The sequence below is a fragment of the Ochotona princeps genome, chromosome 6 (genome assembly GCF_030435755.1).
Source record: "Ochotona princeps isolate mOchPri1 chromosome 6, mOchPri1.hap1, whole genome shotgun sequence".
NCBI lineage: Eukaryota > Metazoa > Chordata > Mammalia > Lagomorpha > Ochotonidae > Ochotona > Ochotona princeps.
In genome coordinates this window covers 69,187,787-69,428,962 of record NC_080837.1, presented here as the reverse complement: position 1 = coordinate 69,428,962, position 241,176 = coordinate 69,187,787, and the positions used below count along the sequence as shown (strand labels likewise).

Below are 241,176 nucleotides of genomic sequence, written 5' to 3'. Positions count from 1 at the left end.
TGTATATAAACAATCAAAAGTCACATAAAGAATGTGTCTCAGTTCATTTAAAAAAGTGTATGAGTATCATGTGACTAGTCTATTCTGTGTTTTAAATATGACTGGACCTTGAGGTAGATAATAAACAACGAGGATGCATTGGGCAGGGACAGTCCCTTCTCCCACTCATGGCAACTTCTCTGGTCCAACTGGTCCATCCAGATCAAAAGACGTCACCTCTGAAATCAACATTTAGAGTCGACAGAATGAGGCACAGGGGAAAAAGAAGACAATGCAGCTGGTTCAACACAACAAATATTTAAGAGTAGTTACTAGTACCGTTTTACTTATTTATTTAAAAGACAGAGATCAGAAAGTAATAGACAGCTCCTACGGGGACTCACTCCCCAGTGGCCCTCAGCAGCTGAGGATGGGCCAGCCTGGAGCCAGGAACTGGCCGTGTGCTAAGCTGGCAGGTGTGATGAGCCAGCGGTTAGCATCTCCTGTCAGAATGCCCTGCTTGGCTTCCTGACTCCAGCTCTCAGGTCCAGCTGGCGCTAATCCTCCTCTACAGGGGTAGCAGTGAGGACTCCAACGTCTGCCTTCCAACCACTGCCACACTCCGGTCTGGACAAGCCCCAGCCACTGTGGCATTTGGAGGGTGACTGGAAGATGGAGGACTGCCTGTCCATCTATCCTCTCTCAGAGTAAGAACTAAATTGTGTTGCCTCTGTGCTGACCAACAGTTTTTAAAGTGATATGTTTACGCTGCTGTTTCTCTTTTTTATGTATCTGAGAGGTGGAGCTACAGATAACAGAAAACATCCACGGGTTCACTCTGGAGACACCCACAATAGCTGTGCTTTGCTCTGGGACCTGAAGCCAGGAATCAGGAACAAAAATCTAGGGCTCCTCTATGGGTAGCAGGGCTGTGTTATCCGAGCCATCCTCCAGCCTCCCTGGGTGTGCGTTTGCCGGAAGCTGAGGTCACGTGCCAAAGCCAGAGCTGGAACCCGACAGTCTGACGTCAGACACAGGTGTTTCAACGGTGCTTTAACTGCTGAGCCACACGACCAGCCCCCTGTTTTAGGATTTATCCTTGGACTTTCCAGTTAGAAAGATAAAGATCAACTACTCTTACATCACGCCAGACAGACAGGGACTTGCCCCAAATCTTCATACATATTATAATGAGGATTCTGGCAATGGTGTATGGAAAAAACTTTATGGATTTAAATTTTGTTACGGGAAAGTAAGTTGGTCTTTAAATTCTCCCTCTCCATTTACTTTTGGAGATCCTTTGTAAGTGCAAGTTTCAGTTAGGGTACTCTCCACCAGGAGTTTAATTGCAGGGCCATAAATGCCAAATCAGCTACAGTTAGTGTTTGTTATAAAACTTTCCTCAGCTCTCTGGTTTTGTTTGTTTTGTGGGTACACACTGATTCTTCCCCAGGTTTTCAATACAACTGTTAACTTCCTGTAAATAGTGTTTTTCTGTAAGTCACACAGAGATTCCTCCATTTCCATTTTTTACCAAGAGTAATTCTCCTGGAGGCTTCCTCTTGGTGTTCTTATCTGGCGTCCACGTGTTTTCACAGCTCTCGTCTTAGAACTCCTCTTTCGTGTGTGATCTTGTCTTTCCTTTTCCTGTTTCACCTCTTTTTATTTTTTAAAGGGTTTCTTTTTTTTTTAATTTTTATTGGAAAGGCAGATATATAGAGAGGAGGAGAGACAGAGAGGAAGATCTTCCATCCGATGATTCGCTCTCCAAGTGACCGCAACAGCCAGCATTGTGCCAATCTGAAGCCAGGAGCCAGGAACTTCCTCCAGGTCTCCCACACAGATGCAGAGTCCCAAGGCTTTGGGCCATCCTCGATTGCTTTCCCAAGTCACAAGCAGGGAACTGGATTGGAAGCAGGGCCACCAGGATTAGAACCGGTGCCCGTATAGGATCCTGGGCGTGTTCAAGGCGAGGACTTTAACCACTATGCTATCGCGCTGGGCCCTGTTTCACCTCTTTGACTTCATCACACCCTGTCAGCAATTATGGAGAAAAGATTTAAAATGTCTGCTATTGAAGCCTATGCATGTATAAAAAGGTCTCACTCCCACTCTCTTACTTGACTGGCTCGCTCTAGAATTCTCTCAGAATTGTGAAGACGTTGCTCCATTGTCCTGCAGCTTCCACGGCCTGTGGAATGCCCATGTGATTCTCCATTCTTTGCAGGGTTCAGGTCTTGCCTTCTGAAGCTTTCTCTCTGTCGGGGCATTTCCCACTCCCTGAGCCTTTTCATCCAGGAAGTCAGCTGTCAAGACTGGCTCTTTCCTTGAATGACTTTTTTTGTTTTTTTTAAGATTTTTTTTTTATTACAAAGTCAGATATACAGAGAGGAGGAGAGACAATGTGGAAGATCTTCCCTCTGATGATTCACTCCCCAAGTGACCGCAACGGCCGGTGTGCGCCAATCCGAAGCCGGGAACCAGGAATCTCTTCCGGGTGCAGGGTCCCAAAGCCTTGGGCCATCCTCGACTACTTTCCCAGGCCACAAGCAGGGAGCTGGATGGGAAGTGGAGCTGCCGGGATTAGAACCGGTGCCCATATGGGATCCTGGGGCTTTCAAGGCGAGGACTTTAGCCGCTAGGCCACGCCACCGGGCCCTCCTTGAATGACTTTTATAATGATTTCTTCTCCTCTATTTTCATGTTTTCTCAGTGTTAGATTCGCAGCTCTCCAAGATGTTAGATTTGCTGGCCACCAGGGAAAGAATAACTCGGCCAAATGTATGAAAAGGATCTAGATGGCCCTTATTTCAGGGAACCACGGTTGCAGGCTTCCCTTCCCCATGCAACAGACAGACAGACAGACGTGAAGGAGTGAGCTGCAGAGGAATAAGGGCGCTGAAGAGACGGGGAAGGGCCCTTTTAAACTCTCTTTGACACAGGAGCCAAGGGGGGTGGGTCACCTCGGCCCTTATTGGTGGGGGTATATGGGTCTTTTCCCCTCATTGGTGCAGCAGTGGTCTCAGCCGGAGGGACCGGCCAGAATTCCGCCATCCATTCCGGGTTTGGTTGGAGACAGACTCCACCCTTCCCCGGTTACCGTGGTAGCCATCACTCGGGAGCGTTCTTAAGTCAGACTCTGTTGTTACTGAAGTAACCCTCTCAGTTTCCCATTTCTCCTCATTTAGTTCTACCTCATTGGCTCCTTATTGCCCAATGGGGGAGAGTTCCTCAGGGCTTCTATTGAAACCTTTCTCTTTGGTTGTCATGCGTGTAGTTTCTAAGAGCTCATTCTCATGCTGGCATTCTGGTTTCTAAAATCCTGTTTGTATGTCTTTGTGGATGTTTGTTACAGCTTTCTGTTCGGTAGTCTTTGCTTAAAATCTCCTTTTCTCCCCCCAGTCTGTTCTGGTCTGTTTGCTGTTGACGAGCAAACAATTCCATTGGTTATTCCTACAAGAACTTTCCAGTTCCCTTTCCGAATGGACAAGGAAGTGGCAGGGCGGGATAGAGTGTGTGGAAAGCAGGTTTGTACAAAGCCTGCAACTTTGAAGCTGAGCACGACAGGCAATCTGGAGTTTGGGGAGGAATTTTAACTGTCAAGGGACATCAAACAATTCACTCTTTTCAACCTAGATCTGTCTCTCCCTCTTCCCCTGGAACTGCACTGAAACCGGAGTCCCTGAGGTTTTCACTCTTGCTAACTGGATAATCCTGCTCTTGGAATATTCTAAGTGAATGTCAGATGTTTTTCCCCTACTCAATGAATTAATAGTTTAATCCCTGCTTTGCCATCTGTCTACCCACATATAAACTTTTTGTGAATTTTTTTTAGTCAATTCCAACTCAATGTGGCCTCTCCCCTGCAACCCCCATCAAAATTGCTTCTACCTGAGCTGGTCACATGGCTTCTAGAGGTTGTTATTTTACTCTTCATCACACGTCTCCCTGTGACATCTCAGACTGTCATTATCTCTTCAGGTTTGTCAATGAGTTAATTTACTGTACATTCACTAATTTGCTCAGATCACCTTCTGGAACTATACGCAGTGCTGAGTATCAAAATGCCGGGGCATGTCAAGGCAACCTCTCATCTGCGGCATGCGGAAGGCGTGTATCCACATGGTAGTTTGATTTTATATGAAAATATAGTTGGGGGCCAATGTGCAGCAAGTGTGTTAAACTGCCAGCTGTGACACCAGCAACCTGCATGGGTGCTGGTTAGAATCTTGGCTGATCTGCTTCCATCCCAGCTCTCTGCTAATGCCCCCAAGAAAGCAGAAGATGATCGCTCTATGCCTGCATGTGAGACTAGAGGAAGATCCTGGCTGCTGGCTTCAGCACAACCCAGCCCTGGCCCTTGCAACCATTTGGGGAATAAAGCAGCGGGTGGAAGATCTCTCTTCTCTCTCTGCCTTTTAAATAAGTCTTAAAAGAAGAAAAAAATAAAAACACAACTTTGGGAACTCTGGGAACTAAAAAAGAAGGGCTAGGGAAAACATTAAGTGGGTTTCAGGGCCTGAGCAGAATCTTAAAGCATTGGTGGCCAGCACAGGCATGTTGTGCTTTCCTTTTTCCCTTCACCTACGGCAGTACCAGCGTCCTATATGAGCACCAGTTCGAGTCTTTGCTGCTCCACTTTTGTTCCAGCTCCCGACTAACGGCCCAAGGCCATTGGCCCTTGTACCCATGTGGGAGACTCAAAAGATACTCCTGGCTCCCAGCTCAGACAGGCCCAGCATTGATTGTTGTAGCCATTTGGGGAGTGAACCAGCAGATGGAAGACCTCTGTCTCTTCCTCTCTGTTTCTGTAACTCTTTCAAGTAAGATCCTTAAAAAAAAAAAAAGCAAAATTAGCAAAGTTAATCAAGGGTGATATGGATTTGGGTGAGGACAAAAATATTTCAGCAGAAACCCCCTCCAGGTGAGCTGAGACAGCAACTAGGCATAGGTGGCGAGTGTTCAGGGCGGCGAGGCAGATAAAGCCACAGGAGGTGGTGGCTCATCATGGGGGAGCCTTGCACGCCATGGTAAGAGTCTGGGACTCAGTTCTTTAGACAAGACTTCTGCAGATGTGTCACATGATCATATGGACAATGTTGAAAAACCAGAGAAATATAGGGGATGTTTACTGAAAGGATGAGGGAAAAAAAATGCAGTGAGAAATAATAAAGGCTGGAGGTTATGTCCTTGGGTAAAATGATGGAGACCAGGGAATGAATTGAAATGATGCATGGAGTTCAGACTGTCAGGTTTGATGGAGCTGCAGGTTAGGGGGTGGGGACAGTGTTTGGTAGGTGGTTACTCTGCTGATTGGCATGCCCGCCATGCACCTGTGAGTGCATGGGTTTCATGTTCAACTCCTGCTCCAGATTCCACTTTCTAGCCAGTGCACACCCTGAGGGGCAGCACTGATGGCTCCAGGGATTGGCTCCCCCGATTCACTCAGGAGTTCTCGGTTCTCAGCTTTGGTCTGGCTTACCTGTGGTCATTACAGGCCTGGGGCGGGAGGGTGGGCAGGACAGAAAACAGGAGTGTTTCTCTCTTTCTCTTTTAGGCTGACATGGCACAACTTCCCCACTCAGGTTCTGGACACTTAGAAAGAAGGGTCTAGCAATGTTTCATGTGTATACTTACAGTCAGCAAACATTAGATAAGTAGATTTAATCAAACATGCCTCCTGTGCATTCGATGACAGGCATTGCTTAGATACTAACAGAATCTCTGTGCCCCATTTTGAGGAGCTGGGTTCAGGTCATTTCCTGCTGTTGTCATTAACAAAATAATCATGGCTGTTGTTTGCACAGTAATCAGAATCCCATCAAGAAATGCTGCATGCATTAAACCTCTGTCATGCTGTTGTTATAATCACTAGTATTAGAATCACAAGGTTGTGACCTTGTTCGTCACTCAAAAATTTGGTGGTGTTTAGAGAAGTGGTAATGGGTGGAAGGCTGGGCTTTCAGAAAGCAAAGGTTGAACTGTGTCCCCTGTTGGACGCTCTTGAAATAGTTATTGAATGACTCAGCACTCATGGGTCCCAACAGACAAGATGCCTGGGAAGGTGTGTTTGAAGAAGTCAGCTTATACAAAAGGACTGGCTCTCAGGCAGGCTTCAGGCAAGTTCACACCCACACACAGTGCTGAGTTCTAAATACTCTGAACCCCTTATACATTTGAAGGGAAAAATTGTAATGATCAGGAAAACAAAGAGAATAACTTTGCCCTATACAGATTCTGCTAACTAGAAATCTGTTCCCTAAAAGATTTTTGGTTTTATGGATAAAATTTCCAACGTGCGATTATTAAACTGTGTAAGGTTCCCATCTCCCCAAGTTACAGACCATTGCATAGGGAGGGAATCTAGAGCTGATTCATGTTGAGATTACTTCTGTTTCCCTGAAACATGAGGCTTTATTCCTTTAATTCCTCCCTTTTCTTCCTGTGACTGTTATTTAAAATATATATATTTACTTTATTTTTATTGTAAAGTCAGATATACAGAGAGGAGGAGAGACAGACAGGAAGATCTTCTGTCTGTTGATTCGCTCCTGAAGCAGCTGCAATGGCTGGAGCTGAACCAATCTGAAGCTAGGAGCTTGGAGCCTCCTCCAGGTCTCCCACACAGGTGCAGGATCCCAAGGCTTTGCGCTGCCCACCACTGCTTTCCCAGGCCACAAGCAGGGATCTGGATGGGAAGTGGGGCTCCCAGGATTAGAACTGGCACCCATATGGGATCCTGGCACGTGCAAGCAAGGACTTTAGCCACTAGGCTACCACACTGGGCCCCTGACTATCATTTTTGACGGCTTCATGTTTGAAGATGAATCCCGTGAAGGTGTGAAGATGTTTATACCACAAAAGTGTTCTGACACAAGCACCTGTTAAGACCTGTGGGAACATCTGGATGTTTGAGACTGTAACTCTCACTTAGAAGCATAGGGAGTTTACCTTTTGAGTGGTGGAAATATGAAGGAGAAAACGTCATGAAGACTACATAGCAGTGCATCCACTGGGATCCTGTATGAGTGCTGGTTCGTGTCCTGGCAGTTCCACTTCGCATCCAACTCCCTGCTTGTGGCCTGGGAAAGCAGTTGAGGATGGCCCACAGCCTTGGGACCCTGCACCTGTGTGGGAGACCTGGAAGAAGCACCTGGCTCCTGGCTTCGGATCGGCGCAGCACCAGGCGTTGCGGTCACTCGGGGAGTGAATCATTGGACGGAAGATCTTCCTTTCTGTCTCTCCTCCTCTCTGCATATATGACTTTATAATGAAAATAAAATAAATCTTTAAAAACAAACAAATAAATAAATAACCCTCCAAGAAGCCGGCATGGTAAAGTCGTAGGCTAATCCTCTGCCTGCAGCACAGGACTCCTGTAGGGATGCCGGTTCTTATCCCAGCTGCTCCCTGTCTGTGCCAGCTCTCTGCTTATAGCCTGGGAAAGCAGCAGAGGATGGCTCAGGTCTTTGGGCCTCTGCACCCATGTGGGAGATCCAGAAGAAACTCCTGGTTCCTGGTTTCGGACTGGCCCAGCTCAGGCCACTGTGACCATTTGGCTAGTGAACCAGAAGATGAAAGATCTGTGTGTGTTTGTGTGTGTGTGTGTGTGTCTCCTTCTGTCTGTGTAACTCTGCTTTCCAAATAAAAACAAGTAAGTCCTTAAAAAAATTAAGGAAAGACTCCTCCAAACAGGTGTGGGGTGATGTCATTTGGGTTTTGATTCGTGTTTCCCTGAGGACCAGTGCTGCCAGGCACTTTTCATTCACCTGAGGCTCATCCTGTTCAGCTCTGTTATCTATTGATTTATGTAAAAGACAAAGAGTGCACCTCCCTCTGTTAGTTCACTCCTCAAATGGCTTCAATAGCAGGGCTGGGTCAAGCCTATTTCTTTTATTATTCTTATTATTAAATTTATTTATTTTGATGATTTTTACGTTGTTGAGAAGGATGTATGCCCATATGGACACTGAGTAGGTTTGGGGGAAAGTGGGTGAGGCAATTACTTCCAATTATTTTTTTCCTTCCTGTATCTAGGGAAAGAGGGAAGGGAAGGGAAGAGGGCTGCTCCAAGCAGACCAACCACGTTAGTACGCGGCGATGGGGGATACCATCCGACCTCATCCTAGGGTCCCCAATGTGGAGCATGTTCCAAGGGTACTGCTTCAGTTGATTTTGCTTCTCCAAGATTGAGGAAATCCTTCTAGGTTCCATTGGGTGGTGTAGTCCACCTCGGAGTCTCCACTTACCCAGACACTTGCTGTCAAGCTTGGCCAGGAGAGTTGTCCAATTTGTTCTGTCCTCCGTTTTCTGCCATGGTACTAAATGTCCTCTGCGGGTCTCAGCGAGCTGTCATGTTCCCCACGTGCGTCTGGGCATGCCACAGGCTTCAGCAACTGAGGAAGTTAGGCCAATTTTTGTAACCAAGATTTCTTTTTTTTTTTTTTTAATGTGAAAAGTTCTCTCTCGGGCCCGGCATGGTGGTCTAGCGGCTAAAGTCCTCGCCTTGAAAGCCCCGGGATCCCATATGGGCGCCGGTTCTAATCCCGGCAGCTCCACTTCCCATGCAGCTCCCTGCTTGTGGCCTGGGAAAGCAGTTGAGGACAGCCCAATGCATTGGGACCCTGCACCCGCGTGGGAGACCCGGAAGAGGTTCCTGGTTCCCGGCTTCGGATCGGCGCGCATCGGCCCGTTGCGGCTCACTTGGGGAGTGAATCATTGGACGGAAGATCTTCCTCTCTGTCTCTCCTCCTCTGTGTATATCTGGCTGTAATAAAATGAATAAATCTTTAAAAAAAAAAAAAAAAAAAGTTCTCTCTCTCTATATATATATTTAAGATTTGTTCATTTTTATTACAAAGTCAGATATACAGAGAGGAGGAGATCTTCTGTCCGATGATTCACTCCCCAAGTGAGGGCAATGGCCGGTGCTACGCCAATCCGAAGCCAGGAACCTGGAACCTCTTCTGGGTCTCCCACATGGGTGCAGGGACCAAAAGCATTGGGCTGTCCTCGACTGCTTTCCCGGGCCACAAGCAGGGAGCTGGATGGGAAGTAGAGCTGCTGGGATTAGAACCAGCGCCCATATGAGATCCTGGGCATTCAGGGTGAGGACTTCAGCCGCTAGACCACCATGCCGGGCCCATAACCAAGATTTCTATCCTGGTCTCCAAAGGTTGGCAGGGGTCCAAGCACTTGGGCCATCATCAGAGGCCTTCTCAGGCACATTTACAGGAAGCTGTCCCGAAAGTGGCAGTGTGTGGCTGGAACCAGCGCCCCAGTGTAGCATGCTGGTAATAAAAGCTGTGGCTTTTACCCTTTTGGGGTAAAAAAGAAATCAGATTATTTGTTTTGCTATGACTTTTAGTTCTGTTTACTTCTGTCAGTTTGTTTTATTGTTGATTTCAGTTGCATATACTCTCATATTTGTTTCTGTGTAACTTGTCAAACCAAAAATAACAAAGCTGTTTAAGGATCCAATAGTAGATGAATAGATGAAGATAAATGGTTATCTGTGTACGTAAAAATACTGTATAGCCTTTAACGTGAGAGAGTCTGTCTTTTGCAACAATGTGGATGGTATTGGATGGCTTTTTGTTCCTTGGAGAGGACACAGAAAGACAAATACTGTATGATTCCACATAGTATGTGGCCTTAAAGAGAGTCAGTCTCATAGGAACAAGGAGAAAGCTGGTTACTGGGGACTGGGCCGGAAGTGCAGTAGGACTGGAGAAAGGAGAGATGTTGATCAAACTGGATAAAGAGAGATATTTCAGTGATCTACTGCACTGCAGGGTGTCAACAGTGATAATATTTGTTAACATCTTACTGAAAGAGCCTGTTTTTAATGATTTAACCACTAAGAATGTTAAGTGGTGAGGGTCATGATGGACATGTGACTTTTCTTGATTAATATTTGTTATTTAAAACAGTTTGAGTTCTAGTTCATATGATATTATGATATTATTACGCACAGCTAATTCCCGCAACCTGGTTCTTTACCATGAGCTGAAAACACCAGACGCAACGAGGTATCTTAGGAGGTTTATTCTAGTGGGGCAGGAATGGGGTGGGGGTGTTGGAGAGGCGAGGAAGAAAAGGAGAAGGGAGGCCAGAAGGAGAAGAGAGAGAGACAGAGACAGAGAGAGACAGAGAGCGAGCCGAACCTGGGGACCTTTTCGTCTGCATGGTGTGTGTGGTGGGGGTTGGGAGGGTTTGAGGGCAGGCCCCAGGGGATTGGCAACTGCAGGTGAATGCCTAGGGATGATTGGTGAGTGGGCGGGGTTGGGGACGGGGCTGGAAGATTGGGGGTGGGATTCTCAAGTGAAATGCCAGTTTACATTTGATTGGTGGATGGCTAGACCAGGGCGATGAGCTGTGAGGAAGAGGAAATGGACTGGGTCTGGGTGGGATATTCGAATAACTCCTTGCAATATTTCTACCTTATGTATGTAGATTAAAACATATTGTACTTGGGCCCGGCAGCGTGGCCTAGCGGCCTAAGTCCTCACCTTGAAAGTCCCGGGATCCCATATGGGCGCCGGTTCTAATCCCAGCAGCTCCATTTCCCATCCAGCTCCCTGCTTGTGGCCTGGGAAAGCAGTCGAGGATGGCCCAAAGCCTTGGGACCCTGCACCCGCGTGGGAGACCCAGAAGAGGTTCCAGGTTCCCTGCTTCGGATCGGTGAGCACCGGCCGTTGCGGCTCACTTGGGGAGTGAATCATCGGACGGAAGATCTTCCTCTCTGTCTCGCCTCCTCTCTGTATATCTGACTTTGTAATAAAATAAATAAATCTTTAAAAAAAACATACTGTACTGTATAAATTTACACAATTAGTATTATATACTAATATATATATATAATCAGTTATAAAAAAACATACTGTACTGTATAAATTTACACAATTAGTATTATATACTAATATATATATAATCAGTTATGTATTATATAGAATCAGTTGGTAATTTTTAGGGGCTGGTGCTATGGCATGGCGGGTAAAGTCACTGCCTGTGATTGGCATTCTAGATGGGTGTTCGATTGTGTCCTGGCTGCTCCACTTTAGATCCAGCTAGGGCCTGGGAAATCAGCAGAGCATGGCCCAAGTGCTTGGGCCCCTGCAGCCACGTGACGCTCTGGAGTAGCTGGCTCCTGCTAGGGTTTGGCTTTGCGGCCATTTGGGGAGTGAACCAGTGAATGAATTAGCACTCACTCTTGCTCTTCTTCTGTAACTCTGCTTTTCAAATAATTAAAGCAAATCTTCAAAAAAAAATAATAAGAAGTTTCACACTGAGTTCCATGGGTGTCCTTTATGCTTAGGGACTGGGCCTGGAAACATCTTTGGGTTCTTCAACATCAAGTTCAATTTGACACGGCTTTAAATTTGTTGACTTGAAGTTCATTCAGAGTGTGGAAGTGTGTGAAGAGGAAACCAGGAAGATGACTTCCAAGAAAAGATCAGGACGCTCTGTGCTTCGATGTAACGAAGAACCATTCAGGCAGGAAGGGGGTTATTCGTATGTGCATGCGGCGTGTGGTAGATAGCAAAGTTGGCATTTTTCAGGCCCATTAGGATCTCAGGTGGGTTGAGTTTTTACCATGTGCTGGTCGATTGGGCAGTGGTACACAGCCATGGGCATTGCAGTAAGGTATGTATGTAAGGTATGTATCTTTTTCTTTTAAGATTTCTTTGAAAGGCACAGCAATAGAAAGATGAACGCACACACACAAACACACACACACACACAGGGGGGGAGAGGGAGTTGGGGTAGAAGCCATGAGTCTGGAACTTCACTCTGGTCTCCCATGTGAGTAACAGGAGCTATCTTCTACTGTCTCCCTGGGTGCCTTAGCTGAATCCAAAGCAAGGCAGCCTGGCCCAACTCTGCACTCCAGTGTGAGATGCCAGCATCACAAGTGGGGACTTGACCTGCTCTGCCACAACACAGACCCATATGTGACTGTCAGTCTCACTCTCTATTGTACAAAGCTTTTCTGGAAGGCTCGTAGAAACATATAATATGCATTTAGGACATAGTATACCCTAAGTTTCAGCCAATGATGACTTAACAAAATCTATTTTTTAATAAAGGATAATATGACCCAGAGCAGTAGCCTAGTGGCTAAAGTCCTTGCTTTACACACGGGCTCCAATATGGGTGCCCGTTTTCATCCTGGTGGTCCCACTTCCCATTCAGCTCCCTGCTTGTGGCCTGGGAAAGCAGTGGAGGGCGGCTCAAAGCCTTGGGACCCTGCACCCGTATGGGAGACCGGAAGAAGCTCCTGGCTTTGGATCAGCACAACTCTGGCTGTTGCAGCCACTTGGGGAGTGAATCAGCAGATGGTAGATCCTCCTCTCTGTCTCTCCTCTCTGTGTATGTATATCTGACTTAAAAAAATGTTAAAAAAAAAAAAAAAGGAACATAACAGAAAATATTTTAAGTGTGCCAGATGTTGAAAAGTCTCATTTCACCTTCAACATTTTTGTTGTGCCCAGATTTTGAGATTCCCCAGAAATCAACAGGAGCCTGCAGTCTATCCAGGTGTACAAGGATGGTTTATTCAAGCTCAGCACATCTAAGCCTTGGTTCTTGGTTGGGACTAACACCCCTTACCGGGAGCGTGAACCTGAACAGAACATTCATAGGGTTTTTATAGGGACAGTCCACAATAGCTTGAAAAGGGGCAATTCACAATAGCCTGCAAGGTGAGGGGAAATACCACACATTCCCTGCCTATCTCAGCTGGACAGCCTGTGCCTGCAGCAACTAAGGTAAGCACCCACTTAATTACTTGGAGCCACCTGTGAGATAACCAGACTTGGGTGGGCCTTGAGTCTTAAGAATTGGGGCCCATCAGGGCTAAAGGTCACATAGGCTGTTTAGCCTGCAAGCTCAGTTTCTTAGCAGCAATGAGCCATGAACAAAAGGTTGGGATTTTGATACTGAGGTTCTTCACTTAAGGTTCCAAGATCTGCACTGGGCTTCCACGGATGTAGCTCTGTCTGCTACTCAGGTCCCAACACCCACTCGCATCCCCTGCTCTTTGCAGGCCACTAGGTGCCTAGGAAATGACAGGGTGGCCTCTACCGTGAGCGTTGTCTGCCACTGTGGGTCCTTGTCACACCTGGCTATGAGATGTGTCTAGTGCGTGTAAAACACATATTGGATTTCAAAACGAGAGAGAAAAAAAAAACCCAGGCCAATATGGATCAATGCCGTCAGTAATGATTACACTTTGAACTAGTATTTTCTTCGCATTGGGTTAAATAAAATAGATTTTGAAAATAAATGTCACCTGTTTTCTTTTTGCTCTTTTGGAGTGACTCCTAGAAACCCTGGATTACATATACACTTTTTCCAGCGTTGAGACTGTGTCAGGGTCACGGTGGACACGTAATTGGTTTGGCTGGATTTCCTTGCATTGCGATACGGAAGGACAGGCCGCAAGTGCGCGGGGTGGGGCGGGGCCCCGCACGGAAACCCGGGCCCCTCCGGCTGTGGCAGGCGTCCACGTAGCGGGCAAAGGCCCTTACCCCCAGCCCCAGCCCCGGACTCCCGTGCGGGATCTCGGGCGCGCGCCCAGGGTGGGGGACCCTGGTTCCGGTGAATGGTGTGTGTGTGTTTTAGGGGCCGGGCCAGGCGGGGCCGAGCCGGGCAGCCGGCTGGTGCGTCAGCCTCACGCGCGCGGGGAAGGAAGCCGGCCCGAGGCCCGGGCGGCCGGCGCGGGCGCCGCGGCACGTCCGCAGGCTCCGCCGGGAGGTGGCGGCCGCTGAGAGGCGGGAGAGCGGAGGGCGGGCCAGGGAGGCGGCCCGGAGGTGGGGCGGCACCGGGGGGCCGGCCCGCGCGGGCTTCATCTGAGGGCGCGCGGCCTGCGCCCGGGTGCTGGCAACTGGGAGGCGCGGGCGACGAGCTGCCGGAGCGGCTATGGGCCGCGGTTGGGGCTTCCTGATCGGCCTGCTGGGCGCCGTGGGGCTGCTCGGCGCCGGCCACGGCGGGCAGCAAGCCTCGGAGACGGCGGCGCAGAGGTGCTTCTGCCAGGTGAGGAGGTTTGTGAGTGTTGGTGCTGGTTGGCCCCGGCGCCCCGCGCTCTGTCCGGCGCGGCCCGGCAGGTGAGGGGTTGGAGTGCGTCTTTGCGTTTCCTCCTGCGGGAACGCGTGCACCGTGCTCGTGCTCCGAGCCGGGGCTGTGTCCTTTGCCGCTCGCCTTGAGATGGTAGAGAGCAACGCTTCTCGGGCGCTCCAGACCGGGCGAGGGCTGCGGGTGCCTAGGCTGGGACTTACTCCGTTGCCTTTTGCATCTTTGTGTTCCTGCCCCTTCCGAGAACGGTGTGCGCAGTGTGCACCGCGCTCTCACACGTTTGCTGTGAACACGTTGCTGGGGTCTCTCTAACTTGACCGGGGACTCATGGACCCTGTGGCTGGGCAGGTCTGCTGGCCCCCACAGCCTTTTGTAGGGGCGCTGCTGTTAGATCCGGTGGTAGGCAGGGAGCGTGACTGCCTCGGATCCCTGAGGGCTGCGGTTGCCCTGTGCCTGTTGTGTCCAGTCGGGACACCAAGATAGCTGAACGGAAGGGAAGGCGGTCCTTGCTTTTCCAATGCACACATTTGGTTAGTAGTTTAGTATGAACATTTCCTGCGATGAGCAGCAATTATGGATTTTTCGAGCAAAACAATTCAAAGAAACTTACCATCATTACTGTGAAATTGACTTCAGTGAGGAATGGGGGAGACCCTCCGTTTTCCAGGAAACCCAGGAGTAGGCGTTCGGATGCCTTCCTTTCAGTGGGTTTTATCACCAGTTTATGGTCAGTAAAGAGACGTTTATGGGTGGAGAGGTTGGTACCTGTGATGGAGAAAATAAGCTTGAATGCTCCCAGGAGAGAGAGGTATCCCGTCTTTGGTTTGAGGCTCTGGAATTATGTTGTACAAGTGCTTGGGGAGTGGAAGTGGGCGTGGACTGGGACTTGTCAGGGGCGTGGAAGGGAAATTACTGCTTTACCGCTAGCATTGAACAACTCTGTTAACCTTCAGTGATTGGGAATGGCGCAGCGTCAGGTGTTTCCAAGGCGAAAGGGTCGACAGCCTAAAGCTTAGAGGTTAAAAAGTAAATAAGGGGCTTGCAAACCAAGTATTTGGTACTGAAAGATAGGATGACGGTACAACTGTCTCGACATTGCGGTAGTGGGATACAAGTATAGGTTGAGCTCTTAAGTTGTCACCTTTTTAGAGATATGCTTAAAACTGGGAAACTTTTAATTTTTAGCCTTTTTCTTCTCATTAGTGATTAAACTCTCCCTCCCCCTTTTGCAGCATCCTCAGATTTAAATATTCTCACAACACATAAAAATCCGTTAGGCTCATTACTTTTTCTTGTCGACCAAGGGGGGGGGTTGTTGTGTGTTTCATGGTCAATATTTAAAAACAGAAAATTGGGACCTCAAGTTAAGAAATAATTTTAAGGGCAATTAGAAATTCTCTATGGGAGGAAGATGTGTGTGTGTGTGTGTGTGTTACAGTGTGTTTCACAACGGGCTAGCCACGGTCTCGTCCAGAGGGGAGGGCTGGACTGGAGTCCTGGTTCCTTTGCTGGGCCCGTCTTCTTGCTCACGTGCGCATTGGGAGGCCACGGTGATGGCTGCGTCCTTGGGTGCTGTCACCCATGTGGAGACCTAGACTGGGTTGTGGTGTCCTGGCTTCTCCTTGGGGGTTAGGAGAGTTACCCAGGAGGGAAAAGATACCCAAATCTGCTTTGCAAAATAAGCAAATAATAATAATAAAAAAAGGGTCTACTTGGCAACAAAAATGATCAACATATTTAATAAATGAAGCAAGTCAGGTGTCAGTTATGGTCAGTTTTAGCAGAGACGAGGGTGACGGGACAGGAGGGTGGGCATGCGGAGCAGAGACAAGCTTACAGAGAGATGCGCGGACAGACACATGTGACTGGCAGGTGCAGGGGAGGCTGCATGGGGTGTAGCAGGCTCATCCTCCGTCTGCAGCGCTAGCACCCCAGATGGCTACTAGTTCGTGTCCTGGAAGCTCTGTTTCTGGTCCAAGTCGCTGCTGGTAGGAAAGCATTTGCTTGTCACTGGGAAAGCGATGAAGGCTGGCTCCAGGCTTCGGGCCCCTGCACTCAGGTGGAAGACCCAGAAGAAGCGTCTGGCCTCTAAATTCAGACTGGCACAGCCCTGGTTGTTGCAACCCTTTGGGGAGTGAACCAGCTGATGGAAGATCTCCCTCAGTCAGTCCCTCTCTCTCTCTTTCAAGTTAAATAAATACATCTTGGAAAAAACAAAAGGGTCACTGTGTATTCTGAGTGTTTGGGCCACCAGGGTAACCGGGTGGACTTCTGCTGTGACCCACTCACAATTTGGTGAATAATGTTCACTGGGGGTAGTGGAAGGCGCTGGCTCGAAGGGCTTAACCAAACAAGCTGTTGCTAGAAAGTAAAAACTAAGTTTTCCACTGAGCAAAATCTTCTCTGGTACTATTCAGAGCGCCCAAAGAGCCGCAAGAGTTTTGTGGATTCTGTGTTGTAAGTCGTCTTATCTTCACTCCTTTCCTGTTTCCTGTCCCTCTTGCCCCTGGTTCCTGCAGTGGCCTCATCACACTGTGCTGGCTTATGCTAAGCGGTTCTGCTCTGATTTGAGGCAAAACAGCATGTGGTCATTCAACTTTTGAAAGCCATTGACATTGACCGTGTAGTGCCATGCAATTAATCGGATTAAATTCAGCAAGCATTTGTTGATGCCTACCGTGGACAAGGCATGAGACGTTGGCAAGATAAATTACAGAATGGTTTTGATATTGCAGACTGCGGCGTCTGTTAACTGGAGAGATGAAGTGTAAGACATGAGCACGGTGCTGGTAGGAATACCAAAAATGTTGTTCTGCTTAGTGAACCAAATGCATGCTTTTCTGGAGTTGATCATTTAAATGGGTTGATGGCTCCAGATGTGTCTTTCAGCATTGTTACTATTTGTGTCTGTGCGTTGACATTCACATCCTACTAAAATTCCTTTTAATGTGTAAGCTCTTTTGATAATGTGTAACGTGATAGCGTGTAAATTCACTGTTACTTGTTACTGGGAACTGATGTTGTGGCATGGCATCTAAGCTGCCTCCTGCAATCCTGGCAGCCTGTGAGAGCCCTGAGTTTCAGCTGCTCCCATTACCCAGCCAGCCCCTCCCCACGGTGTGTTGGAGAGCAGTAGGAGTGACTCAAGGGCTTGGCCCCCTGCCACCAACAAGGGAGACCTGGAGGAAGCCCCTGGCTCCTAGCTTCAGCCTGGCCAGCCCCAACCATTGCAGCCAGTTGGGGAGTGAAACAGCACGTAAAAAAATCCCTGTATCTTTCTCTCTCACTTTCTTTCTTTTTTTTTTTTTTTCCCCAAACTTTGCCTTTCAGTTAATAAAGAAAAAAAATTTTTTTTAATTTGTGAAAGGCAGATTTACAAAGAAAAAGATAAACAGAAAGAAAAGTATTCCATCCACTGGTTCACTCCCCAAATGGCCACAATAGCTGGAGATGAGCTGATCCGAAGCCAGGAGCTCCTTCTGGGTCTCCCACGCAGGTGCAGGGCCCCAGGGCTTTGGTCCGTCCTCGACTGCTTTCCTGGGACGTAAGCAGGAAGCTGGATGGGAAGGGGAGCAAAGAGGACATGAACCGGCACTCATATGGCATCTTGGCACCAGTTGAGGCATTGTGCCAGGCCTAATAAATAAAGGTGTTTTAAAAACACATGATTCAATGGCCTGAACTTAAAATTATTTGATAAACTCCCTTTTTTAAAACTTAATTAAGACATTTGTTTGTTTCTATTTATGTAAAATGCAGAGACAGAGAGAGATACAGAGACAGTTACAGAGAGATCTATTTGCTGATTTATTCTCCAAATACCTGCACAGCTGGACCTGGGCCAGGCCGGAGCCGGGAGGCCACGTGAGCTGCAGGATCCAGGTGCTTGGCTTGGACCCGCTGTCTCCCAGGTGTGCGCCTTAGTAGGAAGTTAGAGCCAGAAGTGGAGCCAGGGTTTGACCCCAGGCACCCTAACTGGAGTTATGGGCATCCCAAGCACCAGCTTAGCTGCTGTGCCAAACCTCTGCCCGTCAGAGTACTGTGTGTGGTATGGAAGTAAATGAAGACCTTCCACAGTTGCTTTTTGACAGTTACTGCCCAGTTGTGTGCCGCCAGAGAGAATGAATCGAGCAGAACTTCAGTACCCATGCAAGGACTCCTAGGATGTGTTTTTAAAGAATTATCCTCAGAAGAAACATTAATGCCCAGATATACAGACAGTTGTGAAAATAATATATATATATATATATACACACACACATACGTACATACATATATACATATTCATTTATGTTAGTTGGAAATTAGTTTGTAAACTCTGTGCTTAGAATATTTTATCAGTTGGGACTGGCATGGTGGATCTAGTGGCCAAATCCTCACCTTGCACACGCTGGGATCCCATATGGGGTGTTGGTTTGTATCCCGGCTGCTCCAGTTCCATCCAGCTCCCTGCTTATGACCTGAGAAGCAGTGGAGGGCGGCCCAAAGCCTGGGACCCTGTACCTGCGTACCTGCGTGGGACACCCAGAAGCTCCTAGCTCCTGGCTTAAGATTGGCTCAGCTCAGGCTGTTGTGGCCGCTTTAAGAGTGAACCAGTGGAAGGAAGGTGTTTCTCCTCTGCAAATCTGCCTTTGCAATAAAAATAAGTAGTTTTTTTAGAAGAAGAATATTTTATCAGGCTGGGTGTTGTGGAATGGTATTAAAGCTGCTGCCTGTGTCACTGCCATCCCGTATGGATGTTGATTCATGACCTGGCTGTTCCACCTCGTGCCTGGGAAAAGCAACAGATGATGTCCCACAAGTCCAGCCCCTGCCACTCCACACGGGAGACCAGAAGAAGCTTCTGGCTCCTGGCTTGGGTCTGGCCTGGCGTTGGTCATTGCGGTCATCAGGGGAGAGAACCAGTGGCTGGAACATTCTTCCTCTCTCCATTTTCCTCTGAAACTCTTTCAAAGTAAATACACAAGTCTTTAATAAATGTTTTAAAATCAATATTGGTATGACTAGTGCTAGCAACAGCTAGAGCCACTTACTTAAGTGCATTGAGATTTAATGTCAGACTCTGCTGGCTCTGTCTTCAGACCAGAGAGGGTATACCTAAGAAGCCGTTGAACTTGACTGGACAATAAGATGCTGGACTCTATGTTTGTATATGCTTGCAATGGGGGAATCTCAACTGAACTTGAACTGTGGTTATGCAACAAGGTGGAGGAATCCACCATGGGGGGAGGGTTTGGGGAGGGGTGGGGAGAATCCCAGTACCTATCAAACTGTGTCACATAATACAATGTAATTAATGAATAAAAAAAAATTAAAAAGAAGATTTAATGTCAGGCTAATTAAAGATGAAAACTCAACGTAATTCCGCATCCCCCCCACAAAAAAATGGCTTTTCTGAAAATAGGTTACTTTTAGAGTGTGCTATAGACTGCAAAATTGTATTTTAGCAGATTTAGCCTGTTTGTTCTGTGACCGCAGATTTTAAACAGGATGTTAATTGCTAGCCAAGAGGACTGTTTGGTAATGCGGGGCGGGGATGAGAGTAAGTCAAGGATTAAAGCTCAAATCCAGGGATCTTGGGAGCAGGTTATGCTGGAGGGCTGTGTACCGATGGAGTGCATGCTACATTCCAGGCTCTTCTCAAGAAAGCATGTGTCATAAATTTTTTCATTCTTTAAATAGTTTGATGGCAACTTAAGGTTTCAGTAAGATTAAGATTTCAAAGCAGGAATAGCTCTGGTGTCCTTGGAATGGTACCTGCCATGTAGTGTAGCATCTTTGGTATTTCCATTGATAGAGTTGACCTGGTGTACTTGTCAGTGAGTGAACAGTTTTCCTATTTTTCATCCTCCCTATCTGCTGGTTTTATCCTGTTACCTAAGTCTTGCCCTCGCCCTCTGCTGGTGACCAGTGTTTCATTCTCTCTGTATTTGAGCTTTCTAAGAAAGATCTGTGAATGAGATTTTACAATGCTTGCCTGCCTCTGTCTGTTTTATTTCACTTAGCAACATGAATATTGGGACAAATGGCAGGCTCTCTCATTCTTTTAAGGTTTATTAATTTGAAAGATAGATAGAGTTATAGAAGGAGAGAGAGAGAGAGAAACAGAGAGAAAGGCGGAGAGATCTTCAGTGTGCTGTTTCATTCCCTACTGGGCCATAATGACTGGGCTTCTGTCAGGCGGAGGCCAGGAACCTGGAACTCTGGGTTCTTCCATGTGGGTGATGGGCTCAGTGATTAGGCTAGTCTCTGCTGCTTTCTCCTGTTCATTAGCAGGGCGCTGGATCAGAAGCGGAGCAGCTGGGTCTTGTATGGATGCGCATATGGGATGCCTGGGTCACACAGGTGGCAGCTTAGCCCCATTGTACCACAACGATGGCCCAAGAACTCATTTTTTAAAGCTGAGTGATTTTTCTCTGTGTGCACATGTATACCACAGTTTCTTTATGAAACATTTTTATGGGCCTGGTGCAGTATCCTAGCAGCTAAAGTTCTTGCTTGAACGTGCCGGGATCCCATATGGGCGCCAGTTCTAATCCTTGCAGCTCCACTTCCCAACCAGCTCCCTGCTTGTGGCCTGGGAAAGCAGTCAAGGATGGCCCAAAGCCTTGGGACCCTGCACCCGTGTGGGAGACCCGAAAGAAGCTCCTGGCTTCAGATGGGCTTAGCTCCGGCCATTGCGGGTACTTGGGGAGTGAATCATCGGACGGAAGATCTTCCTCTCTGAGTCTCCTCCTTTGAGTATATCTGACTTTGCAATAAAAAGAAATAAATCTTTAAAACATTTTTTTTTAATTTACTTTATTTGAAAGAGAAGGGGAAATACTGAAACAGAGGACTGAATCCTTCCAATAACTCACTCCTTAAATGCCATATGTTTCAGGGCTGTGCCAGGCAGCAGCTGGGAGCCGGAAACACAAGTTAAGTTCCCCATGTGCGTATCAGGGACCCGAGTACTTCAGCCATCACTTGCTGCCTTCCATGGTGTCTAAGCTGGAGCTAGGCTTCAGCCAGGCATTCTCACAGGATACAGGTATCCTAAATGGCATCTTAACCACTAAGCCAGAGTTTACCTTATACCACACTTATCTTAAAAAGAAAGTTATTTTATTTGAATGGCAGAGAAAGAGAAAGCAAAAAGTAAATAAATAAATAAAAAATCTCCCATCCACCGGGTGGTTTCCTGGAATTTCCTCAGTAGCGGAGGCTAGGCCAGCTGAAGTCAGGAGCCTCGGACCGATCAGGCTTCCAGGTCTTGACGTGGGTGACAGGTACCCACTACTCAGGCCTCAGTGCTGCCTGCCCACAAGTGTGTTAGCAGGAAGCTGGACTTGGTGGGATCACAGCTGGGACTTGAATCCAAGTACTCCGACATGTCATGTGGGCACCGCAAGCATCTTTGTAGAAAAAAATAATTTATGGGGCTGGCACAGTGGCTGACTAGGATAATCCTCTGCCCCCCAGAACCAGCATGCCACATAGGCACCGGTTCCAGTCCCTGCTGCTCCACTTCTGAGCCAACTCTCTGCTTGTAGACTGGGAAAGCAGCAGAGGGTGGCTCTGGTTCCTGGGCCTCCATACCCATGTGAGAGTTCTGGAAACTTCTGGATCCAAGGTTCAGATGTTCAGCTTTGGCTGTTGGAGTCACTTGAGGAGTGAGCCAGAAAATGAGAGAACTTTTTTGGTCTCTCCTTCTTTCTGTGAATTTGCTTTTCAAAAAAAAAAAAAAAAAGACCTATAAAAAAGAAAAAGATCAGTTAGTTTATTTGAAATAAGTTGGAGAGGGGGAAGAGACAGAGAGAAAAAGAGATCTTTGATTTGCTAGTTCACTCCCTACCCTTCCACAATGATTCGGCAGGGGCCTGGGGTTCTTACCTCCTATGTGGCTAGTAGGTGTCTGAGCACTTGGGTTGTCCTGTTTTCCCAGGCATGTTATCAGGGAGCTGGAGGGGCAGCAGAGCAGCCAGGCCTTGAGTGGGACTGCAAGCAGATGTGCCCTGATCGGGGTGCAGTTACCTCAAAGTCACAGCTTCGTGTGTGCCACAGTGCTAGCGCTACACATACATAGCATATGACCACTAGGCCAAATGCCCCCTCTTGGTGCATTTGACTTTTTTTTTTTTTAAGATTTATTTTATTTTTATTGGGAAGTCAGATAGAGAGGAGAGACAGAAAGGAAGATGTTCTGTCCACTGATTCACTCCCCAAGTGCCTGTAGCGGCCCGGAGCTGCACTGATGCGAAGCCAGGGGCCAGGAGACTCTTCTGGGTTTCCCATGCAATTGCAGCGTCCCAAGGCTTTGTGGTTAATAACCGTATCTTGTGTTCAGGATTTTGCTCTTGCCACAGGGAGAAAACGATTGAATTCATGAGAGGTGGATGCGATCTTTTGTTTTTTTATATGAGCATAAAGCCAGAGAATCAAATGCTCCTGACATTCTTTGCCAGATAATGCATTCTTTGCACGTATTGAACGATTGATTGATGACTTATTTGCTTTTTCCTGCCCTTTCCCCGTTGGCTGATTATTGCCCGAGGCCTGGGGCAGTGAGCTTCAGCGGGTCTTGGCCAGTAATTCTCCTGGGAGCTAGGGGCAGGTGAGGATGTGGAGTGAAAGCACTCAGGTCCCTGAGGTGGGGCTGGAGTTCTGTTTGATTTGGGGAGATCGCAGGGCGGTTATTCAGTGGCTCTGTACCCCGAGGCTCATGTGAAGTGACCTTCCTGGCAGATTAGCAGCTGTCCTTTGGTTTTGGTTTCACTTCCAGGATCTAGTTTTGTTTCCAGGGTTCTACCCTGGGTCTGGCCCCTGGATTTCTATGCTAGCCCTTGACACTCCGTCTTGGTATCTGCGTTATCCTCAGCTTTCTGCAACTGGGCTGGCTTTGCATCTGCCACTTTCCCTCTGGGGATCCGGTTCTGCAGTCTGCTCCCTGGTTTCCCTGAACTACTAAGTGCCTTGGGGAGCTTCCGGTAGCTTTCTTAGTAAGTTAGACAAAAGGTTGGGTAAGATGCTGAGCACAAGGGTTGTTCTCCTTCCCTGCCTGCTTGCTGCTGCGTGTCCTGCTATGTAGGGAATTGTTAATGGGGGTGTAGCGGTCCGCAGGCGTTCCTGTGGTGCTGCTCTCTGGTGACAAGTGACAGTGGGCAGCATTTATTCCGTTTTTTTTTTTTTAAAGATTTATTTATTTTTATTGGAAAGGTGGATATACAGAGAGAAGGAGAGACAGAGAGGAAGATCTTCCATCCAATAGTTCACTCCCCAAGTGGCCGCAACAGCCAGAGCTGAATCAATCCGAAGCCAGGAACCAGGAGCTTCCTCCGGGTCACCCACGTGGGTGCAGGGTCCAAAGGCTTTGGGCCGTCCTCGACTGCATTCCCAGGCCACAGGCAGGGAGTTGGATGGGTAGGAGGGACTGCAGGGATTAGAACCGGCACCCATATGGGATCCTGGCGTGTGCAAGACAAGGACTTTAACCACTACGCTATCATGCCTGGCCCATTTATTCCTTCTTTATGCAACCTTATTCCACAGTAAATATTGAACACCCACAATGTGCTTCCTGGAAATACAGTGTTAAGTGCTGGGAATGCATGGATGAATAAACATGCTTTGCTTTCAAGGATGCTGCCTTCTGGTGGACAGGAACTCAGTCCAACACAGAGATCAGTTCAACACAGAGATGCAATTCTTACAGGTGGGGGTATCCTGAGAGCTCCTTGGGAGAGGCAGCTAACTCAGCAGGTGGTGAGCACTGGCCTGTCTTGAAGGTCTTTTTTATTCCTTTAATGAGTTCCTCAGGGGGACAAATGGCTTGCTCCACACTTCCTGTGAGGTTTTCTGCACGTTCGCTTCCTTTGCCTTTTGCAGTCTGTGTTGTTCTTTGTGTGAAAATTTGTAGCACATTGTTGCCCTTAGAAGTTTATTTTAAGGCTCCAAGGTAGGTGTGAAAAATGCAATCAATCTGAGTTAGAAGCAGTTTCATGCTGTTATTATCTAAAATGAGATTATTGTGTACTTAGGAATTTTGGTAGGAAAATGGGACAGATTTGCGTATGAAATGGAAATGATCATTACATGACAGTATATGTAGATCAGATTTTTTCATCACTGTTATGTGATGTTCTCAGATTAAAAGTGTTGTAGGGTTTTTGACCCCGAATACGGCAGCAACCTCAATTCTTGTCTCACAGGAAAGAAGAATTTTCGTGCGGACACAGTTTAGTTTTTTTTTTTTTAGGATTCATTTATTTTTTATTACAAAGTCAGATATATAGAGAGGAGGAGAGACAGAGAGGAAGATCTTCCATCCGATGATTCATTCCCCAAGTGACTGCAATGGCTGGTGCTGCGCCAATCCAAAGCCAGGAACCAGGAACCTCCTCCATGTCTCCCACGCAGGTGCAGGGTCTCAAAGCTTTGGGCCGTCCTCAACTGCTTTCCCAGGCCACAAGCAGGGAGCTGGATGGGAAGTGGAGCTGCCGGGATTAGAACCGGCCCCCATATGGGATCCTGGGCGTTCATGGCGAGGACTTTACCCGCTAGGACATGGCGCTGGGCCCACAGTTTAGTTTTTTTTTTTTTTTTTAAAGATTTATTTATTTTTATTACAAAGTCAGATATACAGAGAGGAAGATCTTTCTTCCAGTGATTCATTCCCCAAGTGACTGCAACGGCCAGATCCTTGCTGATCCAAAGCTGGGAACCAGGAACCTCTTCCAGATCTCCCACGCAGGTGCAGGGTCCCAAGGCTTTGGGCCATCCTCAACTGCTTTCCCAGGCCACAAGCAGGGAGCTGGATGGGAAGTGGAGCTGCTGGGATTAGAACCTGTGCCCATATGGAATTCCAGGTCGCGTTCAAGGCGAGGACTTTAGCCGCTAGGCCACGCCGCCGGGCCCCACAGTTTAGTTTTAAAGCAAGATTTATTAGAAAAGTTGAGAAAGGAGACTCCTGTCCTAGTGCCAGGAGAGGGCTCTGAGATAGAAAGGACCCTTACCCTCTGCCATAGTGGCAGGAGGAAAAATGGAAAAAGAGACCCATATTAATGAAGTTTTGCCTCAAAGATGTTTCTCCATAAACAAAAAGAGAAGTTCTGGTTTCCATGGTACCTGGCCCTGACAAAAGGCCAGAAAGATGTCACAGACCAACTTCCTTGGTCCCTTTCTAATGATAAAGAGGCCAGTGTGAAGCCCTCCCCCTTGGCAATGGCTGGGGACAGATGCTTCAGGTGGGCTTGTTCCTGATATGTTAAAATATGCACTTGTCTCTGGAGAATCTAAGACGTGGTGGGGGAAAATACTCCTTTGTATTAAAGAAAAAAAATGATGACTTGGGGACCCAGAATGCCCCAACTGCCTACTACCCAGCCTAACTCTTCTCTCTAAAGGTCATCTACACCGTTTATATCCCAAAGAGAAACTGTCTGAATTCAGTGACTTCACTGAAGATTCTTGATGTTTTTTACAAGTAGATTTTAAAATTATTTTTGTAGGGCATAGATTGTGATTCAAATTAATTCACAATGCAAATATTCAGACAGTAGTATTTCTTTTCCTTAGCTTATTTTTCAAGGCTGTTGTCGGCGTTCCCCTCCCCCCATTATGTACTGTATAAAACACTGTTTAATTAACTCTACCAAAGTGTTGACTGGATCCCAAGAAACATGCAAAATTTGCAGTTTCACAACTGACACTATTGTCTGATTATAGTTTTGTATTGTGTTCTAGTATTGGGTGTGTTTAATGATTTTGATGAGTAAATACAGTTAAGACATAGATTTAAGCATTTAAAGATCAGGGTTGAATTTTAATCAGTTTGCTTAGTTTTGCTGATAGTAAGTAATACCTAAGTACTATCTCAAAATTCTTTGCTTTTTCAATCCTTATGCTGTAAATTCAGTATCACTTCTTATATACTTACTAAGCTTACCTCTGACTCTTACATCTTGTGGAAATTAAAATAAGGGACCAGTGTTGTGCTGCTGTGGGTTAAGTTGCCACCCACCTTTGCCGGCATCCCATGCTCCTGGTTACAGTACCAACTACTGCACTTCTAGTCCAGTTTCCTGCTAATACACCTGGGAAAGTAGCAGAAAATGGCCCTATGCTTGGAGACCTGCCACCTGTGGGAGACCTGGCTGGAATTACTGGCCCGGTTCAGCCCCCTTTGTCGCATTGGGGAAGTGACCTAGTAAATGGAAGATCTCTCTCTTTCAGATAAGTGAATGCAGTCTTAGAAACAAACAAACAAACAAACAGAAAAACACAGAGACAAGTGAATTAGAGGAACTTGGAGTCTCAGGAGATCCCGGAAGGAGTGTGTGACTTCTGGAAGGAGGGTTTGGGTGGGTGCTGCACGCCCCTCTGGAGTCCAGGTTGTGTGTCCTGTCGTGTGTCCGCAATCTCCTGTCACTGCTGCTTTTGCAGCTTTAACAATCTGTCCTGTCGGCCCCTGTGTCCCCAGGTCACCTGAGCCAATGTGGTCCTAGTTTACTCATCAGTTGTGCTAGTCACAGAGAGATACGTCCTTACCCCTTAGTTATCATTTCATATTTTTGGAGAGGGGGTCATGGCATGGTTTGGGTCATGTGCCCAACCTTGGCCTGGAAGGGCAGGGTTCCATGATGGCTGTGGCAAATGGAGGTTACACCCCACAGACGTTATCTGCTCCTGCACTCTTCCAGGGCTGTAATAGGGGCAGCAGTGTGTGACCAGGTTCTTGCCATCATCAGCGGGGAGAATTGGGGGGGAGCGGGAGGCGGTGGGCGGGTAGGAGAGTCTTTCCTGGCAGCCGTGGGAAGGAAGAGAATACTGTTGCGTCTAACACGCCGCTTACTATGTCACTTTTCTTTGCAACAGGTTAGCGGTTACTTGGATGATTGTACCTGTGATGTTGAAACCATTGATAAATTTAATAACTATAGGCTTTTCCCAAGACTACAGAAACTCCTGGAAAGCGACTACTTTAGATATTACAAGGTATTGTAATTTAATATTTTGGGTATGAGAGTATTTTCAATGGATAATTACATTTCGTTAGGAATTACTGAGCTGGAAAATTGTTATTACTTAAAATTGACAGAGGCATCATTAGGAAAACTCAGTTCAGAAGAATTAGCTATGTGATTCAGACACTACCCACGGGATGCTTTTAATTGTGTGGTCTGAGTTTTTCTCCCTAGACTTAGAGGTGAGAGTACTAAATTGAGAACTTCAATAGTACAGCAACTATTGTATTGTTATAAAAACCTGCTAATTTTATGAAACATCTAATTGACTGTAAGTAATTAAACTAAGTATTTTGGTGAAGCAGCATGATTTTAGTCCGAGGTATTATTCTGAAATAGCGTTTGTAATATTTTGTCTGGAAGGGTTCAGAAGAACTGTTCACTGGCGTGTTTAGCTCCTGTAGGCATTCCTAATTGCCTTGACTGTTCTCTGCCATGAACTGCTTCTTGCTTTAACAGCCCGAGTTGGGCAGTGCTCACAGGAGCTCTTTGGGTTTCTCTTGCCATCTGTCCCAAATTCAAACTCTCGGTAGAACCTGGCGACAGGCAGTGGAAGAAAAAACGACAGAGCTGCTGATAGGACAGTGTTGTCATAATTCAACATGTGCTCATTGCAGTCTAGGATTTCAGATTTTTACATACTTTTTTCCTCCCAATATTGTTTTGCAGGTGAACCTGAAGAAGCCTTGTCCTTTCTGGAACGATATCAACCAGTGTGGCAGGAGGGATTGTGCTGTTAGACCTTGTCAATCTGTAAGAACTGTATCTGCACTAAAAATGGTCACATTTTTTTTCATTGGTTACAATTAAAAAAAAAATAGATTTATTTATTTTTATTGGATAATCAAATATACAGAGAGGAGGAGAGACAGAGAAGATCTTCCATCCGCTGATTCACTCCCCAAGTGGCACAATGACCAGAGCTGAGTTGATCTGGCCAGAGCTGAGCTGATCTGAAGCCAGGAGCCAGGAGCCTCCTATTGGTCTCCCATGCGAGTGCTGGGTCCCAAGGCCTTGTGCTGTCCTCGACTGCTTTCCCAGGACATAAGCCGGGAGCTGGATGGGAAGTGGGGTCACTGGGACACGAACTTGTACCCATATGGGATATCCCGGCTTGTGCAAAGTGAGGACCCCAGCCAATAGGCTCTTGTGCCCGGCCCTGTTACCACTTTTTAAAGAAGCCATCATAGCTAAGGTGGTATTTCAGTTTTTACCTTAAGTGCAACATCCAGCATTTACATATTAAAAACCAACACTTGCAAAGATGTAACTTATTTTGCAATATACTGCCCTCTTAATGATAGAATTGTGTGGATAGATGATTCATTCATTTTGCTTAATATTCGCTTTTCTTTTTGGATCTTTTTTTTTAAAGATTTATTTATTTATTGCAAAGTCAAATATTTATAGAGGAGGAGAGACAGAGAGGAAGATCTTGCGTTCCCAGGCCACAGGCAGGGAGCTGAATGGGTAGCGGGGCTGTTGGGATTAGAACCAGCGCCCAAATGGCATCCCGGTGTCATTCAAGGCGAGGACTCTAGCCTCTAGGCCACTGCACCGGGTCCTTGGAACTTATGTGAAGAAAATTATGTATGTAGTATAATGAAAGGCAGTTAATTGAAATAATCAAAACCTTTCCCTTTATTTGGTGTGTATTTTTTTTTTTTCTTAGATTTTCCGGGAGCAGACACCTGGCTTCATTTAGGAAGACTGGGCACATTACAAGTTGAAATATTCTGTTATGATAGCAGAAATTGTGATATACTTCCATTTGAAACTGAAAGACGGAAGGATGAGGTGTATTTTATTGTAAATCCTAGAGGAAAAAAAGCAGTTTTGTAGGGCTAAGCGATAGATGTTTTATTATTTGATTGGAGTGCCTGGCAGAGCTGAGAGAGAGGTGCAGGGAGTGGTTTGTCTGAGAGTGGACAGGGGCTGGTCAGCTGTTACCTGGCAGATCGGGGCAGAGTGCCTGCCACGCCCACAGCCTGCCTTTTTTTTTTTTTTTAAACAATAAAACATTCCTTTAATATTTAAAGTTTAATTGCAGGAGTAAGTCTTTGTGGTAGGTAAGACATGGGTTAAAATGCTTGCATATCACATTGAAAGTGCCTGGGTTCTTTTTAAAAATTTATTACTATTAATTTTTAATTTGCCATGATGCAGTTTTGTAGGTACAGGACTTTTTTCCCTCCCTGTCCCCTACTCTCTCCATCCCCTGACAATCCCCAAACACACGATTATTCCCCAAATGATTATGCTGCTATAGCTACTTAGTAGCAGTTATAAGATTAGCTTTCTGCCATTTAATCGTATCAGGATATGTTAAGAATGGTAGAGGTAGAATGCCTAGTATCATTCTATGCGAACATATTTAAGTATTTCATAATGGGAGTAGAGGCGCATACTGTAGCATAACTTTACTACCCAGTGTGCGGGTCTGTGTCGGGCTGTTCATCTGTGAGAGTGTGTGTATGTATAAAGGCATGGTTACCTTTGTCTATTTATTTTGTAGTTTGCCTGAGGGCTGTCTTGTATCAGAGAGAATGTATGACGTTTGACCCTTTGGGACTGGCTTATTGTTTCTTTAGTGAAGATCATGCTGGAGAGAAGGCCTTTCCTTTAAGAAATAATTGGAAAATGTCTGTCTACCTACAACTCTTCCTGACTTGCAAGTCTGTGTGCCAGCTTAGGAGCTAAGTACCAGGGCGTGACCTGAGTTTTAGAAAGTTAACCTAGGGCTCAGTGGCGTGGCCTAGTGGCTAAAGTCCTTGCCTTGAACGCGCCAGGATCCCATATGGGCACCGGTTCTAATCCTGGCAGCTCTACTTCCTATCCAGCTCCCTGCTTGTGGCCTGGGAAAGCAGTTGAGGATGGCCCAATGCTTTGGGACCCTGCACCTGCTTGGGAGACCTGGAAGAAGTTCCTGGCTCCTGGCTCTGGATCAGCACAGCACTGGCTGTTGTGGTCACTTGGGGAGTGAATCATTGGACGGAAGATCTTCCTCTCTGTCTCTCCTCCTCTCTATATATCTGACTTTGTAATAAAAATAATAAATAAACCTTTAAAAAAAAAAACTTATCTGACAGTATTGTGGGGGAGTAGAAGACTGGAGAAAGTCACATCAGTTAGCAGTTGAATGTGATTTGGTTTAATGATGCAAAATTTTTAGGGTCTGACTTATATGCCAGGACCTGGGCATGCAAGATGAACTTTGGCCTTGATTTGATAGCGGGGAGAAACCTGAGTATTGGAGTGCAGGTTTGTTAGGGAGATCATGGAGCCGAGCTTGCTGGGAGAGGGGAGGAGAGGAGTGAGGGAGAGGAGCCGGTCTGGGAGAAGCTCCGCCCCAGGTGGCCAGAAGGGCGTCAGCCATTCAGGTGCCTCTCTGGCACCTCTGCACTCAGTCTGAGGGCTTCTGTTTGGGTGGTGATGAGACCATTTCAAACGTTTTGGAATATTTTCAGCTTAAATTGTTAACTTTCATACATAGCATTTGTATTGTGAATTGCTGTATTTTACTGTAAATTATCTTGGCATCTCACTGTTAACCTTGCAGACTATACCTATAAGAAAGGACCGCAGAGCCATTGTATTATGCCTGTAATAGTTAACAATGTCTTTAGTAGGTAGGTTCAGGATTAAACACAGTTAACTCACTACTTTAGATGGTCTGCCATTCTTTCTTTTTTTTTTTTTTTAAAGATTTATTTATTTTATTACAATGTCAGATATACAGAGAGGAGGAGAGACAGAGAGGAAGATCTTCTGTCCGATGATTCACTGCCCAAGTGAGCCGCAACTACCGGTGCTGTGGCGATCCGAGGCCGGGAACCAGGAACCTTCTCCGGGTCTCCCACGCGGGTGCAGTGTCCCAAAGCATTGGGCCATCCTCAACTGCTTTCCCAGGCCACAAGCAGGGAGCTGGATGGGAAGTGGAGCTGCTGGGATTAGAACCGGTGCCCATATGGGATCCCAGGGCGTTCAAGGCGAGGACCTTAGCCGCTAGGCCACGGCGCCGGGCCCATCTTTCTTTTTTTTTTTTTTAAGATTGATTTATTTTTATTGGAAAGTCAGATACACATGGAGAAGGAGGAGAGACAGAGAGGAAGATCTTCTGTCCGATGATTCACTCCCCACGTGACTGCAACGGCCAGTACAGAGCTGATCTGAAACCAGGAGCCAGGAAGTTTATCCAGGTCTCCCACACGGGTGCAGGGTCCCAAAGCCTTGGGCCATCCTCCATTTCTCTCCCAGGCCTCAGGCAGAGAGCTAGATGAGAAGTGGAGCTACTGGGATTAGAACAGGTGTCCATATGGGATCCCGGGGAGTTCAAGGCGAGAACTTTAGCCACTAGGCCACACTGCCGGGTCCCCACTATTTGTTTTTGACGACTTGTTTGTTGGGAAGACAGAGCAACAAAGGGAGAGACAGAGATCTTCCTGTCTCTGCTGATTGACTCCCCAAATGCCTGTAACAGCGGGGGATGTATTAGTTCCCAGCAGGAGCCAAATTATAGCTGGGTCTCCCCTGTAGGTGGCAGGGACCCAGCCACTTGGGCCATCATCTGTTGGTTTCCCAGGCTTATTTGCAGGGAGCTGGATGGGTAGCAGAGCAGGTGAGACAAGGTTCTTCTACCTGTAATCTACTGGCTGGTGTGCAAAAGCACAGCGATACCCAGTGTTACTTCTGAAAGAAGAACTAAAGCCTCTATTGGTTAAGTCTTCCTAGAGGTAAATTTGTATCAGACAAGTATAAAGGCACACATTCTTTGTTCTAGCACTTCTCCTAAGTTTTACTTAATAAATCAGTTGGGCAAATGTTCAGAGATGACCTTAAAGCTACACTAAATATGGCAAAGATATCAATCCTGCTGAAATTAATCCTTACTAAATATGATATTCTTTGTTATTTGGAAACAATTAAATCCATCTAGAAAAATAAGATACATTGATGTAGTTGGAAGTCTGTGAAATACACGATGAAGTGATGATCTGCGCATGTTCTTCCTTTTGGGCAGGTGCATCTTTCAGGAAAGTATCTGGCATTGGTGTAGTGCCCTGTCGTGTTCAGACTTCCCACAGCATCATTTTGAGAATAGGCAGACTGTTTAGTTAGGTGGTAAGCACCACTGAAAACCAATACTCCTTAAAAAACGATCTGCACGTGAGTGTTAGGCTAGCTGCTGAGGTTCCAGATAGGATGCATTAGTGGAGAGCAGGGCTCTGCTTGGCTCCCGCTCCGGAGTTCAGCTTCCTGCTAATGCACACCCTGGGAGGCAGCAGAGGTGGCTGCCCTACTCACACAGGGGCCTGGCTTGAGTTCATGGCTCCTCACTTCCAGCCAGGGCCCATGATTGGTATTGGAGAAGTCAGCCGGTAGGTGGGAAGGCGCTCCTCCTTCTCTCGGTCCATCGCTCCTCTTCTCAAATAGATTCTAAGAGTGGATCATGACTACACGGTAGTCCTATCAAGTGGGCACTCGTTTGATCTCTTGGTGGCCAAACATGGTACAGTTTGAATAGCAAAAGAAAGAATGATGCTTCTTTTGATATTTCAAGTCCATAATATTTGAATGGTAGTTCATAGGATGATTTGTTGAATTTTTACTTACTTTTAAGAAATTATATAAAAACTGCCTGACTGTTCTCAATTTAAAAATATGTGAATATCAGTAATTTGTCTTATGGATTTCTCATGAATCATAGAAATTTGAAGTACTGTTTTGGAAAATTGAGTAACTGTCATCTAAAAGCAGTCTGTTTCCTTGTCCAGGATGAAGTTCCTGACGGAATTAAATCTGCGAGCTACAAGGTGTGTACGTGTGTGATGCAACTGGTTTCCTGTCATTAACGTCCTACATGAGCGTAGTGCATTTATTATAGTCAATGAACAAATGTGGGTACATTATTACTAAAGAAATTCCACCCTGGGTTTAGATGGCTTTAACTTATACCCAGTGTCCTGTTGAAACTGGTCCAGGATCCTAATCCAGGATACCCCTGTTACCTGTGACAATTTCCCAGACTCTGTTTTTGACAAAGTATTTTTCAGGAGTCTAATCAGATGCTATGTAGAATGTCCTTCCATTGGGATCTGTCTGATGCTCTTCCCATTACTGGCCTGGGCTTAGGTGTGCTGGGAGGAAGACCACTAAGGTTGATGGAGTTTCCCTCACTGTCAGGAGTAGGTGCTGGCAGTGGGACTCTGTCAGAGAACCTGTATCACCTGGCTCTGGTGGCTTTTGTCATTTGTCCCACTGCAGGTGTCCTTTTGCCAACCCTCCCCAGCCCTTTCCATATTGTCTTTGGAAGGAAGTCACTGTGGACAGTCCGCATTTCTGGGGAACAGAGTGTCGCATTAATTATTTGAAATTCTACGGTATAGGAGTTTTGCACTGTCTCCTACATGCTTACTCATTCATTTATAGCACTGTGCATTTGTGGATATTTATTTTGTACTGTAATGCATAGAGGACCAGTAGGAAGTTCTTCTTCTTCTGACTTTTCTAGATGCTAGGAACTAAACTTCTCTTTCAAAGACAATATACTAGATTCCCGCTGATCAAAGAATTGCACTGGAACACCTGGGGATAGCTACCTCCTTAGAGTCTTGGCAGGAGAAGTGTTAGACTGCTGGTCTCTGGGACTTAGCAGCCGTTTGTGCTGTGGACTGGTTAGTATGCCCTGCCCTGCAGGCCAGCTTTTGGTTGGTCAGTGGGAAACCTGTGGAATGGAGTTCGGCTTGTGAGAAACGGGGGAAGCAAAGGCCTGCATCAAGGGAATAGTTTTGCCTTAGTGACTTTGTCTTTTACTATATAGTAAATTTACTCCATTTCTAACTGACAACTGTGTAATTATTTCACCTTATGAGAAAGCTTTTAAATTTTGCAATAAATCCTTTTAGCTGAAATAACTATTTAAAAAAGGAAAGCAGAGATATATGTTTCAGTGAAAGTGAAGTACTGAATTTACATTTCTCATGGCAGACTTTTGAGAGGGAGCTTGCAGAAGACCCTTACTTCCTGTTCATCAGGGCTATGGCAGTATCGCGGACAGTGGGGACAGCAGGGCATCCCAGCTGGCCGGCAAAGCCCAAGTGTCTGCTTCCTAAGTCAGTGGTTTGTTCTAAGGCTGTGTCTAAAGCCAGGAATGGAATGTGTTCAACTCCAGAGTGCATCTACTCAACATTCGGGGATATAGGATTATTCATTTAAACTAACTGTTAAAAAACTTTCCCAATATTATGAAAAATTTAAATATGGAACAGTTGAAAGGCTTTTCCTATGAATACTGTAGTTCCTGCCACCGACATTTTGATAAACTTTATTTGCTGCATATTTGACCATTTGTTTGTCCTCCTATCCTTCCATTGGAACATCCTATTTTTGAATGCATTTCAGAGTAAATTCTTAAATACATCTCATTAAGTAGGTGAACATATGTAACAAGAAGTAGGCCAATAACTAGATTCCAGTATTTGTTCTTTTTTTAAAAAGATTATTTATTTATTTATTTATCATTTATTTTAAAGATTTTATTGGTAAGTCAGATATACACAGAGGAAGACAGAAAGGAAGATTTTCTGTCCAATGATTTACTCCCCAAGTAACTATAGTCGATGGAGCTGAGCTGATCTGCAGCCAGGAGCCAGGTGCTTCTTCCAGGTCTCCCAAGCAGGTGCAGTGTCTCAAGGCTTTGGGCCGTCCTTGACTGCTTTCCCAGGCCACAAGCAGGGAGCTGGATAGGAAGTGGAGCAACCAGGATTAGAACTGGCACCTATATGGGGTCCCGGCACATGCAAAACCAGAACTTGAGCCACTAGGCCACTGCGCCAAGCCCATTATTTCTTTATTTTTATTGGAAAGACACATTTACAGATAAGGAGAGACAGAAAGATCTTCCTTCTACTGGTTCACTCCTCAACTGGCCGTAGTGGTCAGAGCTGAGCTTATCTTAAGCCAGGATCCAGGAACTTCTTCCAAGCCTCCCACACAGGTGTAGGATCCCAAGGCCTTATGCCATCCTCTACTGCTTTCCCAGGCCACAAGCAGGGAGCTGGAAAGGAGGTGGAGCAGCTGGAACATGAACTGGTGCCTGTATGGAATCTGGGTGCAAGCAGGGGCTGCTGTACTGTGCTCCCAGTATTGTTAACGTGTACCTTTTGTAATATCAGCACACAATGAAATGCATAAGTATTAATTGTGCATTTCCTGAATGTTGATAAATGCATGCTTGCCTGCAAAAAACATAGGCTTCTGTGAAGGTACAAACTGTTACTGTTCATTCATTTATACCTCTTCTCAGTCCATCCCACTGAAGCCAGGAGCCTGGAACTCCATTGTATTTCCCATATAGGTGGCTGGGACCTAAGGATGTGGCCTTTTTGCTCCTCACTTCCCAGGTGCGTTAGCAGGGATTTGGATCCGAAGCTGAGCGTCTGGTGTTTGAATTGGCATCCCTATCAGGATCTCAGTGTCATAAGCAGTGATTGAAACCTCTGTGGTATCATGCCAGCCCCTAAACTATTGGTTTGCTAAATGTATGTTATTCTTTATATAGGTATATGTTACTGTTCAAGTACATTTTTTAAACATATTTTTACCTTCATTTTGAAGTCACTTCCAACCTAGAAAATTTGAAGGATTCATACATTTTTGATACTACTTCTGCAGAATCACTAATTTTTCATATTTTGCCACATTTTAAAATGCTTTTTCTTCATACATATTATTTCCTGAACCATTTGATTATAGGTTGATATATCTTTTTTATTCTTCAGTACTTCATTATGTGTGAAAGAAAAATAACCTTATTTTTAAAGATAACATTTGTATTTAACTGTCTAATAATTATAATGAAAGTTGTCATTCAATACATACATATTTCAAAAGTTGGTTCAGGTATTTTAGTGGCCAGTTGTTTTACTGTTCCATGTGGACAGTAATCTACCTGGCCGTCCTACCAATGGGGCCATCAGGGAACTCGGGCTTCGCTTTTTGATCGATTGTCTTCCTGCTTCTGTTGCTGACTTGTTGCTGTGGCGTCCCAGAAGCCTCCCCGAGTGGGGCCAGGGCCATGGTGCATCTGGTTAAGCTTGTGCCTGAGCACAGCATCCCTTATGGGTCCTGGTTCAAGTCCTGTCTCTCCACTAATGTTCTAGCTCCTTGCTGACGCTCCTAGATAATGCAGTTGGGAAAGCAGCAAACAATGGCCCAAATGCTTGGATCCCTGAACTCAATGTGGAAAATCTGGGGGGATCTACTGAGCTCGGCCTATTCCAGCCCTGGCGGTTGTGGCTGCTTGGGGGAGTAAACCAGAAGATGGAGAACTTCTCTCTCAACCTCTGCTTCTACCTCTCTGTACCTTTGCCTTTCAAATCAATAATTATCTTTAAAAAAGAAAACCACCACAAAAAAACCCCAAAGGCAAACCCATGAGTTGTACTCACTTCCTGCTTAGGATGAGTAGAAAACAACTAGGGTTTCTTAGGTTTCTTTCTCTCTTTTTTTCAAGGATTTATTTGTTTTTATTCAAAAGGTTGATTTAAAATTTTTTGTTTATTTTTATTATTATTATTATTGGAAAGACAAATTTGCAGAGAGAAGGAGAGACAGAGAAAAAGACCTTCCGTCCACTGATTTACTCTCCAAGTGGCTGCAGCGGCCAGAGCTGAGCAGTCTGAAGTCAGAATCGTCTTCTGGGTTGCCCATGTGGGTCCTGGGTCCCAAGGACGTGGGCTGTCTCTGAGGCCTTCCCAGGCCAGAGGCAGGGAGCCAGAGGGAAGTGGAGCAGCTGGGACAGGAACCGTTGCCGATACAGGATGCTGGTGGTTGCAGGCGGAGGACTAAGCTGTGGAGCCACAGTGCAGGTCCCCAGAAGTTTGTTTCTGTGCAAAAACTTTTAAAGCCATGCACAGAAAGAGCCTCAAATAATATCTAAAATATTTTTTGCAAGTTTAAAATACAAGAAGCCGTACTGTCTTTGCTTTTTTCATTGTAGTATTCTGAGGAAGCCAATAATCTCATTGAAGAATGTGAGCAAGCTGAACGGCTGGGTGCCGTGGATGAATCACTGAGGTTTGATACGTGTATTTTTTTTTTTTGGTAGCAGTTATCTTGTGCCTCTTTTATGGCACTTGTTAACTTCAAAAAGGAATAACAGCACTTTCTGTTTGTTTCAAGTGAGGAGACGCAGAAGGCCGTCCTCCAGTGGACCAAACATGATGATTCTTCAGATAACTTCTGTGAAGCTGACGGTAAAACATTTTTTTATAGCATGCATTGTTTCAGATTACGCTTATGAAAAAAAACCTGAATATTTTTCTTTTCTTTTTCTAGTTTTTATTTATTTGAAAGGCAGAGAGAGAGTGAGAGACAGAGACACAGCTTTCATGAGCTGCTTCACTCGGCAGATTCCCGCTTCAGCTAGGTTTGAGCCGGTGGAACTAAGAGCTCCATGCTCAGTATTGGTGTCCCCTGTGGGTGGCACAGGTCCAAGTGCTTGAGTACATGCTGCCTCCTAGGGTTGGCACTAACAGAAAACTGCAATTGCAAGTGGAGCTGGGACTTTTATCCAGGCACAATGATATGGAACTCAAGTATCCCAAGGAACCTCTATTGTCCACCCTTAAAACTGATTTTTAAAACAGTTTCTAGCACTATAGTCATTCCTCCAAAAAACAAACACAGAATTACTCTTTGACCCAGTAGTTCCCTTCCTGGATATATACACTCAGAGAATTGAAGCAGGGACTCAAACGGATGATGGTATACCATTGCTCATTGCAGCATAATTCACCATAGCCAGAAAGTTAGCAGTAACTCAGGATGAACAGAGAAATAAACAGTGGTTTCTTCAAGAAGTTTGTGCAACCTCTTCTTTCCAAAAACAATTTTTAAAATGACTTATTTGAAAATTAGGAGCGCAGAAAGATAGGTATCTAGCTCTCCTAACTTCTGATTCACTCTCCAAATGCTTGCAGTGACCTGGACTTGGTCAGTCCATTGCCAGGAGCCAGGAACCTGTTCTCAGTTCCCACTGGAATGATAGGAATACAGCAGATTGGGCAGCCTTGTGCTGCTAAGCGAGGTGTGTGTTAGTAGGAGCCCAGCTGAGACGTACACCTGGCACCCTTAGAGGGAACTGGGCATTCCAAGCTGAATCTTGCAAGATTTATTTTTTATTTATTTGAAAGCAGAGTTACAGAGAGGAGGAGAGACAGAGAGAGTCTTCCGTCCATTGGTTCATTCCCCTGTTGTCTACAATAGCCAGGACTGGGCCAGTCTGAAGCCAGGAGCCTGGAGCTTTTTTGCAATGAAATTCTAATAGCTGCTGCAGCGTGGCTGACCATCAAAAAGCAATAAGTGGGCCTGGCGGCGTGGCCTAGCGGCTAAAGTCCTCGCCTTGAACGCCCCGGGATCCCATATGGGCGCCGGTTCTAATCCCGGCAGCTCCACTTCCCATCCAGCTCCCTGCTTGTGGCCTGGGAAAGCAGTTGAGGACGGCCCAATGCGTTGGGACCCTGTACCCGTGTGGGAGACCCGGAAGAGGTTCCAGGTTCCCGGCTTCGGATCGGCGCGCACCGGCCTGTTGCGGCTCACTTGGGGAGTGAATCATCGGACGGAAGATCTTCCTCTCTGTCTCTCCTCCTCTGTGTATATCTGACTTTGTAATAAAAAATAAATCTTTAAAAAAAAAAAAGAAGCAATAAGTGAAATAAGACAGTCAGAAAAGGACAGGTATTGCACGAGTTCACTCACAGGAAACACCTGGAATAGGCAAATTGGAGGAGACAGAAAGATGATTTGGGTTGCCAGAGGTAGAGGATGGGCAGGGGGAAATCAATGACTAATGTGGTTTGGTTTGGGGTGATGGAAAAGTTTTGGAAAAATAACAGTGATGGTTTCACAAAACTATGAATGTTATTAATGCCTCTTAAGTGTGGTTGAGCCGGTGAATTTTATTCTATTTTACTACAGTGTTAAAACGATTTGAAAAGAGTTCAGAAAAATTGACATGACTTGCAGTTCTGAATGCCTGGTAGTGTATTTTGCATGTCTGTATCATCTAGCGATGCTTTCTGCATAGAAAGGGCCAATGTAAGCACTACCACAAATCTGCGTTTGTGATAGAACTGTTAGGTTGTGTGCTTGCCTTGATAATGTTCTCTGTTGGTGTTGTTGAGAATATTGAGCTCTGAGTCATGTGTGTGACATCTAAAGCTCGGAACAGCTGGTGCTGCCAGCCCCAGAAGCCGTTAGAACTCTGATCAAGATTTAGGAATTCTCTCTGTTTTCTGTTGTCTGCAGTTTTCTAAGTTGAGGTCTTATCCTCTTAATTGGGTAAAAACAAAAACAAAAACAAAAAATGAATTTGGGTTAATGACCTTTAAAAATTACTAAAAGGAATGTTCATTTTAATTATAAGCAAAAAAACCGAAGCCTTCAATTCCTGGGAATGAGAAAGAAAAGGAGAAAGTAATTATGTTGAATTTTTTGGCTTTTTTTTTAAAGAGCTTTGCTTAGTAGAGAACATGAGTGGTTTTTGGCACGCTAATATCTGATATGTGTACTCCCTATTTCTGATCCTAGATTATGAAAACTGAAACATGAACATTTTTCATCCCAAAGTTTATCTTCAGGCTTGTAGTGTTGCCAAGAGCTTGGTGATAGTTGGTTACTATGTCCGAGTGCCTGGGTTGGATTCTGGCCCTGGTCCCTGACTCCACACTGCTGCTGGTGGGCCTCGTGGCAGCCAGCCGGGCCGACTAAGAAGTTGGTCCCTGCCACCCACACAAGAGTCCTGGATTGAGGCTGGAGCGCTCAGCTTCAGCCTGGACAACTCCATGCATTTTGGGCATTTGAGAAGTGAGCCAGTGAGCTTCTCTCTGTCCCTCAAATAATTGAATACAATAAAAAAAAAAAAACTTGAACTTTTATTTAAAATGTATCCTTTTGAGACTATAATATGTAGTGCTGATTGGGAACCAGCAATTATCTGGTAAAGGTCAGTGAATTGTTGCCCATTTATTATGTTTCTTCTACCAAAAGGGTCTGACTACTTTCACAAAAGGAATCTATATTTTTTCTTCTGGGTCTCCCACGCCAGTGCAGCGTCCCAAGGCTTTGGGCCGTCCTCAACTGCTTTCTCAGGGCACAAGCAGGGAGCTGGATGGGAAGTGGGGCTTTTGAGATTAGAATCAACACCCATATGGGATCTTGGCTCATTCAAGGCGAGGATTTTAGCCACTAGGCTGTTGTGCCGGGCCCAAAATGAATATATATTGTTTGTGAAGGAGTGAAGGTATTTTATAAACCTAACTAGAAATTTGAGCTTGTGTCCTGTGGCAAAACAGGGTTATAGTAGCAATTTGTTGTTTATTAAGGTGAAGGGAAATGAAGAGTATTTGTCACAGGTGAAGTAGAGGCTCTATTTAGGGAGAATAATTAAAAATTCAACCATTTCTTGGTGGGGTTGTGTTTCAAAGTACATTATTTATCTTAAAATTCAGAGATTTTTAAAGAAAGGAATTTGTTACAAAGTTGCTAGGCTGTGACAGTTGCCTCTGGTGGTAACTGTAGGGAACAGAATTATCCCTCCTTAAAATTAGACGATTCACTTGCTAATTTGTTTTTAAAGTTCTTGTGTTGACTTTTTCAAGTGTATTTAATTGCCACTTCTACATTTAACTTCCAGCTATTTTTAGACGCCACCGGCATGCTGCTTCTGAAATGGTCTCCCTCGTTTGTGCTTCTAATAGGTGAACTGGAATACAAGTGACCAAGCTTATTATTATTTTTGGTTAACCTTTTCTTACCATGAGAGCTGGATGGACTTTGCAGCGTGTCCCTGTGACATCCCCTGGGGTGGTTTCAGGCCATTTTTGCCCATTTTATCACTCTTTGGCATTGATGGGCTTCCAAGGAACATCCAGAGTCCCTGGGCGCCTCGATGCCGCTGTTGTGGTTTTGAAGTTCTATCTGATATACAGGGTAAATTAAGTGGTGAGGCCTGGATTATTTTTTTTTTTAACCTGAATTTTATTTATTTTTTGAGATAGTATATTTTAATTTACATTACAGCCAAAGGCTTCATTGCTGCACTAGTTATAGAGTTCAGCCAATTCAGAGTCACAAGACCGCAGGCCAGCAGGAACTCCAGGCCTGGCCTCTAACCCAGCCTGCCGCCGGAGCCCTGGTTTCTAACGACTGTTTCTGACACAAGTGTGTTCAGTTAATACAGCTGTGTCTGTTGCTTCCTTCTGAAAAGTTATTCTGAAATCCCTGATGCCTTGTGGTTATAGCACCTCAGGATCAATGAGGTACAGTCGTGTGTACTGGCTTTTTAAGAATGATAGAACGAGGCATCTTGTTTTGCAGACATCCAGTCCCCAGATGCTGAATACGTGGATTTGCTGCTGAATCCCGAGCGTTACACAGGTTATAAAGGACCGGATGCTTGGAAGATATGGAATGTCATCTATGAAGAAAACTGCTTCAAGTATGTGTCACTTGCATTTAGTAATCTCTGTAAGATAAGCTTTTTAAAATTAAATTACAATAATTTAAGATTACAGATCAAGCTTACTCTGTTACATGATTGATGTGTTTTGACCTAGACTCCTAGCTTTTCATTGGTCTGTTTCTCCTCTGGGGAATCCTATAGGCATGCATGTTAGCAGCGTTAGAGCCTCATGGGAGTGCTGTGGGCACCTAGCAGGATACCCTGGAGTAGGTGCTCGAGTCTTTGCAGAAGGGACAACGTGGAGCCAGAGGTTTCCTTCATTTCCCCGAGGGCATAGTGTCACACGGTGTCGAGGCTGGCTGAAGTTCTGGGGCCCCTGCACCCACGGGGGCCATCCTCTGCTGCTTGCCCAGCTGCACTGGCAGGGTGCTGGGTTGGAAGTGGACCAGCTAGAACTTGAACCTGAGCCCACGCACAGCAAACGGGGACTTTTTTACTTGATGCGTCATAGTGCTGGCCCTTAGACATGACTGTTGGACAGGTGGAGAGCCTGGCGTTTGAAGCTGGGCATCCTCAGAGGGGACGCAGGCAGGGCACGCAGCTCAGTCGCTGTGCTAAACGTCCGTCCCTGCTCCGCTTCTTTTTTATTTTGTCTTGAGAAATTTCTTCGGTTTGAAAAGTGAGTAGTTTTCATTATTTACTTATTTCTGCCATGTGTTTTATTTCAATTATCTTCATTATTATTAGGAGTGCTTGGTTTAGTGACTTGAAGGTTTAAAGGTTTGTGTTTTTGTTTGTATTGCAGTTATTACCAATTCATTCCCTGATTCCCATAGTATTTTTAACAGTAAACAATATATGAGGTATTAAGTTGATTATATTGAGTGTGTTAAAATGTGGCTTACTTTGCTCTCAGAATCTCTTAGTTTGTACAGACTAATACTAATGCATATTTATTTTGGATTTAGAAGCCTGTGAACTCCCCATTAACTCCCCCAAACATTCATGGCTTTTTTTTTTTTTTTTTGGTTAAAAAAAAAAGTTGAATTTAAATCTTAACTAATTTAATGGCTACAAAGCAAATTAACATGTTTTCAGATTACCTAGAAGCCAGAATTGTGGAAAATCGGAGTAAGCCACCAGCACACGTGAGGCCCATGTTCCATATCGGAGTGCTGGGTCAAGTCCTGCTGGCTCTGCTTCTGGGCCGGTTTGCTAGTGAAGCCACTGTGAGAGCAGAGGACGATGACCCAGTTGTTGGGTCCCTGTTCCCCATGGGAGAGACAGAGGGGTTCAGTGTGCCCTAGCCTCTGCGCTAGTGGGCATTTGCAGAGTGGACTAGCAGATACAAGATCTCTCTCTTTCTCTTTTTCCTTTCTCCTCCCCGCCCCGCTTTCCCAGTCTCCCTCTCTGCCTTTTGTTTTGTTCTGCTTTTCAAATAAATAGCCCTTAAATAAATTACCTGGAGCCTGTTTGGTGATGTGTTAGGCTAACCCTCTGCCTGCATATGGGCAGCGGTTCTCACTGCCCCCCTTCCAGTGGCGCTCCCTGCCTGTGACCTGTTGAAGTAGCAGAGGCTGGCCCAAGTGTTTGGACCCTCACACCCGTGTGGAAGACCCAGAGGAAGCTTGGGTTGGCCCAGCTTTGGCTGTTGTGGCCATTTGGGGAGGGAACTAGTGGATGGAAGATCTCTTTCTTTCTCTCCTTTCTGTGTGTCTCTTTCAAGTAAAATATATGCATCTTAAAAAAAATGATTAGCAAGACAGAGCAGATAAATCATTCATCTCAGCTATATGTTGGCAGCGAAATATGGGGCAAACGGAGACTTTATGATGGACCATATCAATCAGTGGACGACCTCATCGAGCGAAACTGGCAGCGATTCATAACTGGAGAACTATTAACACCACTTGAGCACATATCTCAGAGCATGCCCCACATCCGGGACTCGGGGTGGGCGGGAAACCGGGTGGGGCTTCCCCCTCAATATCCCCCTTTACCTCAGATACATGATGGAAACAATATGGACATAATAGTATTACCCACTTCCCAACCCCCCTGAACCTTTTTTTTTTCTTTTTCTTTCTTTAACTGTAATTAACTATGTAAAGATTGTCAACAACAACACAATAAAATAGATTAAAAAATTAAAAAAAAAATGATTAGCTAAGTGTAAGTAATGTACCAACAGTTTTTTTCCAGTTTTGATGCAATGTATGTATAACATGTATAACATATATAAAAACGTGTTAGTGATCTAGAGGAAGAGCCTGACTAGCATTTTTTCCTCCTTTGTTTAATGAAGTAATTAGAAAATAAGCTGTTAGTTGGGCCTGGTGTGGTAGCTTAGTGGCTGAAGTCCTTGCCTTGCACACACCAGGATCCCATATGGCCACTGGTTCTAATCCTAGTAGCCCCATTTCCCTTCCAGCTTCCTGCTTGTGGCCCGGGAAAGCAGTGAAGGACGGCCCAAAGCCTTGGGACCCTGCACCCACGTGGGAGACCCAGAAGAAACTCTGGGCTCCTGACTTCAGATTGGCTCAGCTCTGACCAATTCGGCCACTTGGGGAGAGAATTACAGACAGAAGATCTTCCTCTCTGTCCCTCCTCCTCTCTGTATATCTACCTTTCCAATTAAAAAAAAAAAAGGGAATAACCTATTGGTCAATGTAGTAGGAAAAGAGGAGGAGCTATTACCAGTAAAAATAAATCCACAGTGTTGCTAAAGCAATTAGAGAAAACTATTTTATAATTTCAATAAAATGATTTTATTTTGAGCACTATTTTATTTAGGCAGCTTTCTTGAGAGAGTATCACCTAAGTAATGGTGGTTTGGTAACATTTATGTTTTATACAATGCTTTGAATTCTTTTGTTTCTAGGCCACAGACCATTAAAAGGCCGCTGAGTCCTTTGGCTTCTGGTCAAGGTGGGTGATTGACTTGCATTGTTATGAATGAGCAGCCAGTGAACTTTAATAAGAAGCAGGGCCAAGGTGACATCAATGCCAAGGGCTTGTGACGTCACAGAGCGGAGATGCTGTTCCCAGTGTAGTTACGCCCCAGAGTGCAAAGAGGGTGTTTACAATGTTTCTACCTTGTAAAAAATATTTTTTATAATGAGCTTCATAGTATTAGAATATCATAAGATGTAGATCAGCACATATCTGCTTATTCTTATGTTCATTTTCATAGACACACAGGCATATAGTTTTTCCATTTCTTTGCCTCTTCTAGAAACATAGATGTTCAAGAAACTTCTCGAGTTTTCCCTAACACTTAAAATTGTCGCATATATAGAGTCTGATTTCAAATTCACATGTCTAGCATTTTTCATTTTCTTCTTCAAATTGAGTTCTGGGCCAAATGCTGCCTCTTCTATGCTTTCCATGATCCTGCTAACCGGAAGTTACCACATAGCAGGTTTTGTTTCCTGGTATTGTGTCCCCCGCCCCCCAAAATGTAGTATTGTTTTATTATTGTTCTTTATGACTGTATCCTGGTCTTGGTCTGTCTGGGCAGCCTTCATCCTTGAATAGCCTGAGGTGGTTTGTTAGAGAAATGATGAGTGTAAATGACTCCCCTCACCAAATGGTCTTGTCGACAATTGTGAAAAAACACATGTTAATTCCACAAATGGCAATTCACTATTTACTGTTGAGGTCGCCACTGGTCAGTCAAAGCCAGAAAGTGCCCAGCTGATGCAGGCAGAAGGATCCGTTATTAAAAACAGGCTGTGTCCTTTAAAAGCATCTGTCAGTGGTTTGGGTGTGTATTTACCGGTAAAGTCTTGTATGTGCTTCTAGAAAACGTGTAAGGCTTATATGTTTAAAATTCATCTGAAAAGGGATGATGTCATATAGTCAGTGACTAAATCTCCCCTGGGAAACTGATACGATGACATCATTCCCTAAGAGCTGGCGGATGCGCTTTTCCCTGAGTAGAAAAGAAAGAATATTCAATGAGGCATTTCAGGTTGTCAGTCAGTGTATACTTATTGGAAACCATTTGATTTAATAGCAGAGAAAGTACAAGCTTATAGGCAAGGGGTGAAACTTAATTATGACTTAATAAAGGTGTCACCCCCAGTTACCTTAGAGATAAATGGGGCAGTGTAAGTGTTCATCAAATGAGATGCGATATAGTCACACGATAGAATGTGGCCACCAGTAAATGTTACTGTAAATCTGTACTTGTTTAAATAAAAAGTGATGAGAAGTAGTACATCAAGGAAAACAAAGGTGTTAAGGCAATAAGTATGCTTTTAATAAAGATATAATTGGTATAATTTTTTACCCACGTACAAACAAAAGGGACAGTTACCAAAATATAAACGGCGTTTATCATTGGGCAGGAGCAGTAACTCATGCTTTTTAATTTTATTGTTTGCCTGGGTCTTTTATGTTTGTAGCAAGAGTGTATTACTTTCATAAGCAGTAAAAGCTTTCAAGAAAAGTGGGCAAGACAGAGTGAGTTTTTCAGTAATCAACAAGCAGCTGCACGTAAATTGTTGCCTTCTACATAATTTGAATCTCACAGGCTGTAAATGTTCCTGATGAAGGGCAAAACAAAATTCACATCTGGAGATTTGAAAGCAACAATACAGATCTTTCTTGAAATTACACTGCAGCTGTAGGATCAATAAATGTCGGCTCTGCAGGGCAAACAAATCCTTCAGATACTGAGCAGCTCTCTCGAGTGACACGTGGGACATTGTTCCTCTGTGGTTGTCCCCAGGAGATCCTACGTGAGTCTCGCTCCCTGAGACGGTGCTGTTGGATTGAGTCAGGTACCATTCGCCAGCATCCTTAGCCAGAGTGGCAGTCCCAGGTGGTGTGTCCCTTGCGTTTTGCTTGTGTGGATGAACTGTTATGAAAAACTTGTTATGAAGGCATAGCGTTAGAAAGTGCGCAGCTGGAACAAGTCAGTAATAATGATAGACTTTGTTGTTTTCTTTTTCAGGTAAAAGTAAAGGTAAGTGTCACTTCTGTGTTACAAGTATGAATTTGTTTGATGTGCTCATCATGGCAAAGTTGATTTTTTTTTTTTTTTTGAGAACGAGAAGGACTTGACTTTGATGTCTTTATCTGAACTTCAGGGAGTGAAAGCGTGAGTTGAGGGACATTGGCCATGTTTGAGGCAGGCCGGACAGAGCCCACTGTCACGGTGTGATTGGGTGAGGGGTTACCCCTGAACAGGCTGCTCCTCCAGCAGGGATGACTTCCTTGCCTGGTGCCTGGTTGAATCCCAGGTGTACAGGGAGGGCATGGGCAGAGTGTTCGGGCCAGAGGGTTTTTTTTTTTTTTTTTTAAAGATTTATTTGTTTTTTATTACAAAGTCAGATATACAGAGAGGAAGATCTTCCGTCCGATGTTTCACTCCCCAAGTGAGCCGAAACGGGCCGGTGTGCGCCGATCCGAAGCCAGGAACCAGGAACCTCTTCCAGGTCTCCCACATGGGTACAGGGTCCCAAAACTTTGGGCCGTCCTCAACTGCATTCCCAGGCCACAAGCAGGGAGCTGGATGGGAAGTGGAGCTGCCGGGATTAGAACTGGCGCCCATATGGGATCCCGGGGCTTTCAAGGTGAGGACTTTAGCCACTAGGCCACGCCGCTGGGCCCTTGTGCTGCGATGTTTTAAAAATAAATTGTGACTTATTTTTATTGGAAAGACAGATTTACAGAGAGGAGAGACAGAGAAAGATTTTCTGACCACTGGTTCCCTCCTCCATTGGCCACAATAGCTGGAGCTGAGCCAATCCGAAGTCAGGAGGCAGGAGCTTCTTCTGGATCTCCCACACAGGTACATGGTGCCAAGGCTTTTGGGCCATCTTCTGTGCTTTCCCAGGCCATAAGCCTGGAGTTGTATTAGAAGTGGAGGTCCTTGGGGCCCAGCGCAGTAGCCTAGTGGCTGGGGTCCTGGCCTTGTATGTACTGGGTTCCCATGTGGGCACTGGTTCTAATCCCGCCAGCCCCATTTTGCATCCAGCTCCCTGCTTGTGGCCCAGGAAGGCAAAGGAGGACTGCCGAAACCTTGGGACCCTGCACTTGTGTGGGAGACATGGAGGAAGCTCCTGGCTCCTGGCTTCAGATTAGCTCAGCTCTGGCGGCCACTTGAGGAGTGAGACAGTGGATGGAAGAATTTTCTCTCTGTTTCCTCCTCTCTATATATCTGACTTTCCAATAAAATAAATAAATCTTCAGAAAAAGAAAAAAACCGAAGCGGAGCAGCTGGAACATGAATTGGCATCCGTGTGGGATGCTGGCGCTTACAGGTGAAGGATCAGGCAGTTGAACCATCGTGTCGGCTGCAAGTATTACTCAGTTTTTATCCTCACCCGCTATAGGTAGAGGGCAGTATCTTCTGTTCTGATATTGTTGCATATTACAAAATTAACAGTTTCAATCTTGCTGCCACCACTTGTATCTTTTTGTTGTATAAACTTCTCTATTCATGACATTTGCTAGACTCTTGAATTACTTCTTTACAGAATAATTCTAAGTCAGAATTACCAGGTCTGGTAATTAGTAGGGATCTTAGTAGGGCATAGATTATAAATGATGTTTGTTTTTATGTAGCATTTCCACTTCATTTATTTTTTTGAATTGAAGAATAGCTTGCAATAATACCAACTACAGACAGATAATACAGTTCCAATACAATTTATAATTTTTCCTAATATAAAAATCATATGCAGCTGGTATTAATGAGTTATGCTTAATGAGTTAGGCGACCATTTGTGATGCTGCCAAGCCATATTGGTGCTGGTTTTAGCCCCAGCTGCTCCACCTCTGGTTCAGCTACTTGCCAATGTACCTGGAAAAGCAGCAAAAGATGGCCCAAGTGTTTGTGTCCTTAACGTGTATGGGTGACCTGGTTCCTGGTTCTGGTCTGGTTTAACCCTGTTCAGTGTGGGCATTGGGGTGTGAAGCAGCAGACAGAAGATCTCCTTTCAACCCAGGCCTGCAACTCTACCTTTAAAATAAATATAAAATAAAACTTAAGAAAAAAAGTGTGTAACTGGCCCTGATTTTTCAGTGGCATAAATTGTTAATAAGGCCATGTGCTTTCCTAGTTGTGGCTGAGTCATTGTTTGAAGTCTGTGCTGTGGCTGCATGGAAGGCACTGTATGCAGGAAGTAGGCTTTTAGCCCCCAGGTTCGGACACCTGCTTCCCACCTGAGAAGACCTGTGCTGGCTCCAGCTGCTGATTGCAGCTCCCTGCTAACATAGGTCTTGGGTGGCAGCAGGGCCAGCTCAGGTGGTTGGGTTCCTGGCACACAGGTCAGGGATCTAGCCTGAGTGCCTGTTTCTTGCATCTGATCCTTGCCCAGCTGTGGCTGCTGTGGGCATTTGGGATGTGGATTCAGTTCCTGGCTTCCGGCTCTGACTCTTGCCCAGCCCTGGGTGTCGCAAGGCGTTTGGGGAATGACCCAGCAGATGTAGCGTGCTCTCTCTCTCTTTCTGTCTCTCTTTGCTCTTTGTATGTCTTTGCCTTGAAAATACATAAATAAAATTGGAAAGAAAAAGCAAAATCACTCTGATAGCTCTGAGACTGGGGCTGTCTGAGGCCGTGCTAAAGGCCGCACAGCAGAGTGAGCCAGAACCGTATCCACATCCTGAGCTTCACTGCTGCCCTTGGCCAAGCTGCAGGCAAGACAGAGCCCTCAGATGAAGCGATCTGTAATCACTGTTTATCCAAACTTGCCGTAATGTTGTCAAACTTTGAAAGACTTGTGTTTTTGCATTGTTAACAACCTTGTGACTTAATTTTTTTTTTCATTTCAGAAAACACTTTTTACAGCTGGTTAGAAGGTAATTGGAAACTTCTAAACATATTTATATGATCATTTTTTTTCTCATTTTAAAGAGACATTAAATTAATTTTGCATTGAAGAGTCACATGAAATTTATTTCCCAATCACTGACTTTTTCAGGTCTGTGTGTGGAAAAAAGAGCGTTCTACAGACTTATATCTGGCCTCCATGCAAGCATTAATGTGCATTTGAGCGCCAGATATCTTCTACAAGGTATGTGTCATTGACTTGTGTGTGTTTTATTATACTTCCTTTCAGGTATGCTTAAGATCTTCTTGGTGCCAATGTGAACTGGGAAAGACTGACCTGAATGAGTAACGGGCAATAGAAGTCCTTTCTGGAAAGCAGTCACTAGGAATGTGGCAACAGAGACAGAACTGAAGTACTGCTCGGCCTACTCTTAACCGTTTCACCGGCCTTGAAAACGCTGCAAGAGCACAGTGTCCCTTGTTGCAGAACCCATGCAGTAACATGTCAGTGTCAGGCCTGCAGCTTTTTTTTTTTAAAGATTTATTTTTATTACAAAGTCAGATATACAGAGAGGAGGAAAGACAGAGAGGAAGATCTTCCATCCGATAATTTACTCCCCAAGAGAGCGCAACGGCCGTTGCCGTGCCAATCCAAAACCGGGAACCAGGAACCTCTTCCGGGTCTCCCATGCGGGTGCAGGGTCCCAAAGCATTGGGCCATCCTCGACTGCTTTCCCAGGCCACAAGCAGGGAGCTGGATGGGAAGTGGAGCTGCTGGGATTAGAACCGGCGCCCATATGGGCTCCCAGGGCGTTCAAGGCAAGGACTTAGCCACTAGGGCACGGCGCCGGGCCCAGACTTGCAGCTTTGATGGGGAGAAGCGTTCCCTGCAGCTCTGTGTGATGGCAGAATTTCATCAGTAATGCATTCCTCCTGGGATTAATGCCTTGTATGTCTTGGACACCAAAACACAGTAATAGCACTTCAAATTCACTAGCAAATTTGAATAATAATTTTTAAATTGAATATTTAGGTTATGTGAAAGTTTATGTTCAGGAATTTGATTTTTAATAAAACCTGCTTTCTCACTGAATTGATTTTACTTTAAGGCTGTGTTCCAGAAGGTAAGACATGAGGGTAGAACTCTTTAAGGCTAAGCGATGAAAAATCATTTTTATGGTTTTAAAAGAATTCCATATTTTAAAGTAAAAATAACATTAATCTCTATACCCATAATTAACCTAATTATAACATTCAATTGCTAACACTTAATTCTTCTTTCCTCCCAGATACCTGGTTGGATAAGAAATGGGGGCACAACATCACAGAGTTCCAGCAGCGATTTGATGGGGTTTTGACAGAGGGTGAAGGACCAAGAAGGCTGAAGAACCTGTATTTTCTCTACCTGATAGAACTAAGGGCTCTGTCCAAAGTGCTACCTTTCTTTGAGCGCCCAGATTTCCAGCTGTTCACTGGAAACAAAATTCAGGATGCAGAAAACAAGAAGTTACTTCTGGAAATACTTCATGAAATCAAGTAAGTTAATAAGTTATTATATTTTACAACTTTCACATTCAGAGATGTGTGACAAGTAGTATTCAAAATTTCATTCTTCAATAATCGTCTAGAGAAAAGAAACTAATTTAAAAATCTTTAAAAGCTACTTTTGTCCGTAGTTGTTTTAGGATGGAAGTTTGTTTCTGTTTTGATCTGGGTACATAGCTTCTTAGCTTCCAGAGCCATTGTTTTAGTATTTGATGCTTGTATGATGTACATATTTGGTTGAATAGAGGAAACTTTGAAAAGTTTGTGGAAAATGCACATTTAAGTTCCATTTTTCATTACTTTATGACATACCCTCATACTGTGTTACACAAGTAGTATTAATAATGGGGATAAGAATGTGTTCTGGAGGATTCGTGTATTGATTTTATTGTATTTCTACTATATTTTACTTATCACCCCACTTTCATTGTTTTATTATCTATTTTAATTATTTACTGTAATTATACGTATCTATATTATAATTATGTTCAAGTACTATATTAGTAGCAGGAATTTTCATTTTTATGATGTAACAAAATGAGTATTTTGTTTCAGGTCATTTCCTTTGCACTTTGATGAGAATTCGTTTTTTGCTGGGGATAAAGAAGAAGCGCACAAACTGAAGGTAACCAGTTTTAAGTTTCAGCTGAACCATTAGTTGCCATGGCCACAGGTAGGGACCTGGAGCCCTGTGTGAGGTGGGAGGTGGGGCTTATCGGTGGCCCCCCAAGGCCGGGGCAGCATATGAGGCAACGAGTTTGTTAATGAGTCTGATTGGACCCTTCTGCCTTTTTACTATCAGAGCATCACATTGCAGTGCCATCTGCAAATGCAATTATTATTTCTCACTGAAAACTAAGCCTATGTATGTATAGGCAACGTTTGTATACATCCTAAAACTAAGTGAAAACTCGGAGTCAAGTCTTTTTCTTCACCCCCTTGGCCAAAATGCAGTTCAAAAGCAGGCCTTAACTATGATCTGGGCTGTGTATTTAACATAACTGATTGTCTTAGTATTGCTGCTCACCTCAAAGATGGCTCTCACACTGCTGGTCCCACGTAATACACCGAGGTCATACGTTAAAGGGAAGGGGCCTAATGAGTGACTCTATTAGTCTCTCTTTTGCTAAGGACAGTTCTGGAAGGGATACCAGGCTGTTCTAAGCAGTCTGTCGGGGCCTGGGGTACAGTGTGGTGTTTTGTCATGTCTGTGATTCACTGGGACTTAAAGGCAGCAGCGGTGGCAGCGTGGAGGAGCAGGTCTGGTCGCTCACCGCATGGGTATGGCTGCAGGCAAGGCCATCTCTGAGTGTGTTTATTTGTCTCAAAATAGTGTAGATATTATGGTGTTACTACGAAGACTAATCTACATGATTTTGTTGATTTGAAATGCAGAGTTGCACATGGAGAAAGAGGGAGAGGCAGAGAGAGACCTTTAATCTGTTGGTTTATTCCCCCAATGAGCTTCCTCCAGGTTTCCCGTTTGGTGCAGGGATCCAAATACTTGGGTCATCCTGTGCTGCTTTCCCAGGCCTTTGGCAGGGAGCTGCACCAGAAATGGAGTGACTGGGGACTCCAACCAGTGCCTATATGGGATGCTGACATTGTAGGTGGTGGCTTAACCGCCGCACTGCCATCCACAGGAGCATGCTTTTGTCATTAGGAGGAGTGACAACTTGTTTAAGGGATTTCCAGCATTTGGGGGAGTCAGAATTACATCGCTGTGGTCTGTTACACAGCTGTTGGAAAGTGATGGCAGGTGGCTTTTAGTATCACCTGACTTGATCTGATTTAGTTCGATGTAACACTCTTGCTATGTGTGCTACACTTTGTTTCCATAACAAAAGAATCTAACTTTATGCAACTTGCAAATTAAAAATATTTATTTATTTTTATTTTATTTAGAAGTCTGAAACACAAAGAGAGATCTTCCATGCACTGGTTCCCTCTTAAAAGGCCACAGCAGCCCAGGCTGGAGCAGATCAAAGCCAGGAGCTGGAAGCTCAGAGTGGGTCTCTCATGTGGATGCAGAGACCCAAGCACTCGAGCTGTGCTGTGCTGCCTCCCAGGGTGCACACGGACAGGAAGTGGAGTTGGAAGCAGAGCTGGGGTTTGAAGCCGGTGTCTCAAATTGCTTCTTAGTTGCTGTACCAGATGCCTTTTTGCACTTAGCTTTTGCTGTTGGAGACTTGTTATTTTAGACCTCCCCTCCTACTTAAAGCCTTCCCGCTGCAAAAACAAACCGCAGTGCTTACATAAGCTCCCAGCAGCTTTCAGGAACTTGGAAATGAGGGGGAAGATGCTTCAGTTGGACTTCTTTTTGCCTACTATTTTCAATATGTTTCTTATTTTTAGTTCACTTACTGGTTATTGGAGAGTGTTTTGGTATAAAGCTGTTTTTAGACTGTACAAATCAGAAATATTTCTTACAATGTTTTAATGTGATCAAAACTGAAATACTCATCTTTGATGTCATATGGAATTTAGAGATTATTTAACAGAATTTTTGGGGCATCTTTTATAAGAAAGAAGTGAAAAGCGAGAAAGCATGTTAATAATAGAAGTATATTTTTTAGCAAAGTAATTTCTGGTTAACATCAAGGATTTGAACAGTCATAAGTTCATTTAAATAACCTGCTGTGTGTCCTTCATACTCTATCAACGTATGGTTACAAATGGAAGAGCTACAGTTCAGAGGTGAGGACTGTTTTTCTGCCAAGGAGTATTTGAACATTTATAATGTCATTTGTGGGTCATATAATATTATCACCTTAAAAATCAGATGTATTGAATTTTAAGACCTAGCTGCAGTTGATGTGGTAGTTCCAGGCCAAATGATTTTTGCTGGCCTTATGTGACCTGGTGGCCAGACATGCTTGATTCATGAAAAAATATTATTCAGGGTTAAGATATGAAGGTTTTGACCCAGCGCAATTGCTCAGTTGAGTAATCCTACCCCCTGCAAGCGCTGGGATACCATGGGAGTGCCGGTTTGTGTCCCAGCTGTTCCAATTCCAATCTAGCTCCCTGCTGGGAAAGCAGCAGAGGACGGCCCAAAGCGTTGGGACCCTGTACCCACTGTGGGAGACCAGGAAGAAACTCCTGGCTCCTGGCCTTGCATCCTCAGTTCAGTTCTGGCCACTGTGGCCATTAGGGGAGTGAACCAGTAGATGGAAGATCTTTCTCTCTTTGTAAATCTGCCTTTTTAATAAAAATAAATGAATCTTTAAAAGAAGATATTAAGGGGACCGGCGGCGTGGCCTAGTGGCTAAAGTCCTCGCCTTGAACGCCCCGGGATCCCATATGGGCACTGGTTCTAATCCCGGCAGCTCCACTTCCCATCCAGCTCCCTGCTTGTAGCCTGGGAAAGCAGTCGGGGACGGCCCAAAGGCTTTGGGACCCTGCACCCACGTGGGAGACCCGGAAGAGGTTCCAGGTTCCCGGCATCGGATCGGCGCGCACCGGCCTGTTTCGGCTCACTTGGGGAGTGAAACATCGGATGGAAGATCTTCCTCTCTGTCTCTCCTCCTCTCTGTATATCTGACTTTGTAATAAAAGTAAATTAAAAAAAAAGAAGATATTAAGGCTTACACAAAATTTGAGAATTTGGTAATTAGTCAGTTGGTTTCACTGGCTATAACTCACAGCTTATACCTACATTGCATTTGAACAGTCTGTTGACTGACTGCAGTTTAAAGTAAAGCCACAAAACTTGTATTGCTAAACAAGGAGAATTGGTAACAGATTTAAATTCTGGTTATTTTAAGATTCATTTTTTATTTGAGATAATTTGGGGATATACTTAGGTTACTGGACATGGTTGTTATTTATGAAAGTAATAAGGATCTTTTCCCATTCTGATATAATTTCTTTTTTTTAATTTTTTATTTTTTTCTAATTTATTTTTTTAAATGATCTTACTTAGTTGATTAGGGTACAAAGGGTCAAGGGCTACAGGAAAGTGGGTAATACCATTGTTTCCACACTAATATCATCATTTTTTCCCTTTTATTTGGGGTCAGGGGAGAAGCAAAGGGAAAAGCCCCACAGCCTCCCACCCATCCCAGGTCCCCGATGTGAGGTGTGCTGCGAGGGTCCTGCTCAAGCAGTTGTGATAGTTCAACATTTCTGAGTTGCTGCCAATCTCGCCATTCCAATCGCGATGAAACCTATTCAGAATCCACTGGCTGACGTAGTTTCTTCATGATTTGGGTTCTGAGATCAGCAGTTTAGTTGGAGGGATCTTCAAAGAAACTTCATCTGAGATGATCCCAAACCTGATTCTTGTGTGAGTTTGCCAGTACAGGGTCTGGCAAGTCTGTGGTCCTAATCAGCTTGTGCACATGCTGGCCGTTGCAATTGCTGGGTCAGTTCTGTTTCCAGCCCTGTCATCCACTTGAACCAATGGGTGTTGTAGTCCAGCTCGATCCTGATGTAGTGAATTTGTAGCTTGTTAATTTGGTTCTAGCATATTAAGCTCACTTAAGCAGATAATCCATGCTATTTTATATGTCTGGCTTTTTTTTTTAAAGTTTTATTTATTATTTTATTTGTATTACAAAGTCAGATATATAGAGAGGAGGAGAGACAGAGAGGAAGATCTTCTGTCCGATGATTCACTCCTCAAGTGAGCACAATGACCCGTGCTATGTTGATCTGAAGCCAGGAGCCAGGAACTTCCTCCAGGTCTCCCACGCGGGTGCAGTGTCCCAAGCGTTTGGGCCGTCCTTGACTGCTTTCCCAGGCTACAAGCAGGGAGTTGGATGGGAAGTGGAGCTGCTGGGATTAGAACCTGCGCCCATATGGGATCCCGGGGTGTTCAAGGTGAGGACTTTAGCTGCTAGGCATGGTGCCAGGCCCTATATGCCTGGCTTTGATTTTTATGGTGTTTATTTGGTTGTTATAAACAGCTATGCTTGTTCACTGTGCGTGCCATGCAAATACCCAGTCAAGAACTATCACTTCTAAGCATTTGGATTCAAACTCTGAATTTAGACAATGTTTGCCTAAGCAAATAGAATCTTAGTACCAGGACCTTACAAAAATTTGAGTCTGTTAAAATTACACTTTTAAGGTATCTCCTGAAGACAGTGTATTTTTAGTATCTATTGATTGTAAATTATCGTTGCCAAAAAGTCTCTATGAATTTAGTAGTACTTTTAAAGTAGGAGTTATGTTTTATTGATCATAGCATTTATGTCCATATGGAAATTTATAGTCCTTAAGTTTGAGTTATTTTTCTAACTACAGTCTGGTGCATAAATGGGCTTTCGTAGATCCATAGAGAACTGTTAGTATCTCTAGAAGTCATTAGTTCATCAGATGATTTTACTACTCTGTTATTGTTAAAAGTGTGCTTTTTTTTAAAAAAGTCCATGTCAAAATGCTAGTTTAAAGAAATGTCAACCTATATAAAATAATGTTATTGGGTAGTTTTATGAAGTAGGCTAAAAATTAGGATTACCTCTTATTGAACAAGTACAAAAATAAAAGAGAATGTTGCTGAAGAATGCTAATTAGTAATTTGTGTTTTATATTAATAAGGATAAGAAATCTGGGATCTTATTATAAATCTTTTGTTTAAAAGCTGAATAAAGCATCTGGGGAAAGTGTCTGCAGAGCCAACTAAGGTTGACTTTTCTCTCTTCTATTTTATTTTGAATTCTATTGTACAGTTCCATATGCTCTGGGATTTCCCCTATCCCCCCACCATATTCCCTCCTCCCGAACTTATCTCCCCATGTTGTTACAATAGTGTAGTCCTTCCTAAGCATTCATAAGCCCGTCATTCTGTTATCTAAGTGTGTGCTGACATTGCTGGTACGGCTGAGGTCGTCTTTTAATAGCAGGTTCCAATTGCTTGTTTTAGATTGGTGATGTAGTTCTCATTTAGTTGAGCACAGTGTTTGGTTTATCACATTAAAAAAAAAGACTACTGCTTCCTAAATTATAGACTCATTGGTGTACTAGACGTTCCATATTCAGTTTGGAATTCTTTGTTAAGGCCAGGATGGAGGAATCATGGGCTGATCAGTGATAATTTGCATGGACGCAAATGATGGGTATATTCTTGGCTTCCCTTCCCTCCTTCGAATCTGAAGGATGTATTCTCTTTTCTGATAAACTGGTTGCATTTTGCCTTATTACATATAAACTACAGTATACTAATGTTCATGGATATGTACACATATATAAAAATATAGAAACAAAAAGGGAAAGGTGAACACCAGATTCAACGTCGTGACAGAGGGTGGGATTTGGCTGTCTGGGAGCGTTAACAGGAGACTTGTACCTGTACTGGATGTTTCCTATGTTGCAGATATATATATTTTTTTCAAATATTCATTTATGTACTTGAAGGCAGAGTAACAGAAAGGGAAGAATTAGATAAAGGGATATCTGCCATCTGCTGATTAACTCCCAGATGACCACAATGCTCAGGGGTGGTCGGGCTGAAGCTGGGAGCCAGTCATTTCCATCCCGATCTCCCACGCGGATGGCAGGGACTCAAGTACTCAGACCATCTTCTGCTACCTTCCCGGGCGCATTAACAGGGAACTGGGTCGCAAGAGGAGTAGCCCGGACATGAACTGAAATTGTTGTTTGTTTTATTTTTACTGATTTTTACATCGTTGAGAAAGCTGTATGTGCATGTGGACCACTGATTAGGGTGGCAAGGGTTGAGGAACGGGGAAGGTGGATGACATAGATAGTTGCTGCTTCTTTTTTTTTTTTTTCTTTCTTCCTATGTTTGGGGAAAGGAAGGAGAGAAGGGGAGAGGGCTCTCCCAGCAACCTAGTTGCGTCAGTACCTGGGGATGGAGGGTGATCACTTGATGTCATCCTAGGCTCCATGATGTGAAGCATGTTCCAAGGATACTGCTTAAGTTGTTTTGAGAATTCTGAGATGCCTTTGGTTTTTGTTGTCCCAAGGTTGAGGAAACCCTGCCAAGGTCCATTGGCTGACGTGGTCCACCTTAGATTCTGCTCAGAACTGGCACTCTTGCTATGGGTTTTGGCCTCCCAAGCAGCAGCTCAGCTCATGGGGCCTCCATACCTGCCTCTTGTTTTGTATGTGAATGGTATTGTTATTACATAACAAGAAAGGTTGCAATGTAACTATTCTGAAACTGGTGGCTTTTTTCCTTTCCTTCCTTTTTGTGGCAATTGAAGCCCCCTGGCTCCTGTTCACGTACCTCTGACAAGGTTGTTAATCTTAGGCAACAGGACAGTGTAGTTCGGTTACTTTTGCGTATTATTTTAAAAAATGTCTTCACTTGAAAGGCAGAGAGCGAGAGTTAATGACAGAATGCCCACCGAGTGACTCCTCCAGTGCCCGCAGTGATAGGGAGAAAGGAAGTGCTGGGCTGAGGCTGGAGCCAGGCCTGGGAACACAGTGACTGGGTCCTCACTGCTGCTCTCCAGGGTTCCCATGGCAGGATGCTGGAGTCAGGAGCTGCTAGGATGTGAGCATCTCAACTTCCGGGCCAGACAGATAACCACATCCCGTCTTTCTGTGTTCCAGATGGTTTAGTTTTGTAGGCAGGCCTGCATTCTGTGTTTGCTTTTTAAGAGATGTCAAAACTTAGACAAGTTACCTCTTTTTTAATCTTGTATTTTTAATTTATTCGATGTGTATCATACTCCTATTTGTTTCTGGGTTTGTAGAATGGTTGTGATGGTATCTGTCAAGGTTAGTGAGGTGGGCACTGCTCTGCTCTTTTCTTACCCAGGGGTGATTTGCACAGTACAGGGTATATAGAAAGCACGAAAGAAAATGATTTGTAGCTGGCTGAATCTTAATAAAATCTTGTTAAATTGTTTGTAGGAGGACTTTCGACTACATTTTAGAAACATCTCAAGAATCATGGACTGCGTTGGTTGTTTTAAATGCCGACTCTGGGGAAAGCTTCAGGTAAGCAAAGCCATGTCAGTTCTGTTTTCTTGTTTATCCTGCGCATGAAGAATTTTCTTAGTTTTCATTTCTGGTTTTTCTTACAGACTCAAGGTTTGGGTACTGCTCTGAAGATACTGTTTTCCGAGAAACTGATAGCAAATATGCCAGAAAGTGGACCCAGTTATGAATTCCATCTCAGCAGACAAGAAATAGTATCATTATTTAATGCATTTGGAAGGTTAGTTTGAATGTGTGAAAGGTGATTTTGCTAGCCAATGAAGCCTACGGTAGCATGTATATTCTCCAGTGAAAGTGGGCAAGGCATATCTTTACTGAAGTTATTGCATGGGCAGCTTCCTAAAATGCCTCAAGTGTGCGGACCTACACAGTCATTTGATGATATCCTTTATCTTCATTTATTAACTTTCATGATTATGCCTGAATTATTACATTTCAATATTTATCTTACTGAATTTGTACACGTTTTCAAGTTGTTTAATACCAGTTTTCTGTGCTACATAGCAATTTCTTGAAGATGCTGTAAAAATCTTGTCTTATATAATATATATATATATATGTATTTCTCTGTGAATTCACCATCCTATAAAAATATTCATATTTTTTATAAAAGGATTCTTTTCCATCAGCATAACACAAAGAAAAGCACAAAGTAAAGAATTTACATGAAAGATTTTAGTGTAGATGTTGTTTCCTTCTGGCCTATCATAAAGATTTATAAAAGTTAATAGTTTTAAGGATTGTAATTCTTCATCTAGAAATTACTTGAGACTTGAAATAATTGACTTTCCAACTTACTTTTCTCGCTCCCACAACTGAGTTATATATTCCTTTGGCTACTTGTTTCGTGGTGGAGAAGACAGCTCAAGTGTACTTAAAACAAATTCCTTATTTATTGTTTCTAGCTTTTGATTCCTTGCACATTTACTAAACATGGTGAATTATTTTAAAAGGTTCATGTTTATGCAGATGTAAAGTGATTATTTCCATATTCATGTGCTTGATACTTATGTGCTTTAAAATATGAACATATTGATGAATACATTTTAGCCTAAATATTTTACCACTGATTTGTACTATTTTCTACTAAATAGTTACATACTTTAATGTGTCATAGTACGTAAATGAATGTACTTGTGAATACTTATACTATATAAATATTTTAATAATTAGGCATTCCCTACTTATATATTTCAATACTTTCATGCTGGAATAACTGATTTATGTTATCTTGGTTTTATCATATCAAACAATAAAAACACATCAAGGTAGAGTAAATGGTCTACGTATCCTTCAATTTACTGAAATACATTAGACTTTAAAAAATTTCTATGTTGTAAACATGCAAAATGAGTTCATTTGTACAGGGAAAATTCATATAAGATGGCTTCTGAGTGTAATTTTTTTTTTTTTTTTTTTTTTTTGTTACAGAATTTCTACAAGTGTGAGAGAATTAGAAAACTTCAGGAACTTATTACAAAATATTCATTAAAGGAAACAAGTTGAAACGTGCCTGTTTCTGGACAGTGGAGGCCAAAGAGTGGATGTCATTCCAAGGCATATAGAAGTGACAGTCTTCAGCCAAACCTTTTATATAGAGCTGCTTTTGTAAAAGGAGAATTATATTGTTTCAAGTAAACAGGTTTTTTTTTTTTAATTGTACTAAGTCTGTATAATATTGTGAGTAAAAAGTAAACTTCGATAATGTGGTACAAATTTTAAAGTTTACTAGTGGATAAAAGCAGGATTATCAAGTACATGTATGATAAGACTACATAAATTATGTTTTAAGCCTTTTAAACTAGAGTTTCCTGTAAGAAAACATAATATAAATAAAACTGTGGTAAATGTGACAAGCCTTTAACGAAATAGCAGTGTGGCTTGAGCTGTGAAGGACTTGTAATTAACACCTAGAATTTTTCAATTCATTTAGAGTTGTCAGGTTTAGCAAATAAAATTGCAGAATGCCCGGTTAGATTTGAATTTCAGAGCAAGTTTTTTTTTTTTTTTTGAAGAAAAGTATGTTGCATGCAAAATTCGGAGCTTATTTATACTGAATTTTATTCACTGTCTGAAATTCAAATTTAACTGGAAGTCCTATGTTTTGTTAGCCCTAAAATATATTAATATGACAAAAAATCATTTTCAGAACTATGTTGCTTTTTTGATTGCTTTGTTTGGGTGATAGAAAGGTGCAATGACAACAGAAAAGACGCAAGAGACTTCTAACATGTGCAAAGCTAATCGATTGCACATTCTCACCCTAATACTGAATACAATTTTGAGGAAACCGCATTTTTATATGATTTCAAGTTTGCAGAAATGTTTCAACCACAGTACGGATAATTTATCCACAGTCACCAATTGCTCCTTTTTGCATTCTCCTTCCTGCTATCTGTGGTTATGCACACATACTATTTTTCCCACCCACTCGTTTAAAAGTCAATTTCAGGATCATGCCCTTTAAACCATAAAAACTTCAGTGGATAACACTTAATAATTTTCCAAAAATGATTTTCTCAGGAAAAAAAAAAAAGTCCTGCCAAGCTGGGACCATTATACAGCAACCCTTAGAATAAGAAATTTCAAGTTCCATTCTGAAGTTTTTGAGTCTTTATGTTTGATCTGAAACAGTGATGATTTTGGTGTTTTGTTTTTCTTTTTTTTTTTTTTAAAGATTTATTTATTTTTATTACAAAGTTAAATATACAGAGAGGAGGAGAGACAGAGGAAGATCTTCCATCCTATGATTCACTCCCCAAGTGAGCCGCAACGGCCCAGGAACCTCTTCCGGGTCTCCCACGTGGGTGCAGGGTCCCAAAGCTTTGGGCCATCCTCGACTGCTTTCCCAGGCCACAAGCAGGGAGCTGGATGGGAAGTGGAGCTGCTGGGTTTAGAACCGGCGCCCATATGGGATCCCGGCGCTTTCAAGGTGAGGACTTTAGCCGCTAGGCCATGGCGCCGGGCCCAGTGTTTTGTTTTTCAATACACAAAGTTTGTCTTCTTTGCCTCCTGAAAGCTGATCTGTATTTTTGGGAGGTTCTCATTAGTGAAAACTCTTTATTGGAGAAAAAATATTTAAAAAGGTTTCAGAATTAATATCACATGGGAATTGAAGGGAAAAAGAAACCGTATACCCTCCAATTCAGTGTGCCCTCTATGTATGTCTTAGCAGGTAACACACGTTGACATGCCACAGTGACAGGGAAGCAGGGATTGTGTATGGAATGGTTTAGAAATGTCAATTTACACTGCTGAATAGTTTTTGTTCTTTGTGACCCTGAGGCTTGGTAAAGCGCCAAGTATCTAGTTGGTATCTAACACATCTTTGTCGGCTGCAGGTGTGGACTATGTAGTCAGGGTATCTTTCGGGAATAATCACAAACCCTGTCTAACAGTATGTGTCCTGTTTCCCTTTTCACTCATTTTCTCTGAATAGGGCAGGAGAAAAAACACCAACCAAACCAAGAAACTCCCTGATGTCAGCCAGTCCTCTTGGAGGACAGTGAGGGCCTCCTCCCTAAGGACACTCTGTTCTCGAAGTACAGGCACACGGGCTTAGATGGTCATCTCGTGCACATACCTCACTCCCACTCTGCGCCATCCTTGTGTTTTGTTTTAATAGCCCATCTTTCCAAGCCCCTTTCCTTTCACTTTGTCACCTCCCACTTGCTCCTTAACTAAAATCTGGTCTTTGGCTTTGCGGTTCTTACCAGTCTTTTCCTGTGAAGTCTAAAATCGTAATTCCGAAGCTGCATTCAAAGCTGTCTCTTGTTTGTCGTCTTCCTGAGTTTGATGCTGCTCCCATGTCCCTTCGGTAGTAGAATCTTTATTCCCTGGCACCTGACACTGCACACACACCTGGGCCCCTCCTTTTTTGGCCTCTTAGAAGTTTTCCCTCTGACTTCTTGCGTTCACTCACTCTCCCCCTTCTTAGGCTTGGGTAATGCCGACGTATCATTGCTCAGCTCGCCTTCTGACTGCTTCACTTGACGGTGGCCCCGAAGCCTGTGTGTATCTGTTAGGCTCCCAGAACGTCCTCTGAGCTTGTGTTTCTTACTTTGATGAACTCCAGAATCATCGTTTTCTGAGAATTCTGGCGCCTTCCTAGCCTGCGTCTCCCGCTTTCCTCTGGCATTTTACTGGTTTTCCCTTCGCCCTCCTGATCCGTCACTCTTACCAGTTCCACGGCAGTTAGGGGCCGTGCGTGGCAGCAGCCTGTCTGCCGTCCATTTTCACAGGAGTGCCAGAAGCACTTGCTCTTCAGCGACTTCCTGCACCGTCTGGAGAAAGGCAGACTCCTTTGCTCCATGGACAGATTCTTGTCAAATGCATTCCCCACCCAGTGTTCTGATAAAATAGACTTAAAAGAATTCTTCGAATGCCCCTACAGGGCCAGGCCTCGCATCCTGTTCCTGGCACCAAGTGCCCTGACCATGCTGGTAACGAGGAGATTGGAAGGCCCTGGCAGGCCCAGCAGAAGCATCTCCGTGAAGTCCCCTGGCTTCTTTTATGTCACCACTGTAATTGCGACCTACCTCTATTATATCACTGACTGTACTGTACTGTTTTTGTATTTTAAAGCCTCCTTTACTAGAATGTGAGCTCCTTACGGGCAGGAAAAGGAACTGTTCATCTGGGCGTCTCCATGGCACAGCTGTTGGCATATGGACATTTAATAAATGTTGAGTAAACTGTTTAAAGTGACAGCTGTCCTACATTAAAGCTGCTACCTTCACTTCAAATACCTTCCCTCTCTCCACTTCACAGTGAGCATCAGGAAGTCCCCGGGAGGTGGCCTGTACTCAGAATGTGGTGTGCTTGGGAAAGGGGTCCCACCTGAACAAAGACCAGACACTTTCAAAGGGGGGGAGGCAGAGGCCTTGAGGAGTTCTTGAGAAAAAAACAACAGCTGGGATTATGTGCCAGGTCAGTTGATTCTTACATACAGTTCTAAGAGAAAGGAAGAAGGGTTATTAATTACTCCGTATGAGGATTTTTCTTAACATCTGTAAAAAAAATAGCATTAATATTTTAAACTGCTTTATATCTAATTGAGATATAATACTAAGTGATCAGACATTTGGGTGCAGTTATGACAACAGTAAAAACAAGCTGCCGTTTGTACCTGCTGGGATTTTTCTGTGTGTTCACACTAGGGTTTTAATCCTGGTATGGCATAAACAGGGAAGTCCACTAAGAATGCGAAAACCAGACCTCCAAATAAAAGCACAAATACTTTTATTTTTAGTAGTTTCTTTTTTTTTTTTTTTTTTTTTACAATTTAGTGAAACAACAAATGAATACATTCATTGGCCACAGCTATATTTTTACAACCAGTTAAACTGATCATATAGCTGAGAAACACTGTTAAACAATAAAAAAGCAGCAATGCATAAAAAATCCATTTTAGCTATAAATTACATCTTCCGTAAAATTACAACCAGCTATAATTGAGTGGTAAGAGTTCCAAAATTAATGACCACTCACATGAAATGATCAAAACCAACACTGCTAATCACGGTAGAAGTCCACACAGAGGCAAAGGAACTCATTAGTGAACCACAAACGAGCGGACAACCACCAAGGTTTGAAATTGTTGTCATGTGCTTCAGTGCAGGGTGACCGGGGACGGTAGCCCTTTGATTTCATAGACATCTCCTCCTTTTGAGGCCAAACCTAAAGTGCTCCCAGTGCTTGGGACTTGGCAAGCAGAAATCGGGCCAGCATTTATCTTTGTCTTTGGTGATGTATTGTGCGAGATGGGAATAAGAAAAACAAATGCAAGAATTTAGTTACTTAGGACAGTAAACAGGCAAATCTCAAATTTGGCAAATCCCCTCACAGCCGAAAGAACTAAATTTTATTTAAAAAACACATTTAAAATATACTGTTTATATAGTCAAATAAGAACATCATCTAGGGAAGTCTTAATGCAGAAACTTTATCACCTTGAACCCCAAGGATTAGCAAAGACAAGACAGATTTTTGTGGATAGCTCTTGATAATCAAATATCTTGGATTAATAGCAAAATAAACAGTGGGCATTCTGTAGAAAAATCTAATAATAAGATGCAGTCAGAATATACTGCTATGTTAATATAATTTTTGAAAAATCTGGTTATGAGAGAACTTACAAGCAAATGCAAAATAACAGATATGCTTCTGATTGAATTTGAAGTTGCTACTATGGAAAAAAAAGTTTATCTGGCTGTGTGTCACCTGAAAGAGTGGGACATTACAGGGACATTAACAAATTCATCTTTCCCCCTTCGAGTTTCACTGTTGCACTTTTGTGAAGTTACTGCATTGGTTATGAAAAAGTTGAAAGATATTTTAAGTAAAACACACAACAGCTGTATTGATTCCAGTTCTGAACAAATAGACCAGCACACAATTATATGTACTTAGTTGTCCTTAAGCATGTTGTTGACAACTTCCCAAACGAAGCCTGGTCCCTTGGCACCTTGAGGTATTCAGCATCTACTTTCCATCCAGACACTGGTGGACAGTGCACTGAAACATTCTGCATCCTCAATGCCCACCATATAGAAATTCTTTAGATTTGGGGTAGGATATTCAAGTTGGTGTTAATTCTAAAAGGATTCCAATATTGTTAGTTTCTGGTTTCTTACTTACCTAATTCATCCATTTACCCAAATTTTCCTTCAGTCAAATGCTGGAATTAATCTGAATTGAATTGAATTTGCTTTCCCCATTTGTAAGGTATAAAAGTGTGGACACTAAAGGAGGAATTGTGTAAGTATTGCACTTGAGTTCACTAGGACTTATCATGATTTAATTTACCTGAGGACAATCCTGAATCGGTGAGATCAGGTATCTTGTTTCACATACATTGAGTGCGTTTGAAATGTATTCACATTTTAACTTAGAACTTTACATTTTATAAATCTTATGTTCATCTGTAAACTTGTTTAGTTCCAAGAAGTTTCTACCAAAATCTCCCTATGCAAAATCTCTATTGCTTTCTTGAAGAATCATGCTTAAATGATCACATACATATTTTCATCATACAAAATAAGGTGATTCTGTTCAGAGGAGCCACACAATTTTTACTGGTACATTTTCTTCTTGAAGAAATGACTGTGGCTCTCCAAGGAACTCTGCTTGTCATCACTGGAAAGGATGATCAGTGTAATTTGTTTAAAATGATTGTTTGGCGAATCCAAATGGGTGTCTTAAAATTATACATAAAAGAACAGTCTTCAATGACTACATTATTTTAGTAGATTTTTAAAAATAATAACATTTTTATATCTTTATTTTGTGCACGGCTCACTCTATAAAACTGTAACTGGGTAAGAATTCCATACAGAGTACACCAAAGAATATACTGGCTTTGATTTATATAGGAAAACTCTCCTCCAATTTGGCATACAGTAATGTTCCAGGGTGAACGCTGGAGTATGACTTCGGGGACTGCAGTGTACTCTTTGAAAACAAAGGTAAAAGTGCAAATTCGCAGTCTGCACTTGATGCCCCCACGGAAACATGCTGGGAGGCCATCAAGCGCCTTCAGATCTACTCTCATTACTCCCGGCCTTTCCGTCTTGCTTCGTGTTACTGTGCAGCGACCAACAGTCATAGTTGTATTCTCCACCAGACCCAGCCACATGTCCAGATGTTGTTGTCATTTGCAACAGATAGTGGAATGCTTATGTAGATGGCATTGGAACATGTTGCATATACACATTTATGAAAAACAATTCAAGAATCACAATTTGATAACGCTGTCAGTTTTGTGGTGTTACATATAAGCTATGGTGGTTGTTCATATCCAAATTACTACAAGTAAAGAGCAAAGGAGCAGTGTCTGTCATCGGTCCATTCAGGTGGGGGGTGACTGTGTAACTGCTGCCGCCGCACCCCGTCATGGTGCCATACCAGCCCAAGCTTTGTGGATTTGATAAACTGCAATAACAACAAGAAAGGGCAAAGAAGTCTTAGCACTGTGATCAAAGTTAGTATCAAATATATTGAAACAACCGACTTTGCCAAAGGATGACCTTACATACAACTTAACGGTGTTAACATTGAGCCTATATCGGGGCCCGGCGGCTAGCAGCCTAGCAGCTAAAGTCCTCGCCTTAAACACGCCAGGATCCCATATGGGCACCGGTTCTAATCCCTGCAGCTCCACTTCCCATCCAGCTCCCTGCTTGTGGCCTGGGAAAGCAGTCAAGGATGGCCCAGAGCACTGGGCCCCTGCACCCGCGTGGGAGACCTGGAAGAGGTTCCTGGTTCCCGGCTTCGGATCGGCACAGCACCAGTCGTTGTGGTCACTTGGTGAGTGACTCATCAGATGGAAGATCTTCCTCTCTGTCTCTCCTCCTCTCTGTATATCTGACTTTGTAATAAAAGTAAATAAATCTTTAAAAAAAAAACATTGAGCCTATATCAACATGTTACAAAAAAGAGGAGTGAATTTCAATTAATAGGATTTATCACATAATATTGATGTATGTTTACTGTGTCCTAGGTTTATTTTAAGATATGCATACATGTGTACACACAAACCATTTAATCTTCACAATGATCCATGAAGAAGGTTCTATTATTCCTATTTTATTTTCTTAGATATACTTTTCTATCATCTCTAAAATAGAGATGAAACATCAACTAGAAAAGATTAAGAGACTTGTGTAGCTGAGGTTAGGATTGCAAAAATGTGTCAAGATGAAAGAATCACATGGCTGGGTGTTAAGGTTTTCTCTCTGTCCTGATACGTAACTAATACTTGACTAGTTAAGGACCTGCAACAGTTTTGGGTCAAGGAGGGCACAGCATTTCCTACCCATCCAGGGTTTCTAGGAATTTTATCAAGAGTTTCCTGTTAGTTTCGGATAGCAGTGAGGATAAGGGCACAGATACATAATCTCTATAATAATATTCTTCCCCGACTGTTGCCCTTCCCCCCTCAACTAACATGGGATCCTGCAATGAAATGACACCATTTCACCCTGAAAAGCATTTCTCGTAATAAAGGTACTCGATAGACTTTGAGTTAGATGATTCTTTAGGGTGCAGGTCCTGTCACAGGTGTAACGTCTACTGATTGAAGTTCCCGTATTTATATGATTTTATTTACATATGTGTAAATTCACCCTTCATATTTCAGTTAAAACTTGCATTGTTCAATCTAATTCAACACGATTTCAGCCTAAGTGATTTGTTATATCTACCTTCCTTCTCTTGAACTTCCCAGTCTTGGCAAGTCATCATCGCTATCGTAGCGTCGTGGATTGTCAAAGAAGTAAGCTCTGGAACTGTAACTGTGACTGTTTATCATGCCATCAGGTGCCTGTGGACAGAGGATTAGATGGCATGTAAGGGTTTACTTTTCAGGTAAGAGAAAAGGCTAAAATCTATAATGATTTTTAGTCTTTAATACTGACAAAAAGAAAATCAATGTAAATGTTCCATATTAAAAAAAAAGCAGCAGCATTGGGGAATATTTTGATATCATACCAAATTCTGGTTTAGTCTCTGTGCCCGGAAAAAGAGGACCACTGACCAGGCTGGCACATGTTCCCACAGAAAGAGGACCATTCCAAACACTATGTACTCTTCTCCACTTACGTCTTCTACGTGGGCCTGTAAATACAAGAGGGCATAGCGGTTCATGTGTCTATTTTATGAGCAGGAATTCACAAGCCACATTTTTTTTTTTTTTTTTTTTTGCTAGGAAGTTAAAACATCAACGAACTGCAGGCATATAAACTTGAAATTTTCTGTGTTGTGTCATTTCTCATAATGGTACATCTTAAGGAAAAAGAAATACTTTTGATGTTAAATATCAGAGAACGTTGTTCATGTCTTCAATGCATCTGTTTATGAAGGTAAGCTTCATATTTGGGTAATAAATAGGGCCCCACGTATGGGCTCCGCAGTCTGGAAAGAGTTACTAAAGAGGAAACTGCTGATGTTCCGGGCATTCACAGGCCACACCACCCTCAGCCCGCGTTACACCTGCACAGAAATGTGACCTGTCAAGTCTCTCAGCTCAACTGCTACTTAGCATATGATTTGGGGCCCTGTTTACATATTGAATTTGTTTGTATTCTACCCGATGTTGGGAGAAGCAGTGAAGAGGATCTGCTACACAGAACTGTGCATGCAAATTCCTTCTCAGAAAAATAAAGGAAAAATGACATTCCAGGGAACATTGCATCCAGTACAGAGTTAAATAAAATACATGACCCAGCATACTGAAGATGACTAGCAAATATCTGGGCAACCAAAGTACAATGAATGTTGCTCACTTAAGTGACTAAAAATGTTCCAGCTCCCTAGCCGTCAGATGAAAACCACAAATAAAAAATTTTAAAACTCCAGTGAGGTTAGTGTACATTCAGAACTCCATTAGTAACACTTGTTGGTGTGGATGTGGGGAGAAAGATATGAGACTGTTTGGTGGGAGTCTAGGCTAGTACAACCGCTATGGAAGTCAGTACGGAGAGTGCTTAGAGAACTGAAAACTGACCTGCCATATGACCCTGTGATCCCACTGCTGGGAATATATCCAAAAGAAATGAAATCTGAATATGAGAATAATTACAGCAGCCCAATCTACAGTAGTGAAGACATGGAAACAACCCAGATGCCTCTTAAAAAGGGAGTGTGTAAAGAAACTGGTATATCTATTCCATGGAATATTAGCCATTAAAAAAGAATGAAATTCTACCATGTACAACAAAATGTTCCCAAATAGAGACCATTATGCTCAGTGAAATAAGTCAATCCCAAAAGGACACATATCACATGTTTTCTCTAAGGCAACCTTCATGCAAAATATAAGATCAATGACACATAGGTAAACACGCATGTACATATTATCATCTATAATAGGGATTATCATATCAAGAAGTTAAGATACAGTTCAACATGCATCTTGACTCCCAAATCAAAGATAAACTGCCAATGACACTGTTAAATATATCTTGACAATAGGATGCTACACTTTCTACCATTGTGTACACCTACAATGTCATGACACACTTAAATAGCAGAATGATGGACTTAGGAATGTTTTTGAAGGATATACTACTGTAATAATATAGGGGAAATCAGTGTGAAGAGAGGAACAGGAGAGGGAGGGGGGAAATCCCACAGCCCATGGAGCTGTATCATAAAATTTTAAAAAAAGAATACCAGTGGGTTCAGCCACAGCCTGTGATGCCAATTTGAGCCCTGCTTTTTCACTCTCAATCCAGCTCCTTGTTAATGCACTTGGAAAAGCACTGGAAGATGGTCCATGTTTAGGCCCATTACCCACAAGAGAGACTTGGGGTTGAGTTCCAGGTTCCTGGTCCAGCCTACTCCAGCCTTGGCTGTTGCGGTCATTCTGGGAATCAACCAGTCTTTGGAAGATCTATCTCTGTAACTTTGCCTTTCAGTAAATGAATGAATGAATGAATGAAAGAGTGAATGCTAACAATAAGAGACTGATAATGCCAGGGAAACAAGGAAAGTCATTATTAAACACCTAAAACTAAAAAAATGCTAAGGTTCTTCAGTAGGGAGGAGTTAATCTCTTCCTGGCTAATGATAGGACATTAATTCATGTATAGATATTTAAACACTAACTTTAAAAATTAGTAAAAAAAATCAGTAAAACAATTTTATGATTAATAAGTGTGTGACATAATTTACCAAAAGAAAAGGAAATACTCTTGGGAGAAATTCTTTCTGAAGAGAAATTTCAAGTGACAGGCAAATGATGACTTTTACATGAATTTGTGTTGTGAACATTTCCTTTTGTGTAATTTGAAAGGCAAAAATCTAGAGAGTGAGAATGACAGAACATTCCATGCCTCTATTTCATTTTCCAATGCCTGCCATGGGCTGGGCTAGGCTAGGCTGAAGCTGCGCCTGAGAACTCAACCCATCTGACTTGAGCCATCGCCACCACCTCTTGGGATGTGCATCAGCAGGAAGACGGACCCAAGACAGGGAGCCAAGGATGGTACTTGGATGTGGGGTGTGAGGATCACAACAATCCGGCCAAATGCTGCTGCAAAATGATATTTTTTTAAAAAAAAGTTTTGTTAAATATTTATTTACTCAAAAGGCAGAGCCAGAGAGAGAGAATCTTCCTACCTGCTGATTTGCTCTGCAAATGGCCACAGTGGCCAGCCTGGAACCAAGGGATGGGATATTAGCACATTAGCAGGGATTAGGACGTGCAGTAGCTGGGACTTGAACCAATTCTCCCATGTGGGATGCTGGTGTCATAAGCAGTGGCTTAACCCACTGTGCTGCAAAGCCAGCCGTGTAGATGATGATTTTTAAATAGAGCTTTGGTTCTGATCACTGAGAGCAGAGATCCTGTAAAGTGTTTGTAGGTCAAAGGTGAACTATCCTACTAATTGCCAACAGTGACCACACCGTAGATTGGCAATACACGATAGGTACTCACCTTGTCTGACAGATTATCCCAACCATAATTAAATGGACTTTCTAATGTGTCCTGAGATATGGCGATCACCACCAAATTATAACAAGCTCTGGAACAGTAGAGAAGGATGACAACAGAGCCCACGACCACAGTCTGGCACAGAGACATGCCCTAGAGGAAACAAAAGTCACCATTACACTTGTCACGGAAAGCTCCTCCTGCCCATACAATAAGGTCACCTCTTGCAAAGTACTCCTACTCACTGAAATAAACTCTTGATTATCCTGACTTATAAATCCCATTCCTAGAATAGCTGGTGTTTAGTATTTGCAAGTTAATTTGTTGCCAACTTGCCAAGTGACAGTTGAAAGATTTTCTTCTGCCAAGGTCACCTTATTCTCTTAAGTAATATATGAATAAACAAGTTGGCAAAAAACCCACAAATTTTAATTGACGTTAATTAGAAATAATGTTTAGTTATACAGGCAAAAAACAAAAACAAAAACAAAAAGCAAAAGCAGAAGTCCCTGCACCTAACTTCAAGTACAAAACCAGAATAGAGAGCCTGGTGCTATAGCGTAGTGACTAAAGTCCTTGCCCTGCACACTCCAGGATCCCATATGGGCGCTGGTTCTAGTCCCGGCAGCTCCACTTCCCATCCAGCTCCCTGCTTGTGGCCTGGGAAAGCAGTCAAGGACTGCCCAAAGCCTCAGGACCCTGCACCCATGAGAGACCCAGAGCAGGTTCCTGGTTGCTGGCTTCAGATCGACTCAACTCTGGCCATTGTGGCCACTTGGGGAGTGAACCAGTGGACAGAAATCCTTCTCTTTAAACATCTGAATTTCCAATAAAGATAAATAAATCTTTAAAAATAATAGAATAGAAACACAGTTCCTATGCTATCGACGGCACTACATTAGACAGTATCAGTTGCCATTATGCTAATGACAAAATAATCCAAGTCCCCGCAAGAACCTTCAAATCCATATTTTAAGTCCATGGCTTTCACCATTTCCACAGATATAATCTTCTATAGGGGTCAGTGTAGTGGCATAGGGGCGAAACTTCTTCCTGTAGTGCCAGCATCTCATGTGGGCACTGGTTCGAGTCCTTACTGCTCCACTTCTGATCCAGCTTCTTGCCCATGATTTGGAAGGCAGCAGAGGATGGCCCAAGTCTTTGTCCCCTGCACCCATGTGGGAGACTTTGGCTTTGGATTGGCTCAACTCTGGCCATTGCAGACATTTGGGGAGTGAACCGTTAGCTGGAAGACTTTTCTGTCTCTTCTTTCTCTGTAAAATATGCCTTTTAAGCAAAAATAAATAAATCTTTTAAAAATGTTAATGTGTTTTACTATAGTGTGTATGTTAGAGAGCTGTAGTATCACCTCTGGTGGGATTCTCAGCTTGTGGTCTATATTTCATTAATACTGGATTTCTTTTCTGATTCTATGTATTTTATGTTAAAGACAGTATTTTGAGAAAAACACTCCTGAGACTCAATGCAGTTTCTTGACACAATGACCAAGGGGGCCAAATGGCGTTCTATGCACAAGGCCCAGGGATGCTAGACAGCCTGCAATTCACAGGGAGTCTTCCCCAAAGGAAAGTTTCCCTCTGACCTTCACAGTGTCCAGACGTCCTCCCAAATATTCATGAGGATAAAAGAGCCATGTATAATGATAAAAACAAAACCCAACTGAGTTTAACATATAAGCAAGGTTTATGTTTGCAATGTTTGAACAGATGCCCAAACTTCCTGACACACATTAAAATGTGTAAATTAAGGGAAATTTGTACTTTTTTTGTTCAGAATTTTATCAAGCACTGCTGAAACAGTATAGAAAATTGAGATAGTGCCAGCAATACTGCTGGTGTAGGTGGGAGTCCGATCATTGTACCTGTAAGTGTGCACTCAGAGCTGCCTCACTCATGACTACCATGTCTGGATACACACTTCTGACTGATAACCCAAGACGCAACATTTTACACTTTGAAACAGTTAGTAATCATTGCCCTTTCACAACCTCTTAATGTTACAACAAGGGCAATTGCACTGAAGTTTACGTGTGTTAAAAGCCTATTAATTTCAGGACACAACAGGTTGCACTGGGCTGTCAGGATACAGAACTATTATTATGACTGGCTTTCTTATAAAAACAACACATTTTTGGGCCCGGCATGATGGTGTAGCGGTTAAGGTCCTCGCCTTGAATGTCCCGGGATCCTATATGGGTGCCGGTTCTAATCCCGGCAGCCCCACTTCCCATCCAACTCCCTGCCTGTGGCCTGGGAAAGCAGTTGAGGACGGCCTAAAGCCTTGGGACCCTGCACCCGCGTGGGAGACCCGAAAGAGGCTCCTGACTTCTGATTGGCTCAGCTCCAGCCATTGCGGCTCACTTGGGGAGTGAATCATCGGACGGAAGATCTTCTTCTCTGTCTCTCCTCCTCTCTGTATATCCGCCTTTCCAATAAAAATAAATAAATCTTTAAAAAAAAAAAATACATTTTTGATGTACACCAAGAAAGGAAAGATAAGAGACACTTGGAAACTGAGATAGTATCAGAGTATCTTTTCTGAGCTAATTTACAACCATAACACAAGGTATATGTGAAAATAAACAAACCCTGGCAAGATTAAATTAAAAAATTAAAGCTGAAAATGTCTATAATGTACATTTTATATTGTGAGTCAAAAAAGTTGATGAGCATTAATTTAGAAATCAATTCAAATCCAATACTAAAAGTACTGTATCATTAAAGAAGATATGGAAACAAGATTATTCAAGGTAACAAGACACAGAAAACAGTTCTGTAAGTATCAAAGTCTCTGAAATAGCTACCAATGCTTTTATCCAGTGTTTTGAGAAATAAAATGACTGTAAGAAATAGGCTATAATGCAGACTTTGATTATATCTGTAAACATTACAAACACCTTTTTAAAAAGATGTGAGGAAAGAACAGAATAACACCAAGGCAATTAATAAAACAACCTATAGCCAAATTATACAACAATGAAAAAAAAACCACTGATTCAGAAAATAGAATGTTTCAGCTTGCAAAATATAGGGTTACAAAAGAAAAAGAGTAGCAACATGAAAAATGTGATTAAAAAATCTGCAGAGAACCTCTCTAAAACGAATAAAGCCAGAACAAATCATTCAGGAGGACTCCTTGAGTCCCGTATCTGACACCCACATCACTTCTAAACAAATTCCATACTTGAAAACTAAAGTAGGTTGCATTTATCTGTAAGCATTCACTGTCCACATCCTGAACAGTGTTTACAGATACTTTCAGAATTCACAAGTCCTCACTTATCACTCATTTTAAAGAAATGTGTACACCTATTAAATACAAATCTCTACTAAAAGATCATTACTCAAAAAATCTCCCTTAAAACTTTCCCCATCAGCCAAACCCTCCAAAGGAAATAGTTTCCAGCCTCCATCTTGCCAACTTGGTTGTGTCTATTCTAGAAGTTCATGGAAGTGACGTCATAGAATATGAACTGTTTGGAAAGTTTCATCCACTCAGTGAAATGTCTATAGGATTCACTCATGTTGTTGAATGTATTTGTTCTTTTCTTATTGGAGGGATAATCAGAGTGACTAAGTCTTTCTGGTTTTCAGTATTTGAAGTCCCACAATTTTGAAAATTGAAGCAAATTAGGATAAAATCCACTATATTAGTTTATCCAGACTTCTGTTGATAGACAAATTTTATGAGCATTCCTGAACAAACTTTTGTGGACATACGCTTTCACTTATTTTTAGATAAATACCTAGCAATGAAATTTCTGGACCATATATGGTAGGTGTAAGCTCAGATGTATTAAGAAATTGCCATTAATTAAAAAAAAGAAATTGCCAGATCCACTTTCAAATGACTGTACATGTTTATGCTTGCAACACAGAATTAGTTGCACAATAGCTCTGCTCAAATGTCCAATCACAGATCTTTAGGTTGTCTTTCATTTTAGCTATGCTCTTGGCTTCAGCCTGGTCCAGTCCAAGCTGTTATTAGAATTTGGGAAGTGAATCAGTGGATGGGAACTGGCTCTGTCTCTCCCTATCTGTATATGGAAACACAAGGATACAAGTATGTGCTTTATGTGTGTTTGTTTGGCAAGATTTATCACTTTTTCAAATAAATGTATTTTTAAAGAAATGAGTTATTGGCTAAGGAATGAGGATTTCTGTTTAATGAGTACAGTGTTTAATTATGGGATGAGAAAAATGTTCTAGAAATGTATGGTGGTGATGGTGGCACAACAATGTGAATGCACTTCATACAACTGAATTGCATGCTGAAAATGGTCAAAATGGTACGTTTTATGTTATTTATGTTTTAGCACAATGAAGAAAATTTCATTTCAACATAAAGCTTTTTGTTTACCTCTAAGGTTCTGAGAAAGATGAGTGTCACAGAGTGCTCTGACTCAATGACTCTACCACGTGAGAACTGGTAAAGCTTATTTATATAAGGAGTTAGAATAGTGTGAAAACTATTTTTCTTTCTTTTTTTTTTTTGAGGTAGACCATTTTATTTTTTTTTTAAATTATTTTTTTTAATAATCTTACTTAGTTGATTAGGGAACAAAGTGTCAAAGGCTACAGGGTGAAAGTGGGTAATACCATTGTTTCCACATCAATATCATTTTACCCTGTATCTGGGGTCAGGGAAAAAAACAAAGGGAAAAGCCCCACCCAACCTCCCACCCATCCCAGGTCCCCAACGGGAGGCATACTCTGAGGGTCCTGCTCATACAGTTTTGATAGAAAACTATTTTTCAACAGGCATTATACATGTTATTGTGTCTTCTCCAACAGAACATTTTAGAATAGTATTTTGGTCCACGTTAAGCTGTAGTATCATTTTGAAACCAATCAATGATTTAAAGCTTAAAGCAAAGGAATCAACAGTTTAAATGTAGGTGTGGCAAATGCTTAAGACATCAAATAATTATGCTAATTTCCCAGACTGAAATAAAAAGAAAAACCCACTGAAGCATTTTACAGGCTGACATACAACTGCATTGGCCATTACGGCACACAGTCCTGGAGAGCAGCACAGCCTCCCAGGAGTGGCCACGCTGAATGTTGCTGAGTGGGAAGTTCATAAATGACATCAGGGCACCGCCATTTTCTGGCAATGCAGAAATTGGCTGGCTGGCAACAAAAACAGTGATTGAATATCTTGTCTATAAACTTCTATTTTTGCCTTTAAAATTAATTGATCTACAGTTGTAGCAGGACTTCACTTTGGATTTATATGCTGTCAGCATGATTCAACCATCCAAGCACTCTATTACTTCAGTACCCGACAGAAAACACAGGGGTTACTGAAACACTCTGTGCTAAGTAGATTCTCTGATTGCTTATCTTGGGCTCCCCCGGCTGATGTTTTCACGGTGTGTGGAACTGCTGGGCTTGAGTACAAGTCAGGCAGTGTCTTGGAAGTGCACTGAAGGTAACTGTATACTTCACCTCCATGTGCCCTGACTTAAAACAGAAAGTCAGTGTCACTTCAGAATATTGTTCTATCTGTGGAGATATTCAGGGAATATTGACCCTACAGTACATTTTCTATTCAGTATTCTGTGTGACAAAATGAGTTGTGCTCAGGAAGCAATTCTATTTCTCAACGAAATTCAGTGGTTATCTAGTGGAAAAACACCTAGGTGATGGATATGTGAGTTTAAGTAGCCACTTTTTCCACAAATCACCACTTTTTAAATTAACAAACTATGGCAGGCAAAAAGACTCAGAGATGAATTTTTTTCAAACATAAAATGAGCCTTGTCTTTCAAAGAAAACATCTGTTAATCGTCAATTGGAACTTCACAGTGAGTATTAGAATTTCAGGCAACTTTTATGTACTTATATCCATGACTGATAGATTCCCAAAAGTCAACCATTCTAAAGAGATGCTGTAACACTAACACATGTGATGTTGGATGTTATTTCATAAAATGTATCAACAGTTTCCAGATGTGTTACCACTTGGACAAATGATCAGTATACGATGTTTCAAAATCATTCAATTTGTAAGACAGACCATTGGAGAGTACAAAAAGTTTACCAGGATGATTTTAGATTCTACATGGTAACTCTCCTTTAAGAACCTCCAACTTTTGAGTTTGTTCTAGCAGTGAAGAAGGTGTCCACAATTATCTGAAGTTCTCCATTTTCCAACTACATACACTCGTGTGACAGCATGGACTTTCTTCATTTACCCCAACCTACTCAACATATCACAACAGATTGAATGCAGAACCAGACAGGAAAATCCAGCTCTCTCGTATCTTGTCAGACACTGAGGAGATTTGCTGAATGCAGCAACGCCAATCTTTTTTCTGTTTTCATACAAGCATTTATGTTATGTTTCATGAAGGTTATTTGTGTTAACATATACAGGGCTTATTACTTAAATGAATTTAAAATAAATATGTTATTTTGTGCATTTTCTAATATGGTATATATTGAAAGACATAAACAAAACCATATTGAGTTCTTAATAATTTTAAGAGTATTACAGACTACTGGGAAAAAACCGTTAGAACCAATGCCCTAGGAATTCATATATGCATATTTAAAGCTTTTCAAAATGTAAGTTAATATCATACCACTTTATGTAAAACGTGAGAACTGTGCAACCACACAGATCTGTTGTTCACTTCTTGTCACTTGTACTATAGTGGTGATAAATATATATATATATCATACAGAATAATGTATTACACCCAAATTTTAAGCTTTGTTTTATGTGATCATATGTAATTTAAACAATCTAAGAAATTATATTTACCAACATATTGTTTCTTGCCTTCTTCACTTTTTGTTAAAGAGGAAGTCGTTAATTTTAACATATCAAGAATATAGCAGGTAACTTCTAGATAACAGACTCGAATCATCATTAGACATTAGCAAAACTGTAAAGACATACAGGGGGAATCAAGAGTGATCCTGACAACCTTTTAACAGGAGGTCATATGCACGGGGGGGGGGGGGATGAGGGGAAGGGGGCGGGTACCTCAGACAGAGCAGGCAGACAGCAGGAGGCTTGTATCCCAACCCTGTAGACTCCTGGATCCTCACCAAGAACTATCAGTACGGGCACCAAGGGCTATATCCCAACTGCCAAGGAGACCACGGGGAATTGGAGTGCCCTTGTAGGCCAAGAACTCTGAGGTCATCCACTCCCTTTCGCATCTCCCACATGGGATGGAAGATGCCCAGATCCTTCCTCACAGGATCTAATGTCACTGGAACAATAGTCAGGAGCCCTGAGTGGACCTCAGAAACAAAAGAACAGTAAACTACCTTCGGGACTTGGGAGGGGAGCTTTCTCTGGTCCTTACTTAGTTCCAACTTTGGATCCCCACCCTCTCTTGCAATGGCCATCAGGGTCGCTCCGGAGCCCACAGCCCCCCCCCCCCCCCCAAATTAGGTTAGATAGACAGAGAACAACAAGGAAAGATTAGAACCAGACAGGAAATGGTCAGCGTGGACTCACACATACCTTACTAGGTAGGACACAAAGATTAGTTACTCCTCACCAAGGTATTTGAAGATTTCTCTGCATACCCCTCCTAAAACTGTTGTGTGCCTCAACTATTGATATATGCCTTGTTAGAGTTACAAGCCAGTTTGGACTATCCTAAAATCCGCCAAGTTCAGTAAAAATTATGCTTCAACACTATAAACTGCTAAATACGAAAATGAAAATAGACACAAGACAGTACCCTATAGCCATTTTAAGGTGTATAGAAGCTGGTTGTGTATAAACTAAAATTGAAATGTCAATGAAGTAGTCACAGGATGTGGTTAAGAGCTTGCATTTTCTAACATATTGGTCACTCAATACCATGTCAATTAATTCCATAATGTTGTAAATTGTTATTGATGTTATGTTGTGGCTTTTCATTGGTCAGGATGATATTCTGCCAGCTCTGCCTTCAGAACCAGAGATGGTCTCCCCAAGAAACTGCTGAATTTATTTGGACAATAAGGTGCTGGACTCTGCATGGTACATGCTTGCAATGAAAGAATCATGACTGGATTTGAACTGTAATACTGCAACAAGGTGGAGGAATCCACCATGGGGGGAGGGTACGGGGAGAGGTTGGGGGAATCCCAGAGCCTATGAAACTGTGTCATAAAATGAAATGTAATTTAAAAAAATAAACAAAACAGAGATTTTCTTTTTTAGTTAGAAGCACTTTGACTATGATGATTATAGGGCAAGTTTTTGTTTTGTTTTGTTTATATTTAAGACTGGTGAGCTTCTTGAATCTACAGGTTCATATTTTCTACCCAAACTAAAATGTTTAGGTCATTATTTCTTAAAATATTTTTTCCAACTTCATGTTTTCCTTCTTTTCCTTCTGGGATTTTAATTATAAATAATTAGATTACAAACCTCTGTTATTTTTGCTACATTTTTCTCATCATCCTCTGTTCTTCAGATTGTGTAATTTCTACTGATTAATCTTTAGGTTGACTGACTAATCATCACCAGTCTGGGTTTAAGACTAACTGAAGACTTACTCAATTTTAAAAAGAGTCATTCATTTATTTATTTCAAAAGTAGTTACCCAGAGAGGTTAAGACAGAGAGAAAGGGGTCTTTCATTTACTGGTTCACCCCCCAAATGGTTACAGCAGCCAAGTTTGGGCCAGGCCTAAGACATGAGCCTGCAGCACCATACTGGTCTCAAAAGTGAGAGGCGGAGAGCCAAGTACTTGGGCCACCAGCCACTCTTTTCTAAGTGTAATAGCGGAAAGCTAGGTTGGAAGCTGAGAGCCAGGGCTTGAAGCGGCACTCTGACATGGAGGCAGGCATCCCAAATGATGGCTTATTCCATTGTGTCACCAAACCTGCACATTATTTTAACTATTATAATATAGTGTAACTATATTAAATTTTAGAATTACCAATTGTCTTCACAAAATAGCACTGATCTTACTCGAGATTCCCCACTTTATGCATTTTCCTTTATATCACTGAGCATTTGAGAAAATCTTTGCTGAATCCCAAATGCAGGTCATGTTGGGTTGAGGGTTGTTTCCACGGATTGTTTTCTGTTTTCTTTTTTGCTTTGATTTTGAATATCAGTTATATTTTTCCTGTTTATTCATATAGCTTTTAGCTTTTAGCTTTGGGTTGTGCCCTAGACATTGTAACATATTTTAGAGCCTTTGTTTTACTATATTCTTCAGCTAACACTGCTTCTTGTTTGTTTTAGACAATAACAGACACGCTGGACTCAGGTTTTGAACTCTGTCTTCTATGCCTACACAGTGGTGAAAGTCTCACTCCCTTTGTCATGCAGGTGCTGCTTAAAGTCAGCCTTGCATGCGTGTCCCTGAAGCATCAGCTATAAATCTGGAAGGGTTTATAATCAGGATATCAGCAGGATAGAGGTTTCCTCTCTCTGGCCACCTTTTTCTGACATTTTCACTCACTTTCCATTTGTGGTGGTTGCCAGAATTTTATCTCCTGCTTTTTCGAGCTAGTAAAACAGATTTTGCTTGCAGTTTTGGCTGCCTCATGAAGGGTATCGTCTCTCAGGCTAGATGCTGTAAGAAACATGAAATTCACTCAGTGCCACGTCTTCCTTCTAAATGGTCATTCTCCAGGGCTTTCAGTGATTTTTAGATTTTGTCCACAATTTATCACTGCCATCTATAGAAGGCTGGTCCAATTTCAGGCATCACCACAAGTAGAATCCTGTACATATTGTTCTTTTAAAAAATCATCTCACAAATGCTGCTCACATTTTTTTTGTTTTCTTTTTCTTTTTTTTTATTATTTATTATTTTTAATTCATTAATTACATTGTATTATGTGACACAGTTTCATAGGTACTTGGGTTCTCCCCAGCTGCTCACATTTCAAAATGAAAGTGTTAACCTAAGCATTAAAATAACAAAATATTCTTAACAAATTAAGAAACATGTTAACTCTATGGCCTGAATTGTTTTAAAAATAGGTTCAGGATGCCAAGACAGGACAAAATACATTTATCTCTGACCTTACAGCGCAGATGACATTTTATTAGGTGAAACCTATGGTCATGGAAAAAATTTTAAATTCTGAAAATATGGTATAGTACAGTGAAAGGGTAAAGTAGAAGGAAAAGATGACTTGCTCTTAGGATTAGACAAAATATGTAAATCCTAGTCTAAGTTCAGAATTTGCAAATGAGACAAGACTGTGTGGTCCAGCCTAGTAACAGAACAGGAAATAGACTTGTGGTATAATACCATTCAGGCAGAAAACTGAAGAAATTTCACAGCTTAGGATGGATAAAATAAACATCAGTGAGAAGACACAGAAATGAGAATACTGGAAAGGATGCAGGGTGGCGCAGGTACGTTTATCATGATCACCTCCCACAAACTCGTGCTGTGTCCCATGTTAAGGTAGCAAAAAGAGACACAAATAATGTTTTCTCCCCCCTTTTTTTTTTGGATTATGATCACTGCTTTAACCTAATTGGATTAGTTGACCTGTAACAATGAGCACAAATGTAGCATGACGGAATGCTGCTGTGTCTCCGAAAGGTTTCTGTAAGTCCAGCCTGTCTTCAGCATCCCCGGGGATTAGTTATAATACCTGCTATGGCTACCAAAATCTGCAGACGCTCCAGTTCCTTACATAAGATGGCAGGGTATTTAAACACAACTAGCACACCTCCAGCAAGCTTTAAATAATCTCTAGATTACTTATAATACCTGACATAATGTAAATGCTATGAAAATAGCTGTTACTTTGAGGAAAAATGACAAAAACGTCTCTTTACTGGTCAGTATCGATAACTTTTTTTTTCTCTGAATATTTCTGATTTGTAGTTGATTTAATTGGCTGGTGCAGATCCTGTGAATACTGAGGGTTGACTGTAACAAAAACTTTTGGGAATTTAGCATTAAGAGAGAAAATGCATTCTTTGCAAATGGCCTACTGAGATGGGAGAGAAGATGATTTTGGGTAGTGGATAATGATACGTCTTACTCTCATATCCAGATATAAACATAGGCATATCTCTGGTCAGGTACACAAGCCCAAAACTTAGCTTTAATTTCCACTTAGCTTTTGTGTGGCCTTTCACTTAAGAATTGCCACCTGTCATCACAGGAACTAAGTACCACTCATTTAGTTGAACCTTCTGTGATAATCAGTTATTTTGTCCCTTATAAAAGATATGTCATCTGTATTCTTACCCTGAAATGGAAATATTAGAAAAAATCTTTTAGCATGCATTTTAATGCCGAAAATATAATTATGATAAAAGCCCAGATGTACCACAAAAAGCATATCAATAACAGCAAAATAACAATTGAAAATGCAGCAAAAGATCAATGTTAACAATCACATCAATGAATGTATGTGTTTAAGTTACCCAATAAAAAGGGGGTACTCGGGCCTGGCAGCGCCATGGCCTAGCAGCTAAAGTCCTCGCCTTGAACACGCCGGGATCCCATATGGGCGCCGGTTCTAATGCCAGCAGTTCCACTTCCCATCCAGCTCCCTGCTTGTGGCCTGGGAAAGCAGTCAAGGATGGCCCAATGCTATGAGACCCTGCACCCGCGTGGGAGACCTGGAGGAGGTTCCTGGTTCCCGGCTTCGGATCGGCGCGCACCGGCCGTTGTGGCTCACTTGGGGAGTGAATCATCGGATGGAAGATCTTCCTCTCTGTCTCTCCTCCTCTGTGTATATCTGACTTTGTAATAAAATAAATAAATCTTAAAAAAAAAGGGGGGGTACTCACCAACAGGTAGAAAATGAATTTCACATTTTACACCAAGTTAATGAGAAAAACTTAAAATATTAGCAATAGACAGAAAGTTGAAAGACAGTATTAAGTCCTTCATGCCAGTGTAAATAAAGCAAAGACAGTCATAAAAAACAGATCTTAGAATAAAAATACCTTCAATTAAAAAAAAAAACACGTGGCATTCTCAATAATATTTGTTCCCAAAATTTCTAAGAAAAACTAGTTAAATGCTAGATGAAGTGTAATCTATCAAAGACTTACTCCTTTATCAAATGAGGGTGAAATGGAAGATAAATATGATGGCTATTAAGCTTAACATAGTCCTTCAACAGTTGTTCTTAAATATCCAAAATAGTAATCGCATTTTTAAATGCTTCTTAGTTTGGTGGCAGAGGCTACAGGTTAATTCACTGTGTTTTTGAAAAGTCTGATTAAATAGACAGGAATAGTTCAAGATTATCTTCAGGTATTCCAGGACACACACTAGGTCACCACCACCAACTGACACATCCTTGCCAACCCATATACACTAGGACTGTAGGGGCTGACTTTGTAAGCACGCCCTGAACTACAGGCATTACGCAGAGCTCTCTACATACGTTTTCATTCAGTCCTTACACCAGCCTTGTAAGGTAGCTAGGTACCACTCTTTTTTTTAAATTTATTTATTATTTTAATTCATTAATTACATTGTATTATGTGTCACAGTTTCATAGGTACTTGGATTCTCCCCACCCCTCCCCAAATCCTCCCACCATGGTGGATTCCTCCACCTTGTTGCATAACCACAGTTCAAGTTCAGTTGAGATTCCCCCATTGCAAGCGTATACCAAACACTAGGTACCACTCTTATTCTTACAGCAGCTCTGAGGTCAACACAACATTTCACCCATCAGGAAAGTGAAGCTAAGAGACGCGAAAGAGCAGCAGGAGTTACATTTGACATGCTCGTCTCTCTGACCTCAGACTCCCACCTTGAGCTGAGTCACTAGGATACACTGTCACTCAGGGCTTTCTGTGTTAATTTAACAAACCAATATGCCTGAGAAAATAATTAAATGTATCCACAAGTGTTTCTGATCTCATTTGTAAATTTATGCCCGTTCCCTGCAAAAAGAGCATCTGAAGCAGTTAAACAGATGTGCATAAAAATACAGGAACGTGGATGTCTATATGTGGGGGTTGTTTAAGATGATACTGGAAGCAACAGAGTGGCTATAAGAAAGAGTTTAATGAGTGCTGTTTTCCCTGGTATCAAATCTGACAACAGGTCTTTTCTGGGGACACTGTGATGAATATATTCTCAGCAACATTATCATCACACAATAGCGTAAAAAATCAACTTCAAAACAAATTGGTGTGATTTCTTTTGCTTGAAATGAGCAGAACAGGGAAAGTCATAGAAACAGGAACTGGATTTGTGATTGTCGGTAGCAAGGGGTTGTGGGCAGTGTAGGGAAATGACACATAACACCTTGATGGACTTGGGGTTTTTCCTTTTGGGTGTGATACAAGTATTTCAGAACCTGACAGATATGGCTGCACAACATTGTGAATACAGTAAGTGGTACTGCTGTGTACCTGTTGGGATGGTTCACTTTGTGTTCTGTGGATTGTCTGTTAAAAAAGAAAAACAAGGAGCTGGCACTGTGAAGCAACATGTTGAGCTGCCACTAGCAGCATGTCGAACTGGCATGTGCGCTCCAGTCCCAGCTGCACCACTTTAATCCAGCTTTTTGTGAATGCATCTGGACAGCAGCAGAGCATGGTCAAGTACTTGAACCCTGCCACCCATGTAGGAGACCAGCGTTAAGTTTCTGGGTCCTGGCTTTGGTCTGGCCTCACCCTGGCGGTTGTGATCTTTTAGGGAATGAGTTTCAGCAGATACTAATGTGTTTGTGATTGACCTGGTCAAATTCTGCCCACAGAAACAATTTCCCTATCACCTGCAGGCTGTACACCTCAACATACCCGTCCCTTAAGCTGGTCTTCTCATTTACCTGCCTTAAGCAAAGGTGAAGTCAACACAGATGCCCTCAACGCCACCAAAGACACAAGAAAGTGCTCTTGAGAAAAAGCACTTACAAAAGTTGTTCCAGAAATCTGGTAAAAATGTTCATTTTGTGTTCATAATCAGGTGTGATATGGAAAACAATCTTTAAAAAGATTTATTATTATTATTTTGGAAAAGCAGATGAACATAGAAAAGGAGACACGGAAAGGTCTTCCATCTGCTGGTTTACTGCACAAATGTGTGCAACAGCCAGAGCTGAGATGATGGATCTATAAATAATATATATGAACCAAAAGGTTATGGTAGAGCTTTATACGTTATTTTGAGGGTGGGCATACAGCACAAAAGTTAAGGCAAAAGACAAGGCCAGCTGTCTGGGCTGGCCTTGTCCTGTCTCACGGTGCCTGGGATCAATTCCTGGTTCTGCCTGCTTTCTTTTTTTTTTTTTTTTTAAAGAATTTATTTATTTTTATTGCAAAGTTAGACATACAGAGAGGAGGAGAGACAGATAGGAAGATCTTCCATCCTATGATTCACTCCCCAAGTGATCGCAACGGCCGATGCTGTGCGGATCCGAAGCCAGGAGCCAGGAACTTCCTCGAGCTGATCCGAAGCCAGGATCCCCCTTTGGGCCCTCCCAGGTGGGTGCAGGGCCCCAAGGCTTTGAGTCATCCTCTACTGTTTCTTTCTAACCCACAAGCAGGGAGCTGGGTGGGAAGTGGAGCAGCTGGGACAGCTGGTGCCACACGGGATGCCAGTGCTTGCAGGTGGAAGATTTAGCAAACTGAGCCGTTACGCTAGCCCAAGAGTTGATTTCTTAGAAGACATTTCTTTAAAAAATCTTGATGAAGGGCAAAGCAGAGTATCAGTGTATAGGCTGGGAAAGACAACTCTATCCAGGAGACAATGTAGTCTGCAAAAACTGACCTGGACCAGGCTGAGCAAAAAATGAATAGATAGGGGGAATAGACATCCTGTAAACACTTCAGTTAATCTTTCTGGCAAGTAAGTTTGTGAATTTAACAGCTGAGAGTTTATCTTCTTTGAGAGGAACTTAGATTATAGAAATTTTACATCATCTACTAGGCCAGACTCACACGCACGGACAGTTACACAGAGTATTAACACAGATGACCTCTTATGGATGTCGGAGGGCCAAAAGAGGACAAATGTCTGAATTGATACTTCCTTCCAGGGCTGGCTAAAGGAAGACAGATGGACAGTAATAACATCTAATTCACCTTCATGTCTAAATATGCAATGTTTCAGATATGGCTGAAATCCAAATTCTCTTTGCTTTTGTTAAATGAGGGATGTTACTGTAACATTACAAGATTATGGAAAGCTCCCAAAGCAGTACTTAACAAAATATATTGCTCTAAATACATATATTAATTTACAAAAGAATAAACTGAGTATCTCTCTAAGGACATAGATAAGGTTCAAGGTTAACAACCTTAAATATGTAAAAAAGGAAAAAAATGAAAGAACACAAATAAATTAATCTGATAGTAACTAGCATTTAGAGATAAAGAGTGATACTTTGAAAGAAAACAAATTCATACAATGTTGCTTAAAGAATAAGAAATAAATTTCAAAAATGACAAACATGTTTAACCCATAAACTGAGACTAAGGCAGATAAGTCTAGATAAACAATTACTGAGATCCTTAACTTGTGGGTTTTTTTTAAAGATTTATTTTATTTTCATTACAAAGTCAGATATACAGAGAGGAGGAGAGACAGAGAGGAAGATCTTCCATCCGTTCTTTCACTCCCCAAGTGAGCGGCAACGGCCGGTGCTCACCGATCCGAAGCCAGGAGCCAGGAACCTCCTCCAGGTCTCCCACATGGGTGCAGGGTCCCAAGGCTTTGGGCCATCCTCAACTGCTTTCCCAGGCCACAGGCAGGGAGCTGGATGGGAAGTGGAACTGCTGGGATTAGTACCGGCATCCATATGGGATCCCAGCGCATTCAAGGCGAGGACTTTAGCTGCTAGGCCACAGCGCCAGGCCCAACTTGTGGGTTTTTAAAAGAAAACAAAACTGGGGATAATATGGTGTAGTGAGTTAAGCTGTTACCTATAATGTCGGCATCCCATGGAACCACCAGTTCTAGTCCTGCTTGATCTACTTCCAGTATAATTCCATGCTAATGACCTGGGAGAGCAGCAGCAAACACCCTGTGTCTCTGCCACACATGTGAGCGACGCAGATGGAGTTCCAGCTCCTGGATCTAGCCTAGCCCATAGGGGAGTGAATCACTAGACAGAAGATCTCTGTCTCTCCCCTCTCACTGTTACTCTGTCAACTAAATAAATCTTTTAAAAAAAATTAATGAAGAAAAAAGTAAGCAAAAAATTTTTGTTTGTTTTCAAAGAAAATTCTGTGGGAGCCGACATTCTGCTTCATGAACCACATGAAGGCCTATCAATAAGAGCTAAATTGCAGCAAATAATGCTATGTTATACAGCCTTTACAGTTTTTAATAGTATGAGAAAAGTCTTCGAGTGCATGGGAAAAGCATGATATAACATTCTATTTACACTGAATTCCAATATAGCTAGATGTAATTGGTAACAGCACTGTGCTTTTCTCATACATTTAAAAATAATTTTAGGGCTCGGCGGCGTGGCCTAGTGGCTAAGGTCCTCGCCTTGATCCCATATGGCCGCTGGTTCTAATCCTGGCAGCTCCACTTCCTCTCTGTCTCTCCTCCTCTCAGTATATCTGACTTTGTAATAAAAAAATAAAATAAATCTTTAAAAAAAATAATTTTAAACACTGCTAAGTGCAATCAATCAGACTAAATACACTGCCTTACAATAAGATTAATATGACTAATTGCCTAAAAACTAAAATAGCAAGTCTGGTGGAAAGAAAATCTATAAAGAGTAACAAATAACAGACAAAAGAAAACAAATTTACCAATGATCAACCCTCTGGCAAAAGACAATGGAACAATTTGTCAAAGTTTTCCAAGAAAAAGCCTTTTCTACAAACCATATCAAAAAGTTATAAAGATAAAAATATTTTTAAATTTTGGAGCTAATTAGTATGCCTTCACTTCCCACAAATCTTTATTTCATCCCTACAGCATTATGGTGAAGGCAGTCACTGTATTTATCTCTAGTTTACAGGTGGACAGAGAGCTTGATGTCATAGTAAGTACAGAGCTCGGGTTTTAATGCAGGCAGTATGATTCTACAGCTTCAGATATTACTACTTTGTACTATGTAGTGTGCATTACCTGTATTACTTGTCCCAATTTATGATCATTATGTTTGTATTCTAAAACTCAACAAAAACATCGAAGAGAAAAAAAAAGATTTTAAAAATTTACTTCAAGTCTAGGTTTAATAAAATTTTCAATACTGTAACAACTGAGTCATGAAAACAAAAGGAAATGATAAAATGCAGTTTATCCTCAAGATTCTAGGAGCAAAATAATTTCCAAACAACTTCTTGTATTTGTAGGAATTCAAAAAACCAAAATTACAGCAATGCGAATGTGAATAGCTATTCAGAAAGATTTAACAAGATTAAATATTCTCTGTACTTTTTTTAGATTTGTTTATTTTTATTGGAAAGGCAGATTTACAGAGGGAAGGAGAGACAGAGAGAAAGATCTTTTGTCTGTTGGTTTACTCAAGTGGCCACAACACCCGGAGCTCAGGCGATCTGAAGCCAGGAGCCAGGAGCCAGGGGATGCCTGCAGTTCTACACTGGTGCAGGGTCCCAAGGCTTTGGGCCGTCCTCTCCTGCTTCCCCAGGCACAAGCAGGGAGCTGGCTGGGAAGGACTGCGGGATATGAACTAATGCCTATATGGGATTCTGGCGCGTACAAGGTGAGGATGTAGCCACTGAGCCATTGTGCTGGCCCAAACATCTATTCTTAACTAAACACAAACAGGAATTCTTAATAAAATTTTATCACTGTTAACATTTTCACATAAATGGAAAACATATTCCAGATATATAAAGAATATGTACCTGTTCTGTTCTAGAAGTCATTGGGAAATAGTTTCTACATCCAGAAATGTGGACAGCAAATTTCTTTATGGAAATGTCTTTATATATCAAAACAATGTAAATTAAGGCTTATAATGTATATCAATGAAAATTTCGAAAGTAAAAAAACATTCCATCAAATTACAAAACCTGAGTAAGAAAAACAAACGGCACATGCTTAACTGTAGTTGACATTCAAATGAAATTTGTAATTTGATGGAATGTTTTTATCACAATTTAATAAATGTTTGCTTTATTTAATAAAAAAAATTTCGAAAGTAAATAAAAAGTGAATTCAAATACTGATGAAGTAGAGGCAATCAGTGATAGTTGTAAACTGATGGTAATACCAGAGTGTTTTTTTATTTTTTAAGAATAATATAACAAAATCCAGTAAAAATTTATGTAGAATAATGGCATTAATAATCATAGAAGCAAAGTGAAGCTATATATAGCTCCGCACCTAAAAGATGATGAGTAAAACAGGATGATGTCAATGGAGCCCGTGCCTTGTTATACAGACACTGGCTACCAGCAGAGATCCGTGAGCAGATCCGAGAATCGGCGTCAACTATGTGACCGTTGGAATATTAGTGGGTTCCATGTGCTCTTCCAACAGCTCAGCCGAGAAAGCTCATGTAATGCTGCTGGGGCTCATCATCAAACCGTATACTCCGAACTGCAGACCTTTGACATGCTGACTTGGAGACGCAGACTTAGAGCTAGGGCTCTGACAGTTTCCAACCCTGCCTCATCTCCTTGATTCTCTTTCCCTCCTCAAGTGTAGGGAAAGGCTTTTCCCCTTCCCAGAAGGAGTGCAAGGATCATGAAACCTCACTCAACAGGCAGGGCTAACCACCTGAAAAGAGACTGGTAATCAACCACAGAATCCAGCAGTTTTGTCTGTTCTTTGGGTCCACTGCATTGCCTCTAAAAGTCACTTACTACTACTCTAAAATTACCTACACCCCTCACTTCCTCCTCTGAAGAAGGTATTTAAGGCTCAACCAGCTGGCCATTCTTTTTTACCCCGTTCCTATGCAGATAGGCAAGTTGAAAATTCTGTATGTATTTTCTCTTGCTGAATTGTCTACTGCCTGTTTATTTCAGTGGATTTATTTTTTTTATTTTTTTTAAAGATTTATTTTATTTATTTTATAGATTTTCATTTTACTTTTATTACAAAGTCAGATATACAGAGAGAAGGAGAGACAGAGAGGAAGTGGAGCTGCTGGGATTAGAACCGGTGACCATATGGGAACCTGGCGAGGACCTTAGCCACTAGGCCACGCCACCAGGCCCTATTTCAGTGGATTTAAAGATGTAAACCTTCAGTGGGTAAGGCAGAAATTCTCTTAGCCCTGTAGTTCTGACATGGTCTGCAGGTATTCCAAAACTGTTCTGTTCCTCTAGAAGCCGTAGCTTGGGAAAGTCACAGACCTGACCAGCTGAGCCAGCCAAAAACATAAGATACTTCTTACAGGTCTTTCCCTTGGCTCTGGCTGCCTTGGGAATCTGGTGAAGAAGTGATTTTTTTTTTTTCTCTTCAGTTGCTTTCAGCTGACTAGATTTCTGAACCCTTAGAGGAAAAGTCTGAGAGACTCTATAGTTACTAATGTAAAGCTGCTCTGGAGAAAACTGTGCAAACACGGAGTATATTTATTCAAGAAAGAGTTATTGAACAGCCACTGTGTGCCAGCCATTATTTTAAACTGGAGGTGAGCACTGCCTTGTCAGTTGGCCATATAAGACCCGCGAAATTATTTGGTCTGGCTTTGCTAAGGCAACTGGATTCAAAATCCAAAAAAATCTACAGCAGGCTAACTTTACAGTTGATAATGTTGTGTAGCCTCTGGATGATGTCATAAATATTCAAAGGGCACTTGGCAGAAAACATTTCCCCACCCCTGTTTTAAGCAAAGCAGATAGAAAAATGAACAAGGCCAACAAAGGAACTACCTCTCATTTTCAGTTTAGAAGGGAGGAGAAAATAAGTGTGCAATGGAATAATTTTGGCTCCTGACAAATGCTATGAAATAGTGAAGGAGAGGACAGACACAGTGTCTGAAAGGGATAGAATGTTAGCTGAGTGAATTGAAAAAATGATTTCTGAGTTCAGGCCTGAATGCAGAGAAGCCATCACATACACAGGAAGCATAATTTAGGCAGAGGGAGAAACATACAAAAGCCTATATGACTGGAACAAATTTAGTTTGTGTTTGTGGTGAAGAAGCGGAGGGCAAAAACTCCCTGTGCCTGGAACAGGAAAAAGAGACCTGCAGGGGTAGGAAGTAAGGAAGATAGGTGGAGGGCAGGTCATACAGGCCTTATGAGTTACACTGCACTTGCCCTTAAGCTCTACCCTCAACCCCTTTAGGAATAGGATCACTTCAGTGGGAAGAAAGCAGTCTTCTATTCTCTGTTCTTATATGCCACTCACCAAAGCAGTACTTCACACAAACCAATACTTCACTGCTGATCACTACAATATGTTAGGGTTTCTTCAGTGACACCAATGGAATGTCTTGCAATTTAATTCTACTTGAATGTAATGTTCAATGGCTGTCAAGACAGTTGACCACTTTGAATGCCAACTGTTAAGTACTAGGCTGACACAAAGTTTTGACTAAGCGGCTAACATCAGGCTAACTACCTTTTCCTTGGATTAACCTGAACAGCTGAGATTAGGGCAATGCCTCTAGTTTACTACAAAGGATATATTTTTTGTCTGTTTTACTATTTTTTTTTATTGTTTCATGATATAGTTTAATAGGTACTGGGGTCTCCTTTCCCCCTCTGGAAGTTACCTCACCTCCCCACTGTTTTTCCCTCCTGTCTTATAATGAGTGTCTTTCATGAATTTTCACAGGTCCATCACGCTGCCACTGAGGTGTCTCCCAACAATGTAGGAGATTATCAGCTATTTCGTTGACCACAAAGGATATTACAGAGGATGCTGATGAACACCAGTTGTAGAGTTATACATAGGACAAAGTGTAGGGTACGAGGCTGTGCAGCTTCCACCTCCTCAAGTTCAGCAATCTGGAAATGCCCTAAAATCCAATCTTTATCAAGCAGGCTTCCTTAGGCATGACTGGACATTTATGGGGAAGCTCAACCTTTGCCTCTCCCTCCTCCACACTTTGGAGATGGATGAAACTGAAAGTTCCAACCCAACCCTTTGTAATCATGCCTGGGGTCTTTTTGGTGACCTGAAGTTATCTAGGGGCCTCCAGCTATCTATTATTTTACTAGTCTACAAAATGTGAGTTTCCAAGAGTTTTAGGAACTACATTCTAGAAATCAAGCAAGTATAAACGTGTGTTACTGCTATCATAGTATCACGAATTGCTGCAGAGAACTGCTGTGAGATAACGCGAAAAGCAACCGACAATTCCTGGTACACAATAGGTACTGATGGGCTCCCCAGGTTCCTTTTCTGTTAAGTTGCTCAACTGGAGGACAATGGATAGAAGAAAATTCCTAAAGAATTTAGCTGATGTTAGCCTCACAAAACAAGGAATATAGAAACATCAGAGTACTCCAAATTTAAGTCCAATTCAATGAAAGAATGTTAACAGGACAAATTAGAAACACAGAAGTAAAAGTTGAAGGTGAAATACTATTTAAAATACTGTCTTCCTTCTCTCCAGTGAATAGGCAGACACTAAATTAAATCCAGCTTTCCCACATAAATGGCTGCAAAAATCTGTGTATGTATAAACTGATACCCCAATATTCACATATCTACATTCCCACTGCTAATGGCCCATATACACTTTTTTAACCAAGTCATTGCTCAACCACATTGTCAATCAACAAGAGTAGAAACTTGCCTGATTCTCTATTAGCATTTGAGTTATCATTGATCAAAAGGATAAGGGAGAAACAAAACATTCATAAATTTAGCTATGTGGCTAGCCATCTCAAACATCACACAAACTTCATAGATGAAGGCAAAGTAACATATTCTAAATCTTTATACAAATAAACATGATGTTAAATATGTGACATCTTAATACTACTTGCCCATATGTAGATATCATCTGGTAAATTTGTTGAATGGCAATACTACTAGCCTTATTGAATCAAATCTTAAGTTGTTAATGTGATTTTACAAAACATATTAAGCTATTTATATAAATTAGCGTTTATGTCATCTAAGTAGCCTCCAGCACAGTATCATAGAAAATATAACATTCTTAAAGTATACTTAATTTTCTTTTGAATATTTTTTAGTTAAATTTGAAAGAGGTATGTGATTTAACAAGAAGAGAAAAAGGGAGAGCGTGTACAAGCTCCCAAGCACTGCAACGCCTGGTTCTGGGCCAGGCAGAATCCAGGATGTGGGAACTCAATCTGGGTCATTTCAATGAGTGACAGAGCTAACTCCTCGGTCCATCTCTTGCCGCTTCACAGGCTCTGCATTAGCAGGAAGCTGGACTCAGGGGAAGCAGGGACTTGAAGTCAAGCATTCTGGTAAGATGTAGGTGAAGGCCAAATGATTACTCCTTTTTCTTAAAGCACTGTTTAGTAACAGTCACATTTTGGAGGCTTTTTAAATTTTAGCGACTACCATTTCATGTTTAAAATTGCATCTGTCATTAGGTTTCTTTCTAAAAGTGCAATAGAATAACAATATAAACTTGCCATTGAAGTATCATTCAACGTTAATTATGTGGAATCAATTTTCAAATGTAAGAAATACACTTACCTTGGATTCGAGGTAGACATTTGCTGATGACATTTTTGTAATTTTGCATATGTAACTAACTAAAGAGATGGCACAAATAATAAACAAGCTATCATTAATTAATGCTCGAACAAACACAGTCCATTTCAATTGATTTTCTGGGACATCTCCATGGACTAGCATCGCACAAGTCAAGTTCACCACTAAAAAGAGAAGGTTTGCCAATATAAAGCCCAAATGCAGTAGAATTCTGAAAGAAAGAACAAAAGGCATTAAGTGCTTATGAAACTAGTATAACTAGTGAGAAATTTAATTCTGAATTTGTATGTTAATTTCAGGTATAAAAGTCCCTTTACTTTAAAATTTTTAATTTCATTAAGTACAAATTTAATACTCTCTCAGAATTACTTGGGTTATATTTGCTGCTATATAATTAGTATCCAAACCATTATAAAATGGCATAGATTTTTAAGTATTAATTCAGAAATAATCTCATGTGAATTTGAATTCAGTTGGACCTACCAGGAAGAGTAATATAGGGCCATTTCTAACATCATTTCAAATAATCTCTCAATTTTTCATTTTTATAACTATCAAGCATATCTTCATTGACCTCTCCAATTGGAGAGTTTTTAGGCTTTTACAATTCTCTTGGAAAAGTAATACACCAAATCAAATTTACCACATAATGTCAGTTGAACGAGGTAAGAGAATTGCACTTAAAACAATGTTCAGTCTTAGGAACCTCTGATTCTCCATACCAAACACTGCTTTCAAACTTGACTAGAGAACAATATAGGATGTGTCAAGCACTCATTAATCTCCCAGCTTCTATGAATGGCATATTTATGACATCCAGATCAACTCTGTTCACAAAATGCTTAGTCTCACCCCTGTAAGAAAAGTCAGACTGTCTCATAAAAACACTTCAGGTCCAATGCGGCTGTTAGCATCAAGTCATGGTAAAGCTGTCTGTGAAAAGGAATCCTAGTCCAAGCATGTTTTATACTCTCAACTTAAATACTTAAGTCTCTGCTACTGACTTTTTACAAACAAAAACTACTTCTACAAGTTTAAAAAAATAATGATGGGTTTTACCTATTTTAAAAAGGTACTGGTCAGCAGTATGGTTGAAGTGAGAGAATTGTGGGCTATTCAGTTTCCTCTGAGTCATTCTAATACTTGATTTTTCTGTAAATTGCTAAGGCACCCTAAAAACCCACTCTCCTCTACTCTAAAAAGTCAATTATTTAAAAATTAGATGTATTTAGATGCTAGGCATTAATGCTAATGAACTATAGTTTGAATACTTTGAATAAACCTTCAAGTACTCATAAAACTTACTTGTGTCTGTCAAGTTCGGTGGCACATCTGACTTTACATACAACCTACAGAGAGGATAAAAAGAAAGTTCTAAAAACACATGCAGCACAGAATCAATGAACAAGCCATTGCTAAAATGACAGGACCAAATTACCACCCATTCATATTAACCCTGAATGTAAATAGCTTAAACTCGTCAATCAAACGTCATAGATTAGTAGATTGGATTAAAAAACAAAACTCATCTATTTGTTGCCTACAGGAGAGCCATTTCACCAGCAAAGATCAGCAGAAACTATATCTCATGGATTTTGATTTTTCGGTGAGCTTCACCTCTTCATAACATTGATTTAATCCTTATAGTGATCACCTATTAATGCCACATTCTATAAAAGATGCCATTCATAAACATGACTGCTATCAGTGTAGGGAAGAAATAGATACACTATCTATTTTGAAAATTTGTGATGGAAATGCAAAAGATATCACCACAAGATTTAGGAAGGCACAAAGAGTAATTTTGGGTCACAAAGAGGTCACTGGTAAAGGAAAAAGGGAAGAACCATGCAGAATCAGTGGGGACTTCTCCAATAGAGGTCACATTTGAGCCAAGTTATAAGGCAAGTGAATGCTCAGGCAAAGATGACAGCCTGTATGTTTGATTCCATTGTTTTGGCATTCATAGTACCACTACCTAACATAGAATTGATGCAATGGTTTAGAGAAAATATTATCCTGTCAGTCTCTAAGCTGTACCACTATATCGGTCTCAGCTCCATCCTTTGTCTCTATCTCCATGACCTCAATGAGTTATTACAGTAGAGTTTTAACTGGCTCTCCTGCCTCTATTATTACCTCCAACTGCACCTTTGGAAGATGGTCATTTTACACTTTTTCATTTCCACCTCTTTATGAGTTACTTTTATTTTAAAAGTTGTAGTAAAACATACATAACATAAAATTTATCATTCCAACCTAATTTTAAGTGTATGTTTTTTTTGGCATAAAGCACATCTACATTGCCATGTAACCATTGCAATGATCACTCTCTGAAACTTTTCATCCTCTCCAAGAGACATGCTATATAATTTAAAAAGATGTTGAATGCCCCAGTCTCTGGCAATTATTCAAGTCTCCATGAATTTGACATCTGCACACTAGATAACCCATCTGAGTACATGTTTGCAATATTTATCCTTCTGTGACTGGTTTCACTTAAGATAAATCATCAGGTTCATTCATACTGTAATATGTTGAAATGTTCTTCCTTTGTAAAGCAGATTAAGAGTCAAACACATGCATATATCATAGTCCACTTCTTCATTCACCTGTTAGGGGCATTTGTGTAGCTTCTACCTTTGGGCCATTGTGAATAATGTTGCTATGAATATTAATGCTTTATACATAAATTTAAAAAAATGATGCTCTTTTACCTCTAAATACTTCAATAAGCACATTCTTCAAAAAAAGTTTTCAAGTGCAATCACAATATAAAAATCATACAACTGAACATTGATAAAATACTATTTTAATTTTCAGATCTTATTCATATTTCAGGAGTCATAACAATAATGTCCTTTACGAAAAAAAGACTATGCATTATATATATGGATTTCCTGTGTTTATAAACTCCTTTAATCTTCTCTTTCCTTTGTCTTTCATATTCACCTTTTCAAAGGCTCAGACAAGAGATCTTATAAAATGCTTCTCAGATTTGCTATGATCAAATTCATGTCATGCCTTTGGGAGGAATACCACAGACGTGATGCTGCTGCCTTTTTCTTAGTGCATTATACTAATTATATTAGAAACCTATCACGTCCAATCATTTGTCTCATTATTGTGCTATTAACTTCACTCAACTGTCAAGGTGGTGTCCAATGGTATAGGGTTTTTCCAATTTAAAAATAAAGTTTGTTTGAAAGAGTCAGAGAGAGAGAGAGAGAGAAAACAAGTGAGCTAGCAAATAAGAGACTGGTCTTCCATCTGCTGGTTCACTCCCCTCAAATGTCTGAAAATTCAGATGGGGCCAGGCTGAACCCAGAATCCAGAAACTCTATCAGGGTTTCTGATGTCAGGGGCATGAGGCGAAATACCTAAACCATCATCTTCTGTCACCGCCCAGAGTGCCCATTAAGAGAAACCTGGATGAGAGGCAAAGCAGCCATGACTCAAACCAGGCAGTCCATCTGAGATGTTAACAGTCCCAAGCAGTGCCTTCACGGGCCGAATACTAACTCTCTGCTGTTAACTTATTTTCTCTATGGCAATAAATAAAAGCCACATTTACAGATCATACAAGTATGACATCAGTTATTAGTTTTAGCACCGACAATTCTTGATGAAGCACTTTCTTTTGAAAAGTAAAAGTAAACCTGTGTGTATTATTCAAAGAAAGCATCCACACTTTTTAACCCAGAAAAGCTTTTTTATTATCTAACTCAATCTCCTATCCTTGTATTTTTTAATCCTCACTTCAGTCTTTAAGTTTGGCAATTCCAAAATATTTGTAACTCTCTAAATAAGGGGTTCAATTTCATATTTTCCTATTTCCGTATGTATTTATACTTTTTATAGAGTATACTACCATGGTCAGTAAAAACTTCCAATTCATCCTTCAAGACTTCAATGGAGTCTCATACTTTACACTGTCAGATTAAGTGCCTTGGGCACTTAGGGAGAAAGAAAGCTCTCTGCATCCTTGTATTCCTGATCATGCTCATGGCATTTGTTTATATATTTATTTCCTTCTGGAAACAGACTATACCTTATTCAAGGTAAGCCACATTGCTTAGCAAGAACCCTGGCTCACAGGTTTCCAAAAAGTGTTAAAGTCAATGAGTGTTGAATTCATGTCATTCAAGCACTTTGTTGTGGTGCTGTGTCATGGGGGTGGGGGTCTGTGCAATATACAGCAGAAACTGAAGGGTCTCTGTTAGAGGTAAGTTAGCCCAGAAAAAAGATGACCCATATGTTAAATCAATAGAAAAGATAGTTGAAGAAAAATTTGTGGAGAGATGCATAGAAGAAAAATTTGTGGAGATATGCACAGATAACATATTTCCTAATGTTTTTGTCTAAAAAATAAAGAAATAGGGACATGGTGAATGATGGTTCATGATGCAGAGAAAATTTAGTGGAATAAATATTTTTCCCCTTAATACAGCAAAAGGCAAGGTGATCTGGGAAGGAATGTTAGTTTTTAGCATTTGCAATATGAGAAACATTTGAACACATAAATAGAAGGTTGATTAAAAAACAGTGACATTCAGAGAGAGCTGGTTAGTCATGCAATTGATGGTAGACAATGCACAACTGGCAGTTTCTTGACTTTAAAATGCAAACAATCCAACAGAAAAAATGGATGCTACTATAAAAAGTTCAGATAACTAAGGTGAGTTTTTCATTGATACTTTTAACCATAAAACATGGGAACTACCACAAAGAACTTAACTGTGCTGGGTGAACAAGTTTATCACAGCAAAAAGTCAAGGACTGAGTCAATGGATTTGAGAACAGGAAAATACAAAGGGGAGATCAGAGGAAAGGTGATGAAGGATTAGGATAAAAGTGGAGAACAGATAAAAGGATGGATTTCAAATATGTAAGGGAAATGGCAAGACACTAGTCAGGAAGAATGGGTCCAGTGTTAAGAGGTGTTCCATGGTGTGCTCACCCTACTGATCGGCTCTAACAGATAGGAGGGCTTAGAGATTGAAAAACAAGTGAACTGAGACATTGGATGGGTTATCCACTTAGGCTTTGAAAAAGATTGTATATCTCGGGAGACTAGGAAAGAATGGGGAAAGTGCTGATTCACCCAGGAAGATGGAGGCATCACAGCCAATGATGACCTAATCAGATGGCACAGACTGCAGAGAGAGATGATGGTATAACATCAGTCAGTAGTAAGAAGCAAAAAACAAGCTGATTGCTCTTGACACAAAAAGCATGAAGAGTCATTCGGATAAAGCTAGATTTCAGTGAAAGCATTTAAAAGGATCAGATAAAGAAGAGGATGAAGATAAGGTGGAGGGATAATTTCTAAAATTACAAGTCACATGATTACGTCTGTCTGAAAGGAAGCTGAGCTGGATAAGCAGAGAATTAAAGGTCAATGGCCATTTCTGGTTCCCAGAATGCATTACAACGCTCAAGTCACTTGAGAGCAAAGTTAAAAACAATGATCTGGTATCAACAGACGCCAAGTATTTTACATTATGTAGCTAAAAGGACATGATCCTGAATAACAAAATATTTAAAAAGTAAAACTTAAGGTGGTGGAGATAATTCACGAAACTAATAAGCACAAGTCTATGCGTATTAATAATACATATATACAAATGACATGCTATCAATGGCCATATCTTTCTAGATCTTTTTCATACTAAAAAAACTGAGTAAATAGGCCACTTACAGAGGGATGTTATGCTTGGTAAAGTAAGCCAGTCCCCAAAAGTTAAATATCATGTTTCTTTTGTGGTGATTAAGGTACAGTGTACAAAAAACGTAATGTAGTTGAGCAAAATTAGTATTCTGAAATTTGATTGTTTATAACCCTTGTCTATACTCTTGAGGAACAATGATTTTTCCTTCCCTATTAACCACTTGCTGAACTCTTTATTTAGTGGAAGGTTAAGTTTGGGATTATAAAGAAAACGGAAACCATATCACTGTAAAAACTTAAAGAAAAACAAGAAAGAGTAGGGAGGGTGAGAGTAAAAGGGGGTGGAAAGGATCATTATGCTCTACAGTGCATGTGTGAAATACAAAAAACGTTACTGCAAAAATTAAAGAGAAAATTAAAAATTAAAAATTAAAATTAAAGAGAAAAACGTATGCCTGTAGTTATCTCACAATTTGAAATAAAATCTTCTATCTTTATACTAACATTTTAAGGAAATATGAAGAATTGTCAGAATTGATGGATATCAAATGTGTTTCATCATATAACCCACCTTGATCCCATATACAAACCAGTACTGCTAATTTAGAAAATACTGATTTTTAAAATTAGTGATTTCTTCAAAAAGATTTATTTTTAGAGGAAAGGCAGATATACAGAGAGGAGGAGAGACAGAGAGGAAGATCTTCTGTCCGATGATTCACTCCGCAAGTGGCTACAACGGCCAGAGCTGAGCTGATCCGAAGCCAGGAGCCTCTTCTGGGTCTCCCACGCGGGTGAATGGGGTCCCAAGGCTTTGGGCCATCCTTGACTGCTTTCCCAGACCACAGGCAGGGAGCTGGATGGGAAGCAGGGCCTCCTGGATTAGAACTGGTGTCCATATGGGATCTCTGCACGTACAACGCAAGAACTTTAGCCTCTAGGCTACTGTGCCAGGCCCAAATCAGTGAATATTTAAAATGTTATTACTAGCATATTCAACTGTAAACTTTTGTAATATGTGACCTACAGATAGTGCTCTGAAATGATTGCTCCACTTTTAAAAGGAGACCTTTATATTTTGTCTTCTTATTTTGTTCTTCAAGTAAAGGGAAGATAAGAGTGTTACAAATATACTTGGTGAACCTCAAGAAAACCTTAATACAACTATTCCAAGACTTGAGGATGGTAACATGGCAGGAATATTTTTATCCTTCATACATTTGCTTGTTGAAACCTTTGTGTGACAGTGTTAAAAGGTGGGGCCCTTGGGAGGTGCTTAGCTCCTAAGGATGGAACCCTCATGAATTGGTTAGTACCCTTAAAGAGAGACTCCACAGGTTCCTGCAGTTCCCTGGGGCTGTGGCTGCAGAGATGGGATTCCTGCACAGGGTGTGTGTGTGCAGCAGGTGTTGGTGAGCTGCTGTGAGCGTGCTGGGGGGAGGGGGAGAACGACAGTTGAAGTTGTGTACTACGCCCACAGGAAGCTGTTTTGATGATGAGTTAACTCCACTTGTTGCCAGATTCTTACCTGGAAAAGAACCTGAAGACCATGTGGTTCAACTTCCAGCATGCAGATGCGGAAACTAAACCCAGAGGTAGGGGTGGGGTGTGTGTGTATGTGTGTGAACAAATTGCAAAATCAAGAAGAAAACTGGGTTTCAGTCTTACTTTGCCACATCTGTCCTTGGATTCTTTCCCTTTTGGATCAGTGAAATACGGAAGAGTGTCTGCCCATGCTGCCTGCCCAGCACTCCCTGGCGTCTTTCTCAGGAAACTATCGCGGGGTCATACATGAAAATAAGAAAAACGAACCAAGCAACAGAATGACACATTCCAGGAAGCACGATATTCAACACAGGTGAAAAAGATGATTTCCAAGATGACTCTGAAGGCAAGCCCCAGGGTGATCCAGGGCCTGGCTGCAGGCCTGGAGAGCAGCTGGTCAGAACCGCAGCAGGAGCAGGGATGCCTCTAGGAGCAGGGTAGCCAAGAAATGAGAAGAAACAAAAATTGGAGGAAAAACTTAACACTTTTAGTGAATGGTGGAAAATGCAGCCATTGTAGAGGCAAAGGAAAACTAAGAATATAAAGCCCAATTTTGTTTTTATTTATAATAATAATAAAGAAGAGACTCCATGGAGATGTTTCATTTGTACCCTGTGAGGGCTCAGGAAAAGGCACCATCTGTGACCCAGAAAGTGTACCCTGGCACCTTCATCTTGGACTCTGCGGCCACCATGGCGGTAAGCAGTAAGCTGCTGCTGACGAGCTGTCCAGTTCACGGGGCTTTGCAATAGCACAGTGAAAGAACTGAGACAGGAGGATTATCCTGGAGTAGTGTGTCATTTATCTCCCCTGTAGCAGGTGGACCATGTTGCCTGGAAGACAGTTATACTTCTAATAATACTTATAAAACACAGGTTTCTGTATGGAATTATTTTTCTACTTTGTTCATTTGAAGTAGAAAATCCACTAGAAAAATATCTACATAAACTTTGAAACAAACACAGAAGTGACCTGTGGTAAACAAGATCTTATTCATTGTGAGCAGCTAGGTATAGGAATTCAACTATATTCACCACTCTCACAGGACTCCTACCCAGGTTCTATCTCAGCTGCTTAAGTTGCTATGGAGACTAGGACACCATTGCCAACCTTACCTATGTTATTGCCTACATATAAAATGACTTTTTAGAAGACTACTTCAACTGTAACTTGAAGAGCTGTACCTTATCCAGATACAGATGTCTTTTTCAACACCTGTATTTCCTTTTTCAGAACTTTAATCTTACACATGGTTTGTTTTTGCTTCTTGTATTTCTCTTAGGATCCTAATGTTTAATTTTTTTGAATTTCATTTTTATAAGGTGAATGTATTTCATAATACAGATTTTGGGGCAAAGTGATAATTATCTGTGTTCTCACCCTCCCTCCTCATTCATTTATTTATATTTTTAAAAAATGACATACTTTCAGTTCCCTTAAAACTCACAAGCTCACTCCTCCATTAGATAAAGAATTTAACAAATAGCAAACAGCACAACATTGTTCCTCAAGAGTATAGAGCAAGACTATAAACAATTAAATCTCAAAATGTCCAATTGCTCACATAGAACAGTTTTTTTGGTCTCTATTTTAGGCACCACAGATCAGAAAAAAACATGTGCTATTTGTCATTTTGGGACTGGATTATTTCACTAAGCAATATCGCTTCTAGGTGTATCCATTTTGTTTCCAAATACAGGATTTTATTCTTTTTTACAGCTGAGTAGTATTCCATAGTATATATATTACATTTTCTTTATCCAGTCATCTGTCTGTGGACATCTGGGTTGATTCCTTACGTTAGCTACCAGGAATTGAGCTGCAGGAAACATATGTGTACATGTAACTCTCATATGTGATTTCATTTTTGGGTAAATACCTAGGAATGCAAAAGTCATATGGCAGATCTATTTTTAGGTGTCTGAGGAATCTCCATGCTGTCCTTCATGACGGTTGCGCTAGTTTAAAAAATATTTTTAAATGTCTTGCTCAGTCTGTCTTCTTTGAAGTGGCGTAAAGATGATATTACACAGTCAAATTGGGGTGTTGTGATTTATAATCAAGTAAATTTCTAAATACTGAATATATATATGAATACATTTATTCCTGCTTGAAATCCTTATAAAACAATAATCTTTTCATGAAAACTATAAACCTTTAAATCTGAGAATGGGAAAGGATACAGTGACAACCTACTGCAAGGTAGGAAGCAGATAGAGTTGTGTGTAATATATCTAGCCTAAGACTACCATCCATAGAAACTCTATATGTAAGACTGGGAACATCTTGGATTTCCAGAGGATTCCCAACATTCACTGAGTGATGAATGTTTCAGTGTACCTTAACCGGGAAAAACAATATGGCTTAAGCTGAATAGCCATTCTCTGCCAGTCTGGAATTTTGGTATATGTCAGGCATAAGATGCCTATTTGACCAACCTCCAAAAAAAATTGGGGACTGAATTTTTCATAATCTTCCCTGGCAGACATTTTCCAGGTTTTAACAAATTAGTACACATGGATTAAGTACATCCATATGTAACTCTGCTGGAAAGGGACTCTTGGTTTACTTTGCTTCCAGTGACCTTTTTCCTCCCCTGAATAATCTGCATCATTTTGCTGCGATAAACTAACTAGGAATATAGTAATCAGAAGTGACTGCCAGTATTTGTAGAGAACCACTGAGGTGGAGGGGAGTGTGAGGACTCCCAGAACAAAGGACGGTTACTCAAGTCAAGTTCCAGGCTAGGGTGACGAGGATGGAGGGCCAGCCTGACAGTGCATGTCAGAACCTTTGGGAGGTCCAGAAACCAGAAATGGGTACCACTCTTCAGAGAACTGACTTGCTAAAATATGAGTAGTGAAAAGCTGCTTGACAGTAGTTCAATCTTGACATCTCTCTTCCCTATCTATGCTCGTGGCAAATACTCTTCCTTCATGCTGGCAGGTATCTAGGTATTTCTTCTACCCAAAAGCCATTGGCCTGAAGTATGAAAATGAAATACTGGCCATGGTTGTTAGCTTGATAACATGCTAAATGCAGGGAGACCAATGTGTACACTAAGCACAGGAATTCTCCCTTACCTCAACCCTCTTGTCTCACCAGGCTTTTAAAATGCCTGAATAGACCTTTATTCTCTGAAAGAATTTTTTCCCCTGAGGGAACTGATCAGATGGAAAGAAAACATCTAAATGTATCTGAATCATGGGTTCCCTAACAAACAATCAAACCAGGTCAACCTTATAGCAAAGCTCAACTCATGCCTCATCTACATGCTCAGATTTTCCATTTTTAATTATAGTAGCTAAGTATAACCTAATAGTGTTCAGAAATATTTTATGAAAGAGATCAAAACAAACAAAATAGAATAAAAGCTAAGCAAAAACTATCATTAATAGAGTCAGGCAGATATTATATTCATGAGACAAAACCAAGATGCTATTTCCAAAAACCTGAAAGAAAAAAAGAGCTCAGAAAAATGAAACATGCTAATAGAAATAAAAAAATAAAGGGAAGGGAATAAGTTGGAGAAATATCCCTCCCCCCAAATAGATCAAAAGATAGAAGTGAAATAGAAGAGATAAGGATCTGTGAGTTTCAAATCAAAATGTTAAGGAGTTTCAGAAAGAGAACAGAAAACAAAGGCAAGTGAAAAATGAAAGTTAATTCCCTAATTAATAAATCTTCAAAGGCAAACTATTGCTTTACTAATAATGTCAGCATCATGTGCATGTCTTAACAACTAGCTAACAGCTGTTAAAGATCCGCAGAATTAGCATGTTGAACAATAACATATTTAGAAATCAAATCTGTTTAGTAACATTTTAATGACCGTGAAGCAGTTTGCCATCTTCATTTTGTGTTTTGTAGAATATCAAGTGCTTTTCTATGCTCTTTACCTAACCAAAAGTTTATTTACTATTTAAAAACATTCATTTTCCCTGTCTTTTATATGGGTGGATGGCAGGGACCTGGGTAACCTGAGCCATCATCTACTGCCTCTCAGTACGTGCATTAGCAGAAAACTGGATTGGAAGCAGAATAGCAAAAACTAGAATCATGGCACTTGGGCTTCTCAAGTGGTGGTGCTCCAACCCCTGCTCGTCTTCCAGCCTTTAAGATTTATTTATTTGAAAGACAGAGTAAGGTGCAGGGAGGGAAAAAAAAAAAAGAGTAACAGAGACAGAAAGAGAGACCTCGCATTTGTTGCTGCATTCCCCAAATGGATCAGATGCTACAGACTGGTCTAGGCCAAAGCCAAAAATCTGGAGTTCCATTTAAGTTCTCATATGGGTAGCTATATGAGTACTTGGGCTATCATCTGCTGTATCTCAGGTGCATTTGTGGGGAGCTGGATTGGAGCAGACAGGGCTTCAACTGGCACTTCCATGTGGGTTGCTGGCTCTACAGATGGAAGCTTAGCTCACTGCACTACAATTATGGCCCTTCTGGCTTTTTTTTGAAAAGTTCTATCATTATCTATTGTCACCTTTATGGGCTGTAACACTAGATTTTACCTCTCCTAACTTAGCATCCACTGATTAATCTTTCTACTTCCTATCCTCCCTCACTTCTCTCCAAGCCTCAAAAACATGGGACAATTCATGAATTTCCATGTTATCCTTGAGCAGGGTCCATGCTAATCTATTCTGCAGGTTCTTGTTTGAGTGTGTGCATGTTGAAATGAGCGTAACAGTAGCACTTTGAATTTAAGCACTGATGATGATCAGTAACAGCAGCTTAAACCTGTTACATTAGAAAGAGCACCGGTAGAGTCAAACGATCTTTCGACTTCTATTTTTCAGTGAAAGGGGCCTCAGTTCATCATGGGAAAAAATGGTGGTAATATCTATGACCTTATCTTACAAAGGCAGCAAGGGAACAGTGACATTACATATATTACCACTGATTGAAAAATAGAGAAATTTTGCTTTCTAAATGTTAAGTACAAGTAAGAAGGCAAAAGATGCTTAATTTTACAGAAGCTCTTATTTTCCATTTTTTTCCTGACCAATAATAAAGCTAACATTTGAGTCTTACTGCATTCTGATAATTACTACTGTGAGTATTTTGGAAGTATTAGTTCATTTAATTTTTATAGCCCAATAAGGTTTACACAGTTAACTATCCCACTTCTGGGAATATATCCAAAGGAAATCTGCATATGAGAAAGTGACCTGTAATCCTGTATTTACAGCAGCACAGTTTACAATGGCAAAAACATGGAAAGATTATGACTTTCTTTGAAAAATAAAAGTAAACATTTCTTTCAAATCTTACTAATGGCTAATTACCTTAGCCATTGAATTAACTAAATATTGATCACATATATAACATTTCTAGGTGCTGAAGTGAATGCAAAATTTCCTTCAAAATAAGTATAAAATAGTGACTGATCTAAAGCAGTATACAATAAAGCAAAGGGGGTCTAGTACAATGGCTTAGTGGCTAAATTTTTGCCTTGCAAGCACTGGGATCCCATATGGGCACGAGTTTGTGTCCTGCTGCTCCACTTCCCATCCAGCTCCCTGCTTGTGGCCTGGAAGAGCAGTAGAGGATGGCTTAAGGCCTGGGGACCCTGCACCCGTGGGGGAGACCTGGAGGAGGCTCCTGAATGCTGGCTTCAGATCGGCTGAGCTCTGGCTGTTGCAGCCACTTGGGAAGTGAGCTGGTGGATGACAGATCTTTCTTTCTCTGTGTAAATCTGCCTTTGCAAACATAAAACAAAGGAAGGCACACATCAGTAGTATATCTTAGGCTACACTGTACTTTTTTTTACATTTGGTCATATCTAGAACAGAACTAATTTTTCCCGTATGTCACCCAGAGATTATCTTAACTACTTTTGATTGGCATTAAAAGTAATTAAGTTTTGTTGCATGGAAATTATAAAGATTTTATTTATTACTTTAAGTAATGTGGAAGATGACAATGACAATATAAATCAGATCATGCATTGTGTTTGATCACAAATATGTCTTGCATGGCTTCTCCAGTGTTAGCTCCTATCATTTTCTAATAATACTTGAATCTCCTGTCATTGGTTCAAAAAGATTTCTCATGTTGTCCTGCATGCTTTAATGATTTGGCAGTGTTGTCTCGCATGTGAACTGAATTCATGTGTTTGTCTTCTTTAGACATACTTGCTCTGATTCACTGAGGTCGCCATGCCTCACTATATTCTCTCAGGTAATACCATCCAGGCCTTTCCAGGCATTTGAGTTTAGGATCCCTGTTTAAAGCAAACTCATTTTTTCCCCTTTCAGACGAATAGGCATAGAAGTAGAGAAACAGAAAGGGGAAGTGCAGAGAATGTGCTTCTGTGAAACTAATATTCAGGGGCTCCTTCCTCCCTAAACATTTAGTAGATGGTCAACAAAACCTCATTCATTCAATAAATATATTTTTTTAACATCTAATACATGCCAGGTAGCAGGGTACGAGGAATACAGTCAATACTTGGGTCCTACTCCTACAATGTTTACAGTGTAGTAACTTCTCAAAAAGGAATTTATATAAACATAAAATGATAACTTAAAATGACAGGAAGGCTAGGGGAATAATGTTCTTCCACTGTATAATGTTGGAATCTAGCCTACTTGGATAGTTGGGTGGAGGCTTAGCTGAAAATGTGAAACTCTTGAGAGTTCACTAAAGCAGGAGGAAAGAATATTCCAAACAGCAGGAGAATAGGGAAAAGCTTTGTGACAGAAGGGAAATGGCAAGTATGAAATACTAAAAAGAACATTTAGCATGGCTGTCGTTGGCAAGAAACACCAGTGCAGCAGGCAATGAAGACAGAACCCCCGAGGGCTTTGTGGTACGTGTCACACTGTATCCTAAATGTAACTAGATTCAACAGAGGAATCTGGAGGTGCTATATAATTAGATTTTTACTTAAAAAGGAAAACTTGGGCAACAGTGTGAGGAACGTGGGCTTCAGATGATAGACACATTCCAATTAGAAGGTTAGTGGACTAGATAACAGATGGTTGTCGCCTGAACAAGGTGCTGCAATGGGCAATGGAGTCAAGAGGTGCTAGCAAGTAACAGCATTTGATGGTGGAGCGAATGTGAGATGTGATGAGAGAGCAGTCAAATCAAGAATGAGTTACTGATTTCTAAATAATAAAAATGGATAGCAGTGCCAGTTACTGAATTGGGGGAACAAAATCAGAGAGTCAGATTTTGTAGGAAATAGGTGTGGGATGGGGAAGAAGAAAGATGATGAGCTTAGTTAGGGAAATGCTGAATCGGAGGCATTTCAGATACTAAAAGGATGCCAACCTAGTGGAGAACCTAGAAAATCACAACTCTATGGAACAGTCGGGGTTCTAATCAGGGGTTCTAATCAGGGATGCATGTGTGGGTCACCTTTCAGGTGGTACAATTCCATGAATGTGAATGTCCTCACTTGGGAAGAAGAGGCCATTGGGGCTTAAGTCTTTAGAAACATTAGCCTGTTAAGAGAGAGACAGGTGAGCTGAACAGAATCTAGCAAGGCAGTTAAAAAAACAAAACAAATAGGAGGGTGCTATTCAATGACGTAGCTAAGAGTGTTAAGGAGAACGCCGTGAGTCACTGCCAAGAGATTCATGTGGATGAGGGCTAATAATGTTGTTGACATGAAGGTCACTGTGACATGGGAACAGAGTGATGGGGTAAAGGCAGATGACAGTGCTTGGAGAGTGAGAAAATGCTGGCACGTGCATGGTCACCTCCAGTTCGATCGTGACGAACAGCACAGGGTAGGTTTCAGCTTTGTCAAGTATATTTTATGTTTTCAGTTTTATTACTTTTTACATTCATCTCCTTCTGTTTCAATTCACCCTGTTGTTTTTGACATAAACTGGATGCTTAGCTTGTTAGGTTTCAAGTAAAAAAACAAAAACCTTTAAAAGTTCTAAACTTACTTTTGCCTGTCCACATAGTTATATCACTCAAGTTATGCTATACAGCATTTTAATTCTCATGCTTTAAGTATTTTCTATATTTCAATCTATTTCTTTATAAATTTCTCATAAGTGCTTTCAATTTTTCTAAAAGAATGTTATTTCTGCTATTGAATGTTAACAATGCTTTAGGAGAGAATGCAATCTACGAAATAGTAATTCCTTGAGATTTAATAGCTAACAATCACACCACAAGCCATATGCCATGCCAAATATTGAAATGAATTCTATAAGTTATTCACAACTTTATAAGGCAGGTACCAAGACTATAATTTTTACAAACAGAAAAATACACACTGTACCCTAATGTAACTAGCACTTCATTGCACATTTTACCTTTCGCCCTCACTTTATTTTTCACTCTTGGGGTGAACTGCAAATAGATCCCCGTACCTTTCTACAAGCAAATTTCATTAAGGACAACTCATACAACACACTGCATGTACTTTGGGTATACAGTTCTGACTTTTGAGAGCTGTAGATATTCTACAGATTCACCTCAAAATTAAAATACACAACTCCCCACTCACTAAATCTGATCCTGTCGACTTGTGCACCTTGCCTTTGTCCCATCTGACAACTGTGACTACAGTACTGCATTTTCTAAAGTATAAATGGACTTAACACGAGCGGAGACTCATTTTTGCATAGCTTTTTTCGTTCAGCGCACTGATTCCAAGACAGATTCTTGTTTACCAGGTTTTTTTGGCTGCTAATATTCCTACCATTTTTTTCTTATCTATTCACTTTTTAAAAAAGATTATGTGAAAGCTGGAGTTATAGAGAGGGAGATGGAAGAGCAAGCTTCCATCTGCTGGTTCTGCCCCCAGACAGTACTGGGCCAGGTAGAGGCCAGGAGCTTCCTGTGGTCTCCCCAGGGGTACAGAGGCCCAAACATTTCTGCTATTTTTCCCAGCCCCGTAGCAGGGCGATGGATTGGGAGCGGAGCAGCTAGGACGTAAACCAGCACCCATATGGTATGCCACTGCTGCCAGCAGAGGCTCCTCTACTGACTTCTATTGGAAATCTGAGTTAATTTCAGTTTAAAACCAGTAAGAACATTTACATTCAAGATACTGTGAGGATATCATCTTCCTTTGGGGTAAATACCTATGACTGTGATGACTGCATTTTAAGACAGGTTTATGTTTTATTATTTTTTTTAAACTGTCAAACTGTTTTTGAAAGCGGTTGCAAAAATTTACAATCCAATCATCAGTGTATAAGTTCTTTGGTTTTCTTTTACCAATTTTATTTTCACATTTAGATCTATAAATGTAAAATCCATATTATGTTGGTTTTAAAGTATGCAGTGAAGTAAAAATCAATTTCATTATTTTTCTTCATAAATGTATCCAAGCATTACATCACTATGTTCTGCCAAAACTTTTTAGCCACTAAATCAGGTTGGTAGCTTTGTAAAATATTAGTTGTGCACGTGTATGTGGTTCTGATTTTGGATTCTCCATGCTGCTCCATTGAACTGCAAGTTTACCTTTCTACTGTACTGCACTGTCTTGTTTCCTGCAGTATTATGCTGTCATGAAATCAGGGAGAATGGATGGAGCCAGCATTCCAGCATAACAGGTAAGGCTGCCTCCTGTAATGCCAGCTTCCTAACGTAGGTGCAGGCTAGAATCCCGGCTGCTCCAATTCCAAACCAGCTCCCTACTGTGTGGTTGGGCAAAGCAGTGAGAGACAGCTGGAGTTCTTGGGCCCCTGCCATCACATGAGAGAGTCACAAAACGCTGCTGGTTTCAGATGGGCCTTGCTGCAGCTATTGTGGACATGTAGGGAGCAAACCAGTGGATGGAAGATTTTTCTCTCCAATCTACTTTTCAAATAAATAAATCTCAAAATAAGCAAACCTATCTGGGAGTTGAATCCTTCAGCTTCGTTCATTTACAAATTATTTGATATTCTAAGTTCTTTGCAGTCCCATATGTATTGTACAATAAACTTGGTAATTTATAACAGGGCAGTCCTATAGAGATCATAGGAGCCATTGCATTGAATATACAGGGCACACTGGGGGAGCTGTGACGTCTTAAAAAGGTCTTCCAGGGAGTATTTGTTATTTACTATGGCCTTCTCTTTCTCTTAAAAATTTTTGCTGTATTTGCCATGATCATTCTGTAGGTTTAGAGTTCCCTTCCCTTTTCCCTCCCTATTTCCTCCTCTCACCGTTTCCATCCACATTATTGCAGTAGCATAGTCCTGTAGTAGCACAAGTTTAGCATTCTGGTATTTAAGTGTATCGTAGGCCATCTAACATATTTGCTGGGTTTTCATTGTAGAGGTACTGTGCAACTTTGATTACATTTGTTCCTAAGTGTTTTATTTGGGGAATACTATTGTAAATACAATTTTTATATTTTACTTTCCAGTTGTCTCCTGCTGTTACATGAGGTTATATCTTGCAAGCCTGTTAAATTCACTGTTTGTTTCTAGTAGTTTCCTGATTGTTTTGCTGTGCCCCTGTATCTTGCCTGTGACATCATAAGGTCAGGTGTGGAATTTTCCACTTAATGGCATCATACACCACTCTCAAAGGTTCAGGTTTTGAAGTATTTCAGATTTTTGGATTAGGAATATTCAGATTGTGTGTATCATATAATTTTAAATCTAAATTACTTATGTTACATTACACAGTGTGATTTTGTTTCTGGAGTTCATGTTTCGTGAATTTGTCAGGATTCTGGGTTTAAAACGTATTGCTCCACACTAGACTCATACTTGTTACTTAAAAGTATTGAAGGTTACTATTGGGCAAAAATAATTTTCATTTCCAAGTTGTGTCTCCTTATTCCTAAAGTCATAGCACTGATGCGATCGAGACTTCAAATTTACAAGTTTTTCTTTTTATTGAGACAACTTGCCATGAGACTCAAGAAAGCCTTTCCTTTCTCCATTTTATGCCCTTTTACCTGGTCAAGGCAGAGATAGGCCAAATTCCATTATCAACTTCTAACGACCTGCTTTTTTCCTTAGTTTGTCTACTGAAGATGCATGCTTGCAGGATTCTGACTTTGTTTTGGAGGCATGAAATCTCTAATCAGACCTATGCATCCTATACATCAAGCATATAAGTTACAACCTGGGATGTGGGCCAGCAGGAAGCTGCTGACTGTCATCCTCACGATCAACATCTTTGTGGAATTTTCATATTCTGTGTTCATTTTTTTAATGTGTGCTTTTGTGCTTGGAGGAATTTTCTTATCAGTTCAAACATTGAAAAGATTAAATAATCTCTGCGGCAATATTAAGAGTTTCAGTCTTTAGCCAGCAAGTTGGTTCTGGTGTCTACTCTAAATGGGAAGTGAGGGTAGTCTACTGAGGGGAATAATGCATTTGCCAGGAAGCAGAGAAGATATGAAACAGTGTGAAAAACAAAGGTGGATAAACATAGAATAATACACTAATTAGTGATGATCATCCAAAAATGTTATGTTGCAGGAAGACATCATTTTAGGAGAATTCATCACACCTGGCCTATCTATACTAGTCTCATAGTCTCTACATAATAGCCAGATGTGGCCATAACAGCCATATAGCACTAGACAAATCACATTTTAAAAAGACTTATTTCATTGAAATTATGAAGAGCCATGTCACACAGTGCTTTGAAAATATTAAGTCCATAAAATTGAAGGCAACGTAATCATTTCTTTTGCCATAGCAATGTGTCCGAAACGCTTGACTCACAGATGGCCTCAGGAAACAGAAGACCGAGTTAGTGGGTAAAATGTAGCTTGGTAGATTCAGACAAAGCATTTGTAACCACAGTTACAGTCAAAGCTGGAAGTATCTCACTACTACTAGTAACTGACTCAGGGTATGAGATTTACTTGTGCTACAAGTTTTCCAATTTAGCACAATTTAATAGCACCAAGTTAATAAATCCCTAATGATGATGTTCTGTTTGCTATGATATGAGAGCGTTTGTTAGGACGGGCACTTGCTTCAGGAGTAAAGACACTGTTAACGTGCCTGTCTCCTACAGTGGAGCAGTGGGGTTTGCCAGCCAGTTTTGCTCCTGACTCCAGCTAATGCAGACCCTGGAATGATGCCTTGAGTAACCATGTTGCTGTCACCCAAATGGTTGAACTGCACGTGGTTCTTGGGCTCCTGCCTCGAGTTAGGGGCCATTTTAGGCGCTTTGGATAGTGAGTCAGTGGGTGAAAGCTTTGTTTCTCAAATAATAAAATATTTATTAAGCCAAAGTCTGAATATTGGCTCCACTGTTAATATTTTATCAGTTGTAATCAAAATTAACTTTTTATTTGACTATACCTGCTTCCAGGAGATTAACTGTAACAATCTGAAAATTCCCATTGCAGGTCCTTGTTGAGGCCTAGTGGGTTAAGCTGCCGCCTGTCACAACAACATTCCACACAGGCCCCAATTTCTGTTTCTGCTACTTCACATTGGATTCAGCGGCCTGCTAATGGCCTGGAAAAGAAGCAGAAAATGGCCCAAGTACTTGGCCCCTACTATACATGCGGGAGTCATTGAAGAAGCTCCTGGCTTCAGCATGGCCCAGACCTGGGCCCAGACCTGGATGTTAGGGCTATGTGTGGAGTGAACCAGCAGATGCAAAATCTCTTTCTCCTTCTCTCTTTGCAACTCTTTCAAATAAAATTTTTTTAAAAAGGAAGCCAAACTTTCAGAAAGGGCTATATCCTCTTAATCCCATACAAATGTAGTCATAAAAATAAACAGTAACTAATGTTAGTTTTTAATTTTTAATCCTTTTCCTTCTCCATCCTTTAGAAACTTTTTCTTTTTTTTTTTTAAAGGCAGAGTTACAGATAGAAGGAGGTATTGAAAGACCTTCCATCCACTAGTTCATAGCCCATATGGCCACCACTGCCTGAGCTGAGCCGATCAGAAGCCAGGAGCTTCCTTCAGGTCTCCCACACAGGTCCAGAGTCCCAAAGGATTGGGCCATCTTCTGTTACTCTCCAGGCCATAAGCAGGGAGCTGGATGGGAAGGGCAGCAGCAGCCAGGACAGGAGCCAGCAACCACATGTAATTCTGGTGTGTGCAAGGGGAGGATTAGCTATTGAGCCAGGTGCTGGGTGCTGGAAACAATTCGTAACTTTTTGTAAGCTTCCGAAGATACACCAAAATGTGTGTAAAGTAGCGTTTGTTTTAGTAGCTTTACATACCAATCCATTGCTCTTTATAATTGAGTCCTTATAATTAGAATGCTTTTAACTAGTGAGAAAGAGATGTAAATAATTTAAACAAGTCAAAAGAAAATGGCAATGGTATTTACATGGTAGGAAAGATGGCGATTTGTTTATCGGAGAGGCCAATTATCAAAACAAATAAGGGTTTTGTAAACAGATTTTTCCAAATAGTTGAAAAATGTTTACTTAACAAGAGTTATATATCCTAAATTCTTAAGTTTGATTAAAAAAAAGAGAAAAACCTACACCCTTGTTAGCAGACATGGCAGAAGAGAACTTTTGCCTAGCCTCTCTCCAGCTTGCCTTTTCATGGCTAATAGTTGCACATCACACAATCAAGAGTGCCATTCAATTTAACTTTTTGGTTAAAAAAATTTCCGTACGCACTTGGAATATTGGCAAGCACAAGTCTGAAAACCCAATCTAGACACTCTGCATACTTTATGCTGTAGAAGCATACTTTGGTTTTAGAACTCTGAGCTTCAAAAAAAAATTTTTTTTTTCTTCTCTGGTGACTGTTTAAGCACTCTGTGTTTACCTTTGGGTGAGAAGCCACGGCTGGCAGAGAACGCAGGACAGCCTGCGGAGGTGGCAACATGGGTGGGCAAGAATGGAAAATTTCATCTAGCTGTTCCCTTTATGCTGTGTGCTATACCTTAAGTAGCAGAGTATGTAACTATTGTATGATCAGCTCACCAGATATTTAACAGTGAATCATTAAGATGATTTTGTAAGGTTATAAAGTACAGGGGATAAGCTAGTCAGGTGACATCCACTGCTAGTCACTGTTAAGTACAGGATATCTGAAGCTACAGTGACACTTCAGATAAAGTCACTATCATACAAAAAGAAGGCAGGAAGAACGCAGTTAATCACACCAGTACCAGAAGTGCAAGAGCTTACACAACTAACAGATCACAACTACCTCAAGAAGTGACATAACTGTGGCACCATTATTAATCAGGATCTATGCCTTGTATTTATTATTTAGGTTGTTATTGTATTGCTTGGGCTTCTAACGGTGGAGAACGGAAGGGATTAAAGTTACATCAGTTTTGTTTCTTATTAACTTGAGTGCAGTGTATGAAATAGCTGAGGTGTGGCTGTTCAATTTTAAAATCACGCATTCAGTTTTCAATGAAGGGAGAAAATACGAATTTCACAAACGAAATAGAAATACTGCTGCAAGTATTTTTCTACTTTTTGTTTGTAACTATGGTCATTCTCATCACCTCCAACAGCCTTTGGCAGGGCTAGCTGCATAGCCCAATATCGTTCTATATTAGTATTAAGCATATGATGTCACCTGCTACCCCCCCCCAGGTTCTTCCCCCCTCCCCCAGGGAAAGAGGGACTTTTTTTTGGAGGGCATTTCTCAAAATATCACTAGCTGATATATATGATTGACAACCTTACACTCCCAAACCTGTTTGAAATGGGTCAAATACCTAAGCGCTGCAGAACAATGCCATCTAACCAGCGATTCCCCATCAGAGAGAAAGGGGGTGTGATTAGGTTCCCGCTATTAAGCAAGTTATGGCACAGTTTGGAGGTTTGTTTCTGCAATAGGCACGGGGTAAGCAGGAACTTCCTCCGTTAATTAGTTAAAAAAATATATATATAGGGGGTGGTGGTGGGGGTGGAGACAGACTATGCTCCAAGAGGTGGGCTCAGTCGCCAAAGCATCAAGCGACCGGAGCCAAAGCCAAGGGCTTCCCCGAGGCGCGTGCACCGAGCCCCGGCTCTGGTTATTGATGATGAAGCCTGTCACGGAACTATCGAACGGCATCGCGGCGAGGCTTCTGGAGCCACAGGAAAGGAGCCGCAGGAGGGAATAGAAGCTTCTAATAAAAGAAACGCAGCAACAATAGCAGAGGCACAGCTCTGCCTGGTGACGTAATGGCTGGCGGCCGGCCAGCTCCGGCACAGCCGCGGCTGCCTCAGCAGCCAGCCTCCCCTCGAGCCCGCTCCGGCTTCGGGGAGCCACGGGGCCGCCACTTCTGGCGAGGCCACTTTCTGGGGCAGGGGGGACATCCCTGCTCTACGGTGGAGGGCCGGACCCCGGGAACGAGGGGCTGTGGTTTTTTTTTTTTTTTTTGAAGTTGACGACACGCACACACACATACACACACACACAGCTTCGCCAGACCTGGCCCCCAGCCCTCTCCGAACCCGCGTCAATCACCGCTCAAGTTGGGTGCTCACTCCGGCCGGGCCTCAGTTTCCCCAGGCTGCCTTCCCGGCCCCCCCACCTCCTTGCAGTCGATGCAGATCGTCCGGCCCCAGCGCCCCGCTTCCCCGCTGGCCTCCCGGCGCGCACGTCCTCTCTCCCGCCTTACCTCCGCCAGGTACAGGTTGAGCAGACAGAGCGTGCAGAACTGGAGACAGGAGGGGAAGCAGTAGAGCAGCCAGTGGGGGAAGAAGTGCAGGTGAGCGGGCGGCCGGAGCAGGGGCAGGGAGCCGCTGAGCGAGAAGGCGGCGGAGAACAGGGTGGTCCGGAGCGCTGCCCACAGCAGGCAGAGGAAGAGGCAGAGGCTCTGGTAACTCAGCCGCCGCTCGCGGTAGAGCAGCAGGCGCCACAGCTGCAGGTAGGCAAAGGCAAAGAGCGCGGCGTAGAGCAGGGCGTGCAGGACGCTCAGCGCCAACTGCACCGAGCCCGGCACCGCGGCCCCTGAAGCGGCCTCGACGGCTGCGCTGCCGCCGGGCGTCGAGGGCTCGCGGGCGTTCGCGGGGGCGGCGGGCGCCGCCGGACCCGGTACGGTCACCCTCATGAGGGGCCTGGAGGGTGGGCGAGGGAGCGCGGGAAGGAAGGGGCCGGACTCGGAGCCGCCGTCGAGGATGAGAACGATTGCCCCGTTACCCCCACCCACCCACCCCGAGTCTCCAACCCCAAGAAGCGCCCTGACAGGAGCCGGAGCCCTGCGCGGAGCAGCCGCGGTTGCTCCCCTCTGCCCCGACACCGCCTCCTTTCCTCCGCACCCTCCCTCCCTCCCCGGGGGTCTCGGCTCCTCCTGCTGCGGCTCGGCTCCGTAGCTGCAAAAAACAACTCTCGGCTGGAGACAATCAGCTGAGAAACCCGAGCATTTGAGGCGCTCGCTCCGCACCGTGGGCTCGCGCCGATTGGCCCAGGCGGGCACGCCCCCGGAGCGCCGCGCTTGGAAGACCACGGGCCGTGGGACCCGTCGCTCGAGGGTCCCGGAGATCTGATTGGGCGCTCGCCGTCCCCGTTTTCTCCCTCCCCTTCTCTGCCCAGCCACGCTGTGGATTGGCCCAGCAACTGCAGGGCCGGCTCGCGCGGGCGGGAGGACTCGGCGGCCGGCTGTCACCTGGGGAGGCGCGCGCTCCGCCTCTCGCGCGGCCCATTGGCCGGAGGCTCCTTCACGCAGGGAGCACGAGGAGAAGGAGGAGATTTTTGGGTTGCCCAGGAGGGGCCGACCCTTTTGGGCCGGTGGTGGCCACGGGCGGGGAAGGAGGTGGCGCAGCGCAGGTGGGAGAATCGGTTGCCATTTGCCCGAGCCGACGGCCTCTCCTCGCCTTCAGCGTTCTCCTCAGAAGCGTGGCGGCGGGAACTGTGCATCGCCGTGCCCCGAGGGACAGCTCGAGTCTCTGGCCTCCTGTCTTGCACGCGGGTCTCGGGCAGGTGGGTGACAGTGTGGGTCCTTCTGTCGGCTGTCTGGAGTGGGAATTTCCTGTAACAAGGGTTGCAGCACGGTGGGTGTCAAGCATCTGCCGGATCCCCCTTTCTTCTGAGACTGCGGGTCCCCCGTTTTCACTGAGAGGGGGCAGAGCAGAGTGGGATGGTGTTTTGCTTTTTTTTTTTTTTTTTTTTTTTTCCAGCTGCAAGAGCTCTGAGAAACGCTTGAGACCTTCCTGGGGGCCGAGGGCGTGGAATGAAGCCGCGGGGTGGGTGGAGTTGGGTTGGGTGGCTGGAGAAGGGCCGGCCGGAAGAGTGGTGGTAGGATCACGTAGGTGTTGAAGGGGACAAGGGTGAGGGGAAAGTGGTTCTTTGAAACTCAGCATTGGAGATGTCCTGGGAGTGTGTCTGCTGGGACAGTGGCAGAGATAGAACTGTGAGTCTTCGATGGTGATGGTCTGTTGCCTTGAACTCCACAAGTGCTGAAGTTAGTCTTGCGTAAGGTGGCGCTGATCTAGGAACTGAGAGAGGTTAAAAAAAAAAAAAAAAGAAAAGAAACCAATGCTGTATGATGTCACTGCTGTAATAGGCAAGGCGTAAGTAGATCTTCCAATGTATAGAACTCCTTTGGCTTTTTTTTTCCCCACTTGGTAACTGGATAAGTACAGTGGTGAGAGCTGAAGAGGATAAGATACGTGTTTTCTGTGGGATGTGACATGACTTACTGGCACGGGGAGACGCCGCCCTTCCTCACTCAGTTACTTCTGTCTGGTGCTTTGCCCGAAAAGGGTGTTCCTCTGTTGCTTTGTTTCGCTTTTTTTTTTTTTTTCTCTGCTAGCTAAATCCCTTGTGCCCCAGATTCTGAAGCAGCTGTGTGCTCGGGCACCACAAGCAGCTGCGATTTGAGTGCTTGGTAGGATTGCCAGGCAGCAAATCTTGGCTTGGAAACATGGAGATCCTTCATCTGACGCGTTTGGCTGAGCCGGCTGACTAGCGCTTTGTACATCAGGGTACAACCTGTAACAAGTTCACGGACCCCGTCCAGCACGAACTCTGGGGAGAGAGCTGCTTCACCCTGTGAGTTCCTACTAGTGTATGTGGGAGCCACACATAGCTTTCCTCCTGTGGGGGACTGAGGGCCCATGACTGAAGTGACGTAATTTGCAGTTATGTGCTTAAGCACCTAATTATAAAATCAGAGTCAAGTGATTTGGGACCCTTGTCCTAATCAGGGGCACCACCTGTTGTCTGGCATGGTCTGTGACGTGTTCCACAATCGGTGAGGCCAGGAGGGCACTTGTGTAAAATGGTTCGGGCTTTCTTCCGCAGTCCATGGTGAGAGCAAGCAACCCCTGGGTCCTGTCGACACTGAGGTCTCTCGTTGGGGTACCTTTCCTCCGCTTCTTGGGGCACATCTGTGTGGCCTCTCCTAACTTTTTTAGAGCTCTGTGTTGGGCTGCAGAGAGAGGACTTTCTTCCCAGATGCTTTAAGGCGACGCTCAGTAGAAAACTGTGGACTTCTGTTTTTGCATCCACTGGTTCTTACATGATAAGCCCAGAAGATCTCATTATTTTATGTGAGGCTGCTTCAGGGTGCAGATTTGTTTCCCCAGTAGCAACACGAAGCTGTAAGTACACTAATTTTTGACAGAATGTTCTTGCAGGAACGTTTAAGCATTTTATGCCCCATTTGTTGTGAAATATCAAATATGGGCCCTCCTCCCCCAGAGAATTGTGCCTGCAAGTTTTGATGTAGTTTATTTGTTTAATGGTTGTGATTGTCAATTTCCTTTTTTTTTTTCTGAGAGGGAAAGCCATTAATGTCACATTTAACTACATAGAAAATTTAGCCTAGACAGAAGACACTAATCCAGGAAAACTTGTCGCTGAGTGCTCTTAAGTGTAAGTGTGTCCGAGTGCAGACCAGTTGGAGCCTGTTGGCAAGCTGAGGGCGGGTGGCTGCAGCGCAGCAGTCTCCGGGACATTTGAGAGTGGGCACTGTGTATTTCTGTATTCAGACCCGGAGCCCGAATGGGGTTGGCTTAGCTAGATCTGTCTTCCCTAACTACGCAAGACATAAAGACAAATCTCACTGTCTCCTCACTCAGAGGAAGACCTGTTAGCATTTCCCCCCCTTCTGGAAATACTTGCTGCTTGATGTCATCTGGGGAACTTCTTAATGTTTGGAGGCTGAACACAAAGCATTTTTGTTGTCTTTGGCATTTCCCTTGCAAGCCTTAGCCCTGTTCGTACTCTGGCCTTGCCGACTCAAGCTTACTGTGCTTGTCACCCTTTTCTGGCATTTGTCCTCGGGGACGTGTGACGGGTGGGCTCCATCAGGTACTTGATGCGAGAAAGTCATCACTTACATGTTAACTGTGGTCGCTGTTGTCAGGGGCAGCACACCCAAGACCTGAGGACATTCTAGGCCCCAAGAGTGAGAGTCTGTAACAGCTGGAGAGACATGTATGTTGCGTTGGCAAACATGCTGTGGCAGGCACTTGTCTGGGGCTTCTCCCTCCTTTGTAATATTGACATATATTGTGGTAAACAGTGAATTATATTTTAAAGAGCCATCTTCCCTTTTATGGTCTTCCTACTGCGGAATTGGGTCAATTTCCTGTGAATTCTTAGAGATATTCTGCTTTTAGATGGAGGATATGTATTTGATGCTTAATTCATTCTCTCCCCACCTGTTATTAAGGCTGTGTGTAGCTGTAAGGTTAGGTTGTTATGCTGGGATTACCCCAGAACTTTGGGAGTTAAAAATGAAAAGTTTATGTTCACCCTGAGTCACCTGGAAGCTTCACCCCATGTTACTATCTTTCTGGGCCTCGGAGAAGGCCTCATTCTGAGTGTTATTCATCATCAAGGTAAAGGGACTTGTGTCACAAAAAGATACATGTGTGCTGACTCAGAAAAACTTCCAGAAATTACGTGTATCATGGTACACATGTCATTGGCCACAGTCAACAACGGCTGTTCCTAACTCGAGGAAGTAGGGAAATACAATTTTAACTTGGGTGGAGGACTAGACTGCTTTGAGCAGTGCACCTTCCTTGTCAACCAATGCTTTTCTTCCTACATCCATGACTACGCAGTGGAAATGATGAGCCATCCCACCTAGTCGCTGTGTTAATGTCTAGAATCTCGTACAATTCCTTGTATTGGTAATAAACTTTACATGTCTGGTCATCAGATGCTTATCTTTCACTTGCTTGTTCAACTCCCAGTATAGAGGAGAAAGAGGTAGTTTTTTTGTTCCCGCTTGGCCAGGGGCAGAATGGAAGGCAGACATCAGCATTTACACTTGAAATTTACCTGGGAAAAGGTTGGTCCGGAGGCTCTGGGGGAATTATTGGGTTGGGGTAGGTTTGCAGAGTAGGGCTCCCTGATGACTTCCAGAGGGGACCACAAGGAGGGTGGATGAAGAGCGTGTTTTCTGGCTTGCCATGACATCATCTCTCTAGCCCTCCACCCAGCAGTATTTTCCAAGGCCAATTTAAAGTATAAATGCAATTTAAGCCAGTGTATAGTCAGGTTTTTTTTTAAATTACTTTTATTAAAATCCCTAGGAAATGCTTCCTACGTTTTTAGGTTCTCAATGGTTTCTTAGGTTCTTAGGAAGGAAGAAGATTCAAGATTGAGTCACCTCATAAGTTCAGGCATGCAGTGGAGCTGGAGCATAGTGGAGAAGTGGAACCATGGCAGGCCAGGAAGCAGAGAGCAACAGGGAACTCACCATCATGGTGCAGGTATGGGACTCTGCCCTCCCGACTTAACCCAATCCAATCACATTCCTAAGACCCTGCCTTAAGATACTAGTAGGATCTATCCTTTGCCCCAATCTATCAACTGCACATTGATCTATTATTGTTAACATAGGATTGTAGGGTTTGAACATCTGTGTGAGTTTGGGGAAGCTAATCTTTTTCTTTTTTCAGAATAAATTTATTTTATTTTTGGTGATGTTTACATGGTTAGGAACGATACATGCACATGTGGACTACCAGTTAGGGTGGGGAGGATCATGGAACGGGGGAAAGGGGAGGAGACAACTGTTTCCAATCTCCTGTTTTCTTCTTGTATCTAGGCAAAGTGGGAGAAAAGATGAGAGGGCAACTCCCAGCAGCCCAACCGCATCAGTACCTGGGCATGGTGGATAGCCACCTGATGTCATCCCAGGGTCCCCGATGTGGAGCATGTTCTGAGGACACTGCTAAAGTGGTTTTGATAGTTCCTAGATGCTGTTGATTTTGTTGCTCCAAGGTTAAAGAAATCCCTGCAAGGTCCATTGGCTGGCATAGTCTTCCTGTTTCTCCCCTTGACCAGATACTTGCTGTCAAAGCTTGGCCAGGAGAGCTGTCGTCCAATTTGTTCTGTCCTCCATGACATTATACGTCCTCTGCAGCCCTCAATGAACTGGTTATCATGTCCCCCGTGTGCATCTGGGCACGCTGTCCACTGCACAGGCTTCAACACAGAGGACGCCCAGTTCTGATGTATGGGCCCTGTGGTCAGACCACAGGTCCTATAATTTTCCCCATGGTTGGGGTTCTGAGTCCAGTGGTCCAGTTGAGGGGTAGGGGAGCCAAATCTTATTATTGAAGCCATAACACAAGAAGAAATTATATGAAAGCGAAAAAAAATCAAATTACACTTTTTGAATTTTATTAAAATTATTGAACAGTCAAAAATTATAGCACAAAATTTCTGGGAAAACTTCTCAGTTTCTGTGTTTATTTCATTGTTGCAGACCAGAAACAACTTGTTCTCATTCTGCACAAGCCCTGCAGCATTATTCCTCATGGTGCTTGCCTCCTCACAACCCCTCCCCTTTTTATTTCTAGGCCAAATACATATAATATATAATATATAATATATAATATATAATATATAATATATAATATATAATATATATATATATATATTTTTTTTTTCCTGATGCTTTGGAGAAAGTGACTTCTTTCTGAGCTGAGCTGTTAGCCTCATGAACAAGATGTGGGCAGGACTGAAGACGGCTTTCTCTTGAGCAGTCGGTTTCTTGGCTAGTTCCTTTTCTGTGAGTTTCTTTAGTTTTTTTTTTTCCCCCTGCTTTTGAAAATGTACTTGTTTCTTTGAAAGGCAGAATGTCAGAGGGAGAACAAAGAGAGGGTGAGAGAAGAGGGAAGACAGGAGGGAAAGTCGGAAGAGAAAGGTCTTTTATCCACTGGTTTTCTGCTCAAATGGCCATAATGACCAATGCTGCAAATGGTGGGTTAATGCATTCTACTACAGTGCTGGCACTTAAGATACCTTTCTTTTAATACCCTGTTGAGCACAACCAACAGCAACTTTTAGACCGTATTAATTTTCTGTCTTCTAGCATTTTCTCGTAAGAAGCCTGTAAGTAAGTTAATTAGTCATGTGGACTAAGGCACATAATTCCTTATAAATTTATTAGTTACCTGTGACCCTCCTTCCGCCTATTGGTTAAATGACAGTTGTATTGAATGCCTTTTTACTCCTTCCCGTGATCACCTGCTGAGCTCTAGGTATTGGCATGAGTAGGCCCGGAAGACTTGTCTTGGTGCTTCGCTTCTGAGTCAGGATTTAGGTTTTGCTTGCTTGTTTGCTTGTTCTGCTGTTTTTGTTTTAAACGTTTATTGCAAAGGCAGATTTACAGAGAGAAGGAGAGACAAAGATCTTTCATCTGCAGGTTTACTTCCCAAATGGTTGCAACAGCCAGAGATGAACTGATCTGAAGCTACGAGCCAGGACCTTCTTCTGGGTCCCCCACATGGATGCAGGGTCACAAGGCTTTGGGCAATCCTCAACTGCTTTTCCAGGCCATAAGCAGGGAGTGGTATGGGAAATGGAGTAGCCAGGACATGAACTGGTACCCATATGGGATCCCAGCACGTGCAAGGCAAGGATTTAGCCACTGAGCCATTGTACTGGGCCCTAGGTTTTTTTTTTTTTTTTTTTGAAGACAGTGTCTTACGTCCAGTTTGTATGGCTTAAGGCAAACTAAACCATGCTACAGTATTCACCTCTCAAATCTCGGTGGCTGAAAACAAGACCTATTTCTTCCTCATGTCATGTGCTTATCACATATCAGCTCAGAGTTCTCTGTTTTTGGCCCGTGTTGACAGTTGAACTGTCAGTGATGCATTTTAGGTGACTGTGACAAGAAAATAAAGTCTGCTGTTTCATATGGCGCTTCTGCCCACGTGTTGTTAGCCACAGGAAGTTAATGTTTAATGGCCTTGTCCACCTTGCTGGAAGGGAGGTGGAGCAAAGGGGAGCCTCCTCCCCTTTGAGCTGGAGAGGAGAGCAGGCGCTAAACCAATCAGTCTCATGCTGAGGTCCAAGGCTGCTCCTCCCTGTGTTGGGAGATGTAGATGTGGGAGGTGTCAGATGTTTTCTGTTCTCTTGTAATTACTGCAGGATGAAAAGGTCGCCCAGCTCCTTTTGTGTCTTGATTTTCACTTGGTTCTCGCTGATACTCTCATTTCCTGCTCATATTCCCTTCCCTGGAGTTTCCAGATCTTTTTATCAGGAGAGCACGTCTCTGGCCAAGTGCACTTTGTTTTGCATATGTGTGAAATGTCTACATGACTAAGGCCCCCCTGGGTAGATTGGATGATATGAGTAGGAGCGATGACTTCTTGAAGCAAAGTGAAGAGATACTCTGCTTACTCAGATGATTCTGAAGCTGTCAGAAGTCTCCTCCTCTCCCCCCAGTTGCTTCTTGCTGAAGAGGAAAATTACTTCCACTTGCTCATTGTTTTGGCATTGACCTTATTTCCAAAAAATCTTGGCTTTTTTTTTGTCTGTGAAAGATGAAAATTTAGTTCTCTTTCAATCCTTTTCTCACTCCGTCTAGTGCTCCCCTACCTGGTCTTCCTATTCTCTGAACGTTTAAGTTACTATGATGATGTGAGTGCTATTTCTAAAGGACCTAGATTGTATTTTCCTCCTTAAGTATCTTTGAAAATAACCAGATATAGTCAGAAATGGAACAAAACTGCGGATATTACCAACATTCCTGTTCCTAAAAATGTGTAAAAGTAATCACTAGTATCTCTAGCAGACCAAATATGTGGTAATTGCACATCTGTGTCAAGTACTGGATGCATGGTTAGATTTTTAGGTGCTGTAAGACACATTCTAGAGGAAAAGAATACCTAACAAATCCTAAAGTCTGACTTAGCATTTTTTTTTTTTTTTAAGATTTTATTGTTATTGGAAAGCCAGATATACAGAGAGGAGGAGAGACAGAGGAAGACCTTCCATCCGTTCTTCCACTCCCCAAGTGAGCGCCAACAGCCGGTGCTGCGCCAATCCGATGCCGGGAACCAGGAACCTCTTCCAGGTCTCCCACATGGGTGCAGGGTCCCAAGGCATTGGGCCGTCCTCGACTGCTTTCCCAGGCCACAGGCAGGGAGCTGGATGGGAAGTGGAGCTGCAGGGATTAGAACCGGCGCCCACATGGGATCCCGGGGCCTTCAAGGCGAGGACTTCAGCCGCTAGGCCACGCCGCCGGGCCCTGACTTAGTATTAAAACAATAGTATTGGGACCTGGCACAGTAGCCTAGCAGCTAAAGTCTTCCCCTGGTACACATCGGGATCCTGTATGGATGCCGGTTCGTATCCTGGGTGCTCTACCTCCCATTCAGCTCCCTGCTTGTGGCCTGGGAAAGCAGTACAGGACAGTCCAAAGCCTTGGGACCCTGCAACTGTGTGGGAGACCCAGAAGAAGGTCCTGGCTCCTGACTTCAGATCAGCTCAGCTCTGGCTGTTGTTGCCACTTGGGCAGTGAACCAGCGGATGCAAGATCTTCCTCTCTGTCTCCTTCTCTCTGTATATCTGCCTTTCCAAGAAAAATATATAAATCTAAAAAAAACCACACAATAATGTTGTAACTTCAAGGCCAGGAAAAATGATATTTTATACTTGAATCTTTCAGTTGTGTTTTTGCTAGTGTTTTATGCCTTGATTGGATTATGGTTGTTTCATACAGTGATGAGTGTTGTATCGTTGTTGTAGCCTATGGAAGGCATACATTTCCCTCCAGAATGTAAAGAAGATAGTAGATAACCTATTTTTAAAACATAACCCATTAATATAGAGTGGCTTTGACGTAGGTTGGTTTAAAATGCCTATACTGTATAATCAATTTTAATGACAGGGATACCCCTTAATTGTGTCATTAATATTACATTTTTACATCTCTCTCATAGTTCTCTTCATTTTACCTTGTGGTTTTGAACTCTTGACTCATTATTAAAAATTTATGGCAAATATATTCACTAATATAAATGAGCTCTCATGAACAGAATTGTTAGTAAGTAATCACCAAATAGCTCCTTTTAAAGAAATATTTACTCATTTGGGAGAGAGAATATGTGTTTATTGATATTGAATAACTGATTTTTTTCATTAAAATGTCATTCTTTAATCATTTCATACTTTACTGAAAAATTCTATCCTATGAGTATATGCAAATAAGTTTTTGCTGTTTTTTTCTGCCTCCTGTTTGAAATGGTGATCATGCATTTGAAAGGTATAAGTCCTATTTTAAATTAAAAATAATTAAAACAAAATTCTTGCAAATGCCTGAATATGTCTTTACCTGTTAGAAGTATATGTTATTTTAATATAAATATTATGCTAATTTTCAAAACCATCTTCTTTTAAACTTAGGTAAATCAGATAATTGATTGATAAACTTTGTAAAGTTGTTCAAGGAAGATATGGAAGTAGAATAGAAAGCAGCGAGGATTGGCAGTAAGCATAGGCGACCGTCACAGAGGTACTTACCAGGGTAGAGGGGCTGGTCAGTCAAGAAACTGGTGACCTCCTGTCACCCAGCCTGGGTTTGGGACCAGAATGTGGCTCCTGTTTGCAGTGTCCTGCTAACACTGACCCTGGAAAACAGCAGTGCTGTGTCTAGTGGTGGGTCCCTGCTGCCTCTGTGAGGACCTGGAATCAATTTATGCCTCGTGACTTCATCTTAGCGCAGTCCTGGCATTTTGGAGCGTTTGGGAGCATTTGGGGAGTGAATAAGCATAAGCACTGAAATCTGAGTTTTATGCATTAAAAATGTATATGTATAAGGGTTGTTCTTATATACTTTTAATGAGTTCTAGGGGATTTCAACCCAAGAGAAAGTAAAAATAGCAGTCATGTAGTTTGGATGTCTTGGGCCCGTGTTACTGATATTAAAAAACTAATTGAATATTTACTGTACATCTACTGTTTATAAGAATACAATACAGTTTTCAGAATGGATTGGATGTTGTTTGAGACTTAATTTTAGAACCTCTGTTAATGACTTTTAGTTTGGCACCCTCCGCTGGAGTGTATATGAAATTGAAGCTACCGGAGTGTTTTCCAGATATCTTTGTTACCTATTGTAGCATCAAAAATTAATAGTATTGTCAAATTAGTGTCATTTTATATTATTCCCCCTTAATATTTTTATTAGAGTTAGTCAAGTACTAATAAAATTAGATGATATGATTAATGGCTTTACTTTTTGTGTGTTTTACATCCATTCGTTCAGTTAACAAATTCATCCCACAAGAGTATGATGAACACCTTACCTGTGTGCGAGTGACCCAAACAGAGTCTGCGCAGTTACAGTGCAGCCAGCGATGTCTTGCGGCTTTCGTGCGTTCAGAGTTGGCATCGCGTTTGTCCTGATGGGCATTTTTTATAAGTCAGCGGCAAATTCCCTGCCAGAACTGAGTCCGCATGAGTATTTCAGTACATTGCAGCCAGGAAAAGCTTCTTTGGCTTATTTTTGTCAAGCTGGTGAGTATTTTTACAATTCTAATGTGATTCTTGCGTTGTTTTTGTCTTAGCTGTATAATCTGTGTGCTCAGTGGGAGCTCAGCATCAAGTTTAATAACATGGGCGTTAAGCCGTGGCCGTCACAGGGTTCCCTTGGCTTGGACCTGGCCTCTCACCAGTTCATCTTGCCCAAGTCTCCTAGTTTCTCTGTATGTCTCTTTTTTTCATCTCTTATGAAGAAATGGTGCTTCCTTTACTTTACAGAAATGCAGCTTACTAGTTGTGAGGGCTAATTGAATTTATTCATGTTCTTGGTTCATATTAGGTACTATATGAGCCTTAACTGCCTCTATCATGTCTGGATTTCATCTGGTCAGTTCTGAAAATGCATTTTTCTGTTTTAGCAGAGAAACATTTTTAGTTTTCTCAGACTTTAAATGTAGAACTGGCAGTCCATTAGTTTAAAACTCAATTTTAGCTATGTCATTCATTACACGGAACTGACAAATAAGAATTAGTGGCATTAACTAGTAATTGTAATGGTCTCAGTTAAATCTTTATGCCTTAGAAGTACTATTCTTGGAATTAGTGAGGGAATGGCTCTTTTCTTCTAATTATGATTTTAAGATGGTGTTTTAAAATTATTTTGAAAATTTTGTGTATGTGAACATGTCTGTTCTATATCTGACACTAAAGCTGGAAGAATAATGCCAAATGTCAGGTTTAAACTGGACACTAATTTATCAATGTATTTATTTTTCATGTTTAGCTATAATAGCTAAAATATGCATTATAATAATCTAGGAGTAAGAAAGAGGTAGTGGGAAAAGTAAGGTATGAAAATATGTAACTGGGTATCTTTAGTTAGCTATTATTGTGTACTGGTTGGACAAGTGAATATATTTTTTCTGTGCTTGCATATTTTGGTTCTAATTTTTAAAAATTGATCTTTAAGGGGAAATTCATAAGCATTCATGAAATATTTCTAATTTTAGATTCTCCAAGGACTTCTATATTTCTTGAAGAGCTAAATGAAGCTGTTAGACCACTCCAGGACTATGGCATTTCAGTTACAAAGGTAGAAAGTTACAATATTTGTAAAATGATAGTGACAAACATTTTTAACTGTGTGACTTAAGAATACTTAAGAATACTAAAAATACTTCTGTTTCATATCCCTTTCTAAAATGGAAATATTTTTTCTTCCTTTTTTTCGTAAGAGTGAACTTAAACCACGAAAGATAGTTCCATATTATGTATATCACAATGCAATAGTTAGAAAAAAGCTGCTTAAAATTTCTTAAGTTAGAGTTTAACTTTATTTCATAAGCTATTCTGTTGGGCATGGTATCATTTTCAAACGTATAGCTAGATTGTTTTTTCCTGACAAATATGATATATAGCCACAATTCAACTATTTATTATATTTCTATTAGTACAAACTAAAGCAATGAAACTGAGGTAGTGAGCTTTTTTCTTTACTATTTTTCTAAGTATTTGTAATTGTTTATGCTGCAGTCTCTCACTTATTAATTTTTTTAAGATTTATTTATATATTTGAAAGATAGAATTACAGAGACACAAGGAGATACACAGAAAACTCTATCCACTGGGTCACTTCCCCAAATGACTTCAATGACCAGAGCTAGCCATACCAAAACCAGGAGTCATGGGGCTACATCTGGGTCCCCCATGGGGGAGACAGAGTCTCAAACACTTGGACCATCTTCTGTTGCTTCTCTAGGCAGGTAGCGGGAACTGAAATTGAGCAACTAGGATTCAAACTGAAGCCTGTTTTAGGAAATGGTGGCATCACAAGTAATGGCTTAGCCCGTTGTACCACAACACCGGCCCCTCCCATTTTATTTTTGTTTTTTTAAATGTATTTGAGAGTCAGAGAGACCTAAAGACAGGGAGCTAGAGGGTGAAAGAAACTTCCATTATTGGTTCACTTCCCCAAATTTCTACAGTGGTCTGGAGTGGGCAGAGGCTGAAACCAAGGCCTGGAAAGACAATCCAAGTTTCCCACAGGGGTGACAGAAACTTTACCCTTGGAGCCCTCCCCATTACTTCCCAGAGCCCAGAGTAACAGGAGTCTGGAGTTAAAAGCCTGTGCCACATGCTCTAGTTTGGAATGTGGGCATCATAACTATGAGGCTGAAAGCCCTTCCCTCTCTTATTTTATTTATTTATGTATGACTGATTTATTTGAGAGGTGGAGCTACAGGGAGGGAGAGGCAGAGACACAAAGAGAAAAATCTTCCATCCAAAGATTCGGTTTACCCTCTAAATGGCCATAATAGTCAGACCTGGCCTAGGCTGAAACCAGGAGCCAGGTACTTCATCCAAGTTTCTTACTTGGATGAAGTTCCCTCGGGGTGCCCAGGCACTTGGGCTGTCCTCTGCTCCTCTCCCAGGTGCGCTGGCAGGGGACTAGATTGGAAGTGGAGCAGCCAGGAATCGAAGTGTGTAATTTCATAATCCCTATATGGGATGCCTCCATGGCAGGCAGTGGCCTGAGCCGCCCTGCCACAGCGCCAGCCTCTATACTCTGGATGTCACTTCCAATTTGGAAAAGCACAATTTTCTTTGTCCTTTTCTTGTCCCAATATAAATTTTTCTCCATGTATGATCACGTATAAATGAGAACTCACTGTGACCCTGCTCAGAGGGTCTTTCTGTGGTTACGGTGAAATTGAAACTCCTGAGTCATGGACAGTGTGTTAACTTTGATCTCATTATCTGTTTCTCCATCTTGCTCACTCTGCCTCTGATCGTCTTTCTGTGACTTGAACCTATGCCCACAGGCTGTGGCAGGTGTTTTTCCCTGCAAAGACTCTTCTGTCCCACCTGTGTGTGTGGCACTTCATCTTTTCAGTTCTCTGTGTACATATCAACATCGAGAAGCCTTCCCTGATGACCTATCTAAAACGTCAAGTAGCATGTTGTCCCTTAACAGCTTTTCATTGAAAACAATCACGTTACACTTCAGTTAGAATTTCAGTCGTCTCCATGTTTAGAATGTAAGTTCGAAGAGAAGGATTTCTATTTGGAACTTAATCCAGTCACACACATAGTGGGCGTTCAAATGCATGCTGATGCATGAACGAATGGACAGACCTTGTGCCAGGATGTCAACTTTCCTAGTGCTCTCACTTAAAGAAAGTTGCAAAATCACACAATGTTTGGTTGTGGCTGTACTCTTGACTTTTAATACTAATTTTCTCTTCCTGATTTCTAAGGATCAGCTTCCCTTTTATAGCTTTTTAAATAAGGGTCACTTCCCTGGTTGTCATTCTGATTCCTCAAACTGTACTAAAATTAAGTTGAAAAACAGACACAAATCTCTACCTTAAAACAAACAAAAACGTTATCGAATCCCCAATAAAATAACTTTTACAAATGTTTGTAGCCTTGCCTGTGGTCAGCCATGTTGGAGGTCATTCATTGACTCAGCTAGGAGACCCTTCGCTCTCCTGCTCTTTCCTCTCCCACTCTACCACGTGAGACATATGTACACTAGGTCTTTTCCATAGTTTTCTTTTTTTCAATTTCCCCCAGAAACTAGATTTTAAAAACAACACGCCTACTTATTTATTTGAAAGGCAGAGAGAGCTCCTGCATTTGCTGGTTTACTTACCAAAGGCCACAGTGGTCGGAGCCGGGCTGGTCAGAAGCCAAGAGCTTCTTTTGGGTTTCCTGTGTGGGTGCAGGGGCCCTCCTCTGCTGCTTTGCCAGGCACATTAGCAGGGAGCTGGATCAGAAGCAGGCAGCGAGGCCCTGAACCAGGGATTGCTTGGCACAGTGTGGGCTCCACTTACTCTTCTTGTGTTTGTGAAAAGTCTCTTGAATCTTCTGTTCTTCTTGACTTTTTTTCTTGTTCTGGTTTCCTTTAAAAAATGTTTTATCCATTCTTATTTAATTTGAAAGGGGGTAAGACATAAAGAGAAAAATCTTCCGTATGTTGGTTCATTCCCAAATGCCTGTAGCAGCCAGAACTGGACCAAGCTGAAAGCAGGAGCCAGGAACTCTGTTTTTCCCATGTGGGTGGCAGGGACAGAGTGCTGGAACCATCATGAGCCGTTTCCCAGGTCCATGTGCAGGAAGCTGAATTAGAAGCAGAGGCACTCTGAGCGTGAGTGTGTCCCACTCACCTTCACCCGCACACCCACAGCCCACTCTCCCATATAGGAATGTGCCTGTCTTGGTGTTTTTTTTTAACGCTTGCATTGCCTTGTCTCATCCCACTGCCAGAAATGTCCTTAAAAATTTTTTTTCACATTGAGTCCAGATGCCAAGCTATCAGGGCTGGTATGGTTGTTCTAATGTTCATTCTGTTGTGTCATCTTCAGCAAGCAGTGTGTTCCCTGATGATGCCTCATGGCCTGTGATCCCTCCTGACACTCCCTTTGTCTTGCCTGTGTTTTTTTTGTTTTTTTTTTTTTCGTCAAGAAGTGGGAAAAGCAAGGTATCATTCAGTTCCTCTTCTAAGAGCCCTGTAGGAATTCCAGGGAGGTGGTTTCTCACAGTATTTGCTCATCCTAGACTGTTGGGTTGCTGGGCCTTTTAAGAGGGGGATGCTTGTTTCTTTTAGCCAAGTCCCTCTAGTAAACAGAAGGGAAGCACCTGAGGGGAGCAGACCAGCAGCATTTGCCATGCCAGTGGTGTGGCTGTTGAGATGCGCTTCCTGGTTTTGTGCTGGTTTTTTGGCCTTGTTTCAAGCATGTCTCTGCCTGTTTACCTCCTTCTAGTTCCAAAAAACTGAGCTCAGTATAAACTGTAAAAGATAGAAACAATTCCTTTCTCTAGATTTAATCATGCACTTGAGCAAGTGGGCCATTACAGTACAACAAAGAGGAGAATAGAGATTTAACCTGCAGATAAACTGTAATGTTTAATTCTTCTTGTTTTCTAACCAGGAAAGTTGACCTTTTGATATATAATCTAAAGCTTAAATATAATCTTTTAAAGGTTAATTGTATCAAAGAAGAAACATCAAGATACTGTGGAAGAGAAAAAGGTTTGATGAAAGTATATCTATTCAGGTAAACTTTTTTTTTTTTTTTGACATATGAAGCTATGCCTTTAGATACTCAAGGCCATAAAATAACATCAAATCAGAATATAGTTGTAAGTCATGAAATCATACAAAGCTAGTAAAAGTACAATAAATTTGCTCCCTAATCTCTATACTTCAGCCTTCCTGGTTTACAAAATGACAAGAGAGATTCGCATGTCACATCATGGGGTGTTTTGAATGTGATGCTTGTCAGTTCCCACCACAGATGCATGGTGAGTAGGTGCTTAGCAAATTCAGCATTCTGCGGAGACATGTCAGCTCCAGTTTGAGCGCAAAATAACAGTCCTTTATTTCTTTCTTTTTTTTTTTTTTTTTTTTTTAAAGATTTTATTATTATCATTGGAAAGCCGGATATACAGAGAGGAGGAGAGACAGAGAGGAAGATCTTCCATCCGATGATTCACTCCCCAAGTGAGTTGCAACGGGCCGGTACACGCCGATCCAAAGCCGGGAACCAGGAACTTCTTCCGGGTCTCCCACGCGGGTGCAGTGTCCCAGTGCATTGGGCCGTCCTTGACTGCTTTCCCAGGCCACAAGCAGGGAGCTGGATGGGAAGTGGAACTGCCGGGACTAGAACCGGCGCCCATATGGGATCCCGGGGCCTCCAAGGCGAGGACTTTAGCCGCTAGGCCACGCCGCTGGGCCCAACAGTCCTTTATTTCTGAGGATTCTGCCAATATCCAGGTTATAGATTCCTCTGCCCTTGGGTCTGCTCTTCTGAGATTTCTCAAATTCTTTACTCAATCCTACGAACTTGGCTTAGGAAGTGAGAGAGACCTTGTTTTCTCAGGATCCTACTGCTAAAGACTCTTTTCTTTCTTTGTGGTCTTTGCCTGTCTTGTTTGGGGAGTCTGTGTATGTGATGACAAGGTTGGTAGCTTTTTTGGACTAGAGTTTTTGACTAGATGCATGGCCTATCTTTTCAAAGCTAGCGTAACTGCTGGGTGTACAATGGCAACTTGAATGTAGATCAAATACTTAGCACTCAGGCAAGTTACATAGGGTTCATGGATAACACAGATAACATAGGGGTTTTTTTATATTTATTTATTTTTTATTGGAAACTCAGATTTACAGAGAGGAGGAAGGACATAGAGGAATATCATCAGTCCGCTGATTCACTCCCCAAATGGCTGCAATGGCCGGAGCTAAGCCAATCTGAAGCCAGGAGGCCAGAGCTACTTCTGGGTCTCCCACGTGGGTGCAAGGTGCTAAGGCTTTGGGCAGTCCTCAGCTGCTTTCCCAGGACACAAGCAGGGAGCTGAATGGGAAGTTGGGCTGCTGGGATTAGAACCAGTGACCACATAGGATCCTGGCGTGTGCAAGGCGAGGACTTTAGTCACTAGGCTACCGTACTAGGCCTAGCACAGAGGCTTTAATATCAAATTACTGACAACTTGATGTAGAAAAACTAAAATCTTTTTTTTTTTAAGGTGTATTTCTTTTTATTGGAAAGGCAGATATATAGAGAGGAGGGGAGACAGAGAGGAAGTTCTGTCCGGTAGTTCACTCCCCAAGTGACCTCAGCAGCTGGAGTTGTGCCAACCCGAAGCCAGGAGCCCAGAGCTTCTTCTGGGTCTCCCATGTGGGTACAGGGTCTCAAGGCCTTGGGCCATCCTCTTTTGCTTTCCCAGGCCACAAGCAGAGAGCTGGATGGGAAGTGGGGCTGCCGGGATTAGAATCAACTTCTATATGGGAACCTGGAGCCTGCAAGACGAGGATTTTAGACACTAGGCTATAGCGCTGGGCCTTAAAAAAAAATTTTTTTTTAAAGATTTATTTATTTTTATTACAAAGTTGGATATATAGAGAGGAGGAGAGACAGAGAGGAAGATCTTCCGTCCAGTGATTCACTCCCCAAGTGAGCGCAATGGCCAGTCCGAAGCCAGGAGCCAGGAACTTCCTCCAGGTCTCCCACACGGGTGCAGGGTCCCAATGCATTGGGCCGTCCTGTACTGCTTTCCCAGGCCACAAGCAGGGAGCTGAATGGGAAGTGGAGCCGCCGGGTTTAGAACCGGTGCCCATATGGGATCCCGAGGCATTCATGGCGAGGACTTTAGCTGCTAGGCCACGCTGCCAGGCCCAATGACCTTAAAATTTTTTAAAGAAAGATTTTAAAAATGTATTTGAATAGATACAAAGGAGAAAAGACAGAGAGCGAGAGAGAGAAAAGACAGAGAGTGAGAGAGAGAGATCTGTCTGCTGGTGCACTTCCTAAATGGCTTCAGTGGCCAAGGCTCTGCCATGTAAAGCAAGAGCCTGAAACTCTTTCTGGGTGTCTCACATGGCTGGCAGGGACTCGGGCACTTGGACCGTTAGTGGCTGTTTTCCCAGGCACATTAGCAGGAGGTTCTATTGAGATTAGAGCAGATGGGACTTGAACTGTGCTCATATGAGATGCTGGTGTTGCAGGCAATGGCTAACGACTACTCCACAAGGTTGTCCTGACAAATTGAGTTGTGAGGCTTTATTACTGTATTGTGTTTTAAAACTTTTTCTTTTGTATATATAGGGGAAATATCCTGCTCAGAGAATTCCCTGCTGACACCTTGTTTGATGAGAATGCCATCGTTGCTCATGTTCTCTTGTAAGTACGGGGGTACCACCCATTCACTTGTTTGTTGATATTTACCTATTCATTTTGTTAGAGACAATCACAATCCATTAAAGTGTGAGATAGCGTTTTAACATAATTACAGGCATCAACTGCATACAGATTTCTCATCTGCCTGTCTGCATTGAAGATATAAAATTTCTTTTTTTTTAATTTTAAGAATGTACGTGTTTATTTTGAATAAGTTACAGAGAGAAAGGATAACACATGGATTTTGCACCTGCTGGTTCACTCCCCAGGTGGCAGTAATGGCCAGCTCTGGACCAGGCTGAAGTCAGGAATCTGAAGCTTCATCCAGGTCTCCCATGTGGGTGGCAGGGGCCCAAGCACCTGGGACATCTTCGGTTGCTTTCCCAGGCTGTTAGCAGGGGCCTGGATCAGAAGTACAGCAGCCAGAACACAAACTGGCACCCATTATCAGATTCCCATGTTGCAGACTGCTGGTTTACCTACAACAGCTCCAGCTGGTAAATTTCTGCAATGGCAAAGGATATTAGCAACATATGGATACTTTGTGAAAGTAGGACCTATTCAATAGGATCACATGATTATACCAGTTTTGATTTTGCCAGTCAGTGATGGTTTCTCCAGATAGCTTGGTCTGTTTGGTTTAGACTAACACTATAAACAACAGAAACTTTCTTTTCCTGGTTCTGGAGGCTAGTTTCAGATCAAGGTGCCAACAGATTTGGTGTCTGTTGATGGTTTGTGGTTCACAGCCATCTTTCCTGTGTGCTCACATGGTGGAGGAGATTGAAAGAACTCTGACATGTCTTTCATAGTCTCTCCTGAGAGGTAACCTTCATGACCTAATTACTCGAAGATGTCCCCCACCTCCTAAATACTGTTGAGGCTTTGCTAGCCACCGAAATGGAAGGAGACCAGGCCCAAATCCTTCTGTGATATTTTAGGCACTTCAGAGCTTTGGTGTTCTAGAGGAAAAATTCTCTCATCAAGGCAGACCTATTGCATAGCCAGTGCATTGTGGTTTTCTGAAAATGAATGAATGAATGAATGAACGGGTACCAAAGACCAGCTGTGATCCCATGCTGTGTTCCCAGTGGGGATGTCTCCACTCTGAGGCCTCTTCAGCAGAGATTTAGATAAGCCCTCATAGTTGCAATAAGGTTTCCTTATTGAAGGTTCTTGGTGCAAGTGCTTTACTTTGCTCTGAGTTAGTCCCTTTCGGTTCCTAGCCCTTGCCTCCTTTTTACTACCAAGTACTTGAACCCATGAAGAAGAAGGGGCCTTGTAGGTGAGTTCCTTGCAATGAGATGGTTGTTAATATCTGCCCTACAGCACCTGGCCTTTCCTGTTTCCATTCTATGTTTCCTGCGCTGTCACAGTATCTGGACCAAGTCTTGATAGTTACTTTTAATTTGTTGTGCTGTCCAAGTCAACCATCTCAACCCCTGATTAACAAAGAGTGTAAGTAGGCAAGGGTTATGATTAGTTCCGTACCTGACAGATCTTTCTGGTGGGTGTGAGGGAGATTTATCAGTTCCAATCTCACAAAACCATTGTTGGCCATTGTATTTTAGGGAGGCAGAGAGAGCAAAAAGCGGACTGTGTTTTTAACGCCGAGGAGGTGACTTTATTTGGGTTTTGTAGCCCGTTAATTTGTTAGCAGTCAACAAAACTGCAAGCTTGAGTTAATCCTTGATCTATTTCCTCTCCCCATCACACTAACTTAAGAACACACTGATGATCTTCTGAAGTAGATAAAAAAAAGTTAATAGATGAGTCTACCTGAGCAAGTTGAATGTCTGTCATGTCTCAGTTCCAGACAGTTGCAGGATTTTGAACCCCTGTGGAGTGCCCACTGGATTTGTCAGCACATCAAAGTCATCCTGAGAGTGTTCTAGGTTGATGCCAACACTTAAGGGAAGACAGAATAAAGGCAAATCTCAAGGAAGTAGAAATCTAAGGAGGCTGTCCACATTTTTGTTTAAAATGGAACAAATCACTTGTGCAATATAATATTTTACAAAATTGTCCAATAATGAGATTTAGAAAGTTAGAAACTATGCCAAACAGTGTTCTGTATCCTACTGGAACCATGAGGATTGCCACGAGGAATAAAGATCATTCCATCAGCCTAATTTTGCATGCTAAATGCACCAGGCCTGGCTGGCAGTTTCTTTCCCTTGTCCTCCCCTGGAGTTACAGTGTTCGCAGAGAGTTGAACTGTTACTTGATTTTTTTTGTCCACTTTCCTATTGTGTTTCAAACTGTTTTGTTATTAATTTTTAGTTGATCTCTTTATATGAAGGAGAAACAAACTACAGAATTTTTCCTGATTTTTTTTTTTTGATGTTGAAACCCTGGATCAAACCAGTGATTGTATCTTTTTTTTTAAAGACTTATTTATTTTTATTGGAAAGGCAGATATGCAGAGAGGAGGAGAGACAGAAAGGAAGATCTTCCGTCCGATGATTCACTCCCCAAGTGGCCGCAATGGCTGGAGCTGAGCCAATTAGAAGCCAGGAGCCAGGAGCTCTTCTGGGTCTCCCACAGGGGTGCAGGATCCCAAGGCTTTGGGCAATCCTCGACTGCTTTCCCAGGCCACAAGTAGGGAGCTGGATGGGAAGTGGAGCTTCTGGGATTAGAACCAGTGCCGATATGGGATCCTGGCACGTGCAAGGCGAGGACTTTAACCACTACACTATCACGCCGGGCCCGCAGTGATTATATCTTGATAAGTAATCTGTTGTGTTCTGTTAAGAATTATGTGGTTTAATTTATTTTTTCTCTTTTGACTTTTGAATTGCAATTTGTACTATGATCTTCCTTATTTCATTGTTATAGAAGAATTCATTCAGTTTTTTTAATGGTAAACTTTTTTAAAGCAGTTGCAGATTAACAGTAAATTGTAAAATTTATAGAAAACTGAACACATACCCAGTACCTATGAAACTATGTCACATAATGCAATGTAATTAATAAAAAAAAAGATGCTCAAAAAAAAACTGAACACATAGTACAGAGAATTCCTTTGTGTACACAGAAAAGTACAGAATATCTTTTTTCTGTATACAGTTTTTCCTGTTTTAATTTTTTTTGACATTTTGCATTGTGGTACAGTTGTTATAAGCATAATGACATGTTGTTGCCAACTAGATTTCTAACTTTGCATTAGAATTCATTGTTACTGTTTGGTGTCATGGCATAGTTTTGCCATTACAGTATCATACAGATTTGTTGCACTGCCCTAAAGATCTCCCATACTTCAACAATTCGTTCCTTTCTTTCCTCCCACGCCAGGATATAGAAAAATGCAGTTAGAGAACAAGTGTGTGTATGTGTGTGTGTGTATGTGTGTGTGTGTGTGTGTGTGTGCGCGCGCGCGCACGTGAGCACGTATGAGAGAGCAAGAGAGTCAGTCTCAGTGTCAGAGGTCAGCGCTCACAGCACCCTGAGGAACGTGTACTGCCGCTACCTGACAGCTGGTTCAGTCAGACAGGCCAAGAGTCACATGCTCAAACCTGTACATAGAGCAGCTTTGGAAGAAACCGGAAATTACGAAGCTTTGAGCTTCAATAGGAGCTGACATTTATTCTGTCCCTCTGGAAAGAAAGTGTCTATTATCTTTTTCTCTGAAATGTAGGCACATCAGAGGAAGGACTGTCCCCAAGCATAAGCATTTGGCTCTGAGGAACTTCAGGGTTTGTCGACCTTTGAATGGGGGAGACGGCTCCTGGAAGGCAGGAGGTGAGCTTAGAGTATGAAGAGGAGGTATTCTCCATGTTTGTGTCAAGCCTGGTTTCACTTTCAGGAGACTTGGGCTGTTTGGGACACAGGGGCCCAGCGAAGTGGATACACCTGCTTACAGGGGGCAGCCATGTACATGTCACACATATTTCAAAATTTCACAAAAGCAGAGAAGACTGGTTTCCAGGAATGATGGGGAAAATCTGAGAGGAGGAATGAGTTGTTGGTATACTCTTTACCCTTCAGCCTTTTGGGTAGCTTTTGTGTGTTTCTTTTTATTATTTGAAAAGCAGAGTAACACACCCCCTTCACTCCCCCCACACACACAGAAGGAAGGAGGGAAGGGGGGAGGGAGGGAGATAGAGATAGAGATATATAGAGAGATATAGAGAGATATATGAAGCAGAATGGCCAGGTCTTGAACTGTGCTACAATATGAGATGCTGGTGTTGCAAGTGGCTTTGTAGTAACACAACTCCAGCCTCAACCTTTGATGTTTGGAACCACAGAAAGAAATTAGCAGTTTGCAAACTAGGTACAATTGGATTCATAGTCTGAAGATTCTTTGTTTTCTGAACATACACAGTCAAAGCTGGTGAAGTTGGTCCAGCAAGGGAAATTTTACTTCCCAGTTTCCAGGTGGTATTTAGAAGGCTAATATTTAGAAAAGGACAGTGACAGTTAAAGTCTGTGTCTTGATTGAGAATCTTACCTTTCCGCCCAGAGCCAAGGCAGAGCACACAGCTGGAGGCACTGTGATCTCCACAAGAATTATAAAGAATTACAAAGTTCTGTGACGTATAAACAAGTCAGGGTTTACTAAGCATTCCACGCCCTCTTGCTTATCCTTCACGTGTCATCTGAGCAGTTCATCTTTTCTGGTTTTCCTCATCTTCGTGTGTTAGAGTTGCAGCCTTGTCCAATTTTTGTGAGGATCAAGTGAGGTAATGTACATAAAATATGAGTGTGGGTTTTACTTAGTGCTCTACAGTGTTTCTATAAATATCAATGGTGTATGCAAACAATTTATATTTCATTATGCAGGAAATTTCATTTTAGAGTTAAGAAGAAAAAATTAAAATGAGTTCATGGTGTGTGGTTGATGGGGATATTTGCTGGAGGACAGCAGGTCCAAAGAAGGCCTTTTCCCCTTCCTGACTCATTGTTCACACCAGATATTATGAAAAAGATGATCCATTAAGAGCCAGTACAGTCTTACTAACTCTTCTGTAAGATGTAGTCCTTGGGGTTTTTTTTTTTTTGCTATTTAAAAAATTATTGATATTGTTTTGTAGGTATAGGAACTCCCCCCTTTTCCCTTTCCATACCCCCTTCTCCTCCTTCCCCCTCTACATTATTACACTAGATAGTCCACCAGCAGCTCCATGTGCACCATGACATTGCGGGTATAAACAAAGACAGAAAATCTAGCATTGTGTTATCAAGGTGTATTCAACTGTTTCACTGGGAGTCCTCCTTTTATTCAGGAGTATAAATGCATACTCAGGGTATCTTCTAGAAAACGGAGATTTTCCTTCCAAGTTAATATGCTCTTCATTATTACATGAACTTTCACATGTTTTAGGAATTACTTTCAACTCTCATCATTTCTGTGAATATTTGATTCTTTACACACATTACTGCAGCCCTGGGTATCAAGTGGTTAGGTGACGTTCCTGTACAGCCTTTGCAGAAAGCTATTTTTAGAGGTGTTTTACTCTAAAACTCCTGAGCTGTTGTTCATGCCAGTCTCCTTTTTAATAGGTGTTGAAACAGTGCAATTCCCCATTCCACCACCATCTGCAGCAGGTTTATTCCTACATGGCTTTTTATTTGCTAGGGACATCCACTTTGCTGAGAGCTTGTAGTATAAATTCACTTGTCTTGGGTTTGAACTCCTCACAGCTGTACTGACCACTCGAAACTATGACCTGTTTGTATAGAATGCCCCTACCAGTGCAGGGCATGGCGTGTACCTCTCTGCTTGGTGCTTAGTGAATGCTAGATTGCTTGATAGATTTGAAAGCTTCACATTTTGGTAGTTAACACTGGAAGGAACAGAAATCATCTAAAGTTATTATAAGCCCTTATGATTGTTTTTGGTGATGAAGAATTTTATCAGAAGAAAACTAAATAGGATGGAGAATATATGTCAGACTAGGACTGGTATTTGTAAACATTATTGTACTTTGAGTTTCTGTTTCAGAGGGAACATCAGCTTGGCCGTTTCTCTTAACTGTATTTAGAAAATGCTTAATAAGGCACTTTGGGATATTTCTTTTTATATGTGAAATTTCCCAGCCACAATATAATTAATTTAGATGAAAGTAATTTCTCTCTCTCTTTCTTTGTCCTGGGGGTTTTGGTTTGGTTAATTAGAAAATAACATTTCCTTTTTATTGAATTTTTAAGAATTTGAATAATGACAGACATTTAAAAATGATCTCTTTCTGAAAACAAGTGGGGTCAGGTAGCCTCTGTTCTTTCTCTGTCTGACGTCCGTTCACTTCGGGGCCATCCGTCTTGTCTGCCTAATAGTTATGAGAGGCGAGCCCCAGGAGAAGCCTGCCAAGGAGAAGGAGGGCCTTTCTGGCCAGCAGAACTCCCTTCGCAGGCTGTTGGACGCCTCAACAGAGCAGGAAATTCCCAGGAGTCTTTTCAGGTTGTCCATTTCTGTTTCTGCCTTGGACTTGGACTGAGGAGCACAGTGTGGTGGAACTGGCCCTTGCAGCCCCTAGATTACCTGAAATTCTGCAAATGTACATATAAAAGATCCAAGTGAGAAAGCCACTGGGAAGCATCTCAGAGAGCCTTAGATTCTCAAGGTCCTTAGGTTGGGTGTATAATTACCTCACTATCACAACTTTACCAAGCTTTGGGACATGAGGCAGAGTAAACTCACTAAGCTCTAAGACCTTATCTGTAATTTAAGATTTATTTTTTTGCTCACTTGAAAGGCAGAATTACAGAGAAACAGGGAGAGACAAAGAGCGAGGAAAGGAGAGAGATCCTCCATCTGCTGGTTAACTCCTCAAATGGCAGCAATAGCCAGGCTGAATCCAGGAGCTTCTTCTGGGTCAGCCACATGGATACAGGAGCCCAAGGACTTGGGCCATCTTCCGCTGCTTTCCCAGGTCACAAGCAGGGAGATGGGTTGAAAGTGGAGGAGCCAGGACTCAAAACTAAAACTGACACTCACATGAATGGCTAGCATTTCAGGCAGTGGCTCACCTCACTGTGCCTAGTCATAGCCCCAGGACCTTATCTTTAAGATGATGTTAGTGACCATGCTGGGGATGGCCAGGAAAATGAAACAGCAGAGTGCATTACCAAGGATTCTTCATAGAAGTCCCAGAATCCAGGTCTGACTGGCTTGAACTGTGACCAATTTGAAATGACTAGGAAATCCTAGCCTCCTGGGCAGGACCAAAGAACTGGGAATAGAGGTGGTGTAGCTCTGAGTGATGGGGGGAGGGCTGCTGTGTAATTGCTGGAAGTCACAGCTGGCAAGGTCTGTGTCGTTAGCACTGTGTCACTCTTACTCATGAAGTTGACTGTTGTCTTCCTTTCCGGTGGTCATTCACCACTGTCTGTGTTCTTTGTATCACTCGTTCCCGAATCTCATGCAAGCGATCTGCAGCATGCACCCATGCCTTGCAGCAGGGCACTCCTGACGGCATGTGGTGTTAGCAGCTCTACGGCAGGCCTTGAGCTCTGCCCACCTTGGAGGTTTAGAAATCTGAATCCCAGAGCAGAAGAGAGGAAGAAAGGGCAGCTCTAAAAGTGGTGTATTACCACTACTTATAAGTTGTTTACTGCTCCGTCTGACATGTGATAGGCACCCAATAAATGCTGACTTTGATTAATTTATATTCACCAGTCCTGTTTTAGAAAACATTTGTATTTTCAGTATTTTAAGGCTTTGAAAGTTAATTTTCAGGGACCATGTTGTGGTGCTTCACTTCCAATTCAGCTCCGTACTAATGTACCTGGAAAAACTGCAAAAGATGGCCCTAGTGCTGGCACCTCTGAGACTCTGAGTGAGACTTGGATGCAACTTCTGTATGCTGACTTTGGCCTGGCCCAACCCTGGCCATTGCAGCCATTTAGAGTATGAACCAGCAGATGGAAGTGTGTATTCTCTTTTTGTGTTCTCCCTCTTTCTCCATAACTCTGTCTTTAAAGAGTTTATTTATTTCAAAGGCAGAGCTACAGAGAGAGGGAGCAACAAAGATAGAGATCTTTCATTCATGGGCTCACTCCCTACATGGCTGCAACAGCCTGAGTTGGGCCAGTCTGAAGTTAGGAGCCAGGAACTTCTGGATTTCCCGTGTGGGAGCAGAGGCCCAAGGACTTGGTGCATCTTCCATTGCCTTCTCAGGCATGTTAGCAGAGAGCTGGACTGTTAGTAGAACAGCCAGGACTCAAACTGGATCTGATATGGCATGCTGGACTTGTAGGCATCAGCTTTATGCACACTGCAACGTTTCCAGTCTATTGAATAAATTTTATATAAATTTTCATTTTCTGATTTGAATGGGTGAGAGAGAGGAGAGAGCGAGAGAGTAGACAGAAAAACAGAGATCTCCCATCTACCAGTTCACTCCCTAAGTTCCCATGATTGCTGGGCTAGATTGTGATTGCCATCAGGAGCCTGGAACTCAATTCATTTTCTCCTGCGTGGGAGGCAGGGATCCAAATACTGGTTATGTCTTCCACTGTCCCTCAGGCAGATTAGTAGAGAGCTGGATTAGAAGCCAACCAACTGGGACTCAAACTGGTACTACAAATAATATCTATGTTTAAATTTTTTGTTTTCTATTTTGGCTACTACTAATGGATAAGACCTATGAAAAATACTTCATAGGCCCGACGGCGTGGCCTAGCGGCTGAAGTTCTCACCCTGAATGCCCCGGGATCCCATATGGGCGCTGGTTCAAATCCCGGCAGCTCCACTTCCCATCCAGCTCCCTGCTTGTGGCCTGGGAAAGCAGTTGAGGACGGCCCAAAGATTGAGGACCCTGCACATGTGTGGAAGACCTGGAAGAGGTTCCAGGTTCCCAGCTTCCGATCGGCACAGCACCGGCTGTTGCAGTCACTTGGGGAGTGAATCATCGGACGGAAGATCTTCCTCTTTGTTTCTCCTCCTCTCTATATATCTGACTTTGCAATAAAAATAAATAAATCTTAAAAAAACTTCATAAAGTTCATGGAAAATGGGATTAAAAAGTAAGCTTGTTTTGGTGCAAACTGATTTGCATTATATGCATAGTTTTTGTAGTACACATTTTCCATAAACTTTTCAGAGATCTCTTTTGTACATGAATTTCAAATTTTTTGGACACTAAAATAAGCTTATTTTTTGGTTCCCCAAACTTGCTGAAATGCTTTTTTTTAATAAATTTTTTTATTATTTTTATTACAAAGTCAGATATACAACGCAACGGCCGGTGCTGCGCCGATCTGAAGCCGGGAACCAGGAACCTCTTCCGGGTCTCCCACGCGGGTGCAAGGTCCCAAAGCACTGGGCCGTCCTTGACTGCTTTCTGAGGCCACAAGCAGGGAGCTAGATGGGAAGTGGAGCTTCTGGGATTAGAATCAGCGCCCATATGGGATCCTGGCGCGTTCAAGGCGAGGACTTCAGCCACTAGGCCACGGCGCTGGGCCCACTGAAATACTTTTGAGAATAAATAAAAAGCTCCCTGAGGACCTTGCTAATTTTTTTGATGTTAATGTTATTTGTTTATATAAAGTGAGTGAATTTCACGTTTCATGATAAAGAGTTAGAAGCATAGGTGCGCCTCCCACCATACTCCCTGCCTTCCTTAATTCTACCCCTTCTCCCCTAATTATTACAATGGCAGATTTTTTTTTGGCTTCACAACCATAAGCTTAACTCTCCAATAAGTAAAGATATTAATACATAGCAAATAGAAGGAAAAAAAATAAACAAAATCCTACTATTCCTCATGAGTATAGACAAGGGCTATAGACTGTAATCAAATCCTAAGGTGTTAATTATGCTTATAAAGATTGCTTTTTTGTTCTCTGTGTAATAGTTGCCACAGATCAGAGAAAACATGGCATTTGTCTTTTTTGGGACTGGCTTATTTCACTCAGCATAGTATTTTCCTACTGAATACATTTAGTTGCAAAAAACAAAGGTTTCATTCTTTTCTATGGCTGAGTAGTATTACATAGCATATCCATAACACATTGTCTTGATCTGTCCATCAGCTGCTAGGCATCTGGATTGATTCCATATGTTAACCGTTAGCGACTGCACTGCTGTGGACGTGGGGACACAGGCGTCTCTCAGTATGCTGATAGGACCGGGTCGGTTGGGTCATAGGCTAGATCTATTTTCAGGTATCTGAGGAGTCTTCATACCGTTTCCCATTATGCTTGGACCAGTTTACATTCCCACCAACAGTGGGGCCAGGGCACTTTCCCCCACACATCATCACCAGTATTTATTGTTTTCTGATTTCTGTTTGATGGCCATTCTCACTAGAGGTGGAACCTCATTGTGTCTTTTTAATTAACATTTCAATGATGGTTAGAGAAACTGAGAATTTTTTTGTGTCTCTTAATAATTTGAATTTCATCATCCTAAAAATTCCTGTTCGTGTTTTTAAGACTGCAAAGGATTCTTGAGATCAACGAGTTTGACATCTGCTCTGTTAGTGAAAATAGGTGGTCCCCCCAGACAACTTTAAAAACTCCTTCAAGTTGGTTAACATAAAAGAAATGCCTATACACATTGACGTGTGAGTATTAAGTGGACTGAATTATTAGTGAGGCAAAAGATATCTACAAGTAGACCACTAAGAAATGGGATAATTGTAGATGGAAAATTAGGATTCGTGTATTAAAAGGTGATTTGGAAGACATAGTCAGTGGAAAGCCCTCCAGGCTAGGACCAAGAGCACAGTGCTCTGGCCCTGGTTCCTTCATGTAATAAGTGCATGGAACTAGAGTTTCTTCAAATGAAGAATGGAAATAACCAATTCCTGCCCTGTCTTTCTTATGTTCACTCAGCGAACAGTTGCTTATGGTTTACTGGATGTTATTCTAAATTGTTACACAAGGTCTTTACCTCAAGGGAATAATGGTTTAAAAAAATGAGCGAGGCAAGGATAAGCAAATAAATAAATATATAAAGAATCATAATTAGTACTATGAAGGAATCAAATGGAAAATGTTCTCAGGTAATAATTAGTAATTGGAGAGTGATTTCAATTTAGTCTTATTAGGAAGCCTCAGTTCTTGTTACTGAGAAGTTGTTCAAAGGCATTGAATTTCTTTTTTGGTTAGCTTCTTTAATTTAACACAAATATATGATAGTGAATAACTAAATACCTATGAGATTATTCTAATCACGTCTGTATATATTTCAGTGCTCTTCTTTTTAATGAAGTTAAATATATTACTACCCCAGAAGACCTTCAGAATACAGAAAATGCCTTAAAAGGAAAAGCAAATATCGTCTTCGCATACGTCAGAGCCATTGGAACACCAGGTATTTGTTAACTTTTGCTTTCATCTTTGCTGAGCCTCTGTACTTGTGGGAGTAGATTGAAGTATTTAACACATTAAATTTTGTAACCATGATCTTAATATTTAAAATAAGTTTGAAATGTCTTTCCAACTATGTTGTCTTTCTTTAAATGGGCAGGGCAGGATAGTAACAGGAGAGGTAGGAGGGAATGTGTCCATCAGTTTTGGTAAGTTAGGGTGCTGGAAGCTTCAGAGGCTTTTTTGGTTTGTCTTTAAAACAGTTCCATTTTCTCACTGAAGTAACAGTGAAGTCACCAGCTGGCTTAAAAAGTGAAAAGGAGAGGTGATATAGTTGTTCAGGAGGCATGGAATACAGAATGACTGCCAAGCAGCGTAGGCCATGTCAGCACCTGATTAGCATAATGATGCGGTTTTTTCTGTTCTAGCCACATTTACTTTTGTGGAGTAATAGTGGAGTAGTAGTGGAGTGTTCAACTCTTTTAGCCCAGGTCAAAGAATGACAAAGCTTGATGTGAAATTGAAGCTTGCTTAGGAGGGAATAGAGGACCAGGTGAGGAGTGTAGGACAGTGAGAAGTGGCATGATCACTGGGTTATAGGCCCTGGTGCATTAGAGATATGCATTGGAGTTTCCTGCAATGTGGGTGGGGAGGTGGTACAGACCGAGGTGATGGAGATGTTTTCAGGATCCGGTAGTTACAAGGCCTGGGGTGATATTGTGGCAGAAAGGTCTAGGCAGGTAGACAGGAGATCTTCAAAGCAGAGCCAAGGGTTAAGAGGGTGGGGTTTTCAAAGGCTCCTCTAGGTGGGTATGATAGGAGGTCCTATGGCAAGGGTGATAGTATGTCGAAGATATGTTCTTTATGGAATGAGGTAGAGTGATCTTGGCTGTGGAGCTGATAATTACTCAACAAGGAGGGGAAATGAAAAGATAATCTGATATGTGATTTCAGTGCTAAAAGACTCAGTTGAGAAAAAGAAGTGTGACTAAGGGAAAAGGGAAAACAAGATACAAAAAGCATCTCATCGAAGAGATGCCTCATGATTTCTTAGAAGTGAAGATAAACTTCCCAGGCAGAGGAGGCCCATTGAATTCCAGTGTAGTGGATGGCTATAGAGCTAGTACAAGATTTCTTATTTTGAAACTAGAGTATCAAAGAAAAAAGAAAGGTCCATTCTAAAATCTTCCATAGCAAGGGAAAACAGATTTGCAATGAAAGGATGAAAAAAAAAAAAACCAAACAAACCAAGAACAGCAGGACAGCAGGACAGCAGGACAGTAGGACAGCTGCAGGCACAGAGGATGACTGGTTAGGAAGCCTGTGTCCCACGTCAGGTACGTGGATTCAGTCCCTGGTTTTGGTTCCTCATTCCAGCTTCTTATTAATGTGCACCCCAGGAGGCAGCAGATGCAGGCTCAAGTAATGGGGTTCCTGCCCAGCACACAGAATGGAATCCTGGTGCCTGGCACTGGAGTTGCCAAGCTGGAGCTATTGTAAGCATTTGGGGGAATAAACACATGGGGAGGAGCTCTCTGCCTCTGTACCTTTCAAGCAAGCGAACAAAGCAGGATGAGAAAAAAGTTATTGAAAAAAATATAACTGGATTCTGGTTCCTTAAGTGAAAGACTTGAATTGAGTTCCTGACTTCTAATATTAGCTTGCTGTGAGTGTTAGGGGGTCTAAGCTGTTAGACAGGAGCTCTGTCTGTCTCTGTGTTGTTCAAATCAACATTTTTATTTATTTCTTTTAAAGATTTATTTATTTTTATTGCAAAGCCAGATATACAGAGAGGAGGAGAGACAGAGAGGAAGATCTTCCGTGCAATGATTCACTCCCCAAGTGAGCACAACAGCCGGTGCTGTGCCGATCCGAAGCCAGGAGCCAGGAACTTCTTCCAGGTCTCCCACACAGGTGCAGTGTCCCAAGATTTGGGCTGTTCCAGCTGCTTTCCCAGGCCACAGGCAGGGAGCTGGATGGGAAGTGGGGCTCCAGGATATGAACCGGCGTCCATATGGCATCCCAACGCATTCAAGGCGAGGACTTTTAGCCGCTAGGCCATTGCGCTGAGCCTCAAATAAACATTTTTAAACAATAGAGACAGAATGGCATCTTCATAGCTACAGCATAAGAAATAGAAGAAAGGAAAGGACTTGAATCTAGAATTGTATATCTGGTTAGCTAAAGTTAGTTATGAAAATAGAACAAGGACACGTTCAGAACTGTAGTCACAAGAAGTGTTGCACAGGACTGTGCTGTAGAGTGGGAACGAGGGATCATTAAGGAGGAAGATAGGCATGAGCACTTAATACACGAGAGACAAGAGAATCCCCTGCATACCACACGGCAGCTGTGCAGCAGGCTGAGTAGCAGCAGGCTCTATTGATCCAGCTGGAAGGCTCTGCAGACATGTCCCAGGAAGATGCAACTGCGGTATACCTGTTACTTTTGAAGTCTTGAGACAGGAAGCTGCAGAAGAGTTAAGCAAGAAATCAGTATAAAAAGGTTGAAAAGATAATGTGTATGGAAAAAAAAGATGGTTTAAAAAAGATAGTCGTTTTGTACTCTATTACTCATCTTAAGTAGTATTTACTGAGTCAACACAATGTAGATATTAAATATTGATCTAAAAAGTTAGGACGGTATTAGGGAGTTGAGGTGATGGGGTAGTGTGTACATTTGTAGAACTGAGTTTTAGAAAATACAGCTGATTTACTTATTTAATGGCAACTCAATTAACAATACTGAGATCTTAAGAAACATACTTTTAAAATTATTTGAAAGAGTCACTAGGGAGGGAGAGAGAGATCTTCCATCTGCTAGCTTACTTCTGAGAGGGCTGCAATGACTAGCGCTAGGCCAGGCCAAAGCCAAGAGTCAGGAATTTCTTCCAGGTCTCCCATGGGAATGGCAGGGACCCAGTCATTTGGGTTGTGTTCCACTGCTTTTTCCTGGCCATTAGCAGGGAGCTGGATTAGCAGTGGAACAGCTGGGGGCCCGGCACAATAGTCTAGTGGCTAAATCCTTGCCTGGCATCCGCCAGGCTCCCAAATGGGCGCCAATTCGTATCCTGGTTCCTCCACTTCCTGTCCAGACCCCTGCTTATGGCTGGGAAGGCAGTTGAGGATGGCCCAAAGCCTCGGAATCTTGCAACCCTGCACCAATGTGGGAGACCCAGAAGAAGCTCTTGGCTCCAGATAGGCTCAGTTCGTCGTTGTGGTCACTTAGGGAGTGAACCAGTGGATGGAAGATCTTTGTCTCTCCTTTCTGTAAATCTGACTTTCCAATAAAACAAAAACAAAAAAAGAAGTGGAATAGCTGGGACATGACCTGGTGCCTGTATACAGTGTTGACATTACAGGTAGTTGCTTTACCCAGTATGCCATGATTCAGCCTCAATATTGAGATTTTATATGTGTGTATATGAATAAATTCAAGTATCTCAATCAGGAAACAAGAATATTGGGCACTTGGAGGAATGCAAAGGAAATAGAGTTGGGAATGGAAATGCAACGGAGGTTAGGAGGATGGCTGTTATCTTTAATATGCCTTGTAGAATTGTGTTTTGTTAATAAGTTTGATAAAAGAACTAAGCCAGAAACAATATACCCAGACATGTACATATGTAAAAAGCAACATATGTCAACATATGGTGGATTCATATTCTATTTCTTACTACTGGGAAGAAACTACCACAGATTGTCATATGCTACATACTCACGTGTAACTTATTTTCCGCTCTATCTTGATTCTTCTTTTACATTGGAGAGGTTTTTTTCTCCCCCACCCCCAATGTAACTTCTTTTGCTGCCTGCACTTTCCTGGCTGAGAATCCATGCAAAGGAGTTTTGTTTAAATATAAAGAACATGAAGAGTGTCTCTTCAGAAAAGAAGTTTGTGTAGTCATGCAAACTAATTCCTCCTCCTCTCCTCACTCCCTTGTCTCTTTCCCAGAGCACAGGGCAGTGATGGAAGCTGCTTTTGTGGATGGTACCACATGTCAGTTTGCCTTAACCACAGAAACGGCCCTTTTGGAAAGCGTTGGGTATGTATAAGAAGCATTTATAAGCATGTATAAGAAGTTTCCTGATCACTTCACTTTCCATGTTAGTCAACATTACCATCATACTCTGACAGCGTGAAGCTTAGCTGATGGAATTGTAGGAGGATGAAAACATACAGAAGAAACCTAACATGCTCTTGTAATCCACTGCCTTTCTGAGGTCTGAACTATCCAGAAGTGATTTTAGACTAAGGTGAAGGGAGACACGATGGACAAGCTGCAGGACGTGTTCCCAGAAAGACCAAGTGAGGGGCTTCTTGTAGGAATGGATCTCCCACAGTGATGGGATGGGGTGAAGTAATAGCTTTCATAGCAAAGCTCCCCACATTCTCTCTGAGAATGAAGTTGCTTCATCATAGTTATCCAAAATGTACCTAGATATGAGTATTAAACGCATCATTTCAATCTTTATTTTTGTCTGGTTTCTAAGTTACAGTGTTAAGTAAAAGCCTACTTTTCACTGCCCCATCTACAGGGCAATTTAGGATTCAAGTTTTTCTTCCTTTAGAACTTAATAGTAAGGGTTCGGCAGCGTGGCCTGGTGGCTAAGGTCCTTGCCTTGATCCCATATGGCTGCTGGTTCTAATCCCGGCAGCTCCACTTCCTCTCTATCTCTCCTCCTCTCAGTATATCTGACTTTGTAATAAAAATAAAATAAATCTTTAAAAAAAAAAGAACTTAATAGTAAAAGTTGTAATCGGTACATTTGAAAGGACTACAGTTTGACTTTAAATTCTTTCCTGGAAAGTTGATCCAAGGCAAAATGGTGATGCCCAGACCTTTGAATGCCATGTAAGAACTTGGAGTGAGTCTTCTGCTGACTTCTCAGAAAGGAGGAGCTATTGTGGATACTATGCAGTGACTTAAAGGCCCAAAATGTTACAGCTCTGTGAATTTAGAGGCTGACACTCAGCAAACTGATGAGATGAAGTCTCCCCTCCCCCAAGTTTTAGTACTTGATTTCACAGTGACTGACACAGACACGTGGTGGAGGTGTTAATGGTGTGACATCATGCAGCTCCCGCCACCCTGCCCTCCCCTGCCTCACTGTCACCGCATCTGCTTCTCCTGGGCTGGCTCCCAGGGCCGCTGCGCTGTGGGGTTGAGGGTAGTGGACGATATTGTGAGGGGAAGGTAGTAGGCCGAGAAGAAAATTCTTACACAGCGAAGGTCTGTTTTTATTGCTCTGTGTGGCATTAACCTAGCTGCTTTTTTCTGTTAGTCTCTCCCTCCTGAATTGTCTTTTGTGTTGGTTGTCTGGTTAACAAGTTAAAACTTTGATGTGTGCTTGTTATTTGTATGAGAATTATGTTTTTAATAATAGAGAATTATGCTGTTAGTTCTGGTAACCTTGCTCTGGGTTGTCACTGCGTCAGAAGACACAAGAAGCATTAGTTTAGCCGGCTTTTTTGCTACTCCCACTGCAGACTGCTAATTTCCCTTTCTGGAATGGGGAAAGCCTCACTTAAAAAAAAAGATTTATTTATTTTTATCGCAAAGTCAGATATACAGAGAGAAGGAGAGACAGAGAGGAAGATATTCTGTCCGATGATTCACTACCCAAGTAGCCGTAACGATGTGAGCTGTGCCGATTTGAAGCCAGGAGCCTGGAGCTTCATTCAGGTCTCCCACATGGGTGCAGGGTCCCAAGGCTTTGGGATCTTGACTGTTTTCCCAGGCCACAAGCAGGGAGCTAGATGGGAAGTTGGGCCACTGGGATTAGAACTGACATCCATATGGGATCCCTGCACATGCTAGGCAAGACTTTAGCTGTTAGGCTACTGCACCAGGCCCCACTTTTTGTTCGTTTATATATTTGAGAGACAGAGTTACAGAGAGAGAGAGGGAGAGACAGATATCTTCCATCACTGTTTTTACTCCCCAAATGACCTTCATGGCCAGAGCTGGGCTGGTCTGAAGCTGGGGATCAGAAGCTTCTTCCATATCTCCATGTCGTGCACAGGCATAAGCACTCTCTCTTGCCTTCCCAGGTGCATTAGACGAGATTGAATGCGTTGGGGGTGATATGGCTGTAGCTCCCTGAGTGCATTGGCAGGTAGCTAGGTTGGAAGTGGAGCACCGGGGACTTGAACCAACATCCACATGGTTGTCGGTATTGCTGGTGGCAGCTTTATGTGCTATGCTTTAACACTTGCCCCTCATTATTTTCCATCACATGGTGATTCCATTGTAGCCCAGAGCTTCTGTGAGATCAGCTTTTGCTTTATCTCATCTGCCAGCTTACACATTTGTAAGTAATGAATAATTATAAGTAATAATGACATGCTTAAAACACAAAAAATGATTTAAATATTTCTAAGATATAGGTTCTGTTGTTTGCCTTATAAACAATGTCCACAAGATACGTATACATACATATATATACACACAGACTACATATACAAGATACATATATACACAGAATATATACGGAATATATATAGAAGTGTATACATATCTATACATTTCTATATATATTCTGGTATTTGCATATATTCTAGCATGCTTAAATATATATGTTTTGATATGAGATTAGAGAACAATATTATTTTGGAAGAATTTGTGTTTTTTTCTTAAAATGTGAGTTAAAAATATACAATTGTCCTTTTTTTATTTGCTTTTGAGGATATATTGGAAATGTTTGGATTATTATTTATTTTTGGATACCAAGGTGGGAGGGTATCTTTCCTGCTGTGACAGGAAAGGACTCAGAGTATAAATATTGCAGTCTTGTGACCTCTTCTCTGGATGAAGAAGTTGTCTGTGACTCTGGGTTGTCTCTGACTGCATTCTTTATTTCATTTGTTTTTTATTCAGAAGTGCTTACTGAATGCTCTGCATGTGCTGAGCACAATCATGTCTATGTGCTCTGACTGTAATACTGAATAAGGCTAATGTATTCATCGCTGGATTGTGTTGTATTTGTGCTTGTTAGGGAGTGAAGAGGTAGCATGTCACAGAGACACTGGCCCTTGTTTCCTTCTTTAAGAATGTGTTTATGCCAAATGGAGTTGCCCCTTTCCTACCACGGTCAGTTCAGTCAAAGGAGGATGCCTGGCCGAGGCTTGCCTGAGCAAATGAGATCGCCCCTCTCTTTCAGGAACCTGAAATTTGATATACATAAATGGGATTATACAGTGATCCTGCTGTTTGAATGCCCTTTGTTTACTTTTTAAACCTTTCAACAAGTTTCTCCTTGGTATCTGTTACCAGCAAGAATATAATTCCCTGAATAAATTGCTTCCCAACATTGCTTATTTGTGCAAAGGTTATAACCCTAAATCCAGCTGTAACTAGGACCTCCTGTGTTCCACACTGTCTTTTCAAGGTCCCCCCGGAGAATCATGTGTCCATTGTGTTTAGCCATGTTGTTCCTTGCTGGTTGGAGATGGCTGGTTTGTGTTTGTTTGTTTGTTTTGGCTTTTTGGGGAAGCGTTTTATCCCTTTTGGTTTAAGCTCAGTGACAACTTCCCTTTTCTTTGCTTTCCTTGTCATTTCTTGCAGAGGCAGGATGAAGTTTTTTTTTTGTTGTTCCCTGTAACATTTGTGTTACACATACGGTCTACATTTTAATTAAAAAATCCTTTAAGAATTTGAATTGTCTTATGTATCTTCATCTTGTGTTGAGCACAGGGCCAAAAGTGCAGTAATCATTAGGTAAATCTTTTTTGATTATTAATTATGTTGCATTATGTGACACAGTTTCATAGGCTCTGGGATTCCCCCAACCTCTCCCCGTACCCTCCCCCCATGGTGGATTCCTCCACCTTGTTGCAGTATTACAGTTCAAATTCAGTCAAGAGTCTTTCTTTGCAAGAATATACCAAGCATAGAGTCCAGCATCTTATTGTCCAGATAAATTCAGCAGTTTCTTGGGGAGACCATCTCTGGTCTGAAGGTAGAGCTGGCAGAATATCATCGCGATCTATTAAAAGCCACATCAACAACAATTTACAACATTATGGAATTAATTGACGTGGTATTGGGTAACCAATTTGTTAAAAAAATGCAAGTACTTAACCATATCCTGTGTCTACTTCATTGACATTTCAATTTTAGTTTATATACGACCAGCTGCTATACACCTTAAAATGGCTATAAGGTACTATTCAGCTGTCTCGTGTCTATAGGTAAATCTTGAAATGATCATTGCTGTGATAACTGAATCTATGGTAATGAAAACTACTTTCTAATTAAATTTGAAATTTGTGAATGTTGAACACTCAGTTTAATCATGTCTCAAAAATTAAAATAGCATCTCAAAAATAAAATTTTGTAGTACTTTGCCAAACCCTACTAATGCCATATGGATATTTTTAAAGTACTGTTTTAATTTTGGCAAACCTTACACCCACTAGAAGTTTATCTTTGAAGTTGAAGGGAATTCAAAACTTGAAATAGATACTTGCTGAGTTTTGTAATATTTCAGATACAAACTCCCACAGAGTGTTACATGGGCTCTATCTTAAGGTACATTTTTTTTTTTGTTAGAGTGTATTCAAAACAGCTTTGAGTTTAAATTAAACCTAGAAGCTTTGTGTTGCAAAGTTTCATTTATCGTAGCTCTAGAAAAGCAGCCAGAAGATAATCTCATTGTACACAAGGTGACAGTCTTTCATTGAAGAAAGTTGTGTAGGCCTGCATGGATCCTGATTTAGAAGCTGCCATATGAAAGAATTCAGCACAAAAATTGCTCATACAACTCATGTGGTTTGCTGAAATATTAATATTTCTATAATGTCTTAGATCATTTTTTGCCCATCATTTTATTTTTAATTTTCTGATTTTTACATTATGTTCTTTTTGGCCTCTACTAAACAGTCAAAATTGCAACACTTGAAGACAAAGAGATTTGTTATTATGGTAAAAGTGTCATATATTGAGTTTCATTAAATAATTATGTCCCTAATTTTTAATTTGCAGCTCTGAGGAGATAGAATATGCTCATCTCTATTTCTTTCATTGTAAACTGGTATTGGACTTGACTCAGGAATGTAGAAGAATATTAATGAAGCAGCCATTGACTATACTGAACATTCACTTATTTATTAAAGCAATGAATGCACCTTTGTTGGTATGTGTTTTAGTTTAATATGTAGAAAATGTTTGCATAAAATTTGTTTTAATATAGATAATGTGATTTATTTCAGATGAGCTTACTTTGTTTTCTCTTTCCGGTGGGTATATTTCTTTCATTTTTGGGATTTAGCAATATGTCCTTGTTGAAAGTAGAACAGAAGATAAGCTATTTGTAAAACAGCATTATAATGCCTTAATTTATTATGGCATTGAAACCCAGCAATACAAAACATTATGCAGAAGTATGGTTAGTTATAATGAACTCTGGTTCTTGGTGACTGCTCACAGAACACAAAGACTACTTTGTAAATACCTCTTTCATTGTTTTTTTCCATCATTTCAGGGGATGGTAAAATTCTGGAATCATGGGATTTTTGGTGCCTTCCTTTCCTTAGCATTATTCTGAAAGACATTTTTAGAGACCTACTAAGTGAAGGTGATCACAAGCTGGTCTCTCTGGAAGGTTCAAGGGTTGGCTTGAACATACAAAAAATCATCTATCTCATTTGGTATATCTTTTTCTAAAAATAAAAATGGTGTATATGTGATATAAACAGTGCAGCAAAATCTAGAAATCATTTTTTTTAAAAAGACACCTAATCTTGTCACCCAGAAATTAACTGTTAGATGAGCATCATGACAGTTGTTCTGCATCCATAATAAACACATAAAGACAGAGGGCTAAGTGGATTAGTGGACATAATGTGTTATACATGTCACCAATTTTAGTATAAGAAGTATTATATTTGCTTGAATTTAGTGGGGAAAAATGATATTGTTGTGAACTTAGGGGGGACTGTGGAACTTTTTTTTCCTTTGTTTTTTAATTTGGAAAGAGGGAGACATACAGCCTACTTGGTGGTTTACTCCCCAAATGCCCAAAGCAGCTAAGAGTTGGCTAGGCTGAAGCCAGGAGCTAAAAATGCAGTCTAGATTTTCTACATGGCTGATAGGAACCCAGCTGTTAGATCCATTGCTCCTGCCTCCAAGGGGGCACATTAGTAGCTGGAATTTGAACCTTGGCACCCTGAAACAGGATGCAAGAATTCCAGGAGGCATGCTAATTGCTGTGCTTGTCCCAGGTTCTTGGATGGGAAATGTTTTGATGGAAGGGCTTGGTGACTGATCTTAATTTCTTTTCTAGTCATGGATCTGCTTAGATTTTATTTCTATTTCTTTATTACTTGATTTTAGTAAGTTGTATGTACATTCTGTTTCTTCATGGTTTTTCAGTTTAGCATCAAATACTGTTCATAATTATCCCTCGTAATCTTTTTTATTATTGGGGAAGCATGGTTATCTTCTTAGAATTGCATCTATGAAATATATTAAATCTGTTTCCTTTATGGTAATAAAAATGTAGTGCATTCAGAGCCCCCGGATTTCTGTGGGCAGTAAAAGACTGAAAAATCTGCTCAACTACAGATACTCACTCTTTTTCTCTTAATGAAAAAGGGAGGATAGCTGGAGGACAGACCACTGGCCCCGTGGTTTATCCTAGAGCCTCAGGAAGCAGGACTGAACACACCGTGGAACTACATCCTAGGGATGAGCATCAGATCAGCTGCACACCAGTGAGAGTTGTGTGCCTTCTCCAAACAGGAGAGTGTCTGGTGGTCAGCTTATGTCTTTTTCTTTATAATCTGTTGAATGTGTCCTGGGGACTAGTAATTTGTCTCTTTAGTTCCCAGGTGTTCAGGTGGAAAGGAATGGTGCACAAAAAGCTGTACCCAAGGGACCACACTGCACGTGGGCCCGAACATAATTGATTGCTTAACTTTGCGCTGCTCTCAAAGTTTGATAGGATAGCCTCAGGGAGTCTGGGAGAGAGGAGTGTATTTTCCATGTGAGTTAGTGTAAATGGCTTCAATAGACACAATGAAGCCTTATTTTCATAGTAGGACATAATTTTTTTTAATGATTTAGCACTTTGTCTAACTTACTAATTGTTTCCTATAACCCCTCCTTTTCAATTTTTTTGAAGATTTATTTATTTTTATTGGAAAGGCAGATTTAAAGAGAGAAGGAGACACAGAAAGAAAGATCTTCAATCCATTATTCACTCCCCAAGTGGCTGCAGTGACCAGAGCTGAGCCAATCTGAAGCTACGAGCCCAGAGCTGCTTCTGGGTCTCTCTCCCGGGTGCAGGGTCCCAAGGCTTTGAGCTGTTCTCTTTTGCTTTCTCAGGCCACAAGCAGGGAGATGGATGGAAAATGGAGCAGCCAAGACATGAACCGGTGCTCATATGAGATCCTGGGACTTACAAGTTAAGGATTTAGCCATTAGGCCATCATGCTGTGCCCTTATTTTCTCTTTTTCTACTGCTAAATTATTAAGGGCGCTCCAATTACACAAAGAAGAAACAACTTTATCTAAGTTATGGTTTTAGGACTCAGGTTTTTGTTTTCTTGCTGGCTATCGGGGAGGGTTTATGCCAAATTGGTGAGGATTCCTGTTGGCTGTTCTCAGGTCTCTTTCACAATATGGCAGTGTCTTCCGTTAAAGCCTTCACAATAATCTTACCTCAGTGTACTACAACAGACTCTTTTCAAAAAGTATACTTATATATTTTCACTTCATTTGAAAGGCAGAGAGACCCAGGGTAAGGATGGTATGTGATTTTCCATCTGCAGGCTCACTGCCTAAATGCCTGCAACTGTCAGGGCTGTGCCAGGACTAAGCCAAGATCCAGGAACTCCATCTGGGTCTCCCAGTACTAAGGTGGCAGGACCTTAGTACTGCAGCACCACCTGCTGCCTCTCAAAGTGTGCCTTAGCAGGAATAGTCAGGGCTTGTACCAGGAACTCTGACACAGAATGTGGACATCCAAGAGGTGACTTGACCACAGTGCCACTTGCCTGTTATAGCAACAGTTCCATTGGCTCTGGGATTTCCCTTACTTCCTGCCCAAACTCCTGCCCCCCCCCCGCCCCCCAATACATTGCCCTGTATAGTCTATAACTTGACTATTTAAATATATCCTGAGATTGTAAGTAAGGACAATGGCAGAGAGTCCTATATCCTATCGTCAAGACGCTTAAATAGTGTAACCTGATTAAGAGAATGGCTGTCCATTCAGTTGAGTGCTATGTTAAGGTAGGGGATTAGACAAGAGTTTTTCTCTAGAGTGGAAGAATCTAGGGACCATCTTAAAGTTTTGCCTACCCTAGGAATCTGGAAATGTTTAGGCTTTTTTAAAAACCCATTATGGAAAAGTCTTTAAGGATGTATTTTCTAGTGCATCTGCTTTTCTCCATTATGTTCACTTACTCAGTATGCTCTTTTAGTCTGCGTACATCAGTTGTGGGAAAAATTGTGTTTATTTCAGTGATGGTTTTTTGCTTCTATTTCTATTTAATCTCTTCCTGCTGTCAGTGATTGCTGACTTGAATATTGGATATTTCAAACTAGTCTTTCCTTCTAATTACGTTTTTTCCCTGTCTTCCATCTATCTTGTGCTTTCTAAGAGATTGACTCAGATTTGCTTTCCATTCTTTGTGAAAGCAATATTTTCATCTCCTTGAAGCTATCAGTGGGGATTCTTGCAAACCTGTGGTTCCTCCATATTTCTGACTTTTCCATTTACTTGTTTCCTTGGATGTTTCTCAGTTCTTGATTTCCTGTTCATGATTTAGAATTTGAAGCCTTAGAAGTTCATTGGAGATTCAGAGATTGTTGGTGGGACTTGTTGACCCAGAGCCCCATAGGCTGGTTGGGCCTGCATTGCTTTTTGGGGTACCCCATTCTAACCTTCTGTGTGAGGACAGAGTCTAGACTACCATCTGGGAACTGAGCAGGGGAGTGCCTGGAGAGTGTGCCTTTACTGTTTACTTCCCCAGATGTTGGCATGGTCTCCCCAGATGTTGGCATGGTCTTCCCAGATATTGGCATGGTCTTCCCAGATGTTGGCATGGTCTCCCCATTTGTTGACATGGTCTTCCCCAGGTGTTGGCATGGTCTCCCCAGATGTTGGCATGGTCTCCCCAGATATTGGTATGGTGACCACGTTCTCATGAAGTTGAGAGGGGGAAATACCTAGGAGTGTAACCACTTCTCAAAAGCTTTGACTTTCTCCTTCCGATTTTAGAGACTCCATGTGGTTTTCCAGTTCCGGATAGACTAGATGTTGACTTTCCTAAACAATTTTAGAATTCTCCAGTTAAAACTGGGGCTGTTTCTTAGCTTCCCTTTCATGGATTAAGGTTTTGCATTGTAGAATCTCTTAAGTCAAATATTATTCTTTTTCCTGGATTCCACAAATGTACTGCATTTCCTCTTCATGTTTTCTTGTTTTTTTTTTTTTTTTTTGTCTTTATTTTTGAAATCCTACCTGTTTGATATATGAATGTAGTGAAATAAATTAGATGTGTATTTAAAATTTTTTTATTTATTTCATTGCTTATGATATAGTTCCATAGGCTCTGGGATTTCTTTTACTCCCTCCCCAAGTGCCCTCCCCCCAACAGATTTCCTCTGTATGGTTACAATAGTATAGTCCTTCATAAGCAGTCATATGTTCATCATTCTACTATTTAAGTGTATTATGACCTTGTAGATATGAACAATGGCAGAGAGTCCAGGATCCAATTGTGAAGATGTATTTAACAGTTTCATTGATTCATCTTTGATTTGGAAGTAGAAATGCATACTGCATTGTATCTTCACATCTGTAGTAGTCTCTATTACATAGTTTCTATACATTCCCTTAAATGAAAAGCCGTAAAACAAACTCAACAACAGGAAGAAAAATAGAGAATTTACAGCAACGTGAAGTTAAATAACATGCTACTGAATAACCAATGTGTCACTGAAAAAATGAAAAGAAAATACAAAATCTTCTTTTTTTTAGGTATTTTTTTTTTTAAAGATTTTATTAGTATTGGAAAGCCGGATATACAGAGAGAAGGAGAGACAGAGAGGAAGATCTTCCATCCGATGTTTCACTCCCCAAGTGAGCCGCAACGGCCGGTATGCGCCAATCCGATGCCGGGAACCAGGAACCTCTTCCAGGTCTCCCACGCGGGTACAGGGTCCCAAAGCTTTGGGTTGTCCTCGACTGCTTTCCCAGGCCACAAGCAGGGAGCTAGATGGGAAGTGGAGCTGCCGGGATTAGAACCGGCGTCCATATGGGATTGCGGGGTGCATTCAAGGCGAGGACTTTAGCCGCTAGGCCACGCCGCTGGGCCCAACAAAATCTTTTTGATGCAAATGATGCTACTGTATAATTTATGAGTCAGTGAAGAAATTAATAAGGAAAAACACTTTTTGAAGAAATGAAAATGAAAAAAATATCAAAACACATGGAATGTAGCAAAAACAATATTGAAAGGGCTATTGATCTTATGATTTACATGAAAGTTGCCTTATTTCACAGAGAACATATAATATTTGTCCTTTTTGGATTGGCTTATTTCACTGGGCTTAATGGTCTCTAGTTGGGACCATTTGGTTGCAGATGGTAGAATTTCATTCTTTTTAATGGCTGAGTAGTATTCCATGGAGTCGAGGTACCGCAATTTCTTTAACCACTCCTCTTTCAGTGGGCATCTGAGTTGTTTCCATGACTTTGTTAGTGTATATTGTGCTGCTGTAAATACAGGATTACAGATCCCTTTCTCAAATGTAGTTTTCATTTTCTTTGGATAAATTCCCAGAAGTGGGATAATTGGGTCATATGACAGGTTTATTTTCAGTTCTCTTAGCACTCTCCATACTGACTTCTATAGTGGTTGTACTAGCCTGTACTCCCAGTGAAGGAAGGTACGTTTCTCCCCATATCTGTAGCAGCAGGTGTTGTTAGAGTTCTGAATATAGGCTAATCACACTGGAGGTTAGTGGAACCTCGATGTGGTTTTCATTTGTATTTCCCTTACAGCTAGGGAACCTGAGCAGTTTCTCATGTCTACTAGCCATTTGAATTGTTCTTTTTAAAAATGCTGGTTCCTTTCCTTTGCCCATTTCTTCACAGTGTTGTTAATCTTGCTGTTGTTGAGTTTCTGAAGCTCTTTGTAAATCCTGGATATTAGTCCCCTATAGATTGTGGAGTATGCAAAGATTTTTCTTCCATTCTCTTGATTGTGTCTTCACTTTGTTGATCATTTCCTTTGTTGTACAGAAGCTTCTTAGTTTGATGTAGTCCCATTTGTTTATTTTGGCTTTGACTGCCTGTGCTTTCGAAGACATTTCTAAGAAGTCTTTCCCGATTCTTTTATTTTGAATAGTGTTTCTAATGTTTTCCTCTAACAGTTTATGAGTTCTGGATGCATTCAGGTCCTTGATCCATTTAGAGCTGATTTTTGTATAAGGTGACAGGTGGGGGTCTTGTTTCTTACCTCTGCAAGCTTCTATCCAGTTGTCTCAATAGCATTTGTTGAGGAGACCAGGCTTTTCCCTTGGATTATTCCCAGTTTTCTTGTCAAAGATCAGTTGCTATACATGTGTGGGCTTCCTTCTGGGGTTTCTGTTCTGTTCAGTTGATCTTCTTCTTTATTTCTGTACCAGTACTAGACTGTTTTGATGACCACTGTCCTGTGGTATGTCTTGAGGTCTGGAATTTTTATGCTTCAGGATAGCTTTGGCTATTCATGGTCTCTTCTGTTTCCAGATGAACTTTTGTATCATATTTTTTATTTCTGAGAAGAATATTGTTGGGATTTTGATTGGGATCACATTGCATCTGTACATTACTTTTGGTAATATGAACATTTTGATGACTTTGATCCTGCTGATCCAGGAATATGGGAAGTTCTTTCATCTAAGGTCTTCTTCTATTTCTTTTCTTTTTTTTTCAAAGATTTATTTTATTTTTATTACAAAGTCAGATATACTGAGAGGAGGAGAGACAGAGAGGAAGTGGAGCTGCCGGGATTAGAACCAGTGGCCATATGGGATCAAGGCGAGGACCTTAGCCACTAGGCCACGCTGCCGAGCCCCTATTTCTTTTCTTAAAATGCTTTGTAATTTTGATTGTAAATGTCTTCCTCATCTTTGGTTTGGTAAATTGCAAGGTATTTAAGATTAGTCTGTTATTTTAAAGGGAACTGTATTTACCATTTCTTTCTCAGCCATTTAATTATTTGCATACACTAGTGCCATTGATTTATCCTGCTACCCTGCCAAGTTCTCCTATGAGTTCCATAGTTTCTTGATTGAGTCTTTGGTTCTATGTAGAGAATCATGTCATCTGTCAACAGGGATAATTTTAACTCCTCAGTTCCTATTTGAATTCTTTTAATTTTTTTTTTGCTTTATAGCTCTGCCAAGGACTTCTGATACTATACTGAATGGCAGTGGTAAAAGTGGATATCCTTGTTTAGTTACAATTCTTGGTGGAAAAGTTTCTAGTCTTTCCCCATTTAGTATGATGCTGGCATTGGGTTTTTAATATATTTATTGATTGTATTATAGAATGTTCCTTCTATAGCTATCTTGCTTAAGGTTTTTAGAATGAAGTGGTGTTGAATTTTATCAAAGGACTTCTCTGCATCTATAGAGATGATCATATGTTTTTTATTTTTTCATTTTGTTGATGTGGTGAATCACATTTATTGATTTGCGAATGTCAAGCCATCACTACATGCCAGGGGTGAAAACTACTTGGTCCAGGAGAATGATCTGCTTGATGTACTATTGGATCCTGTTGGCTAGCATTTTGTTGAAGATCTTTGCATCTCTGTTCATCAGGGTTATTGGTCTGTAGGTTTTTTTTTTCTGTTGTGTCTCTATCTGGCTTTGATATTAAGATGATATTGACTCCATTGAGTTTGGAAAGATTGCTTCCCTTTCTGTTATTTGGAATAGCTTATGGAGGAATGGGGTAAGTTCCTCTTGAAACATTTGGTACAATTCTGCCATGAATCTGTCTGGTCCAGGACTTTTCTTGCTTGGAAGGGATTTAATTACTGATTCAATCTCAGTCTTTGTTACAGATTTACTTAGATCATTAATTGCCTCGTGATTCAATTTTGGCAGATTGAAAGTATCCAGAAATCTGTCCATTTCTTCTAGGTCTTCTGATTTGTTGGCATAAAGGTCCTTGTAGTAATTCCTAATATGTATGGCCAAGGTATCTTATTATATTTCCTTTTTCATCGGTGATTGACTAATCTCTCTCTCTCTCTCTCCTTTCTCTCTGATTAGTTGGGATAGTGGGGAATCTATTTTGTAATTTTCTCAAAGAACTAGATTTTTGATTCACTTATTCATTGATCTTATGTATAGTTCTTTTGGTTTATATTTTGTTATTTCCTTCCTTATTTTGTTTTGTTTTATTTCCCCTGCTAATCTTGGGAGTGCTTTACTAGTGTTTTTCTAGCTCCTTCAAATGCATAGTTAGCTCATTTACTTGGTGCTTTTCTAATTTCTTAACATAAGCATTGAATGAGATGAACTTCCTCTTAACACTGCCTTGATTGTGTCCTATAAGTTTTGATATGTTGTGTTGACACCTTGATTTGTTTCAAGCAATTTTTAAATTTCCTCTTTGATTTCCTCTCTAATCCATTGTTCATTTAGTAGCATATTGCTCAGTCTCCAGGTATTTGCATGTCTTCTGGGGTATTCTGACTTATTGGTCTCCAGTTTTACTCTATGATGGTATAAGAAGATGCATGGTATAATTTTAATTTTTAAAATTTTGCTGAGGCTTATTTTGTGGTCTATAGCATGGTCAGTCCATGTGCTGATTTTAAAAAGTGTACTCTTGATCTGTAGGATGATAGGTTCTATAGACATCAATTAAGTGCATTTGCTGTATAGTGGTCTATGTGAGTTCTGTTGTTTCTTTGCTGAGCTTCTGTCTTGTCGATTTGTCCATTGATGTTAAAGCAGTATTAAGGTCCCCCACTGTTATTGTACTGGAGTCTTTGTCTGCCTTTAAATCCATTAGTATTTGTTTTACATAGCTGAATGCTCTGGAATTTGGTGCATATACATATACTATGGTGATCTCTTCTTGTTGAATAGATCCTTTGATCATTATGTGGTGTCTTTTTTCATCTCTTTTAGTGTTTTTCACATCAAAGTCTGTATTATCTCATGTAAGAATGGCTACACCAGCTTGTTCTTCCTTTCTGTTAGCCTATTCAGGATAATATCTTTTTCCATTCTTTCACTTTGAGTTTCCACATATCTTTGTTGATGAGCTGTGTCTCCTGTAGACAACAGACAGATGGGTTTTGTTTTCTGATCTAGTCCACTAATCTGTGATGCTTAATTGATGAGTTTAAGCCATATACATTCAAAGTTTAGATGGAGGGGTAGTCATTTGGTCCTGTCATTTTAGGATTGGGTTTTTTAATTTAGTCTTTTTTTATTTGTTTTATTGGGGCATTCTACATGTTTGCCTTTGGTTTTGATAGGTGTTACTCCTTTTCTCTGTCAAGAGAACATCTTTAAATATCATTTGTAGGGCAGGTCTGAAGAAGCACATTCTTTGAGCTTTTCTTTACTGTGAAAGAATTGTATTTTCAAAGACAAAGAAAAGCTTTGCTGGGTAAGTTATTCTGGGCTGACAATTTTTTCCCTTTAAAATCTGGAATATGTCATTCCATTTTCTTCTGGCCTATAGAGTTTCTTCTGAGAGGTCAGCTGTGATTCTGATTTGGGTTCCTCTAAATGTTAACTGGTTTTTCTCATGTGCATATTTAAGGATCTTTTTCTTATGTTCGAGTGAAGAGAGCTTGATTATCATGTGTTGTGGCAAAGATCACTTTTTGTCAATTCTATTTGCAGTTCTGTGCCCTTCCTGTATATTGTTTCTCAGTTCTTTTTCCATATTAGGGAAGTTTTCATTCATTGTTTCACTGAATACATCTTTAAACCCAACTTCTCTTTTTGTGCCTTCTAAACTTCCTTAACTCTCATATTTGGCCTTTTAACAGTGTCTCTTAGTTCTTGAATACTTTTTTTTTTTTAAACTTGACCCAGCTCCACTTCCAGCTTTTTGATTGTTTCCCCATTGTGATAAGAAATATGTTCCAATTCTGAGATATTTTTTTCTGCCTCACTCATCCTATTATTGAGGCTTTGCATTGAAATTTTCATTTGCTGCATTGTGTTCTTAACTTCCACTGTGTCAGCTTTCATTGGATTCATTGCTGTTATTTCCTGTGTGACATATTCCTTAAATTCCTTGAACTCCTGTATTGCTTCTCGTTGTTGATAGGAAGCTTGATAACAAGTGTTTTGAATTCTGTACCCCCATTTCCTTGTTGTATTCCTCAGTTAACTGTAAGGTTGGCAGAGGCTATTGCTCCTTTGCAAGGGAGCATCGGTAGTATTCATTGTGCCTCTGAGTGTTTTATGTCTTATCCTTTCAGTGGTCAAAGAACTCAGTCACAGGTGCATTGGGAACACTAAACTTGAGAAATTATGAGATCATTTCTGTTAATGCTGGTCTTATTTCAAAGTCTTGCTTTTTATTTGTAACTTTGTTAATAAGAAGTATAGTTTAGATTCAAATGTTGGAACATTATTGTCTCACAGTGAAAACTTTCTGCTCTGTTTTTTTAATGAAGACAGAAGTGGCTGAAGATCCTCAACGTGTTTCAACAGTTCATTTGCAACTAGGATTGCCACTGGTTTTTATTGTTAGCCGGCAAGCAACATATGAGGTTGATAAAAGAACTGCAGAATGGATTGCTTGGCGTCTTCTGGGAAAAGCAGGAGTTCTCCTCTTGTTAAGGTACTTTTTTTTAATTTAAAGATTTTATTTATCTTCTGGGGCCTGGTGGCGTGGCCTAGTGGCCAAAGTCCTCACCTTGAAAGCCCCGGGATCCCATATGGGCGCCGGTTCTAATCCCGGCAGCTCCACTTCCCATCCAGCTCCCTGCTTGTGGCCTGGGAAAGCAGTAGAGGATGGTCCAGAACCTTGGGACCCTGCACCTACATGGGAGACCTGGAGGAGACGCCTGGCTCCGGGCTTCAAATAGGCTTAACTCCGTCTGTTGAGGCCACTTAGGGAGTTACCCAGCAGATAGAAGATCTTTCTGTCTCTCTTACTCTCTGTAGACCTGTCTTTCCAATGAAGATAAATAAAATCTTTTTTTTTTAAAGGTTTTATTATTATTGGAAAGCCGGATATACACAGAGGAGGAGAGACAGAGAGGAAGATCTTCCATCTGATGTTTCACTCCCCAAGTGAGCCGCAACGGGCCGGTATGCGCCAATCCGATGCCAGGAACCAGGAACCTCTTCCGGGTCTCCCACGCGGGTACAGGGTCCCAAAGCTTTGGGTCGTCCTCGACTGCTTTCCCAGGCCACAAGCAGGGAGCTGGATGGGAAGCAGGGCTGCTGGGATTAGAACCGGCATCCATATGGGATCCTGGCATGTTGAAGGCAAGAATTTTAGCCGCTAGGCCATAGCATTGGGCCTTGTTAAGTATCTTCAGTATTCACTAGCAACAATTTTCACTTTAATATATGATAATCTAATCTGTTATGAATAAAATCTCTAAGCTTCCAACAAAGCAAGAACCAGTTGCTGAGTTGAAGTCTGTGCATTAATTTTAAAGGTAAAAATTGAGAAATTTAAACCTTCCTTGCTACATGAAGATACAGATTACGATGGAAACTAGAAAATCTAGGTATATTTCTGTGTAAAATTCCTCAAAATCAATTGTGATCTTTTTCCATGAGCATCTTTTAGTGTAAGAACTTGCAGTTCTACATTAGCTTGACATCCTGGATGATATTATTCTTCATGTTAGTGGTGTAAACCATGTATTTCCATTTTGACAAAGGGACTCTCTGGAAGTGAACATTCCTCAACATGCTAATGTGGTCTTCAGAAGAACTGAAAAGGTTAGTTGTTATTGTTTCAGTCTACTAATTCTAAGAAAGTTAATGCACGTGGTTCTGAAGTAATACATGTTTATTGTAGAAAAATATGTGAATTACTGTTCTTCAGAGTTAATTGCTGGCGCCAGTGCTGTGGTGCAAGAAGTTAAGCCAACAACATCCCATGTCAGAGTGCTGATTGAAATCTGTGCCTCTCACTTTTTGTTTTTTTAAAAAAAGATTTGTTTTTGTTTGAAAGGTAGATTTATAGAAGAAGGAGAGACAGACAAAGAAAGATCTTTATTTACTGGTCCACTCTCCAGATGGCCACAATGGCTGGAGCTGAGCCAGTCTGAATGTAGGAGCAAGGAGCTTTCTCTGGGTCTCTAACATGAGTGCAGGGGTCCAAGGCCTTGCACCATCCTCAGATGCTCTCCCAGTCCATAGCAGGGAACTGGATTGGAACAGCTGATACTAGAACCCATGGCCATGTGGTATGCCAGTGTTGTAAGCAGAGGACTAACCTGTTGAGCTATCATGCACCTCCTTATGCTACTCAATTTTAAATCAGCTTGTTACTGATGTACCTGGCAAGTGGCTGAAGATGGCACAATGGCCCAGGCTTTAGGGCCCCTGTCACCCATGTTGTGGGACCAGGATGGAATTCCCTGGCTTCAGCCTGGCCCAGGGCTAGCTGTTGTATCCCTCTGGGAAGTGAACTGGTGGATGGAAGATCTGTGCCTGTGGGTCTGTGGATCCCTTTTCCTCTCTCTCCAGCCATTGGGTTGTAGGGATACTAGTACTTGGCCATCTTCTGCTGCTTTCCCAGACTCATTTGCATGGAGCTGGATTGCAAACAGAGTAATCAGGACTTGAGGTGTAGGTGTTGGTGTCATATGCAGTAGCCTAGCCTAGTGCTACAATGCTAGCCCTCCAATATTGCTACTTTGGTACTCTCAAATACTTGACTTGGGAGTATACCAAAAAAGGAGAAGAAAAAGGAGGACTAAACAGGCTGTCTCTTTTCACCTGTTCATTTAAGTACCTCTCAAAGAACTTTAAAGAGTTCATGGAAATTTAGATAATCTTTTAATCCCAATTTTCACAAACTTTTTAAGTCCCTTTCATGTATGCCCAAAAGTATATATACTGCTGAATACTCACATACTTTTTAAAGAAAAATAAGATTAAGCTGTATAGATTTTTTTCTACCAGAAATTACATTTAATCACTTGCTTTTATTATATAATACTTGCTTTTGTAAATTGTTTTGAGCGTCATTGATTTCTGGAAGAGAAATTTGTCAAAGGAAGTGTCTATTTTTATGATACTTAAAATGTATCAAATTGCCCTTCCCCTCCTCAAAAGCCTTCCTTTTACCCCCAGGATTTGAAATTCCTTGCTTCTTATATTTCTTTGTCAGTATTAGGATTTGTTGTCTTGAAAGATTTTTTCCCCCCCATGGACAAAAAATGTTACTTTAGTCTGCATATCTGATTACTAGTAAGATGAACTTAAAATGTTTCAGTTCCCTTGCATTTTCTATAACAAGAAAGAAGTAAGATGTAGTGTCATTCGGTCCACTGGATGTTTTAGGTAAGAATAGTTGGTAGTGCTAGATGTTTAATCTGCTATGTTGTCTGGAAATGCTCATGCTATCTGCTTTTCTCACTTAATGATACCACATGTAACTGTTGAGTCAGAACAGAAAAAACTAATTTTCTCCCTTAGAAAATGCCCTGCTTTAGGGGATAAGGCTTGCTGTCATGTGTAAAATGGTTCCTAGAGTTCATTACTGTGACTGTACAGAAGCACTTGAGACTTTACGTTCCACTTGGTTTGAAGCATTTTTTTTTTTTCAGTAATGTGAACTATCTCTGTATTAAGGAAGCTTTGGATGTTATTGTTTAAATAGCAGTGATGAATGAATTTTTTTTTTTGTTTAATTTTAAAATTTAAGTTCAAAAGTTTAGTTTCGTTTTAATATGAACTCAGATATTTTTTCTATTAAAATGCTTTGCTGTATTTCAATCATTAAAAACTCTAACGTATTTCTAGGACTCACTTGTGGAATTTCTGGTGTTACATGATGTCGATTCAGTAATATCACATGTGGAAAATACTGTTCACATTGAAGAAGTACAGGAAGACGAAGAACATGATGTGGAAGGACCAGACTTAGGTAATGTGTCGCTGTACTTCTCAGCCCTTTTCTGATTACATATCCTTAAGATGAGTAGAATTTCCAATGCATTAACTTTAACTTATACTTAATGGCCCTGAAGTACCCTGGAGAATTTTTTATTGCTAATATGAAGAAAGCAGATTTCATGGGTTTTCTAGTTAAACCATTCTTAGAAGATAAGGGTACATGCCTTCTTCCCTCTTCCTTTCTTTCTTTCTTTCCTTGTTCTTGTTTTAATTTCAGTGATAAAGTACTTTTAATTTACTTTAAAATCATAATCTTGATGTTTCACTAAATGTAGTGTTCAACAGTACAAAGTAGAAAGACAGGAATATAGATCAGACTAGAAACACTAACCAAATCATAAGATGTCGATTTCACCCTTGCACATTTAGCTTTTTTTGTACTCTATACTATTCAAACATATTTGTTAAAGAAGGAACTTGTCTTTGGCAACAAAATGTATGTAACTGGAGACTTACACTTAGCAAAACTAGCCAAACCCAAAAAAGACAACTACCGTATATTTAGTGTGATTTATGGAAGCTAATAGAGATGTTTATTTTGAATCACACTTCGTCAGATTGATTAGGTAAGATGATGTAAGGAAGCTGTATTTCATTTAGTGCAATTCCATTTTTAAGGACGTTTAAGAGAGAACACATTGGGGCTCGGCAGCGTGGCCTAGTGGCTAAGGTCCTCGCCTCAATCCCATATGGCTGCTGGTTCTAATCCCGGCAGCTGTACTTCCTCTCTGTCTCTCCTCCTCTCGGTATATCTGACTTTGTAGTAAAAATAAAATAAATAAAAAAAAAAGAGAGGACATGTGCTTACATCCATTTGTTAATTCTCCAAACACCTACAATAGCTAGGGAGTGGAGCAGCCTGATGCCGGGATTTGGGAACTCTTGTCTGTCATGTGGGTGACCAGATCCCAACTACCTGAGCCATCATCACCTGCCTCATCCAGCCTGTGCGTTAGCAGAAAGCTGGAACCAGGAGCTTTAATTGGGATTTCAGCCTGGGTGCTGCAGTGTGGGATGTTGGGTCCCACTGGTGCTTTGATTGCTCCACCAAGTGCCTGTCCTTGTGTAGTGTGACATTAGGCTTCTATCCTACCACATGTTTGCCATTATCCTGACAGTAACTTGTTTGGCCCTTATGGCCTACACCAGGCTTAAAGAATTTACCCAGAGGCTACGACATGAAACGTCATATGTTGTTATCTTTGCCACTGTAAATAATATTTTAATATATAAAGTATATTTACATAAATATGTATTTAAACAAGAAATAAATATTCACTACATATTTAAATTTATGTGTAAATATTTAAAATATAAATTAATTTTTTATTTATTATTTTTAATTCATTAATTACATTGTATTATGTGACACAGTTTCATCGGTACTGGGATTCTCCCCACCCCTCCCCAAACCCTCCCACCATGGTGGATTCCTCCACCTTGTTGCATAACCACAGTTCAAGTTCAGTTGAGATTCCCCCATTGCAAGCATATACCAAACATAGTCCAGCATCTTATTGTCCAGTCAAGTTCAACGGCTTCTTAGGTATACCCTCTCTGGTCTGAAGACAGAGCCAGCAGAGTATCATCCCGATCAATTAAAAGCTCCAACATACCATCAGCAAAAATTTACATCATTATGGAATTAATTGACATAGTAATGAGTAACCAATATGTTAAAAGTAAATGCGAGTTCTTAACCACCTTCTGTGACCACCTCATTGACATTTCAATTTTAGTTTATACACAACATATAACATACATAACATAACATGTTATACATAACATCATATCATCTTAAATTAAGGCAAACATGTGGTATTTAACCTTTTGGGATTGGCTCATTTCCCTTAGCATTATGGTTTCCAGTTTGGCCCATTTGGCCACAAAGCACTGCATTTTGTTTTTTTTAATAGCTGAGTAGTATTCCATGGAGTAGATGAACCATAGCTTTCTTATCCAATCCTCTGCTGATGGGCATTTTGGCTGCTTCCATGTTTTTGCAATTACTGATTGTGCTGCTATGAACATAGGAGTGCATGTTGGTTTCTCATAAAACAAATGTTCTGGATATATTCCTAGGAGTGCTATTGCTGGATCATACGGTATGTTGATTTTGAGTTGTTTGAAATAAATATTTACTACATATTTAAATTTATGTGTAAAATATTTAATATATAAATTAATTTCAATATCTTCATCATGTGGTTTTGAATGGCATCGGAAATAACTGAATAGTCTCTCCTTACTTCTTAGCAGTCATATCTGTTTATTTCATTGATCTTGTCACTTAGTTCTGAAGAGTCCTGTGGTTTGCAAGGTTTGTCCTGCACACCTTATTTGCATCAACTGTTACCCTCAGACTTAACTGATGCTGCCTTCATTTTGTATCCCATTTAGTAAATACTTGTTTTGTGTGGAGCCACCATCCTGTGCTCCAAGAAGGAAGTCATTTGTATGTACTGTTTTCAGATAACTGTTCATTATTTGGTTGAAATATATTTTAGAACCTTAGAAAAGCTTTAGCTGTTACCCGTGAGCAGTTTCTTGGTTTGAAGGGAATTCTTTTCTGCTATGCAGAGTTCTGAATTGCTGGCGTTCCTCTTCAGAGCTCCTGTCCACAGCACTATCGTCATGTGGGTAGTTGTGTGTTCGTCTCCTTCCTTTGCTTCATGCTTTATCCATATGCAGGCCTTGTGGGGGAACTTGCCCTGAGCTCTGCCTAGTAAGATTCATTTCCTCAGTGAGAGCTTCTTGTTTCCTTGCGGCTTCCTGACTCTGGAGCCTGATGCGCTTTTTGGTGCTAACCCTGTCTTAACCATCATCCTCCTTCTTCCTGCAGCCTAGTTCTGGTATTTCTTTTGTAACTTTCCCTTTATTTCTTTTCTCTGAAATCACAGTTGTCTCTGGTCCTATTTGATATTATGTCCATATCACTCATGGCCTCTTGTACAGGAAAACTAAAAGGGGATGAGAAAAGAGTTTACCTTTGTTATTCAATTAGAAGAAATAGACAAAGTATGAATCATAATGAAGAGGAACATGTACAACTAAAAACCATGTGTATGTATTCAGGAATGGGGAAAGGTGGAGATGAGGAATAAGTAAATTTACAAATGAGGAGAGCTGGTTGGGAGAGGGTAGGGAAGTGGGAAAGGATATGTTGGAACAAACTCAGAGAAGGAAGAGGTAAGCTGGAAAATAAGAAATGACTGGTAGGAAAACTGAAATATGTAAATAAGAAATAAAAACTATAGAATAAGGAAAAAAAAAAGACCTCCACTGGTCTTGGTGTTGAAGGCATAGCTTTTTGGTTTTGCAGAACATAGAGGCTAAAGGTCCCTTAAAAGTTTGGCTGTTTGGTGGGGTGTTTGAAAGCTGGCTTCAGACACTGGTGTGCCATGTTGGCTCTGCTCCTGACTCCACCTGCCTGAGGATGGGAACCCTGCGGGGCAGCAGGTGCTGGCTCCAGGAGGGAGAGCTGCAGGGGCTGGTGGCCTCCCACCTGGCAGCTGTCCCTGTTGTGGGCGTTTGTGAAGTAAACCATCGGATGAGAGTGTTCTCTCTCACTCTCTCATGGTTTTTCTGTCTCTCACGTAAATAAAAAATAAATTCAGAAAGAAGGCTTTCTGATAGAATCCATTCACGCCTGCAACCCCAAACCCTTGGCTGTCTGGCCTCCCTCAGACTGCTGTGGTACTTTCACACATCATTTGTTGCTTCAACACCATCTTGTTTCAGTCAAAATTTCCTTCTCTGTCTACCCAAGTTGATATAATTTTTTGTTTAAGAGCATTTGCATGTCTTTTTTTTTGTCTGTATCTGATTTAAAACTTTAATTCTCTGCATCGCAGACTTTGGATATCCCAGTATAAGTCTCCCTGTTAAAAAATCTTTTACCAGGTCTTTTACTTTTCTTTATTGACTGGTAGCAGTTTCTGTGTTTGAGTGGTCAGTTAACTTGTCTAATTTGTCCATACAGAGACGGTCCGTGTGGCCCTGGACTATGTCTGCTTTCTTTGGTGCTTTCCTTAGTTGTTCTCTAGTGTCTACCACAGTGCTTGGCATGTAGTAGAAGCTAAACAAACATGGTCAAATATGCATACTAAGACCTTTTAGGTTTGTAAATTAACATATTGGTTGGAAACCAGATAGAAATATTTGCATTTTCTTGGAGAAGAAAAGAAATGATTTGTTCTGGAACTGAGCAATCTTTATAATTTTGGGCTCAGAAAGCATCTCAGAGTCATTTCAGCTAGAAAGGCTGGCAACTGGAAAGGTTTCCAAATTTGCATTTTAGCTACCTAGATTCTGTGAATTTGTACTTTTCATGAAGTACCAACTTTTCATAGGCTTGCCTATGTGAAGAATTTGCACATTTCTAATTGTAAATCTATATTTGAATTGTTTTGTTTTCACACATTTTAGAGATTCAAGATGATGAAGTAGCAGAAACTGTTTACAGAGATAGGAAGAGACAGTTACCTTTGGAGCTGACAGTAGAACTAACAGAAGAGACTTTTGATGGGACAGTAATGGCTTCCGACACCCTGGTGCTTTTCTATGCTGGCTGTGAGTATGAATCTTTGGAGAAGACCATATTACTTATTCATACGTCTCAAGTACACAGATTTTATTTTTGCATTCTATATTTTACACCTTGGGAAATGGCATATATATTTTTAAAAACAAATCCAGTGCACTACATATCTAAGTGATTTATAGTTGTGAAACTGGTATATGTGTGTGTGTATGCATGTCTGATTTAAAAATTGAAGGTTGATGTTTAAAAAGTAGATCTCCGGTTAGTGAATTTTGAAGAGCTGTTGCAATTTATGCTAAGAATTTTAATATATTAGTTGTACTGATCAATTGATGGAAGTATGTTGCTTACATGAGATTTTATATTGTCATTTATTTATATTCTCTGCAGTAAGAATAGAAACAAATAGTTGTATTTGAAACTCTTATATATAGCTGGAAATTTATTGAGTGTAAATACTCCAATACTAGGATTTTTCTTACTCAGAAATAATGATTTTGGGAAACCCTGACGTTCTCGATGTTTGCTATATGTAAGTTTAGATGCTTTGGATATAGATAGTTCTGATATCCACTGAATTTTTTGTTTTAATACAGGGCAGGCAGTATCCATGGCATTCCTGCAATCCTATATTGATGTGGCAGCTAAACTGAAAGGTACCATACTGTGGCATGCATATTTATTTTCTGATTCTGAATTACACCTTTTTGTGAAATTGCTTCATGCTAAAGATTTAGAACACCACCTAAAATTTCAGGTTATTATGCATATAAACAGGTTTATTAGATCTCCAAGATTAAATGAGTTAGTCAAGAATATGAAAAATGCCCAGAAGTATTTATTTTTATTATATTCACAGTACTCATTAATAGGAAGTAGAGAACTTATGTATTAAGTACTTGTGATGGCTACACAGTGAAGCCAATAACTTCTTTGACTGATTTAAATTATTTAGAAAGCATTTTTTTTTAAAGATTTATTCATTTTATTACAAAGTCAGATATACACAGAGGAGGAGAGACAGAGAGGAAGATCTTCCGTCTGATGATTCACTCCCCAAGTGACCGCAATGGGTCAGTGTGCGCCGATCCGAAGCCGGGAACCTGGAACCTCTTCCGGGTCTCCCACGCGGGTGCAGTGTCCCAATGCATTGGGCCGTCCTCAACTGCTTTCCCAGGCCACAAGCAGGGAGCTGGATGGGAAGTGGAGCTGCCGGGATTAGAACCAGCACCCATATGGGATCCTGGGGCTTTCAAGGCGAGGACTTTAGCCGCCAGGCCACGCCGCCAGGCCCGAAAGCATTTATTTTTGATATCTACTCTGTGTCAATTACCATTAAATACTGCAGATAAAAATTTGGCATCTATGGCATAGCTTCGCGGCCAAATGAAGATCACACATTCCAGTGTTCCTGAAGTTACATAGTTAGCTCCTTATGGATTGGGATATTTTTTTTCCCCTTCATTTTCTATTTATTGGAAATGCAGAGTGACAGAGAAAATGATCTTTCACCCATTGGTTCACTCCCCAAATGGCTGCAATGACCAGGACTGGGCCAGGATGAAACACGAAATGTCTGCTGTCATCCCAGCAAGGACATGGGACGAGTAGGGAGATCTGGTAGTAAGAGAGGGTATGATGGATTACTTGTGTATCATGTTTGTTCGAATGAGATGCAGTGTATCAGGCCTTGTATCAATAGTATGATTTCCTCCTGCTTTGTTTATTTCTAAATAGAATCTCTAGATAAGATTATTCTCAGCAATCCTGGAACTGAATGCATCATTTAATTTTTGGGCTTATGAGCCTTTGTTGAATAAAAAAGCAGGTAATCAACCCAAGATGTGGTTTTCTTTTTTTATATGTTTGTTATTAAAATGATTATTTTAATAATGAGATTAATAGGATTTTTGCAGAACCAACAGCTTAATGTGCAAATGCACAGTACAAGTAATTATCACATTGTGTGTGCCTTGAAAGGTAACATTGTAACTTTGCAGATTAGGAAAATATTTGAATGTTTTGGGAATTTAGTCCTATTATCTGTTTTTCAAGTTTGCTTCTTAGTTAAAAAAAAAAGTCATTTTTAATCTTAAACAATAAAAGAATATTTTTGTGCAGTCACAAGGTGGCAGCAGAAGGTAGTTTTTATACTTCCATAGAATTCCTATCAAAGATAGTCTGATTTTTTCCTGTCTGAATTCTTCTTCTTCTTTTTAAAAGATTTATTTATTTATTTTTATTGGAAAGTCAGATTTGCGGAGAGAAGGAAAGTCAGAGAGAAAGATTTTCCATCTGCTGGTTCACTCCCCAAGTGGCCACCACAGCGGGCACTGAGCCCATCCAACTGAGATGTGTTTTCTGGGTCTCCCACATGGGTTCAGGGTCCCAAGGCTTTGGGCCGTTTTCTCCTGCTTTCCCAGGCCATAAGCAGGGAGCTGGAAAGGAAGTGGAGCATTCCAGGACACTAACTGGCACCCATATGGGATCCTGGCCCATGCAGAGCGAGGACTTTAGCCTCTAGGCTGCTGCTCTGTGCCTCTGTCTGAATTTTTAAATTATTATGTAGACAAAGTATCTGGAAGTTAACACTTTTGGCATCATAGAATATGAGATAATTTACATTGAAACGTTACTGGATACTGAAACCATTTCATACAAAAGAAAAATTTTAAATGAAGAACTTCAGTATAAGTAGCCCGATACATTCTTTAGTGTTAAAAATGACACCATAGTTTGCAGTGTTGCAAGGACAAGGGAATCTTGCTTGAAGCAATGGTGGATACGATGAGGATAAATGCTCGTGGGACGGAACTCTGCTGTGTAATAGCAATGTGTTGTTGAATACCTGGATGGCAGTTTATATTATGGTACTCCAAACATGCATCTGTTGATTTTTATTGATAAAAGGATAATTCTCATTTGGGAAGGAAGGAGTTTTGTTTGTAATATTCAGATACTACTATGTTTTCTAAATTTTGAATTACTCTGTAAAGAAATACTGGTGTGCATTTTACACACTTTTAATTGGGTACAGCCTAGATAAGAGACATAGGGTTATGTGAGTAAAATACCAGCTATAACATCAACCAGATTGTGAACACTCAATCTGAAGTGCTAAGTTACTCTTTCCTTGAGGAATAAGCAAGAATCATTGAAGACAGAAGGATGAATTTTCATTAGAAAAAATTTGGTGATATTAAAATACTGCATTATACATTTTATTTTTAATGGGACTTTTGAAGAAAAGTGTATCTGTTTATTTGAAAGGCAGAGTGGTAGGGAGACAAAGAATGATTTGGACAGAGATGGAGAGGTCTTCAGTCTGCTGAGTCAGTCCTCAGACGTCATGAACAGCTAACTCTGGGCCAAGCCAAATTCTAGAATTTGCATCCTCAGCCAGCTCTCCCATGTGGGTAGCAGAGGCCCAAGGACTTGAACCATTATTTGATGTTTTCCTAGGCACGTTAGATGGGATTTGGATTGCAAGCAAAGCAGCTGGGATTTGAACTGGCACTCTGGAATGGGATGTAGGTGTCCAAAGCAGTGGCTTCCCCACTGCGCCACGTCAGTGTCCCCTACTCTTTACATTTTAAGAACATCGTTAGGTTACATTTAGCCTATATCCTTCTATCCTTATCATTAGAATATACTTCTTCCTTCTAGTAGCTGCATTGTGTGGTGCTAGTGTTTTTGGTGTTTCATCTTTGATCACCAATGATTTATGTATTTTAGAGAAATTTTACATGACAAGTAGGAGTTTCTATCTGGGATTCCACTGTTTTCCTAGGCTAAGTTCAATTGTACCTACTTAGACAGGCTAACTACCTGAAACCCTGATTGAGGTTCATGTCTGTCTTTTATTTATGTAGGTCCTGAAGGTGTTTCCTGTATAGAGAAGACTCAGGATGCAGGAAAATGAGTGATGAGCGAAATCGACTCAGTCCCTGCTCTAAGGAAACACTCTAGGTAGACAGAGACAATCAGATAAAGACACATATGAGTATGTAATCCCATAACAAGAGAGGGAAAGAAGGGGGGTGGCGTTGTGACAAAGAGGATGAAGCATCTGCCGTGATGACACTTGCATCCCATATGGGCAAGGGTTCTGGTCCTGGCTGTTTCACTTCCAGTGCAGCTCCCTGCTAATGCTATAGGAAAAACAGTGGAGGATGACCCAAGTGTTTGAGTTCCTGCACTCATGTGGGAGACCCAGATGAGCTGCTGCCTCCTGGCTTTGGCTTGTCTCAGCTGTGGCTGTTGTCGCCATCTGGAGAGTGAATCAGTAGATGAAAGATCTCTCTCTCCCCCCCTTCCTCTATCTCTCAATTTCTTTCAAATATATAAATAAAGGTTTTTGAAAAATGCTTATTATGTTTATTTGAAAGAAAGATTTACAGAAAGAAGGGAAGACATAGAGAGATCATCCAGCCACTGGTTCACTCCCCAAGTGACCACAATGGCCAGAGCTGAGCCAATCTGAAGCCAGGTGTCAAGAACTTCTTCTAGGTCTCCAACATGGGCACAGGGTCCCAAGGCTTTGGGCCATGCTCCACTGCTTTTCCAGGCCACAGGTGGATAGCTGGGTATGAAGTGGAGCTTCCTGGACAAGAACTAGTGACCATGTGGGATCCTGGCAGCTGGAGGTGGAGGATTAGCCAATGGTGCCATCGTGCTGGGCCTACAAATATATATATACACACACACACATACACACATATTTAAATATAAAATTATTTTTTATAAAATAATTTTGTTTATAGTCATTTTATGTACAAATAATTTATAATAAATAACACATAATATAAAATATAATTTATATAATTCTATCTAAATATATAATTATAACATAAATTATAATAGTATATTATATATGCTATATAATATTAATTGTAATAATACATGATATTCTCTCTATATTTTTTTAAGTAAAGGAGCTTGGTTCTATGAAAGTGTTTTTAAGAGCATCTGTACATAGGTGAAGGTGTAGAGATGGCTTCCTTGAAGTAGTCATGTATGATGAGAAAGGCCTCACCCTGTGAGGTTGAGAGGACGGGCTAGTACTTCACCAGATCTGAATTTTGACAAGATGTCCCTAGTGTTAGCTTAGGGATTTGGAATTCAGGGAGTGACTGAGAAGCCTGTTGAGTTATCCAGGAGAAATGGTGGCCAGAGAGGAGGCAGTGAAATGGGCAATGGTTAGAAATATCTAAACTTTACCTAGTTAAATGGATAAGACTTATTGATTCGTTGGCAGGGTTTTGGGGTGGGGGCAGGAGGTGCTATTGCTCAGGAGGAAGGGGTGGAAGATGTTGGTATTCTGCATTGAAACGATGCTTCATTTTAGACACCTTGAGTTTGAGGCTGCTTCCACCCAAAGGGAAGTAGGGAAGGCAGTGAGGATACCTGGATCTGATACTTCAAGGAGGAGTTGGGGGTCAGAGATACAAGGTCTGGGTTCATTAAATTGTTGACAGTTATTGCCTAGAAAAGAATCTAACACAAGAACACAGACCCCTAAAACCACAGCTTGAGGAATTCTCAACTCCACTGGCAGAAGGTCCTACAAAAAGGGACCAAAATGAGAAGTTAGGTGAGAGGAAAGGTAATAGAAAAAAGGTTGAAAAACAAGGAAAGAATATTTGAGAGAATAAAAAAAAGAATGGGAGGCTGGTACAGTGGGGTTAATGAGCTGAAGCTTCTGCCTGCGGTGCCAGCGTCCCATATGGGCACTGGTTCTTGTCTGGCTGATCCACTTCTGGTCCAGCTTCCTGCTTGTGGTCTGGGAAAGCAGTGGAGGACAGCCCAAGACATCCTCTGAGCCCCTGCACCTGTGTTGGGGGGATCCAGAGGAGACTGCACGCTCCTTACTTTCGATGTTAGGCTCAGCTCCAGCTGTTGGGGCTATTTGGGCAATGACCCAGCGATGGAGGGTCTCTCTCCATCTCTTTTGAATCTGCCTTTCAAATAAAAATAAATAAAAAGAAGAATTAGGACTGGCATCGTGCAGCAGGTTTGAGTCCTGGCTGTTCCACTTTCAATCCAACTTCTTGCTCCTGCATCTTGGGAATCAAAAGATGATAGCCGAAGTACTAGGGTAACTGCCAAACACATGGTGGACCAGATGGAGTTCCTTCAACTGACTCAGCCTTAACTTCTGTGAATATGTTCGGAGTGACCAGCAGATGGCACTTTCTCTCGTCCTCTCAATCTATGACTCTACACGTAGATAAAAACAATGAAACATTAAAAAATGGGATACAGAAATCCTGAAAATTCTAAGTAGATGAGTTTGTGACATAAACATTTCTAAAATGAGTATTTTCCCTTAGGCACTTCCTCTATGCTTCTTACCAGAATAAACTGTGCAGATTGGACTAATGCATGCACTAAGCAAAATGTCACTGAATTTCCTGTTGTAAAAATGTACAAGAAAGGCGAGACCCCTGTAACTTATGCTGGTATGTTAGGAACTGAAGATCTCCTAAAATTTATTCAGCTGTAAGTATTCAGTTCCCTTTAAAGTTTTCTAAATGTTTGACGTCTATAAAAGTTCTAATAGTCATAATTCGTTGGTAAACTTTGATTAGGTTAAGGAGGGTAATGAAATTGAGATCAAAGGTGAAGTATTAATAGAGTTTGGATATACTCTTACTTTCATATGAGGCTTTTTAAAAAATAATATTCAATTTTGCTAATTTTGTTAGATTTTTATCCTTCCTAATACATTGCTTGCAAAGTTCAGTAGCTTTTAAATTTTTCAAGTTGGAAATTACCTTTAAAGATTAATTTTGAATCTAGTTCTGTGTTTTTCCAGCAACAGGATTTCCTATCCAGTGAATATAACTTCAGTCCAGGAAGCAGAAGATTACTTAAATGGGGAATTACATAAAGATCTGCTGTCCTATTCTAGTGTGTCAGTACTGGGACTGTTTAGTCCAACCATGAAAACTGGTAAGTGGGGTTGGATTTTCAACATATGGTTAAATGCTCTTGTTCATTCATGTTTTAAATGAATATCTTGTTGAAAGTATAGAGGTTTGAAAATATAAAGATGTTTATAAAAAATCTGTAATAATTTCCAGAGATAAATGCGGTAAAGTGTTGCTGTAATTCTTTCCTTTTTTTCTATGTATCTGTGTTTTGCATATTTATATATTCAAATGTAATGTGCTAAAAGTAGGTATCTTGATTAGTATCTTGCTGTTTTTATGCTATGAAGCATCTCGTTGGTGTATTTTTTCCATGTAATTAGTGCTATTTGTAAACATGGCTGCCTAATATTTGGCTGAAAACAAGACACATACACATATCCTATAATTTGTTTAAAACCAGGGTTTTTCTTTCCTTTTTTTTTTTTTTTACTTTATTTAAAGAACATTTTTATGACTGTGACTTTTAGACAGTCATTAATGGGAACAGATTTCTAGTAGGATAACTTTGTCTTCTATAAATTTTAAGTCGTGTTCATGACTTAAGATTTGTATTTGTGGGGCTGGCGCGGTGGCCTAGTGGCCAAAGTCCTCACCTTGAACGCACAGGCATCCCATATAGGTGCCTGTTCTAATCCCGGCAGCTCCACTTCCCATCTAGCTCCCTGCTTGTGGGATTGGCACAGCACCAGCCGTGAATCCTTGGTGGAGGATCTTTCTCTCTGTCTCTCCTCCTCTCTGTATAACTGACTTTGTAATGAAAATAAATCTTTTTTAAAAAAAGATTTGTATTTGTTTGTTTAAGTTTATTTGAAAGGCAGACAGATAGAGCTACCATTGCTGATCCATTTCGCAAATACCTTCAAGATTAGAAATCAGTAACTCATTCTGGGTCTCCAGTAAGTGGCAGGAATGCAGTATGAGCTTTGAGAACTGCCTCCCAGGGTTCATATCAGCAAGAAGCTGGAACAGGTGCAGAGCTGGGACTGGAACCAGGCTCTCTGGTATGGTATGCATGCTTTCTAGCAGACCTGTTCTAAACAGTAGGTCAAGTGCCTGTCCCTGTTGTTTGCTTCTTTTAATGATAATTTTCTATGTAGCACTAGTCCACTGATTTTGAAAATTTCCCCCATTACTTTTAGCTATAAAAAAATCTCTGTCATTTTCCCCAGTTGATATTCATCTGTGATTTTTTTTCTTGTTTGAAGTTATATATCTTTTCAGTTTTCTTGCTTTGCATGTTTTAAAAAATTGTAAAAAAAATGTAACAAAATTTTTATAATCATAGCCATTTTTCAGTGAATTTCATTAGTTGTACAGCTGACCTCCAGAACTTTTTTGTCTTGCAAAACTGAAACTCTATACCCATGAAAGAACTCCATTTCCTGCCCGCAGGCCCTAGTAACCACCTTCCTACTTTCTGTTTGTGTGATTCTGACTACAAGTGGAACCCTATAGCATTTGTCTTTTCCTGACTAGCTTTCATTTAGCATAATATTCTCAAGGTTTATGTATGTTGTGGGATCTCTCAGAATTTCCTTCCAATTTGAGGCTGAATAATATTCCGTTGTGTGCATTTACCACAGTTTGTTTGTGCGTTCATCTGCTCGTGGACAGCTGCTTCTGCCGCTTGACTGTCACACATAATACTGCTGTGAACATGGTCATGCAAATATCTCTTTGGCATTCTGCTTTCATATCTTTTGCATGCATACTCAGAAGGAAACTACTGGATGCATATGGCAATTCTGTTTTTTGGTTTTTGAGGAATTGCAGTGTTGTTTTAACATCATAGTTTCTCTGGCCTCAGATCTCAGCTGTACCACTTTATATTTCTATCAGCAATGTTCAGAGGTTCCAACTTCTCTGACATTTTTACCCTTATTTTTCATTTTTAAAAATTATTTATTTGTTTTTGAAAGATGGAGTTATAGAGAGAGGTGAGGAGAGACATGGAGAAAAATGTTCATTCACTGGTTCATTCCCCAAATGGCTGCAACAGCCAGATTTGGTCCAGTCCAAACACAGGACCCAGGAGCTTCCTCTAGGTCTCCCACGTTGGGCCATTTCTATTGCTTTCCCAGGTGCGTTAGTAGGGAGCTGGGCCAGAAGTGGAGCAGCCAGAACTCAAACCAGCATGATGGTATTATAAACTACTGTGTTCTTTTTTCATTGGTTTCATTTGTTTCTTTTATTAAGTATTTATTTGAGAAGCAGGTAGATCAAGGGAGCTAGCTCTCAAACACTGGTTCATTGCTCAAATATTTCCAACAGCTGAAACTGAGCCTGGCTGAATCCACAAGCTCTAATCCATGCCTGTCAGGTAGTGTCAGGGCTGCTTGAGCTGTTACCACTTAGTGAGAAACTGATATCGGAATCAGAGCTGGAAGTTGAATGCACGCACTCACTCTGGGGATATGGGTGTGCCACGTTATGTCTTTACTAGGCCAAGTACTTTTACTGTATTCGTTTAATGTTGCAACTTGTCCAACCTTCTTCCCGTTTATCTCTTGCTTCATGAAAAACTGTATATTGGCAAGTTTCAAAAGAGGGTATACACATAGGATATGTGGTCAATAATGCCTGAGACTGTTATTTGTTGTCTAGGCATGTGTGTGGCCTCTTGAATGCATAACAAAACTTTATTCTTCTTCTGCTATGCTGAATCTTACCATGTATTTAGAAAATGTCTCCCTTCAGATTTTTCTCTCCTTTGAGATGAATTTTTAAATTTTTAAATGAACTCTTTTAAAAATGATTGTGTGGAAAGAGAACCCTCTATGCAGCTAATATTTTTACATGGTAGGTACTTTTAACCTCTTATTGGATTTTGCTTTCTACAAATTTATGTCTAGCATGCTGGTTTTTGTTCTCTATATTCAAGATTTTTACAAGTAAAAGCCAGAGGAACTCAAGAAATAATGGGAGTGTTAATGCTTGTCTTGGGGCTTACCATCTTCAAAGACAAAATCCTATAGGACTTTATATTTTAAGATTTATTGATTTTATTTGGGAGTCAGTAAGAGAGAGAGCTTCCATTCCCTGGTACACTCCCCAAATGGTCACAGTGGCCAGAGCCGGGCTGGCCCAAAGTTGAGAGCCAGGGACTTCTGCTTTTCACAGGCGGATGCAGGAACTCAAGGCTGCTTTCCCAGACCATTAGCAGGGAACTGGATCAGAAGTGGAACTGCCAGGACTTGAACCAGCACCCATATGGAATGCTGGTGCCCCTGGCAGATCAGCTTTCTGGCCCGGGGATATAGTTTCTAATGTCTAATGTCTTAATGAAAAATTGTGAAGTAACTGAATCTATGCTGTACTCTTCCATCCTCCCCCTCTTCTAGTATTTTTGTTCTTACTGTTGATTCTATCTTCTATGTGTTTTAGATGACTGGTGCTCATTTATTAATTATATTAGGCTTTCTTCCCAGAAGCATTTAAGTCTTTAGATGATGATAAAAAGCACAATAATCATTAAGTCTAGGATAAGAGTTAAGCAATAAAACAGAAGGTAACAATTATGTGTAAAGTCTAGAAAACATTGTAGTTGATTATAAAGCTTAGTCCTAAGCAATTTGGCAGCAACCAAAAATAGACAGTTGAGATACTTGCCATGTCATCATCATTTCATGAATTGCAACATACAAGTTAGGGATGCTGAGTCATTCAGAGAGAAAACTTTTCCTGATTTTAAATTCTGATTAGAATTTTTCATATTGTTTGTTAGATAGGGGATAGACCGGCAATACAGTGTGCTTGTTCATAAACTATATGAACCAGTGATAAAATTTAGAAGCAGCTAGCTCTCATTAAAAGTCAAAACCCAAACAATTATATAAAGGAAGTTCCGGCATACCAAAGTGATACAGTTTGTATGTCATACTTTTTGTTTTGGGTTGATGGCTGTCAACTTTTTCAGCGAAGTTTCAATTCCTCTTCTTTTACATTTGTTTTTATTTTGCAGACATTTGTGTGATAACTTTGAACATATGTTTAAGATTATGTAATAATAAAAAGCTGTCATGAATTCAGTAAGATTTTTATGTAAAACTGCATTTTTGCTAATAAAAGCTAGTTACTAAAATTCCCTGTCAGATGTTGATTCTTTGTTCATGAATTTTACAATGAGCTGAAGACAAACAATGTGAATTTCAGGAGGGCAGAGATGTCTCTTGTCCACCAGTTAATCTGCCTGGCTCTCTGTAGAAAAATTACTGTTTTTTCATTTGTAAGTAGTAAGTATCTTATAAGATTATAATTAAAAACTTCATAAATGTCTTGTTTCTTATCCTACATTGATGATATGGTTTCATAATCCACTGCCTGGAAGAATTAACATTACTGTGACTGCCAAATAGAAATTCTAACTTCAGCATTTTTTCAGCATTTCTTAGTTGGCATGCTGTTGGGTAAGGCAGGACTTTCTCTCCTCACTTGCCCCTTATTCCATGAGTTAGCCAGTAACTATTGTTAGTTGGCTTAACTGGTTCCAGACTTGCTCAGTGGCAGCCCCTTCCAATGCCTGCAGAGTGCTTGTACTTGTCTCTCTCGTTCTCTGTGTTTGTCCTTTTGGCACAAGTGTTCCTAGCCTCATCCCTGGAATTTTTCATTTCTTCAAAGAATCCAGGTTTTTTTTTTTTTTAAGGATTTATTCATTTTATTACAGAGTCAGATATACAGAGAGGAGGAGAGACAGAGAGGAAGATCCTCCATCCGATGATTCACTCCCCAAGTGAGCCGCAACGGCCGGTGCTGCGCTGATCCGAAGCCGGGAACCTGGAACCTCTTCCAGGTCTCCCACGCGGGTGCAGTGTCCCAATGCATTGGGCCATCCTCAACTGCTTTCCCAGGCCACAAGCAGGAAGCTGGATGGGAAGTGGAGCCACCGGGACTAGAACCGGCGCCCACATGGGATCCTGGGGTGTTCAAGGCGAGGACTTTAGCCGCCAGGCCACGCCGCTGGGCCCAAATCCAGGTTGTTTTTAGTGAGAATTTAAATTCAGAAATCATGACCTAGAAGGTAGGAGTACTTTTGATTACTGGAGTGGTCTCGAGTTACTGCCAACAGAGCAGATACATGTAGGTAGGTCTGTATATAAATGCAGCTCACCAGGATGTGGTAGTGGGAAAAGTACAACATTGTCCAAGGAATATATTTGTTTTATGAAATTATAAAATACTTAGGATTAAAACATTAAATATTTAAGCCATCATTTGTGTCTTCATCACAGATACGTTTGTATTAGCTTGAAAAGCTTTACATCATTTTATTGAAATAATTGGTTGAGGCTGATGTATGTATTTTGACATAAAAGGAGTCTTCAGAAAGTTCATGGAAAATGTTTTATTTTGAAAGAAGTATGCATACGTCCCAAATTACTCTTGCACCAAAATGGACTTATTTTTAATTTCACTTAAAAAAGATTTATTTATTTTTATTGGAAAGGCAGATTTACGGAGAGAAGAAGAGACAGAGAAAAGGTCTTCCATCTACTGGTTCACTTTCCAAGTGGCTGCAACAGGCTGAGCTGAGCCAATACAAAGCCAGGAGCCAGGAGCTTCTTGGTCTCTCATACGGGTGCAGGGTCCTAAAGCTGTGGGCCACACTCCACTGCTTTCCCATTCCACAAGCAGGGAGCTGGATGGGAAGTGGAACAGCTGGGACATGAACCAATGTGTATATGGGATCCTGGAATTCGCAAGGCAGAGGATTAGGTAACTGAGCCATTGTGCCAAGCCGTAATTCCCTGTTTTGAAAACTTTTTAATATAACCCTTTCAACAAGAAGAATATTTCTGATTTTGAAGATTGAGAGGAAAATGGAGATCATAGTTTAGTGGATATGGGTGTTCAGCTGAGCTGCACTGTCTTGAACACTCCCATCCCCCAAGTCATTTAGGTTTTAAATGATATAATGAAGAGACTTTAAAGGAGCACATTCCTAAGAAGTGCATCTTCTGTACAAGAGAATTAAGGTGGAATTTCAGTATATTTTCATCGTTACTTATCAGAAAAGAAAAGGAGCAGCTGAAACAGGTTCTGTTAAGTCCTTACTTCGGGTGAAGATTGCCTGTTGACCAGAATGCAGCCATTTCCTCTTAGAAATGAAAGACCACGTGGGCATTCAATCTTTTCTCACTGCTTTGTCATCCTAGAGAGTTTTTGACCTCTAGCACGGGCTAAAGATAATGCTTTTATGGGTTACTAGTGTATTACTAAGCTCACAGTCATGAATGAGTTCCCAGTGCTGCCTGCTGGTTGGCTGAGCTGTCCCGCCTTGCTAGCCTTACAGGCAGTGTTTCTCAGTCTTGTGGAAAATACGTGTTCTTTTTAAAGAAAATAATGCTGTGGTTACCCAGTGTCGACAGTGTTGATCCTTACATCATGAGTATTGTGCCATCTGCTAAGGTATAGAGCTTACATCTCAGCGTATCTAACTCGTGACGTGTTTGATGACTCAATTCTTCCATTGCTGTTTTTCTATTTGAACCTTTGTGAATCTTTTATCCTGGAGCTGAGCTGTCATTTGGCATTTCTTGGCAAAAATACATCATTGGCCTGTGAATCTACCTCTTCTGTCTCTTATTAGCTCACAACAATTTAGTTCAAAATTGGTTAACAGATCGTTTATTAACATGATCCCAGAAAAGCCATTACTTATGAAAGTGTATACAGGAATCTTCATAAATAAAATTGCTTATTTTGAATATGTATAGACTAGCAAATGAGAAGAGACCAATAGATCAGAAAGAAGTTCTAGGAAAATGTAGGAATTTAAAAATATAACACAGGGGCAGACATTGTGGTACAGTAGGTTAAGCTACCACTTGCTTTGCTGGCATCTCATTTGAGCGCTGGTTTAAATCTTAGCTGTTCCAGTTCTGATCCAGCTCCCTGCTAAGATGCTCGAGAGGTAGCAAATATGGTCCAAGTGCTTGGGTCCCTGCCACCCAGTGGGAAACTGAGAGTTCTGAGCTCCTGCCGTGTTTTGTGGCCATTTGGAGGGTATATCACCAAACAGGAGCCCTTTAATTTCTCTCTTTTGCTCACTCCGTAACTCTGCCTTTTAGGAATACATACATACATACTAGTAAAGAAGCACGTTATGATTATACACTTTAATGCAAAGGAGTAGAATTTCTTGTCTTTTATTTTTTTTATGCATGCAGTCAGCTTTGTCTTGTGATTGTAATAACTGTGCCATTTCACATACCTGGTTCTACTTCTAACACAGACAGACAAGACAGCTGTGTCTATTTGCCCTGCCTTAGGTGTAAATTAGAAGGTAGTAAACATTTATTCAGTAATGCTATGTTATTAGAGTACTAAAAAACTTATAAATTGCATTTATAATACTTTTTTTGGGGAAATATGGGTCTATCACACCAGTTTTAATTTATTTGGCAATGTCATAAAAAACAATTGGTTTCATATCCACAAATTTTATAAGGTGTCTGCACTGAAGTTTATTTTTGTGATTAATTAATAATAAAGTATTATCTGTAAAGCTGATCATCAGTTGCATGTTTAGTTTTAAGATTTTCCCATTTTTGTCTCATCTGTGTATTTATAGCAAAAGAAGACTTTACTGTAGCAGGAAGCTACCTAAGAGGATATGTTATCACTGGAATTTATTCTGGAGTAGATGTGTCAATACTGTAAGTTTAATGCGCTTTTAATCTTAGGAAGCAGGAAGTTATGTAAAATAATATAGTGCTTGTTTTCACACAGCTGTTGAAGGAGAACAGAGGGCAGCAGCATGAAATTTTAATTCTCTTCCTGGGTGATGTGGCTTCCACTGTATGTAGATACTATTTTACTTTAGGTTAGAGTCCCACTGGAGTGGCCAGAGCTTCTTACTCTTCATCCACCTATAGAAAATTTTTTTCTCTGTGTTTTGATACCTTCATTTTTGTTTCTTTGGACTTGTCATAGTTTTTTGAAGAGTTTCACTTCTTGAACGTTTGAGCTTGTAGTTACCATCAAACTATTTATCTTTTAAAAATCAGTGTTTATTTAGCTACTTACATTGTTTTACCTGTAGAAAATGGGACCATTAGAGAATTATGAAAATATTTTAGTTTCTAGAGATTGAAGGCCTGAACTGCAAATTATTATTGGTACATGTCATCATTTGCACAAATGGCTCATTTTCAGCTACATGTGACCTAAGAAGCCCCAGTAGTTTGCCTTGCTTGCCTTTTGGCCAGAATACTCCTAATAGTGATTTCTGAATTTAAATCTTTGATCTTGAATATTGGTGATGTATACTGTCAGCAAACAAGCTTCTGTCCTGTTTGTGAAATCAAAGAGTTTAGAAAAGTAAATCATGAACTAGGAAATAGGCGACCTATGCCATGTATAGTGGGCACTTACCCCTTGCCTCCTACCCTGCTGTTATTGTGTGCTTAACCATGGGCCGAAGAGCTAGACCAGTCATTTTCAGAGTGCATTTGGTTTATAACCAATTGACCAACCGAGAGACTCCTGCAGGTGACCCAAAGACTGGGCTTTTCTAATGCTTGTTGACATTATAATGTTCATACCTTATTGTGGCATGAATTTCCCAAAGCATTTTGCCTCTTAATGTGGAAGATTATCCTTTAGAAAAGTAGTTGGCAGGGGGTGAGGATTGCTGGGACGTGGGGAGGACGGGGAGGCACGGATTTGGGCCCTTGTTTCAGTAGCAAGAGCAGTAGACTGTGTGCCTGGAGTGGCTCATTTTGAACATTGTCATTCTTTGATGCTCTGTCCTGCTTCCTGCAGTAAGATGATAGAGGCCACTTGTAGGGCTGCCCTGGGTTTTAAATGAAAACAATTTAGGCACCTAAGATCTATGGTAGGTTACTCGTAAGTGCCCATCTCTCGCCTCAGCAGTCCACAGGGTGCAGAACCATTTTGTGTGCTCCAAGTCCTGTGTACATGCTTTCTTTATGAGTAAATTGTGTAGGGAAAAAAATCTGGCCAGTTTTTCTTCTGTTTCTTTTCTTTAGCCCAGGTTGTCAAGGCTCCTGAGCTTCTTCAGGTAGCCTCACACAAGATAAATTCCTCTGGAAATTTAGTTATTTCCCCCCTTTTTCTGCAGAGTTTTCCGTGTCTGTCTCCTGCTTAGACTTCTCATTTTTTGTGTTTTTGATGACTTGATATATTTTGTTATAAGTTTTTAATGTTGTGTTTCTCCATAGATCAAATAAATATGCTACAAGTCTTCCAGCCCTCCTGCTTGCCAGACACAAAGAAGGCACAATAGAGAGCATGTCATTAGTTAACGCCCATGCACAGGACATAGTCCAAATAATAACAGATGCATCGCTGGAAACGTTTGTGAGTACATTTTATAATTAGGGTATTATTTGAAATAAAATGGAGATCAGATATAGGTCAAGTATGAGTTTCCAGCTTTTGATGACACAAAACGTCACCCAAAGGTTCTTTTGGTTGCTTTGTTGCCTTGCTCACTCGTTATGCGTACAGGTTGTCTAGTGAACTCCTGAGACTAGTCGCGGTAAAGTTCAGCCAAAGCAAAACTTGTTGTAAGGTGAAACAGAATCTGAAGCAAATAGATTCTGAAAAATCGAATTGCCTGACTTCAGATCTTTCTCTGAGAGCTTACTGGCTGTGTGTTGACTTGCCTGTTGCTCAGTTTCCACATGTGTAAAATGTAGGTCGCAGTAGCACCTGCTTCGGGGAGTTCTTACAGAGAGTAATGAGATTTCATGTGTACAGTGGTTCAAGAGAAATTAGCTACTCTTATTCATATGGTTTTTAAACATATTGTCTGTGAGAGGCCTTTTCTAAAAATTTGTGTAATAGTAGATTTAGGAATACAACATTAAACCTGGATTACTTTATTTCAGTTTTTTTATTTATATATATGTGTGTGTGTATATATATATATGTGTGTATATATATGCAAAACATACATATGTATTAAACATTGCTAAACTTTACACATTTTTTCTTCCATACATCTCTGAAGTGACACAAAGAACATTATTGTTAACTATAAATACTGACTCCTCTTGTTATGTTTCACTTGTGGTGATCTAAGTGACATTGTAGTTTGGGCATAAATAAATGACTGCAGTCTCTATTCAGTCTCTTCTGACCTTGATTTTGTCTCTTACCTTACTCCTACCAAAATTACATCTTATGAATCAAATCATTGAATTAATATATTCAGGATAGAGTTTCTAAATTAATTTTTTTTAAAAGATTTATTTTATTTTTATTACAAAGTCAGATACACTGAGAGGAGGAGAGATAGAGAGGAAGTGGAGCAGCCGGGATTAGAACCTGCGGCCATATGGGATCAAGGCGAGGACCTTAGCCACTAGGCCACGCTGCCGAGCCCTCTAAATTAATTTTTAAAGATTTATTTGTTTATTTGAAAATCAGTAATGGGAGAGAAGAGAGAGAGGCAGAGAGGCAGAGACAGAGAGAAAGAGAGAGACCTTCCCTCTGCTGATAAACTCCCCAAAAGACTGAGATGAGCCGGAACTGCACATTAGCAGGGATCTGGAGTAGAAGCGGAGCCGTCCGGACTCTCAAACTGGCACTGTTATGGGATGTGAGTGTCGTAAGTGGCAGCTTAACCACACAGTACAGGTACCTCTGAATTAATTCTTGAAGTAATCCTGAACCCTAATGACCCAAACCAATCCAGTCACCCCTGCAAAGGCCCACCTATAAACACTATTTGATTTAATTTTCTACCTGCTTATTACCATTAATGTAAGATTTAAAACTTAGAGCTTGGCAAAAGTGTGTGTGGGGGTGTGGATTTAAACTTCCAAACTATATCTAAATTACAGCAGGTAACCAGTTGGCATGAAATATTTTAACAAACCAGGTGACAAAGTCAGTGAAATAACTAATGCCTATACCTGAAATACACAATAATTAACTACAGAAACAATTATACCTCTAAAGCCTCATTCAAACCTGCTGTTATCAGCATCTGGGGAGTGAACCAGCAGATGGGTATCTGTCTCTCCCTTTCTCTTGCTTGTTTTGCCTGATATATAGACAAATAAATCCTTTGATAGAAAGAATTATTTGTTGGGAAATTAGCAAATGTCTTGTATGAATTGAGTTTCCTTGCTATATTTTCATTATAGAGAAGTTAAGAATATGTACTGACAGCTATGACCTCTCTTCTCTGAGGACACTTCAGAAAGTTCATGGAAAGTGGAAGCAAAAGATGATGTTAGTACAAAAAACTTGAAAATCTTTGCATGGGTTTTCTATATGACTCATTTTCGTGAACTTTTCCAAGATGGTTATATTCGTGCATTTCAATTAATTTTTTGCACCAAAATAAACTCCATTCTGTTTTCCATGAACCTTTTCAAGCCGATGAGCATCTTCCAAGAGCCCCAGTGGGTGTGCGTCTCTCTGTTTTTCCTTCGGCTCTTGGTGGCAGACAGAATCCCCGTCTTTTCTCCTTCAGTGTTCTCTTCCTCTGGCTTCTGCAGTACAAACCTGCAGCACAAAGCTGAATCTTCAGCCCTCTGCCTTCCCTCTGCCTCATTGGGTCACCAGCATCAACCTTCCGTTCCTTTTTTCGTTTTTTGCTATGCTCTTTTCTGAGGGAATTTTTGTCCATACCCATTACCTTTTGCCATTACTCTCTGGTGATTATTAAGACTAGAATTTCTAATCTTAACTCTCTCTCTAAATTTACAGACCTCGTGGTCAGTCTACTCTGACAGATAAAGGAAAGAGCAAGTGTTTATCACTGGTCTTTGTTTTTATTAATCTTACTGCTGTTAGTTATCTGTCTGTAAGCAGGCCTCATTGTGTCACACATCCGACACAGGGAGCCGAGAATCATACCAAGACATTAACAAGCTGGGCTCACAGCAGCTTCTTCCTCTTGTATGCTTAAGTGTGGCGTCCTTCACCTCACTGCCCTGTGTTATGTGGGGCTTCCCATGTTCATGACGCTCCCTATGCCTGCAGCACGGCTCAGGAAGGTATCTCAGGCTGTGAGGCATGTTTAAACTCCAAGACCCAGCTGCAGTTCCACTTCCCTAAGTTTTCAGTGAGCTCCCTTGCCTTGTTTTTTAGGTGACTTTTGAGCCAACAGCTTTCCTTATTGATGTACATTGGAATATTTTTAATAGATTATAGGGTTATAGCAGTGTGTGTTCTTCAGTGTTTCTTCTTCTAAGGTATGAACTCTTAAAATGAAATGGTTGTCAAGTTCTCGTGTGATCAAGTTAAGCGGAAGCTGGAGAGCAGAACACCTGAGTTCTTTGTTCCTCTCTCCCCTCCTTTGTTCGTGGGACTTGAAGCAGGCTCCCTGAAAGCTTGAGGATGGCTTGTGTGGCTCATAGGTACATCTGTAGGATGAAGTAATAGACACGGAACTAAAAGCAGAGAATCCTGAAGACTTTCTTATTATTATCTCATTACTATTTTTAATCCCAAATATGTTAGCTGTTTCCAATTTTGCTACTAGTCACCCCAAAACTCTCCTGTATAAAATTTATCTTTAAGTGGTTATTTTAATGAATAAAAAATGGACTGGATTTCTAATTTTATATTAAATTTCTTCTCTCAGTTATTTTAGTTCACGTGAGATTGCTTTTGGATTTTTAGTGTAATCATTTTGATTATCTTGAAAGGTCCCCTAACATTAGAAAGTTATACATTATGACAAACATTTTCATGGAGTTTTAAAAATGTTTTCATCAAAGTAACTTTTTTTTTAAGATTTATTTATTATTATTGGAAAGCCGGATATACAGAGAGGAGGAGAGACAGAGAGGAAGATCTTCCATCTGATGATTCACTCCCCAAGTGAGCCGCAACGGCCGGTGCGCGCCAATCCGAAGCCGGGAACCTGGAACCTCTTCCGGGTCTCCCATGCAGGTGCAGGGTACCAAAGCTTTGGGCCATCCTTGACTGCTTTCCCAGGCCACAAGCAGGGAGCTAGATGGGAAGTGGAGCTGCCGGGATTAGAACCGGCACCCAGATGGGATCCCGGGGTGCCTTCAAGGCGAGGACTTTAGCTGCTAGGCAACGCTGCCAGGCCCATAAAGTAAACTTTTAAATTCTGTTTTTTCAGTGTACTTTTATTAATACTGTCAGCCATATTGGCTAAATTGATCCAGATTTTAGCACAAGAAATTATTAGAAGTGTTACATCCTTGTAAAACTAACAGCCTATTTATTCTGATTCAATTAGCAATTGTATTTTGATGAAATGAGGTTGAATAAGAAACTCCTGAAATTCCTAGTTATTACATCTCTATTGAAATGAAAATGTGTTTGAACTTTATTTTGCAAAGTACAGTTGCATGAGTGATTTGAATTTTGTTTTTTTGTGTGTGTGTATCATCATCCCACATGGCTTTTTCTCCTCAAATTTTCTGTTTAACAGCCAGAAATCACGGTGGAAAATCTTCCCTCTTATTTAAGACTTCAAAAACCATTGCTTATTCTGTTCAGTGATGGCAACATAAATCCCCAGCATGAAAAAACAGTGCTGGTGCTGGCAAAGCAGAAACACTTGGATTCATTTACTCCTTGCTGGTTAAATCTGTAAGTATAATTTAGTTTTTTTTAGTTTGTAAGGGGTCTATAAGGGATAGTTAATACTATATTCTCATTGGAAAGTAAAACTCTCTAACTCTGCCTTTGGACTTAATATTATGAGACCAAAATGTGCCATTATGATATGTTAGTTATTCCCTCAGACAAGGTCAGACATAACCTTGTTTTAAATGGAATTTTGTTGGGCCCGGCAGTGTGGCCTAGTGGCTAAAGTCCTCACCTTGAAAGCCCCTGTGGGTGCCAGTTCTAATCCCGGCAGCTCCACTTCCCATCCAGCTCCCTGCTTGTGGCCTGGGAAAGCAGTCGAGGACGGCCCAATGCTTTGGGACCCTGCACCCGCATGGGAGACCCGGAAGAGGTTCCAGGTTCCCGGCTTCGGATCGGCGCAGCACCGGCCGTTGCGGCTCACTTGGGGAGTGAATCATCGGAAAATAAATCTTTAAAAAAAAAGTATTATAGGACAAAATTCCATTTAAACATTTATTTTTATTTTATTACAAAGTCAGATATACAGAGAGGAGAGACAGAGAGGAGAGACAGAGAGGAAGATCTTCCGTCCGATGATTCACTCCCCAAGTGAGCCGCAACAGGCCAGTGCGCGCTGATCTGAAGCCAGGAACCAGGAACCTCTTCCAGGTCTCCCACACGGGTGCAGGGTCCCAATGCATTGGGCCGTCCTCGACTGCTTTCCCAGGCCACAAGCAGGGAGCTGGATGGGAAGTGGAGCTGCCGGGATTAGAACCGGTGCCCATATGGGATCCCGGGGCTTTCAAGGTGAGGACTTTAGCCGCTAGGCCACGCCGCCGGGACCCCTATAGTACATTTTTAAGAAACTCTGAAAAATACAGAAAAATAACTATGGGAATACATAACTTTTCCTTCCTTCCTTTTTTTTTTCCTATCCTATAGTTTCAGGAGCTAGCCTGAGATGTAACAAAGGTTTGCATGTGTTTCCTGCTGTGTGTTCAGGTGGCTGGCCACTGTTGCCTTTTCCAATTGCACACTGTTCCTTGTTTGGAGTTATCAGATACCATACAAAATGTATCACACAGCATCCCGTACCATACAAAATTCATGACATAGTTTGTTTTTCAACTCATGTGAGAAATTTTAACAATTGGGCAGGATACGTTTTTGCTAGGAAGAAAGTTCATTAACAGCATGTCTTACTTCTTGAGGCAACATTTTTCTGAGTAATTATCATTGAGTATCTCAGAGTAAAAATAGTGTTTTTAAAAAATATACAGTGCTATATTAGGTAAACTATGTGTGGGTAGTTTATGATTTCCTTGTATGGACGTAATTATTGTTCATCTCTTAATTGGAAATTAATCCCTTCTTTTCCCCAAGAAACATTTTTTAATTTGGAAAGGAAGTGTTTATAAAAACACGTATCTTGTTCTTTTATAATTGTATAACTATTTAGTTTTTAAAATTTGTTTTTTAGTTTAAAATTTTTTTGAAGATTTATTTAATTTTATTTGGAAAGAAGAGTTACACAGAGGAGAGAAAGAGAGAGAGAGAGATCTTCCATCCACTGGTTCACTCCTCAGATGACCTAAGTGGCTGGAGCTAGACTGAAAAGCTGATCCAAAGCCAATAGCCTGGAGATTCTTCAGGTGTCTCATCCGGGTGCCTGGGCCCAAGTCTGTGGGCCATCCTCCACTGCTTTCCCAGACCATTAGCAGGGAACTGGGTTGCAATGGAGCACCTGGGACTTGAACTTGGTGTTCATAGGGGGGATGCTAATGTTGACGGTGAAGGCTTAACTTGCTATGCCAAAGTGCTGGCTCCTATTTATTTACTTGAAAGACAAGAGTTAGAGAGAGAGAGGAAGAGAAGAGAAATCTTGCACCTTTGATTTACTTCCAAAATGGCTATACTGGCTGTGGAACATGGAGCTTCATCCAGGTCTCTCATGTGGGTGCAGGGGCCCAAGCATTTGGGTCATTGTCAGCTGCTTTCCCTGGCACATTAACAAGAAGCTGGATTGAAAGTGGAGCAGTGAACTTGGGCAGGCACCCTAGTGGAACGCTTGTACTGCAGATAATACCTTTATATGACACCACAATGCTGGCCACAAGCTTTAGTTTTTGAACTGTCATGTGGTCAGATACTTAGCTGAACTTTGGAAAGAACCTTTTAACTTGTTAAGTCTTTGAAAGAAAGCCTGCTTTTCATTAAAAGTGTCACTGGCTGCCCCCCCCTTTCTCCTAAGAGAAATAGGACACCCCATGTTAAAAAGGAAAGGAAAAATCTGATTGCTAGTAGCAGGGTCAGAGATCTCTTGAATATTTAGGACATCTTTTTATAAAACAAAGTTATAGTTATTGAAACCAGTCTTCCATAAACTATTGCTTTCATTGTTTTGTTATAGAAAGATATATTAATGTTCCCTGTTCTCTCTTGCAGAAAAAATACTCCTGTTGGGAGAGCAATCTTGCGCATTTATTTTGCCCCCGTGCCTCCTCTTCCTGTTCTTGTTGTGTTGAATCTGCAATCAGGAGGTCAAGTATTTGCATTTCCTTCAGACCAAGTCATCACTGAACAAAGCCTCCTGTCATGGCTTAAGAAATTAGAAGCTGGATTTGAAAATCCTATCAGTAAGTGTTCCTGCCTGGTTTAATACACATAATTCCATGTTATGTTCCATAGACTTTAAACTCTAATTATAGCCAGTGACGGCTAGAATGAGTTGGATTGTTGTGTTGGTAAGTATTTTAAATGTTAATATGCTGGTGGCATGGTCTGCAAGACAGTCTTCAAATGGGAGAGTGAAGTGTAAGGTCTTTAGTCTGAGACATTTGACGCACTGATTAAGTTTTAATTAATTGGGTCCATGTTGCTTGTATTGATTACCAGTACCTTTGAAGTAATTTGAATTTTAAGATTACTTTTTTTCTTTCTGTGAAAAATGCCATGCAAATGATAAAAACTGCATTGATTGCTTTGGATAGTATAGACATTTTAACAATGTGCTTTTTTTAGTGCATAAACATGGAAGGCTTTCCATTTCTGTTTTCAATTTCTTTCATCAGTGATTTATATCTTTCAATATATAGATGAATTTCTTGGCTAATTTTCTTCCTAAGTATTTCATTTTTGGTGCTATTATAAATGAGATTATTGAAATGCAATCACAAAGCATACAAAATTCATCCTCTTAGAACACCTGGTTCATTGGTTTATAATGTAATCACCAGGCTGTGCAACTGTCACCATCGTCCAATGCATGAGCATTTGTCAGTAGCATCCCTCTCAGGGATCTCTTCATCCCTGCATGTAGCATGGCTATCCTTCCTGTTGTGGCTTTGGATCTCTGTGTTCTCATCTCTATAAACACATCACTGTTTTTACAGATCCAAATGAGTATTGTCGTTTTGCAGCCTCTGATTCCTGATGCCCCATGGACTCACCGCCAGGGTTACAGCTGTGGGAGCTGGAGCTTGTGTGCTTCTCAAACAAAAGTGCTTTAAAGTAATAACACATTTTAAAAGTGAATGATACTTGAGTTCATAACCCAACTCACTTGGTTACTAACCACGTGGCTCTAGGAAGTCTTTCGTTTTTAAAAAAAATTTTCCCCTTCTATTTTATTTTCAATTGTATGATATAATTCCATAGGCTCTGGGATTTCTCTTGCCCCCTTTCCCAAATCCCTCCACCCACACATGATTATCCATATTATTACAGCAGTATAGTCCTTCATAAGCAGTCGTAAGTTCATTTTTCTGCTGTTGAAGTGTGTCCTGACATTGAGGGTATAGACAATGGCAGACGGTCCAGCATCCTATTGTCAAGATACATCCGACAGTCTCATTAGGAGTCCTTCTTCGATTTGGAAGTAGAGCTACATACTGCACCGTATATTCACATCTGGATATGAAAGTCTCTGTTATGCAGTGACTGTACATTCCCTTAAATGAAAAGCCATAAAAAAATCAACAGGAATAAAGTTAAAAAATTTACAATGCCATGGAGTTGTATAACATGTTACTGAATGACCAATGTGTCAACAAAGAAACAAAACAGAAAACAAAAAACCTGCATGGAGAAAATGGTGCTACTGTGTGAACTATGAGTTAATGAAGAATTTAATTAGAGAGAAGAAACTATTTTGAAGAAATAAAAACAAAATTGTCAAAACCCAGGGATTGCAGCAGAAACAGTATTAAAAGTGCTATTGATCTTATAATTTGTATGAAGGTTGCCTTATATCAGAGAGAACATATTTGTCCTTTTGGGATTGGCTTATTTCACTGGGCTTAATGGTCTCTAGTTGGGACCATTTGGTTGCAGATGGTAGAATTTCATTCTTTTTAATGGCTGAGTAGTATTCCATGGAGTCGAGGTACCGCAATTTCTTTAACCACTCCTCTTTCAGTGGGCATCTGAGTTGTTTCCATGACTTTGCTAGTGTAGATTGTGCTGCTGTAAATACAGGATTACAGATCCCTTTCTCAAATGTAGTTTTCATTTTCTTTGGATAAATTCCCAGAAGTGGGACAACTGGGTCATATGGCAGGTTTATTTAGCACTATAAAATGAGAGTATTTGTTCCTACTGTGACTTAATCACATGGCTAAACAGTAAAACAGAGCTATGTATGTGAAAATACTTTGTAATGTGTAAGCGTTGAAGTGTTATTACTCATGTGCAGATCCTTCCCTACAAGAAATACCCCTGCAGGCTTTGATTCCTGACTTTAAACCATTACCCAAAGGACAGTATCAGAATTGCTCCTCTAGTTTCCTGGCAGACTAGCAAACCTCCCACTGCAGTTTTGTTAGTGCGTTCACCACCTGAGTGCTTTGAGGAATTTGCACGGTTTCTGTGTATCGTTCCTCCTATGCTTGAATCATTCCCACAGCTGCTGCAGTAGAAGGAAAAGGCAGGACAGTACTGTGTGCACTGGTTCCTGCCTGCCATATCACACCACTCTGCTACCAGACCTGGACCTGCAGGGGCTCTCTGATATGGAGGTGGGTGACAGTGAGTTGGCCAGAACAACCAGGCCATGTAGCATGGAGCCATAGGTCTCTGCCCATAACCTTGCTGAGTGTCTTAATTCTTGTGAAACTGTCACCACTACCTATTGTTATTTGAGACGTACAGTTTGGTCCTGTTGCCTGACCTTTCTGTGCCTTGGTTTTGTCTTTGATAAAATTGTGTTAATAATTGTACTTATCTCATTCTATGCTTAGAATTTATCTATGAATATTTGTATTAATAGCACATTAACATGAACATTGATGATAATTGTATTGGGGTAATTATGCATTTGCTGTGACCCTGAGATTCTATTAAATTTCTATTAAATTTAAAAAGAACCCAGAGATTCTTTTTAAATTTCTTTTAAAAATCAATTTAAAAAGGAAACATATATATAATGGTTAGTGCCAGGCAGTTAGTAAAGGTTCGATAAATGTTATTATTATTATTATCTATTATCATTTCTAGTGTGATGAATAATGCATTTATTTTTTATATATTTATATAATAATATGTAACGCATTTATATACAATATAACACATATATAATAATATATTTATATGACTGTATGTTTATTTATAGTTTTATTTGCAATTAAAAACATTAAGAGCTCTGGTAAGTTCCTTCAACAAGTAATTAGCAAATTACTTTGGGATAGTTTGAGGCATTCTGCCACAATCTCAGACCACTAAGCTGCAGTTGTTTACCTTAAAAGATGGATATTGCTGGGCCCAGCACCATGGCCTACTGGCTAAAGTCCTCGCCTTGAACGTGCCAGGATCCCATATGGGCGCCGGTTCTAATCCCGGCAGCTCCACTTCCCATCCAGCTCCCTGCTTGTGGCCTGGGAAAGCAGTCGAGGACGGCCCAAAGCATTGGGACCTTGCACCCGTGTGGGAGACCTGGAAGAGGTTCCTGGTTCCCGGCTTCAGATCTGCGCAGCACCTGCCATTGCACTCACTTTGGGAGTGAATCATCAGATGAAAGATACTTCTCTCTGTCTCTCCTGCTCTCTCTATATATCTGACTTTACAATAAAAAGAAATAAATAAATCTTTTTTTAAAAAAGATGAAGATTGCCAAATGTTTGCTGTGCTTAAAACCCAACTTTTTAAAATACTTTAATATGCATATATTTTCATAGTGCATGCTACACAGTCATTCTTATCTATTTATTATTTTGCTTTTGAGTCTGCTAACCTAACAATACTAGTTTGAAATATCAGTTCCATGGGTTGGTTAAATGTAACACCCTGCTGATGTGCCAAGTCCTCGGACTTCGCATGAGGCTGAGTGAAGAAATGATGTATCAGCAAGTGAACTTCAGTGGTGCTGTGTGTGTACACATACAATTTTAAACTTTATTTTTTTTAAAGATTTATTTATTTTTATTGGAAAGGTGGATATATAGAGAGGAGAAGGAGAGAGAGGAAGATCTTCTGTCCGATGGCTCACTCCTCAAGTGGCCGCAACAGCTGGAGCTGAGCCAATCCGAAGCCAGGATCCAGGAGCTCTTCCTGGCCTCCCATGCAGGTTCAGGGTCCCAAGCCCTTGGGTCGTCCTCAGCTGCTTTCCCAGACCATAGGCAGGGAGCTGGATGGGAATCAGGGCCGCCCGGATTAGAACTGGCGCCCGTATGGGATCCCAGCATGCGCAAGGCGAGGACTTTAACCATTACGCTATTGCACTGGGCCCCCAATTTTAAAGTTTAAACCACACTAGGAAATTATAATCTATACATATTAAGTTTTAAAATACTAATTTTATTTATGAAGTGATATGTTTTATGAGCACTTTTGTTGTATAGCAGCATAGATTCTTTCATTATAATTTTTGCTTGAAAGCTTTGCTTTTCATGTTTCCTCATACAATTTGTTATTAAAAACAGTATTTTCATTGATCTGACTAAATTGGAGACTTCTGAAGAACCTGTCTCCTAGGGAGGGCGGAAGTGGAAATCCCTGAACCTAAGGAACTACATGAAAAATAAAAATTAAAAAAATCTGTCTGCTAAGTTGATGGAAAGTTGGTTAACTTATCTGGTATGTGAATTGTCACCTTTAATCAGCTTTCCTCTTCTAATGACTAATACTTCAGTGTCAGAAATCGTCAGCCAGAGCTCATCTAGAGAAATTACCTGTTTTGTTTCTATTTATAGTGTAGTTGTTTCCATACCAATTTGAATTAATTTTTATCAAGAACTATTTTTGTAAAACAAACTTATTTTCATAAAGTTTGTGAAAGGATGTTAATAGAAAGCTTCAAAAACAGCACATGTTTTTAACAGCACATGTTTTAAGGTGAAACAGACATTTGTGTCAGTAGGCAAATGTATATGTGTAAGGTGTATGCATAATTCCATTATAAGTGTAAGGAAACATTTGTATCAGGAGCTACATTTACGTGTGAATGACTTGTAAGAAATGGTTACATTCTTTGGAGAAGGAGACTGGAGTGGGGAAGGAATCAGGACACTGCCTTCGAACTTGTTCCTGACATGATTAATCTTGTTAAATTTGCTGGCATTTAAGAAAAAAAAATCTCAGCAAGGGTTAAGTGGCATTGATATTGTGGGTCTTTATTTTTCCCATTAATACTTTTATTTAGGAAAAAATAGCTTGTAACAAAAAATTCAAGTGGATAGAAAGAACAAATACATTGTTACATATTGGTAATGACAGTAAAAAAAACTAGCTTTGCTTAAATAGGTAAAACTAATAAAACTCTCACTGCTGTAAAAACATTTTTCGAAATAAAGCGTTTTTGTCACGATGTTGTAGTTGATTTTAACTGGTAATTGTCTTTTTCTTGATAGCAACCTTGCCAGCTCAGGAATGGAAGCCTCCGCTCCCAGCTTATGATTTTCTAAGTATGATGGATGCTGCAACATTTCAACATCCCACTGGGAAAGCTCCCGCGTGTACGAAAGAACCTGATGTGCAGGAGGGCGATAAGGAACATGATGAATCGACCACCCAAAGAGAAACAACCGAACCAATGAGAACAAAGCATTGGAATAGAAATAATTGGTTTAAACAAGCAGAGAAATCATTGAGGAGAGAGAAAGAGTTATGATACACACAAGTAAGCTAGTCTCACAGAGAGTGCTTCCCCAAGTCTTCTGTCATATTTGATAGGCTGAAGAACTTGTTCCATTAACTAATAATACTAAATCATTTCTAGTGTCTCAACCAACACTCTGTTAACACAACCGTTTCTCAGCTAGAGTGCAGTTTTGCTCTGCAGGGAGGGATGTTTGGCAATGTCAAGAGAGATTTTTGATGTTGTAACTTACAGTTATTGTTGGCATCTAGGGAGCGGAGGCAGGGGTGTTGCTAAGTGCTTGCCCACAAGTACCCAACCCAAAATGCCAGCAGTGGCAAGGCTGAGTAATCAACTCATGGCAGATGGGGCTTGCTGTATTTCCTGGTTGTGCTTAGTTACCACGTTGGAAAAAAAAAAAATCTTACTGAAGATAGACATTGATTGGCCTTACACTGATTATTATCTGGGCACAACTCATACTTTTGTTATAAATTTGTTTTTTTATGGGATTTTTCAGAAAGTGATGAGGTAAAACCAGAAAATGACATGTATCAGTACTGTACAGTAATGCATGTATTTATTTACTTACTTATGTAAGTTAAATTACTGGATTTCTAACTGAACAGGAATTAAAACTTTCTGCCATCTCCCGTTCACATAAAGGCTCCCTCATCTGAGCCATATCTGCATTCTTCCTACGTAAGCTTTGGATGAGTCAGTTGATCTCTGCAATCAATAGGAAATGCTACCTAACAGCAAGCATGTGGAAATATGTAACTGGTTAATCATTATGCCAGCACTGTTGACAGGCATTAATGCATGGTCCTTTACTAATTTTAAACAGTGTCTGGGTTTCAGTCTACCTTTCAAAGCTTTCTTTGGCCTTACACAGGCTTTTCATTTTCCAAAAGAGTCATGAGCATAAACTTAGGGAATTAAAAAGAGATAGCTCATGGGATATTTTAGCACAAGGGCTGGAAGTAATGGATGTTTGCCCTCTAGAACAAGTCAGGCTGGACAGGGAAAGAATCAGGATGCAAGAGATGAGACCTTTTGCAGAACGTACGTGTGCACCTGCCACCAACTCCATTGGAGAACTAGGGGAACACACAGGAAAACTGCAGCCACTCAGGGCAGAGGAGAGCTTCAGGAGTCCTCAGAGCCAGATGAGATGATCTGGCAGAAGCACCTGAAAAAGATGCAAAGGACACAACAGCACGGGCCATGCTGAAGACTCCTGAGTCTTGTGTTTCCATGGGAGTGGCTTTCCCCGTCTACATTCTTCCTCTTTTCGGTAGAATTTAGATTTCTTTTGTGAGATTACCTCTTTGTTGTTCTGAATGACTTTCCATAACCAAGATTTCCAGGACACCTAGCATTGCAAAAGTTAAAAAAAATAATAAAAAATAGGTGGAACTAACTCATCACTGAGCTGTTACTTGCTGCTGCAAAGATCAGAGGGCAGCCTTGGTTTTCAAACCAAAACGTTTCTTCTAACCCTGTGAACTATCCAGCATCCCCATTTTTCTTAAGTTTCCTAAAGTCAAACATATGTTGCCTGCAACCAGACATTCAACTCATTCAGAGTAAGTGGTCCAATGGAGAGCTGAACAATGCAAGTTTGCAGATCAGTGTCTATCTTTGGCAATAAATAGCCATCACATACACATGCCTTGGGCCTAAGCTGCAAATGTAACTTCCATCTTAACAACAAGAGAAAAGAAGTAAAAACTCAGAGAATGTAGTAGAAAAAGTAGAGACGTAATCCAAGGAGCTGAATTTCAAAGAGTAACAATTGCTTCACAGAGTGACGGTACAGGCACCACTTTACCTCTGGCAGAGAATAAGAGGCTGCCATGAGCACAAGTAAGAAATGTTCAGGTACTTAGAGGAGTTGAGATTTTATCCTTCTTCCAGCTCAGCAAATTGGCTTGCCACAGATGCCCCTAATATCACAGACGAAGGGTTTAGAACACCAATAGCATTCATTAATGGGTCAGCTTTTGTGCTGGTTCTCTCATCCCTCATCTCATCATGTATGACAGTAGGCCCAGGGACGCCTGCACACATAGTACATTGCAAGGCAAAGCAGCTGTGCACTTGGAGAATTCAGATAACTGATAATGGAAATTTTGCATGCGTACTTTGGGCTCTGGAGGGAGATAACTTCATTATACTGGATCGTAATGAAACCTGTCTTTCTTCTAGAGGAGGATGCTATCTGTCTTCCCAGGCAGCTTGTTATATATAAAATATCCTTGGAAAGGTCATCCAGAACCCAGGTGAGCAGTGCTTCTACTCCCTAATTCTAAAAAAAAAAAAAAAAAAAAAAGATTTGTGGAGAATTGTCCACTGACACAAACTGCTAAGATCTTAGTGAATCATGTGAGGGCCAAGTGTGTAATGGATGTTAGTTTAGCATGGAGGAAAGCAGCTGGCATGTCTGTAGTTCTCTCAGTGAGGAGCCGTTTCCACCAGCCTCCAGGGGTTGCTGATGAGAAAGTTCAGAAGACGAGAGTGGTAAGCAGGCGGTGACCAGGGGAACAATACTAGGTGACAGGCGTGAGCCGCTGCCCACTTCCTCAGCCTGTTTCTGTGTGAAGCAAAAGGCATCAGCCCCTGAGAACTGGCAAACTTTTCTGAAGTAGCTCACTGCTTTGGGGGAGAGGTATAAAATCAAAACCCTTTTTTACCTCTAAGAAAGGTTCTAGATGTGTAACCCATACTAGACAAAGCTGTACTCGCAGGAGGAGAAATGCAATAAAACTCCTCTTGTTCCAAACACAGTTCATCATTACGGATTGTAACAGTGCAGTGAAGGAAGGGCAGAGGATGGTGCTGCTGAATGGCTGTGACCTGGCAGCCACCTGAAGGGTGAGGTGGCCATCTACCCTACATCACGAGAAAGCATTCTAGAAAAAAGGAGTTATTTGGAAAACTCAGCAAAGATTCTGCCTTATCCAAAGAACGGAATGAAGCATGGGGCAAGGGAGCCACAAAGAGATTAGGCTGAAGAGCTAGGAAGAGGCAAAACTATGTAGAATTTTGTAGCCCTGGATAGATATTAAGGTATTTGAAGGCTATTTGATGTGCACCTAAAAGGGAACAAAAGACAAGATATATAATTTAAAAATTTAAAAATTTATCAGTAGGCATCTGGCCAGTGATTAAGATGTTGGTTATCATGCCAGCATCCCGTATCAGAGTGTTTGAGTCTGATGTGCAACTGTGGTTGCTGACCTCAGCTTCCTATTAGGTGGACCTCAGTTAATGATGTACCAGGTGATTTGGGTTCCTGTTACCCATTTAAAGACTGGAATTGACCCCCACCTATTGTGGTCATCCTTAATTTGAACAGGCGAGAATCCCATATGAGTCCTTCCCATTCAGCTCCCTGCTTATGTCCTAAGAAATAAGTAAAGGATGGCCCCAAATCTTGGGATCCTGCACCCACATTGGAGACTCAGAAGAAGCTCCTGGCTTCTGGCTTTGGATCAGCTCAGCTTTGGCCACCGCAGCTACTTGGGGAGTGAACCATGGGGTGGAAGGTAATTTGTCACTGTCTCTCCTTCTGTCTGTAAATCTGCTTTTCCAATAAAAATAAATAAATCCTAGAAAGGGAGAAGAGGGAGATTTTCCATTTGCTGACTGACTCCCCAGAATGCCTGCAACAGCCAAGGGTGAGCCAGGTAGAAGCCAAGAACCAAGAACTCAATCTGGGTCTTCCATTTAGTGGCAGAAACCCAAGTTTAAGGCATCATTTGCTGCCTCTCAGTGTATGCATTAGCAGGAGCTGGTAAAAGAGGTAGACCTAGGATTGAAATTCAGGCAGTGGTTGTGGGCTTCCCAAGTGACATCTTTTCTGCTACAGCAAATGTCCAGCTCTTGTTTTGTTTTCCTTTGGGAAGGGCCAGTGGGGGAGGGGTGCTAGAGAGGGAAGCCTTCCCTCCCCCTTCCAGGCGACTGTTACAGCTGGGGACAGAAACGTAATCCTGATCTTTCCCATCAGGATGGCAAGAACCCGATTACCTGAGCCTTCTTTAATGCCTCCCAGTGTGTGTGTTAACAGGAAGTTGGACCTAGGAAGAAACAAAGTCAAACCCAGACAACTAGGACTGAGATGTGGGTGTGGCTAACTGCTAGCCTAAACACCCCTCTTCGCCATGCAGCTAGGTTTTGATGGAAATGGAGGTATCACAGGATACCTTAAGTCTCTGACGTCAGTGACTGAATGAATGTATTGCCTGCCATTGCCTGAGAAGGCGAGGTGGTTATTACAAGTGGACAGAAAATTGAAAGTTCCATTCAGTCCATATTAAAACTGAAAAAACTGTTTGATTTCGGATCGAGATCTCAAGTTCATAGCTGTATATTGAGTCTGGAGGCAGGAGAGAGATTTCCGTTGTTGATTCCACAAGAGTTGAGTGTTTATTTTCTTCGAAGAACTTGGTTGGGCAGTGTAGATACAGCATAGTGCATTTCTTCATGGAGTTTACACTGTGGTGTGGGTAACAGAGGAAATAGCCAAGCATGTACATGCTGAAAAGAGGCTAACTGCTTGGAAGAAAAGGAGGGCAAAGGGTGACAGGGAGGAAGTCCCCACAGCAAAGACACCAGAGAAAAACTTAGAATGGAAGCAAGCGAGAACACACCTCAGGGTTATTGGTGATCAACTGTGTGCTGAAAATAATTTAAAATAACAGATAGTTAAAAAAATATTTCTTTAAAGAAGAGGCTGACAACAGGTAGAAAAACTAGAGGATCAAAACCTGAGTCAAAGCAGGAAACCTGAGAAGCAAAGGAAGCCCTCGCGGTGCTTTTTCCTAACAGTGCCCGTGCACGTGAGCTAACTCAGCCTTCTCCCTTGTACTTCAGTACACTATTTTGCTGTATTTTACCACAAAGCATGCATAAACACATGAACAAAAACACAGCAACATGTTAGATTACAGAACTGTAATGTGTTTAATTTTTACTTTTTGTTAAAATATGTATTTATCAGAGTGATGGAGAGAAAGAAAAAGAAAGGCAGAGAAGGTGAGAGAAAGGGCTTCCATCTGCTGTTTCCCTTCCCCAAATGGCTGCAACAGCGAGGGCTGGGCCAGGCCAGGCCAAAACCCAGAACCAGGAACTCTGTCTGGGTCTCCAACATGGGTGGCAAGGGCCCACGTGTTTGGGCCAATATCATCTGCTGCCTTACCAGGCAATTTAGCAGGGAACTAGACTGTTCCCTGGATTCTAAACCAGCACTCTGATGTAGGATGCTGGCATTGCAAGTGGCACTTTATCTTACTGTGCCACAATGCTAATCCATAATTTTTCATTTTGAAAACTAAGAAGTTTTATAACTTCTTTGTATGTACCTATTACATATGGGATCTTTTAAAGTGTTTTTTTGTTTGTTTTTATTTTAATAAGGGCCCAGAGCGAAGACTCAATGGGTAAATTCTCACCTTGCAAGTGTTAGGATTCTATGTGGGGATCACTCACGCCTTGACACTCTACTTCCCACCCAGCTCCCTGCTTATGGCCTAGAAAAGCAGTAGAGGATGGTTCAAAGCCTTTGCACCCTGTACCTGTGTGGGGGACTCAGAAGAAATTTCTGGCTCTGGCTCTTCGCTTCTGATTGTCTTAGCTCTGGCCACTGCATGTGGCCATTTGGGGAGTGGACTAGTGGATAAAGGATCTTTTCCTCTGTCTCTCCTCTCTGTACCTCTCATCTGCCTTTCCAATAAAAATAAGTAAATCTTTAAAAATATATTTACTTGAAAGAACTACAGAGAAAGAGGAAGGGAGATACATAGATCATCCATGTATTGCTTCACTTCCCCAGTGGCTGGAGCGGGGCTGGTCCGAAGCCAGGAGCCAAGAGCTTCTTCCAGGTTTCTCATGTGGGTGCAGGGGTCTCAGAGCTTGAGCCATCTTTTGCCACTTTCTCAGGCACATTAGTAGCGAGATGTATTGAAAGTGGTACAGCTAGGACTAGTACAGGCACCCATGTGGGATGCTGGTGCAATAGATGGCAGCTTTACTTACTGTGCCCAAGTGTTATCCCCAGGGCATCTTTAAGTATGGCTGAATGACTTAAACAAATTAATCCTAGATATCGTCTGATTGTTAAATAAAGTTATTTTTAACATGAGGCACAAGTACAAAATTAAATCATGTAGTCTAGTTTCTGTAGTCAAGTGTCTCTGTTGGACCAGGGGCTGCCAAGCATGGATTTCAATCTTTGGAAAGTTATATATCCTGTCAGAAGTTACAGAGCTGTTCATGTCTCCCAGGAGCTCCCGCAGTAAAGTTTCCATGTCTGCTCTATCCTTCCTGGCCCAGGAAGTGCATTGATGATGTGTGGATATGTTCCTAGCCCCCAGCTTCACATTGTATGGAGGCCGAAGTCAAAACTCATATTGTATCCAACATGGAAAGTTGGGACTCCATTGCAAAAGGTGAGCTAAAAAAGCAAAAGAAAAAAATCCTCACCATCTTCATGAGTCAACTACTGGAAGGGAAGATTTTTCTTTCTGCTGAGAAAGCAAAAGAAATACAAAAGTGAAGCCATTTGTGAAAACTTGGAACTATATCCCAGCCTTGAGATCTGCAAAGTTGACACAACATATGTGGCCCTCTGCTTATGAACCCAGTTTACAGTGATCCCAAACAGATTTTTGAACTGGGCAGAAGCAAAGACATCTCTCTGGGGAGAGCCATCTTTGTCTTAGGTTTCAACTATATTCCAAGACGACTTTTTCAAGGACCACGATCCCTGTAGAGTTGATGTTAAATGCAAGCACACAAGGGATATTCAAGCATACTGTGAGTGGGGGCTAGCGAAAATTCACAGCAAAAACAACTCAGGGAAGGCTTCAGATAATAAAATTATTAGGCACATTATAAAAGGTATGCGTGCTGTGTTTCAAGAAATGAAAGTCAAGGCTGAACAAGGCCACAGAAAACTGACTTGGAAAATAAAAAGATTCAAAAAAATAGCTAAAATAGAAAATTAGGTGCAACCAAAAAAGAGGAAAGAGATAGCTGGAAGATAGATAATAAAATCATTCAGATTGTCCCAAAGACATAAACAAAAGTGGAAAACAGATTAAAAGCCCTGGTAAGTGGACTGAAAGAGAGAGGAACAGATGTCTAATGGAAGTTCTGGAAAATGAAGAGAGAATGAGGAGGGAGAGTCACTGTGAATTTTCCAGAATGATGAAAGATACCAACTCATAAAATCAGGAAACTTTTATTCTTAACTCAATTAAGTGTAAACTGATCTACACTAGGCACAGAGCAAAACCACAGACCAGTAACTCCGGCATGTTAAAAGGTGCTAGAGATGAAAGACAGGCAATCTTCAAAATGGTGGCCAGGAGGCAGTGGCTGAACCAGAAGACCATGGAATGATACCTTCAAAGTCTGAAAGAAAGATTGTTAGTCTGGAATTTTGTGACCAGCAAAAGAATAAAGACGCATCAGAATGGCATAAAGAAATGTCAGCCACAAAATAAGGAAGTTCTGGATGTATACTTTGTGTGAAAAGAAATAGATCCCAGAAGGGAGGGAAGAAAAGCAGAAGTGAGGGTCAGAGTTGTAACTGTTGGGGTAAATCAGGACGTACGTTCAGAGCTTCGATGGTAGTGTGGCATTTCCAGGAGCAAATGGTGGCATTGGCATCCAAGGACAGTTTCCAAGGAGGGAATGGAGTCCAAGGAGTTAACACAAAATATGTCCCTGGAAAAAGGGTAAAGTTATGAATTAAGTTTCAGTTTTAGTCAGTATACATTTTGTGGCTTCTGGGATAGCCACCAGAACACCTGAAAACTGTAAAACTACGAGAGGAAAACACTGTAGCTACAAAATGAATAAACCAAAGGAAGACATAAAAGGAGAGTAAATGAACGAGTGAACATCTCAAAGTAAGATAGCAGAGGATTAGGAAATATTACTGAACTCAAGGATATTTCAAGATGTTCATGGAGAAATGGAATGCCAAGACAAGTTTATTTTGGTAAAAAAATTAAAATCCATGCATAGTTTTTTTGTAATATGCATTTATGTGAATTTTTTTGAAGACCCCTCATACATGAATTTCAATTTTTTCCCTTAAGGGTACATTTATCTTTTCATGAATATTTTGAAGATGAATGGATCAAATGTTCCAATAAAAACAGTGTTAAGATTAAAACAATAAACCAAATTTTATAAGAGATACATCTTAAACATTGAAAATTTTGAGTAAAAAAATAGAAAAAAATTTTTAAGGTTTTATTTTACTTGAAAATCAGAGTTACAAAGTGAGAAAAGGAAAGACAGAAAAAAAGGTCTTCCGTTGTTGAATTACTCCTCAAATGGCTTCAAACGCCAGAACTGGGTTGATCTGAAGCCAGGAGCCAAGAGCTTCTTCTGGATCTCCCACAGGGGAGTAGGGACCTAAAAATCTGAGCCATCCTCCACTGCTTTCCTAGGTCATAAACAGAAAGTTGGATTGGAAGTGTTTTAGCCAGGACTTGAACCTGTGTCCATATGGAATGTAGGCGCATGCAGGCAGAGGATTAGCCAATTGAGCTATCATGCTGATCCTAAGAAAAGGTTTATAAGAGGAAATCAGCCAGATACAATAGCCTTAATGCCAGGCTAGGTAACTGTTAAGTCAAAAAGCATTACTAATGATAATGTTGAAGGCAACCATAAGAATTGACGGTTGTTATACTCAAAATAGTATCTCAAAATAATATCAAGTTATGTGATGCAAAAATCAGTAGCACTACACTATTTCATCATAATATTGGATTTTAAGGTACCTAAGTAACTAATAGAACCAGCAGGAAAAAAAATAAGGGAAATTTTCAGAAATTTAAGCAATGGCATTAATAAACTTGACCTAACTTCAGCTAGTTACTATATAATATATATTCATTTCAAGTACACATATTTATAAAAAGTTGACACTGGACTACAAAGCAAGCCTTAATAATAGTAAAAAAAAATTAAAAGTAATATTCAGCGTGGGGCCAGCACAGTGGCAAAGCAAGCTAATCCTCGTCCTGTGGTGCTGGCATCCCATGTGGGTTCAAGTCCTGGCTGCTCCACTTCCGATCCAGCTCTCTGCTTATGGCCTGGCAAAGTAGCAGAGGATGGTTCAAGTCTTCGGGCCCCTGCACCCTTTTGGGAGACCCGGAAGAAGCTCTTGGCTCCCAGGTTTGGATTGGCTCAGCTCTGGCCGCTACATCCATTCGGAAAGTGAACCAGAGGATGGAAGGTCTGTGTCTGTCTCTTCTCTGTAACTCTGTTTCAAATAAAAGTAAATACATCTTTTTTTAAAAAAACAAACTGCTTTTTAAAAAATAATGTGCAATGTGTTTTTCTGATCACAGTGCAGTTAATAGCAAAATGATTCCAAGGAAAGTAGAATTAAGGAATAGGTTTGTGCAAGTCTGAGCTACATAGGTTATGAAGGGGAAACTGGAATTAAAACTGCAGCTCCTCCTCAGTCACTTCAATGGGATGATATCACATGGAGGCTTCCCTGTCTTAAGATTTCTGCAGTGAAAATAAATGTATAAATAAAATTATACTAAAATAGCTTATTAATGGGTTATTGAATAATCAGGTTATAGAGCTCTCCCAATTAGAGGTAATGAATATGCTAACAATTTATGATTGTAGGCTTTAATTTCATGTTCTCTTAAAATAGTTTCTTCCACTTTTATTAAGGTATGTTAGTGGAAAACTGTCCAAAATTTAGTTTGTATAATCCAGGGTCAGGTCCTTTTACAGGCTTCCAGAGCTATGAGAATACAAACACATAACAGATGCAGAATCTGGAATCCTGTGAAATAGTCCAGATAGCCCTCCTGACTGAATGTTGGGCAGAAGTCTTTCATCAGCTTTCTAAAGTGACACAAAGAACTCATTCCCAATGGTGTTAAATGCATTCAGAGTTTTTGTGTCTCAAGTGAATATCTTAAATAGTTATGAAAGCTACTTTTAAAGAATAAATTTTTCTTGCAGTTAAACATATTTCTTTGTTAGAGACACAGCCTAACAGGCTACCTAATTCTTTGTGACATGGAACTCCTCCTGAGTGTCTGGTTTCTTGTACTAAAAGTGACTAATGCATCTAAACCAGCATCTCAAAGTTACCAGGAAAGGACCGTAAGGCTGCTGCATCCCTCATAGTTCTTGACAAGTGTGAACATAAATAAGTCCCTGTTTTGACTTTCTGAGCAGGTACAATCACTCATGTTGCTTTAAGGTACTAATAATCTGGAGGGAAAGGCTACTGAAAGCAAGTTTCCTTAAAAATAGTCTAACAAAAGTGTCATTCAAAGAAACTCTCATGTTTGATAAATGGAAATGAGATAACTATATTTCCAGAAATGTTATAATATAGCACATTGGTTAGAGAATAGTCTTTGAATTTGGACCAAAAAACTTTGGAGTCATTACTCTTCCAATCACTAGCTGTGTGATTGTATAATAGGACTTAGAATCCTGCATCCCAATTTCTTTGTTGATGAGCATAGTACTCACACTAGTGTTGAGTGTTATATAAGAACATACATAGTAACTGTTGGGTAAATGTTGTCTTAAAAGCTGGGTTTTTTGCTTGACTTTCCATGATGGCATGTTTGCTCTTAACGTGCAAATGCTCATTGAAGCTCAAGAATCCAGTATCCATTCAGCTGGGAAGGATGAAGGATGATGGTGCCAGAGAGGTTCTGATGGAAGAACTTGGGGAACTCTAAGAATCATGATAAGGAGCATCCAAGACCAGGCCAGGTTAAGGTACCCACCGGCTTACCTTTGGCTCAGGTCTGGGATGAGCCAGGCTGGGCCGGTTCATATCATCCACTGGCAAATCCGAGAGCCAGTGGTGTGGGTTATGCCAGGTCGGACCGCAATACCAGCCAGTTCACATTAGGCCAGGACTGTGGGCTGGCTGGACTGGCTAGGCTGTAGTCCCCACCAGCATGAGCTGGTACTGGGGGTGGGCTGGGTTGGGCCAGGCTATAGCACCCCCTGGCAAATGCCGAGGTGAGATGGGCCATGCCAGACTGGGCCACGGTACCTGACCAACACATGTCAGAGCCAGGGACGAGCGGGTGAACCTGGTAGTGGGGCTATAGAGAGCTCCCCTGCTGGGCCATTATTCCCACTGGTGAGCTTGAGAGCTGAGATTGGGGGCAGACTAGGTTGGATAGGGCTATTTCTGTCAGCCTGCATGTAAACTGGATTGGAGATAAATCAGGCTGGGCAGACTACCTGCTGGTACATGCATAAGTCAGAGTGGGTGAGGGTTTATTGGGCTTTGCTACAGCATCATCTAACAAATGCTGGCATGGGGGGCAAACTCTGTGGAGCTAAACTGCAGTACCACCTGGATAGTACAAGATCCAGGAGTGGAAGTGAGCCCACTAGGGAAACAGTGGGCACTTCCCTCTTGGGTTGCTACTCCTACTGATGAGCATGAGAACCAGGACTAGGTGCAGGCCTGGCCAGATAGGTAGTGGCACCTGCCGGCACATGTGTGGCCTGGATAGTGGGGTTGAACTAGGCTTCAATGTCCATTGACATGCATGAGAGCTGGGTGGGATGTGGGACAGACTGAACCAGTCTGCTGTACATACCGGCAAGTGCAGGAGCTAGGGTACTCTGGCAGGCCTGGTGGGGGTTATTGTGGGTCACTCTGACTAGGCTACAACTCCCCACTGGTTTGCGTGGGGGCTGAGTGTGTGGTGGGAAGGATCATACTGGACTGCAACACTTATTAGTTTGTGTAGAAGACAGGGCTGGAGATAACTGATCCAGCAATTGCAACTAACAGTGTGTGTGAAAGCTGATTTGGGTGATGAACTGTGCCGGACCCTGTATTGACATGCACACACAAGAATCAGATCTGAAATTACTTCAGACAAAATTTCTTTAGGAATCCCCCCCCAATGGAACCGCTGAACTCAGAACTCCAACCATGGAGAAAATTGCAGGTTCCACGTTCAGACCGTGGAATGCATGTGTCAGAGCTGTTCCTTCTCAGTGGCTTAGATGGAGCAGTGGACAGCATATCCAGAAACACATGGAGGATATGGCAATATGCTGGAGCCTGCAGAGGACACCTGGTACCATAATAAAGGATGGAGCACAGAACACATCGATCAACTACCCCAGCCAGGAGTTGGCAGTGAATACCTGTACAGAGTCTCTAAGGTGGACTATGACAGCCAGTGAAGTCTGGAGAGATTTCAGCGTGACTGAGGTGGAAAGATTGGCAGCAATACAGAACAATTGAACTATCAAAACCACTTGAGCAGGACCCTTGGAGCATGCCCCACATTGGGGATCCTGGGATGGTTGGGAGGGTGAGTGTGGCTTCTTCCCCTTATCTCTCCCCTCCCCCCTGATACAGGAAGGAAAGAAGAGAATGTGAAAACAATGGTCTCACCCACTTTCCTCTAGCCCTTAACTCCTTGCACCCTAATCAAATATGTAAAAATTATCAAAAATAAGATTTATACAAAAAAGAAACACTTTATTTTACAAAGAGAACAAACTATAATCCAAAAGTTCCTAAAGACTTTGGCTGTGTATCAGGTTTGGGTCAGAGTTAGGCCACAGAACCACTCCTGCCTGAAGAAGAGCTGGGATTCAAGTCTTCTGTTCATTTTCCAATCTCTGCACTGCCAAGCCACAAGAGAAGGTAGTATAACCATTGCCTAGCTGGTGTCATGGAAAAGCAGGTGGGAGATCAGAGAGTGGGATGTGATTGGTCTGCTTTGCTGGTGGGAATCATATGAAGATACAGCAATGAGGATGATCTTCAAACTCCATTGGGAAACGTCATGCCAAGCACAGACCTGGGCTCCCCATTGTCACAATTCTTATCCACCAGCACTGCTGGTTCTGCTACAGCCAGGTAGATGAACTGAAGCTGGGTTGAGGCAGTTTCAGCACCTGCTATCTCCTGACCCATGGCTGCTGTTAGGTTTCTCTGTAGATTCATCCTATAATTCTAATGTCTTCCATCCTCCATGCTTATTTGACAAGCCTGCCCGTCATCACTGTTGAGGGACCCTCAGGCTTACAGGGAGATCTCAGGAAGCCCAGGGATCCATAATGTCAAGCAATTCTCTCTTGCTTAGGAGTTTGGATACCAAGGGAATCCTTTTATTCATTTTTACTTGAAAGGTGGATTTACAGAGAGAGGAGAGATTCACACACACACACACACACACACACACACACACACACACACACACACACACACATCTTCCATCCACTGGTTCACTCCTCAAATGGCCACAACCATTGGAGGTGGGCCAGTCTGAAGCCAGGAGCTAACAGCTTCCTTTAGGTCTCCCATGTGAGTGTAGCAGCCCAAGAACTTATGGCTTATTTCATTGTCTTTCCAGGCACATTAGTAGGGAGCTGGATAAGAAGTGGAGCAGCCAGGGCTTGAACTGTCACCCATATGGGATACCAGCACTGCAGTTCAATTAGAGGCTTAGTGTGATGAGCTTAACTTTACACCACAGCACTGGCTGCAGGAATTGATCATCAAAATAGAAACAGACCTTTCTTTTTTAAAAATATTTATTTATTTATTATTGCAAAGTCAGATATACAGTGAGGAGGAGAGACAGAGAGGAAGATCTTTCGTCCGATGGTTCACTCCCCAAGTGGCCGCAACAGCCGGTGCTGTGCTGATCTGAAGCCAGGAGCCAGGAACTTCTCCCGGGTCTCACACATGGGTGCAGGGTCCCAATGCATTGGGCTGTCCTCGACTGCCTTCCCAGGCCACAAGCAGGGAGCTGGATGGGAAGTGGAACTGCCGGGATTAGAACCGGCGCTCATATGGGATCCTAGCGCATTCAAGGCGAGGACTTTAGCCGCTAGGCCACGGCGCTGGGCCTGAAACAGACCTTTCTATAGGCAGAGGATTTGGGCTTCTATTTGCTTAACATACAAAAATCATTGAAATGACTCATCAAAGTGACTCTTCAAAAAAAAAAAAAAACAAGCTAGGCAAAATATTGGAAAACATGCAGTTATTATAATATTTGGAAGTGACATAACTGGCTCTCTTGAGACTTCATGTAACAAATCTTTATATCATTCATTCACTTACATTCATTACTTCAACAGTAAGCATCACTAGAGTCTATTGAGTACCTAAACTTAATGCTAGAGACCTAGTCAAAGCAGGTGCTGTTCATTACCTGAAGTACCTTGGCATCTCATGTAGGGAGAGCTGTGGGAATTGGTTTTGCATATTGTATTGCAATCCATAAGACAGGGGTAAGAAGGCAGGAAATTCTGAAGGACAAGTGGCTGGGTCAGTTGAGGCCCGAAAAGGGTGAGGAGAGGATACTCGAGCTGAATCTTAAAGGATGAGTAGGAGCTGCAAAAGGGATTTCCAGGGAGGTGAAAAGAGCATGCCGGTGGCCACAGAAACCAGAGGGGCAGCAGATCCACACAGGGAGAAGGAAGTTGGGTGGAAAAAAGTCTAGGAAAGTGGAGAGCAACCAGAGTTGGAACTGCAAAGTGTTGTTGTAATAAGGAGTTGGTATTCTGGATCATAAGTCCTGAATTAGTATTAGAAGCTTATTAAATGTTTCCCTGCTGCCTCCCAGGAGTGAAAAGGGAAGCTTCAAATGGTTCCCTTTTGACAAGAGGAAAATTAAACATATATGATAGATTGAGTGTAAAGCCCATACACAGTCTCCCCAATGCTGATTACAATCATTTCAGAGTAATAGTCCAGTTCTATCAGCCCCTCTGTTTGCATTAGTTTAAGTAGATTCAACCCTTTGGGGACTAGAAAGTCATAGGTGAATGTTTGCTCCTGGAAATTATAATGAGTCAAATAATCTCTAGGGCTGAAGTCATTTCCTGCAGTAATTTTTCCATGCTATTAGCATACCATTTATTCCCCAGCCATCGAAATGGCACAAAATGAGAACTGAGCTAATAAGGCTCCCTTACCATCTTAATTATAGTTCCAGGAAACAACTGTGGCTCAAGGAGGACAGAGAACCATATTTGCAAATTAAGTTTCTTGCTTTGGTTTTGGCTTCAAGTATTCCAATATTGCTGTAGTTTCCTAGAGATCTGGGATGTTCCAGAAGCAAATTCTTACCATGAAGTCTTAATATAATTCAAGAAATCAGTGAAGGTGAAAGTTAGTTTTGGATGTGATGTATTTTCTATTGGCTATTTCTTTTAAAACGTGGTGCCTCCTGGGATCATGTGTCAGGAGTGTTTCACAAGATCATCAGTGTTGATGCTTGTAATCTGTATGACAGTTGCTTACAGAAACTATTGACAGTGAACTCCAAATGCCACAAAAATACTGATTCACACTGCCATGCGTTGTGTTCAGCTTCCCTATTTAAATCCCTTTCCTATGCATTGCCTTGTTGAATTTTCACCATCTCCCTATAAAACAGACTGGCCTTTTATAAGCAAGGACAGTAACCAAGTGGTTGTAATAAGTGAGCCCCACACTCAGGTCTTCATTTGAGTCTCCTAGGAGAACTTTTCATTAAATAGATTGCGTGCCTTCCTCCTCATACAACCTCCAACTTTCTATTCTGAAAAAGTATTTTTAGGTTAAAAATTTAGTAACTTTTTCAACATTTTTCACACAAATACTGTTTAGTTTTTCTTTCTTTCTTTTTTTCCTTGAAAAAGGGTAGGGAATAAGGTATACCGTAAGGGTGCTGTTTGAAGTCCTGAGTATTCTGCTGTTAGTTGAGTTCCCTGTGAATGGCCTTGGAAAAAGCAGCAGAGCATGGCACAGGTGCTTGGATCCCTGTTTCTGTGTGGGAGACCTGGTTGAAGCCCCTGGCTCCTGGCTGGCCTTGCACAGCCAGGAAATTGTGTATTTTTCCAGGCTGGCCTACTTGTCACAGCTATCGGGGGCAATGAACCTGTACTTGGAAGATCTCTCTCTGCTTCTCCCTCTCTCTCTAACTCTGTCAAATACATAAGTAAATTATTAAAAAGCAGATGTTACTATGACAAAGTGAGGGATTCATGACATTAGCATAATGTGAGGAAAGAAGAAAGATTTATTGTGAGGTTAGCACTGTGGCATAGCAAGTAAAGAAGCCACCTACAGTGCCAGTATCCATTATAGGTGCGGATTCATGTCCTGGCTGCTCCACTTCCAAGTCAGGAAAATACAGACAGTGTGCCTGGGAAAGAAGTGAAAAATGACCCAAGTGGGTCCCTGCACCCAAGTGGGAGACCTGAGAGAAGCTCCTGGCTCCTGGCTTTGACCTGCCCAACACTGGCCTTTGCAACCATTCGGGAAGTGAACCAGCAGATAAAAGATCTCTCTCTAACTCTGCTTTTCAAATAATATTTATTTTTAAAAGATGGTATATTAGATATATTATATAACTCAGTGAAGCAGTTTGTAATTATATACCAAATTAGTATGACATGTACACAATGTTTATAAATATTAGCTTCCACGAATAAAACATGTGGTACTTGTCTTCCTAGGTCTAGCTTATTTCACTTAGCATAATGAATTCTAGCTCCATCTATTTTGTTGCACATGTCAGTATTTCATATACTGTGGATTCTACATCATCAGTTAAAAAGCTGCCCAGATGGTGCTGATGGTGAAGCCTGGTGGGAACTCCTGCTGAAGGGGATTTCCTAGAATTCTTGAGAAACAGAACCAGAACTCAAAGCAGAGAGGCTGAGTGCAGTCAGGTGGACTTTCCAGAGATCCCAGAGGGTAGAGGGAGTGAGTGAGGAATGCGGTTGGAGGAAGGGAGATGGATGGACATGGGTGTGCGAAATATTAGAGCACTTTTCTTTCAAAAAAAAAAAAAGAATCTGAAAATGAAAAGGGAGGGGAAGAAATCAATGATCAGACATTTTCAGATTGATGGCATTTTATGGGATGTTGAGGAAGAATCATGTTATTTCTATGGTTGTGGCGTGAGGGTAATCTTTTTATGTCCATGCATGCAAAATTAGGAGTTGGAGAATAGAGGAAATGGCAGGTTTTTGTTTTTATCTTTTAAGGAGCCAAGTTGGAGAAAATTCATGAGGCGTCATAAAGTTGATGACAAACAGCTCAAAAAAATAGTTGCCATCAAACTGTCATAAAATTCCAGATAAACCGGGAAGAGATATTGTATGTCACAGAAGGTGAGTTGTATCCAAATCTTCCAGAAGGGAATTTCTGTGTTGTAGGTAAATGCATTTTAGAACTACATATGATGAAAGTTAAGTTTAAATAAGTGAAACTTGCTTTGCCTAAGTTCTGAAAATCTATGGGAGAAACCATTGGACCTTATAAGAACTCGGAAAGCAGAGAAAAAATAACGAGACTAAGGAAGTAGCCCAGGTGGTACAACTTGAGTGATATTTGTAGATGGCAACAATGATTTACTCTGGTTTTTTGTTTGTTTGTTTGCTTGCCTTTTTTTTTTTTAACCAAACATCTAAGCTAAGGTTATGAAATTTCCTATAGGATGTTGGAAATTTTTGCTTAAACCAAGAAAAATTTCAGTCTTAAGTGCATTTTTTTTTTCAGTAGAGAAGGTCTAGGGTAGAACACATGTTAGATAACTTCTTTGTATTGCCACTTAGACCTTTGGTGGAGAGTTTGTGCTCTAGGCAGTGGATGTTCTAAGCAGTATAAGCAGCATATTCCTGTCCAGTGCAGTGTTGGTGTCAAGTCTTTGTGATGCTCAGAATTTGTATTAAGTGTTCCAGTATCCCTTGTTAAAGCTTTTTTTTCCCCTAGACTAAAAAGGACTTTTAAAGTTTCTTACATTGTTAGCTCTCTATGTAGTGGTATTTTTGGACAGTAATTCTCTTTTTCTTTTTTTGTGCATATATCCTAGTCAGTAGGTCATGGTTGTCTAGGTTTTCTCAAAGCATGTGTTTCTTTCCGTGTCTTTCCTTTGGGACTTTCCAAGCTCTAGGAGGTAAACCACGCTTCTTGTAGCTCTGCTATCTTGCATAAATCTGATCTTAGTTTCAGGAAACCATGAAGACAAAAGCAATACCTGAAACCTCAGTCTCAGGCTAGCACATCCTTGTTCACCCTCCCCAGTCTATGGAAGGAATTTGTCCTCTCCCCGCCCCTCCCCGCCTTTAAAAATCTGTTCCTTTGCTTAAACTGACACCAGGCAATTGTATGTATTTATGGGTGATGTTTCAGTATAATGATGTTTCAATATGCATACTATGCTCGATGATTAGATCAGCACAATTGATGTATACATCACCTTGGATATAATTTCTTTGTGTTTGTTAGCATTAAAAACTCTCTTGACTATTTTGAAATATTCAGTTAATTGTTATCAACCATAATTATCCTACTGTGAAAAAATGTTGGCTATTTGTGGTTTTTAAACAAATTTGTAAAGTATTATTTATTTGAAAGGCATGGTGTCAGAGGGGTGGGGGAGAAGCAGATAGGAGAGTAAGAGAGCGCAACAGTGAGAGTAAAAGTGAGAGAGAGAGAGAGAAATCTTCCATCTGCTGGCTCACTCCCCTAAAATGGCTGTAATGGCCAGCCCTGGGCTTTTGTTGCCTCTTGATTTGGCAGTCATATTTATAAAAGGTCTATGTCCAAGCCAATGTCTTGAAGTCTGCCCACCATTTTCTATGGGTGTTCTTGTAGTTTCACATCTTCCATCGAGTGTTTGATTTTGCATTGATTTTTGTACATGGAGAAATACAAGGGACTAGCTGCTTCTGTGTATGGGTTGTCAGTTTTCCCAGCACCACTGATTGAAGTGGTTTTTCTTGCTCTCAGGGCTGAGGGTGTGTGACAGGTCTCCCTGTATTCTTCCAGGGGAGCAGGAGGGTTCGAGGGCCCTCTCCAGGCCAGATGTCTCTACGTGGACTGCCCAGGTGCTTGCTGACCTGTGAGTGGATAGGCAGGGGCTCCTGACTGCTTTACTGGGCTCGCTTGGGCAGGTGGACTCTCAGGAAAGCTTTGTGCTTGGTAAGGGAAGGCACAGAATGAGCTGAGCTCTCCAGGGGAACACAGCGGCCTGGCAGCCCTAAGGGTCCTCAAAATGGGTGAAGGCCTGAGATGGCTGAAGTATTTTCTAGTGGTTAATGCCCCAGGTATCTATGATGTGACTAGGGACTGCTGGGGTCTCCTGCTAAGCCTTTTCCTCTCTAAGCAAAGTTTCCCTTAATTCAGGATGATCTCAAGAGGCTGAATGGTAGGTACATATGTGCCTTAGCTCCCTTTTAAAAAAATTTTTAAATTTAAAATTTTTTAAAAATTTTTTTATTAATTACATTGCATTATGTGACACAGTTTTATAGGTACTGGGATTCCCTCAAACCCTCCCCCCCATGGTGGGTTCCTCCACCTTGTTGCATTACCACAGTTCAAGTTCAGTTGAGATTCTTTCATTGCAAGCATATACCAAGCATAGATTCCAGCATCTTATTGTCCAGACAAATTCAATGGCTTGTTGGAGAGACCATCTCTGGTCTGAAGGCAGAGCCGGCTGAGTATCATCCCCATCAATTAAAAGCCCCAACCTAACATCAGCAGCAATTTACAATGTTATGGAATTAATTGACATAGAATTGAGTAACCAGCACGTTTAAAAAAAAAATACAAGTTCTTTACCACATCCTGTGACACCTTCGTTGACATTTCAACTTTAGTTTATACACAACCGGGTTCTATACACCTTAAAATGGCTATAGATTACTATTCAGCTGTCTCGTGACTATTTTCATTATAGTATTTAGCATTATATAGCGTTGAAGCATAATTTTGCGGGACTTGGCTCTTTTTTTCCCGGGTAGTCTAAGACGACTGGCTTAAAACTCTAACAAGACATATGTCAACAGTTTAGGTGCAGAACAGTTTTAGGAGGGGCATGCAGAGAAATCCTCAATACCCTAGTGAGGAGTAACCAATCTTTGTGTCCCACCTAGTATGGTATAAGTGAATCCCCGCTGACCGTTTCCTGTCTGATTCCAAGCTTTCCTTGTTGTTCTCTATCTATTCTAAAGTTTTGATTGTTTGTCTGTTGGCTTTGAGGGGTTTCTGGAGCGATCCTGATGGTCATTGCAAGAGAGGGTGGGAACCCAAAGTTGGGACCAAGCGAGGACCAGAGAAAGCTCCCTTCCCTAGTCCCGAAGGAAGTTTACTGTTCTTCTGTTTCTGTGGACTGCTTAGGGCTCCTGGCTGTTGCTCTGATGCCCTTGGATCCTGCGAGGAAGGATTTGGGTTTCTTTCATCCCATGTGGTGGATCCAAGCGGGAGTGGATGACCTCAGAGTTCTTGACCTCTGAAGGCACTCCAATTCCCCGTGCTGTCCTTGGTAGCTGGGATGTAGTCCTCAGTGCTCGTACTGATAGTCCTTGGTGAGAATCCGTGTAACTCCCGTTTTTGTAAAGCCCTTGTGTGTCTGCCTGCTCTGTCTCCACCACACATCACCATGACACTCGCTGCTCTTTTGAAGCCCTACAGTGAAGTAGCGCACATCTTTTCCTTGTTTGGTCCTTAGCTGTGGAGGGAAGCCCCTCCTGCAGAAGGAAATTGTGATTGGGAGCTGCACCTCTGACTTGAAACTTTCTGAGAGTGTATTTTATGATCATGACCCCAAGAGTACCCCCAGTGGATTTTTCTTGGGATAACCCTTGAGATAGTGGGCCTTTCTAATAGTGCAAGTTACAAAGTATGTGATTGTACTTTTCCAAACTTTCAGGAGCCACCTCAAATGTGATGATTTTAAGCATAAGAAATCATGTTTAACACTGATAACAGAAAATTAAAAACCACATATTCACAGTGGAACCCATGAATGAAACAATATCCAAATACAATAATGTTTGTTTTTCTGGTTTTACTCTTTTCACATAATCATTGGCATCAGTTTTACAAAGAGAACCGAGGGTTACTACTGTAGGAAAGAATTCAGAGTTATTTCTAGTAATTTCTTTGTTCCCTTAATGGGGAAGTAGAAGAATTTTCAATAAATGTATTGCCGGCTTTATTTTGTTAACACTTACTCTAAACTCTAAACTCATGCAATAGATTTTTTCTATTCCCCTGATTCAGTTGGAAATGGACTCCTGTCCATTGCCATTGCTCCATTCTCCTGGAAAATGGTCACTAACTTATCATCTACTGGAGGAAACAATGATTTTTTAAATGACTTCCAGATGTCCTTTAAAGATAGACATTTCTTTTGAGGCTACATTTCTGTTCACACTTTGTGTTTCCTGAATGAATAATCCCATGAGTAATGCTGAAACCTTACAAATATGTGTGTGGACAGGCAGTTTAATAGCTGGAAATTTCTGAGGTAGAAGCCATTTTGTACCATTTTTTCCCAAGGGGATTGCTTTCTAAGTGAAAAATGAGTTACGAGTTCTTGTTTTATATTTTTAAATATTGGTATCTTTTTTTCATGAAGCACCATTTCCATGAACATTTTAATAAAAAGTATGTATGGAGCTCAAATTTTTGGCACAAAAATGCATTCATTTTAAAAATATTTATTTATTTTTATTGGAAAGTCAGATATACAGAGAGGAGGAGAGACAGAGAAGATCTTCCATCACTCCTCAAGTGGCTGCAATGGCTGGGGCTGAGCCAATCTGAAGCCAGGAGTCGGGAGCTTCTTCTGGGTCTCCCATGTGGCCAAGGCTTTAGGCCATCCTCAACTGCTTTCCCAGGCCCAGAGCAAGGAGTTGGATGGAAAATAGGGCTTCCAGGACTCGAACCAGTGCTCATTTGGGATCCTGGTACATGTGAGGCGAGGACTTTCGCCACTAGATTAGCACGCTGGGCCCTCATCTTTTCATTTCATTTTATCATAATCCTTTTGGAGTGTTACCATACATGCACATACATGCACACTTATTTTTCTGGGAGTTAGATTTATAATTTTCTTTAGATTGTCAAAAGGTTTCATAATTGGAGAAAGTTACTAAAGCTTAGGGGATGCCTGTGTCTAGTGAACTGGAATATCTTAGTTTTAATAAACATCATTTAATAGCCTCAAACATAGCTTTATCATGACTTTCTTCTCTATTAATATTCAAATGTTAGTTGACAAAGTAGAGAAATTTTATTTAGATGAGTGATGTGGTATATGGCTAAAGTAGAGAATGGTGTGTTTCTGAAGACTTAGAAAATTAAGAACTCAGATGTTTCATGTCTAATTGCTCCCAGACTAAAAAGGCTGTCTTGTTGCAAAAGTCGTTGAGACATATGCCAAAAGCAAAAACACAGTTGGTGATTCAGCTTAAAATCATAATTCTTCAAGATTAAGAAAAAGAATTGTGCTATTTCTAATTTTGTGCTGGAAGTGAAGCTATTGATACTTTAAGTTCAGTCTTTTCAAATTAACACACCTGAAATGAGCAAACATTTGCATTGGATTGTGATATTATGTGTGGTGACTTGAAAATTCATTCTTTCTAATTCTTAAGATGCTCACGTTTTCAATTTAGTTTTGCCTATTGTAAGATACCACTGCCAAATAGATTTTTGAGAATTGACATTAGGTTCAAAACAGCCATAATTAATGCCTTCACTCATTGATGATAGGAAATTTCTCACATTTTTCAGGAGTGAACTGTTCTGTGTTTTTTATATCCTATATCAGTCTGATGGCCAGGGAAACCTGACTGGGAGAAGAGGTTGAGCCAAATGATACAGGAGTTAAGACCAGATTTTGAAACACATATAGATCCAGTTCTGGTAATATTCATTTTGATGCAATGTTTTCTGGAAAACTTTAACATCTGAAGATGATTTGGGGCACAGCAAAATGGGCCATTCAATTAGGCTCTTGACGCATGGTTTCCGGTCTGTAACTAAAAAGAATGGAACTCTAATTTCCCGGATTCCTCTGTTACACATCACTCATATACAAAGTAAAATCTCATAAAATTATAACAGAAATGAGGTAGAAAAAAATTTTGGCATTTGGAGAAATTTGAATTTTAAGGATATCATGATATATTTATTCTAAGCTACAGTTGGGTTGTTTGATTATTTTTGCTTCAATTAGTTCTTAAAGCAAATACTTGAGCAAAAGTGGCATGTTGGGGTTTTCAGACTACAAATGACATGGACTGTTCTTATTAGCTCAAGTAATGGGGTCTTGCTGTAGCCACATATGGAAAAAAATAGACCGGGGCCTCAGACCTTATGGGAACCAGTTGACACAACAGAACCAGAAGTCACGTAAAGACAGCCACCACATTGTGGTTTGAGAACTAGAATCTATTTTTCAAGTTGCAGGTCTAGGTTTAGGGAGCGATGACCTCTCTAAATTATTACCCCATTAACTGAATTCGTGGACCTTTGTTGTCGCTATTGCTATCATCGTAATTGCTCAGCAGAGGGTCTGTGGTTTCCTCCAGGCAGCCATCCTGGGCCACCATAGCCAGGTTAAGGAGACCCCTTTGAGGTCCCATAGTCTCCTGGGTGTTTTACACTTGTGTGGTTACTCCCATTGAATACTGAGTTTTTTATTCTCAACAGACTCTTTGACTCAGTGTAGAGCCAGGTCTTGCCCTTTATTCATCTCTGCATTTCTACCCACAGCTTTCCCGTGTGGTTTTTAGGCTTTGTTCTCCCTTCCAGCTGCTTTTAATGGACATTCTTTTTAGCCCTCAAAACTTCTTCAAAATAAGAATTAAATATGTTCATCTTCACCTTCTTCTCTGTGAGGCAATTTTTATGTCTACTTCATAGGCTGTTGATCTCTAAAGTGGCTGACTCAATGTAGCGGTGGGGGCAGGTAATAGCATAGGGGATGTATATTGTCTGGCTTGCAGTGGGCTTCCCCAGGGGCCCCCCTCTGAGACTCAGGCTGTCCTGTGCACGGGACCACAGCTTAACCTCCCAAAACTTGCTGAAAGACCCGTATTGGTTGGTATTTAGCTGCTCCTTCCTGAAATTCTCTTAGGTCGAAGTTAGTGGTCTCCTGGGGAGGAAGCATGAGCTAAGCTTTCAACAGGCAAGTATTTCATTCTGTCTTCAACATCCCTGGTAACAAAAAGCAGCTGCTAGGAAATGGAACACACTTACGCATGAAACTCCAGCCTGCTGGCGTGTCAACCTCAAATGTTGGTAGAGCTTAATGAAAAGCTTTTAGCTTTTGGCAGACTTTTGGTAATGGATTTCTGCTCCAGAATTAGTTTTTGATAAGCCAATTTGCCAGAATTAGGCCCTCTTTACTCTGCGTACAGTACTTGCTTGACTTCAAATTTTGGGCATTATTCATTTTTAATGAAACAACTTTTGATCACATTGCCATTTCAAGATACTTTTCCTTTTTGGTGACTCATCCTTTCAGAACTTTTTATTTATTTTTTTAAATTACAGCAGAAAGCAGGAACAGCCCAATACATGCTCAGCTACCATGATGGTTCATTTTCTGTGTCAACTTGGCTAAGCACTGGTGCCTATTAATTTGATCACATATCTGATTCGATGTTGTGGGGATTTTTTTTTTTTAAGATAAGCTTACCACTCAAATCAGTAGACCATGAACAAGGTAGATTACCTCTGTGATATGAATGATCCTCAAACAGCTTTGAGAGGAAAGGCTGAGCTTCGCCAAGGGAGAAGGGACAAGTTCTGCCTGTAGACTTTCTGCCAGATCTCAGACCTGTCGACCACTGCTATCAATGAGCCAATTCTTTCAGATATTTTTAGTCTGTAGTCAAATATCCAAGGCTGCTTGGAAAAGTTTGCAGAAAATTGAATTAAAATATGAGTTAATATTGATATGATAATTTTGAAATTCATGCATTGTTATTTTTAATATATATTTTTTATAAATTTTCGGAACGCCTTCATGTATGGGTTGCATTCTTTTTTCATCAAAATAAGCTTGTCTTCTAATTCCATTTTCTGACAGCTTTGAAGTACCCTTATAAATACAGTAAGTATTTTGATATGTAAGATATTCATGGATATATTTATATATAAATATGTATAAAGAAACTTAAGGAGTATCCTAAGCAAACATATGCACAAATCCTATTGGTTCTGTTTCCCTGGGAAATCTGACTGATAGAACTTCAACTGCCTTCCTCATGAGTGGAGTTATTCCTACTTGCTGAGAAGCAGCTAGACAATGTTCTGAACAGGTCTGTGGAGGTATGGATCAGGCACACCAGAAGGCACCAGTGAGGTGCTGACAGGTGAAAGGCGGTTCTCCTTCAGTAGCTTCCATCAGAGTTCCTTGACTTGTATTTGTTTTTTGTATTAGAAAATAAAACTTAAAAACTATAAATTTGAATTAAAAATACATCAGCTTCTTAAATATATACGCTATCCTCATGAGATTTATTTTACAAAACATTTCGTTGCTGAGGCGGTAATATTCCCCAAAAGGAACAAGTGCATTTTCTTAGTGTATAAACATCTTAGGGTCCTAGCATTGTAGTGTAGCATGTTAAGCCCACTACTTGTGACCCCAGCATCCCTTACAGGTGGCAGTTCATGTCCCAGCTGCTCCGCTTCCAATCCAGCTAAATGCTAATAGCCTGGGGAACGCAGCAGAAGACGGACCAAGTGTTTGGTCTCCTGCACTCACATGGGAGACCCAGATGAAGGCACTAGCTCCGAGCTTTGTCCTGGACCAGCCCTGGACTTTGAGCCCATTTGGGAAGTTAATCAGTAAATGGATAATCTCTTTTTCTCTCCCTCTTTTTTGTCATTCTGTCTTTCAAATAAATAATATTCTTAAGAAAAGGTTTTAGTTGTAGGAGAAGGACTTTTTAAAGGTGTAACTTTTCCTAGACTCTCACCACTTCTATAACTGACCTTATGTGCAAGATCTCAGGGGAGCTGGGATGTTGATCCTGCTGGTCCATGGACTGCACTTTGACAGTTACTAGTCTAGGCTCCTTAGCATCATTCAAATGATCTTTCTCATTCATTCCATGCCACTCTCTATAGACTGTATTTGCTGCCTCCTGCTTTGCAGGTGGTGAGCTGGAAACATGGATCTGTTTACAGTGCACTTGGTAGTCTCCAGGCTCTTTCTGCTGCCACGTCTGGGATCAAGCTCCACCCTCTGACTGAAATGCCCTCCTCCTGCCTGTTCCATTTGTCTGACTTACCAATTCCTACTTAACGTTTCTTGAATGCTTTGTTTTTTAATGCCAATGTGATATTAATGCAAAAAGAACAGATTCAGTGAATTCATGAAAGGAATTCTAGGAACATATCCCCTTCTTTCACACCATTGCCTGCTAGTCTTAATCATTTTGTTGCTCACTGTTCTTAGCTTTCCTCTGTTATTTTGAAACTGCTCTTAGCACATTTCTACGTTGTCTCGATTGCCATTGTTCCAGTGTGCCTCTTTTTTTCCCTGTGATCCTGTGAATTCCTTGGCATCAAGAACTATATCCCACTTTTCATAAGCATGGAGCTTTCATTTTGAGGTGTTTATAACTCAGGAAAAACTTTAGAAGACAAAGTGGGTGAACTTGCGCCCCTGACTGCTGTGTCTCTGCCTTAGAGGAAAGCTGGGGGTAGCCATCTGGTAGGTAAGGGAATTTTTAACTGCATTTGTTTAGGCACTTGCAATCAATCTACCGAATTCCAGCATAAATTAAATGAACATCTCACTGGGGTTATATAGCAGTCAACTTCCTATTTCGTTTGTGATCACGTCCTCTGCTATGCAGACCTATAATGTGTGTGTCTACTGTGACACTGTCTGGCAGTTGTCAGCTCTAGCTTCCCCTTCACTGAAGAAGGCACACCATTGTTACAATTTGGGGCCATTCAAGTAGTATGAGACTGGAAGACAGTAAAGCCTTGTTTCATACAATTCCCAGGACTGTCACTCACACAGTGAAGCTTGCAAGAGAGATAAACCGATTCACAACCTACTTTAAATAGATTAGTGCTAAAGTTGGTTGGCTTTCCATTCTTTCCATCTGTCTTTCTGATTTATTATTTTCCACCCACTACTCCTGGTGGGATAGAACAATTTAGTTGGCAAAGAGCCTGAGACCACCCACCTAACCCTCTGCTTTCACTAAAGCTGAGAATAAATGGTTTGCCTGGTGACAGGACTTGCGCGTAATGGAGAACTATAATCGATGCCTTCATCCTTGCTGCCATAACAGGCTACCCCTGGCCATCTGTTCGGTAGACCCCACTTTGTGCCTTCAGTCCTGCCATTCGTGAAGTAGAACCAGGAGCAAAACAAACTCATTTGCTCAGGCCATAAAGTGAGAGAGTGCAAGTTGCAGCATAAATCCCAGGCAATATATTGCTAAATAGGGTATGGTTTAAACAACAGTTTAATCACAGATAACATCTATTAAGAGTTTGCTGTGATGCAAAGCCTGATTCAGGGTAGGGTAGGGCTTAGGAATATGCAAGTCCAGGTTCCCAGGTAATGCTGACCCTGCTGCTTTGAAACCACAATCTCATTTGATTTCTGTAACCACACTTGAGCAGATCTTGAGAAAATGAGGCTTGAAGGGTAAGTAACATTGCCCGAGTGCACACTGGTGGAGCTGAAAAGCACAGCGCAGGCACTCTGTCTCAGAGATCCGCTCCAAACCTCTGCACTACTGGAGTAAAACCAGACAGAAATTCCAGTGTGTTCGCAACAGTGACTGAAGCAAAAACAATTGCTACAAAAGGTCAACAGAGAGATCAAAAGACACCATGGGCACCTCCTGCCTTCCCTCACATTTGTGAAAGTGAGCACGTCATACCAGGCTAGTGTTTAGATGATTTAACTTCTTGTCTTAATCAGTTGTAAATAAATTACATAGTCCATGGTTGGGACTACACTATGTACCTAACCCAGTTGGACAAACTGTTCCCCACCTCAAAATCCTGAAGAAAGGCCATGCAGTTTTTATGTGAAGACCAACTGGGGAATAAGGGTTTGTCTTGGAGACAAGCTGCTTAACAGGGCTGGCTCATTCTCACTCCGAGTCAGGGCCCACACTGGCTGTTCCCTTTTCCTCCCAGTCCCAGCACTGTCCCCTTCCAGACAGCAGGGGTAGGTGTGAAAGCCACATCTCTCCCAGTCTTTTCCTCCTAGGGGAACAGCTCCCAAGGACCTCTCTCAGACTCAATGATTGTCACGCTTCCATCATCTGGTCACTTCTTCCAGGATGAAGTCTAGTTTTTTCCTACAGTCCTCTCCAGATATAACATCAGATATTATCTCATCGTTGCTGAATGATGTGGGATTTATTACTTCCTGAGTTCTTAGTATTCTAATCCAATTAATACCAACTGAGGCTGAAAAAGCTGAATAGCAATCTCACTTTTTCCCAAGTCATTTTGTTGTTGTACTTAATGATATTAGTCAGAGCCACTGAATTTGAATTGCTTTGAAGCCTAGAATTTTCTATCTTGAGGTGAAAAGCATTAATGCTTATTTAACTTATGAGTTTTTGAATTCCTGTACAATATTCTATCTCATCATGTGAATCTCTGTTGTTCATCAACTGTATGTAATTTGTGCGTGCACTGAATTTTCTTCCATATTGCTATTGGAAAATGCTTTTGCAACAGGGCCAAGTACAGAGGTAGTGGTATGCTGCTCAGTAAACTTTTGTCAGAATCAAAAAAATCAGTGCTCTTTGCAGATGTTATTTACGCAGCACTGGGGTACTGATGAGCCCAACACATAGGTGGCTGCAGTGTTGGAAGCATAGCAGCATGAGGCCAAGGTGGGTCTGGGTCTAACTCTGCACCTCAAGATCTGGGAGTAGATTGGTCATGGATGCAGAACAGATGTTATAGGTGCAGGGAACTCACGTCATTTACAGTTCATATAACTGTGAGGTAGGGCAGCCATGAGAGTGGCAGCACCACTCCCAGAGCCATCCACTAGTGACTCCTTCTTGGAGCCTCTTCAAGGGTTCTTCAGCAGGATGCCTTGGGTCCTCTCAGTGTGAAAGCTAGTAGGGTCCTCGGCACAGCAAGCAACTGAGGGCCATGGTGATGTAAGTGAGCAGTTAACACTGGACACCCCACCCTTTGATGCCTGTCATCTCCAGAAGGCTGGGATAGGCTGGTCTCCCAGGATGCTTTCTGGGTGGCTCCTCTCCATTTTTGTCACTCTTCTGTTTGCTGCATATTCTCCATTGGACCTTGAGGACTCCCAAGGCTGGTTTCATTTATGCATTGCTTTAAATTTTGTGGGATGGAAGATCAAAGCTGGTATCTCCCTACTCTACTGATGTCATTCTCTTGTACTATTGTACATACCAGTTAAGTTTGTACATGAACATTTATGTAACATGGATGTATGAGGCATAGTCAGTTCTAAGCTTTGGGGTTATTGTGGGCATGAAAACAAGTATAGTTTCGATCTTTATGAAACTAATATTGTAGTAAGGCAAAAATCAAGCAAAAACAAAATAAATAACCAAAGTGACAAATAATTGGAAGTTACAGTAAGTGCTAAGAAAGAAAGAACAAAGCTGGCATAATGAATAAGGTTAAGCGGAGGACACTTGGCAGAGTAAAAATGTTTTTGACAGTATTGTGAGGTTCTGACATTTAACCTGAAAATAAAACAATGAGTAACAGCGTGAAAATGATGTGTGTGTACCACACAGAAAGGAAGCAATGGGCATAAAGACCTGTGCAAGGCAAGACTTCCAGGGCTTGAGGCAGTGAGAGGAAGCCGTGACTGGAAATAGGTGAATGAATGCTGAATGTTGGGAGAGGTGAGACTGGGGGGTGGAGGGTGGGTAGCGGCTGGACTGTGCGTGGATTTATGAGTCATTGGAAAGGACTTTGGTTCTTACTCCAAGTACAATGAAAAGCCATCAAAGGGGTCAGCCAGGGAAATGACAAGTTCTGATCTACTATCTAGGAACATTCTTATCAAAAGGAATAAAATAGTTTCCCAGAGGAACATGAATAGAAGTACAGAAGCTATTGGAAACCTACTATGATTTTCCAGGTTAAAAAAGAAGTTGATGCCTTAAAACTATGCCACTGATAGTGAAAGCCAACAGAGCTGGGATGAATTGGGATAAAAGATAGTGGTTGAACATAGAAACTCAAGAAAACAGGAATAAAGCTTGATTTAGCTTTTTAACTTGAGCCAAATGTGATTAAGTGTGGGAGTGAAGAATGGGTTTTGTAGAAGTTGGGTTTGAAATATGTGCCAACTCCCCAGATAAGGATTTCATGTTTGTGGCGACCAGGCTTACTAGGGTAGAGTTCAAGGAGAGAGTCTCAATTAAAAATATCATTTGGAGAGCTAGCAACATTCTACAATTTCTAAACAATGTTTAACACTGGGAATGGATGAAATCATGTGGGAAAAAAATTCAAAGAGAAAGAGGGTAGTATCTCTGAAAAATTTAACATTCAGTGGCAGGGGATCTTGCACAAGGCCCGGGAAAAAGTAGCCAGAGAAGGGGGAAAAACAAAACCAGAAAGCTCCCAAACAAGAACAGTGTTCATTGATCAAAAGCTGGACAAGCAGCTTAAGCTTCCTTTGCATTCATTTCCTCATCTGCAAAACTGGAATACTGTCATCTTTTTTTTTTTTTTTTTGGTGCTTCCATCACAATTCACCACAAACTCAATAACATAAAGCAACAAAAATATTAGATCATCTTCCTGGAGACAGAAATCTTAAACAAGTCTCTTTGCCTGGGTTAAGACTGATATGTCAGCAGACCCGTCTTCAGAGCTAGCAATGGTAGGTTGAGATAGGATTGCTCCATTGTCACATCTTGCTTCCGTTACATCTGTTCTGACTCTATATCTCCTCTTTGGCTTTCCCCTTCCACTTTGAAAGGCCCTCGTGATTGCACTGACCCCCTGGAAAATCAAGGGTACGGTGCTGTAATCAGTTCGTTAGCAGCCTTAATTCCTTCTGTGGCTCAATTCTTCCCTGGATGCTATTCCATCTCACAGATCTTGGAGGTTAGTACCTGTGTCTTTGGGGAGCTGTTTTACAGACTAACACAGATGATATTCAACTTATAAAATTTCTATGAGGATTAAATGGGTCAATACACCAAGTCCCCATACCCAACATAGAGTAATTAGTGAATATTGACTATTTTTTCATTTTTAAAAATTATTATTTTATGCTACAGTCCCATAAGTCTTGAGATTTCCCCTATCTCTTTCCCAAATTCTCTCCCCCAAATCCTCTCCCCCACTAAGTTCCCCCATTTCATTACAATAGTATAGTTCCTCATAAGCGGTAATAAGTTCATCACTGTGGGCATGGACAATGACAGAGAGTCCAGCATCCCACTGTCATAACACATCCTACAGTTTCACTGGGAGTCGATCCTCAATCCAGAAGTAGAGATGCACATTACACCGTATCCTCACATCTGGACATGTCAGTCTCCATTACTCAGTCACTATAAATCCCTCCAAGTGAAAAGCCACACACACAAAAAAATCAACAACAGGAAGAAAAACAGAAATTTACAACACCATGAAGTTAAACAACATGCTACTGGATATGATAGTCTCCATTACACAGTTACTATACATCCCCTTAAATGAAAAACCACAAAACAAAACAAAATCAATAACAGAAAGAAAAAAAAATGACAACACCATGAAGTTAAATAACATGCTACTGAATGACTAATGTGTGAGTGAAGAAATGAGAAAGAAAATTAAGAACCTTCGTGAAGAGAATAATGCTACTGTACGATTTATGAGTCAGTGAAGAATTTAATGAGAAAAAAACGGTGTTTTGAACAAATGAAACTAAAAACAAAAAAATTAAAATTTATGAGATGTAGTTTCTGCTGATCTTTGTCAGTGAGATGTATTTCCTCTAGGCAACAAATAGATTTTTTTAATCCAGTCTACTAATGTATGACATTTGATTGATATGTTTAAGCCATTTGCCTTCAGGGTTAATATAAATAGGTGGTAATTTGGTCCTGTCATTTAGTAATGGGTTGTACATTAATTTAGTCTTCTGTTGTTATTTTACTGGTATGTTCTTCACACTTGCCTTTGATTTTGGTGGGTGCTATTCCTTTTCTCTGTCAAGAGAACATCTTTAAGTGTCATTTGTAGGGCAGGTTTGGAAGAGGCAAATTCTTTTTTGTTTACTGTGGAAGAATTTTATTTTATTTTCAAAGACAAAGGAAAGCTTTGTTGGGTATGTTATTCTGGGCCACCAACATTTTTTTTTTTGTTTTGTTTTTAGAATCTGGAATATGTCACTCCATTCTCTTCTGGCCACTAGAGTTTTCTGTGAGAGGTCTCCTGTGAGTTTAATTGCCATTTCTCTGTAGGTCAGTTTATTTTTTTCATGAATATATCTAAAGATCATTTTCCTATGTTTGATTTAAGAGAGCTTGATGATCATGTGTCGTGGTGAAGATCACTGTGGTCAACCCTGTTGATCAAACTCCCTGTTGAGAGTTCTGTGCCCCTCCTGAATGTTGTCACCCAATTATTTCTCCAGATTAGGGCAATTTTCCTTTATTATTTCATTAAACACTTTTATAAATCCAACTTCTCTTTCTGTACCTTCTGGAACTCCCATAACTCTTATATTTGGCTTTTTAGTAGTGTCTCTTAATTTGAATACTTCCTTTGCTTGACCCAGCTTTGCTTCCAGCTTTTTTATTGTTTTCCTCTGGTGACAAGAAATATCTTTGAATTCTGAGATTCTTTATTCTGCCTCAATTATTCTATTATTGAGAGTTTCCACTGAATTTTTAGTTTGCTCTATTGAGTTCTTGATTTCCAATAATTCAGCTTGATTTTGTTTCAGTGTTGCCATTTCCTATGTGATATATTACTTAAATTCCTGTATGTGCTTCTCATTGTTGATAAGAAACTTTATAACAAGTGTTTTGAATTCTATATCCCCTGTTTTCTCAATGTATTCTTCAGGTAACTCTGAGGTTGGCAAAGGGTTTTGCTCCTTTGCAGGGGAGTCTTCAGTAATAATCATTGTGCTATTGCCTCTTCTTTTGTTCTTCATCATTATACTTCTGGTTAACAGATTCTTCTCCTTAGGAAAGGTTTCTAAGCTGTGTCACCCACAGGTCTGCAATTCGATTTTATTTATTGTGATTTGTACATGGCCATTTGTTTGCAGACACTTGTGCCCCTCCCTCGAGCAAGTTTCAGATCTGGGTGCTTATCTTAGACTCCCACCATGATCACCATAGCCTCAGCTCCTGGCTTACCATGCTTTACCTCCTATGATCCCATGCTGGGGCTGCACTGTTGTCTATATAACCTTTCTCCCACTTCTGGTTCGAGGAGTTCCCAGGATTAGGGAGACACCAGGTGTCCTATAAAGCTAGGTTGTTGGTGGTGCTGATCTTGCTGGAACTTGTTGGCTGTTAGGTCTGAGGGCCACACGGACCTATTTCGACCTGTACTATGCCACAGTCGGTATTATTTTCCAGTGCAATTCACTGAACTCGGTGAGTTCTCGTGAACTCAGCACATGTGCAGTTCACTGTTGTCCCTGAGGTCTCAAAGCCTTTGCCATACAGTACAAAATGGCACCCAATGTGCCTCTCCTGGAGTTCTTGATCTGCTGACCGTTAGGTCTGGGGGATAGCCAGACCAATTTTTGGTGGGACTTGAGGCTGTCAAGTTGTTGTAATTCACTGAGGCAGAAATGAGTTCACTCCCAGCTTAGTGCATGTGCAGTCCTGTCCCACTTTACCTTTGCCTCCCTACACAAGATAGCTCCCCATTTGGCTCTACTGGGGGTGTTGGCTGTGAAATCCATGCTGCTCTCCCACCGCCTGTTTTAATCTGCTGTTCTGTCTCTCTTCCTGGCCAAATCAAACAAACTAGCAGGACTGGCAGTTCTTTCTCTGGTTCACCCCTTCAGTTCCTGGTAATCTTCCCTTCCCACCTGGTTGCTGGTGGAGTTCTGGCTGCTGGTGGAGTTTAGATCACTGCTTGCTGAATGATGCTGGAATATCTGGCCACTGCAGTACTACACTGTTGTCTCTACTGCTTTCCTGTGTCCATCAGAATCCAGGTGCCCTTCTGCTATCATTCTGTCCTCTCCTATTTCCTAGAATGTGCCCTGTCTGATTCACCCTGGATAATATTTCTCTGTCTGTATAAACATGTCCTTACCCTATTCTGCCATCTTGATTCTCCCCTGAATATTGACTATTTTTAAAAAATATTCTGTTTCATTTGTGCCTCAACTACTACATGGTGGGTTTCCAAGATACATGTTCTGTGATATTCATCTTTGTGGCACGGATGACATGTGTTCAAAGAATATATCTTAAATTCCTAGTTAAGAATGTTTTAGAATAGTTAGTGTACAAATAAATGTGAACAAGTTAAGCTCAAATAAAGCCACAACATCACTGTATTAACCTTGCTTGGTTTTATCTTTGCTAGAATCTTGTAGAATAGATTCTACAAGTGTAGATCGTCCACACTTCTTGGCTTCTCTTCACAGACTCTTGTTTACCCACATGTAAAACCTTAGAGTTCTTCCATGGTACTTACTGAATTATTTCTGTTCAGCATACTACTTCCTCAAGCTTATTTTTGGACACTTTTTCTCCTTCATTCAATCAACAAGCATGACTTTGAGTATGCTGTCAGATATGGATCTAACGCCCAAACACCACATTGAGTTTGATGTCCTCTTTGTGAGAGGTCATATTCTTGGCATCTTCTCAGCCATGTCCCTGAGGCTCCTTGTCTGTACTATCTTCCTTCATCAGCTGATTCAGACCCTTATCACTTACTTCTCTAAGCTTTTAGAGTCTGTTTCTGCCACTTTGTTACACAACTTTACTAAAACAGGCTGCAGTGTTCTACAAGTATGCTGGTCAATGCTTGCCTCATGATGATTCAACTTAAGCTAACTTTACAATGGTACTGTTTTTCAATTTCAGTGTTAAACAAATTATAGGAGCTATTCACCACTTTGTTGTTAGGTAGGCTTTGTGTTAGGTGTTTTGAATCCAGCTATAGAATAATGTAAGTGTTCTGGGCATGCTAAAGGGAAGCCAGGACAAGCTATGTTTGTGGAGGATCTTTCTCTCTGTATCTCCTTCTCTGTAAATCTGCCTTTCCAATTAAAATAAATAAGTCTCTTTTAACAAATTAAAAAGGCACAAGGACTGGGACTGAGTGTGATGTGAGCCTGATTCTTAATCTAGGCTCTTTCCCCACACAGATAAGGATTCTAAGCGAAGCCTTTTAAGGTATACAAGGCAGGACAGGATTTATTTAAAAGTGAGAAAGTGAACATAAAGTCATGCATGCATGTAAGTTGCCCCACACAGAGAAATTCCTGTCATGATTGGGACAGAAGGTTGCTTAAGGAAAGAAAAAGCCTGAATAATATTCCCAACCATGGTTGGGGCCGGACGAGGGCTCTGTCCCCTCCTCAATCTTTTTATTTTATGAACTAGGGATGATACATTAATTGAATAAAGAAATGAAGTGGGGTCTCAGCACACATGAAGCCATCTGGAGAGTTCAGTATCCACATGATTATCATGACATTTCCTCCTTTCTGGTCCCAGTTGAAAGACAGGTACATTCTGGAACAGTGGACATTTCAGAATGATAGGCAAAGAGATAACATTACCTTAAATGCTGACAAGAATTCCAGCTTAGTCGGACCTAACTAACTCCATACATATTTGGCATATCAGATGCTTCCAATTTTTTGAACTGTTGCGTGTCTCAGTGACTGGCAATTGGTTACTACTCTTTATTTTGGCAAGTTAAATCCAGGAAGAATTAGATTGAGAAGTCACATCACTTCAACTCTACCTCCCAGACTCCTCTCAGTTATGAGTTGCAAGGAATAAATATATTATTTTTGTTTGATTGTTTTGTCTCTGAGTTAAGTAGAAGCATAGAGTCGGGTTGATTAGTTTTAGTCACTTTGGTTTTGACAGGTGGAAAATTATTGAAGTAACATTCATAACTTGTATAAATTTTACATTTTGCATCATATCTGGCCACGCCTCCCCACTCGGTTGTAAACCCCTTGACCCTAAGCCAACAGGCTACTAGAGAGCAGCCTTACCATTACTCTATGTTATCAAAAGTTCCCGTAGTACCTGGAGATCCCTGCCTGCTCTAGGATGATCCATAAAATTATTCCCAGTTACTTCATTCTCTTATTTTGATTTGGGAACTGGATTATAAACCTCAAGGAACTCGAATGATACAAATACCTGTTGTAAGAGCGTTACCCCAGGACTGGTCAAGTGTGAGTCATCAGGACACACGTGAGGACCTCAAGGTTTGGTTCAACTGTCAGCCTGTGGGGGCAGAAACGGAAACATCAGTGATTTGAGAGTTGTCCTTTGCTTCAGGAAAACCACAAATTGCAAATGCAAATCCTGTGGTGGCATTGCCTGTAGAAGTAGAGCAGAAGAATTCTTGTGGTTCAAGATGAGATGAGGTTCTTGCAAACCCCATTTGAACTCTGCTGTGGTCTGTTTCAAAGCAGAAAAAATGATAAAATCATTCTCTGGCTCAGAAAACTCCTCACTCCAGGGTCTGACCCTTAACAGCAGGATCTACGTAGACATTTTACCTTAGCCTACTGGGTCTGCCATAAACTCAAGTGCCTTGACTTCTCTGATTCTTGGATTGTCCCATTCCTGCCAGCAGCCGCAACACTTTTGTTTATCATTCTATGAGTAAATATACAGACCCTTTAGTCTTTTTTAAATTTATTTTTAATTTTTATTTGAAAGGCAAAGTTACAGAGAAAAGGAGACAGAGAGCTTCCATCTGCTAGCTTATTGCTAAATGGCCATACCTGAGCCAATCTGAAGCTGGGAGTCAGGAGCTTCTTCCAGGCTTCCCACAGGGGTGCAGGAGTCCAAGAACTTGGGCCATCCTCTTCTACTTTCTCAGGGCATAGACAAGGAGCTGGATCAGAAATAGAGTAGTCAGGACTAGAACTGGGCCCATATGGGATGCCAGCATCACAGGCAGAAGCTTAGCCTACAATACCACAATGCCAGCCCCAGAACCTGTAATCTTACAGTACAATGTTAAGCTGTAATTATAAACTAGGCAGTACTAATTTACACTTCTCATTTCACGAGGTAGATGATAATACTAATAGCAATAACTATATACCAAGCAGTATATAAGCTATACACATTAACTGGTTTTAACTTTCATAACCCCATCATCATGTTTTATTGAGTTCACCCATGAAGAGACTTGAGTGCTGAGAAAAGTTATCCTTGGGGCCAGTGCTACAGCATACAAGGCTAAGCTGACATCTGCAGTGCCAGAATCCAGTATCAATACTGGCTTAAATCCTGGCTGCTCGTCGGGCCTTGGGTTTGGGGGCAAGTGCTGCTCCTCACAGTGTGGTGGCTGTGGGGGGTGCCCCTGCAGGTTCGGACCCAATGCTGGGGGCTCACGCCAGAGACACTGCCGCAAGGCAGTGAAACGAGTCCTCGGCCTCCCCCAGGACCCAAGAGAGCTCTTTCCTCAGGGTAAGTGCACATGAGGGAACTTGGGAACTGGGTTAAAATTCCTAGCTCCGCCCAGCTGCTAATATCTTGTGGCTAGGTGAGTTTGGGAGGGGTTTGGGCCTTGGGTTTGGGGGCAAGTGCCGCTCCTCACAGTGTGGCAGCTGTGGGGGGTGCCCCTGCTGGTTCGGACCCAATGCTGGGGGCTCACGCCAAAGACACTGCTGCAAGGCAGTGAACGAGTCCTCGGCCTCACCCAGGGCGGCCAGTGCACCATGTGGTGCCAGGCTTTGCCTGCTGGCCGCCAGGTGGCCTGCTCTGGGTTTTTTTTTCTTTTAATTATTTATTATTTTTACTTCATTAATTACATTGCATTATGTGACACAGTTACATCGGTACTTGGGTTCTCCCCACCCCTCCCCAAACCCTCCCACCATGGTGGATTCCTCCACCTTGTTGCATAACCACAGCTCAAGTTCAGTTGAGATTCCCCCATTGCAAGGGTATACCAAACATAGAGTCCAGCATCTTATTGTCCAGTCAAGTTCAGCGGCTTCTTAGGTATACCCTCTCTGGTCTGAAGACAGAGCCAGCAGAGTATCATCCCAGTCAACTGAAAGCTCCAACATACCATCAGCAAAAATTTACATCATTATGGAATTAATTGACATAGTAATGAGTAACCAATATGTTAAAAGTAAATGCGAATTCCCAGCCACCTTCTGTGACCACCTCACCTACACTTCAATTTTAGTTTATACACAACATATAACATTCATAACATAACATGTTATACATAACATCATATCATCTTAAATTAAGGCAAACATGTGGTATTTAACCTTTTGGGATTGGCTCATTTCCCTTAGCATTATGGTTTCCAGTTTGGCCCATTTGGCCACAAAGCACTGCATTTTGTTTTTTTTAATAGCTGAGTAGTATTCCATGGAGTAGATGAACCATAGCTTTCTTATCCAATCCTCTGCTGATGGGCATTTTGGCTGCTTCCATGTTTTTGCAATTACTGATTGTGCTGCTATGAACATAGTGCATGTTGGTTTCTCATAAAACAATTGTTCTGGATATATTCCTAGGAGTGCTATTGCTGGATCATACGATAT

General features: G+C 41.4%; 3 protein-coding genes and 1 non-coding gene across 4 annotated transcripts; 2 read left to right on the top strand and 2 right to left on the bottom strand.

The window, feature by feature from the left end:
* The first annotated feature begins 13,544 nt into the window (after positions 1 to 13,544).
* ERO1A (endoplasmic reticulum oxidoreductase 1 alpha) lies at positions 13,545 to 60,921 on the top strand. The gene is made up of 16 exons (XM_058666442.1): positions 13,545 to 14,016; positions 26,911 to 27,030; positions 27,729 to 27,812; positions 32,834 to 32,872; positions 37,060 to 37,136; positions 37,242 to 37,315; positions 41,439 to 41,559; positions 44,405 to 44,451; positions 46,484 to 46,495; positions 49,309 to 49,335; positions 49,458 to 49,550; positions 50,596 to 50,842; positions 51,407 to 51,476; positions 58,679 to 58,765; positions 58,852 to 58,985; positions 60,197 to 60,921. Exons 1-16 carry the CDS (start codon positions 13,903 to 13,905, stop codon positions 60,255 to 60,257), a joined length of 1,407 nt encoding a protein of 468 aa, XP_058522425.1. The 5' UTR covers positions 13,545 to 13,902; the 3' UTR covers positions 60,258 to 60,921.
* Positions 60,922 to 66,161: 5,240 nt separating this feature from the next.
* GPR137C (G protein-coupled receptor 137C) lies at positions 66,162 to 116,930 on the bottom strand. The gene is made up of 7 exons (XM_004584824.2): positions 116,423 to 116,930; positions 95,026 to 95,069; positions 93,703 to 93,931; positions 71,205 to 71,354; positions 68,255 to 68,380; positions 67,969 to 68,087; positions 66,162 to 66,697 (listed from the first exon to the last, which is right to left on the bottom strand). The coding sequence occupies exons 1-7, from the start codon at positions 116,852 to 116,854 to the stop codon at positions 66,520 to 66,522; spliced, it is 1,278 nt and encodes a 425-aa protein (XP_004584881.2). The 5' UTR covers positions 116,855 to 116,930; the 3' UTR covers positions 66,162 to 66,519.
* On the bottom strand, positions 105,523 to 105,625 carry LOC118759315 (U6 spliceosomal RNA). The gene has a single exon (XR_004996112.2). It is a non-coding gene; the product is annotated as a U6 spliceosomal RNA (small nuclear RNA).
* Positions 116,931 to 117,415: 485 nt separating the features above from the next.
* TXNDC16 (thioredoxin domain containing 16) lies at positions 117,416 to 203,434 on the top strand. Its single transcript, XM_058666441.1, has 21 exons — positions 117,416 to 117,723; positions 126,406 to 126,514; positions 127,268 to 127,518; positions 128,493 to 128,575; positions 132,469 to 132,542; positions 135,090 to 135,164; positions 146,303 to 146,424; positions 150,375 to 150,465; positions 155,407 to 155,557; positions 166,080 to 166,246; positions 167,304 to 167,364; positions 169,399 to 169,522; positions 173,980 to 174,123; positions 174,691 to 174,750; positions 180,427 to 180,595; positions 180,912 to 181,048; positions 188,600 to 188,684; positions 190,212 to 190,350; positions 194,417 to 194,577; positions 197,002 to 197,192; positions 202,398 to 203,434. The coding sequence occupies exons 3-21, from the start codon at positions 127,359 to 127,361 to the stop codon at positions 202,655 to 202,657; spliced, it is 2,454 nt and encodes an 817-aa protein (XP_058522424.1). The 5' UTR covers positions 117,416 to 117,723; positions 126,406 to 126,514; positions 127,268 to 127,358; the 3' UTR covers positions 202,658 to 203,434.
* Positions 203,435 to 241,176: the final 37,742 nt, after the last annotated feature.

Coding starts and splice junctions, on each gene's coding strand:
- TXNDC16 (XM_058666441.1), top strand. CDS start 127,359: ATGTCTTGCGGCTTTCGTGCGTTCAGAGTTGGCATCGCGTTTGTCCTG. Junction 167,365..169,398: donor TCTTCAGAAGAACTGAAAAG/GTTAGTTGTTAT, acceptor ACGTATTTCTAG/GACTCACTTGTGGAATTTCT. Junction 180,596..180,911: donor CTCCTAAAATTTATTCAGCT/GTAAGTATTCAG, acceptor GTGTTTTTCCAG/CAACAGGATTTCCTATCCAG.
- ERO1A (XM_058666442.1), top strand. CDS start 13,903: ATGGGCCGCGGTTGGGGCTTCCTGATCGGCCTGCTGGGCGCCGTGGGG. Junction 27,031..27,728: donor ACTACTTTAGATATTACAAG/GTATTGTAATTT, acceptor ATTGTTTTGCAG/GTGAACCTGAAGAAGCCTTG. Junction 32,873..37,059: donor TTAAATCTGCGAGCTACAAG/GTGTGTACGTGT, acceptor TTTTCATTGTAG/TATTCTGAGGAAGCCAATAA.
- GPR137C (XM_004584824.2), bottom strand. CDS start 116,854: ATGAGGGTGACCGTACCGGGTCCGGCGGCGCCCGCCGCCCCCGCGAAC. Junction 95,070..116,422: donor TCAACCTGTACCTGGCGGAG/GTAAGGCGGGAG, acceptor TCCTCTCTGTAG/GTTGTATGTAAAGTCAGATG. Junction 93,932..95,025: donor ACCGAACTTGACAGACACAA/GTAAGTTTTATG, acceptor TCTTTCTTTCAG/AATTCTACTGCATTTGGGCT.